This window comes from Nyctibius grandis, chromosome 7, assembly GCF_013368605.1.
Source record: "Nyctibius grandis isolate bNycGra1 chromosome 7, bNycGra1.pri, whole genome shotgun sequence".
Lineage (NCBI taxonomy): Eukaryota > Metazoa > Chordata > Aves > Nyctibiiformes > Nyctibiidae > Nyctibius > Nyctibius grandis.
Genome location: NC_090664.1, coordinates 25,597,578 through 25,885,935, shown reverse-complemented (window position 1 = coordinate 25,885,935; position 288,358 = coordinate 25,597,578). Strand labels below are relative to the sequence as shown.

The 288,358-nt window shown below is 39.6% G+C and overlaps 2 protein-coding genes and 1 long non-coding RNA gene across 4 annotated transcripts; all 3 read right to left on the bottom strand.

The window, feature by feature from the left end:
• Positions 1-51,488: 51,488 nt before the first annotated feature.
• On the bottom strand, positions 51,489-73,574 carry LOC137665907 (uncharacterized). 2 transcript variants are annotated; one of them, XR_011048560.1, is made up of 6 exons: positions 73,489-73,574; positions 67,215-67,383; positions 64,950-65,058; positions 61,501-61,651; positions 61,087-61,206; positions 51,489-52,551 (listed from the first exon to the last, which is right to left on the bottom strand). It is a non-coding gene; the product is annotated as an uncharacterized lncRNA (long non-coding RNA). The 2 variants fall into 2 exon arrangements; XR_011048559.1 differs by lacking the exon at positions 64,950-65,058.
• A 47,436-nt stretch (positions 73,575-121,010) lies between these two features.
• Positions 121,011-265,907, bottom strand: CRPPA (CDP-L-ribitol pyrophosphorylase A). The gene is made up of 10 exons (XM_068405009.1): positions 265,668-265,907; positions 256,976-257,255; positions 239,816-239,965; positions 217,556-217,660; positions 207,887-207,932; positions 193,787-193,884; positions 188,985-189,071; positions 188,184-188,276; positions 183,686-183,814; positions 121,011-123,652 (listed from the first exon to the last, which is right to left on the bottom strand). The coding sequence occupies exons 1-10, from the start codon at positions 265,832-265,834 to the stop codon at positions 123,548-123,550; spliced, it is 1,260 nt and encodes a 419-aa protein (XP_068261110.1). The 5' UTR covers positions 265,835-265,907; the 3' UTR covers positions 121,011-123,547.
• A 14,585-nt stretch (positions 265,908-280,492) lies between these two features.
• Positions 280,493-283,440, bottom strand: SOSTDC1 (sclerostin domain containing 1). Its single transcript, XM_068405516.1, has 2 exons — positions 283,126-283,440; positions 280,493-280,908 (listed from the first exon to the last, which is right to left on the bottom strand). The coding sequence occupies exons 1-2, from the start codon at positions 283,328-283,330 to the stop codon at positions 280,493-280,495; spliced, it is 621 nt and encodes a 206-aa protein (XP_068261617.1). The 5' UTR covers positions 283,331-283,440.
• Between the last annotated feature and the right edge of the window lie 4,918 nt (positions 283,441-288,358).

Here is a 288,358-nt window from a genome sequence, read left to right as displayed (position 1 = left end):
TAAGAAAATACATCAAGTAATCCTTTAGGGAAAGGGGTGCATTTACCGTACGAATATCTATTTGGAAATACCACATTTCAATACTACTATTTTTCCTTTTTAAATTTGATAGATTTATTTTTACAATGTACATTCCTAAACCCTCCCATTTGTTGTCTGAATTCCTGTTTGTGACCTTGGAATTCCAAATTTGTGATGTCATCCTCTGCCTTTTTTTCCAAGGGCATTGTATTAGAAAATGAAAACAGTATGAAAATATTTCCCTGTCCCTTCACACCCTCTCCTTTTCTCCTGTTAACAAGTATTGCCTTGGCATCCTTCTAAAATATATAAAAAAAATATATTTAAATGGAAAGGTAACTTATACTTACCATACTTTGCAAAACAGCAGGTCTATCTTTGTTTCACAAACATTACAGGATCTGTGTAGCAGAAGCTGCTCATTTCTAGCTGCTGTTTTGGGGTATGGAGTTTTCTGCTTTCATTTAATATTTTCTTTTAAAGAAAACAACCCATAATATTGCTGAAGAGTTTCTGCCTTTTTTCTTTTAACTCTCCAAAAGGAGAACTCTGCTTCCAGTGGCACATGATTGTTTTAGCAGTTTTCCTCATATAAGGGCTACATGTAAGTTAAGACTGTTTGTCCAGCCAGTAATGAGAAGTAGATAGATGGTAGTTAAGAACAGATGCTCCTAATGGTGGGACCAGTTGCTTGTGACAGCAAAAGCCAGAGGAAGTCATTACACACCTAAACAGTAGATGTGCTTTTAGTTCCCAGTACAAATAACATATGCCCCAGGTCAGTAAAGCACTTCTGCATTTGAATAGGTTTCATTTCCATGCAAAGCTAAAAGCGTGTCCAGGTGCTTTGCTGAGTAGGTTTTCTACCTGGATACATAAGAGTGACTCCAGGCACAGGTGAAACAACTCCACGTACTGGCTGGATATCCTGGCCAGGCTGCAAAAAGACAGGGTGCAGTGCAGGAGAAATTCAGAGAGTCACAAGAAGCTACGCTTCCAAATGATATCTGATTGAAACCTTAGTGCAACGTGAAAGCTGACATAATGAATGCCAGCCTAACCCAGAAATCCTCCTTATTTTAATGGGTGTTACAAATGCTCAGCACCTCACGGGATTAAGTTCAAAGTCACCTTTACAAATAGCATTTCCTTCATGACCCGAGTACTAATTTTTCTAAAGAAACTTTGGGATCCAAAACCACGCAAATAAAATTTAAAACAATTGTCTTCTTTAAACACTACCAACTGAGACCACAATGTTTGCACACTATTAAGAAGAATATGAGAACCTGTTTCTGTCTCTACGTCATAAAACATTGTTTTCCTCAGATGAGGCTGTAAATGTAAAACAGTTTCCCAATGCTGAAATCAAAGTGCTGCAGCAACATAGGTGTTGTACCATTTTACAAACCAACCCACCGCCCTCCCCCGCCCCCGCAAAAAAAAAAACAGCTGCGAGTTTGCCTTAATAGCTTTGCTTTTTTAAAAGGACAGATGTCCAACAGGATTATTCTGAAACAAGATTTTTCTAGTTTTCCCCACTCCTACCCCCCACAACAACCTCCCCAAAGCTGCTAAGCCATGTTGGGAGATGTTTCCATTCTGAAAACACACCAGACACTCTTACAGTGCTTCAGATATTTAATGTCACAATGTAGATCGTTTCTTCTATATATGTTTATACCAGCTTCATCTGTGATTGCTCTATATCACCCGGTGCAGAAAACAGTGGACTGAAAATATAGTATATATTATTGATGAAAGGTGCAACATCTGTTTAAATGGCACCTAGGTTTTTGCAGTTGGTTAATACTGTAATCACTTTAGCTATCAGTGGAATGTGGTACCTATAGGTAGCACCTCAGAAGAACATGCAGGTATAGTATATGCATTCATAAACGAGCAAAATTTATCACTGAATGTATAGGTATCAGGAGACATCTGTATCACTTAAGTCCTCAAAGTAAGGCTCCAGTGGGATTTGAAAAATGTATGGGCTCTTTTCCGGCCCTATGAGGTGAATTATATCTAGTGAAACTACAGATATGCCTGTGCAGACAGGTGCAGGCAGTTGCCTCGATTCCTCTGCATCTCTGGTCCCAGCCGACCACAATCCAACTCCAACGCAAAAGCTGCAAGGGCACGTTTAGCTGAGAGGTATGGTGTATTGGCTTGGGCATGGTCAGCCTTCAAATATGCTAGCTAGGAATCTGCCAGCTAGTTCATGAGGTGAGTTTTTAAAGTTGTTGTGTACGCAGAATGCTGCTTAGAAGTCAAATTGAAGAAAGTAATGATATCTTTCTAAAATTCATCCAACCATTTTTTAAAAACATGTATAGCAATACAAATGGCTTTAAAAATGCATCATCAAAACTGTCTAGTGAGCACTATGTTACAATTCCGAAAAAAATGGACTGAGTTTGTTTTGAGATATGCAGTTACATCCAGTCTTCACAGTAAAAGAAATGAGGTCAAGAGGCTAGCATTTATTTTAAATTCTGATATCCTTCCTCATTATTAATACATGCCATAAAATGAAGTGGAATAGGTAAATGAAGCAGTGAGCACCTGACAGCTTTACTGACAGCTTTTGTAGTACCAAAACAAACTGGGAATTCACCAGTTCAAATACTGACCAATGACCCTAGTTCAGTGAAGTACCTAAGCATGTATTTAAGCATTTTCTGAATGTGTAGAATAAAGCAAAAGCTTAAATTAAAGCATATGCTTAAACACTTTGTTAAACTGGAGCTTTACTGTTCACATAAATTGCAGTTGCAAGGCAAGAAATTGTTCTATAAATTACTCTGAAATTATTCTAAAAGCCTATCACAGAAATCTGAGTAATTCATAATACTGGAAAGTCAACAGGAAGACCAATGTCTGTCAACTGGTGCTTGGAGCAAGATACTGATTCCCAAGTGGAGAAAGGTTAAAATGTTGTAGCAACATGATCTGGCATGATTTTTCAAAAACTTACAAGTAAGGGAAATGCACCAGGGAATGCAGCCAGGGTAGTGTTAGGTCCATTCTCATTGCTTCTGAGAAGGCTGGAGTTAAGGGTGGAACTCTGAGGAAATCACAAAGAAAAAAGTCATATGGCTTTCAGTCCCCAAGGATCTGCCTATAAATTTATAGCCAAGGACATGAACCTCTAGGTTACTTGTGCTTCAGATCTATCAGAAAGAAACCTTTCCTTATGCTCTTCCACACCACAGATATTGCTTCTCTTCATAAACCAGTACTCTGTTATTTCTATCAAATCTATAGCAAATATAATAATAAAAAAATGAAAATCAGTCTTTATTCCTCAGAAGGAGGCAGGAATAGGGCCAAAAAGACTTCATCCCCCTTTGCCTTCCAGTTTGACTTTGAAAGAAAGTGAGGTCAACTAAGGGAAGAGAACACTGAAAGATTTCCGAGCTGAACCTCACAGGCTCAGCAAACTAATCAAGGAAAATTTGCAAGAGCTGTGACAGATCTGGAGGATCTGTACAGTGCAAAAGAAACTGAAAATATTTACTAACCCAAAGGCTGTTGTCCACTAATGTTCTCAACCAAGACGCAATGACAGAATAGACCACAGGAAAGGTAGAGGTCATTACTTCTGTGTTTGTATTAGACCTGGCCTCTTCTTAATTTTAACATATGAACCCTGAAACAAATATCCATTTCCTTTGTACCATGGGAAGAGGAGGTCTTTTAAAGCAGAACAAGTAATTGAAAAAAGATATTTTCTGGTTTTAATAAGAAGTAAGCCAACATGATATAAAAACCCCCTATGTTTTGCAACACCTGTCACAACTTCAAAGAACGTAAAAAGTGGCTATTGCGAAAATAACAGGTGTCAGCCTAGAGATGTGAGGTCCAATATGTGGCAGAAGCACAGCAATTCAGGCAATGGCTGTTAATAGAACACACAACCCAAACCCCCCTCAAAAAGCAAAACAGAAAAAAACCCTTATGACCCACAAGAATGGATATTTTTAAAACTCTACATTTTCATATTATCTCATAAGTAATATATCACTGAAGTATGCAAAGAGATTCAAAAATAGATTGGAACGAAACTGAGGTTGAGAAATCAGACATTCAGGTCCAGGAAAGAGAGAAATAAAGATTAATGTTTAATTTTGTGTTTTAAAATATGGCCTTGCAAATGTTGTACATGGATAAAAACAATGCAAAATGGATCATCAGATAAAAACTGATAAAGCTTGCATGATCTGGGAGAGATTGAGGCTCAGAATATTAAGTTTCCTGGTCATAAAGGATTTAAGGTATCCAAAAGCCTCTGAACTGATAAATCTCTGATACAGTCCTGAAAATTGGACAGAGTTGTCCAGTTAGTCCGAATGAGAACATATTGAGTGACAGAAGCATTGGAGATATTACAGATCTGGTCCTAGAAACAAATCACAAGTTAACTGTAATTTGCATAGAAGGTGGTGCCTTACAATATGCTGTGGATAAAGGGACCATAGCTGAAATCCCAGGATGGCTCATTTATCATAATTTGTTTATGATTTCGTATTTTTCAGTCTGCTGTCACTAAATCTCTGCTAAGAGCAGAAATTAAATTATGGGGGGTTAACAATATAAAATTTCCTTTTCTTTCTTTCTAACTACCCAAGAGGGACAGAGAGAGTAACATCCAATTAGTAACCACACTTCCTCTGTGATGCTAACTGTGAAATATGTAGCTGGCCCAGAGTATTAACAGGGAGCATGTTCTTGAAGCATAGAAACAGACTGGATTGTTCGAAACATAGCAACAGACTGGGTTACAGGGCCCTCCCTCACTGCTACCTAATTTGGCTTATTGAGGGTTATTCATGGTCTGGGTCCCCTGAGGAACTGTCATGGTGACTCATCTAAACCCCATATCTGGTGTGTTTATCATCATGCTATTGTACATGAGAATAGAATATCTCTCGATTTAGTGGTAGGCAGATGTGAATCTGATGTAAGGTTTTCAGGAGTGCTTAAGTAACTTGGACATTTACTATCATTTTTTAAAAATGCACCTGGGGAGCGTATCTAATGGTAAAGCAAAGTCACCGAGATGCTTTGGTGTTCCTTACGCTGGATTTCCAAATAAAAAGTTCTTCATTATAAGACTGAAAAGTGTGATCCTGTGCAACAGATGAACAACTGTTTGCTTCCCAGGAGTAAGAAAGCAACTAAAACAGCATTTGGGACTAGTTCAAACCACCAAGGGTCCATCTCCTAGAATTAAGATAGTTGCTTATTATTTTTAATGAGCTACCTTTTTCTCCTTCATCTCTTAACGTATCTCTTTTCAGTTATCACCTTACTTGAGTCAAAATTCTAAAGATTCTAGTTTACCTGAGTGTTATCTCTTCAAATTGATGGATTCCTATTTTGGGAAAAATGAATGAGTAGCATTCATTGCTTTGTTCTGTTTTACAGGAGGTACAACAGTGATTGCCAGCTGGATGAACATGAGAAGAAAGCCTTCCTAAGGTATCACAATCCTGTCAGATGCTTTGCTTTTTTGTACCATGCAGTTTAGAGCAGCATCCATTTCAGACAATGCTTTCTAGTGAATAGACAGTGCCAGGTGCTCTCAGAACTTAGGGCTGTGCCCAATTAATCCAATTAATTTTGTTCCAAATATTTAACTGACAACAAAATCCCCACCTTTGGAATCCATATCTGAGTCAAGGTAGATAGAATATTATCAGTACTCTGCAGCATGTATGGCAATTCTAAAAGTAGATTTTTATTAAGGTCTTATTTTAACTAATTTAGAAATTGAAATGTTTTATAAAAGCAGAAAGAGTACAGACAACAGCATATTTTTTAAGCAACGGTGGTTAAAATCTCTGTACTTCCTTCAAAACCCCTAGTCAAAGTTTTCCTTTAAAGTTATGTTCCATGATTCAAGCTCTTGAGAATTTAAGTTCTTTGCCTGGCTTAGCCAGCTCAGTCAGGTCTTTGTCAGCAGCTGGGAAGTATTGCAAGTATGTAGCTACCAGTTCATTTAGGACCAAGCTGTGGTACACTTATTCATGATGACCAGGAACTTACTCTCCCTGTGTTAGTTTTAGTAAGGATTCATTAGGAGAAAATGCTGCGAAAGTCCGGTGCTTAGTTGATAAATGGATACATTTACCAAATAGCGAACACCTCTGCAAAATGCAACACCAAAACAAAAGTGTCAGATTTCATTGCCGTAGCCAAGAAGGTAACATTTCCCGATCTCTTGAGAGGAATTCTTGGCATTGTATGCAACTTTAACTTTCTACCTAACAGTACCCTAGAAACTGCAATATTCCAACTTGAATGAACAGAAAGAAAATAGAGTCATGACAAAGGGAGAGCTGAAGACTATCTCTCTTCCCAGAAGAGAAATACCTCTTGTAATTCTATTTTATTTCAGTAACAACTTCCTAACAATCTTTTCTCTCTATTTCTCTAACGTGTATAAAGAGGAAGACAGACATAAAGCGAAATATTTTACAGAAAAATGGTTTGACTCAGGCTCTTCCATGACACAGACCCCGGAGAACCTCCCTGGCAGTAAAACACGGGGAGGAAACAGGTGTGGGAATGAGCCACGCACACATTTCCCTCAACAGTGGCCACAAAATTCAGGCAAAACAGCCAACCCCCCCTCCTGGAGAAGCAATGTCTGTGACATAATGTCAAGTAATGTTTGTGGTAGAATAGCAATAGTGTGAGGAACCTTTGAAAAATGAGAGTAGTGGAAGGTGAGGTAGCATTTCGCTAGAAGAGAGATGGCTAGGGAGAGAAAATAAGTAAAAGCCTGCAGAATCAAAGAATACCACCTGGTAATTCTCAAACTACTCAAAAACTGGTATCTCATTGCTGAGTGCAAAGTACTTCTCTGTCTAATGCAGAACATCTTTGATGTTATATGTTTGTTAGTCTTCACAGAGCTGGTAAACTCTTACTCAGTTGTGTTCACCTGTAGAATATAGAATGCTCCAAGGATCTTTGATCTGTTGTGTATTTCCACAGCATCTACCAAAATGGAGTCTTACTTCAAGCCTGGGTCTACAAACAGTGACAAGAGCCAATCTACAGCTTTGCCTGTGGTCACTGATCCCTGGTTTTTCATTAACATATCACAAATTGAAGAGTTTCACTTCCATGCATTTCATAAATGTTGTAAGTAGTTTTTCAAAAATATTGACCTACAGCTTTCTCTTTTGTTGCAGACTGAACCAATGTGCAATTTGTTTCCGTTTTAGTTATTCTGATCATTCTATAAAGTTTTTATTTTAGGCCCTAAGCTAATTTTTATTAGTGTTTTCTTCTTGTCCAGCATGCTTCTTCAAGCAGTATACAGATGCATAATCTTCACCTTTTATTTAAAATCAAGTCCATCATCTATGGAGCATAACTCCTAGAAAATCTATGTTCTTTGCATATTTTGCTTTGCTGAGATCTTCCAAAGCACATGCTGACAGTTTTTAAAATCAGAAAGGAGACGGACCTTCTACACAGATGGTAGTTTCTAAGCAGTAACAAATTTGCTGACCAAACTGTGTAATATTCTCTGCATTCACTCCCTACATGATGATATTCATCACCTACTCTCTTCCTTCCTCCACAGACTCTCAGAAGATTCACACTATATTCATTTCCAGTGCTCCTCTCAGATTCCCCAGGCAGATGCCAATCAAAGCTTCCTTTGTTGGTGATATGTACATTCCTCCATGAACTATAAAGGGTAAGAATGTCCCAACGTTCTACAGGCTATCATAGGCACGTGCAATATTATTGTCCCATAGTTTATTTTACCATACCCCAGAGAAATCTCATCATCCTGTTTTCTTTATATGGACTACAGATGTCTTAGCCAAGCTTCCTCACCACTGAGTCACCGACCAGGATTGTTTACATCTTCATAATGAGTCACCTTCAGGATTTGGCTCATTGTCAATACATGGGCTGACGGCTTCAGCTGGTCTCTGTTTTGTCTCATTCTCCTTCATCTTGTTAATGTAGTTGTACCTGTTGGGAGTATGAACACAAAATGGCTCCCTCCTACTTTTCCTTTTGCTTTCTTTATGCCACTTCATGTTGACTGATGTCACTTTTTATCTCTAGATTGACTGCTGTTCCAAAACTTTGACTTTCATGTTGTTCCAAGTTCCTGTGCCATAGGAAATCCAATTCAGATTTCTTTTTTTGCGTCCAAGAATAGCAGTTGACATTAAAAAGTGCTATATCTCTGGTCAGATGTCAAACTACATTTAATATGTGTCTTTCATCCTCCTCATTTATAAATAGGAATATTGTGAATATTGCAAATATCTAGGATGCTTTAGAAGTCACGTTGCCTTTTTCCATATATCTTTTCACTTATTGAAATGTATAAATGACTAGGAATTCTACTGGCCCAAGAACTTTCCTTTTTGCACTATCCATCACCTTGAAGGTTCATTTTATGAATGTTCTGTATTTATTAATTCTTTCCTTTTCTAATAACTATGTTTAGTATGTCCACTCAGCACCTAACTCCCCCCTAGATCTAAACTCCTTGCAATCAGTGGCTGGCTGGGCTCCCGGAGTTAGTCAGATTCATTTTCTCTTTCACCTTCAGGCTTTCATGTACTACTTCAGAGCTATTATGTTTCCAAAACAACAGAGTAATATTAATATTTTCATTATCTCATTATTTTCTAAATTCATATTCTAAATATGTTTTTATATTAGTTCCTTCCCTTCAAAAGATTAATAAAAAAGGATTAAAGTGCTTGATCAGGTCCCTTTAAGAGTCTTTCGCAATTCCTTTTTTCTAAAGTGGCATTTGCTTTGTTGCGTAAAAAGCCTTATGGCAACTAAATTGGGGTGAGAGGTAAAATACTGCCATGAATTAGAAACAGCCTAAGAAACCAAAAAAAAAACTTCGAATTAATAATCTGTTTACAAGGGAAAAGGTTAATAGCAAGGTGACCAAACTGAATTTGGTTTGCTAGGTGAGGGTAGAATATAAAGATGTGAGTAAAAACATTATTGACTTTAATTATTATTAACAATATAAATAAATCATACCTAAGTGTTTTGCAACTAAATCTGTGGAAATCACACCCAAAAAATCTCCTTTAAAGATCCAGTCAGTAACTTCCAACATAAACTGTCTGACACACCGGAGCTGTGCTGCCATTCAGAGAGACCTAGACAGGCTGGAGAGTTGGGCGGGGAGAAATTTAATGAAATATAACAAGGGCAAGTGTAGAGTCCTGCATCTGGGCAAGAACAACCCCATGTACCAGTACAAGTTGGGGACAGACCTGTTGGAGAGCAGCGTAGGGGAAAGGGACCTGGGGGTCCTAGTGGACAGCAGGATGACCATGAGTCAGCAGTGTACCCTTGTGGCCAAGAAGGCCAATGGCATCCTGGGGTGTATTAGAAGGGGTGTGGTCAGCAGGTCGAGAGAGGTTCTCCTCCCCCTCTACTCTGCCCTGGTGAGGCTGCATCTGGAGTATTGTGTCCAGTTCTGGGCCCCTCAGTTCAAGAAGGACAGGGAACTGCTAGAGAGAGTCCAGCGCAGAGCCACGAAGATGATTAAGGGAGTGGAACATCTCCCTTATGAGGAGAGGCTGAGGGAGCTGGGTCTCTTTAGCTTGGAGAAGAGGAGACTGAGGGGTGACCTCATTAATGTTTATAAATATATAAAGGGCAAGTGTCAAGAGGATGGAGCCAGGCTCTTCTCAGTGACATCCCTTGACAGGACAAGGGGCAATGGGTGCAAGCTGGAACACAGGAATTTCCGCATAAATATGAGGAAAAACTTCTTTACGGTGAGGGTGACCGAACACTGGAACAGGCTGCCCAGAGAGGTTGTGGAGTCTCCTTCTCTGGAGACATTCAAAACCCGCCTGGATGCGTTCCTGTGTGATATGGTCTAGGTAATCATGCTCCGGCAGGGGGATTGGACTAGATGATCTTTCGAGGTTCCTTCCAATCCCTAACATTCTGTGATTCTGTGAAACCTTGTTCTTATTCAAAACCACAACTTTTGTGGATAGAAACATGCCCTTATCTTGTTTTTAAATACCGAAGTCATTATGTGAAGGGCACAAAGTCTTTGAAGAGATCTAGATCCTGTGTATACAAGACACAGCTATTCTAAAAAGTGAATCAGTTATTTAATTATTCAATTTTTGTCTGCTGACTGATCTTATATACAGTTTCTTAGACATACCAAGTTTAAACAGACCCACCCACCTACCCAGAAAAAGGTTTTTGTCTCCTTTAGTACCAGTTCAGACTAATGGCCAGCCCTATGATCCTGTTTATTTTTAAGTCAATCTAGATAAACAAATCTTTCCATTTGTCATTATTGTTTCTCTTTTTGTAATTAATCCTCTGAGAAGTTACAAATTAAACAGCACTTACTCAACCAAAATGGAAACTTCACATAATAGTTTCTTTCGTAAAGCACAGATCAAATATAAATTCACATTTTTTGAATATGGAAATACTCATAGTGATGAAAGTTATACTTAGTACATGTGGAATGTGTGCTTCATTTTTAAGTGTAGGGTTTTTTTTCAAATAACATCGATGCCAGTGAACTTCAAGATGATGAAGTTTAATGGACCCTGGAGCCTGCTCAGATCTGGCTGCCTTAATCCAAATGCTAATGTGCATTCAGAACTGTGAGCAGAAAAACTCAGAATCTGAAAGACTCATTGCTCTGGTGGGAAATACTATTTGTGCCAGTGAGAGAAGCCACTGGCTGGTTTATGTGATTGAAGGATTGAGAACATTGGCCCACATGAGGTGTAACTTGATTGTAGACGGGATTCCACTACGAAACTCTCCCTGATATTATGGTTGGTTTTAGATGAGGCCAAGAATAGTGCTGTTTGTGTTCCTTGGGCTGCCTGAGGTACTAATAAAGAGGGCAACAGACACTGTGCTGGATTCCAGAGGTGAAAAATAATCTAATAAGAATTTTTTTTTCAGATGCTGGAGCTCATTTTGATGCTTTTCCCAGTGTGGTGCTGGGTAAGAGACCTGTAGCTGTAGCCAGCTAGCTGTTTGTATACTCTGACACACACAGCCATAAAAGAAAGCAGAGTCTTTATGGGTGTGACAGAGCCAATATCCCAAATTCTGGAGGTTTTCTATTAAACTACCATTCAGTGAGGATCCTGATGCACTCCTGCCTTAAAAGAAATGGAAACTTGCGAACTCACACTTTTAATGACCAAACAACAACAACAAAATTGTATTCAGAGTAAGGAAAACACAATTGACCCTGGACTTGGCTCCTCTGACAATACAGGACAAGATAGTCTCAGTCTTGCAGTTTAGCTGAGTGTTGTGCTATCCATCAAGATCTGGGATGATACATGACCAAAATGTGGAACATCTGTATATTGTTGAGAACCTCAGCATAATTTTCAATTAGAAGATGTGTTTTGAATGTTTTCTCACTTAGTGTGCTAAATAACCAGCATTTTTGAAAACACAAAACCCAAATTATTTATGTCAAACCAATGAAATCCCCATTCCAAAACCAAAACCAGCCCAGCATGGATGCTGACCTCATTTCAGCTACTACAGCTAATAGGGAAACTGATGCACTACTTAGGCTAGGCATAATAGAAGAAGATAAAAAGTGCACTAATGGATTTTTCAATTATTTGCTAGACATCTGCCAGGGAGAAAGATGCTGATCCGGATTCTGTTCCCAGGCCTAGTAAGAGAGTGCAGTCTCTAAATAAAGCATATTTTAGCATGAAACCCAACACAAAAAAAATGGAAAAAGCATAAAAATTGAGAAAGTAGTGTGTAAAATTGAAAGAAAGGGTCAGGCTGGAGGTGGAATTACAGTTTCACAAGGAATTGATTTTGTTTGATATTTATTTTGATTAATGCCCTGGCTCTAGAACATGTGAATACGCTGATGGAGTCTGCAGGCAGTATAAAGAGACATACATCAACAGACAAGAGGACAAGGAAAACCCACTGAAAGAACTGGATATTTGTGAACTGAAATGAGATGACACTCAGTAGTGAAAATAACAAAACATGCATTGAAGGTTAAGAACCAAAACTCTCATTTGGAAAAGGCTCAGTAGAGTCTTCTCTGGAACTACCAGATGACTGCAGGAGGCTACAAAAGCAATGCTTTGTTAAGGTAACACTAGACAGAGAGTAGCAAATTCTTAGTGTCCAAATGTGCAATCTTTGAGAGACCTCATCTGCAATACTGTATACAACTGGTCTTCAAGGAAAATGAATACAGCACTAGAAGGTGTAGAGATGGCGTACTAGGATAGCCAGAGGAATAAATAATCTATCATGTGAGAGGTAACTAAGAACGTTTTGCTGGTGTAGCCTTATAAAATTAATTTGGGGTGGGCAAGTAAACATCAGGAAAGCAGAATATTTATATAAGCCAACAGACAAGTCTGGCACAATAATAAGTCAGCAAGCACTGGCCATAAATTACTTGAGGCTGAAAACTGAAAGATGGTGTGTAGCCATTACAGCAGTAACTTTCTGATGGAAGATCTGTTCCAGAGTAAAGAGGCGAAAAACATAACTGTTCTTCAGAAAAACTTAACAAACTATGAAAATACATGGTAGCTATATTAAAGAACTTGAACAGGTAACTCAAGACTTCACTTCCATTCCTATATTTCTATCTGATAAATTCACCTGAAGGATAAATGCCCAGCTGGACACAGTTCTTGGTTATAGAGACCCATCAGCTCTCTGAGGAGAAAAGCTGGATTACACAAGCAGCTTTTTCATTGTGACAGTGAAGTCTTCTGTAAATTAGAGGCAGAAGCAAAAGAATAAATAGGCTGACCATTTTCTATGGGATAAGTATGCAGCCTTACACAGCAAAGGATGCCACTTTGCCATCTGACCAGTCCATTACCTGTCCGTCATTTTAACCTGACAAAAGTAACTCTCGTGTAAGGTGTTCAAATCTGAGGACCACAGAATCACAGAATTAATCAGGTTGGAAGAGACCTCTGGGATCATCGAGTCCAACCATTGCCCTGACACCACCATGTCAACTAGATCACGGCACTAAGTGCCATGTCCAGGCTTTTCTTAAACACATCCAGAGATGGTGACTCCACCACCTCCCTGGGCAGCCCATTCCAATGTCTAATAACCCTTTCTGAAAAGAAATTCTTCCTAATGTCCAACCTGAACCTCCCCTGGCAAAGCTTGAGGCTATGTCCTCTTGTCCTATTGCTAGTTGCCCGGGAGAAGAGGCCAACTCCCACTCCACTACAACCTCCCTTCAGGTAGTTGTAGACTGCAATCAGGTCACCTCTGAGCCTTCTCTTCTCTAGGCTAAACAACCCCAGCTCCCTCAGCCGTTCCTCGTAGGTCATACCCTCCAGACCCTTCACCAGCTTGGTCGCCCTCCTCTGGACTCGCTCCAACACCTCAAATTCTTTCTTGAAGTGCGGGGCCCAGAACTGGGCACAGTATTCAAGGTGCAGCCTCACCAGTGCCGAGTACAGAGGGATGATCACTTCCCTAGACTGCCTGGCTATACTATTCCTAATAGAGGCCAGGATGCTGTCCTCAGGCTGTCTAAAATAGTGCTTGACTAGTCTGAAATGAAGGTGAACTCAACATTAAAGAATCATACTGGTATAGCTGAAAAAATATTGAATTAAGGGTTTAACTTTTTGTTTCGTGTACTTTTGGGCTCCTTAAAAGGCTCCTTGTAAGCTAACATTAGTTCTCTACTTAAGCTCCTCTGACAAACATGTTTTTCAGGTAATTTAATGTCATATAATGAATATGGCTACAGTTAAGCAGGCTCACAGGAAAGTCCTCTAGAAGCATTTTCTTCCAAGTTTACTTGAATCTGCATGGTGGGTTATATGCAGGAAATCTCTTTGAAGAAAAGAGACTGTAACAGCCACCATCTCTACTGAAGAATATTGTTTAATCAAAAAAGATGCAGAAAAAAAGCAAACAGGATAAAATGATGTTTAAAACATATTGCATCAATGATAGAAACCATAACACAAGTCCATTTTCTTAACATGGTTAAAGAAAGGAAGAAAGTAATTCTCATTCCATACATTTTAACATTTTTCTGTGTCTAATTAATTCATTAAATTTAAGCAATGATTTCTGGCTGAAATTTCCATACTTTCATTTGGACTCCTGAAGAAATTTATCACAGAAGAACCCTTAGATCTTACTTCTCTAAATTAAAGCAAAGTCAAGATTCCTTCAAAACCCACAGTTTTTTCAGAAGCAGTGAATTCAAAGTACAAACATTGGCTCATTTCTGATCGTTGGCATTGCTAAGATGTTGTCCTACATGCTCAGATCATTCATTCATTCAAAAAAATACATTCTTAGTAACGGTTCAAAAAGTGGATTAAATCCTTTAACACATTATTACTGCACTGCCTCAATAAGCCCTGAGTTTACCAAAAAGGATATTTACTGTAAATATGGTACTAGAACCAGCTGCATCACATTTACACAAAAAGAAAACATACTGGATTGTTTAGAAAAAGAGGCATAATATAGTGGCGATCGCTTTCACCCATACTTCTGAATTAAGAGTTTGAAATACTGTGCTTGAAGTCCCATAAAGCTTGGTATGCTTTGGGAACAGCACTCCTAGCTTAATTTGGGCCAGGCTCCTTTTTCCACTTTGAAGGAACAAAATGAGACTTTAACAGTTCCAGAAGCCTCTAGGTAGTTGCGAACTGAGGGCTCTAAAGCGTTCACATAGGCAGAGCTCAGCCCCTAGTATAAAGCATATTTTAGGGAGACTGACTTCTAAAACAAGATTGACCGTGTCGCCTCCTACCAATGCAGAAATTAATACAAATCACTTTACTGCCCTCTCTAACTAACTGTGGCCTATACATATTTTAAGAATTATGAGGCCCGTCTTGAAGTAATATATGCAAGTGAATTGCAGTTGTGAGATTCATATCATTTAGGGATGTCCATGACTCACAACAAGTCAAAAAAGATAAGTGTTTGGAAAACACAATATAAGACAGTAAGAGTGTAAAGAGTAAGTTTCATCATAAACGTTGCAGAGCTATGTTATATCTAGATACAAAAAGTATTTAGGTATAAAAGGAATAGGAGCCACCCCTCCTCCTCATTCACTCCAAAAAATAATAGAGTTTCAAATCCCAGCATGGAGCAAATTCAGAGATTTGTGTCATGCAGAACTATGTAGCTCAGGGCTTTTAGCCAGGAAATTCTGCACATTTGTCCTCAGATTAAATGGTGCCATGCAACCCAATCACATTACAGCTTTATTTTGAATGCTTGCACTTGGCAATGCCTCTGGCTGAAGATGTCTTGTATTTTTTGGCTCCTGCAGAGTTTGTACTAGAAAAACATTTTGGCACAATTGGCATCTACTGTTTAATCTCTTAAAAGGGTACAGAAATAAAATCCCTTTAATTGCTTGTAGGTATGTACATGTCTTGAAAGGTTCAAGACCAATTTTTATAACATGAACTAAATATACAGCCTAAACTAACTTCCTATCCAACCAGGATGATCTTTTTAGATCAAAGATGAGGATGCAGAAAAAATGCAATAAAATTGCATCAGAAAAGAAGCTTACTGTCTGGCATTGCTATGGAGGGGTTAAAGACATGTCTACATGGCAGCCAAGAAGCACGATCTAAAGCTTGTTTGAGGATGTGTGCACAAGCTGCAACTAGCTGGTCAAGTGATGATACATATATAGCCTTAGCAGAGCAAAGTGTGGACTGAAAACTTAATCTGAAAATTTGGGCAAATATTTAGGTGGCTAACCTACACGGAACTCCAATCTGCCACAGCTGATACTTTAGTTGTAGGATTTAAATTCCTATCTAGCCATAATGAGTAAAAAAATTCTGACAAGACTTTGCTTGAAGTATATTATGAATTCAAACAGTGGGAGTGAAATGGGGAATGTGGGTATTACTGGACCTTTCAATCTGAAACTCTGTTTCATCAATAAAACTAAACTGTTAAGTTTCTGTGATACTCATGCTTCTAGAAAAATCTCTACCTTCTCTGATTTCTTGTTGCAGTTGCTGAGTGGTATTTGGAAAGTGTTCCTGGACTGGAGTTTTCATGAGAAATTTCAGAGGAGAGTTTAGACGTGCTCTTACTTAATTGACTAGATCCATAGACTGAAAAACAACCTTGAAAATCTGGAATAATAGTGCCTGCTTGCTTCAACAGACCCACCCATGATTGTGTGCTTTAATTTTTCAACAAGATGTGGAGGTAGGGCCTGAGGAAACCCATAAAAATGTTTGGTTTGGCTTTCTGGCAGTTTTCCCCAGCTAGAGAGTATGAAAAGCACTGAGGATGCAAGCTCCTGCTAAGTTTCCATAGAGCGCCTGACTCAAAACACCACAGAACATTCTGTACATCCCAGAGCGGAGGATCGTATTGCTCCGCTCACCCTGGGGACAGCAACAAGCAGCAGCAACAGCAGCAGCAGCAGGTCATCAACTGGAAACTGGAAACCTGCCATCTTTTAATTAGTTGCCTCTACTTCATAGTAATCCTATTTAAAATCCTATATAACGCAAGGTCAGGTTTACTGTACAAGCTCAGATAATGCCAAGCCAAACTTTTAATCATTTAATTAGCCAGAAACACCTTTTTAGATGGAATAAATATCATCTCCTCATTAAAATTAGGAAGTATAATATATGGCCAGGTTCTGTTCTTTCTTATTCTTAATCATTGTCCAGATGAACAGAAATGTTTCCCAACGCACTCTGGATTCAAGAACCACTTTGTTTTAACTAAAGACAACTGCTTTCTATACAACTTAACTTGGATTTGGTCTCAAATTCCATGTAGACATTCTTTCAGATACAAGAACCAAATTCTCATTCCTCTTACACCCTGTGCAAAGGTATTTTAAGCCACTCCAGTTTTCAGTGATTTCAACCAAAATGGTTTGTGAGCAATCACAGGATGCATTTTAAGAGCAAATAATGCTACTTCATACAAACTGTACACAAGTCCTTAAAGCAAAGGATATCAAAGGCATCCAAGTCTTATCATCATTTCACAGACTGTTGCAGAGCTGAATAAGAAAGATTAAGTGTTACTGAGTCACACAGCAAATCAATTCTAGATTCGGGAGCAGAACACGGGTCTCCTGCCTACTGATCCGATAGCATGGAGGAAAATGTTGTCCTCATCTGGATCTAAAGGGAAGATTTCTCACATCTGGTCCTTTCCACATTTCTGCCATCATACCACTTCGCTACTTGTTCGGGGTGCTGGGTTGAAATGTACTCTTTGCTGTGGCATTTAAAAAAAAAAAAGGAAAAAAAGCGCGCAGTAATTTACAGTGGATGGCTTCATATTAATACAAATTAATAAGGCTCTTCTGTAAATATACTGCAGTATATTGTGTAATTTAATATAATCCTGGTAATATGAGCCCTTGCTACAGCTCTCTGCTATTAAATCATTGCCGAAAAGTGGGGAAAAACTGCCAGCCTTCTGTGCAAATTATGAAGTGTGTAGATTCACAAGATTCTGCCTTATTGACAAAAGTAAACTCTTTTTGAAATAGACTGATTTAGATAGCTGATTTCTTTAAATAAACTTATTTTACCTTGCAGGCGTCATCCATTTGGGCAGGAAATTAACTTTTCAGCCAGTGATCTTTTTCACACCACCTCTTAAAATGATATTTTTGTATGGAATGCTAGCAAGAATAGCTCTGTATGAACACACCCCAAGAATAAGTTTGCAATGCCTCACAATACCCCAAATATTTCAGTAGGTGCAGAGCATAGAGGCCTTTGGCATTGAGTCAGAGCTCCAAGTCCCAACTCACAAAACAGCACAGAAGCACAGAGCTGCACACAGACTTTGGCAGGTCTGGGGCTTAAACCTCACCCCAAACAGGCAAACAGCCAACCTTTCAAGAACTACCTCGGCCTGCCCTACATCTCCCAGCTCTCAGCCTGGACCTTTCCTCGACCACTGGATCATCCCTCCTCTCCAGTGGATTCTGTTCTAGTGGGATGTCTTGGGGGATTCCTCTCGACACTCTTCTCACTCCTTAAAGTTCACTCTTTATTGCCACACCTCTCTACATGATCCCATTCACCCACTCTGGGGAAAATAGATGTTTGAGGCTTCCCAGTCTTACAACAGGAGATTTCTTTCTCAAACTTACAACATTCAGACCTATTTATCTAACCTACTACAGCTTAACAACCATAACATGTAGCATAAGTGTTGCCAGGGACAAACAGGATCAGTAAATAGGGAGGAAAGGGAGTTTGTTACTTTTTCCTAATGTGTTCTCAGACGGGCAAAATAGAAGCAGTACTACACCTGGAAATGATCCCACACCAAGCGACTCTCCTACCTCATCATCATCTTAACCCTGCACTCAGTGTAAAAGATATTTCTCACTGCACAGGCTGTGTCTGTGACAGGACCTTTTCAATTTTGTAATGGAAGCATTCTCTGGAAAGAGTTGACTATTATTTTTCCAGTGAAAAGTGACCAAGTGGAATATGCTCATGGAAAGTCATTCTAGTGAAATGCCCCCCCTCCCTTAATTTGCCATAAAACAGTACAGTTTTGGTAAACGTTGTCAGTTGCTTATTTTAGAAAAAAAAATAGTTCCCCACAAGTCATTTGTAAAACTGGGACACAGTTCAGATTTCAAAATTTGTGGGAAGTTTTTGGTGTTTATTTTCACACTTCCCATAAAAGCTTTGATACTTTTATACGTTCTTCCTCTTATTTCTATTAATAAGCAAAAGCAATGACATACAAAATTGTTAAAGATTCAGCACACAAGACCTTAAACACATTTATACCTAAAGAAAGGGAAAAGGAATGTAAACATTGACAATGCCCTGCAAGCTAAGTGAGAAAACAGCTATAGCATGTTTTACCAGTGTCAATCCTAACAGAGTTTTCACTTGTTCCACTGAGAAAAGTAGATTTCCTCATCGTCCTTTCTTAGTTTTAACACATTTGCCAAGAGGATTCTTTTCATGCTATAAATCCACCTTCACTTTTCTTTTGTAGTGTACCGTAAATCCACCTATATTTAGTATCCTGAATTACTCTGTATCCAAGGCAAGAAACTCTAGTCCCTTGGGAAGGGTTTGCTGCTTCGTTTTTCTGGCAGAGTCCAAAAGCTAGAAGTACATCTTAAAATTTGTCTTACTAACAAGTGCAACAAACACATGTGACAACACATCTGAGCTGATGCATGTGGTGACCAGAAGTTGTTAGATAAATAAAACAAGCGTAAAACAAACATAAGAATCCAAAAGGAGAGAGAAAAAATGACATGTGTAAGATGGCCAGCAGGCCAAGAATGAGACACAATGGCTATATCTACACTAGTAAATTAAGCATGCCAGAATGTCCCTGCCTGCTGTAAACAACTGGTGTGTCCTGGACCATGGCCATATTATTAAACTCTCTCACCCTGCAAGTAGGGGGCTGCATGCAATGTACAGTTTGGAAATGGTCACCAGCGCATGCTGACTCCTGCACCATGCTCAGAAATTGTCTGGCAGTACTAAGTGCCCCAGGCCTAAAACAATGCTGGGGCAGCTGTAGCAATTTAACAGTACAGTTGATCAAATCCCAGCACCCAGGAACATTGCCTTGACTTACGAACATGGATGCAACCAGTGAAGCCACACTGATCATTAATAATAGGTGCACAATATCACTCTTCTGTTTCCATGGAAAACATTAGCAACGTTTCAGAGATACATCCCGTTGCATTGCTAGCTCTCTATTTTCTCTTTATTTAGTATATTCAGGGAAAAGGGCAAATCAATGGAAAGTTGTCCTCTGAATTGATGGAATCGTTGGAAAGGAAACAATAAACAAAGGAAGGAGAACTGAAATGCGAGTTAAAGATGTCACTTTTCAGTTTTCTCCAGGGTTGCCCTGGAAAGGTTATTTTTAGGATTATCTTTGTAGTCCTATGTAGTACTTGCATGCCTTTGCTGCCTTTACAGTTATATATTAAATATGTAAGTATAAAAACAAAATACAGATTTCTTAGGCATTCCTTTGCACTCAAGGTCACGAGTTTTCTTAGCTATCTATCTCTAAAACTTGTTTGATTTGGAATTATTATAGGACTTGAGTGGAAATACCTTTTTTCCTTTTAAACTTATATCACAAGGTAGATTTAGCGAAAGTCATTTTACTGGTTAGCAAACAAAGTAATGATGGATTTTAACTTATGGTTATATCGTTAAGAATATATATTTCAGGGCTGCGACCTTACAGCTGCAAAATATAGAACTAGTTTTACTTCACAAGCATTTGTCCAAACATTTTTTTTTCATTTTGATCCAAATAGTTTCACACCCACTGAGTTAGACTTTGACTTTCAGGTTCGAGCAAACTGAAAATTTCAGTCAGCTCTTCAGCTTGAGTAAATTGGTGTAGCTCCACTACGGAGCAAAATACTGACTTCAATGGAGCTACACCTATTAACACCGGGTGAGGATCGGATCCTGATCAAATTGAAACTCAATTGAAATTGCTGTGCTTCACCTGGTGTTTATTTGCACCTCACATCAAAACCATGCAAAGTTATGAATTTTGCATGATTCTGATCCAAAGCCACACACCATATATGCTTAAAATTGAGTTCAGGTCATTCAGGAGTTCCACAATGCTAAGCAAATCTTTTGATAAATATGGTTTGCGTTACTAGTTTGTAACAAAACTCCACACCAGGTGACTTTTGTGTGGTCTGGTGTTTCATTGTGAACATTTTGCACTGCTCTAATGAAACATCATTTCTAAGACAACTAGGGGGTAAAAAAAGTTTCTATTCAATGTTTTACCCTCGAGTTCTGTAATATGCACACAAACTGTGACCACAACATTAAGCTCCTGATGTCTAAAATTTGAAACCTAATTCCCTATTAAAGCACTTAAATAATGCCGGTGTGATCTTCTAGAGATTCTGTGCAATAGACTGCAGCGCTCATTATCGGTAGAACTGCAAGTCAAACCACTTTGCCTTAGGTACTTACTTACTCTGGGATTTAATCAGCGCTTGTAGAGGGATTGAGACTAGTTTTTCAGAGGTATTTATGCAACAAAGTACCTGAAAGTGCAGGTGGCCGTCTGGGGCTAGATCCAGTGTAGGCATTGGGCTAGAAAGGGACAGGAAAGGCCCTGGGTGTAGAGCTCACCCAGTATCAGCCAAGAAGTAACATACTGACAGGAGCCCTTTCACTCACTCTGGAGCTTTGGTGGCAGTCACAGCTTTGGGCATGTGAGATCACAAGCCTGGAACATAAGGTTGCTTAACCTAGACAAAAGTATTTGCATATGCTCACACATTTATTGCATGTACATGAGTCTGCTGCCTTGCATGTTCCATGCAAGAAATGTGTATGCCACATGCACAGTAGGCCAGACGCCTCCAAGAAGCTTTGAACTTATTGTATATGCCCTGGACAGCTGATTTGTGCATGTGGGGTAGATTTGATATGCACAAGCAAAATGCATGTATAGCATTCCTGGATTGCTCCAGACAAAGTTTTCAGGTAGAAAAAGAAGATATATCAAGGAAAATGGTGACAAATGGTGGCCTTATGCTAGTGAGGCTTACAACACTGCTTACAACTTCTTTCATTGCACTTAGTAGAAAAGGACGAAGACAAGTCAAGGGCAAATATTCCCATCCAGATGACTCCACAACGTGGTGGGAAGCAGTAAGGGATCCCTACAGGTGAGGTGAGTATAGTATGTGGGTGCTTCCCTGTGGGAGAGCGCTCTAAGCTATTGGCTCCTATACGCAAGACTGCCATGCTGAGCCTTTCAGAAGAGATAAGAAAGGAATGTATTATTTGATCTTCTGATGAAGATTTGGAGGAAGATGAGTACCCACCTACTCAGAGTTAGGCAGGTGCAGCAATACCGACAGCCAAAATTCTAGTCACATGGAAAAATGAAAGTCTACAGTGAGAAGCCACCCGAACTTAGGCAATTCTAGAGTTAGATGGCACAATCTCCAGGTTTCCATGCAAGAAATTCCCTCATCTTTTGCTGAATGTAGCCTATGATGTATTGTGTAGGATTTAAGAAGAGCTAAGGTACCGACAACCTCAACAGGAAAGTTCCTTACACTCCTGAAGTTTTGTTACTGTGCCTTTCCCAGACCGCCACCATCATGGCTGAGCCATGTAGGATCTGTTTGTATCTGCACCTCACTAAGCCACTTCAACTCAGCATTACTTTCTAAAACACATAATCTGCTACAAGACTGAACTCCTCGTAAGGCACAGAGCCAAGGCCATCTTCTCAAAAATCCTTACTGTGAGAAGAAATGTTATATTTTATATATAGTTCAATGTTTATATCACTCAAAGTATAGGACGCCTGAGGGAAACCCCTTCCTAATCTGTAAAACCTTGAATTTATGTATTCCATCATTTAGCAAAGTGACAAGCTATGAAAATTCTGCACATTCCTATCTCTTCATTTAAAGATGTATCAACAGGAGGTTCTTCAGATGAGAGCAGATGACCAAACAGCTGCATTACTCCCCAGCTACCAATAAAGTTAAACTCCTGGGAAAGGGCAAACCAAGGGAATGAGTTCATGGACTTCTGCTCTCCAACACCTTTCAAATAACCCTGTGTGGCTCCTTTACTGAGATTTTCAGACATGCTCTCTTGCATCTTTGAGAATCTTGTCCTTAGTACCCAATTCCCATTGCGTCCTGGCGTTTCAGTGGGTTTAAATGTAAGCATTCACATTCTGGTTTATACACTGATTGATTCCATGTTATTACAGTACTTTGAAAATCTCCAATGGTGATCTGACCATTAAACCAAGCTGTAAATCAGTTAGATTGGATTAGCATTTTCCTATAGGGAAATAGCATGGTTCTTTATTCAATATAAGGACTTACTGCTGGCATGATTGTTTAGGCATGAAGACAAGAATGTATTATACTCAACAATGGTACAAATGCCTGAATGAAACATTATATGTCACTCGTTTCTCTTGGAAGCATCTCGTGCTCTTTGGATTGTAGCCACATGAGTACTTCACTCTAACTTCCACTGTCTTTCACAGAAGACAGTGTTGCAGGAACTGGGAGACAACTAGATAAAAATATCTAAGCTTTCCCCATTGAAATTTCAAAATCTGAGAGAATGGAGAGAACACTTCCTCCATCCCTTGGGAAAATTAGTCCTGTTATTGCCAGCACCAAAACCAACAGCTTCTTCTGTGGTCTAGTGTAAAATACTTCTCTGGGTCAAAATTACTTGATGAAAATATTTATTTCCAAGGGCTTTATATTTTGGGTTTTCAGTGTGTCCATTTACAGAACAGAAGAGCCCTAAAAGTTTTGCATAGTACAGTGTTTAATTTTACTCAGGCTACCATCCCTTCCGAGTCCTGTAAAAAGGTTTACATACAATAGATCACAGAGACCATAAACTAAAGACAAAGTCCTATACAATGCTGTTGAGGTAATCCTTTGTGCTCTGCACATACTGGTGCTGTATAATATTTGAGGAAAAGCACAATAAACTATTTCAGACATTTGTTTTTAAGGTTGCAGAACACTACAATGTAAAAAGCAGACGCTACAAAGCACTCACATTTCTACCAACCTCAAATGATCCTGGTTATTCAGCGGAGAGCACCAAACCGAGTAACTGCTCTCCCAAGTGACAAAAATAGCATGATGTTAAAGGAGACAGATTCTCATTCTGCCAGTATGTTGTACTGTCATGATTTCTTTGCTCTCCATATGATGAAATAGGTGGTAAGTAGAGTTTGACAACCATGCATTTGCCTTATCATATTCGCTGTTAATTCCACTATTAGGTACAATATCAGATTTCAGTGCACTATTTCAAAGAGCACAGCATCTGCTCATTAGAATTTACACTGCTATCTCTAGTCAACAGAGAGCGTAAATTCTAAATAAAACTGCTTACTACAGCTATAGGTCTGCGATTTCTTACAACATATTAAATACTTTATCAAAAACCAAAACAGAGATCATGTCATAATGAAGCTGAAACAAAGCAGCTTTCAGGCAGCTGCTCAGCATTCCTCCTTCTGCCTTGTTTTCTTTTCACTAAATGAAAGGAAACAAAGGTTCCTGTTTGTTCTCTAAACCTCCTGCCCATAGCACAGCATCCTACATTGCAAGCCAAAAGCACAGCAGCCATCAGCAACATAGCTGGGCTTTGGTGAAAGCAAATGCTTCACTAAAGTACATTTTTCCTTTCAGGCAAGTAAAACAAGTGCATTATATCACCTCCACAACTTTTAATAGTCACTCAAATTCTCCGTCATCTCAAGTAGGACGTTTAAAAAGCCTTCTCAAAGTCCACATCTGCAGATTCTGGAGAAAACATCAAGGTGAGGATGTATTGCGTATTTTTGATCCAGAGAAGTCTAATTTTCCCTCAGTGAGAAGGAGAATTCTGAGACCCTTCAGCTCCAAGAGACTTGCACAGAGTTCAAAAATGCTATTTTGTCTGCTGCCACTTTCTGCCATCTTTTCTATACTCTGCATCTTAAGTTTGTGCATCATGACAAAGACTGCTGCAAAGTACTGCAGAACTTTGTGAAGGCACTCTGCCACCTACAAAGCAAAGATATTCTTCAGCTCCTCTGCAGTATATTGCTCAGTAGTGGGCTTCCAGCCAGAGCTCTGCTTAGTGATCTTACAGCACTCCAGATCCTAGTATGAAAACATTTGGGGGGTTGTTGTTCTTAGGGGTTTTTTTTGTTTTTTTTTCTTAACAGCTTCTAAACTATATTCTTGAAAGAAGGCCTGGCTTACGTTTTCTGTACTCACAGGGAGTATGTAGAAAAAAGCACCAAAAACTAGCAAAATAAAGCAGTAACCACCATATACCTAATCAGATGAGAAACATATTGTATTTTTTTTCTTTTAGTTATGAAAGAAAACCTGCCATTGTCTCTGCTTGTGCTATAAGTTGTCAGTCAACAGCTGTTAGCAAGCTAGATCATGGAAAGCTAAGGCCCTACATATTGTGCTCCTTCAGCTGAGAATAACAGCATTTAACTACAGCCTAGGTAATAATGCTTGAAATCTGGGCTTGATTCACCCTTGTTCTGGGGCAGGTAGGTGCAAATCTGACATCTAGAATGAGCCCAGGTCATGGCAATATCCTGCGTAATTTGGTAGTGAATAAGAATGTGCTTTACGGCCTGCTCTCAGGGCTTGTCTTCTGGACAATTAAATGACTTGGGACTTTATAAAGACTTCAGTATGAGTTTTGCTCTGAGAACATGCTTAATCAATCCATATTCTGATGACAGTACACCAGTATAGGGACAGATCTGGCTGCTGCCCCATTCCTCACCCTTCCTCCTATGCACATACGCCTGGTGAATAGCAGCTTGGAGGCAATGGCAGTGTATGAAAGTTTTCTGAGCAAACTTACCTCTGGTAAGACCCGTTTTGATGAAAAAGTAAGAATAATCCAGAGGTCAGCTTAACAAAGAGCTAGCCTGAAAAGGACCCAATGTGTTTATGACCAATTATGGTCAAAGAAGCTTTTGTTTTGATAATAGTGAGTTTGACGATATCTGTCTTCAGAAGGAGGATGTAATGTTTCCTATATGACATACCTTCTGTATTGTGTCTTGTTTTCCTGTGGTCTCTCTTTTCCAGGTTATATTTGCTTCTCAAATCTTTTCTTGGGTGATATCCCATTTTTGTTTCATTGTTTTTTGTCTTTAGAATAGCAGATCATTTATCTATGTGTTGGAAAAATGTTGGGTTTATGGATGTTCTGTCTGTGTCCTGTGCTAAGTAGCACATGAATGAATTTACCAATCATCTGACAGAACTGAGACTAAAATGTAAAAGGCTCTCTTAAATATCCAACTTAAGTGAAAAGAAATCTATTAAAGAAATCTTAGATGTTTGGCACTAGGGTTTTTTTAATCGGTGTAAGTATATCCAGCTCTCTGCATGGTTTGTGATAAATGACCATGAGATGGTAGAGTTCAGGATCTCATGTGGCAGGAACAGAATAGCTAGCAGAATCACAACCCTGAACTTCAGGAGGGCCAATTTTGGCCTTTTCAAGCAATTGCTAGGGGAAATCCCATGGGACAGGGTACTAGAAGGTAAGGGGGCCCAAGATAGTTGGTTAGCGTTCAAGGACTGCTTCTTCTGTGCTCAAGATCAGAGCATCCCAACAGGTAGGAAGTCAAGGAAGGGTACCAGGAGACCTGCATGGTTGAACAGGGAACTGCTGGGCAAACTCAAGTGGAAGAAGAGGGTGTACAGATCGTGGAAGGAGGGGCTGGCCACTTGGGAGGAATATAAGTCTGTTGTCAGAGGATGTAGGGAGGCAACTAGGAAAGCTAAGGCCTCCTTGGAATTAAACCTTGAAAGAGAGGTCAAGAACAACAGAAAGGGCTTCTTCAAATACATTGCAGGTAAAGCCAACACTAGAGGCAATGTAGGCCCACTGATGAATGAGGTGGGGGTCCTGGAGACAGAGGATAAAAAGAAGGCGGAGTTACTGAATGCCTTCTTTGCCTCTGTCTATACTGTTGGAGGCTGTCCTGAGGAGCCCCGGACCCCTGTGGCCCCAGAAGAAGTCAGGATAGAGGAGGAATCTGTCTTGGTTGATGAGGGCTGGGTCAGGGACCAATTAAGCAATCTGGACGTCCATAAATCCATGGGCCCTGATGGGATGCACCAGCAGGTGCTGAGGGAGCTGGCGGAAGTCATTGCTAGGCCACTCTCCATCATCTTTGCTAAGTCGTGGGCAACGGGAGAGGTGCCTGAGGACTGGAGGAAAGCGAATGTCACTCCAGTCTTCAAAAAGGGCAAGAAGGAGGACCCGGGTAACTATAGACCGGTCAGCCTCACCTCCATCCCCGGAAAGGTGATGGAGCAACTTGTTCTTGGTGCTGTCTCTAGGCACATCAAGGATAGGGGGATCATTAGGGGCACTCAGCATGGCTTCACCAACGGGAAGTCTTGCTCAACCAACTTGATAGCCTTTTATGAGGATGTTACCCGGTGGATAGATGATGGTAAAGCTGTGGATGTGGTCTATCTCGATTTCAGTAAAGCGTTTGACACGGTCTCCCACAGCATCCTTGCAGCTAAACTGAGGAAGTGTGGTCTGGATGATCGGGTAGTGAGGTGGATTGTGAACTGGCTGAAGGAAAGAAGCCAGAGAGTAGTGGTCAGTGGGACAGAGTCCAGTTGGAGGTCTGTGTCTAGCGGAGTCCCTCAAGGATTGGTTCTGGGACCAGTTCTATTCAATATATTCATTAATGACTTGGATGAGGGATTAGAGTGCGCTGTCAGCAAGTTCGCTGATGACACAAAACTGGGAGGAGTGGCTGATGTGCCGGAAGGCTGCGCAGCCATTCAGAGAGACCTGGACAGGCTGGAGAGTTGGGTGGGGAGAAATTTAATGAAATATAACAAGGGCAAGTGTAGAGTCCTGCATCTGGGCAAGAACAACCCCATGTACCAGTACAAGTTGGGGACAGACCTGTTGGAGAGCAGCGTAGGGGAAAGGGACCTGGGGGTCCTAGTGGACAGCAGGATGACCATGAGCCAGCAGTGTGCCCTTGTGGCCAAGAAGGCCAATGGCATCCTGGGGTGTATTAGAAGGGGTGTGGTCAGCAGGTCGAGAGAGGTTCTCCTCCCCCTCTACTCTGCCCTGGTGAGGCCGCATCTGGAGTATTGTGTCCAGTTCTGGGCCCCTCAGTTCAAGAAGGACAGGGAACTGCTAGAGAGAGTCCAGCGCAGAGCCACAAAGATGATTAAGGGAGTGGAACATCTCCCTTATGAGGAGAGGCTGAGGGAGCTGGGTCTCTTTAGCTTAGAGAAGAGGAGACTGAGGGGTGACCTCATTAATGTTTATAAATATGTAAAGGGCAAGTGTCAAGAGGATGGAGCCAGGCTCTTCTCAGTGACATCCCTTGACAGGACAAGGGGCAATGGGTGCAAGCTGGAACACAGGAGGTTCCACTTAAATTTGAGGAAAAACTTCTTTACGGTGAGGGTGACTGAACACTGGAACAGGCTGCCCAGAGAGGTTGTGGAGTCTCCTTCTCTGGAGACATTCAAAACCCACCTGGACGCGTTCTTGTGTGATATGGTCTAGGCAATCCTGCCCCGGCAGGGGGATTGGACTAGATGATCTTTCGAGGTCCCTTCCAATCCCTAACATTCTGTGATTCTGTGATTCTGTGATTCTGTGAAATACTCATTTATATGCCAGACAGAGAATTTGAATTTAGGTCTTTCTTTGTTCTCTCTCGTAGGTATTTTACATTCAATAGGCTATATCTACCCACAGTAAGGACAAGAAAGAGGAGTGCTCACCTACATATTCTGGAGGAGGAAAGTCAAATATGCCCAGCTACTGCCAGCTGAAGCTACCTCTGCTGTGCCCAGAGGAAGTGCTGCAGGTTCATTGTGGCCGCTGAACAATCACTACCAGCTGGAAGGATTTAGTTACTAAGAGTGGCACGACAAAGGGCAGAGGTTGTGCCCAGCAGACAAAATCTGTCTAGGTATCGAAGCATCTCACTGCAGTTCTGTCTCTGTAGGGTACCCTTCAGGTACACAGATGCTTTGCACGCAATGGAAGAAAATCTACATGTTGCAGGACACCTTTCAAAGTTCATACATGTCTTTGCCTTGGAAAAGAGTGTGTTTTTTCTCTACATTACAAGTCCTCAAAACAGGTATCTTTTTACCACTGCACGAGTATCAGAGCAGATACAGCCTTTATCTGAGCAGAGAAAAGAGAAGGGCTGCACAGCCACATAGATGCAGCCATGGGACAGTTGTGTATGCCATCCAGCCAGTGCTTATGGATGGATCTCTCGAAAATGTCTCTACCTATGTCATTAAATCTGTGTCTGATTGCACTCAGTGCAGCGTGGTCTGGACTGAGTGGAGATCCTCATCTGTACACAGCTGAAATCACAGATGCTAATTCTTTCGGAGACAAATATGGACATCTCAGTAAAGAAAATGGTTTGTTAACCAGTAAAGGTGAATACATGCCTGTGACAGTATTCATTATGCACGGAGCAGACTTGCATGGATAGGAACTGTTAGCAGTTCGTTTCTGTTTGAGAACGTGAATTAGTCAAACGAATATGCAATAAGGCTCTTTGGTGCTCAGGCACTGCTTCTTACCATTACCTGAGGGCCCTGCCCTCACTTTGTTCCCAGCATGGCCAGGCTTGCCCTGGCATGCTCTCCCTCTTGAACCACTGGCAGCTTCTTCCAGATGTTTTCACTACAGCTGCCACAGCCCAGAAACCTGGGCAGCACAGGTAGCACATGAGACCCAGGCATGTTCGTACCCATGTGGCATCCTTTTTCTATTGCTTTTATTGAACACTTCTATACAAAGAACATATTTGTAGGAATCAAGTTTCATTTTTGAATAATTGCATATATGAAAATGAACTGAGTAATTGAATTCCAATGAATAATTCAAGCAGCTGTAATATTTGAATCTATAATCTGCCAGAGTGTTATATGATCTTATTTCCATTTGATTCCTGAGGGGAAGTGCCATACAAGCACTGGTACATAAAGTTGTCTCTAAACACAGACACCATCCGTCGTAAATGTTTAATGTCCAATCATGAATTACAGCACCTGTTTTAAGTGATCAGCTACTAAAGGATATATAAAAAAAAGAGGACGGAAATAGGGGTTTCTTTCAAGGAAGATTATTTCCTGCTGTTGAGTTTCTACATCTCAATAAAGTGCCAAATTCAGTCTTTGTTCTTGCAACATCTACTGTGCACATAGCTGAAAACTGAAACAAAGATCTTAGTATGGAATTTCAGTTACAACACCAAATATTTCAACCTCATTTTGCATGCACAATGATTTAAAGCCTTGGCTATCTGTATACATGTGATATGTTACAAAACAGGGACCACAAACCTTTGTTCAGTTTCTCAATGATTTTTTCATCAATCTTGTCTACTACTACAATTGGTTTTAGCATTCCTGATAATTTGTAAAATGTCGTTTTTATTACACACACCCATATTCACCTGCAAAAAATATATTCCATGGATCCTCTATGAAAAAGTCCTTCTAATCAGGATAATACCTTAAGAGTTAAGTGACATGAAATGAATAATGAAGTCAGCAATAAGTGGTAAAAGTCAGTGCCTTACTAAAAATAAATAAAATACAGAGGAAGGTAAAAATAATAGGATATAACAGAGAATAGGCGGGCGGGGGGGAGGGAACATCACAGACTGTTTTGGAATGATTCACATGCAGAAAAATGGGGAAAAATTCACAGTGGATCTGTTTCTCGGGGAGTTTGGTTCAAGTCTCAGTGGCAAGAGTGAAGAGGCAGACTTCAGAAATATGAAGCAAGGAGAAAGACATAAAAAAAAGGAGTTAGGGGAAGGACTTCATGCCACTTTTTCCTTTTGGCCTTTATACTCTACACACATTTTCCTTACCCTTACTCATACTCATCCGTCTGGGGGAAATGTTGGGATTGGGAAGTGATCCATGAGAATGAAGCAGCTTGAAAAGCATTATATTAGTCTGTGGAATAAGTAATACTTCAACCAAGTGAAGTAATGGAAACTGCTTCACCCAAGTCATTTAAAATTGGACTGAATAAGGCACTGGAGATTATGCTGAAAGGAACAATTCTGCATTGGCAGGAATATGGACAAGATGACTTAATAGATCTAGTGTACATGTGCCAAATCCTGAGATCCGGATCCAGTTTTTATTACTGTCATTACTAAAGTTGAACTTCCATTCACGTTATTGGAAGCTCACCCTGACACAAGGAAAAAATAATGAAGAGCTTCAGGATTTATACATAAAAACAGGAATTAAAAACTACTTCCATATCATTTAAAAACTTAACTTGCTACATAATAATAATGAAGTTTGAGTGCAAAAATAATAGATCTATATAGAGCACTCCTTGAATTATTCCTAACAGCCTGCCCAGAGAAGTTACACAGTTATCTAGTTTAATTGGTTAAGACTCACCAGAACCAGTGAAAACCCTATTGCTCACTTGAAATAAGCCTCTATATGTATGTTATGCTGTTCTTGAAATGGATGAAAACATCTGTGAATAAAATATTGCAATGAAAATTAAACTTCAAGTATGCTTTACCATTTAAGCATGGGAAGAGTATTAGAAGCTGTCATTAAAAAAGTTACAAACAACATAATGTAAATACAAGCAACAGCATTTTTCCCTTTTCTTCAGTAAGTATCAGTGGGGCATTTCAATGTAAATGGCAGAAGGTTTAGGCTAAATGGTGTCTGTTTTCCTTGGTATAAAAATGTGTGCAAAAGAACCAAGGCTCTTCAGGGATTGTGCTAAATTCTGAATTGTTTTAGTTTTAAAACAAAATAGTACTAATTAAGCCAAAATTAGTCCAGAAATGTTATTAACACATTTAAAATGAGAGACTTGAGGGCGCTCTGGGGACAGAGATGCGTATGTCCTTGTATGTATACAAGGGTTGGTTTAGATGCAGTTAAATAGTTCAAATTTTCAATTCATTACCATTTGCACCAATACCTGTCACCTGCTAAGTTTATTCCTGACAAGGTAACAGTGAATCAGTTTGCTCTGGCACACTATAGAATGATCAGAGACAGAACAATGGAAAGCCATATTGAGTGTTTTGGAAAAAAAAAACAGTCAGAAAGATAGCTGAGGTAGCAAATTCTTTACTTTGTGATATACAGAGATATACATTAGTTATACTAAAGTCAAAACTTCCCAATATGGGGGAGAGAATTGGGAACTGTGGGACAGTGGAATTTCCTAATTAAAAAAACACATTAAAAGTTAGTTGGGGTTTTATTAAAGATTTTTACACTATACTGAAAATTTTCAGGGAAACTTTCTAAAATTGGTCTTTTTAGGAATTCTTATTTTACTTGCACTGAGCACTAGTCTGCATGAAGACATGAGATTTTTCTTATGTCTTTCTGGAGTAAGGTTATTGTCTTCCCAAAACGAGAAGAATGGAAATCTTATCTGATTATTTTTTTCGTTTCTTTTTTTTTTCTTTTGCTTTTTTTCTACATCTACATAGAGGCTGTAGGAAACCTGGCATATTATCTTTAAAAATATCACTAAATTAAAGTGAAACTCATTAACGAGCACATACAGGTATGGGTGAAAGAGCTGCTGCCTTGCAGCAGCTGGAGAAGAGATGATGGCGATGAATTAATCTTAGAGTGATTTGTAGTTGGCCCCTGGATGTGCAGACAGAACAACACGTAGCCTGATCCTGACCCTACCCCTGTCCGGATGAAGACATAAGCGGGAGGTCCCCTTTTCTGCAAGGTAAGGCTTAGCTGGCACAGCCAGCTCTGTGGCTCCTAGCCACATAGGTCAAAGAAGTTTCCAAGGCTAAATAAAAAACAGACAGATCTGTCAAGTCTGAGCAGTCACTGGGACTCAGGCACTGGCTCCTCCCTTGCACGCTCCTGCAAGCGAGGACACAGTTCACAGCACAGTACAATGCTTCTTCCTCCATGGTCCTACATGTCCACCTGCATTATAGCTGCAACATAGAAAGAGAAAGAGAAAAGGGACAATGCCTCCTGCCATGCCTCAAGCTAAGTAGAAGACAATCCCTAGCTGCAACTTAGCCTCAGCTAAGCTAAATCCACCCACATGGGACATAGTTTCCCCCTTTCACTGGCACAAGCCTGTTTCGCCAGGTACTTTGCCGGACACATCGAAAAACTGTCACATACCAGAGACAAAAAGATGTTGAAGAAGCTGGGAAGAAAACGTAAGTGGTCTGACACTGCTGCTCTGACAGAACAAGCATTAGGCAGCTAATATTGATTGCACAATTTTAGAGGAGCACAAGGGCTGCTTTAATTTGCATCACCTACCTAAGCAGCTTTGGTTGACCATGGGCATGGGGAAAAAGGACAGGTGACACGCCGAGATCGATATTGTTAATATTATATTATTGCATGAGTATTTCACTAAGACCGAAGCACGTACCAGGTCACCCCCTAAGCTGTTCAAGCACAAGACGAAAAGAGTAATTGCTGCCCAGAGAACTTAGGGTCCATACAATGACCAGAACTGCTGCAGTCCTCCTCAGCTTCAACTATACCCTGTAGATGCACCTGATTTCTTGGCCCATCATTATTTTTAAAGCAAATAAAATGTCTTTCTGCTTCTTTGGGTATGGAAGGCATCACTTTCACAGTATTCTTCATCTGGAACTGTATTTAAGTAAACTCAAGAGAGCATATTCTATATAGGCCATACAAAATCATGTGTGATTTTTTTTGTTGTTTCAATAGACAGGGATTGAGTAATGTCAGGGTTTATGGATTTTATTTTATTTGGAGGGACTGCTTTTAACGGATGCAGGAAGCAGTCCTTGGACACAGTAAGTCACAATGTATAAATAGCTCTACTGAGAGTATAACAGAGGCTCTTTTGTGCTTTTTTACCAGCAGAGCCAATCATATATGCAACTTAGCAACATAAAAATACCTCATCCCTACTTATGACACCTCTAACTTATAAAAATTAAGACATCCATTTAAAATTTCTACCAAAAGCACATTATTTTCTGTGCATTGCTTAGAAGCCATACAGAGTTTTAATTATTTTCTTTAATAATTGTAGAGAAATTCAAGAAATTTGCTGTTGTCTCATTACCAAATAGAGCATACAGTTAATTCATCTTGAATTGGAACACATTTGTGGAAATATGCTTCTCCATATGGTTTCATATTTATTTCTGCAAGGTGAATATAGTGACTGGATTTTTTCAAATTAGACTATACAATTTTTTTATTAAATCAAAACCAGTAGAGTTCCTACTTAGCAAGCATTCTGGACCTCATTTTAAGCCATTTGAAGGAGGTCTGAAGTTTATTGGACTTTAAATACATCCTTTTCTCCATCAAGGGTCTTTTAAAGGATAGTTTAATCTGTCTAATTTACATTCAGGAATTTCATCTTTCACATGCCAGGCTCTGGGACTGTCAAATCCTTCGGCTTTCCAATCTTATCAAACATAATAAAATGATCATATATAACCAGTAGGATGTATTTTTTTGATTTTTATCCAAATGCCATTTTCAAATCCAATTTAGGTCATATAGGATGCCAGTTTTGTACAGTTAAGAAGTTAGACAGGTTTTCCAAAGAAAGATTATCAGTAGTAAGTATAAACATATGTCAGCTCATTAACTCTTTAAAAATATCCAGCACATCAGACTTCATTCCCTCCTACATTTTCAAATAATACAGCAGGTCCTACATGAGACACTGTAAGGTCCTGATACAAAGATTCCCAAAAACAGTGAAAATCTTTTGCTTTCCTAGTGGGGTTTATACTTAGGCAAATCCCAATGCATCCGAACATTTTATTGAGTGTGCTTGATCACATCTTGAGATTTGGGACAGATAAGGGCCCTGTGCAGCCTATTCCAGCCACTGGTTAGAATAGCTTCCAGTGAAATATTCTCCAGCTGCTCCATAACTTAAAGAGTTATTACATCCTACTTACAACCAGATGCAGAAGTTAAATTTGGCTATTGTCAGTCAATCATCTCCTCTTCCCCCTCTCTCCTGCAAATGTAATACTCCATTTTTACCTGTCTAATAAAAGAAGCTTTTCCCCATTTGGTTAAAATCAATACAGCTTCTACACAAGGTGTTGATTTGCATTTCTTAATCATGAATATTTTTTTCCAGTGTTATGATAGAGCTTAGGAAGTATTTTTTCTCCCTGTACTTTGAGAAAGAAAGGTTCTTTTATTTTGAACTTTAGGAGCAACTGAATCTAAATCCATGCTAATCCCTAAAGTCAAGTAAATTCTAACAACTCCTTAGAAGTAGTACTAACATTATCAATTACTTTCTTCCTCTGCTTAGCGTGCTGCAAATTGATACAGACCAATGAAAGTCAGTTTGATTTCCCTGTGCAAATGAATTAGTTGGTACACCAAAAATCAGTAATACACCCAACTTGAATTATATGCTAAGCATCTTATTCCTTACGTACACAGAATATTTTAAGTAATAAAGTATTCATGTATTTCTTATGCTTAGTGAAAAAGTGAGTAGGTCTTTAGTAGATCTTTGTACTCTAATGGGGATAGATGGGGATTCTGCCAAATCCAATACACAACTCTCATTAACATAAGCCAGGTGAAGTTTCACTGTTAGCTATAGTTAAATAAAAGTTATGAGGTAGACTTTCTTATCTCATGTACATTAATATGTTTGGACATACAGAAGGAGGACAATCTCTCCTTTCCTCAGTCTTCAAACAGAAGGAAAAATACTTTGGGGACTGACTTATTGCTGGTTCTTCAAGCAATTGCTACATCATTAAATCAGTCTTTAAGATTTTTTCTAACCCCTTTTCTGCAGACAGACAGCCATAGAATACCCATTCACACATGAGCCTGTCGATCCCATGTCTTATGATGATAACAAAAAATCATTTAGAAGTCTACACCAGTTATTTTAAATATAATATAATATAAACATTTTAAATTTTTACAATTGGATGCTATGATCTTAAAGCTCTTTTCCAACCTAAATGATTCTACGATTATACAAGTCTAAATTCAGGGATAGCATAATTAATAAAACATATAACAACACTTCTCAGCACCCTTTCACAAGAATGGAGCACAACTTTCAGTCTCAAATACTTTCAGATCCAAACATTGAAAAGCTTTCAAGCAGCCACTTCTGTGCTGTTAAAGGAAAATGTGAACAATAACTCAGAGGGCTAAGCCTGTCCCACTAGCATGGCCCTGTGTGAGAGGCACCTCATAGCAGCCATTTCCCTAGGCAACCGAGAAAAGGGAGCAGGATTCAAAAAGTCTTCCTGCCTCCTTCCACAAGCAATTAATCTGCTCCCCCTTGTGCAGTCAGAACACTGATCTTCATGCTAGCTCATTTATAGCAGCTGGTCACTATGGCTGTTCACTGAAATCTTTGCTCACCTGCCATTGCTATAAGCCAACTCCTGCCTCTGCTGACAGAGAGAAAAGGAAAGCAGGCACCCAGGTCATGCTCACCTGCTATTGCATGGGCTTGCACAGGGGTGGGGAAAGCCTCAATAGTTTTCCATCTCTGGGTCCTATCTCGGTGTAAAGGCTGTTAGAATAGCGTAGCATCAAGTTCCCTTCAGAGGCTATGGGCCAATATACATCAAAGGTATCACAGTAAGTAAAAATACGATCTGGACTCACATTCAGTGCTATGGAGTCATCAGCAAACATACAGGGCTAGAGAGAAAGCTCTTCCCAAATATATAACCCGAGATTTTCATATTGCACCCTCTGGGTATAGAAGTTTTTGACAAAATTTGTAAAACTGAACACATCAGAGAAAGAGACCATATAGGTTTAATAGCTTCTGGACATGAGTCAGGTCACAGAAACATGGAGACTTGCTTGTGATCTCAGGGTAGGTAGTGTCCATAGTTCCTGATTGTGTTTCCAGCAGCTATCATTTAGAAAGTCTATGTCACCTCCGCCAGAAGAGAAAGTAAATATAAAAAAATTTATTCCAGTATCCCACAATATCCACACTTCCACCAGCAAGTAAATAAGATTTATTTTTACATTCACACTTGAATTATTGTTATACAGCCAATAAAAACAAAATATGAAGCCCTACTGAAGAGCAGTTTTAATTTGACAGCATTTCTGAAGCATCTGGGGAAATCTGCTGTCTATGAATACTGCATAAATTCTGCCGTTGTTTTCTACAGTACTGCAAAAGGAGAACTTCCAAGTGTCGTTCAGAGCAGGAAACGCCTTCAGCCTATTTCTACCCACAACCAATAATTCTTAAGTTAATATCTGGTGGGCCCCTCCAAGCATTTCAAAATAGTATACTTTTTGCAGTGGTCTGGTAAGAACCATATGACCTGCAAATATTGGTAGCATGAGTTGTGCCATCTCATAATGACATGTTCTCATGTCAGTTTTGTTTACTATATCAGTGATGCAAGCTGTGATTAGAAAAAAAGTAGCATATAGTGATTGAGAGATGTTTTTCTTTTTACGCTTTTTCCCTCTTTCTTGGCAAAAGAAAAAGAAAAAAAAAATCCTACTCAGATCCCTACTATCCTATTCCTACTCCATCCCTCTTCAAAATCCCTCAGTCATGAAGTGTTGATGGTATTCATCAAGATTTAGAACACAAGAAGGGGATTTTCCATTCCACTTATCAATGCATTAAACTTGCTTCCCTTTCATAAGAAAGTTTCATCCTACCTATTCAGCATATTATTTATTATACAAGACTAGACTTAAAATATTCCAGTATTTACAAAATTTCTATATGCCATAAGTCTAAAAGAGCTGCTTATACAGCATCAGACCATAAGTCCAGTCATTCTCTTAACAGTAGCTAATAAGGAATGTCTATGAAGAAACATGAAAAACAAGGCATATGTAGCATGTTTATGTATTCAAATTGATATCACAATCCACACAGATAATAATGAAAGCTGCACTGATCATCTCGTTTTCATTTTGACCACCAACTTTTTGCACCTTTCAAGCTGGCCTATTTCCATTACTTATATAGCTAGAACTTGAAGTGAGTTAATGGCTGTGACAATCTATGCCAGCTGAGGATCTGGTTCTAAACTTCTAGCCACATCTCATTTAAGATTAAAAAATACACATCCCACCAAATAAATCTATTTGATATTATGAAAAGTGTACCAGGAAACTAAATTAGATAATTTCTAAAGTTTTTGGGTTTTCTTTTAATGTTGGAAGATACTTTTATTTATTAAAGTGCATTTTTTCTATTAATATTTTAAAGTTCAAAGAAATAGCAACACAAAAACTGCAGAGTAAAAGACAGAGCATTAAAATCTCATTGTGGTGTACACTGGAGTAATTTTGATGATTATGCGAAAAATGAATTTTCTAGCTACTGTCCTGTTCTTTACATTTTAACATTAGCTTCGGGATTATGCATTTCAGAAGCAGACAATACCCACTCAGTTAGAAAGAAATTACCTTAAGTCTTCTTTATGAAAAAACAGGGAGAAGTAGGAACATTAAGCTCACAGCTATGTCTGTTTTAACTGTGCTGACCCCATTCGTGTTTCACTGCATCGATGCTGAGAGCCTTGCTCTGATTTGAAAGGTCAGAGATTTGAGGAGCTATTCCTTATGGACTGTGTTCTTGTTTCTGGCTATTTGATCATAGTACTTTTTAAATGTTCACCAAATAGACCTGGGTTTACATTTTTCAAATTTCATTCCTTAGAAAAGAAAAAGTCATCTTCTTTCAGTTCATAAAGCTAAAAAAGTCAAGTCAAAGTACAAAAGTACAATTTCTCGGCATGTCTGCTCTATCCTTATTTGTTCCATTTTTGAGTGACTGAGTATTTGATTCAGCTCAGGCAGCCACCACTCCCAATTCCTGAGCCCCGGCCAGGTCTCTCAGGCCCATTCACAATTCCAGCACTAACTTTCCATAATTATTTTATTTCCTTAATCTTCCCAATGGCTGGTTTGGCCCCAGGTGGGCCTCATTCCTCTCCAAGTTCAATAAGACAGTCTCTTACTCCCTCTGCTCTCCTGTCTCCTCCAATTTTGACTTTTGCTGGCAGCCTCACAGTGTCTCCTCTTCTCTCTCTCTCTGTTACACACACAAACACACACATGCACACACACAGAATAGCATGGGAAATACCACAACCATTTGGAGAGAAACAAAGGCAAATTGCAATTCTCCACACCTAGAAAAAGAAGGGAATGAAACAAAGGATGACAAAAAAAAGAGTATGAGGAAGAAAGGAGGACCACAAAACTTTAAATAAAGAAAACAAAAGAAAAAACAGACGAATTTAAATATAACAGTATAAAAACAGTGAAAAAGATGTTATTCAGATATGTAAGGATTAAAAAAAAAAAGTAAGATATATTGGAGATGAACAGAAAATGTAAAAACAGGAAAACCCTTAAGCCCCAAATAACCCAAAGTTCAGGGTAGCTACTGCAATTTCTACCTATATGGCCAAAATATTCCTCTCTAGAAGTGTTTAAAAAAGTGTAAAAAAAACCAACCGGTTTCATCTTATTGTCTCAGGTTATCATACAGTATTCCCAAAGTTGAAAACGTTAAATGCTGGAGCCTTCCTTCAGCTTTTTCCATGACATGTTAGCCTTGAGTGCAAAACATATCATTATGCAAGTGTAATGCTGCATGCTACACCCTGGTGTAGCATCTAACTGTAGTCTACAGAGACTAAGTCTGTCGGCTGCAGCTTAACAAACTATTTAAATACATGGCTGATTTAAAGCTATGGCTATGTCTAACCTGTAGAAACCAGGCATGCTTCCCAGCTCCTACAGCCGTGTTTGTGTGTGTGTGTGCGTGCCTCAGCTGCACCATGGCTCCACGCTTGCTCCCTTCCACCCTCCGCCCCCACACCCAGGTTTCCTGCCCAGCCAGGTACCCCCCGGATGATCAGGGACATGGCTATGACACACATCCCACATTTAGACAGAGCCTCTGGGAGTCATCTAGCATTACGTTTGCAGCAGGCTGAAGCAGAGCTTTGACTGGGGGTAATTATTTTGTGAGCTGAGCCTTGTACGAATATTGTTCACTAATAGTTTTGCTGTGAAAGAGCATATCTTTTCTCACTCCTAAAAGCAGAAATAAGTTCAGCTCATTTTTAAAAGAAAATACTTTAACAGCTTGTGCCATATTTAGACAAAGGAATATGAGCATACAGCAGGGCCGATCTGGTAACAAAGTACACACTGGTTTGGTAAAAGCAACCAGAGCATTCACATGGCCACATCGCCAAGCACTGCACTGGAAGTATACTCCTAGGTGTCACTAACTAGTTCATGCCTGGCCATCTGTATTTTGTCAACAATAGCAATTCACTTTTTAATGAATGTTTAAAGTCTCAGTTCCCCCGGGAGTAACAGCTATAGAGAGCATCAGCTATTGCTGAAAGAACAGGGATTCTAGGAATAAACAGAATATTGTGGAATGGCAAACGGGAACCAGTGACCTCATTATTCTGGAAAATGTCTCCTTTTGAACCACAAGGAATTCTGACAATTGAAAAGGTTTAGTCTTGAACAATGGAGTTTTACAGAGATAAAGTGAAAGCAAAATTGAGCCCCCTGTGTACTTATGGCAGTCCTTTATTATGTGCCATATATTATCATGTTGTGTTGTGTTTTGCTTTATCGTTGTTGCATCTTTATTAAAGATGGGCCAGAAATAAAACCCAGATGTAAACATACCTGCGCTTCCAAAGCACTTGGCTCTGGCTAAGAACACGGCAGCTGAAAGCCATCCTCAGCATGTTTTGCTCTAGAAGGTTTATATTCTTCTTCTCTTAAAACAAAACCCAAGGAAAACATTTAAAATAGCAAATAAAATCTCACTGTTGTAAAATAATTATGCATTATGTTGTTTACTGCGGTTTAAAGGAACCTGGTCATGCAGGTATGGGGAATGACTCTGACTTTAAAGAGAAATGAAGGAGGATCGCAATTTTGCTCTCTAGTCTGCAGAATACTAAGAACACGGGACACATTCTTGTCCGAAAGTCAAGGGATTTCCTTTGTTTAGGCTTATTAGGCGAATTACAGACTGGTGTCTTGCAGTCAGACACTGAGGTCTGCAGCAGATTATTGAGTTGTAGGACACAAAACCATATAAAGCAAGAGATGTCATTATTCCAATGACAATGGAGGAGAAAAATATCACTGCTGACAGGCCTACTCACTCACAAGTCCATTGGTGTCAACATACATAGCAGTAGAGCCAGAATAGCTTAGGAAAGAGTTTGTTACATCTAATTAAAAGGGAAATGTAAGAGCTAAAGGGGAGCAAAACACAGTATGTCAATATTTGCCCTACTGAGGAACAGCAGACGCATACTGGAACTGAAGGATATCATATATAAAGAAGTGACCACATGTATTATTTTAGCCCTGTGCCCTAGCTGTAAAACATTATTTGAAGTTATAATAGTTGCACAGCTGTGGGAAGGTGAGGGTCATCCATTTTACATACATATTCAAAGTAAGAATGCAGGTCTGCTGGCACAGAGCAACAACAATGATATGGCCTCAAAGGTAGGAATGTGCAGAAAGACAGTCAAAAAATCTCTTTTCGTTTTCTCTTTTGGAGACGGATGTGAACTTTTTCACTCCTCTCTTGGCTGTGCGTGGTTAGGCCTGATGATGGAAAACAATGAACAACCTGGGCACTTAAAGTACAGATTCACAGAAAATTCAGGAACTTAGGTAAAAAAAAAAATCGTCCAAAACGGCCTGATTTACACCTAAATCAGGTGGTCCCTAAATCCCCTAAGTGCTTTCTTTTTCAATATTCAAATGTGTTTCTTGAATCACACATCTGTTCATGGCTAGAACTGCCCTGGCTAGACTTTCCTTAAGCCCCATCTGGATCCAGAAACTAGATGTTTTCTGCATATGAATATGCCTGCACAGCAATACACAGGTCACATGTACCTCAACTAGCTCTTAATGAACTAGCCTGGGTACCAGAAGCTCATAATTTATCACTCCCCCTGTCTAATTTATCCTCTTTTCATACGTCTTCATGACCTTCCACTATGTCAAAGAAAAATACCAATGGCTCTGCCTTCTCCTCCCTTCATACAGTTGGAGTTCAGGCTCTTGCAGCTACAAGGTCGTGGAGAAGGTCTCATCAAACTCCTTTTCTTGTCTCTGATGCTATGTAGTCTGTAGACCTCGTCCTGTAGTTCTTTTACTTGGTGACAACAGATCCTCTCTCAGTACACACCTCCTGCAGCCAAAGACACGATCTCCTCCAGCCCCAGCCTCAGTGAGGCATCCCTGCACCCACAGACCTGCAGAGCTGCATCCTCCCTTGGGAGCTCATGTTGAGTTGTTGCCAGGGGAAGTTGCTTTAGTTGCTGCCTTGTGACAGGTCACCACCAGTGCTGAGAACATGTACACCACACTCAACAGAGTTTCTGGCCTGCTTCTGTGCACCCTTCTGCCCAAATTGGAACAGTCGGCTGCATCTCCTGGTTGCCTCTGTTAGCTGCGCTCTGTCACACACCTGTGTCACACAGATATGCCTAAATCTCCTGAGGGCCATAACCCATCTGGTTCTCTTCATATAGGACCAACAAGACATGTCTCCCTAAAAATACAGTAACAGATGCTGTCTTCAACAATGCCAACAGAAACACTAGAGAAGTAATTCTTCTCCCTGGGATTTGATATTATTTGCTGAATATTGGTACAGTTCTAACCATGTTTAAAAAACAGATACTACTATCCTCTATTTTTACTCTGCAATGGTTCAAAAGACTAGTAAACTCTGCTCATATTGTTTAGAGGCATCCCTTGACCTTCAGGAAATGGGTACTGCCTATTCACTTGCTCTGGGCAGTTTTTCATTTTTACTTTAGGTGCTTTCTTGGTCACCTACTTAACTATTCTAGATCCTGATTAGAAGCACCTATGTTTTGGGAATCTAGATACCTAACTGAGGGGACTAGATAGTCTCATATGGATCAGAAGAAAAACACTTAAAAGTAATTATAATGTTAACCTATTGAAATTTCTGAAATTTAGATCCAAAAAGAAGAGTGATGTCCCTAAATACTGCTGATGGTATGAGCACTAGGTCCTTAAATCTCCAAGGACTAGACGTTCAGATGCTCAAAATATCTGCTCAATGCATGAATGAATGCAGAGTTTATTGTGATACCAAATGAATAAGAGTTAGGAAGCTAGCTCCTGGTGTTGGATTCACAATTGTTCAGCACTCTCCACAAATGTAATTCTATCTCTCTCTCATTCCTGTTCTAGCAAAGATGACAAATCAGTAACTATTAGCTTGCAGGGAGGAAGGATTTAAGGCCTTTGAGAAGAAAATTCTACTTTTAATTATGGCAAAGTGAGAAGAGTAAATTGAACACAGTCATCATATAATATCCTGCAGTCAACAAGGAATAAAGATAGAGTAAGAGCAGTGTCAAGATCAGAAATTCAATCATTCCTTCTGTAGTAGGAATTGTGAGACTCTTGAAAATAGATCCACCAGAAACTGAGCTGTTTCTAGTTCCATCTGGTAAAAGGCATCTAAGTCTGTGCAAGAAAAATTTAACAGACAAATGTCCATTCTTTCCCATTAAGGCAAATAATATGGAATGGTCTGTGTATATACATTTAAACCCTCTTTACTTTCCAAAACTGCCTACTGAGAATGAACCATGATCTCTGCTAGCTTCCAAATCATGCCCAGCTGATCTTTGGGAGATCAGTAATTGTCTCAGAACAAAAACCTGTAGGGGACTATTCCAGCAGTTCAGCACTAGAGACAACCCATTCAGGCACTCACAACATTCCCTGGAACTGTCTCATTTCCAGTATAAATATGACTAAAGAAATTTAAAAAATAAAAAATTTAAATTCATTAGTTTGTTTTTATTGTGAAATGGACATAAAGGCATATATTTTTAAAAGGAAAATTAAAATTTTTATTTTGATTTTCCAAAAATAAGACATCTGTAATAGTGCTGGTTGCCTATCCATTTTTCTGTTCAACTTGCCTGTCAGTTCTCCTCAAAAACTTGCAAGGAAGTAAGTGAACATAGAATACAAGTCCGAGGAGCCAGACTTTATTAATATTCAAAACAATCTGTATTCCCTAAAGTTAAGTCACTATGCAAGATGTGATCCTCTCTTAAAAGCTTCATTTCAAAGGATAACACTAGAATTTGATGTAGGAATTGTAATTACACAACAAGAGATCATTCAAACAATATATCTGCATTCAAGGCTATAGTAAATGCAACCACCCTGTAAAAATCACAGGTATTCAGACTGGTAACCTGTTTTGTCCCTTACAAGATACTGTGACTCCTATTTGGAAGATTAACTACATTGTACATGCTGGAGCAGAGCAAGCAAATCTTTTGGTATAGATAAAATGCAGAATACTGTGCAGACAAGGAAGGAATCATCCTTCTACCCCTAGTGAAAACATTGGCTTTATTGAGACAGGAACTCAACAAGAATCTGGACAGGTTAGATAGATGGGCCGAGACCAACGGCATGAGGTTCAACAAGAACAAGTGCCGGGTCTTACACTTCGGCCACAACAACCCCATGCAGCGCTACAGGCTGGGGGAAGACTGGTTAGAAAGTGGCCCGGTGGAAAGAGACCTGGGGGTGCTGATCGACAGACGGCTAAACATGTGCCAGCAGTGTGCCCAGGTGACCAAGAAGGCCAATGGCATCCTGGCCTCTATTAGGAATAGTGTAGCCAGCCGGTCTAGGAAAGTGATCGTCCCTCTGTACTCGGCACTGGTGAGGCTGCACCTTGAGTACTGTGTCCAGTTCTGGGCCCCGCACTTCAAGAAAGATGTTGAGGTGTTGGAGCGAGTCCAGAGGAGGGCGACCAAGCTGGTGAAGGGTCTGGAGGGTCTGACTTATGAGGAACGGCTGAGGGAGCTGGGGTTGTTTAGCCTGGAGAAGAGGCGGCTCAGAGGTGACCTTATTGCAGTCTACAACTACCTGAAGGGAGGTTGTAGTGAAGTGGGAGTTGGCCTCTTCTCCTGGGCAACTAGCGACAGGACAAGAGGACACAGCCTCAAGCTTCGCCAGGGGAGGTTCAGGTTGGACATTAGGAAGAATTTCTTTTCAGAAAGGGTTATTAGACATTGGAATGGGCTGCCCAGGGAGGTGGTGGAGTCACCATCTCTGGATGTGTTTAAGAAAAGACTGGACATGGCACTTAGTGCCATGGTCTAGTTGGTGTCAGGGCAACGGTTGGACTCGATGATCCCAGAGGTCTCTTCCAACGTGGTTGATTCTGTGATTCTGTGAAGAAGCAATAGGCACAAGTTTGAACACAGGAAATTTTGACTAGGTATAGGAAAAAAGCATTTATCATTGGAGTGGTTGCCCAGAGAGTTCATGAAGTCTCCGTTCTCGGTGTTACACAAAACGTGACTGGACCAGGCCCTGAGCAGCTTGGTTTAACTGAACCTACTCTGAGGAGGACGTTAGACTGCACAGTCTCCAGATGCTCCTTCCAGCCCACACAATTTTATGGGTACTTACATGGATTCTATGAGCGGAAAAGGAAGAGTTGGTGAGAGAATTTACACCTGGTCCAATTAACTCGTAAAATAAAAGTGAGTCTTGAAATTTATTCATATTTCATTGGTAACTAGCATACATTAAGGGATGTCTGTATATCTTACTGGCTTGGTTAGATACTCTTTTGCCTCTGTTCAATTGCAGTCATTTGACTCCCTGTAATCTTTATTTTAGTAATCTCTGAATTTCTGGATAAATCTTAAAAGATGGGAGGCTTTCAAGGCTGTCACCAATAGCCTGTCACTGATCTATATAAAGTCTCCAGATTCACCGAGTTAAGTGAAAGATATATTTACGTAGGGAGATACCTGGAAATAGCAGAAAACAATGCCCAAGAACACAGGAAGGTCTAACCCTAGGCAAAGTCAAATGGGTCTAGAGATTCCTTGAATCTAATGCAGGGTTGAACAACGGACAAGTGGTATGCCTTAAGGACAGCAAAACAAATAAGAAGCCAGAAGTCTTCAGAGGAAACCATCACAAGAGTGCAGACTTGCGAAGAAATGTGGAACACTGACCTGAGTGCAGAAAACAACTTAGTGCAGGGAAGCTAGAAATGTTATTGCTTGTTTCTACTGTTTTCTTAGGAAGCAGGATTTTGTGCAGATCCTTTTAAAATGTGCAGAATTGTACCAAAGTGGATGTTGTACCTGACTTGCACTACACGTCTTTGAATTGAAGTGAATCTGCAGGGCACAGACAATGAGAACCAGAATGAAAGAAATGCCGTGTGTGATACAATTGCCAAACACAAGTATTTTGTGGCATTTGAAATCCCTGAAGGTACCTAGTCAGCTCACTGGCTGTCACTCCAGAAAGACACAAGTTTTCCTTATCTGCCTGCCCCATATAGGTGTCCCAGGTATGCTATTGTATCTCAAATGGCACCCACAATCTATGTGTAGGCAAGTGAATCGAAACCAAGTTCTTCAGACCAAACATACAATTGCAGAGGCCACTTGCCATTGTGGAGGCTAGAGCTGGCTGTTTTGCAATCCCATGTTATATTTCTCTTCTGACCCTCCTCACTCCTCACGTTATGGTGGGATGAAATAAAGGCCTTTCAAAGAGAAAAGCAAAGGAGGCCTCATCACTCATTCCAGACAGAAAGAAATAACGTGGCAATTCATGCAGTCTTAAGATTTCTACTTCCAAGCCAAATGCTTGACTACAGAGAGAATCTCAGACACTTCCATCTTTCTTTTTGGGTATTAAATAATACTCTCCTTTGTTTTAAATAATATCCATTGAAGCACTGGGAGGAAGAGACCTGCCCATGTGTTCTGTGACTAGAGTATTCACCTCTTCTGAAACCAGAGGGCAAACCTTTCTTCAGTTAATATTTAAGTCTTTATTCACCCCCCAAAAAAGCAGTAGCCTGAGGTTAGACCATGCACATTTGATATGGTACAGACAAGAGACTACTGGAATTGTTTCAGATTAATTTCAGTGAAGGAGAAAGGTGCGGAATAGCTTCTATATGAAGAAGGTTGGGCAGATCAGGACTGTTCTGCTTGGAGAACAGACCACGGAAGCAGTAGTAAAGGTCAAAGAAAACATTGAATGGCAAGAAGAAGGTAGATAGAAATAACAGTTCATGGATTCTTCCCATACAAGAACTAGAGATTATAAAATAAAAGTAGTGGTTGGCAAGCCCAAAGTAGAGACTCTTAATGCAAGACTCTTCATGAAAGGCACATACAAGCTCTGTGAATCCTCTTTACAGGGTGTTGCAAGAGCTACAATTTAATATTGTGTGAAAAGTGATTAGAAATATTCACGGAAAAAAATATCAAGGACTATTAATTACAGAGTTAAATGGCACGTGACTAACTCCAATTTCCATTGGGATAGAAAATTTCAGTATATATTTGGCCTTAAGCAGACACATTCATTAAGCATGTACTACTGACTACTGTCAAACAGGCTGCTGGGCTGGAGAGGCCTTTGGTCTGTCTGATGTGGCCATTCTTATATTCTTAAACCCGTTACCTGAATGAAGCAGAGCTGCACTTTGCAACGAGATTGCTTCCAAAGAGAGAATCTGAGGCTAACATATGGCTCTGTGATTTTGAGCAGAAACACCACCCTGCATTTCCAAAACTCCTTCTCAAACTTGTTCATATATTCCCAGCATTATCTGATAAAAAGAACAATAAAAAAGAAGAGTTTCTTTAAAAAGTCCCAACCAGCTCCTCTGTTATCCAAACGAAAACTCCACACTTTCCTGAGGTTTCCCTGCCAGAACCACAAAAGACATTGGCACGTTCTATAGGCTCAGGCACCAGTAAAATCCAATACGTATCTAAAAAAGACTGATTGCCTGTCCTTACGGCAATGATTTTAAGGCCCAGTGCTCCACAGGGGAGAGAAACAAGACAGCCAGGAAAGACATCGTGCAAACAGACTGTGAGCATATAAATCACCAGTGCAATTCAGACATGGAAGCTAGGAAGATGACTCCTATTTGGAAGATTAACTACACTGTACATGCTGGGGCAGAGCAAGCAAATCTTTTGATATAGATAAAATGCAGAATACTGCACGGACAAAAAAGGAATCATCCTTCTACCCCCAATGAAAACACTGGCTTTATTGAGCCAGGAACTGGAAAGGGTTATTTTTACCTTGTGCTGAAATATAACCCTCAGACCATAGCAGGGAGGAGGACTGGAGCACTTGCCTACAATGATTCCATCAAGTATGGAAAAAATATATGTTCTTACAATGATTTTCTAACACCAAAGAATTTGTCTGTTTTAATAAGCCCAGAGAACTTAGGTGTCTGGTGATTTCTTGTCATAAATCAAGAACTCATTAAAAAGAAAAAAGTATGAAAAGAAGGCAAAGATTCTGGCAGGAGTCTTGAGAAAACAATTGAAAAGCATTTTTGAAGTTTCATTCATTTTGGTGCAATCTGTGCAAGGGCCACAGCTCTGAGCACCAGTAGCTCTGAAGTCTACCAACAAAGTACCTAAAAGCTCCTGAATTTACTGAATTTTAGACCACGGATTCAGTTCTCCACCTGTGTGTGGATATTGTCTGCTCAGAACGAAGCGCAAAGCTGTGGTTGTGGGAGGGAGGTACAGAAAGTCATACTACCTGACCAACAGGAAATTTAAAGTGCACCATTGTAAGAGTCCAAAGAGCTGTTGAAAAGTAAGATAAGGTTCAGAAGGGGATTACTGTGTCCTAAATGTGATATTTTTATTGAGAGGGCAGTGCTTAAAGTACATTTTTATGAGCCAGCGTGGCATGCCATCACTTTTTAATTTTACTGGGAAGCTTGCTGGGACTTCTCTGGTTCACAGCTGCAAAACGGATTAATTTTATTCTCCCTTGAATGAGACCTTCAGTCCCACCATAGCTTCTAACTTGGAAGCAGCGTGCAGGGATACAAGACCAAAATTATTACATCATCAGACAGAGTAGAAGAGAAACAGAAACAAAAATGGATAAATAGCTAAGACTTGATTCAGCAAAAACATTTATGTGCATGTTAGCCTTAAGCATCACTGTTTAGTGAAGCACTAAAGCACATCCTTGGGCTTAACTGAAGTTAATGATGAGATTTACGCAGGTCCTGAAGGTAATCACATGCTTCACTGCTTCATTAAATCAGAATACAAGTATTATAGGGCAAGGTTTATCCTCAGGGAATTCCATTGAAATAGAAGGTGATGCAAACCTATGAATCATTTTAAAGGTATTTATTATTAAAATGCGTGCACAAAAATGTGCTATGAGGAGTACAGGTTGCATGAGAGATGAGTCTCAGAATAGCACTTTGTTTAACAGGACATAAGACCTGTTTAAGTGTAAAATCAGAAGTAACTACAGTGAAGCCAAGGCCGATGCAGCTGAGATCAATATTAAACCCCAGAGAAGGGGTATTTTCTAAAAGTATGGGGGGAGGGGAAGAAAAATGGAGAACAGGTCCCCAGAGAACATGATAAATGATGATGGGTTAGGCAATATAGTTCTGCTTCCAAAAGCTAGGCTTATCCGCACTGAGGAGTAGACATTGTGCCACATATTTAATCTGTCCCTTAGAGAGAGTCAAAAGGATCAAAAGCATCACACAGATACTTAAAGGGAAAGGTCATATTCCCATTGAGGACTAATGACTATATCCCTTCCTGCAAGCATGGGGATTTCTGGTCAGGGAACTAAAACTGCAATGTTTCCAGCGTTAACTCTGGCTATGGGGTATCTGCTGTCACATCAGCTTCTTGAACCCTTCCCCTTTACTCCAAACTGCCCTCACGCTGTGCTTTCAGCTCCCTGTGTTTCTCCTACAGCTTTTCCATACCTTTCAGCAAAGGGATTTCTTTAACAAAACTGAGCTCTGTGATCAGATCACCCAAAGCTACTGCAATGTCTCAAAACTACCAAAGCCTTTGTGGTTACAGAAGAATTGTAGAGAGCTGCTATAATTTAAGAGCAGGGATTTTTTTTCCACTGTAGTGGTTTAATGTGTGTTGTACGCACACATGTGCTTCAGCACAGATGGAGATTCAAATGAATATCAGACCCTTTGGTGTGAGTTCAAATTTCCTGAAGGTGTTGGAATGTCTGTAAAACATCAGATGCCCTTTTGGTTGTTTTTTTATAAATATATTTTAATTCTCTGCTGATTTGACATTTCACTTTATTTAGGAAAAATGGGGGGGAAAATGACAACATATTGAAAAAAGTTATTACGGAAAAAAAGAACAGGGAAAGGGAAGGAGGCTTGTATGTCCCTGGCAGCTGCCTACCTTTCTTATACAAAGCCACCTATGATTCTTCTACAACCACAAACAAGCCAGGTTTTCTTTGTGCTCTGTCCAGAAAGGAAGTTCAAAATATGTACATCTACTCCAACGCTATTAATCTTTTTTACAAGATTATTGAGGGGAGTAGAGAACCATTGTCATCTTTCTTAAAATAAATTTTCCCTGAAGCTTCAGGAATCTTTAAAGTAAGGTTTAAGATATTTGTTCTCTTTTCTCTACTAACCCATTTTCCTCCTAAAAAATAGTTACCTTATGACTGATTTACTTTTCTATTAATTATAACTGTTTCTCTGTTTCTTCAGATAAAAGGAAATCTTTCCCAGTCTGCTGCATTTAGAGCCCTGCATAGCTGGCTTTAGTTTCAGCTTGCTACTGTTAACCCAGCCCCACAGGGCTGGAGAGGTTTTGCATCCTCAAAAGCTGAAGGATGTGTTGCATGAAACAGTTTCTAAATGGTCAGTAAGACCAAAAAAACAACAATCCCTCAACCTTGAGATTTTCCAAAATGGTTTCAATTGCATATTGAAAGTAACATAAGGCAAAACAGCAACAAAAATCAGAGTCAGGCCCCTAAAACAAATGTCATCACTGCTTAGACTTCAGTGAGGGTGTTAATTATTATCACAAAGTGAGGAAACCACAGAATTGTTGGACCAAACACACGTTTCATGTGGAGAAAGTAGTACAAACAAACCAAAAACATACATCATTTTCCACGGAGCACAGAGAAGATCCATTTATTTATTCAATAAGCCTTAGGGATCCTCCTCCTGTACAAACTATCTAACCTACTACAATAGAACTTGCATCCCAAGGGTAATACAGCCTTCCATATGCCTGTAAATTGTTAACTATCTGTCTCAGCTATGAGATTACAACAGGAATAATTCTGAACGCCGTTAAAAAGGAGCTGCTTGTATGATATCTACATACACTGTATTATGACACTGACACCAGGGAACCGACCTTCTCCCATACGCTCGCATTTGCTATTCTTTAAGAAGACTTTTAAACTAAACTTAAGACATGCAATTATTCCATCTGGCTGTGTGACATGGGATATATCTACAGGAAAGAATGCATATGCTATACCCTATGGCTGAGCCACACACATGGTGAAAAACATGCACTTTTCAGTGCAAAATGGCATAGGGAGCAGTGATGCATATAGTTCAAAAGTTATCCCAGAGAATGACAAATACCAGGGACTTCACATTAAGGCAGTAGAGAGGCCACAGTAAGAAGTTTTTGAATAATCTGTCTGGAAGGTATCCTCTTTCTCCCTTCAATCTGAAGGTGATTTTTTACCTGGAGCTGAATAAAAAATAACATATCCTAGTATGTACCTAATACAGGAACATTATCTAGCTGTGCCAAAAAAAGATTTTGTTATTTATGGACCAAGCTAGCAATAAAATCACTTACAATGTTGAGGGCAAAATAGAGATCAGGGAGTTCACTGATCTGAACTCTCAGAATTAAGAAGGACAGATCCTTTCCTGGTATGCACTTGTCACAATGAGCAATTTTTAGAGCATCTTCTTGCTATATATTGATGTCATACATGATAAAAAAGCTAAGATGACAAACTTAGGTTATGTCTCTATTACCACATTTACCTGAATCATAGCCACGCTGCCAGATCTTATTCTTGGACTGATAACTGGCAACATTTTATAGGTGTGCACAATGGCTGTAACACTGGTTTCAACAGGCAAAATCTAGGTTGACAGAAGACAAGGGAAAATCTGCAAGTGCCTTACAAAGGTAAAGGACTGATAGAACAAATTTCACTAATTGAAACTTCAAGTCAACCGTATCGAACCCCTGGAAATTCCTAACAACAAAGTCCTAAAACTGGTGTACTGAATACAGTTAAATTGCCTTAGTTAAAGTAACTTTTAACTGAGGTCATTCAACATTAGCAATTTGAGCCAACTTACCTAGTTTAACTTAAATCACGATTAATATAGTCTAGTTTCATTCTATTCCTGTATTTTCTAACTGATGTGCAACTTAATTTTTTAAAAATGTCTCATACTTAAAAATTTGCAAGCAAAGCCAATGCTGCACAAACCACACCTTTCCTTGAATTTATTGCCATCTTTTTAGAAAGTTTATTTAAAAGAATATAACCCAAATATGTGCTTTTCTATGAAACGTACTTTTCAAGTTCATTTTGCCAGAGAAAATACTCATTTTCCAGAATGGCATATTTCATTTGCTACCAAAGAGGACTGACTGTAACATAAAGCTAGTGGCTCTTGCAGAAGAAAGAGAAACAATTTGACATGGTAGGTCTGGTATCCTTCTGCAATATCAAATGAAGCCCTACATTTTCAAAATGATGCATGGGAACTTAACCACGTGGTGCCCATTAAAGTCAATGCCAGCTCTCATGGTTTATGAGGTCACCAGAAGTCCTTGATAGAATTACACCCCTGTCCTGCACGGCTGATTCTCTTGTATCACAGACAGAGTCTGAACCAAAGCCCATAAAATCAACAAAAATGTCTGCAGTCAGTTCAGTCAGGTTTGGATCAGGTATTTCCACTGGAAAGAGAGAAACAAGAGAGAAATAAATTACTGAACAATTGCTAGTTTAACAGCATGGCATGAGTCCTGTGTTGATACATATTCCTGTATAGCAAGGGGGAAATAATGTCTTCCTGTGGTCGTGCTGGAGGCATCTAATGGAAAAGAGAAACACTGGAGAATATTCCTTGGAAAAATAAAAGGACATCCTGTGAGAATGCAATTACAAAGTCATTTTTTTAAGCATACCTAACAGCTATCATACAACATATCAAGTGCAATATACTTGAGGAATAAATATCCTGAGCTCTTTGTGCAGCACCTGCATTTTCAGAATTTACCGTACTGGTACACAGCTGTCAGTTTTATATTTACTAGATGGAATCTTTTAATATCCATCACACACTAATAACATTCAACTTCTAAAAGTGGAACATGGAACCCAATTTGCACAAAGACTTTGCACATTGTTGTGTTTTAAAGCACTCAGTAGTTAATAAAAGACTATGGTCTATTGGTATATTGATTTTCACATTCTCTTGGTTGGAATATGAGCTTGCTTTAGTAATAAACTGATATGTTGATTGAATACTTTCCAGGGTTCTAGGTTTCAGGTTGTGTTTCTAGGGTTATATCACTATAATCACAGTGACCTACTATAGTCTTCTGAATCTGTGTATGTAAGAAATAATAAGAAGTATCTCCTTGCTGTTTCATGGGTGCATGATGTCTGTTGTTTAGTTAGATTTCTGTTATCCAGGGCTATATAACATGAGTGGGGTACCCTGGCCAGCCAAAAATATGGGTACTGCAACACTTATTTTACAGCAACCCACAAGATCAGATCAGATGGAGAGGAAAAAAAGCCGATGCTTTAATATGGCGCCTCCCTGAACTAGGGAATATAGATGACAGAAATATAGCTTTACTGCTTCTGGATTCAGGTGTCTTCATACTTACTGCCCCGTCTGTCCACAAGCTGGATAGGTCACCTACCAAATAAGTGTGAATTAGCCATACAGGGAATGCAGCGCTCTATCAAATTAATTTCTGTAGCAGATGTGGAGGCTATGGCAAAGTTTCAGAGCCTTTGAATGGCTGATCCCAGCAGTACCATGTTTTTTAATTTTCCAATAAAGATTCTTTTAGCACAGGCTGGAGTATATTTTCTTCTGTCTTTTGTTTTGGTCTCTGTTATTACTATCCTTTGGAAAGAAAAAAAAGTCAGGAAAGTTCAGAGTGGATCAACTTTTTCATTACAGAGGATTGAATCACCCAGTAAAGGATGGTGTTTACAGCAGGAATCCTGTGAAAGAAGCATTGTGTACCTGTGTTCACATCCAAACCTTGTGATATAGCCTATAACATTTTGCCTTCTGCAGCCACAATGCCAGTCCTCGCCTTTGCTTAAGCAGGGTTATTCTCTCTATAACTCTCCCATTATCTCTTCACCCCTCTGAACATCAAGCTCCAGCTAAATGTTACTGATAAAGACAACACTATGCTGAAGGAAAAATATGCATTCTTCATGCTGTACAGCTGAGTAGGGCTAAATGACTAATAAAAAGTCCTGGACATTAACTTAGAAGGGCGAAAGGAAAGGGCTGGTGCTGTGGGTGGAACTGGGAGGGGAGGGAGGCTGGCGTGGTGGGCTGTGGGGGGGGACATGTCAGTCTTTGAGCTGGAGCCAATGCCAGTCATGCTACACGGTTTAAACAGCACTACCTCAAGAGTGCATTTTTATTTCTGCAAAGTGTTTGACTTCCATCTGAGGGCATTTTGTATGAGCTGAGAGGAAAGCTATTTGAAGGCTTTTTATAAACAACATAACTTAGGTAAGTGTTTGACATGGATAAATACTTTGCAAGCAGCATAGAATTATTAATTAGGAATTTGCAACCTCTCAGCTTACACTTATACTCCAATGCCCTGTTTCTGAGGAAGCATTCACAACCCTGATACAAAGGCTGGAGTATTACAGACATGCAATCACAGAACCCAGGCTTTTAATATGCTTTTATGAATGAAAAGATTAAAATAAGTACTTTGGGGCTGTCACTTAAACTAAACCTTCAAGTTCTTTTACCCTCACCCTCTATAGGGGCTATTGTAATGATACCCTCACCGTGACCATTGGCGTGTTCTCCCATATAGAGCTCCTCTTTTCTTTCCCGTCTTTCTCGTCATCAAAAGCAGCGTGGCCAGCAGGTCGAGGGAGGTGATTCTGCCCCTTTACTCCGCTCTCGTGAGAACCCCCCTGCAGTACTGCGTCCAGCTCTGGGGCCCCCAGCATAAGAAGGACATGGAGCTGTTGGAGCAAGTCCAGAGGAGGGCCATGAAGATGATGAGAAGGCTGGAGCACCTCTCCTATGAAGACAGGCTGAGAGAGTTGGGGCTCTTCAGCCTGGAGAAGAGAAGGCTCCAGGGAGAACTTCTAGCAGCCTAGTACCTGAAGGGGACCTACAGGAAAGCTGGAGAGGGAATTTTTACAAGGGCATGTAGTGATAGGCTATGGGGTAACGGTCTTAAACTGAAAGAGGGTAGATTTAGATTAGATATTAGGAAGAAATTCTTTACTATGCAGGTGGTGAGACACTGGAACAGGTTGCCCAGAGAAGCTGTGGATGTCCCCTCCCCGGCAGTGTTTAAGGCCAGATTGGATGAGGCTTTGAGCACTCTGGTCTAGTGGAAGGTGTCCCTGCCTGTGGCAGGGGGGTTGGAACTAGGTGATCTTTAAGGTCCCTTCCAACCCAAACCATTCTATGATTCTATGATCTTTAACAGGCAGAAGCGCTGCAGCATCATGCAAACCCTCAACCATTCTTAATCAGAGCTGAGGGAAGAAACAGGTCATCACTCCCAAAAGCAGACGTGCGACAGCCCTTCAGCTAGAAGCCTCGGAAGAGCGAGCTTCGCCGAGACCGGTGACGACAGAGTTAAACGGCCGGTGACGACAGAGTTAAACGGCCGGTGACGTCAGCGGCCGGTAGGCAGCGGGCCGCTGTCCCGGGGGAGGGCGCGGCCGCTAGGGGGAGCCGCGGTGACTGCCGCGCGGGCGGGGCCCTGCTGCGGACGCAACGTGGGAAGCGTTGGGAAACAATGCGGAGGGCAGGTTGGTTGCCATTAAAATCTGACTGATTTCAGGGTAAAGCCTCCAACACTCAGCCGACACCTTTCGGAGGAGAATTTAGAAACGTATGGAAGCTGTTGCTGAGGACAGCACGTTTAAAAGCTAATTAAAACAACCCCTTCGGTGCAAAATCTTCAGGTTGCAAATGGAGTGGCTATGAGGAACACTTGCTAGGAATTCAGCAGAGATCTGAAATAAAAATGACTTTGTAATTCACAAGTAAAGGAAAAATAGCTGAGGAAAGGCTTTCTTTTTTTTCCCCCACCATTCTAAACCCATGTTTCTTTATGAAATGCATCTACCCTTTTCTTATTCAGTATTTTTAGATTAGGGGTTTTTTTTTCTGCTTCAAATAATTGACACATAATGGATGCACGAGAACAGATTGATATAATCTTTAAGATTAGGATCCCAGAGCTATAAAACAGGAAAAACTGAATTAATTCTTCAGTTAAAAAAAAAGGTAACTCAAAAAGATACGATTTATTAGGAGGAAAAGTAACTCGTGCTTTCCTGTTAAGTTATAATATGAATGGTAGCATTTTGAACTCTTGGCCTAAAATAGTTATATTGAGCTTTGATCCTTAGGACGTTAACAGACGGGAAGCAGAGGAGTGAATTGGGGTGAATTTAATAGTATCCAGAGATAGAATAATTAACTCTTATGGTCCCTATTAGCAGCTAGCGTCTGAAGGGAAAGGATTTAGAAAAATAAAAGCAGGAAGGGAAAAGAGGAATTTCTGAATATTGTTAGCTATGTAAATTATTGGAGAGAAAATTATGACATCCTTCCTTAACATGAGTCATGAAATGAAGGCCAAGTTCATCTTCTTTATCATCCACCAAAGAGGATAACTGTTTGCAAACAGGCTGAAAGGTCGCAGGTCACCGGTTGCTGTCACTGTTCATTTCTTGAGCTTTTATTCTCTTCTTACACTAGTGAACTTTTCAGTAAATTTACTCTTTTCACAATACATGTATGAGTACATGAAACAACAAGCCTTCTTATAAGAGCTACAGATGCTCTCCTTTCTTTCCAGACGTGTTTGTAAACGAGGTATCAAATCCTGTTGGTTAATACAGAGACTAGATCTGTGTAGGCTGGCCCGGCAGAGCACGATTATACTTCCTGATTTACTTCTAAGTGTCCACATCAGCTCATGCTGCCCAATGTAGCATGTCTTCCTTGTTGTAATAACAAACTGAGCTCAGTCTGTCTATAAATGCAGCACCCTTGTGCCTGTTCAGTGGTATTAAGACCCTCCTAGGAAGTACTCTGAAAGTAGATTTTTTGTCCAACAGAACATAGATGGGGCTTGGAAAGGGTGTGTTGGCCACAGCACAGATAGGCTCGAGTGCAGATTCAGACCTGTGCTCAAAACACAGGGTAGCTGTACTCATGTGTACCTTCCTGTTTAATTGCTATGTTAAGCATTGATCTGTTCCCACAAAAACTATCAAAGTGCCTGAAAACAACATGCGGGACATATTCCGTAGCTAACAGAAAGTCTGTAGACTGAGAGGTAAAATAAAATGTTTCCATAAATACTGAAGAGATGTTCTTTACATCAAAAGAAGCAGCACTTCATTTTTCAAAGGCTAAGATATCAGCACAGGTGACAATGTCTGTCAAAGTGTAGAGTAGATATTAACCCACTTCACTAAAGCTATGCAAAAACTTAGAAAGATATGCTTCACATGGTTATGCATTATATACCAAAGGGGAAAGGAAGGAAGGAAGAAGAAATCTCCCCAGCCTTTCTGCAAATGCATATAATAGAAGTCATTGAAAAGCCTCTCAGTATTTTGCAGTACTGGACAGTAAATCAATGTAATCTGCATTTCTGCAGTAGCAGGAAACTTTCCAAATGATCGCTATAAATGGAGCACATGTTTTACGTATAGGTTACTATTTTTGGCAGTCCATCAAGCCCCTTTGATCTGTAGACAGTGGGGTTTCATCCAGCCAGCAGGACAAGAATAAAAGGCCCATATTCTGCCTTGTGCCAAGATCCACTCAGAGCAGGAGATGGGGAGCCGGTTATGGTCACACAACTCGGCAGCAGCTCCTGTGTCAGCCTGAGCCACAGCAGAACTGAAATAAGCTTATGTAGTTCAAGTACACCCTAACTAATCCCAGCTCATTTCAGTCCCTGTGATGTACCCATTAAGAACTGAGAGCGCTCTACTCTGCTTCTGTGGGTCTCTCAGTCACTCCCTGCTCCAGCATGGGCAGAAGAATTGGCACAAGAGCTGTTTATACCGCCTTGTGCTGGCTGCACAGCTCCCTATGCAGGGAGCATCCCCCGGGGGCCAGTTAAGCCAGCACTCTGCAACACCTGCACAATACAAAGTGACGAAAAGCAGCACAGAGTCTGGCCCGTGGGTCCTCAATATGGAAAAAGGCAGATGAAAAAAAAAAAAACAACACACACCAAGGCAAGGGAAACCAGGCAGCACAGGAGGATTAGAAAGAAAAGACCAGAACAAAAATTTATAAAATGGAGCAGATCACTTCCTGGCTGCAACAGAGCTGAAATTCAAAAAAGATCCACTAAGCCCACAGTGCTACTGCGCAGGACGGGCAGTGTGTGAGTGTCCTCTATCTCCTCTGGTTCCTCATCAAAGATTATGTCAAGATTTATGTATCCCTTTCTGAACAGTTCTGGGAGTTTAAACTGAGCCTCAGTCCATTACAGCCCCTGTATAAAGGAGTGAGCAGTGAAGTGTTTTGCTGTATGTGGATAATGCACTATGGGACACAAGTGTCGGATATCCATGATTTCATGGCTCTCCGGGTTGATTTCAACTATAGGGAGAAGCCAGCGTTGACAAAGAGAATTACAAATATCTAATTTGCTCACTATACTCTCTCTTTTTTTTGACTCTGAAATTCATTACACTCATGGCATATATATAAAATACATTTTCATTAGCTCGTCATCAAAGCACGCAAAACTTAAAACCTCTCTGCTGTTCTGAGTGACATATTTCAGGAATAACTACTGAGAAATAACTGCTGTAGATGTGTCTGGCTGCTGAACATGAAAGTATGGGTGCTGCTGACTGCCTGGCAGCTGGCCCAGCATTTAACCCTGCTGTTTTAAAATGTCGTAAAATAAGCACAATTTAATCTTTTGAAACCTTTTGGTCAGTGACTGTGATTTCCGCAAAAAATGACTTCAAAGGAAAGACAGGCACCTTTGTTGATGCCTTTTTAAGCAGTCATGAGTTCCAAATTATTTTTAAAAAAGGGAAGCAGAAACCTCAAAGTGTGTAACACCTCCTCAGGATTAGATGCTGAAGCGATATGTAAACTGGGCTGTAAAAATCGATCCTCCACTAGCGACGTGGCTCAGAACGATATAATTAAAAGATAATGTCAATGGCAAAAGAATATTATCATAGACTAATGGGCTCCTCCTGACACATAAATGCTGCAGCAAAGCCCCTACTTTAATGAAAAAATACCTCTAAGAAGCCAAGTTATTTTATTTTGAAAGCAGGATGTGTTGAAAATGTTCTATTTCTGTTGCTATATTTCTATTTTGCCAAATGTCTGACACAGAGTTAACACTTCCACCTTGTAGTGTTCATATAACACACAACATTCCTCCATGCCTTGAAAGCACCATGCTTTACCTGTGCAAAAAGCAACCTACTTCTGCAAATAGTGTTCCTTTTGTTAGTAAGTTGCAATCTTAATATAGACCCGAGGTTTTCTTTCCAAACTTAGATGTGGGAAAAAAATGTCCATATTTAATCATTTGACATAGATTCCATTCAACTTGATTTAGGGAATGGTGGACATTCCTAGGCATGAGATTATTTAGGGATAAGGTGACTTTTTTTCACCCCAGTCAAAGCTGAGTTAAAAATGCCCTTTAAACACATAGGAGAGAAAAAAAAAGGGATGTGAAGATAACTTGAATAATTAAACACATTTCCAAAGTACATCAAATTACTCTTTTTACCTTCACACACACACAAAAAAAAAAAAAAATAGCCTTTCTTTTGTTATTCTCAGATTTGGTTTGGAAGAAATGCCTTTTGGCATTTTAGTATTAAAGCAGAGTGATATGAAGAGCATTTGATCCACCAGTGTATGCTAGGATGCTCTGAAAATGCCTACCAGATGTGGCCCTCAAAAGTCTTAGGCATCTTCTGCTTAGTTCCTGGCTTTAGACCAGTCTGAGGAAAGACCTAGCTGATGAGCTGCTCAGACCAGGCTGATCAGGACATGATCTGGACAACTATTGTCACCTACAGAACTTTAAAATTGAAAAGGGAGCCTTGCAAGACTAGGCGCCTCCAGGATTAGGCAGCTGCCAAGCACGGGTTTCTGGAGAGCACTTTTGGATACTGTTCCACCTACATCCTGCCTTAGGTGCCTAAGTCCTTTACTAGAGCTAGCCAGAAAGGCTAGATTCCCACTGAAGTCAAGAGAAGGATTTACATTAACTTAAGTGGATTGGTTCAGACCTTAAAATGAAAACCATGTGTACATCTTTATGAAGAATCTAGTCCCTTCTCTTTATTCATTGTGACTTCTTGCTATATTGAACTATTCACGTGCACTAATCCACAAATAATGTGTCAAAAGATGTTTTGGAGAGTAAGAGAGTTGTGAACTTTCATGCCCGTAGTCTGTGCTATTCTCGATGGTTCTGGAAGCAGGGCAGCCACCCTGGCTAACAGGCCAGTCAAGCCACATACACCATTCAGGTCATACATAATTGTATTACTCGTTTGGCTCGTCAATACTTTTCCATGGAGCTGAAGGAAAGGAGGGCATATGGAATAGAGAAGCAGGAAAACTAATGAATGAGAGAATATAACTTTCAGGGTTCTGGCAAAGTTTTCACATCCATTTTTTGCTCCACTCCCCTGAGGTCACAAAAAGCAAATTGCATATTCATTTCCTTCCATCTGTGCTATTCTGAACAGCAAATGGGAACTAATATCTAAACTTTCCTAATAAGCAGGGGTGGGAGGAGAGCTGGGTAATAATTAGCTACTGGCTAGCAATGCCTTGTAGATTATATGTCTCTCAGAATGATGTTCATTGTAGATGTATTTTTCTTCTTCCTTCTATTTTGCAATGCAATGACACTTTAAATTAAAAATTTAAAAAAGCCCAAATTCTACCCAAATCCCACACATCCCCCATGAAGCAGCAGGAGCAGACTCGTGCACAGCCAGGCCAGCACTATCCCATTTTCCTTTAAAATACATGCAATTCCTTGTAAACAAGGTGGCTGGCCAGGAAGCCCTGGTGGTGTCGGATGTGTGGCGATGGCCCCCCTTCCCTGGGGAGACGGCTCAGCTCCAGCTGCAGCTGCCTCCCCGCTGCCGAGGCCACCTCACCGCCCCAGCAGCTCGCTCCCCCCGCCCCAGGCCGCAAAAAACCAGAATTTAGTGACCTGGCGATGCAGCAAATAAATGAATGGAGCTGGAGAGCTTTCTGGAGACGGCTGTGGGCCGTGCTTCCCAGAGCGAAGGAGAGGAAAAGCGCTTCTGTAGGCGTCTGGCTGGCTGGGTTCCTGTCAGAATAATGATTTCAATGTTACCGTGATTTCACTGAGCAGCACGCTGGGGCACCTAGGGTCTTGGTAGGCAATTTTTTACAGTTGTGAATGTAAATAGGGCATTTATTCAAATTAACCCTCTATTACACAGAGAAAACATAAACTGAGAGGAAGCACTGTGGCTTGAGTACTAGATTGCAAGACATTTATACATCAGGGAGCAGGATGGGTCCTGCGCATCACCTGGCCAGCGCTAGCCAATATTTGCATTTAAAAATGGGGTTCAAGGACAATAATTCTGCCACTGACCTGGTTAGCAAGGTTGCTCTGCACCTCGGCTTCCAGCCTGTAAAATGGGCATAATGATCATGCCTTCACACAAGCCCCAGAAAAGACATGAAACCACTGGACACACACTGGGCAAGAACCAGATTTCTGCTCCAGGACAACAGTCACATTTCTGAGGAAAAAAAGACCATGTAAAAAAAAACAACTTGAAATTCTGAGATATTTCTTTAACTAAAAGTCTTCCCCTGAGCAGCATTTTACTTATCCTAAAAGATTTCATGTGAGAGATTATTTACATTTTTTTATGCGTCAGTTGGTTTGTTTTCCAAAATACAAAGTAATTTCAAGTTAGAGAAGCAGGATGCTATTTTTTAAAGAGAGTAAAAATGTAAAGTTTTGATCAATGAAAAATTCTTCCAGATTTTTCATGTCAAAAAATGCATCCAAACCCTTTTCTGTGGGGAAGTTTCATTTTCAACCAACTGGCATTTTTATAAAGATCTATTTCATTATAAGCTTTCCATCTAGCCTGGTCCACTAGTACTACTTTGTACCCGGGTACTGCCAAACCTCTGCTGGGCTCTAGTCCGATTCCCAGTGAGCTAAGGTAAGCTAGGAGGCTCTTTTTGGGCTTGAAGAGTTTCTGACAGTTCCCTGATGCCTAGGAAATAGCACTTTACTGCTATGGCAAAGCCTGCCCGAGTTTAAAATCAGGGTGGTTCCTGCCTTTGGGTAGGCCACTTTTTTTTTTTTTTAATTTTAAAAACATTTTCCCTTTATTTTCATGGTAAAAGGTATTTTCAATATTTTACAAGAAAATACTGTATGTCCTTATTAGCTTTAGGCCATAAATGCCACAAAACAGATTTAAAAACTGGAATAAGCCCAACATAAATGCTTACTATTGGTGAATATAAGGGCATACAAAACAGGGCAGTAAAGTCACTATACAATACCAGGAAAACCATTAAAATAATCTGGAAAAGCATCAAGATGGCTGGCCTCTTTGTAGTTTCAGCACAAAAAAAAATTGAGCCTTATTTCTAAATATTTTCCCTAGTGGGAAATAACAGCTTGAAAATAATCCCAGATGTATTCATTTGTGTAACATTTTTCTGCTTGCAGCATATAGGCCTGGAAAAATTATTGAAGGTTTCAATTCTGGACTTGTATTTTTAAAATGTCAAGCTTTTGAAAAACAGCATCATTTTTCCTTAAAAGCTATTCATTTACCTGGAATGTTGGCCAGCAGGCATACATTACGGACTTGGTTTAGTTAAGACTGAAAAATTGCCCAAAAGCAAAAGAGAAGTAGGCAATTTTTGTGGCTCAGGCTATATACCAACACAAAATACAGCTGAGTTGATTTTTGCACTGGCATATAAAAGAATTTTGCAAGTATGGGATCTTAAACATGATCAAAAGCTATCTGATATCTTTTAAAAAAAATACTTAACAGTTGGTTTTTCCCTGTTGTCTTCTTCACAACCAAAATCTGTATACTGAGGTACAAACAATTAGAAAGCTCTTATTAAATGGCTACTGAAAACAATAAAAATAAAAGCAATCCAAGCCTATAAGTAATAATTTCCAAAGTATGTTTCTGTTTGCCTTAAAAAACAAGTTGTTTACTAAAATGTTCCCTTTTTGGGTAGATATTAAACAAAACAAACACATACACTCAAAGCTTCAGGAAGCTGTCTTGCTAAAAGAATCAGAGTTTTCATTTGTATCATACAATCTAGACCATCATCTTGAAAAGCTATTTGTCTGGATAATTTTACAGCACAGTGTTTTCTATGACTAATTTTCTGTGACATACAGTAAGTGATGTTATCACGATATAGGTGGCTATGAATAACTTTAACAGGTTGGACTTGCTGGTGGGGGGGGATTCCCCTCTAGGTATATGAAATCTCTTTCTTTTTTATGCAGGGAGACTCTTTAATAAAAAGAAAGATAAGTCAGTGGAAATTCGGGGAATTAAATTATTCAAGAGCCAAAGGTACAGATGTGAGAACAGGTATAGTGCTCAAACAAGTGCACATCAACCCTACAGGGCTGAAGAAAATGCCTGTGCTCTGAAAGGAGGAGCCAAGCTCATGTTGAACTAGCCAGCTGCAAGACCAAACAGACTATTACTGTATCAGTGCAATGCTCTAAGTTAAGTAAGTGAGCAAGGCTGAGTAGTGTGGACATAATGCCATATGGCCAGAGCTCCACTGGCTTGGCATGAGTATCTTTGTACAGTGCCGCTGTCCTGCAGAGTTGTGCCAGCCTGCCCAGAGCCTGACTGAGGAAGTCCAGTGCAACACATGTACAGCCATAAAGAGCATGGTGATCCAAGGGCCATACAGTCTATCTTGTTCCCACAGGAATCATCGCCAGAACTTCTTTGGTTTTCTATTTGAGAAGAATCAAGTCTTTAGAGCATACCTTAGAGGGTACCCTTCAGGAGACACAGCCGCTATATGGGTGGCAATATCCAGCTGGCTGGTTTTTCTGTGAAAGGTGGTCCTTTTCCTTCTAGGGTGCAGACTGCTGCTACACGTGCAGCCTTTCTCAAATGCAGAGCATTAGGAGGAAGTTCAGACACAACCTGAGCTCTGCTAGAATAACTCAGAGAGCTCCTGGGCTATTGGTACAACATGTCAGCTTTGCCCTGATGGAATGAATGTCCATGCTTAGGTCACAAATGGTATTGCAACATGGTTCATGTGCTGGGGGAATGGTGGTCGGAAGTGCCACAAGTGGTGTATTTTCTCTCTTCTTCACTAGATGCAATACTTCCTAAATTACAGTAAAATTTGTTTCTTGGATACTTCACGCTGCCCTCTGTGTTATCCCACTGGCAACACACAGTGGCTCAGCTGTATCTCTCCTCACCCACGTGCTTCAAGAAGTATTTGAAATAGCCAGTCAGACAAAGTGGGAAGAGTGAGTTCAAGGACAGAGCTTCTATATCCATAATATTGAATCTAGATTAAAAGTGAAAGGAAGGACTTCTGACATTTCTTCTAAACACTTTTCCTCTTCCTTGACAGAACTGCAGTCCTCTTTCTCTCAAGAAGAAAATGTGAAGAAGACATGCTGATGTTTCTGTGCTACTGAGCTCTCCACCAGCATACAGTAAGAGAAGATAAAAAAAAAACACTGAAGAAATGCAGTCAAAAAGATCTTAATATATAGCTGGTGAAGCTGGCAGAGAAGTCCTACTTGATGCCCAGGAAAGTAGTCAGGCCACAAACCTGAGACCTGTAAAAATACTGGGTGCACTCAGCTCCCAGCTGCAGGTAATTAGCATATCTGAAAAGTCAGATCAATAAATATCTCATTGCAAATTAAAGAAAGAGAATTTGTGTAGACATCGTTGTTGTGCCCCTGCAGAGCAGTCGCAGATGTCTTGGCAGATCAAGGAATTCAGATATGTGGCCTCTGGTTATATTCTAAGTATAACTTGTTTTACTTACACATATAAATAAGTCCTGGAACAGAGATAATCAAACAGCATGCAAGCAATTCCCTGGTTCAGGAATCTCATCTCATCACTAAAATTGGGATTACAAGCAACAATTCTACCTGAAAAACAGATTTTAATATGAGATCAAGGCAAATAGCAAACTTGCTTCCGATAACATGGCTCCCTTCACACACGACTGTATAGAACAGAAATTTTTTTTAAAAAGTGTATCTTCCCATGAATTAATGTTTACTTGCATGCTTAAATAAAAGAAAAAAAAAAGAAAAAAAAGAATCTGGAAGATTGAAATGGCACCACCTGGTGACACCTGCCACACAGTATGAATGGTTGCACATTAGTACTCATAAAGCTACTTTTGGCTGAAGTTTTGTTGAACAGCCCGGTATACAAGTGTAAAAGCCTTTAACAGAAAACTCTTAATTAGCTACTGCTTTTCTTCATTCTGTTGCTATAGCTTGCTGTAAAGACAATTGTAGACAGGCATGCAGATTTGGATACTTCATTCAGAAATTACCAGAATAAATCAAGTTATATATAAGACTCACCTCACTCTAATTTATAGTTCAGTTCAGACCATTGAACTTACAAGTAAAATTTATGGGGGAAGACCAATAAATTAAATTGGGTAGAAACATAATTTTAGTCCTCCAGTTACTTGTACAGTTCGATTTAACACATAAAAAATGGAGTATAATACTAACTTGTTAATAAAATGTGCACAGCGCTGACATGTAAAAACAGTTTTATAATTGGTTGGTCCACTCTGTTAGCCTTGTTGACAACACTAAATTTTCAAAACCCTACATTAGTAACATTGAGCTAACATTATAAATGCAGAAAGCTCATAAATGCATACAACAGAAATTCATTTGGCCTTTGATTTTTTTTGGGGTGTCTTTAAAGTGAAAACTGTAAAATTACCACATAATAAAAGCCAGTACACTGAACACTAATTGCCCATTTATAAAAAGCTCTTTTCCTTCAATCATGTAGGTGTGAGGCATAAACTTCTTGGGTTTTACGGAGCTGCGATTTATACTTTCAGTTCTGTTTCTCTCTGTTGCATTTCATCTTAAGCTTATAAAAGACGAGCTGGATTTTATTAATCTGCATCAGCGTTCATTGGACATTAAATCTACGAAGATCCCTACAGGGTTTTAATTGTGGCTGAATTGCCAACAATAATTGGGCCTCTGACTAACCACGGAGTGCAGCCCACCCTCACTGCCAGGCACAACTGCTAGTTCCAACACCAGCCATGATAGCCCACTTTGTCAGCCGCCCGAAGGGAAGTTGTCAAGTCTGGGACCCTGCTGCTTTATTCCTATAACTATGTTTTAGAAACACCTCACAAGTGGAATTGTGGTTGCCTCATCCAGAAAAATGTGGAAAGGATTAATGTGGCATGTAAAACAAATCACTCCTGAGCTCAGCTGAGAAAGTGGGTATTAAAAGCACTCCAGTCAAAAGAGCTTTAGTGAAAGGGTCATGGTGATATACAGTCAGCACATGTTGGGCTGGTAAAGCTGCAGGGTGTTTGGAAATGGTAATGGTCCATGGGTGTAAATTCTTTCAAGACCTCTTAAAGGCACATGTGTTTCTTGAGCATGTTCTCCAAACAAGGACCTGTTATAGGTTAGATTCACTGGAGCTTTTAAACTTTATTGATTGGTTTGTGGTATTCAAGGTTCACTTACTGGTTGGGTTTTTTTTCAATGCTGTTGATAAACACAGAAAAAGATCCTGGTTTAATCTAAAACTTATAAATCTATAAACTATGTGGTATGTAGCTTTACTGTAACGTATTTCAGAATGTGTTATTTCTTTTCTTTATGCCAGTAATCACTGGCTTCACAAGAGTTAAGCGTCTATCAACATTTCTTTTATGAATGCATGTTGGTTAAAGCATCTTTAGGTTTGAGGTTAAAAAAGTCAGACCTTTAACTTTGACATAACATTTAGTGTGCCTTTTTATATGTTTGTAACATTTGTAACATAATATTTCCTAAGTTATTAAAAAGATGGCTCATGGCAGCTTTTCTTGTAAAGCTGGGAAGACTTACAGTGCTTAGCGAAAGCTTTATTTTACAAGTTGCACTATTCCTTGTTCTTTTTTTCATTAGGCGTTGCGCTGTGATTTAGCATAAAGAATAAAAATGTGATAACAGCTATGTACCATGTAACCCTTTTCTACCCGAAGAATTGTCACTACAAGACAGAAACATCCAGAAAGGGTTTCTAAGCAACAACTCACCTTGACTTCTGACAGAAACATGAGGGTTCAGAAATTTTGTAAATTAGGCCTTCTGTGCAGGGATCACTTCACTTGCATTTGAAATGGAGCCATTTCTGAGAAGCATGTGTCAGGTGTTGAGGAGAACACAGCCACATCTATATACAGACTGAGTGGCTGAGAAGTGGAACTGGAAAAAAAAAAAAAAGAAAAAAGAAAAAATTTATCTAGTTGCTACAGTACTTTCCATCATATAATTAAAATCACTAATAATCTCTTCCAACATGCACCACTCAGTTGAGAATGCACCCCTGCGGCAAGTGGCCTGCATGCGATTCTAGGGAAGCTTATCACAATCGCAGCCCAAAAGCCAGTATTTTAGAATTTGGCCAACAGAATGCTGTTTTGGTTAAGTACACTAGAGATTAAGATTTTTCAGCCTTATTTCTGAATGTATCTTTTTTTTACACAAGGCCACTGTTAATTATTTTGTGTTGTCATTTAACCTGTGTTCACTATAACAGACCTGAAAGCAGAAGCACAGATTGCAGTTACATGAAGTGGTAGGTGAAAACATTTGTTCTGAATAATTATATTTAATTGAAATCATATTTAAAAACACCAAGGACTTGTTTTCTCGCAAACCCACAGGACTGTTATGAACAGGGACCATGGTTAAATGATCAAAACCCTACTTAGTCAAAATTTAAAACAAATAAATAAATAAAATAACATGCGACCTTGGAAAAGTTTGGGTTCTATGTAGGTTCTGGTTCAGTGCCTCTGATTTTGGCTCCAGCTACAACCATGACTACAAATATTTTTTTACAGGCTTCAGCCATGACACCATTTGTTACTTTTGCTTAGTACAGCACTGGTGAAAGTCAAGATCAATTGTTCTCCTGCAACATTTCCACCATGCAATGAAGTTCCAGACATAAAGCAAAGGGATACATCGTAGATATGATGTCACTGTCTGGCATCTTTATGGAAATCAGAAATCTTTGGCAATGCTGAACTTCAAAATTAAGTTTCCTGTCCTCTTCTCCTTCAGGAAGGTGAAATGTGATGTGCCTGTAACCTATCTTGAAACAGATGTCTTGTAGCTACTGAGGTAAACAGCTGAGGTAACTGGCCAAGACACATTTCAATGTTTTGTGAAGAGACACACAGTCTAAAAAGACCAAAAAAAAAAAAAAAGGTTAATAGCAGACGTGGGTTGTTGTAATGTCATTGTTCCACATCGCAATAACGTGCAGGAAACTTGACAACACTGTAATCTGTAAACCAAATTATTGGTGTTCTGCCCAAACATTTTAAAACCCAAACACCTGCAAGGAGCAGCCAAATACTCTGAACAGAAGACTAGTCCTTCTGGGTTTTTTTACCTTTAAAAAATATTATTAAATTTGAGGCATAGGAAATGTGTTTTTTTTAAGCTTGCTAAGCTACAGGGCATGAACAAAGGCATTTTTTTTTCCAAGAGCATACAGTTACTCTGTTAAACCAAGTAAAAGTTTCCTGTACCTAGGAAAAAAAGACACTGCTTACCTTTTGTTTCAATTCTCATTTTATAACAGAGTCAGTCTTGCTAGTCTTCATGCTAAAACCTCAAATCAGCTGTTTTGCTGAAACACTGACGTTGTTTTAAGTTGAAGTCCTAATAGTACCAGCCTTCAAAGTTAAATTCTTAGTAGTATCAGCTCTCAAATTTTGTTTCATTTTGAGAAGTGTCTGCTCTATCTCATATCTAAAACTGTATGTTTGGATTCAGAGACATTCGTCAATACTTTTGTCATCAAATCTGCAAGACCATTCAAAGTTGGAGAATAAGCTAGATGGAAAAAATAATATTACAGAAGCTCTCCTTTTGTTATTTACTTTTTTTCAATCAGTGAGGCTATAATAATTTGATTTTATTTTAGTATAATTCATTGAAAACCCCAACATTCCTTTCTATTAGAAGAAAATCCTGAAAATATCCATTCAAATAATATAAATAGTAAGTAGATTTAATAGAATGTCACTTGTTTATCTCCTGAAGATGATCTCTTTCTTATCCATAGCCATATTTTAACTATGCTTTGTCACTATCCTGAGGGCCTTTGGGGAACTGGGATTCATTAGACATTTCGCTGCCTGAAAGAGTTAATTTGGACAGAAAAGGAGCCCAGGGTAGAGGGCTAATGAGCTCTCTGTGAAGCTTGTTACTGAGCTGTTCCAATTCTGACCCACCACCCTCATCCCCCAAAAACTGGAGTAGAGCGAGGTCTAAAGCACCAAGGACTCCTTAAAATTATCCATCCTTTTACTTTTCTGCGTAATTGCCTTGAACGTTACTAAGGACTAGGGCCTTGCTATGCTAGGAGATGTATAAACATTCAGAAAGCAAATATCACTTGCTTTGAAGAGCAGATAAATTTAAGGTCTTCTAACAACAGCAGTCAGCGAGCTTATGCCCTCCTAAATAGGACATCAGATAAGAAGAGAAAAAAAAGAATAAAACAATTGCAAGGTTTATTTTCCTCTCAAGTTAGGAAGAAATTGGAGATTGTTTTGGTCTGTACCTAGTAAGCTCCATCCAGCACGTTCAACAAGGCTTTAACACGGGCAGACCAAGAGTCAGGGTTGAATTTTTTGTAGGCCTGTGAGCACAAATGAGTGGTACTTAGAGAAAAAAGAAAGAAAAAAATACAGCAGGGAGTATAACAACAGAGGAAAAAAAATAGCTAGATACAGAAGGAAAAAATTCTTTAGTGAAAATTATTCTGATTAAATCACATTTGGAAAAAATCATTTTAGGAAAAAAAATCTACTCTGTGTATAATTTATCCAAAAATTATCAAAATTCCATGTTTCAGTAAGGTCTTATGCTTCGTTTTAAAGAGATTCTAGAAAAATATATGAATATTTTACTCATTCCATTTCTCTGAATTTTAAAGTTAAGATTTTTGGTTGCATATTTCTTCTTCCTTCTTCCTAATTTTTCATATTAATAGAGGAAGAAAATGGCAAACCCAGGGAAGCCTTCCTCTGGAATTAAAAAATATCCTGTAATCCTAAGCCAACTCACTTCCTTCCGCATAAAGTTGAACAAAACTTTTTTCATCTTTTCCAATAAACAAGATGATAAATTCATATCATCATACAAGCAGCAAAATGCATATGTTATCTCACATTTCTGTTGCTGATGTGGGACCATCTATGTGTCAACCATTTCATGAAGGGCATGGACACCACCTAGCAACCCTGTCCAAAGCAAGAGAGAAGGTGAGAAGGAGGCAAATGTCCACCTTCTTCTCTCTGTTTTTACTCATAAACTGCTGCCAGTGCTCACTTTCCAAACAACTTTTCTGTGTGATCTTTCCCACACTTTCCATGCACTTGCCACATTTTTCCCACAAAATCTTCTCTCAACATCTCTGCAAAAAGTACTACACAAAGGGCGCGAGCCCACATCACCTTAGAAACAGTCTGATAATATATGTACATATGTGTGTGTGCGCATGTGGTGAAAACATTTATCAGACAGAGTCTTCCTATGGTACTACTGCTTTCTTATTCACAAGTGCCATACCAATCCCAGGCATAGTATAAAAATAAAGTATTCACAATTGAATTACCTGTATATTCTGCTATTCATACATTAAATACGTCAGTTCTGAAGCAATCTCAAAATGTCATTCTCTACCTCTTATTGGCTATGGAATTTGCCATCATAAGAAACAAAAACCTAGTTAAGACTATGAACAGACTAACCCACTCTGTCTACTAAAACAAAGGGGGCAGATATGGTAGGCAAGTGCCCCCACTAACATCTTTAAGCAGCAATTTTCAGGCAAACAAAAGGAAGCACTTTTCACTACAATGCACAATTAAATCATGGAACTCATTACCACAGGATGCTGCAGAAGCCAAAAGTATAACAGGGTTCAAAAGGAGATTAGACTAATTCATGAAGGATATGTCTATCAATGGCTATTAAGCACAGTGATCCGGATGCACCTCTGGTTAAGGAAGTCCCTAACCCACTGACTACTGGAAGCTGGGAGGGATACCGTGGAAGAACTTTGTGCACAGTTTTTATGTTCATATATAAAAAAAAGTTTTTTTAATTGAGCACCTTAGAGAATTGTTCTTGGACTCACAGTTCTTATTCTTACTTGACCACTTAAATGTTTGCAATGCTCTTTTTAGGGGCCCTTTTTCAGCAACATGAACATTATATTAGCCCTTTAGAGACAAAGCAGTAACTTCTTTTAACAGATTTACCTAATGTTATTCATCCAACGTGTAGAAATCTCTCTACCTTTGTAAAGCTGCAACATCAGTTCCCAGAAACCTGGTAATTACAACTGAAATAAAATGTGATATGTGCACACCTGTATAGCAGATGACTATGTTCAAAGTGATTAAACAGCATCTCTTTTAGTTTCTTTTAATTTGAACCTTACTCCCTTATACTTCTACTAAGAAATTGTTAGAGCCAAGACCCCTCTGAGCAAGCCAGTTTACTGAAGCTGAGGATGTGGCCCTTGATTTTACAAACTGAGGACAGATAATTGTTAAACCTCAAAGAACACGTCATTGCAAAGCTCTTACGGTAACGCTTCTTTTCTCGTGCCTTTCCATTTGAAATGTGTTTGTGTCATTTATATTGCAATTATGTTCTAATGCAAGATACGTTTGGGTGTGTAAATATCAAGATTAAATCTACCTTGAAAACTCAGGCTGAATCAGGTTTATAGCCTAGAGGCAAGTTGTGAATCCCATAAAGCACTGTTCGAGGGACCTGGTTAGTGTTCTGTACACCTGCTTAATGTTTTTTTTTTCATAGTCACAAATGTCAAACTGCTCAGTAACGCATTGGGGTTTGAATGACAGCCATGCACTTGAGCACCAGTTATGTTTTTTCACTACCAAATTGGACTATAAATGATGAAAAAGAGGTCAGAAAGGAAGTATGGAAGCATACAAATTTGAAAGGGGAAACTGCTAATAGTCATAAACCGTGTGCAATCAAAGGACTGGCAAGTCATTGTGAATTACCTGCTCCATGAATTACTGATCTAACTGCATTATTATATGGAATTTTCTAACTCCTTTCATCTGTGGTGCAATAGCTCCTAACAGCTCCCAGATCAAAAGCAACACTGCCAGCGAAACCATGAAAAAAAACCCACAACACTGACTTTCATTATGAGCACTTATTTGTTAAACTTGTCTTAATATGCAGGCTTCATTATTTATTGATTCCCTGATTGGATGTACTGTAAGTATGCCACCTCCCAAATTTGAGGAAATAGCACAGAAATGATCAGCGGTGTGACACCTTAGTGCAAGTCAAAACTTGTAAGCATGTGCACATAAACACTCATAGCTTGTGTGTTTCTCCACAGGTGGTAAAAGGCAGAACAAACATTGGGTTTATATGACCTCCTTTTCTTTTTTGATCCAAATCACCCAAAATACTTTACAATTAGTCACATGTCAGTAGTTTTACTGACTATAGAGTTAATGAGACAATTAGCTTGCACATGCCAATAGCACCAACACAAAGACACAGTCTAAGGCATATATGAGCAATGATGAGACAATTCATTTCTACAGGTGCCTGTCATACATGCCCCAAAACAGAATTCTAAGCTTAAGTTATTACCATAACAACAAAGCTCAAGCCAGCAGACATATTAAACAAAATGTATAAATAGTTCTTTCAGCTGGCCTTAGAAATTCTTATCGTGTGTATTACAATGTCTAAAAGACATTTCTAATTAAACACTTTTTCTTTTAAATCTGTTTTGCCAAACTAGATGAGAAAAATGAGGTTAATTATCCTCACCTGAACAATTTTGAAAATAAATAAATAAAAAAATTATATATGTGTGTGTGTTTGTGTGTGTGTACACATTTTGACAGATGTCTCTTTTGTTTGGGACCACTCTGAACTCACCCTGAGATGAAATTGTGAATTCATTTCATCGTGATGACAGTCTGCACAATGAATATGTCCTTTTTTGTGCCTATCATAGAGAATAAACACTTCAGGCACTGACAGCTGCATCACTATTTCAGTGTGAATATACTGGATACTTTCCACCTGAGATCACGTTTGTAAATATTTGATACGCAAGCAAAGAGAAAGCAAAGACTGGCAGTATCACCCCTCTGGTAGATCAGCATAGAAAACAAATTCTCTTCTGTGGAAAGAAGTGATTGTAATTTTTCCTGAAGAATTCGTATTTTTGTAAAGGAAAGAAAACTTCCAAAGAAATGCTACTGCAAGTGAGCCTACCTGAAGTCCAGTGCCCTTCCATTTCATGTTTCCTTCTTCCCCAGCCACCCCACTCCCGAGGTAGAGACCTGACTGGGGTGTCAGGAAGCTGGAGAGGCAGCTGCCTGGGGAGCAGGGAGCCAGGCGAGCCCAGGCTGGCATGTGACCAGAAGCTCAGGCTTCCTGGGCAGCCTGCCTGCCTGCTTTCCATTGGAACTTTCAATGGAATCAACATGTTCCTGTGAAATGTTTCAATTCTGTAAAATCAGCATTTTCCAACTGAGAAATGTTCCACTGGAAAATTTTCAAGCAGCTCTAATAATCAGGGCATCTTTAACATCTCACGCAGAGGTGGAGGTGAAGGACATTAAATTTCCTTCTGAGAGATCGTGAGCCAAATGTGTTCCTTGCCTGCATCCTATGCTGCATTCATGGTCTTCACCTGAGCTGTCTGTGACAGCGGGCAGGTGGTTCTCCAATGAGTGTCACCATATGACAGCATATTCTTACTCCACTATTACAGCTTGACCAAAACAGTCAAACAGCAGGAACCACAAATTTGATGTGGCCAAATATAGGGCCATAGCAAAGACTACTTGTGAAACGCTTGGAAAAAGCCAGTATTTTTTGAAGTTTGGAAGAAACAGTTTTAACAGTTTTAAACTATCAGAGGAACCACAAGGAACTGTTAGCTCCATTCATGACCAGGGTTTTTCTTATACAGGTATGTATGTTGGAGCATTTGAGTTTAAAACTCTTTTTTTCTTTGGTGAGTTATTTGGTTGATTTCCATGTCTTCTTTAGGAGCAAAAATGTTAGGAAAAGAGCAACAAGAATGTCCAGCAAAACACAGAAAATTAATGGTTCCTGACAGCTGTCAGTCAAACCGCTGGTTAGAAATGTCTATTGATGATCACACCTCTTTATGTAACCTGCCTTGTTTTCAGTGAGAGATTTCGAGAGCTTGTTCCATTAAGACAAGTTAAAAGTTAGCTAGATAAAGGTCTACAAATATAAGATAAATCACAGTAAACAACTATTCAACCAAGATTTTAAAGAAGTGAATGTTGACAGGAAACTGATGCTTGATAGGTTTTTTTGCAGTGAATTTAAGGTACCCAAATACGTTTCTTTACTGCAAGAAGTAGATAAGAGAAAGAAAAATGGTATCTTTCTGTAGCTGCTGTTTGAACTCAAAAAGACAATGCAGAAATTATTTTCAGCAAGTGTTGAACAATCAAACTACATAATGGCAATCAGATCAAACCAGCTCTTTAAATGCTATTTTATGACTTATTTTTAAGGACTGGATTTCAAACTACTGATGTACTTCAATTTCAGTTTTGTGCAGCTGTAATATTTAGGAGCAAGAGCGATCTCACAGGAAGTCATGCAATAGACCAGATCTTCTAGGATGCCAATCTTAGTCTAAAATTGGCCAAATAAATCTCAGGAAGAATGTGCCTATTTCACTCTGTTAACCATAAAAGGACACTACAGTGACAAGGTTGGGGTAAACATCTAGATTGTGATCCGCATAGGTGAGATGAAACAAACCCAAATTTCTTTGAAGGTAACTTTTCATGGAATCAATTACGGGTCAGACTTACGTTGTAGATGACTAGTGTTCATATTGATTTTAAATTTTGCAAGAGCAAGTTTTAATAAACAGCGTAGTGACATCTGTGCTTTAAGATCTTGTCATGATAGAGGAATTTTTAAACAGACCAGACTCTGAGGCTCAGTAAATATTTTACTAAGTAACCTGAAATTTAGGGTTTAAGTATTAGGAATCTTGCTCTTATCAACCCTTACAGTAGCAAGCCAAAGGCAAAAGAGGAAATGAAAAAGCATGAAGGAAAAGGGAGAGAGAGACGTACCAAAAAAAACCCCAATCAAAAAAAGAAAACAGGAGAAGAAGCCAAAAGACCAGAATAAAAAGATAAAGAGAAACAACCTACAGAATTATCAATTCTTTTTTGTGTCATAGAAAGCCATGTATAAACCACAGCCAATAATCCTCCCATCATTACAGGAGGTGGCCCTGAAACAAAACTCCAGATTTAGAAAGATCAGCAGTTGGAGAAGCTGAGCCTGGAGCTGTGCTTTGCGTCTGGTGCAGATCTCGCTGCGGGGCTGTCCCAAGCCCCCAGACGCAAACACTCCCCCATGCCGCAGCAGGGGCACCGGCTGCCTGGCCCACCTCCAGCACCACGCCAGCTTTTCCAAGCACTACTCATCCTGCAGACACATAGTCACTTATATGTTGGAAGCCATATATCACGTACACATCCAACATATAAAGTTCTTTTCCATTCTGCACGTTTTGGGGGTTTAAATTATTTTAAATGTAATTATACATTTATACACATTATTCAGAATTTCCCAGCTGACTCCTCTCAGCTAACCCCACCCTCAACACGCATTTTTTTTAATATATAAAGACAGAAAAACATAGCAGCATTGCTCTCCCTTGGGTACTATTTGGTGAAAGAGGGGAACACCACTTGCAGGTAACTGTGGCTGAATACTGGTGGCCACTGCTGTCCCTGCTATACAATAAGAGAGGTTACAGGTCCGAGAGGGATGCATTTCGGGCAGTATACCAGTGACAGCCATAGAACATGTGAATATACGTGTACAGTCAGTGCATAAGTTCCTATATATATATATTCATACATACATATACGTGCATATATCATGTAAGGTGTGAAGAACTTGGGAAAGATCCCAGGGCACATACATTTGAATAACACCTGAGTGTGTTTGTGCATATATGGGAAAGTGGGTAAGCACAGCTGTGCACATGTGCTCCTCATGTGCCCTCAGAATGCCTTGTATTTCTGCTATTTTGGCTTGGTTACCTCAGTGCCTGAGTCTACAATAATGCATGTCACCCTTGTGGGTAACATTTTGTTATAAATCTAAGCTTGCAAATATTTGTGTCAAAGCTGTCTACACATGCAACCAGTTGAGAAGCTGAAATGCCTTCAAGTTATGTAGCAACTGTTTTCATTTTCTCTGAAATGGTGTTTCTGTTATTTTCTAACCTCTGCCTTTTTTTATTGTCTTTATTCTGCTCTAAAGCTTGACTGCCTTTTCTCTTCTTTGCCTAACTTCTGGGCAGTGAGAAGAATGCGTAGGAGCCATCTCCAAATTTTAATACAAAGACAGCTAAAATTCCAGTCTGTATCAAAACAGTCCCTTGCAGAGCTGCTCAGCATTTCCTTTGTCTACACAGACCCTCTCAGAGAAGCCATAATGCAGCCCTAAGCTACCAGTGATCCTATAATAAGCACATTCTTTCTAATGTGAAAAGGGCTTTGAAATTTAAGTTATAAATGTGACAGAAGGATTAAATTCAAGTTTGTCCTATAGTTATAGATGTGGTATAGCTGGGTACAAAGTCTGTGCCTGTGCGCTCCCTCAGTGCACTTAGTAATTACCTTGGTGGCCCAGGGCTTTCCCAGTGGAGGTAAGAACAATGGGCTGATGGGAGACCAGACTGGAGAGATGGTGGTTGACTGAACCCCTTCCTAGCCACCTTCACTACAAGTACTCCCTGGAGCACTCCAGGAGCAAATTTTTGGGAGGCCTGAGATCCCCCCAGTCAGCTCCTATTGTGCCTAGACCAACAGACAGGCACTACTGGTATGCTTTAATAGTTCATTAACACCCTGAGTGGAGAATCTGGACGCTAAGGAGGCTCCCTCAGGAAATTCCTGCAGCAGAAGTGACCAAACTGTAAATAGACAAGATACTTTATAAATAGTAGAAACTGCAGCTGCAGAAATGGTCATGTAGGACAGTCTTTTGTACACAGTTAAAGCAATTAAGAGATGTTTTGCAAGTAGTTTAAGATAATCGATACCAATGGATCATGGACATGCTGGGGTGATCATGTAGGACCACATTCCTCACTGTTTGGGAAGTCTCACCTAATCCAGCTAAAGATGCCATTGCAAGGCACCTTGCAATGCAGACTACAACCACCATCTAGATAGTGAGTGATTATCTTGCTTGAGAGATTTGATTCCCCACATGAGTAGTACCCTATACAGATAACCCAAAATCTCTGGGGTTTGGAGGATTTGTTGTTTTTTGCTTGTTTGTTTGTTTTTTTTAAATAAACCATCCATAAGTCAATATGCAACACCTCTTAAATGTAGGAAATCTAAAAAAAAAGATACTGGAAAGGGGGGTTTCTGCTAAGCATCTATCTACATGAAGCAATAACAGGAAAATGTGGACTATGGTGGAATTCAAGGAACATAAATACGATACTGGCAGGACTCAAAAGAAGTCCACCTGTCTAAAGATGACTTCAACTGTAAAGACTTTGGGGAACTCAGACAGTTACCACCCACAGTGATGAGGACGGAAGGAACCAAGATGAACTCCTCAAAACAGACCTGACCTTGACTTCTCCCTGTCCTAGCACTCCCCTTGCTTACTCTGTCTTAATCCACTTACCAGGTTTTCTGAAGTCAGTGGCCCAAAAGGGCACGTGACCATGGCTTCCTCAGCTTAACTCTATTTACTCAAATAATAATAAGGAATAATAATAAGGAATAATAATAAGAAGAACAACAATATAATAATAATAATCAGTCTTTCTTAACAAGGTTCAATAGCGTTCAGTTACCTGAATGTTCATTTAAGACTTTTTTCTGCAAGTTAAGGGAGCTTGTGCAGAACAGATGACCATCAAAGGCAGAATTCTCATCTTCCTTTTACTGACATAAACTTGAAGCAGATCCTTATACCTCCAAGGAATTAAAGGAAATTTACAGGTTCTAAAATGAGGTAAGAATTTGGCCCATACCATGTACAGCAACAGACTTTTTAAGAAACTGACATTAAGAGGACCTGGAGAAAAACAAAACAAAGTAAGTAAAGCATGGTCTTCAAGCAAACATCAGCAGTTAAAGGAAGGGTCTTCTATAAGCCTATAGAAAGGCATATGCATTCATAAATTCTTGTCTGTTGCAAAGCGATGGGCTGAATTGTATTTAGCCACATCAGCAGCAGACTCACATAACGAACAGCAGGAGCAATAAAATTCATATGGCTAGCTTTCATACGTATAAAGGTTTCTTGTACCACGTGCCCCATATTCAGTTTGTAGGAATAAACATATTAACTATGTTTTTCTAACTGAAAACATTTTCCACATGCGAACAGACTTAAAAGTACGTTTAAAAAGAAGATGCAATAATCAGATTTTAAACTTTGACTTTAAATTCAAAACAGAACTTGAAGTAAGCCTTTGGGGATGTTCCTCTTTTTGAAGGAATGCACAATTCTTGTTACCTACTTCAAGCAATGAATGGCAACACTCAGTCACAAAAATGCAACAGAACTTCTTGGGAGTGGGAGGAAGCTATATAAAACACATTTAAACTCCAAGATTGTAATAGCCAGCAAGATTTGGAAAAGACTGAGGCAAAAGTGGATTTGAAATTTTAAATAATATCCTCAAATCTTTGCTTATCAACCATTACTTGTTTCCAGAGAAATAAATCATGTAAATTCCCATTCCCCAGCTACCACATAAATGGGATAATTATTACTGAAAATAACTTCTCTCAGAAATACAGGATCAGTTATTTTCACCAGAGACGTGAACAATTAAGCAACAGACAGAATGAATGTTGTTGATTGGATCTCTTTGTTAAGAACTGGCAGAAAACAGTATACAGTAATTGCTAAACTGTGATCAGACGGTAAAAGAAAATGGCAGTTGTTCATCAGTGTTGTGTCCTTGATTTTTATTTGAGTATGTGCATTGGGCCCACGTGGGCATGGGAGCCAGGCAAACAGCATGAGGAAGGAATGGGAAGAAATGAAGCAAGGAGCCCTGGTGATGAGCTGCACAGCACATTTCATTTGCTGGAAGACACCCATGCAGACCCATCTAAGAGTCTCCTCTCATTTTGCTTTTGTTGGGTTTAGCTTACACCTTTGCTGGCTTTGCTGAGATGCAGGAATTTTCAGGAAAAATCAACCTCTGCTCATAGATAAGTAATGTAAAAAATGCAGAGCATGCTTTGAAGAACAATAGATGTTTGAGAAGTAGTTACTACTGCTAGAGTAGTAGTTCCCACTTGTAAGTAACACTTTGTTGTTCTTTGATGTGGTCTGTGTATATCCTCTGCTGCAGAAGCTTAGCTAGCAATAAAATACCAACAGAGGTAGGCCCAGGAACTGTAATAATATAGTACAGGTACAAACTGAAAAGAGGTAAATGAAATATTTTCCATCACTGAAGTGTTTGGACAGGTGCCACAGAAAGAATAACAGCCTAGAAGGTCAAGAGACCTTGGTATATCTTATCTAGGAAAATGGGATGGAAGAACAAGCAGCAAACACATCAAGGACGTTATTATTGTGCTACTGATCAGAGTGCCAACATGCAATGGTTTCCCTCTCTCTTCTCTTTGTACTAACACAATCACATGCTATTGTGCTTCTCTGGCACTTAGGAACTGTTATACACCACCTCGCACCAGTAGCACTGGGAAGAAGAGCACCCTCCCCTCTCCTGTTCCTGTATAAGAACAGGAGAAGCGTGTTGGGATATTTCTCACACAACATTCTTCTTAGATGATGTCTTTAAGGAGTTCTTGAGGTGGAGTTTTTACCTTCATGTTTCATAGCCCTTGCTGGACTCTTCTTCACTGAATGAACTACTCTCTTTTTTAACCTGTGTAAATTTTTTGCATTCTATGACAATGAATCCCACAGACTGAAGGTAAAATTAAGTGTTACTTTTTTCACTGATCCAACGCAGTCAAAATGTTATGTCTTTTATTCTGCTTTCTTTTGCTGACAGTCATTGACAGTGTGTACCTGCTCATTGGCCTCCAAGATAGTTCCAGTTATATGTTGACAGTTTTTAGTAGGACACTCAGAAGTACTACAGGCCTTGTGATTTCTATTTCTTCTATCCCTTTCCAAATAATTCTAAAATGAGTGAGAAAACTATCACACAGGCTTTTCATAACATAATAGAATACAGAATGTTATCATATTCTCTATTGTTTGTAAAATCAGCATTAAAATAATTTTTGCATCTTTGCTGTGTTATAACTAAACCAAACTATTGTTACAGTGGTGGGTTGTTTTGTTGGTGTTGGTTGATTTTTTTTTTTGCTTTTTGCTTTTTTTTGGATCATTATTAAATGTAGATAACAAACCACAGAAAAAAAAATCCAGCTAATGTTTTCTTAATATAATTATTTATCTTGACTTTTGAGACACTTCTTTTCACAACCATCCTGAACTGCATTGCCCTTAAGTGCACAAAACAGACAACCTGAATGAATACATAACTGGGGTATAGTGAAAATTAAAATAAAGCAAATACCCTTTGGGAATACATTCAAATCACAAATACCGTAACAGCTGGCACTGGTTGATCTAGCTTTTGGCAGTCTCTGTAGCAACGTCAAAGACCAAATGTTTCAGAAACAACTGATGAGTCAGCTGCAAAAGGTTGAGAGATTTAGTTCAGAGAAGCCCATTTATTATATAATTAAATATTTCCGTAACATCCCATATTTGACATCCCATAAGAATACCAGTTACAGGCTGAGCTAATAATACCACCTATTATTGAAACTGCAATAACATACCCCAGTATCTGATCCTTTTGCCAGCTGCTTATAGGCTTGTAAATCTTTAACCATTTGGGGCTGTAATTTTCCATTTTTGCTGTTTTCCTATGACCCATTTTTTGTTTTGTTTTGTTTTTTTTTTTCAAACTAACAAAATACCGTATTTCTTTCCAAGAAAAGCACTTGGGGGGAGAAAAATGTTGTTTTTTTCCTGTGAAATAAGGCCTGATGAACTCTTGTTGAGGATCTCTCTGACATTAATGCTTTGAAATAAGAATATGAAATTTGGGTTATAGGGAAGTTTTGAGGAGTTGTTTTTGCAAGTCTCATTGATGTCTTTTATACTTGATGCATCAACTCTTTTAAACTTCCAGAACCAGTTCCTGATGCCTGCAAAATTTTCTTGAGCTTCACACAGACAAAAAAAATATTTGAAAGAACACAAATAATTTAAAAAAATTTCCCCTTTCCCTTGTGGAAAACAAAAAAATATACAAAATAAGGAGTCTAAAGATGGTAAAACACTCACCAGCAAAGGATTTAATAACAAAAGGAAGAAGTATTTTTTCACTTTTCATTATCTCTACAATAAAAACGGAAACATGTTTGGTCACACATCACCGACAATATGCTTCATGGGAATGTTTCCTAGCCTTATATGCTATACCCTGTGGAAGACAAGCATGCTCTCTATTGCTCTGACCTCTCAAATTTACTGCATTTTCACTGGCTAGACATTTTCAGCCCTTCTCCTAAGCTGGCAATTAAAGCCTCATTTGCAGCTGTGCCTGTGAAGCGGAAGCTTCCATTGTATCATTTTTGAAAGCCTTGGGTTTATTTGATCTGTGGAATAGTAAAATTCTGCTTTTGAGAACATAAAAAGTACATAAAATATTAAAAACATAAGAATCACAGAAATAACTGCTATCCCTGGACAAAAACTATTGCCCCACAGTGAGATGATGAACACAAGCAGCAAACAGAAAGAAAGGAAGAGGAAGAAAAGCAATAGTAGTTTGTTCTTTTCTGGAAAGTCTGGCTTGCTAGCTGAGTGCATGGAATGAGTTGCAGGGGGAAACGAAACTAGGGAATATGTAAAGCTGGGAGATGAGATCATCCCCTCAAAACAATTCTTCAAATTCATAGACACTTCTAGATTCATGAGGTGAGAATAACCAGTACTGAGGACTGTAAAATTCATTTGTAGCATTTGAATTTGTTAACATGCATTTGTAAGGTGTCTCCTCCTAGAAGGGGGAGCAGGAGATGTCCTGGAAACCAAGGGCAGACAAATGTAATTGTTTAAAAAATTCTTCTTAAAATGAGAGTGACAATAGCTTGCATCCGTGTAGTGTCTTTGCTAGCAGTCTACACCAATCCAATCAAGTGTTACAGCTACTTTTAATGTTTTCATCAGCATGTTATTCTGCAACAGCCTGATCCTGCAAATGGTTGTTCCCAGGTGCATAATTATTCACATATGGATCCCACTGAAAACAATGGGTGTCAGTGCATGAGTAACTACCTGGAGGGCTGAGAGTCCTGAAATTGTTTCTGCACATGATAGGTAAGTTACATATTTGCAAGGGGATTTTCTTTTGTATGTGTATTTGGGGTTTTTGGCTTCCAAAACTAAAATGGAGATAGGCCCACATCAAAATACCCAGACAAAACCTTCTGAACTTTGACAGTGGATAGAGTCCAAACCTACAGCAATCTCAAAATTTTGCATGTATAGTGGCTCTTTATAGTGGGCTGGATCCAAACCTCACATTGAAAAAAATCCCCAAGGCAGTAGAACTTGGATCTGTGCTTTCCGGTTTGAACCCAAACTGAAAGTGTTGCAAGAAATGGCTCATTAGTTTATCCTGTAGCATTCGCTTTCAGAAATCTGCCATTGAACAAAGGCACATCAACATTTGAAAAAAAATTATTAGTTATTTTTGGATAACCTGAAGGCCCTCTAAGTGTTGTAGCTCAATATTTTTTGGAAATCAAGGTCTATTGCAGAGCTCTCTTAGATCTATCAGTGCAGACAAGGCTGACTTTTGCCACAATGAGAACATCAACATCACACTTAGGGTGGCCAAAGTTGATAAAGACAGCAAAACAGATCCTCCCATGAGGTGAAGGTGAGGGCATGATGAAAAGAGTCAGTCAGATTTTTGGTGACTATCACTAAAAGCAGTAACTCTTTTCTTTCTCTTTCACCTCTCCTTCTTTATTTAAGATATTGTATTCCTCTACCTCACCTGCCATGATAGGAAGAGTCCTTCTGCAGTTGTCCATTCCCTCTTGGTCTCAGGGAAGGGATAGGGACTAGGATCAGGGTAGGCTAAGAGGAAAAGCCAGGACAAACCACTTTGTAACACAGAGCTTGCTGTCCTCATATCCCACCCTTACCTTGGTAACAACAAGCAGCTGTGCATGCAAGAGCTGGGAATTAGCTGAAACAGACAATCTTTGTCATTTCAAGTATGGGCAAAAACAGGCCACAGGTAAAAGTGACAGGCTGACAAGCCTGTCCTCCTCCCCAGACCTCCTTCCTAGAGCCACAGGATGGAAAGTGAAGCTATTCAGCTAGGTCCTAGCTCCTCATGGAGAAACAAAGTAAGTGAAAAATCAGGTATTTGGCTGATTTCTTTTCTTGTGAAGGCAATTACAGACATTTATGTGGTTTATTTTGTCTCTTTCACTGATTCAAAAGCTGGTTAATGTCAGATCCAGAAAGGTATCTTAAAGAAGTACCATATCCCTACAGTATGCATGTCTTGAGTCCTCTTAAAGGACAAATGCAAGGCTTCTCCTGACTTGGTGATCACATTCAGAGAACAAAACATGGAATCATTACCTCCTGTTTGTGTCTTCTGAGTCCTAAAACAGGCTACAGGTCTGTCTGAACTCCTGCACTGGTCATGGTCTCTCTAGCACTGATGGCTACAGCCTAAAAGCAGTATGTCACCAGCTGAGTGCTGCAGGGGAAGAAGTATCATTCATCTGTGCCTCTTAATCCATTGATACCATTTGGAGATTTCGCTTGGCTGTTCAAACCATCACCAGATTTGGTAAACCGTTTTAAAGGTCCACTCATGCCAACCAGAGAGCAACGTCGAGGACTGGGCCCACTATTTGGCTGGGATTGGGTTGTATACAGCATGCTGGTAATTTATTTATTTTTCTCCACTAAACTGAACTGAAACAAAGTACAATACTGTGAAGCAATGTAGAAGACATTGTCCTGAACTGACAGCCCTTTGAATTTTACTGAGAGTTTTCCACTAACCTCAAGCAGCTTTGGCCCTCACACTGACCCATAAGAGCCTCAGCTCTTCTCCACTTCCTTTCTCCATCAGTCATTATTTCCTTCATTTTCTAGGTGGCTAATGTTTCTCTCCCTTCTTCCTATATGGGGCCACATCTGAGAACTAGAAAACAGAAAATAAAGTAGTATTGGGAAATTAAAGCACATTTGCCTTTTACACTGTTGTGCAATTTTCTAAACAGAAATTTAGGCCTTATCTTTCAGTTCAGTCATCATGCTGTATTAAGGAATGCTGTTTGCAAAAATGGATTTGGTCATATGCTGATTACAGAGGGTTGATATTCTGATTCTGAAGACGTGCGTTGTGTGAGGGGTTTGTTTGTTTTCTGTTTTGGGTTATTTTTTTTATTTGAAAGGGAACCTTAAATAGACTTTCATAAAAGACAAATTGCTTTTAAGTTTTGGCATAATGCCTACAAGTGTTTATAACTTGTGTAAGGAAATCATCTATCTTATCCAGTGTAGGTCAAACATATTTTCCATGTTAATTAGATGTATTGGATCTGATATGTCAATGACAGTGCTTCATTGTAATCAGCAAAGAGGGGGCTCTTTAACCTCAGATATAACCTGAGGTAACCTGCAGGTATAGCCTCTCCCAAATTAAACGTAACAAGTCTGGAAATTATAAAATCACAGGCACTCGTTCCAAGGCCCTAGAGATGCCAGACGCTGGCTTTCTCTATAGGCTCTCACTTGCAGTAACAGAACACTGGAATTCTACAGAGTAATTACCACTAAATTATAATTGCAATAATGGATGCGTTAAGCCACTCTAGCAAGACCAGTCTCCTGAATATAATCACCTAAAAAGGATGTATCGTTATTTTTGCTCTGACCCAGTGGAAATGTTCAAAATATCCCCGTGATTTTTGAAACAGTTACATGCAATTTTTGGTACTTTCCAGAACACTACTGATTAACCCAGTAATAACCAAAGTTTTTTATATCATGTGCTTTTGGAATATGCCTTTGTGCACTCTAGACTCTGCTTTTAAGTCATTTGCTGCCAGATGAAGGGAATTTTTTGGAATATATTTTTAGAAGTAAATTCCCATTGTTATGACAGCTGTTCTGAAATGTGTTGTGACAAAAATATCCACGCAAAATGATCTTTTTAATACATTTTCCAGTTATTGGTGAGTAACTGCTGGACTAATTTCTTTGGAGCCTGTACATTTCCTGTACTAATATACATCTATTACATTTTGGTCTATTCATGTTTATACGCATTAGCCCTTTTCTATGCATATTCTACAACTGTAGAGACTTAAACACTATGGACTCAAGACAAAACAGCCTTCTCAGGACTGAGCGTGGCAAGTTCAATACTCAATTCTGCAGCTCAATAAATCCCAGCATGTCAGTTTGGTGTGCCTAGTGTTCTGATCCTATCCATCTCTGGGGCAGCCAGCTGTGTCTGGCCGAGCTCAGTTGCCACCAGCCTGTCCCGTCTACAGCCGGTTCTCCTTTCGCTCACATTGCTGCTCTGTGAAGGTCAGGGGTTATCAATCTGCGACAGTGCCTTTGGGCAGTATTAATGGGCATACCATGCTGTGTCCCTGGCACACTCCACACTGAAAACTAGGGCTTTACACTCAAGAGTCCTTAGGGATATGAAATAAACACTGCTCTCAAAGGCTTCCATCATAGCATACTCCTCTCCCAACTTTTCAAAGACAGCTGGCGTGATAGTCAAGAAAGCATCACAGCAAAAGATCTCCCAATAATTTTTAAATGAGACATCTCTTACTACAAGAAGATGGAGACAATGGAGATTGTATTAAGCTACTCCAGGCGCAGACAGGCCTTCTTCTGGTCCTTCACACCTAGAGGTCTGATTCCCTGATGCCTTTGACTTCAGTTGCTTACTGCCATTACTGCTAACTTCTGTTACTTCTATTTTATACTAGTGTGAGCCTAAAGGAGCCAGAGAAACTTGTTACCAAGGGCAGAAAACCCTTCAACAGATGGGAAAATGATCCCACTTGGCAAGAGGCAATGTTTGGTACTTAAAAAAAGGAAAAAGCTTTTGGATTTCAGCCACCAAATCCAGTCCCCGATCTTGGGCTGTGCAGAGTAATTCCCAGAGCTCAAAAATGTAATGTACTGCTGTGGCTCATCCATTAAACTGTCTGTTGAATGAGGTATAATGCTAAACAGGCTGAGGAGAGTCTATCATTCAAATTAATGCAACTTCAACTCACAAAACCTTCAGAAATGTTTTTTGTAGGCAGGGCAACTTGGTGCTAAATAAGTTTGTTTGCTGTGAGAGACAAGATGTTAGAGCATTAGAAGCCCAGAAGAATATGGCTATTTCTAGGGGTTGAATCACGACACAAGTATGCAACAAAATGGAAACAGAGTAAACATTAAGAAACAAAGAAAACTGCATGAATTTCTACCTCTATAACAAAATCTTCGCAACAACATACAAATCCTTAAAAAAGTGCCACAGATTCTTGCTTTGTAGGCAATATTTCAAGAGGTATTTTAGTCTAGTCAGTGGTTCTCTAAGAAGCCCACTCTGATTCTGTAACTCCTTTTGCAATAGTGTGAAATATGTCATTTTCAGTTGCTGTCTGGGTGAAGTTTTAAGCAGACACTGAATGTTTCTCTAATGTTGTCATCACAGTATGAAACACCACACACACAGTATCATAAAAAAGCATCTTAAATGATTGTGGAGAACATCAATTTGCTTAAAAATTAAGCAGAATACAATGTAACTCAAGATTCTTGAACATTTAGGCACTGGGAAATGTTTATAAAAACCATCTTAGTATATTGAAAATAATATTTTTCTTCCAAAGGACTTGAACTCACTATGACTGGAATAAAACACCATTGTTAATCTGGTTGCCCTCATACTTCAGCTTATAGGTGCCATAGGCATACACATGATAAAAGATTCGTGACATGAAACAATGAATTAAGAGCTGCATTTCTCTATTATTTTCATTGTTCAAGGCCCCAAAATAAAAATGTCGTAGTTATTAGGTGAGACATCTTAAATTTAACTTTAAGTCATATAGTTATCAATTTGCATATACTCAAAAATCATTTTGTACTTACTCCTGAGTGTTGACAGTCTATAGGCAGGGAGCAAAGAGGGACAGGAAGAAGGAAAGAGAATACACGGAACTCTTTATATGAAGTATTTGCAGTGGCTTATGTTGAAAACTCAGTTATATTATTCTTGATCCACAGCCATAATCTGTGACCCCGTAACAGCACAGTCTTACTCCTCCATTGTTCTGTTGAACTTAATTATTCAATCCCTCAATGTCCTGTTGTGCATAAAGCAGAAGGGATGCTGAAACATGTCTTAAAGACTTGTCCCACTTCTCTGTAGTGGACTATATAACTATCATTTATTAGAATATTATTTCATGGTTATGCTTTGAAGTGAGAAACATGTGGGACCCAAAGATTGTATGCATATTAATTCAACTTTTTTCTTGCTGATATTTTAGAGAGGGAGCATGTATGGGCATATACAGTAGCTTCCTCAGTCTCTTTGTACCTCATGAGTCTCATTCTATTTTAGTACAGCCTGAGGTATCTGGATGTTGGGTGCTTGTAAAACATTGAAAACGAGTGTACAGTAAGTGAGAGATCTGGCCTCAGATTCCTCCCTTGAAAAACAAAATTGCTCTTTTTGGATGGTGCTGAGAGCATTGAGACAAAAATTAGAAGAACTTTGTACCTTTGCCCTAGTTGAAGAAAATAGTAACAAGACAACCTGAACCAAACATGGACATAAGTAGCCTGAGCCCCCAGTGGAGATTCACTTCAAGGTCATCTGTCAAATAAGCAACAGTGAAGTACATGTGCAGAGTGTTTCTTGTGACATATGCCCTTTTCTGGCACTGAAAGTAAGTAGTCTTCGTCAGACTGTGGGACAATTTGTTTTAAATTGCAACTAAAATAGATACATTGAATTTAAAGTGATAGGTCAAAAACAGAAAGGAAAGGTCTTACACACGTGATTTATAGGTTTAGCACAGTGAAGGGCTAATATAAAGACTCTTTCTCAACCAGCATGTGGAATCACTTACTTAAGACTCAGTCATTTGCTTGAAACGGTAAGGACTATCCCTCAGCTTTCTGAATTATATTCAAATAGCAAAAACCTGTACAGAGAAAGCAATGGACAATAAAAGTATAAAATCTGCAGCTCTTCTTTCATCAACTTTTAGATGCACACTCCAGTGGAACAAAAGGATTCCACTATTACACATCCAATCCAGAGAGTAAAGGTAACAAGCACTCTGTCCAGAAGTGAAGAGTTTTGCCGAAAAACCCTGACCCAACTCTCATGTGAGAAGTGTAAACCCGTAAATTAGGGGCCATTTGCTTTTATATGACAATCTCAAGAATCTTCTGCTGTGACTATACATTTCTGTTTCACACTGTTATCAGATATGTAATTTTCCAGGTCATGAAGGAGACACTGAGAAAAAAATTCAGATTTTGTGGTGGTTTTTCTTTTTCTTTTTGTCTGTAAAAATACAATGATACAAACATTAATATTGACATTTCATAGCTGCTCCTAAATATCACATTATGAGAAACAGATCTCCAGGACCCTAACCAAGGAAGACTGAGGGAGTTTTTACTTCCTCTATGTCCTGGTTTGGCCCAAACCAGGCCAATTAGTCTTAGAGAAACCAAGGTCACTGCTAAATTCCTCACTGCTTATGAGTGAAGAGCCAAAGGGGGGTCGCACCTGCAGGGAGGAGCAGACAGGGCAGGTGACCCAAGATTGACCAACAAGATATTCCATCCCATACATGTCATTCTCACTTTCCTATTTATCACTAACCCACTGCCTCCTGGAGGTGGGGCCCAGGAGGGAGGGGCCCTCCTGTCTCCCACTGATTGGTACCAGCTTTGCCAATTTTCCAGTTAAAAGCCTGCAGGTGTGATGGCAGGGGAGCTACTGCCTTTTCCCCTCTGCCCGTGCTGGAGAGAGCTATTGTATTTTGCCCTCTGCCCGTGCTGGGTGGAGCTACTGTATTTTCCCCTCTGTCTGTGCTGGGGGGAGGTACTGCCTTTTCCCCTCTGCCTGTACTGGGGGGAGCAACTCTGCCTGAGGAGGATTTCCAAGCTCTTGATCTTGGTTTTGTACATATTTGTGTATATTTGGTTATTTCTATTATTATTGTTATTATATTCTTTTTCATTATTATAGTTTATTAAAACTGTTTTAACTTTCCAACCCATAAGTCTCTCTCCCTTTTCCCTTTCCCTTTCCCTTGGGGGGGGGGGGGGGGGAAGAGGGTTAACAGAGAGCATCTGCCACCTGGTTAATAGCTGGCCCAGCTTTAAACTGTGACAGATTTATTGGTGCCCAACGTGGGGCTCGAGAGAAGCTCCAACAGGTTGCTCTGATAAGTTGAATCCTGGCTCTGGTGGGAGGAGACCCGGAGAGCTCAGCTGAGAGAATATCAGATTTCTTCCTTTGAGATTTATGAGGGGTTGGAAAGTTAAAACAGATAGTGAAGATGGTGATGTCATTTTTGAATGCTGTGTTATCTTGTCTTTTTATGGAGTTTCTTTCACAATTGAGTATTGCAATGATGCCTTACCTGCCGTGGGCACTGTGTTATTGCTTGCTTCTTATGAATGTTTACATGCAGTTTAGCAGTGGGCGCTGGTCGAAATGTATTGTTTTGGTATGGGGTTTGATACTGATTTATGCTGTGATAAACTGGGCAGTTAATATTCCGATCTCTTATCTTTATGACACAATGATGGGCAGCTTTAATCGCGAATCAGTAGCAGCAACTTCATCTGCACGTTCCAGGCGTCCTTTAGCAGATTCTGTTAATGATTACACTTCCAGTTTTATTTTGGGAAATAGTACCTTCTCCTTTTCTGCCAAGCTGATTCCACTAGATTTTGCGAAATTAGGATGGTGCTGTCTAGGTGGCATGTTTTTATTTTTGGTTGTCCTGAATGTGTTTCTGATGTGGGATAAGATTAAATATCGGTGCAGGGACAGTTGTAGGTGTTATGCAGCCACCTCAGATCCTACAGCGTGTGCTGCCGCTACAGCCGCTAAATCCACTGAAGCCTCGGCAGCCTGTACCACAGCTGCTACACCCCCCAAGATGGCCAGTGCAGCTACTCAGACTCTCAGCACTCCCAAGACAGCCACTGCATCTACTCAGACTCCAGCATCTATCGAATCTGTACCAATTGCTCCTGTAACCAGGAAGAAATACCAAAAGAAATCAGCTTGTGAAGAGAAGGATGATGACTCAGAGCCTTCTAAGGCAGAGCCATCATATGACCCAGGTGAGGGCCCTTCTCAGGCAGAGTTAGGGCCTGACACAGATGGGGGTTTCCTCGATCGTCCTTTTAAAGCAGACCCATCACAGAAGAAAGGTCCTTCTAAAGCAGAACTATCACAAGAGGAGGACTCGGACGTAGAGATAACCTACCACTCTTTATCCCTGAAGGACCTGAGAAATATAAGGAAAGACTTCAGCCGTTATGACAGTGAACCTATTATTACCTGGTTGCTCCGATGCTGGGACAATGGGGCAGACAGCATGCAATTGGATGGCAGAGAAGCCAGACAGCTGGGATCCCTGTCCAGAGATGGTGGTATTGATAAGGCGCTCGCAAGAAAGTCAAACACTGTCAGTCTCTGGAGGCGACTCTTGTCAGCTGTAAAGAGCAGGTATCCCTATAAAGATGATGTTATGAGTCACCTAAGCAAATGGACCACTATAGAAAAAGGTATTAACTACCTTAGAGAACTGGCTGTGCAAGAGATCATTTATAGACACCCACGGGACCTTGTAGATCCTGTAGATCCTGATGAAGTGGAATGCAACCGATCCATGTTCCGGAAGGTTGTGAAGAATGCTCCACCGACATATACCCATACATTGTCAATATTAGTATGGGGAGAAGATGATATGGCACATTCTACTGTGGGCGAAATGGCTAACTGTATGCGACAGTATGAAGATAGTATTTCTTCCCCACTGTAGGCACGCATCTCGGCTGTGGAAAAACTGACTAAGGAAAACAAGGACTCATTTAAACAACTGTCAGACAAACTGTCCATGATCGAGAATAAACTTGACTCTCTACCTACACAGGCACGCGTTGCAGCTGTTAGGAGAAAACGCTCTCCTACAGGACCAGCTCAAAGGAAACAGAACACATCACGAGGTATCCTGTGGTTTGCCCTGCGTGGTTATGGGGAGGACATGAACAGATGGCATGGACAACCTACCAGTACCCTACAGGCACGAGTACGTGAGTTGCAAGCTAAAAGAAATACCAGAGAGAATTTTTCTAGAAGGATGGCTGCTCCAGTTACCAGTGAGCAAGACCCCAGTCAGGGTAGATGGGCCTCAAATCACTTTTTCCCAAGTGTGAATAGGAGAAATGAAGGTCCAGTCCCTGTGAGCAGCACGAATCCATTTCTTAATTGAGGTGACACGTGCTGAAGAAGCTCCACCATATAATGAACTACCAGAGGATGAGAAGCAGTATGCCCTGTTCACCGATGGATCCTGCCGTCTTGTAGGAAAGCATCGGAAGTAGAAAGCTGCTGTATGGAGTCCCATACGACGAGTCACAGAAGCCACAGAAGGACAAGGTGAATCAAGTCAATTTGCAGAGGTAAAAGCCATCCAGCTGGCTTTAGACATTGCTGAACGAGAAAAGTGGCCAAGGCTGTATCTCTATACTGACTCATGGATGGTAGCAAATGCCTTGTGGGGGTGGTTAAAGCAGTGGAAGCGAAGCAACTGGCAGCGCAAAGGGAAACCTATTTGGGCTGCTGAATTGTGGCAAGATATTGCTGCTCGGCTAGAGAAACTAGTCGTGAAGGTACGTCATGTAGATGCTCACGTACCTAAAAGTCGGGCAACTGAGGAACATCGAAACAACCAACAAGTGGATCAAGCTGCTAAAGTGTTCCAAATAGATTTGGACTGGGAACACAAAGGTGAACTATTTTTAGCTCGGTGGGCTCATGACACTTCAGGTCATCAAGGAAGAGATGCAACATACAGATGGGCTCGTGACCGAGGGGTGGACTTAACCATGGACTCTATTGCACAGGTTATCCATGATTGTGAAACGTGCGCCGCAATTAAGCAAGCCAAACGGTTAAAACCTTTGTGGTATGGGGGGCGGTGGTTGAAATATAAATATGGGGAGGCCTGGCAAATTGACTATATCACACTCCCTCAGACCTGCCAGGGTAAACGTTATGTGCTTACCATGGTGGAGGTGACCACCGGATGGTTGGAAACATACTCTGTGCCCCATGCCACTGCCCGGAACACTATTCTGGGCCTTGAAAAGCAAATCTTGTGGCGACACGGCACGCCAGAGAGAACTGAGTCGGACAATGGGACTCATTTCAAAAACAGTCTCATAGACAACTGGGCCAAAGAGCATGGCATCGAATGGGTATATCACATCCCCTATCATGCACCAGCCTCTGGGAAAATTGAACAGTATAATGGGCTGTTAAAAACTACCCTGAAAGCAATGGGGGGTGGAACCTTTAAAAACTGGGATAAACATCTGGCACAAGCTACCTGGTTAGTTAACACCAGGGGATCTATCAATCGAGCTGGCCCTGCTCAGTCAGACCTTCTACATACAGTAGAAGGAGATAAAGTCCCGGTGGTGCATGAAAGGAATCTATTGGGAAAAACTGTCTGGATTGTTCCTGCAACAGGCAAAGGTAAACCCATTCGTGGGATTGCTTTTGCTCAGGGACCTGGATGTACTTGGTGGGTGATGTTGCAAGATGGTGAAGTCCGATGTGTCCCTGAAGGTGATCTGATTCTGGGTGAGACTACTTAAGTCTGAACTGTATGTTGTTGCTGCATAAGTGTCTTTCAGGTTAAGACAGTGGTGATGAGACCGGAACTAGCTTCATCAAGTGGCGTCCAGTAACCTCCTCGAGTCTGACATCTTGAACCTGCAACCCGTGGGCACGAACCATGACAAAAGAGAGACTGCTAGCCAGAGAGACTGCTGAGAGACTGCTAGCCAGATGGAAACCCACAATCCTGAACCAAATGAACTTAATGAACTTTTTGTGTAGAGATGAATCATAAACTAGTGATATGTATATATATATTTGAAAATGAAAAGGTAGTGGTGATCTGAGTATGACGTGAATGGTATGGAATAAGGGGTGGAATGTCCTGGTTTGGCCCAAACCAGGCCAATTAGTCTTAGAGAAACCAAGGTCACTGCTAAATTCCTCACTGCTTATGAGTGAAGAGCCAAAGGGGGGTCGCACCTGCAGGGAGGAGCAGACAGGGCAGGTGACCCAAGATTGACCAACAAGGTATTCCATCCCATACATGTCATTCTCACTTTCCTATTTATCACTAACCCACTGCCTCCTGGAGGTGGGGCCCAGGAGGGAGGGGCCCTCCTGTCTCCCACTGATTGGTACCAGCTTTGCCAATTTTCCAGTTAAAAGCCTGCAGGTGTGATGGCAGGGGAGCTACTGCCTTTTCCCCTCTGCCCGTGCTGGAGAGAGCTATTGTATTTTGCCCTCTGCCCGTGCTGGGTGGAGCTACTGCATTTTCCCCTCTGTCTGTGCTGGGGGGAGGTACTGCCTTTTCCCCTCTGCCTGTACTGGGGGGAGCAACTCTGCCTGAGGAGGATTTCCAAGCTCTTGATCTTGGTTTTGTACATATTTGTATATATTTGGTTATTTCTATTATTATTGTTATTATATTCTTTTTCATTATTATAGTTTATTAAAACTGTTTTAACTTTCCAACCCATAAGTCTCTCTCCCTTTTCCCTTTCCCTTTCCCTTGGGGGGGGGGGGGGGGGACAGGGTTAACAGAGAGCATCTGCCACCTGGTTAATAGCTGGCCCAGCTTTAAACTGTGACACTCTAGGAAAAGGTTTGAATAATGAAATATTTTATTATTTCTATAGAGACATTCTTTTTGTAATGTTCTCTCTTAAGAATCCTCCTCACAAAGAATTCAGGATTTCAAATTATTTGAACATCATTAAAGTAATCCTTGAATTTGTAGCTCACTGGGTTCAGGCTGTGCTGTATAAAACTTTCTAGTAGCTCTCCAAACAAAACAATTACCTTCTGTCAGTGAGAGATATTCAACACTGAGGGAAAAAGTCTGATTACTAAAAATAAGTGCCTACTGCAAGCTTAACCTGAAGATATCAAAAACATCTACATTGCAACAGCCTAGATAGCTGAAATGGCATTAGATGCCTTTGTTTAGGTACCTGAATTGCTCCCTATATACCCAAAATCTCATCCCTACAGAATGAGATTATTATCCATTTATTTATTTATAATTGATAGTGTGTAGGAGACTGTGGATGGATGCCTTTCTGTGGGGGATTTGGTCTGCCTACCAAAGATGCTCCCAGAAGGCTTGGGGTTCACCAGTGTGAAACTGCCACTCCTGGGCCCCCATCAGAAGGCACCATAGGAGCAATACTTCATGTCCTCCAGCACATCTTAACAGCAATGGCCAATGCTGATGGTTTGAACTAGCCCAAATGACCTTGCCCTAACTGGACTCAGAAACCCAAGTAAAGCCTTGCAGAGCTATATGGACAAGGGTCTTCACTAACATGCTAGCAGCAAATAAACGGGGATAGTAATATCTTAAACTAACACAGCTGTCTGCAAATTGAACATCTGTCCCCCGGCTAAGTATTCAGCTATACAATAAATGGAACAAACTAGATACACTTTGGATGACTTAAAAATGTGATTCTTACTAGTAGATATTCTCTTAAATCTTACAAATTCCTAAGTATTTCTTGCTTTACAAATATGGCAACCCTCATTTGACTGCTTTGTGTCATGATTCTCTGTCAACTCAAAGAGAAGCAAATGAGCTGCAGAAATTCTACAAAGCCACTTGTACAGGATGATACTTGCTAGGGATTAACACCATTTACTTCCAGAGCAATCGTGGTAATGACACACATACATATATATATATTCAAATAAGTCCTCTTAAAACCGAGCAGCCTGTGTTGGGCTACAAATATGCAATAAACATAAATAAATTGAATAGATTTCTCGCTTCTTAAGACATGTTACTGAGACTATCCTAAAGACTATGGCAACCTTAAATTGTGCCAAGAGTTTGTGACATTAGGGTAGTGGAACAACTCTTAGAGAGTGTCATATGCCAAGAAAACTTATCTGTAAAATCAATAGCATCTTTTGATTAATTCCACTATGGTATGACTGTATGACGCACAAATATTCTGCTCCTGCCACACTGTGAGACCGTGTTACTGTGTGACCTCTATTTGAGATTAATACTAGGAACTAGGCTGATTCCATCACACAGACCCTGAATACTATCTACAAGTAAGACCTTTTGGGAGATGTTCATTAGAACAGGTGATGAAGAGGCAAAATGGTTGAATATCCCGTTATCAATCCCTGAATCATCAAGTATCCTTATTTTTTGCTACACATGCAAATCCCAGTAAAGGATGAGAAGTGTGCACAAACAAAATTTTCAATGTACAATAAGCACATAGGAATGCAGTAATATGTGCATCTGTATAAAAATCAGTGATTTAGTCAAATAACAGCAATAGCATTCTTTGCTGAATATTTTAAGGCTGTCTTTGATCTGACATATATATATATACACACACACATATATACATCTAGTTGAGTTAAATTCCTCTTTCTGCTACTGAAACTATATTAATTGAATGACCTTTGCGTGCCTTTGTCCCATTATGATTACTTATGAAATATTCTTAAGAAGGATTTCATAATAAATAATGTGTAATTTTGAAGCTATTACTCATCAGTAATAACAGCACTTGACAATAAGATTTCCGTCGTCAGAGCAATCTGTACACATCAGCCCTCACATCATTGTGAAGGTGCGTCCTTCTCTCACCACTGTGACCAGTCCCATGATGTAAAGGTGCCTCTTCATTTGTCTCCTGTGATGACAACAGGACCACAGCTAAAGAGTTCCTGTCCTTCAGACTCTTACACACCAAATGCAGAGTGGCTAAAGTATCCTCAGCCTTCCTGATGAAATTATGCCTCTACCAGAAGACTATAAAAAGGCATCAGATGTGCTCACTTTATGACTATAATCTATTGCCAATGTAGTATTATGTTAAATATGGTGTTTAATCTTCCTGACACTTCGGTGAGATACAGAAAAGCTAACTTTATATTAAAGGTGGGAACTGAAGATTGAGACAGATAGTGACCTACCTTCAAGTCATTCAGAAAAACAGTGGTGAAGCAAAAGATTACACCAGGATGTCCTGTGTGCTAGTCCATTTTCATACGCATTCAAGCTATCCCAGACCAGAAGTCAGAAGGGGGTTCAAGAAGCCCAAAAAGTCCAGATGCACAGGACTAGCTGGTATTCCCTGGAAGAAATGCATTGGTTCCACGATTCTCACTCTATGTTATTTCTCCTTTCTTAATGTGTACAAGGAGCACTTTTCTTACACATCTTTCACGCAGGATAGTATGACAGTGAGGGTGCTACGTAATGGCAATGCACAGACAGCCATTTTTGTGAGGGGCCTGTGAGGGGCTGTGTGTTTGTGAACTGCAAGGTAGTCTTTCTTAAGAGACTGTTAAGCTCTGATGCAGAGCAAATACCATGCATTTTGACAGGACATCACAGTTTTATGCCCCTCACTGGCTCTGTCCCACTGACTCAAGCTGGCAGCAGAGCTTTCTGTTGTGTTTTCATCTCCCAGCCTCCTACCACCAACCTAAGAGGGCTTTCTGCTTTTCTGGGAAAGAAGCTCTTCAAGACTGCCCTTCAGGGTCTATGGAAAATTAGTTCAACTCATTCAGAGGAAGCTGCTGTCAGTGCTCTGCTGTCATCTTCTCCCTTCAATGCTGCCCTTCAGAACAGAGTGCTGTGCTTTGGGGGCTTCACTTGCTACAATTTTCTTCCAGAAATATTCATCTTTCTCAAAAAATATTCAGTCATATCCTTCAGCATTACAGCTGTTTGGTTTTGATTCAAATTACTCCCTGAGTATTCAGAAGGCTGAGATCACTACACAGTTACTTGCGCAGTTGTGGAAGAAAAAGCTTGTAGTGTGTAGTTTCTCCGGTTTGAGTTCCTGTCAACCTTGACAGGCAGGTAAGGGAATAGACCTGAAATTTGAGAGTTCTGGCAGAATTCTCCTTCCTAACCCTCTGAGCATCCTTCTGAGGTTCAGGCAGCTAATCCATACAACTTTTGTTAAACGGTGCAGCAGGTGCCTCCTGCAATAAAATTTCAGCTTTAGCAGTTGGAATCTGCATCCTTAGCTGACCTCCAGGGTCAGCCTTGCAAGATGGTCAGAATTAGTCTGGACAGTAGACCACAAGGGGAAGAGAGAGTGCTTCCACTGGACAGTAAAGCAGGACTGGGAGATCTGTGTCAAAACAGTGTTTTGGAACAAGTTACTTTGTTCCTTACTCCTGCATATCCCCATGTGAAAAGTGACGAGAATAATTGTTTTCCCCACAGAATACTGTGAGGTGGGGAATAAAGTCCATTATATAGTTTATGAGACATAGACCAATAGACTTAAACATAGGCGGATTTAATAATAGTACTCATCCTGAAAAAGTCTCGTGGGCTGGGGTCAGGGAGGCCAGTTCCTGTCAGGATCAAACTGGGACCTTTTTCCAAGGGATCTAGTTTCTCTAAAGAAGGCAATGCATACTGCTAGCTTTCCTGTCAATTAATATCTGCTAGATACTTCCTACACCTTGAGGAGCCCCTGCAGAGAACTACCCCAAAAAAGTAAAGAGTTAGAAATACAGAAGATGAGTTCTTATAATTCATCTCAGAAGTGGCTGAACTAGTTTTCTCATCAATGCCAGGCTTTTTGTTTGAGCTCTGCAGTGTTAGTTTCTCACTTGACACCATCGCAGGAATACATCATCAAAAGCAAACCTTCTGAGGCATACCCAGATAGTGATTGGTGATTTCCTATGATAAACATTATATCATTTATTTTTATTAGTTATGGCATGAGTGTATATTAAAATGCAAGGACTATGGCCCCTTTTTGCTCTAGTATTGCACAATATAGGCTTCCAGTCACATTACAGAGAAACAATGAGACAGCTGGACTATTTTCCTTCCCATCCTACCCCAACCTTACCCATGCAGCATAACTGTCTCCAACCCTGAGACCTCCTACTGCTCATTTTTTCCCCGTTTTAAAAACAGAATGGAAAATCTCTTTTAGCTTATGAGCAGACAGAAAAAAAAAAGGGAAAAAAAAAAACACAAAAAAACCCCCACAAGTCCTTCAGTATATGTATGGGACAGCATAAGGAGGAAGATAGAAGTTAGCTGAATCCAGAATCAAGTTACGTTGTTCAGCGCTTTAGGAACTGTATTTTAAATACAATAGACTAGCTGACTGGAATGTTACTAGATAGAGATCAAAAAGTTCAGCTCATGAAGCCAAATGGTAACTAGAGACCCTTCAACTTTCTTTTAAGAAACACACAAATATGGTGGCTCAGCACACCACCTTTTTGCCCTATTTTGGATTCAGCTATTGAGGCAAACTAGCAAATTAAGCATTTTTACTACCAGAAAACAGTATTTGTTCCACAACAAATATTAACCACTGTCTGAGTTTGTTTCCCTCTTTTGCATTTGAATATTATTGATTAACCACAGGAACAGAAGAAACTTTGAGTACCAGCCCAAATTGTCTGAAAGCCTTTCTTGGTCTCCCAAGCATGAATTCCACAGCACTTGCTATTAAGAAAAATATTTACAAGCTGGGTGGTAGGAGACACCTGGGTGGAGTGAAATTGATAGTGGGAATAGAAGTCTGACTCAACCGTAGTTAGAGTGAAAAGTTTACCCAGAAAATACAAACGATAAGCCATTAATAGAAACTGTACTCTTGAGATTCATTCCACGAGTATGATAGTACAGCAAGGAAATAGCATCAACAATGCCAACTGGCAGCAAAACAGAAAAACAAACATCAGCAGGGTATTAGAAACTGATCTGGGAGAAAAAAATGCCATTTACAGGTAAGATATATTAGGTGAAATTTGTCCTGTGACTACAGCTCTTTCATGCAGAGAAAAGGCCCGAGCAGTGGAAAGAGTCTCTGAAAGCTCCAGATGCAACTGAAGGAGGATTTCCTCCGGCAACCGAGGAAGGCTTTTGGTTGTCCCTCTAAAAGTCACTGGTGACCCCAGGCATCAAATAGGCCCCCAGTGAAGGTGAGGGCTGCGGAGCCAAACCACATGCATTTCAGGGACATTGAGCAACACTGTCATCAGCAGAGCGCACAAGGCCTCTGGGCTACATAAATTCTGCAAAAATCTGGAGACTGCGTTGGTGCTTGCAGCAGCCTGGGCTAGAGAGAGGGCAGAAGTGGGTTAAACTGCTTTTACTTCTCCCTCCCATGGGGGTAGGAGGCCTGTGCTCTTTGGCAGGTGACCCAGGCTGTCATCCCTTATCTTTTCTCACTGACACTGAGATCCACATAGAGTTGACTTTACATTTAAAGACAGGCATATTTTAAGAAAAGAAGCGAGAATAATAAAGCCAGAAGTTGCACAAGGAGAGACACATGTGGGTACATGCTCTGGTATCCCACAGGAATGTCATAGCACCCACTGTGCATGTCCTTGCATCCTCACAAGGAGCCAAGACATAAGGAACTGCTCCCATTGGTCCAGGCCCCAGTGCACAGCTTCTTCCACGTGCAGGGTGCTTCAGCCATCACTGGGATAGCATAGCCTCATGGGCTTCAGAGGCTTTGGCCACAGAAAGAAAAGGAACAATTTATCCACTACCTTAAAATCTCATATTTTAAGACTTAGTTCATGTCAAGTCACTTCCCATGACCATAAAACAAAGCCTAAATGGAACAAGGAGAAGGAGAAACAGAGGGATATTCTTATTCTAATGAAAAAATTAGTAGGCACATAAGCCTAAAGGGGCACAGGGGAAGATGTCATAAGCATTTCTTTGCTCTGACAAACTGCTTTAGCAGTGAGAGCATCAGAGAAGAGGCTGTCAGTGGCTAAAAGGGAAAAATCCCCAAAGTGGCCACAACATTCAAGGAAGTTTTCAGGCCTGAGTCAGCTGTTAATTAGGTAGCTTCAAATGGGAGAAACCATTTATAGGAAGCCCAGATTCTGAAAAAAGTCCCATGTACTCCATCTCGCATTATGACAGGTTAGTGAATGTCAGATAGAACAGAGAGAAAGAAATGACACAAAAGCTTTAATGGTGGCCAGGAAAAGTCTTTAACTCCTCAAGACTTTCTTGTTAACATCTGTCTTCTCCATCATTTTGCAGCTCATCTAGATACATTAGATTGGGTGGTGGGATGACTCACTCACACTGAGGTAAATAAACTCTTTCCATCAAAAAAACAGAAGGTGACAAATAAATTGTTTACCTTAGTGGCCATGATAATCATTCCCCCAGTGTTGCAGGGGCAGGGCAGAGAATCAGATGCCATGATGGGCAGTTTTGTGGTGTTAATATAATTTGAAACAAAAGTAAGTAGGGAGACCAATTCTGCAACCTTCTGATTTCAAATTTAATGCTGCTAGTGCGATCTCATCATTCCAAATTACTGGATTATGTAAATAAACTCCCCTAAAATACAGCTGCTTTGATGGGTTCTTGCATTCTGTTGGCTTGTATCTAATTTATTTTACTCCAATTCAATTTGTAGAGCAGACTGTTGCAAGTATTTCCCAATAACTTTTAAATTTCTACAATTGCTGAGATAGTGTCTCAGACAAAGACCTATAGGGCTGAAATAAAAATAGTGAAGGGTTCAAGATGACATCATGTTTTATGAACACAAGACGTGACCACAAATAACCTACAATAACCTTTAAAATTAGTTTTTTCCTGACTTCATAAAACAATATTTTATTTGGCAGGCCCTTATGGGCAAGCGCTTTGAACAGTTCTATTTGTTTTCTGTAACCAGGAAGACACAACCAGTGTTTTCACATAGGTTTCCTCCATACTGTGGTTTTGCCATTTTCTGCCTCTTTATTACTGCCTGCTGCTGTTGAATATTTTTCTTTGGAATGTTTATTAAGAACAAGGATATGAATTAAAAAAAACCCAAACTTTCCCTATAACAGCACTGGTGAGTTTCTCCCACTGTAATATTACTGTATCAAAAACACAGAAATAGATCATGGTATCTAGAATGATCTGGTTGCTTTAAGTCTAAAGTTATGTAATAACATACAGCTGGCTACACGTATATTATGAGAAACTGAAGGAAATCAGCCCATATGTCCTTTGATGCATTAACCAAGACCAAGATTTAGAAATCCACCATAACTTGTAACACCATATGAAATGGAGGAAGGGGCTTAGCCAGTCACTGAACTAAATAACAAAATAAAATCTAAGTGTTCCAGTTAAAATAAATTAGAAATGAATATCACAGAGTGCAAGAAATGCTCCTGGTTTCTTAGGGGATTTTACCTGGCATTACTTGCTATTTTTTTTCACCATCACCAGTTGTCCTGCTTGTGAGCCACAACTTGAGAGGTGTGTTTTTCATAGTATGGCCTGTAATTGAACGGAATTGCTCTCTGTATTTGATACTGCTCAGGCTTTTGTTGCTTTGAGTTGTGCTGTCGTGGAAAAATGGCCCATTTTCCCACCACATCTGTAGTGGTAGTTATGCTGCTCCCAGTGCCTTAAATATGTAATTTCAGGGTTTGGTTTTTTTTTTTTTAAAATATTCTTAAAGAAAAATCTCTACAAGATTTTTATTCAGTATATTTTGAATTAAGAAAGAAATTTAGTCTGCAGTCCAAATTGCACTATTCAACAAATCCCATCCCCTCCGAATGTTTTGTATGTTTGAGCAGGGGCCATGCAATTAAGATGAGCTTTTCAGCTTCTGTACATAGTTTGGACTTCCTAGTAATCCCTCTTTCTTCTGTACAGTATGAAGCTTGAGTGAATAAGGAAAGTTCCAATAATTAAACTTGCTCTATTGACCTAACCAAAATTAACTGGCTATGCAACAATGTAGCTGTCCATGTAAAAACAGGAAGTCAGATTTCCCCAAGTAACCCTTATTCACCATGAGAAAAACAGCTGGTGCTCTCCCTTTACATGCAAGTGTGTGGGGCATGGATAAAAGATGTATACTTCTGATATCCTCTCTTTAAAAGGGTGTGGGTTTTTTTTCCAGTGGACGTTTTCCAGCACTCAGTTCCTGAGAGGTAGGGCCCCAAGACAGTCTGGTCAAAATAGTTAGAATCATACCTTTATAAGGAGAAGTCTGTGAAAACGAACAAAGAAGCTACATTAGTATAAAATGAATAATCCTCCCTGACCTCCAAAGAGAAAAATAATAAAGGATTTATTACACTTTTTTTTTCTCCCTAAGAAAGAGTAATAAGAAAAATCCTCCTTACAACAACAATAACCACTGTTTCAGAATCAGAGCTTTTGTGTCACTGTTCTTCAGTAGTTACGCTACATTTCTCCCAGTACACTGCTGGGATTTTTTACTTTTTATTTTGCTATGCATGCTCGCACATCTGCTCCACATGTGTGATCAGCAACTGGATTTTCTGAGCTGAACGTCCTGTTAAATGGACAGAGTGGGCAGATCATTCCTTAGAGAGCAGAGAATCTGCCTCTGGTGGATAGCTGCCAAATGCAATGGTGTAATAAAGAAAAGAAAGCTGCTTATTCGGATTGCTCTGAAATGAACTGTGTCCTCTCCTAAAATACCATCTGGTTATGATCCCTGGAGGCGCAGTCCAACACACCTAGGTCTGGCAGTCTATGTGTTTGATGGCTGTAAATGTCTCTGCGTAGGTCGACTGGGGAAAGGCAGGATCATTAAGAATTAGAAGAGGTGAAACAATTGTACTCTCATTCCCCTTCACCCACCCAGACAAAATTACACACGAGGGTTGTGGAGGTGATTGTACTTTCTGTTGCTGAAGCTGACAGCTAATCTTTAAAATAGGTGTCTTAGGCTTTGACTTTCTATGTATTGTCTAAAAGCTTTGTTTTCAGCTGGTGTAAACCAGCAGCAGTCTGGACTGATCGTGTCTCTTCAGAGTTGGCCCTTAGTGCATTAATCAATGGCTTTACAGTAAACTATATAAAGGAGATTGAAGTGAGCCTCATGGTGTGTGTGCGAGAAATCCAGCTTCCAAAAATCAAATCACACCAGGGACTGATAACAGATGTACAAAGTAAGAGGAGAAATTAACAGATGCTTCCCAGTTTGGGCCATTATCACCAATGAAACCCAACTCATATGGTCCATAGGTCACATGAAAGAGTCTGCTGCAGATGAATTTGGTTCTTTCCTGATGCTGGCAAAACTAAGACAGCAACTGCACAGTCTGGATCTATCCTGAATACAAGTTGATTTTCTGAAGTACTATCAGTGATGCTAAAAGGATCCCTTTGTGAGTTTAGCAGTTAGTTCTGCAACTGACAAACAAATAGTATCACATTGGTTTAATCCATCTCTGTAATGGATGTCCTGTAAAGTAGGAAACGTGACAGTTCTATTCTCAACAAACCCAATATTTCATTTTAATTTTCTTCTCAGTCTACATCTATCCTGGTGAATTAAACAGGGCCTGGGAACATTCCTGGGCACTGGATTATGAACATCTACGGTGTTAAACAGCTAGACAAGTCTCTAGCACCCCCAAGGCTGCAGCCAACTACCCTTCAAACCCCTCCCAGGCACAAAGCAGAAGCAGGGGATTTCCAGAACCATTCCCAATAGGCAATTTGCAAGCAGCCACCCAGTTTTGAAGATTAAGAGTGTTTACTAGAGCTGAGCTGGCTGCTCTGTGCTTGTTGGCCTTGGTTCCTGGGAACGCTCTGGGAATGTCTCAGCCGCCCATCCATAGCCCTGGACAACTCTCACTAGTGAGACTTTATTTTAAGCAGGGGCAGCGTCTACCACTTTTTGAAGCAGAGGGTTTTTTCTGCCTGGGGAGACCATTTTCTTTGTAAACAAGCCCAAATTATAAAACTCTGGAATTATTTTCAGGGCTTCCTTCTGCAGCTACCACTTGACAGGGTTCTGTTTCTGCGATTGCTCTGGAAGATGTTGGGCAACAGAGCCCCTGCAGTAGTGTCACTGATGGGGTGGATCTCACAGCCTCTAGCTAATGTAATCATGGTGCCCCATTGAAACCACCCTAAAAAGGTTTTGCTTTGTATTTCTTTTTCCACAGGTGTTTTAAAATATGTAGCTCTTGGTTATATTGTAAGTTCCTATTGTTCTTGTTTATCCATCTGCTTGTAATTGTGCTGGATTTGGTTCAAGATGATTTTTAACTAATTTGAAATCATTAATTTACCACCCAGCAAAGAAAAAAAAAAAGCATTCTGCCTTTGCAGGACTTTTCAAGAACTTGGATTCAGTTCAAATACACGACTTATTATTTTTCAAATTTCTCTGGAGTCAGACATTACAAAAAAATGCATTAGAAACAATGACAGAGGGTGTATCTTAAAGAAATTACTCCTTTGGCTCAAGCTGTTATTTTAGCAACTATGGAACCGAGAAAAACATCACTTTCACTACCAGCTGTGCTGGCTCATTGTGTCTCAGACCAGGTATTCCAGCAAAAGTCTCTTGTTTAAATGGTACTTTCTGGGCTTCCCTGCATGAAGCTGCAACCTAACAGGAATTCCTGAACTGACCAGCATGCAGTCCCATGGAGGGCTTTGTCTGAGTCCAGTACTTCCAGGCTCCCAAGTACCAGCTCCAGCAGCACTGGGTGGAAAGAAGAGGACTAAGGGCCAGGACTTGGAGGGCTTCCAGCCAGCTGGGAGTAAGCCCTGATGCACAAACCTGTGAAGCCAGCGGCTTTCAACCTTGACTTTCCGCTGCTCAGGGTGTGAGAAATGGAAGGCCCTTGGTATTCAGCATTTTGGAGTCAGTGAACAAGCTTTCTTCAATTGGCAGTTTCTGATAGACAATTTCATTAGATAATTTCTGGTAGAAATTAGCAGAATAGACATAGGGTGGAAAAGAAAGCAGTGAATGGAGCTGTTTATTAACTAATCCCTATGGTTAATTAGTGGTATATAGAAAAGCTGAAGTGCTAAACCCAGATGAAGTTTTTTCAGTTTGGCAGGTGGAGATGGCTGGGAAGGGGGGTTAAAAGTTTTCAGCCAGACCTTAGATTAGGTTCAGAATAAGGCAGGATGCATTCAAGGAAATCTTGATTGCAAAATTACACTATTTAAGTAATATAGAGAGCTCTCCCCTTGTTTCAAATGCAGATCCTATCTTGATCAATCATTGTGTACAAAAAAAGATTATTTAGTAAATATCTACTTGAAATGGGACAGAAGCATTAGGAAAAATGCTAAAAAAAAGTTTTCATTCATTATCTAAATCACTGTGACAGCATAACTAGTGATGAGGTAAGGCCATTTAGGTGATTAACTAGATGACTCTCATAGCCCACCACTTGAACTGAGCCCATTCTGAAGTTTGGTGAAGTTCATTTCAAGGTTTTTCATTATTTTCTGGTTTCCTTCCTGCCTTTCTGTGTCCCACCTGATATTCAAGCTTCTTCTCTGTTCCCCAGGAGTTCCAATCCCCTGTTAGTGACCACGGCATCACGTGGCAGTGAAACGGCTCCTGCCACAGCCAGGCTGGGCAGATCCACTCACGCTGCTTGTGCTAGGAGGGGTCTGCAGTACCTTCTGCAAACCAATCTTGGGGGAGAGGATAGGGGCAAAGAATCATTTGGAAGTGTTCATGAGAAATACTGAGTTGGTTTGAACAGAAAGGGTTCCTTTGAAACTTTCCTTATCAGCTGAGCAAGGCACTTTGTCCTATATGACAACACTTTTCTCACTATAAGACAGAACTGAAAGACACTGATTCCCTGTACAAAAACACTGAATTTGAGGCTAATCCTCCTTGGGAAATGATCTGCTGCCCTTTGAAGGCCTGAAAAGTATTCCTGGTGACTCAAGTAGGTTTTTGGATTGGATCTCCCACATAGGTACAGTAGAAAGCCCCTAACCAAGTGAATAAAGTTTCATGAAATCAAGCTGTTCTATATCTGGTAGTTCTGCTATAATGCATTTAATAATCATTCAAATCTTAGCCATTTTATAGGGTTACATAAGGAAATGGAAAGGGATACAGAGGAAGACACAATGCGAGGCATAGAGTCTTGCATGACAAATAGGCTATTTTAGCACACATGGTGGTACAAAGGCAGAGCTCTTCATAGCCATGCAATAAGGCATGGCAGATATCTTCTAATCTACCTGGCATATGGCTTTCTAGATCTCACAGAGCTTAAGAAAAGGACTCAGTGATACAGTACTGTGCCATACCACACCACACACCTCCTACAGCATTATGGACTGGTGAGAGAAAAAAAACCTGCTACTGGGAAAAAATGTTTGCCAAGTTTTTCTGTTCAGTGTTGTCAATACCGTTTTTAATTGCCTCAGCAAGTTGTCGTTAGGTGAAAGATAACAGCCTGCCAAGTCTAGAGAGTAAACATTTTGTGTTGGTCCACCCACAAAGCATTCAAATAAGAAACTGGAGCTTATTCAGTGTAATTCAGGTTTAACTATCTCATTTTCATAGCCTTTCACTCTTCATGGTCTTTCAGATCCTGGTCTCTTCATGTTTATTCTCAGCCTCCTGAACCTTCCTGCCTGCTCTTTCATGTTTAACATCTGGCTTAATCAGACTTAGGTTATCATTGTATTTGTGAACATGTCTGATGAAGGTGCCTCTTTTATTACTCACCTGCAGTCTGGTTTTAAACGTTAACATCTTAAATGTTGATAGGTTCTATTCTCATTACCCAAACTGCATATTGTTTACATATGTTTCTCCTAGGCATATAATATAGACATTAAAACACAAACAAATATATATATGCATATATTTGCATCCACACAACATATATTTTATACATACATAGATAGATATTATGCATACTATATATAATGTTTGCAATCTTTGTGCATATATTTTTTTACTAGGATTTGGCTCTAAATTCAAATATTTCTTCAATTATAACAGCACCTATTGATGTATCTGTAACTTTACTTAACAATCAGAATGGACTTGTGTCGACAGTAAAGCAGCCCAGAAGCTCAGAGCACCACATAATTGAGAGCCCTTTCCATGTGCAGTTGGTAAGTAAGCTGTACCAGGCGGAAGAGGACTATATAAAAATGAGAAGAAAAGGTTTGTCTCTGATATTATAGAGCAGGGGAGGAAAAAAATTAAGGGTGCAGACAGTATTGTACTAGGAAATAGAAGAGGGAGTTTCCAGAGGAGGTTTCTGGTCTCTCATGGAAACTGGGGTCAATGAGATTCTTCAATTCAAAGATGATCAGAAAAAGGTAATCAGGGGTAGGAAAGAGCCCTTGCACAGGGAAAAGCACACCTGAAGCTCATGAAAGTATCGAGCTGGAGAGGATGGATTTGACGCTGAAAACAGCTGCCTATGAAGGAAGAGGAACTTTGCAGCTGGTGTAGCAGAAGGGAGTTTGGCCAGCAGGACACGCAGCTGAGGCTGAGATACAATCTGGAAACGAGAGCAGCTGACCAGGAGTCACCAGAATGCTTTCACCATTCTGAGAAGTGTGTGTAGTGGTAAGCGCTAGCAGTGGGCTCCCTGTTCTCTCTCTCCCTGATACATACCACTGAAGCTACTGTTAGTTTTTACCCCTGAACTGTGCACAGATCTCTAAAATATAGAAATCCCTGCAGTGTAGTAAGTCAACCAGAACAACCCATAAGTCTTTATCTTAAGACTTCTGCTCTTCTTATAGTAACCTGCTTAGAGATTACCATAGCTTGTATGTAAGACTCCAATCCTGTTCCACTTCAGAAGACAAGAGTGCAATGTTTTTACTAGCCATATATATATATAGCCACTACTGAGCTATATAGTTTCCTGGTCTCCATCCCTCAGGACAAATCTGATAAAGTATCTTGGACTATTTGTCAAAACTTGTGCTCTTGTTATCCTTTCGGATATTGGCCTTTGAGAAAATGGCCAAAATTCAATGGGTTTGGACTGTTGCAAAGAGGAGAAACTGGTGCAGGAATCAATACTTCTCTCAGTTTTGTACATTTACAAGCGATGGACTGATCCTCTATTCCTGAAGAGAAAAACCACAGTTATTCACCACATCAATGTCCTCCTAAGTTACTTCCCCATGAGGACTCTCTCCAGGCTTTCAGGGTTGTGCAACCAGCTGTTTGTTGGTTTCTGCTCCTTCTCCTTCTATACCATGCAAAGGAGCATTTTGCAGAGGTATCACAAGTAACAGAAGCCAGGCTAATAGAAGAATTAAATTAACACAGTCATGTTAGACTTGTGTTGCATGTGAGCTGATTAAGATTCGCAGAAGGTAGTACTTGTAAGTGCAAGCCTGATACAATATGAAGGAAGCTGATTTGTTTGGGGGATATCATCTACAGTCTCCACAAAACAACACCTTGTGTTGTATAGCTGGACCACTGGATTACTGTGGGGAATATCTAGGCATGTCTTCTTTTTGCTTCCATTTATTTCTCTCATATAGGCAACCGTTAATTTGAACAGTACCCTTTTCAGCCTTCCACTCAGAGAGACGAAATTCCTCAGTTACTTTCAATATGTCCTTGTGCTAGTGTGGAGACCAGTGGCACTCCGTGAATGGTTTGTTTACCTGACTCCGGGTGATCAAACCTGCCCACTTTAGGGGAGCTTCACTGGAATGTCAGTGACTGAAACTACTGGAAGAAGTCACAACTTCAGCAGCTGTTTTCTCTTTCTATTAATCATATATACAAAGAGATAGGTATACTGTGCACTGCTCTACCAGTGGACACTATGGATTTTAGTTGGAATACCTGGGATTGAAAATTAGTCGTGTTTTTTTTTTTGATGCAGCACCTAGCCAAATCCTTTGAACCAACTGAACTGTCACAGTCTTCTGTAGAAAATATCCAGTGAGCTACTATGGAGATGGGAGTCACAGAAACAAATTATTATAAGGAAATATGGGGGCAGAGGCAGCAGCAATTCCTGAGTGTGTGCTTCTGTCCTGCAGAAGAGGTATAATTGCGTTATCTCACTGCCGAGGCTGTGGGTAAAGGGAGACTAAGAAATTATGTCTCTCAGCAAAACGGGAACAGCTCTCCCTACCTATTACACATTGCTTACTGTCACCTTTAATGAATGTTTATAAAGTACTTGGGGATCTTTGCATGCAGTGTTACATAAAAGCCATTGATAATTAAATGTTTTATTATGTACTTATTTAAGCCAATGCTAAGAGTAACTAGTGAAAAACTTCAATCTCTATGTCTCAAAAAGATCAGAATAATTGGAAAGAGCTGACTGTCTGGGTAAAATGTGTGAAATCTGAAAAAAACCCTGTCTGAAGAGTGTGGTGTGGTGTGTTCTCACAAATCGGTGGAGAAAAGAAGTCTTTTTCATTTATCAGCACTTGTATTTAATCTGAGAGATCAAGATGATACAGCCAGAATATTTTCTGTGTATGTTGCCCTGGTAGCAGTCAGCACTTAAACTGGATGCAGTATCCAAAAGGATTCAGTATCTAAATTATATTCAAACATATTACATGGAAGTGGTCATCAGACAACGTTAACGTTCAGTAAAGGAGTCCAGTCACCTTGTTAGCAGTTATGAATCTTCTCTGAACTGGGGTGAGGCACTTGTTATCCATACCTCTAGTACTACTGCCTAAAACAAGAGGTAAGCAGAAGCAACAAGCAGTGCAAAAGAATGAAGAGATCAGTGACAACTGAGAAAAACGCTGACTGGCCCTGGCTTAAACACAGAACCAATAAATTAACACATATGCAGGTGCAATTCTGAACGTGCCTTTGTCCATGTGCACACACATTCAGGGTCTGCCAGAGATCACAGGGAGCTGTTGCAGCTCCCTCAGTCTCTGCTTGGCCCTGGCAGCAGTTGAGGAGCTGGTAATTGTTTCCCTAAAGCATGCACCAGGTGCAGCTCCCTTGGCTCTAGACTGTCACTCACAACACTACACTGCACCCACTTGGGAAGAGCCCATTCCCTCTGCACACACCATCCTAAAAACAGTAGACAAGTGAGAACCAGAGAATAAGTACCTTAGTATTGAACAAATATGTATCAATGGCCCTTGCTGGCTTTATCCTTATCCATTAATATGTGATTGTATGGCTTTAGTTTTAAGACAATTTATTATTATAAATATCATTTTAAAAAAATTCAGTGTAGGATTGGCTGAGCAATACACTCACTTGTTTCGCCCCGCTTTAAGCTTCATACAGCTACCTGTGAGCCCAGGGCTGACTGACTGCATCAGCGGGCAGAGATTTTAAACTCACGTTCCTCCACTGGAAGTCTGCATCATGAACCTCAATACCTGCCAGGAGGCCGCCTTTCCCCCTCCACACACGCACATTCACTTCATAATACCATAAACCACTTTACATTAGCTAAACCCGTTAACTAACCATTATCATATACAGCATATCTATAATTCCTAGTAGGGATAAGTTGCTAAATAGTTCAATAGATGAAAACGCGTGCTGTACAAACGGCAACACGGACTGGGAGGTGACGAGCTGCCGAGCCGCCCACCGCCGCCGCCCCGCTCCCCGCCGTTCCCGGTGTTATACTCCCCCTGCCGGGCGCGCCCGGCGCCAGCAGCCGCCTCGCCGCCCTCCCGGCGGCTCCTCCGCCCCTCGCCTCCTCCCGCTGCTCACCTGCTTCCAGGCATCTCTGCTTCCCATCCCCTGCAGTGATCCTCTGTTCACCGGCATGTCCATCGGAGGAGTATCCCGCTGAAAAGGCTGTTAAGGAGTAACACTGTACGGTTATCACAGGAACAACCTTAATCCCATCATCACGTACTTTCTCCTCTCTTGTTCAATATTTTAGAGTTTCACCCCATTTCTTTACGGATCTCAGGTTCTTCCAGGGACCCTGCTTTCTCTTTCCTTCCCTGTCTGCATGTCTTAGGGTAGACCTCCCCCCCTCCTCCTGCACTGCTGCCCCCGAGCACACTTTTCCATCATGTCACCTTGTTACCGCTCTGTGGTGAGAGCTGAGGGACATGGATGGGCTTTTTTTAATCCTTCCATGAATTCTGACATTTGAATATTTTCAACCTAAATCAAAGCCAAAAAGTGACGTTTGCTTTTTTTCTTGGTATGAATAGTGAAAGAAAAAGAAAATATTGAAACATCTGTTTAAGTATTTTCAATCAAAGTAAAACATAGTTCAGCATCTAAACACATCTGGTTTCAAATGCTTTGTCTTAAACTGGTATTAAACTGCATTTCCCTATAACAGCATATTGCCTTATGGGAGGAATATTTGCCACATCTTTCCTGTGGAGTCGTCTTCCCAGCTGAACATCTTTCACAAAGGCTCCCGAGTTGTGTGACTTCAGCCCCTCGCTCACAGCTTGCTTAGAGGAAAGTCTGTGCTGCGTTGTGGAAGATGGCACCCTTCAGGTGCCTGGTCGGGGAACAGCCGTGAGCACAGGGATGAGGGCCTGAGATGCTCTCCTCTGAGGTCTGCATAACGATAAAGAAATGCAAGGCAGTAGCTTTCGTGAATTGATTTAAGCCCACATGTTTTAAGTCAGCTAAAAAAACTAAAATATTCTGATTTGGTTCCATGAATCATTTCAACCTTGTAGACACTGTTTTCTTCCCACAGATTAGTTCAGGTGAAAGATTCCCAAGGGTTTTCGCCTCCTCGTCTTAACAAATGTCAGCCTCACCCCTGGGCAGAAAGCAGGCAGCGGTGAAGAGGGGTGTGGGGTCCATTCCCTGCTGAGGGTCATTTTAGGGAGGACAATCATCAGCTCAGCTACCGTCCCAGCCAGCAGTCTGCTAGGCCGGGCTGTGGCACCTCCCTCGGGATGGGGACAGGCCATAGGTGTAACGCACCTGCAGCATAGCCCGTGTGGGGATCAAGAAGGAGGCTTGGCCTGGAAATGGCTGCCAAGCAGAGAGCGGGGGCAGCCTGTCCCCCAGCCCTCTCCTCAGGTGATGGGCAAGCTGGCCTCCAGCAGGCCCCAGCCTCCATTTGCAGGGGGGCACGCTCTGGGCCTGGTGCAGGTACGCACACCCTGACCGGCCTTGCTCCCCTCGCACTGAACACAGAAGTTGGAAGTCTAGTTTCCTCTATTAAATGCTTTCAAAAAACCGCAGTTAATAGCATAGTAATTGGTATAAGTGACAATCCCAGGGCTGTCCGAGAGGGATTTCAGCTCAATTCACGTTGCTGATACAGAACATAAACAGATAAACATTTACAGATGAGCATTTGTAAATCTATTGCACAAAATCAAATGAGCCAAATTAGAAATATGGCTGTATAATTTCAATACACTGACAAATTCTGTGGTCCAAGGTCCTTGTCTGGATTTCAGGTACATGAGTAATACCACCGATTATCTCTAGAGCCACTGAAAAATGAATGCAGGCAAAGAGAGATTTCCATGGTTCACCTGGTTAATCAAGGGTTCCCTGATGCACAGAGTTGTTTTCGGCACTAAAGTATCATCCCAGCAGTAATAAATTTTACAAGACAGCATTTTTAAGCTTTTACGGTTTTCAGTTGACAAAGGACATCATAAATATGAATACAATTACTGTAACAAATACCGCTGTGAAGTAGCCCTCAGTCATATTGCACAGAGGGATATGCTAAAGCAGAGAAATGTTTACTAACCTGCCAGCGCTCATCTTTCCCCGAGCAGGACTAGCGCCCAGCTCTCCTCACTCTCTGGTCTGTACTTTAAACCTGGGACCATGTGCACCATGTGCACTTGCTCTTTTATGAGCAGAAAACAGGGCAGTGAGATACAGTGGAGGCCTGAGGGATCTCTGTGATGCAGCATTGGCCTCACCGTCCTGGGACCTTGTTTTTCCTCAAGCAGCTACTGGGTTCTTGGCTTTATCCCGTCTCTTTCTAGTCCTGTGTCCAGCCTCACAACTAGTGTTGTTTATTTGGGCTATGAAGTTCCTTGGAGAAGAGGCACCCTTTCAGAAGTGGCTGGCACATTAATGTCCCAGTCAAGATGAGAAACCCAAAGTAAAGCATTCATTTTATAATGATATATTAGTTTCTTCAGAAAATACTTCAATTAGAGCAGAGTCTGAGTTCAAGTGTTGCACCTGTCAATGAACATACACTACAGTGACAGCCATCACCCAGAGAACTTATAGGAGGTGTTATTGTTGCAATTACACATATATATGCAGAGAACCTGAGGACAGAGGCAAGGAATAACCTGTTCTAGTCCATGCTGAAAGTCCATGCCAGAATCGGTAACCAGCAGTCACTCCTCACAAATGTCATTGGTAGGAAAAAAAACACATCTTTGACGTTTTAAACAGTAGATCATCCTCTCAGCACTGCTGACTTTTTTGCTTCCTCTAATTATTTTTACTCTGATTATTATTATTACTGCTGTTGTTATTGTTGTTATTAATTCTTTGGCTTAAGGAGATCATACTTGTTCTTTCCTCCCCAAGAGTCCTTTTCTTTGGTACTTCAGGACTGATCTTTTTCTTCTGTACTCCAGGACTGACCTTTTCTGGCACTGTAGAAATAAGGAAGACCATATTCCTCAGACTACCTTCCAATATATCTTTTATTTTCATGCACATGAGGCATCTCCATGGATAATGAATATCACATGCTTTTTTACATATATGCTAAAATGCTTTGCCGGAGTAAGACCTACAAGAAAGCTATTCACAGTCCTTATTTTCATGTGTGACCATTTCTTCTTTCATCCAATGAAATTTTTTATGCACTCTTGCACATTTGTCTTCAAATGTAACCAGAGGGGGTATGATTCACTATATACAATTTTATACGTCCAAAATTTAGACATCTATTTGAAATTGATTGAGTGTAATTGAGGTACAATCAGTTGAAGTAAGACACTTTTTCTCAACAGTTTTTACAATTGTTTTGAGTAGGATGAATCACCTTTTATGCATAAATGTTATAAGCGCTCTCTGAAAGTGATGCAACGAGAAGTTACATGTAATTATGAAACTCACTATCATTTTAAAGTAGTTCATAAGGTCATCTGTATATAACTTCCACCTGACAGCAAAAATGCATGAAAATCCAAACTGTATAGAGATGGTTGCATGCATGCAGTGAAACTAGTGTGCACCAGCAAAGCTCTCATACAGGAGTGCACCTCTGTTTGCTTCTGGGCTCTCAACTCTTTCTGTAAGCAGTACGACTGTGAAAGCACAGGATCATCTGCTTTACTGTAATGCTTGCTAGTTGTGAGTGAGTAATAAAAGCCACAACCTAGCCTACGGGCAACCAAAAAAAATTTCCAACAGTATTTACTGCTCTACAGTTTTTCATTAACCCCTAGGTACTACGTTCCAGAACCAGGAAAACCACAATTTGACTGCACAGATACAAAACAGCATTTTAACTGCAGAGGGCGTGAAAGAGCTACTGAACAGCACAGTGTTTTACTTACAAAGCATTATTACTTGCAAGATAATTTTCTACGAGTTTGATTTCTTTCACACTGAGCATTTACAATATTGCATTTTAGTCCTGAAAGATCCTCTGAGGATCCATCTGATCACTTTTTTGGGGAAAAATACAAACCTAAAGAACATAAATTATCAGATTCATTCTAGGGGATATTTCTTTATGATAATCACGGACTAGAAACCATTCTGTCATCCTCACTGAATCTAATGGACGTCACTTCTTACTGAGATTTTATTTCCCATTTTACTTCACACTCAAAATTGCTTTTTTTTTTAATTTGCATACAAGACTGCTCATGTAGGATGAGCTGACATTTACTTGCTTCCCACTTGATGCCACTTTGAAAATCCCCAGCCATTCACTAATGCTCATTAGTCATTGACCACATCCAGCACAGTGCAGTGCAGCTGTTTTCTAAAACTTTTCTGATGCTTATAAGGCTTTCGTCAAATTGCACTTAAGATTAAAAAAAAATAAAAAAAAAAAAAAAGAGTGGAGATTTTCATTGAAGTATAATTTTTCATTCAAAAAAGCAGTTGAATATTCATAATTTGAACACAGAATTGTCCAGAACTTGCCCATTCGGGCTGGATTTTAGGGTTTTCAGGAAATCTGAAACAAATCTTACTCAGGGTGTGTTTTCAGAGGAATGAAAAAGGTTTGCAAAAACCACTACTATGAATCCAGCCTGAGGCAGGTATGTGTTGGCAGCAGCAGTCCCAGCCGATAACAAACGCTTTGCCATCCTCCACCCACACAACCTGATGAGCATGAATCCCCATTTTTCCATTAACCCACATACTAAGCATGTTTTCTAGCGTCCTCTTCAAGTTAGTGACATCTTTGTTATTCACTTTGTAGTCACTGAGGCCGACGTGGGGCCGATGGGTGTAGAGCCCACCACGCTCAGTATTTTTTCAGCCCATCTCAGTACCCCAGGTTGTCACTACTGGGAACCAGTGAGGATGGAGAGCAAAATACTGGCTCTTCCTCTACCATCGGCAGTGCTTGTCTTTAGTTAACTTGGGAAAGATTTTTGATAAAACACTGGTGGACACCACCAGAGGGTGCATTGCTGCCACTGCAATGCCTCTTACTAGACTATAGCCGTGCTCCGCCGCTGCAAAGCTTCGGACAAATCCTGTACCCTCAATTTCTGTGGAGCTGCCTACACAAAGGTGCACAATGGAAAGCAGGATTAAATATTGAAGTGAGTGAATCCAATTGCTTTAAAGAAAAAGAAGAAAACAACAAGGAGAATACACCTTTTGTGCTGTGCACTCAAGGCGTTTTGCAGCTTTTCTTGAAATATCCATCATAAGAGTACTTCTTTGATCTGCTGCTAGCAGCCACTCACAGAAGGGGTGAGAGACACCTTGTTTCCTTCCTTCCTTTCCTTATCCTGACCTAGTGGTCTGGAATGCAGTTCACCTCTGAGCATTTTCAGATGTATCATTTCCAGAGAGGCTTGCATGTTACAACACACAACCAGGGCTTACTTCACTGCTTACAAAGCCTGCACACAATAGCCAAACAGAGGAGCCACACACTGAGTCTGACCCTCCTGTGCTTCACCTACATATACACCCTTGTCTGCAGAAAGGGCATAACAGTGTTAGAATAACAAATATTCACTTTGCCCTCAACATAGACAGGACCTGAGACTGCAAAGTTAAAAAACTGGTGCCCCAAGGGTGCAGCTGAGCAGCAGTTTAGGCAGATCTATGCCTGTATTGCTTCAGCCCTACATGCCCCCAGCACGTCCCTCTGCAACAGGAATTGTGACATACCTCCTCCCCCAAAGCTGTCCCACCTGATGACTCTGGTGAAAGCTAATCACTTCTCGATGGGTTAGTTTCCAGCCAGATAACAGTTAGCTTTTCAGCTTCCTCAACTGACTTGCTACACAGCAGAACAACCCTCAACACTAGTGTCACGAGATAAGGACAAAACACAGTGTCCAGAAGAGGCCAAGACTTTTTCTAGCCCTGTAGACTAGCTTAAACCAAGCACAAAATCATCCTTTTAGGCTTACTGTGCTGTCACTGGATTCAGACTGAGTCCTCAAGGAGAGATTTTAAACTGAATTGCCCTTTAGAAGTGGTCCTGTTATCCCAAGTACCACAGGCCTGTGGGTGCTTAAGCAGGAGTCACAACTAAACTCCAACACATAGTTGGCATTAATCAAGACCATAATGTTCCCCCACCAAACAGCAAGGGAGCTGAACAGAGCATAAATACACACTTAAAAACTGCAGCACAATAAAAATAATAATAACAATAATAAAATCCCAGCATAACCAGCATGGTTATGTGTGAGTTAGCTGAAGATGGCCGGAGGGAGGAGATGCCACACATTCTTGAGTGCACTGCAAGGAACTTTCAGTCCCATTGACTTCAATGGGGTTTCAATCAGGCTGTGTCTCTGCTGTGGAAAGGAACTGCTTAACACAGCATCGTGGGGTTCCTCCGTTTTTGTCTCCAAGCAACTCCTGGCAAAGGCACTGGTTAGTAAGTGAAAACACACTTTTTCCAGTCTCCAGGACTGCAAGCTGTACCTGGATTTGGCTTCTTTTCTCTCTTTTCTTTTCTTTTCTTTTCTTTTCTTTTCTTTTCTTTTCTTTTCACTTTTTGTTGTTGCTGAGACTCTGATAGATTTGCAAATCTGGCTCCTTGACTAGGTGCTGTCTTTACAAACCCAAGTTCGGATACTGAAGGGGGGGAAGGGGGAGCCTGACCTTGGCGTGGATTACTTCCCCATCAGTGGGTCGGCTCTGCTTGCAGCTTGACTCCAGCTAATAAGCGGCATTCAGTGTCAGCCCAGCAGCTGCTGTGCAGGAGGTCTGTCCCTTCGGGCAGCTGCTGCTCATCTGCCTGCAGCTGGCAGCGGAAGTGACATCTGTTCTCGGTCCCAGCTGTGAGCAGCGCGGAGGTGCCAAAGCCCAAACGCCTCAGTTCTTGATCCAGGAGCGAGGAAGGGTTTCTGGTGCCAGACCACGGCCTGGCTTGCAAGGGAAGGGACGGGGGGGGATTGTCTCCTTCGACGATGGTGGGCTGGGAGGAATGGAAAGAGAGTGACAAATAGGGAGAGAAAGAACAAGTAACAGAAGTAGGGGAAAGGATGGGAGAAGAGCACGGGAGAAGACAGGAATGGCTGAAATGGAAAGGAAACACGAAATTTGAAGTGACAGGGCCAGTCTGAGGCATGGAAACAAAGGCAAGGAGTCAGAGTAATGAAAAAGAAAGAGATGCAGAAGTAGCAACAAATAAGTATCCAAGGGAGGTGATTAGCTAAAAAGACTCTTGAACAGGGAGATGCCTTATTGAGCTGCCATCTCAGGCGCTACCGAGCCTGGAAGGCTTTCCTGCCCGCAGCCCTTAGCATGTCATGCCATTCAAGGGGTCTCCCCTGCAGATTTTTTCATCTGGAGGAGCTCTGGTATATTCTCTCTTGCCTCTTTGCTTCTCCATCTTCTTTAAATTCACATCACTTTTTGCTTGTCCAAGTCTCTTACTCTCTCATTTATCTTTGAAACTGGGTTATAATTCAGTGTTGTAGCATTTTAACTGAATTATAAGTTCAGTTTCTGAGACAGGAATATGTGCAGGATGAAGGACAAGATCCGTTTCAATCTAAAGACTGAAAAGCATACTTAAATTAACCTGGGAATAAATACATTAAGAAATACCGCTTAGCTCCCCAGGTTGGTGTATGCAAGCCGAGTATATTCTATCATAAACATATTTTCACAGTTGGGACTTTTTCCTCAGCACAGGCACTGAAATTGTGTTTTTCAGATCTCAAAACGAATTGAGTATTCCTGGAAGAAATAACCAAGCCCTGTCAATCAAAATCAACTTACACTGGAAAAAATGCAGCATCAGTGACTGCTTCTTTCCTTTGGTGCTTGCCAGAAGCACAAGACAAACTGAATTGTGGGAAAAAAACTGGGCTGAGGAACAGGCTGAGGGAGACAGACATCATGAAAACTCAACCAGTCTGAAGTTGAAAAGGCAGGAATTGGGAGCACAAAGATTTGAACTCATGTTGATACTTTGCCTTGGTATCTTACCAGAGGCACCAGAGTGGGGTGTTAGTCATTGACCTGGGTGCCGTTACAAATTATTTGAAACCAGGTGCAAAAGATTGGATTGATTGTGTTGGGCAGGAATAATGAAAGCAGTGTCTTCGCTTCTCATAATTCAGTTCTTCAAGACTGGCCTTAAATAATGCAGTTATCACTGAACTTTTTATATAATTATATATTTCTATAAGATATAGATATGTATTTATATCTTAATATTTCATAACACATTTTCCCAGTGGGAGCCCTTAAAGATATTATTCTTTTTACAAGTCTCAGCAGCTCTCCCTGTTTCAGTAAGAATTAGTTGTGGTTTTAATAAGGGATCTTTGAAACAAACAAGAGGAAATTCCTCTGAATACCATTCTTTCACTACCTACACAAAGAGAAAAATCTACCTTCTAGTACCCTATGCATCTGAATTAATCAATCTAATAACTAAACACTTTTTTTCCAGTCAGACAGGAATAAGACTAGTGCATCTGTCATATGGACCAGAGACAATAACCAGAAATCTTAAAAAACATAAGGTCAAGGCACTACTAATACTCTGAAGGGCTCAATTCATCCCATAACATACAGTTTTTACAAGTACCAGCCATTTATATGTCCCAGTCATCGGAGCAGTCACACTGGGCCAGGTCAAAGGTAGCTCTCGCCCAGAGTTCTGGCTCCTGCAGGAACACTGTTAACATGAGCCTATTACTGCATAGCAAAACCTTCCTTAACAGGAAAAAAAGGGAAACACACATTGTCTGCATATCTTGGTGGATGCTTGATAAGATGAACTAGCATTTTGCACATCAAGATTATGGATGAAGAGGAGGGAAATATGAGATAATAACCCGCCTGGACGCGTTCCTGTGCGATATGGTCTAGGTAATCCTGCTCTGGCAGGGGGATTGGACTAGATGATCTTTCGAGGTCCCTTCCAATCCCTAACATTCTGTGATTCTGTGATTCTGTGATCTGGAAGTAAATGTGCTTTTCTTCAGAAATAAAACCTGAACAAAAACCAGTGACCAGTAGCAAGTGTTCAAGACAAGGAGAACAGAGCAAACAAACTATGACCCTTCTCTGGTGGAGTGACCTGCAGACAGGAGAAGTTGCTGTGTCATGAGAAAGTGCCAAGCAGTAATTGGGAAACTTACATGTCTTTGGAAGCTTCTGTTTGGATGGCATCTAGAACAGTACTGGGGAGATGATGTGGCTCTGGTGTCACCATAGAAATACAAATCTGAATCCACCAAAAGCTTTAAGGCATCCAGACGCATTTTTTGTTCTGCAGCCTACATTAGTTACCAAGATGAGCTAAAAACTTCATTGTGATATTTTAAAGTCAACTAGTTATGCCACTGATTACAGTAGGGTCACATCTCACTTTGTTTCTCTTTGCTTTTTGATTTGGTTTTGGTTTTTTTTGGTTTTGTTTTTAATTCCACCATCTTCTATCCTTTTCATTCTTTCAGCCTTTTTTAGAGGACCATCAAACCACCTTTTTCAAGCTAGGTAGCCTGGAAAGCTAAAGAAAAAAAAGATTTTAGCTAGAAACTCTTCTGCCAACTGAACTAAGACAAATGAAGTAATTTAATTTTCAGATGTTGCATGAAGTGGGTTGGTTTCAATATATAAATCTAATTCAACAATCTAATTCTCAATTTTGCAGTTATGAAAAGCATTTATAGGGCCATATTCTGTATTCTCTTTTCTGATGAACACTACCCAAGGAAGACTAATCAGAGTGCTTGAGGAGTAAGGTAAGCAAGGCTGGCAAAGTCTGAGCTTTTATTTACTTTGTGTTATCTCTGTCCAAATGTTCAAAGCAATATGGGTGGTGACTGATTCACTAGTTAAATTCAAAACAGCATGTGTGTACAAAAGGCTGCCAAGTTTCTTGTGTATATTGCTATTTGTGAGAAGCTATGCACAGACAAAAAACAATCAACCAGTTTCTTAATTTCATTTTATATCTTTATTCCCATTGTAAGTATTAAAAATCATCCAAAAGACCATTTAAATTTGGTTTGAATACACAATAGCATTAATCACAGTCCAGTTTCTTTTTTTTTTACTGCAGTTCTAGTATTTTGTGATTTGTTTTAGTAGTTCTGTTGTTGGTGTATTTGCTTCCAGCAAAATAGATTTTTCAGTGTTTGTAGATTATTTTAAAAGATCGTTAAAGATAAAAAAATCCATAATGCAATGAATAACAGTACATTAACAACGCTTATTATCTTCCATTTAAGATTATTACCAAGTGTATTTGATGACCTGAAACTTACTTTTTGTTGTTCATTGTCTGTTCTCTTTTCAAAATAAGTCCATAAACAACCATAATATAATTTTTCATTACAGCTGTTCATTGCAGTAACATTTTCAATTGGATTGAAATCCTTTTAAGAGAATGAGGTAAGTAAAACCACCGTACACAGTAAAAGGTTCTGTTTAAGCCAATGATCAGTTACACACAATCCAATGCTAAGGCAGTATCACAATGTATAAATTAGAGTGGATGGAAAACATAAAGGATTTTCCAAATTCACTTGCTTATTATTATGTGGGGAAAACACATCATGGATAGTATTTCAGTCTCCAAGTGAAGAAGAGTCACAAAATAAAGTCAAAGAACCATCTTTCATCACGTCTTTTAAAAGCCTGTGAGTCAAATTCCTTCATCAAATCCATTAATATAAAAGTGAATTCAGAAAACTTATTTGTGAAAGCTGTCCTGTTAAATTATGAATACCAATAATAAATTCTTTAGTTCCCTATTTATTTGCATACTCTGCATATGAACAGGCATGAATATATACAGGAATAAAATATGCCTATTTTATAGCCATACACAGAGCTAATAAGAATGTTGCACAATGTCAGAAAAGGACAAATTATTAATCAAAGTAGAGACGAGAGAGAAGCAAAGAAGAAAGCAGATGATGCACAAGAACTTTGTTAGTTGTCTTAATATGACTTCTGTGTGGAAGAAAATGTGTGCTTTGAACACAGAACAGTCAGCTAACAACTTTTTATTTTATTGTGTAATGAAGGCAGTTTGGGATCAACATCACTTCTAAAAGGGATTTCAAACAGAGGTATAGATAGTCAGGTGAAGGGAAAGAGGAAAGGGAAGGGGACCAAGCTGGGATCATGCTATCCTAATTTTTGTTTGAGCACCAGAGGGAGTGGAACATGTTGGGAGTAAGGGGAGGAATGCTGGTTTCAGAGGGAAACTTGCTGAACTGACAGTACTCTTGCTCAGGGCAGACTGAATTGGGGGCTCACTGGACAATTCTGGTGGGGATACTTCTCTAAGACCTTATTCCAATCACAGCAGGTATGTAAGACATTAAACCTAACCCCTTCACAAGTTGCAGGAAAGCTGGAATTCCTGAGTCTGATGCACAGGGAGGGACAGGTGTTTTCAGGGACTGTCCTCTTCTTGTATTGCTCTTAGTGGTTCTGATACCTGGAGATGCTCCATGTAATAACCATTCACCATTTTACCTTCCTGTCTGAACTTCCCACACTTGAATACATATGTAGCATATACCTGAACTCATAACACACAGTTCTCTTCACTACTGTTTAACACATACATATGCTAACCAGCAAGAGATGAAAATTGTAGATGAGCTAACAGAATCTTCCTATGTCTCCACTGCCTACAGATTGGGTTGCAAAACATTTTTTTCAGTCTTAACTCATCCTTTAAGCATGCATATGCACATGCACGTATATACGTACACACACGCAAACACCAAGAGTATGTGTAATACAGTACTCAGAGGAGCTATTGGAGCTACTTCGAAATGATGGCACATGGGTACTGGAAGAAGTGTACCACTAAGGAGTGCTACAGCCAGAGCACATTGCATCTGGAAAACTGGTGTTTAGCACCTCTTTGCCCCCATGCACATCTTTTCTTTGTTTCAAGGTTACCTTCATTACATGGAGGACAGGCACCTGAACCTTCAAACACTTCTTGCAATTTGCATTTCTGCTGATGTCAGGAAGGCTACACGGTATAATGAACTCTACATTCACTAATAGGTATAGCAGTGATTTTAAAATAATTTCATATAAAGAACAAGAGGTGTGCTTTAGGATTATTTTATCTTAAATCAAATTTCATTCATGCAGTCCTAGAGTACAACACACATGCATGGTTAAAGACAATTCTGCATGAAGGCTGAATGCTTCAGTATCCTCTGTGCGCCTTTTTAAATGATCAGTACCTCACAAAAAAACATTTCAGTATCATTCCTCACAGTATGTACCCAGTGTATCTCAGAATGATTTGTATTTCATTTTACACTTTATACATAATATCAGACCTGCACTTTAAGTATCAAAAATATGTTGTTAAAAGATCTTAATAGTAAATGTCATAAATCCAGAGTTTTCATCAAAGGGTAAAATTATTCAAGACCTTTGGTGAATGGATGATGAAAAAGAAATTTCCAAAAGCTACACGTGATTTATGGTCTTATGCTACCAACAGCTGCCCAATCAGCTCTAGGTTTCTGTCCTTTATTAATGCCACGATAAGAGCAGCAGCAGAATTTACTGTCTCCTGAAGCAGCAAATGGTCCTGGGGAAAAAAAAAAGGAGCAAGGGAAACAATATGTTAACAAGAGTGGAAAAAAATAAATATTTAAAATCAATTTTCAAGTATGCAAAATTACCATATGATTGTTGAAAAAAAATAAAAACATTTATTTGCACTTATTTGAAGAAGAACTTCTAAAACCTATATTTTAAGGAAACAATTTCATAGTAATATCCATTTTCCAATCTCCATGACGATTGAAAAAGCACAAATATTTTTTAAAACTGAATCTATTTTAACTGCTAGAATTAATGCCTCCTATCCAGAGACCACCAAAACAGAAGCTTGATTCTGTCACTTGCTTCCTAACTGATTTTTAAAATCTAAACGGTAGTCAAAATTTTTGGTTTGAAAACATTGGAACAAAATGAAGTGTTTAATTGAGTAGCATAGTTAAAGACCTATAACTTTAAGCACCTACTGAATCCCATCTGTAGTCTACAAACTACTTAAACTCACAAAGGCCTTTAAGCATTGGGGCTTCAGTAGTTTAGGCTGATCTTTGTATCAAATAACTTTAAAAAGTAGTCTGGTTTTGATAGGCAAGTATAGAGACCAACACAGGAAGAAGTAATAAAATGAAACTTTGATTCTGTGCTTCTAACTGAGCACTCCAGCTCACATTTGAAAGAGTCCTTTGTCCAATTGCCACATTTTCTTAACTGTATTGACTATAAAAGGTTGGCATCTTGCTACCAGTAACATTTCCATTTGCGCACTGGAAAAATATCAATAGGTGTAGCCAGGCACAGACACATCCCCAGAGAGAGAAACAGGAGGAAACCATTTCTGTGAAGCAACAGAGAAAAAGAAAAGTCTACAAAACTCTAGGGAGAATCTAGAAGAGTTTCAAATACAGAAGGGGAGCTACAAAGAACTAGAACTGTTCTCTGTACCCACAATGGATAAAAGTGGAAGCAATAGGCTTAAGGGAACTTAAACTGGGATGTAAGAAGTCAGGAAAGTGTTTTAACAGTAAGGACTGGTATACAATGGAACAGATGACTGGACAGATCAAGGAAAATCCATCATTACGGTCCTGTAACATGAGAGGTACAGCTTCCCACCTGGGGCAGGCAGATGGAGCAGTTTGATTCTCTGTCTTTTCACCACAACTCTTCCAAGATGCTGCATCAAAGAATAATTTGTAGATTACATGTTTAAGACACTTGGGTTAATGGAGAAAGAGGAAATGGTTTCAACAACTTATACAAAAACATAATGTTAGTCACTGCTTTTTAAGGAATAAGGCTACTGCTGAGGGGACCGACCTGTTCAACTACTACAGAGGGGAGCTGAGACTAGGAAGTTGGGGTTGAAGGAAAAATTAGTAGCGGAAAAGTATCCCTGGAACACTCTAAAATATGTAGCATTATATTTTATAATGCTTTTATTAACTTTTTGCTTTATGTAAATGATAGGAAAAATGCTAGAGAGGTAAATGGATAGAACTAGAAATAGCTAGTTTATACCTGACTCTCTTATCATTCCTGGAAAAATTATATTTGCATGTGACTAGATTTTTATCCTAAAAATGATAAAATGAGGAAGTTGGCACAATTTGTAAACCCCCAAAAGATTACGCTCCTCACAAATTCATGTTATATATTCTAATAGGTAATAAAATAATTTACTAGTGGTCCAAAAAATTTTCTTAGAGTAAAAATGTTCACCACAGCTGTGTCTTGCCGTTTACTGAGTGACACCTCCCACTGAGTTAAGCAAGGAGGGCAGAAGCGTGCTTAGGTCCTGCTCCTCCAGTACCTTTTGTCACAGACCGAGGGTGCAAAGAGGAACTCAAAACCCACTCCTCCAATTTGGTAGGGGTTTCACTCCCTCATTTCCCACATAAACTGCTGTATAACGTACAAGGAGAGTGGAAGTCATGTGCATACACCCACTCGGACAGCAAACATTGCAGTCACTTTCAAGATCTAGCAACACTTTTCCTGACATTCAGCAGCGCCAATCTCTTTGCGCCCCTCATTGCTTTTTGTTCGGTTTGTCTCGAGAAGCACTTCACAGTTACAGACGCTGTCTTCCAAATGGGCTTCCAGCCATATCTGAAGTTGGCTGGAGGTGTATATTTTTTTTCCCTTCTCACAAAAAAAGAAAAAAAAAATACACCTGGCCAGGAATGCTCTTAATGTTTCTCCCAATAAATCTTTCCACATCCTCTGTTGGTTACTGGATTCAGTACACATTCCTTTGCAGTAATAAATTATTTAAGTTTTTGAACATAAAAGGAAGCAAAAGAAAGAAATTTAACTTTCACAGGAGAGGTTGAAAGTGACACTATAAGATTCCTTTAGACTGAAAAAAGCTTTTTCTAAAGCTAAACTTAAGGCTTTAGTGCTAATTTCCATGTTCTGAAGGAAAGACATCAAAAAAATTATGAGTAGTATTTGTAACACAGGCAACGTGGCACAGTAACGTGCATGGAAACCTGCGTGCAGAAGCAGTCTATAAACCCCACTGAAATCAACTGGTGAATTGCAATTTGTTCAAAAGAGAAACACAAAAAGTAAGCAGCACAAATTAAAATGCATTTGCAAGTATTACAATTACTTCAGTTCTAATAATCTGATTATTAATACTATTATTATAACTATTCAGGAAACTCCTGTCTTTCTTAGGATCAATCAATACAATGTCAGAAACAACGAACTGTCATACAGGATTGTCTCCTGTGCAGAATTGGTCCCTATAAGTCTGTTTTTTGGAAGTAACCAGAAGTGTATTCTTTAAGTGAATATACATTATCTTATTTAAGACAACAAATGTAATATAAAAGATATTCTATACAGTTACAGATGATGCTTAAATGACATCGTGAAGCATGTACTGAAGATTTCAACTGGGCAATCCTTTAAAGTATTTATCCTAGGGGTTACTAATTTTCAGATTGATGCTGTCGCTCCTTCCCACTGTCCCAGTCTGATCTCAGGGTCACCTATTCCTTGAGCAGCGTCCAGCACCTGGGCCTATGAGCCAGCCTCTGAGTGCAGAAGAAATCAGTGCCACAAAGGTCAAGCATGTGCCGATTTTAATTTGCTTTATTCTCACAGCCACAGTCTTACTGGAAAGAGGTAGTAAACAATGCAAAAAAAACTGGACTCTTCCAGGAATTTCAAATCATTGTATATCCTGTATCTTTCTGAGAATCAAGACTCGCTCTTATGCTAGGAATCATTATTGTAGTAATCGATGGTCATAGCCTGTGCATAATTTATAACTTCTGTTGATCATTTCTAGTCCTTATTATCAAGAAAAAGAGAACAGAAAAAGAAATTTTAGCAACTGGAAGAGAACACAAAGTGTAGGCATAACGCTGACTGACACAATAGTTAAGTTATATCTTAAGTATTCTTTCCTCTCCTCTGAATCCTTCTGGGAATTTATTTCATTTTAGGCCATTACCGTGCACATAAGTGGATATTTTCAACATGCCTCAATGATACTTACCTTTTTCCTAAGTAGTTATAGGTAATTTGGAGGCCAGCAGTGCTTATGAAGAATATTAATTTAAATTACAGAGTTCAACAACAACCCAGGAAAGAAAAAGAAACTTGTGGGTCTTTATTAATTTAAAGTTAAACAAATAAGTGAACACTTGAAGTCCCCTGACTATACCCTTAAAACACCCATGTTTCTGACACTGCAATGTTATTTCTGGCAACAGTGCTGATTACAGCTGATAGTGCCTACAGGGAGGCTTCAATAAGGATGCCAGGACAAATTTAATCTACCACACCTACCTCCATTGCACATACAGGCCTCCGATCCTCTTTTATATTCAATGGCATAGCACTAAATCTTTCAAAAATCTCATTATTAGTTGCAGGAAGTCAAATAATCAAGCAGAACCAGGTCTTCACATGTCTAATTGCCTGACGCGTTTGCATATATTGTAACCAGGATAAAAAACAGGATGTAAGAACAGAACGATCAATACAAATCCTCCTGTAGCCCACAAGAGCTCTCGCACGTTACTGCCCACCCACTGCTCAGTGTTGCAAATTCCAAGCAGAGAACGTACTTCAGCACGCTACTCAGTGAGTGCATATCCGTGCACGTGCTGGCTGGATCAAACACGAACAGTTCTTTCCCTCATCAACGAAATCCTTAAAAAAGACCGTGACCTTTAAATAAGACTCGGAGGCATTAAGAGTTTTAATGGATTAATGACTGAAATTCCACATGATCAACTGGTGTGCCATGATCCCCTCTAAACCATTGTGATATTCACTGTCTATTCATTTCATCCAGTTGACTTGAGTCTCTTGTAAAAAAGAAAAACCAAAAACCCCTAACATTTCTTGGCCATTAATAAATAGAATTTTTTATTGTTTGAACAGATGATTAACTGCATTTATAAGCTAAAAACAAAACTTTTACCACTTTATATTTATGTACTTTGGAAAAGAAAGTACTCAGAAACACTGCCAACCTTATAAACCATAAATCCACATAACAGCACTTTGATTCCAAAATAAAATATCCACTTTGTCTGTTATTAAATAGTAAAAATATTCCAACACAACCATAGTGTGGTGGTTGTAACTCATATTCAGAATTTATTCAATGCAGGGTTACTGACTGTAGGGGTTTTTTGGTCTGCAGAATAAGACTGGGAATGGATATAGGGAGACAGTTGAAGTTGTGTTTGGAATATGAAATCCGGTATTTTACAAATGTGCACTTATTTAAGAAACTGTGAGGATATCTGAATATTTACTGACATTCCCTAACAATTCATTTCCTTGCTTCAATCTGTTTAGAATTTCTTTTTTCCCCGGCTGGAACTTCACGTACATGCATTTCAATTTACATATGTACTAGTCCAGTTTAAGCACAGCTTGAAAAACACATACTACCCTTTTTAGCTCAAAAAAACCCCAAGCCTCCGCCGGTATTATCTCTGCCTTTTACTGCATCCCTCCAAAAGAATAAAACAGCTGTGTTCCATTATTTGCACTCTGTTTTGCTGTATATAATTTGACTTCCTATTTAATACAGTTTTTAAGAATTAATATAACTGTAATGTTAGCCCAGATTATATGGCTGACAGCAAACCTGAAAACATGATTTAAAGATGCTGCTGAACTTAGGGACCATCAATATTAATACAGTTATGCTGGTACCAGGAATGGAAAGAGGGCCAGGACATGCACTGGCACACCCCTGCCCTTGCTGTTCCATTGTAAGCCCCCTCCCCGGCACCGTTTTGGCTCCTGCCAGCTAACATGTTCCCAGACAATGGCTGGGCATGGTTCAGGGGACAGCGCAGGCCAGGGACTGCTCCCAAGGGACAGGCTGAATGAGGCCACCCTCTTTTGGGAAAATGAGAACTTAGCCATATGGACATGAGGCATGCTGTGTCTTTTAGCCCTAGGACAAGAGAACCATCCCCAGCCTGTTTATTTACCAGTATAGATGTAGCCTCAGCATCGCTGGGAAGTGACAGTTGTGCCTTCCTCTCCCTACCCAAATGCATCAAGAATACACAGAACCAAGTAATCACAGAATCACAAAATGTTAGGGATTGGAAGGGACCTCGAAAGATCATCTAGTCCAATCCCCCTGCCGGAGCAGGATTACCTAGATCATATCACACAGGAACGCGTCCAGGCGGGTTTTGAATGTCTCCAGAGAAGGAGACTCCACAACCTCTCTGGGCAGCCTGTTCCAGTGTTCAGTTACCCTCACTGTAAAGAAGATTTTCCTCATATTTATGTGGAACCTCCTGTGTTCCAGCTTGCACCCATTGCCCCTTGTCCTGTCAAGGGATGTCACTGAGAAGAGCCTGGCTCCATCCTCTTGATACTTGCCCTTTACATATTTATAAACATTAATGAGGTCACCCATCAGTCTCCTCTTCTCCAAGCTAAAGAGACCCAGCTCCCTCAGCCTCTCCTCATAAGGGAGATGTTCCACTCCCTTAATCATCTTTGTGGCTCTGCACTGGACTCTCTCTAGCAGTTCCCTGTCCTTCTCGAACTGAGGGGCCCAGAACTGGACATAATACTCCAGATGCAGCCTCACCAGGGCAGAGTAGAGGGGGAGGAGAACCTCTCTCGACCTACTAACCGCACCCCTTCTAATACACCCCAGGATGCCATTGGCCTTCTTGGCCACAAGGGCACATTGCTGGCTCATGGTCATCCTGCTGCCCACTAGGACCCCAGGTCCCTTTCCCCTACGCTGCTCTCCACCAGGTCTGTCCCCAACTTATACTGGTACATGGGGTTGTTCTCGCTCCAGAACAAGGCACAAATCCCATGCAGCTACCACATAAACAGTTAAACAAGATTAACTGCTCTATGGACACCTTTCCTACCAAAACAAAGAAGGAGAGAGAGATGAACCAGAGCACAAGACAGTACTTGTGCCGTACTGCACGTTCCTGCTACCTTATGGAAAAAAGACTGGAGGCAGCGGAATGACGGCGTGATGGAGCATGTCCACTGCTCCCTTTCGCAGGGTGGGCTTGGGTGCACACCAGGCACACCACAAGGCATGAGCGGCAGAGAAAAGGGCTGGAATGGTCTGTGTTCTGGCAAACATCTTGCAAAAGACTACACTGGCAGTAAAAGAGGAGCTGCTTTTAATTTAAAACTCCATGGGACGCTGCAACTTATAGTAAGGCTATACCAGGTGCCTCCAAAACTCGCCTGATGTCACATACTGACAGTGTTTTATTTGCACTCAGAGAAACTCAGTAGAGAATCTAGCCTCAGAAACCTCAATACTAGCAATTTTCTTCTTTAATTAACATTTTTTCATTTAAAAATCTGAAGAGGGACTGAGGTTCCTCCACTACTAGAAATGAATCTTATAACATGGCTTGGTGTTTAATCTCAGCAGGAGGAATTCTCTGGTAGATTCACGAAGAAGCATTTTTTCCTACTCAAGATCTGTAGTGGCATGCATCTACATATTAAAGCAACCTCCATTTCTGTAACAGTACAAATTAACCTGAAGTCTCCTTTCATCTTAAAACGCTTCCACATCACATTTTTTAATCCATGTGCCAAAGGGTCTATTGATAAGTGACATCTCATACACCATATCAATGCAGCACTTTATCTCAATAAGAAGATAGCTATGCAGATCATTCTAAAAGACAAGAAAACTATTTCTCTGAATATTTTTCATTTCCTTTCAAGTAATAATTCAGAAATAATTAAGGTAGCATTTGAGTTCAGGCAGGTAGCTGGGTTCAAAATTCCTCCAGCAGGCTCACAATTAAACCTCTTTATACACAGCCTTGCTTCCTTTCTGAACTAAGAAAGTAATCAATTTTTCATTAGTGGATACTCCTCAAAATAGAAATAATTTAGAAATCTAGATACTTGGGATGCAATGAGGATTGAGAAAAGAGATGAGAGGCACCGGAAGAACCAAATTGTCACTGTGCTAATGGTGCCTAGGAGACCTCTTAGTTAATGAACTTTGACAGGTCTGAGTTAATTCCCTGCAGTTAAATGGTTGTACATCCATGCTACAGTCAACCCAAACTGAGATAAATTGTGCATAAATATGTGATACTGTACTGTATCCCTCTCCCTCCTGTACCATTGATCATCCATGCCTCTTCTAGTTTGTCATAAGAAAATGGAGCGCAATCAACATTTAAAATGACTGTGTGGATACACTGAGGACAGAGAAGTATTTTAAATCTCCTGGAGTCTGTAAGGATTATCTCCCTAATGCTATTGCATGTATCATTTCACCTAAGATTCACAGATTTGAAACTGAAGGTAAATATTGTTCTTTTGTTTAAACAAAACCCAAAACAGCACAAAGAAACAAAAACCAAAAACACAAATAGGATTAATTCTTTTCTCTAGTATGAACAGAATACACAGAATTCCCCTAAATCAGCAGTTTTAAAACAGCTCCATTATCCCCATGTGGTTCAGTTCCCTTTTTTGTGTGAGGTGGTTAATCCACCTCCTAGCACAAACTTTTTTTGGATTGGAGTTAAAATTCCTGTGGAGGAATACCCACTCTATGTACAGTCATTGTACCACAACAGAAAGATGACATGACTCAAGCCTAGATGCTAGTCCACATGCCTGGGGTGCAAGTGAAAGCTCTGTTCTAACTTTTGCTCCAAAAGTTTGTTCTTTTGATGTAAAATAGACAAACGGTGTTTGGAACAGACATGAGCTTAGTGCCAATGCCTCTGTCAGCTGCAGACCTAGGCTTTATATTTCCCCGTTCTTGTCCTCTCCAAGTCTTTTTTTTTTTTTCCCTTAAGAAAAATTGTCAGTGTGATCATACTGAATAATCAATAAAAATTCCTGGACCAAAAAATTGTCTGAAGAGTTTGTTACAAAGAGCATTTTCAGCACGTTCAGTCATTGCAGCTTAAGCAAGAGTTTTCATTCAGCACTTAACACTATCTGATCTAAGTTCTTGGCAAGAGTGAGTATGCCAGCAGTGACAGCACAACCATCTGTCAACCATCTTTCCCTCTAAGTTGTTCAAAAAGCTGCTTAATCCTTGAGCTAGCAGCCAGTTCTGCCACCTGCATAGGACTGGTACAAAAATACTGGCAGAAATCAGCCATTTAACAGATGTGGTAGTCTGCAAAAGTATATTATGTGTTTGAGGTTTCTTAGAGGTGGTGTCTTAATACAGTATGTTACCAAATAAGACTATAATATGAAATGTATTCATGTTAATATATGTTACTGTACTACCTACATGCCTTATGAGGTACCACTCCGATAACCTTGTGAAACACACCATAAGGGTTTCTACAGGGAAGGAAAAAACGTTTCTTACTATCAATATAGGAAAAGTGAAATGCTCCTGAGGCACAGGAGACTTGCTTTCTCCTCTGACAACCAGCACTGCAAGCTGCTGAAAATCTAAGATCGAGATGAAGTCAAGTGAAGCTGTGGCAAGTCTTGCCTCTGATTTCAGAAAGCTTTGGATCAATCTGATAGCACTAACAAATCCACACCGGAATGGGATTTAAGCCTTCAACGCAGCAGCAGCATGTAACAGCGTTTCCCTCAGTGTGTAGGTGCGGTGGATCCTCTGCTGCTCTGTTCCACTGTGAGACAAAGCAGCTACGGATCACGTATGAATGCATTTGACACACAGGGCTAGTAGCAGAGCAAAACCGGTTCAGCACAGGTTAGCTGGTTTTCTCCTATTTTAAGCTGAGAAATAGAGCACTTTCAAGCTCAGTTTCACTCGATGACTAGTGTTTTAGCCCTAGTCATCAGGAAGTAAGAAGGCAAAAATACGTATGTAGCAAAGACAGAGAGAAGTGGTGGGGGAACAAGCTAGGAGAAAGGGGAAAAGAAGAAATGCCAGATGTAAAAGATTAAGTACACAACTATCTCAATCCTCAAAATATAAAAAGACATGGCATTGCTAAAGATCAAGTGCCAGAGGCTCTATCTGATAGGCAAACTGTGTCATACTGCAGGTAAAAAAAAAAAATCTTCAAAGAACCGAGCAGGATTTTTCTACCCAGTGAAATCTGAGGTCATCAGTGTAATTATAAAATTATAAGCAGGTAAGTATCACATATCTGAATGTTTCTCTTTACTTTTAGATCACTGTGCCATCCTTACTTAGCATCTGACAGATCCTACGTAATGGGGACAGAGAAAACAATACAGCACTTCTTCATATAAACTTCCAGCATGAGCAAAAAGGTACATACTTTATGGGAAATTTAACACAGTATACTTCAATAATAAAGGTTTTTCCTTTCTGTCCCATATTATATTGACAACATAGATTGGTTGTTGCACTTTTCAAGACAAAAAAAATGAACACAGTAGTTTGCAAACATCTAAGTTGCTAGTATGCAGTACAAGACATGAAATGCTTTAGCTATCACAGCTTACAGAATTTTGCATACAAATATGCAGGAGTGGTTCCATATAATTTGTGACATACGATGTGAGATTGTGGTTATCCGTGTTATACAGAAAGACTGGGCAACCTTTAATTAGTGACCTTAACAAAATGGGAAGGTGTTTGGAAAGAATGAGTGATCCATTTGAATCTCCTGGGGGATGCTGAAAATCAGTCCAGAGGAAATGTGAGCATTTTTTCCCTTCCCTCAGTCTAAAACACACTTTTCTCCCCTCCTATAGGTGCTAACTTCATATGGAATATTATGCATAATAGACAACCAGCTCTCCAAAATAAGAAGAGGCATGCTTCCATCCATTTCAATATGTGTTCTGTTCAGTTGTTAAAATCTTCATTATACAACTACAGACTGTGAAAAATCTGAAATACAAGCACACGGCTGCAGTATAACTGATTGGAAACAGTCCTCTTGATTACAGATAATTTATTTGAGACGGTTCAGAGGAAAATCTGTATAGCCTACTAAAAAACAAAATTAAGACTTCTCCTTTGGGGAAAGAAATAAACAAAAACCAAGAGACTGAGGGGAAAAGTATGCATACACATGTGCTGGGCTATTGTTCACATCCCAGCATTGTGGCTTCCAAACTTTTAGGATGATAATATCAGTTCAGTGGGGTAAAGGCCACGTTCCAATCTTGGTTACAGAAATACAAACCAAAGTAACTACAGTAGTACGAGCTCAGTTACTTGCAGTTGGAGAGACTGAAATTCAACTTTAAACTCTGTATTACGTTGCAGAAGACCTAATACGTAACTGTTTTTAAATTGCTCTCTCAAAATACTAAAAGCAGCTTTAAAGTAACTCAAATGTCAGTGTTCTGGGCAGTGAGACACAGTGAGAGGGAGCGGCTGTCCAGAAGCTCATTGTTAAGCACTTGCTACCACAGATTTCCCTAATTTGATACTCTTAATTGAATCTAGCTAGTTGCTTGTAAGTGGGTCTCAAGTTCCATCATCTTATCATTCTGTGAGGAGGGACTGATTGCACAATATATCATAAAAACTTCATGTTTAAGTTACACACTGAAATTCAAAAACATTCTTGAATCACACCTTAACATTTAAAATTGAATGTCCATCCTACATCTTTCATCTCATCACTCAAATTCTACTTGTTTGATCACATCTGTGTGATGTTTAGGCATAGTTTATACCCCATATCTGGCTTCTTTTCCTGTCTATAGCTGAGGGTCTACAGCCTACTGGAAGGCAAAAAATATAAATTCCTTGCAATTCAAGACTGTTATGTAAGGCCAAGCTAGTCTACTTTCCCAGAAAAATAAAAATACCAGACTGATGAAGAAGTGTCCAGAAATGAGACAAAAAGTTACAAGGACATGAGGTGACATCTCTCCTTGGAGAGTATGAGGAGAGGAGTCAGCAGGGGAAAAACAAGTTACAACACAAGTTATTAATAAGGATTCATTCCCTTTGTCTCTCACACCAATATGACATTTTAATACACCAATTTTGCGGTAATTCTGATTGTTCTCAACATCCCTTTGCACAGAATACGGACTTGTTCCCTGCTCCAAAGCAGTCTTCACACAGTGAATGTAATAAGCAGGAAAGGAACTTGCATTTTTTGCAAGCGTGAATAATTTTACAAGCAAAGGAGCTCTAAACACAAGTACACTCAAATATACTCAAATAAACTCAAAACTGCTGTGAATGGAGAAAGCGTATTTGTCTCTGTCTATTGTTTTCTTTCAGGTGTGTTGCCTACACACTGAAGACTGGACAGTTTCTCTGAGCAGCACCCTAGATCATGGACTGAATGAATCCCTATCCAGTATGCATGAGAAAATAATAATAATTTCTAAAAACATTGATTCAAACTCTCAATTTCTCTATTCTCTATTTTTTTGTCCTCCTTAGTTCATAGCCTAAAGCCAGTGCAAATAGAGCATTTGCCCTTGTTAAAGTTTTCATGCTAAGCAATGGAGGAAGCATATAAATTTTGAAAAATTAATTCTAGAGGAAAGGTTGTTCTTGAAGTCTGGTGTGAGCAGAGGTGCTGGGTTCAGAAAGCAGCAGCAAACAGCTTGTGTCCACTCCAACAGACGGGGCAGAGAAGAATCATAAAAACACACTAGGAAACCACTGTGGCAAAGTGCTCTGCTCTCACCAAGTGGCTGAGAGGAGCGGCGAGCACCAGACACACCGTGTCTGTCCATGGAAGTGCGGATGGTAGTAATGGACGGACAGGGCTGAGGGGTAGAGTGCAGTTTTTAAAGACACAATTGAAGTATCCTCAAGCTGGCTAACTTGCTAGCAGTATGACTGGAACAGCACAAAATGTCAACATGGACTAATCACACGTGCGCTTACTCTACTTTCTCAGCTGGTTTTTGCAGCCTCTAGGTAGCTCATGCTGTGAGGGCTGTTCTGAGTCTGGGCCTCCATCTGATCATCCCTCCGTAGCTTGAATGACATGGAGGAATCTCTCCTGCCACTAGCTACTGATTAAACCATCACACAGCTGGAGAGAAAATAGCCAATTTCCAAAAAAAAAACATTCCAGTATAAGCCCAGTGATAGGAAGGCAGAAAAAGGCCCATAACTTGCCTGTAGCTAAAACTCAGCAAACAGATAAAGCAGTTAGTACCATTCCTCAGGGTTCACCAGTAAATCCTTATCCTTAAACTCAAAATGTATAATCCTTACAATTATAAGGGGACAGATGTGCTTGCTTTTAGATTCTAGTTTTCTTTCAGGGTATGAGAGTCCAGCTACACCACAAAGATAGAGCTCACAGATGTTCTCTTGCATAAAAATCACGGTCTGCCAAGACAGGCTTCTCCCTCTTTCTGCCAGCTAATATCAGCCCAAACCATGTAACACAATAGCCTGTCTATATACAAACAAAGACACTCAAAACGAAAATATATCCAAGTGATAAAACTCTTGTAAAATAACAAATTGTTTTGTGCTTTTAGAAAACATGGCTATTATTTTAAAACTTTAAAAAGAAATAGAAATAGAATTAATAGAGAAATAAAGGAATGAGCCTTGCTTTAGCAGATGGGTTAATTGTACTCCATAATTAAGACATTTTATTAAAAATAAAACAGATGAAATATTCTGTTACCTATGAACACATCTCTTTTTATGAGATTAGCATTCAGTGTTAAGCTTATTCTTCAGGTATGTTGTATCTTGAGTTGCACAACAGAACAGTCTGTGTTTTACAGCCTTTAACACTTTCAATTAAATTGTTACCAAAGTTTCCTTTCAAAACATCCTAAACCCATCTTGTGCCTACTTGCAACTTTAAATACATCTGTGACTGTCTGCAAAGATAAGTTCGGTTCTCCCTAGTATCTTCTCGTAATAGGCATTTCATTAAGAAACTATTTATGACGCTTTCCATGGGCATGACTAAACACGACATGTAAGAGTGTACTATACCACTTATTCCTCACTTTAAAATTTGGGTCATCCAAAGGCAATTGAAATCAATGGGCTGAGAACAAATGACCAGTGCTATTTTCACAGTGATGGGCCCTAGCCTTTTTCATAAGGGGACTGCCATTCTTCCAAGACAGTAAGGTAAAAGAGGTGATATTAGTGTCTTGCCGACTGCCTGCATGCACAGTGTTTTTTTCAGCTTTCCCTACAAAAGCTGAATATTCAGCTAAATATTGTTTTCACCAGTATTTAGAAGTGATGCAAGAATCATGATATTGGATACTAAGTAAATACCTGTATAATTCACTTGCAAGACCTCTAAAGTATTTTAAAATATGTTACTTGGCAATAATATTTTAAATAAACTCAAGAATAATTTAGAGGGCTTAACAAAATTTGAATTCTTTTCTGAATAGAACTGTCAAAAATAAGGGCAAGCAGAACCCTAAGTAGTTTTCAATCTGATAGTAATTTTGACAGCAGTTAATCATTACAGATCCTGGACATAAGACTACATAGGAATTTTAAATTGATTTTTAAAAGTCACTACTTTTTTGTAAAAACTGTGTTATAATAACAACATTTATGTTTAAGGGAAATACAGTAGTTTAATTTTGTTGGGTTCTGGTCTTGATATCCATAACTACCAAGGAAATAACTCCCATGAAATGGCACAGTGACTCAAGTCAGAACACTGGATGGCACAGATATGAACCCGAGCACCCACTGCGTGAACCCAGCTATTATAGCCTGCAGAGCTGCTACATCATAGATTTGTTTGGTTAAAAAGAAAAGGAATGGAGCTCTGTTTAAGCTTCATCTAGAATTAAAAACTAGTTCAGCTGCTCAGATAAGTTAGGTGATAGTTAAGAACGAATTTCCTGATGCTTCAACTAGAAAGCCCAACTTTTACTCTTTCTCTGACTTTGACTTGCCTTTTTTTTTTCCTTCCAGCTTCAGTATTTGCTTCCAAGTTCACAGTTGCATTTAGAACTGCATATATCTTTTTACATGGGCAATGATTTCACATTGTTCATCTCCTCAGTCTGTATTGATTACACAAATGTGTGGTTTGGCTTTTCATGGACATGTTTTAAAAGCTTCCTCTGGACAAAAGAAGTAACCTCAAACTCCATTTCCACTAATTCCTCTCTTGACTCAGTATCTCTTTTGTCTTCAACAAACTATTCCCTTGCGCCTGCTCTTGGCCTCAGCTTTTACCCTGCATGCTCTACTCCATAAATCTGCTGTCTATTCAGTAAGCAGAACTATGTCTGCAGCAGTACGTACGTGCCACAGCCTCGTCTCTTAACACTCCTAAATGTCCTCACTCACAATGTCTCCTTCACATTAACTACTGAGATTAACTTTCTATTAATTACTTGAAGCTTACCTGTTAGGAACTTTTGCATTAACTTTAGCTGCTGAATACCCTTTTTATATGCTCAAAGAGAGATTCCATTCTCCCAGTCAAACAAATCTACCAACAGAGCTACATGTTCCCTTCAAGGTCCATTAACAAAACACAGGCTGTCTTGTGCTTGAGACTCTGTGCACTTGCTCCAGGCCAAAGATGGGACTTAAAAATCCTTACTCTCTCAGTTACTGCTTTCTGATTATTTCCCACTGGTTTCCACATATCCTTTCCTCTAAACAGATCTGACACTAGCAGAAAGGACTTCCTGAATTGTTTAGCCTAACCTTCGTCTGAAAAAATATTCGTCTTCATGCCTCAGTTGTTTTACTCTTCTTATAACATTGATGTTGCAGCACATATTTTTACATGAATTGTATAGCATAATAGAAACATGTATTAGAAAAAAAACTTCCTGTCTTCCACTCCCCTGAAATTTTTGAAGTATTTTTCAAATCTTTGCTCTCTTTACCAATATCCTGGACAATATAAGCAACTAGTTCAGTTTTTCCCAAGAATCCAAAACCTACACTTCCAAGACACAGCCCTTGCTTTTACATACAGACTCACAGAATCACAGAATCAATCAGGTTGGAAGAGACCTCTGGGATCATCGAGTCCAACCGTTGCCCTGACACCACCACGTCAACTAGACCATGGCACTAAGTGCCATGTCCAGGCTTTTCGTAAACACATCCAGAGATGGTGACTCCACCACCTCCCTGGGCAGCCCATTCCAATGTCTAATGACCCTTTCTGAAAAGAAATTCTTCCTAATGTCCAACCTGAACCTCCCCTGGCGAAGCTTGAGGCTGTGTCCTCTTGTCCTATTGCTAGTTGCCTGGGAGAAGAGGCTGACTCCCACTTCACTACAACCTCCCTTCAGGTAGTTGTAGACTGCAATAAGGTCACCTCTGAGCCTCCTCTTCTCCAGGCTAAACAACCCCAGCTCCCTCAGCCGTTCCTCGTAGGACAGACCCTCCAGACCCTTCACCAGCTTGGTCGCCCTCCTCTGGACTCGCTCCAACACCTCAACATCTTTCTTGAAGTGCGGGGCCCAGAACTGGACACAGTAGTCAAAGGTGCGGCCTCACCAGTGCCGAGTACAGAGGGACGATCACTTCCCTAGACTGGCTGGCTACACTATTCCTAATAGAGGCCAGGATGCCATTGGCCCTCTTGGCCACCTGGGCACACTGCTGGCTCATGTTTAGCCGGCTGTCCATCAGCACCCCCAGGTCTCTTTCCACCGGGCCGCTTTCTAACCACTCTTCCCCCAGCCTGTAGCGCTGCGTGGGGTTGTTGTGGCCGAAGTGTAAGACCCGGCACTTGTTCTTGTTGAACCTCATGCCGTTGGTCTCGGCCCATCTATCTAACCTGTCCAGATCCCTCTGTAGGGCCTTCCTACCCTCCAGCAGATCGACACTCCCACCCAGCTTGGTGTCATCTGCAAATTTACTGAGGGTGCACTCAATCCCTACGTCTAGATCATCTATAAAGATATTGAACAGCACCGGCCCCAGAACTGAGCCCTGGGAAACACCGCTAGTGACCGGCCGCCAGTTGGACTTTGCCCCATTCACCACCACTCTCTGGGCTCGGCCATCCAGCCAGTTTTTAACCCATCAAAGAGTCCACCCATCCAAGCCCCGGGCAGCCAGTTTGTCTAGGAGGATGCTGTGGGAGACAGTGTCAGATGCCTTACTGAAGTCTAGATAGACTACATCCACAGCCCTGCCCTCATCTACTAAGCGGGACACTTTGTCATAGAAGGAGACCAGGTTGGTCAAGCAGGACCTGCCTTTCATGCATCCATGTTGGCTGGCCCCGATGCCCCGATTGGCCTGCATGTGCCGTGTAATGGCACTCAGGATGATCTGTTCCATCACCTTGCCTGGCACCGAGGTCAGGCTGACAGGCCTATAGCTCCCTGGATCGTCCTTCCAGCCCTTCTTGTAGATGGGCGTTACATTTGCTAATTTCCAGTCAGCTGGAACTTCTCCAGTTAACCAGGACTGCCGGTAGATAATAGAGAGTGGTTTGGCATGTTCATTTGCCAGTTCCTTCATTACTCTGGGATGAATCCCATTATGTCCAAACCCACTAGTGAAATCTTTTATAGTGGTAATGCATATACAACATACCAAGAGTATTATTCTGACTGATACTAGAGTATCTGACTTATTTTTCCATTTTTTCAGATGTTTTCAATGCAATTTATAGGATTCTATTAGTAGGATGGAAATTTGAAGTGTTAATTTCAGTTTTCATATATTTTTTTATGACCAATCTCAAAGCCTTATGAATATAGGCTAGAATTAATTTGTTCAAACTCAAAAGAAAAAATGTGATTGTGTAAGACGGTAATAAATATCAGTTAGGGGCATTATTAGTAATTTTGCAATGACATTTAAAATGATTAATCAGGAAGTTTTTTCTCTCTAAAATTCAACCCAAATATCAGAAAGAACATATTTTAAAATGCAGAGCTATTTATAAAATAAAATGTAATTAAGCCAAAATCATCTTTCCCAAAACATTTCTAGATTCACTTCATGTCATTAAGATGCATGTAGGGAAGTAATGAATTTAAAGAGCTTTGTATAGGAATCCTTGTTTCTGCAGCTATCATCATATTGAGTAAAGATATGTGGCAAACAAATTCATATTCTGCAGTCAGTAAATACCAAGGAGCTCTAAAGCCAAATCAGTCAGTGGAAGCAATCTTTTAATGTGCCTAACTGATAATGTTCTGAGAAAGCTGCCATGGACCCTACAATTTTCTAAGTCCTAGTGTTGGCCACTGTAATGTTACTTTCTGCTGTGACTTTAGTACGTGTTTAAAGGAACCAATATTGTATTTACACAATAGATAATACATAAACTGTAATAAGTTATGACAGGCATTGTATTTCAAGACAATTATAATTTGCCTCTAGTAGCTTTATAAGGCATGAGACTAAATACCTACTGAGTTTTACCACCCAAGAAGTACTGCTTTGGACTGAAATGCCTGTATTATATCGCTGATATAAAATAGAAAATAAACTTCAAAATAAGGAAAACAGGCTACATACTACTTTGTGAATGATCTCATTGCACATTAGCTCCAGAACATTAATTTTATCAAGAACCCTGAAGCTATTTATATTGTCAATTGCTATCAGTTCATTTTCAATTTCTTTACCTGTTAGGCAAAGAAAAACACAGTTCAGATGAAAAGAACTAGAAAAGATTCTCATAAACAGTGTTACAAAGCAGAAGTACTGCATGATTGTGAGATTCTGCCAGCACCCATGTTTATAGATCATGCACTAATATGATCTGATTTGTTAACTTAGAATCTGAAAATAACATTTTAAAAAGTTGAACTTTACAGAACACTGCTAATTCATGACCAAAGGGTCAAAATTCAACAATCATATTCACATGCATTCATTAAAAAAACAGTCCACAAATCTTTGTATTTAAGTAACGTCATTCAAACTGCTATGTAATTTGCAATTGCAGTTCAGGTTTGTTACTTGTGAAATCTTCTAAAGTTTATTTTGGAATCAGTTCCTTCTTTTGCAAGAACTGTGAAAACATAAAAAGCATCACAAGTCACCAAAATAGATTATTTAGTTACTGTCCAGGTTGTCAGTCCCACCTTACATAGAGACACACATCCAAGATTCAACATCAAGAGACATCCAGACTTTTGGATGAAACAAAGTACCAGCAAAGACTGTTGGTAATAACAAACTCAATCAACCTTACAGTAGGTAGATATACACTCTCTGAAGTCACACATAACAAAGGTTGCAGTCACGTACTTCAGGTGCAATAACTGAGGATGGCTTTTGGCAAGTGCATTGCAAGGCTCTGATAGCATCCCATGGATATCAGCTTTCTTGGAAAAGTGTAAATATTTCTGATATGAATTGCTTGTTTGTCACAAACATGTCCACACTGTACTTAAGCTAGGATTCTAAATCTCTTATTGGCTTTAGGACACAAAGCATTATTCATAAGTATCTGTACCTCAAAAATATTTTAAACTAGTCTCGATAAAACATGTAAAATGCATACCTTTGTTTCTACTATAAACAATTTCTACTGCATCTTCAAATGCTAGTCATCAAAACGAGAAATCAGCTTGAATTATGTTGTGTTCACCTATAGAACATTTTGTTGACTACTTCTGCTAGTTGCCTACTCTGTTCTCTTTCCTTCTGAAAATTCTGCTTTGCAACTGTGGCTTGAGACATCACATGAAAAGTAAAGAATGAAAAACAGAAGGTAGAACACTAGTGTGCAGCTTACATGGGTGAACTGTAGAATACAATTACATAAATAAAAGTAGGAATCAGATTCCAAAAGTAACACAAAAAAGTGAGAAATCTGGCTTGTATACCAGTCAGAGGTACTCTTTCATAATTTATTTAACGTGAAAGGATTTGAAAATAACAGTGAACTACAGCCTCCTAGGGTACGTGTATAAACAGTGACTGAATGACAGCAGAATTTACTGATAAGGATAATATATTGTGTGTATGTGCTTACACATAAAACGTGTTAATAGATGAATTAATTATAGTAAGAATAAAGTCAACTTTTTAATACAAGACCGCCATTGTTTCATAAGGATTCCTTTGTTAATATTTATTCCACGTCCAAGATCAGAATTGTTTGTGATAGTATTTAGGAGAAAAGGCAAACAACTGGACAGTTACAGATAAAGGATTAACCCTGAGTTGATAAAACTTCACAGATAATCCCTAACAAACCCTATGCAATAATTTGATCTGGCATATATGGAAAAATGCCTTAAAATAAAGGTTTTTAAAATATCCTTCTCTATAACACAAGAAGCTCTCAGTGTCTGTTGTGATGAAAGAGCTAGATGGCTACAAAAAAAAAGCTTTATTTAAAATCAGACAACCAGATTGACACAATCCACAAGAAAGTCAGAATTACAAAACCAGGCAATGGGAGAACGGCTCTTAATATAGTTACTAAAATTCACTCCTACATCAGATGATAGGATCCAACACCGTGTCAGATTTGGACACAGATTCACAGAAGGGCTTTACAGCTTTCAGTAGATCTTGGACAGGAAAAGGGTGCTCAAGTCCAGAAGTATAACTTTCAAAATCCAAGGACTTCCACAAGTCAAGTAGTTCACATGTTTTTGACACTACGCTCCTGAAATACTCTGGTTTAGAAGCATCAAACTGCTAAAAAGCAGAACTGCTAAACCTAAAATCTGCTAAATGTCTATGTATTTTCTCTAAGTTGTCTGACTTACTCTACTACAACATTACATGCAAAAAAAAAAGGATAACTAGATCAAGAAGCCTGTTTTCCCCTAGACCCCCTTTACGGGTGTAAATGAACCTCTCCTTCCCTATAAAGTGATTCAGAGCAGGAGCCTAATGCCTACAAATTGTTTAGATCCCGTAGCTGGATGTCCTAATCAAGTGATTGTATTATGGAAAAGAATGATTTTTTTTTTTTTCAGACTCCATACAGAACTCTGCATTTGTTACAAAATCTCGTTTAGCTGAGGAAGGATTCTTCTGTGGGAGAGGGGCATTTAAAAAAAATCTATTCTAAAGGTAAACATAACCTGATATATATATATATACTATATATATATATAAAATGCAGCAAAACACGAAACCATATCCCACAGAAGATTCTTATTTTTCATAAAAACTGCACTTAATCTGTCTGTGGTAATAAAAGATAACTTATTGTCACGGTTTAAAGCTGGGCCAGCTATTAACCAGGTGGCAGATGCTCTCTGTTAACCCTCTCCCCCCCCCAAAGGGAAAGGGAAAGGGAAAAGGGAGAGAGACTTATGGGTTGGAAAGTTAAAACAGTTTTAATAAACTATAATAATGAAAAAGAATATAATAACAATAATAATAGAAATAACCAAATATATACAAATATGTACAAAACCAAGATCAAGAGCTTGGAAATCCTCCTCAGGCAGAGTTGCTCCCCCCAGTACAGGCAGAGGGGAAAAGGCAGTACCTCCCCCCAGCACAGGCAGAGGAGAAAAGGCAGTAGCTCCACCCAGCACGGGCAGAGGGCAAAATGCAATAGCTCCCCTGCCATCACACCTGCAGGCTTTTAACTGGAGATTTGGCAAAGCTGGTACCAATCAGTGGGAGACAGGAGGGCCCCTCCCTCCTGGGCCCCACCTCCAGGAGGCAGTGGGTTAGTGATAAATAGGAAAGTGAGAATGACATGTATGGGATGGAATACCTTGCCGGTCAATCTTGGGTCACCTGCCCCGTCCACTCCTCCCTGCAGGTACAACCCCCTTCGGCTCTTCACTCATAAGCAGTGAGGAATTTAGCAGTGACCTTGGTTTCTCTAAGACTAATTGGCCTGGTTTGGGCCAATTTATACTCTTTTTCATTAAAAAAAAGAAAAAATTCCACCCCTTATTCCATACCATTCACGTCATACTCAGATCACCACTACCTTTTCATTTTCAAATATAGATATACATATCACTAGTTTATGATTCATCTTTATGTAAAAAGTCCATCAAGTTCATTTGGTTCAGGATTGTGGGTTTCCATCTGGTTAGCAGTCTCTCAGCAGTCTTTCTGGCTAGCAGTCTCTCTTTTGTCATGGTTCGTGCCCACGGGTTGCAGGTTAAAGATGTCAGACTCGAGGAGGTTACTGGACGCCACTTGATGAAGCTAGCTCTGGTCTCATCACCACTGTCTTAACCTAAAAGACACTTATGCAGTAACAACATACAGTTCAGAATTAAGTAGTCTCACCCAGAATCAGATCACCTTCAGGGACACATCGGACTTCACCATCTTGCAACATCACCCACCAAGTACATCCAGGTCCCTGAGCAAAAGCAATCCCACGAATGGGTTTACCTTTGCCCATTGCAGGAAGAACCCAGACAGTTTTTCCCAATAGATTCCTTTCATGCACCACAGGGACTTTATCTCCTTCTACTGTATGTAGAAGGTCTGACTGAGCAGGGCCAGCTCGATTGATAGATCCCCTGGTGTTAACTAACCAGGTAGCTTGTGCCAGATGTTTATCCCAGTTTTTAAAGGTTCCACCCCCCATTGCTTTCAGGGTAGTTTTTAACAGCCCATTATACTGTTCAATTTTCCCAGAGGCTGGTGCATGATAGGGGATGTGATATACCCATTCGATGCCATGCTCTTTGGCCCAGTTGTCTATGAGACTGTTTTTGAAATGAGTCCCGTTGTCCGACTCAATTCTCTCTGGCGTGCCGTGTCGCCACAAGATTTGCTTTTCGAGGCCCAGAATAGTGTTCCGGGCAGTGGCATGGGGCACAGAGTATGTTTCCAACCATCCGGTGGTCGCCTCCACCATGGTAAGCACATAACGTTTACCCTGGCGGGTTTGAGGGAGTGTGATATAGTCAATTTGCCAGGCCTCCCCATATTTATATTTCAACCACCGCCCCCCATACCACAAAGGTTTTAACCGTTTGGCTTGCTTAATTGCGGCGCATGTTTCACAATCATGGATAACCTGTGCAATAGAGTCCATGGTTAAGTCCACCCCTCGGTCATGAGCCCATCTGTATGTTGCATCTCTTCCTTGATGACCTGAAGTGTCATGAGCCCACCGAGCTAAAAATAGTTCACCTTTGTGTTCCCAGTCCAAATCTATTTGGAACACTTTAGCAGCTTGATCCGCTTGTTGGTTGTTTCGATGTTCCTCAGTTGCCCGACTTTTAGGTACGTGAGCATCTACATGACGTACCTTCACGACTAGTTTCTCTAGCCGAGCAGCAATATCTTGCCACAATTCAGCAGCCCAAATAGGTTTCCCTTTGCGCTGCCAGTTGCTTCGCTTCCACTGCTTTAACCACCCCCACAAGGCATTTGCTACCATCCATGAGTCAGTATAAAGATACAGCCTTGGCCACTTTTCTCGTTCAGCAATGTCTAGAGCCAGCTGGATGGCTTTTACTTCTGCAAATTGACTTGATTCACCTTGTCCTTCTGTGGCTTCTGTGACTCGTCGTATGGGACTCCATACAGCAGCTTTCCACTTCCGATGCTTTCCTACAAGACGGCAGGATCCATCGGTGAACAGGGCATACTGCTTCTCATCCTCTGGTAGTTCATTATATGGTGGGGCTTCTTCAGCACGTGTCACCTCCTTTTCTGGTGGCATTCCAAAGTCTTTGCCGTCTGGCCAGTCCATGATCACTTCTAAGATTCCTGGGCGATTAGGGTTTCCTATTCGAGCCCTCTGTGTAATTAATGCAATCCATTTACTCCATGTAGCATCAGTTGCATGATGGGTAGTGGGAACCTTACCCTTGAACATCCAGCCTAGTACTGGTAATCGAGGTGCCAGGAGAAGTTGTGCTTCAGTACCAATTACCTCTGAAGCAGCTCTAACTCCTTCATATGCTGCCAGTATCTCTTTTTCAGTTGGAGTGTAATTGGCCTCGGAGCCCTTGTATCCTCGACTCCAAAATCCTAGGGGTCGACCTCGAGTCTCCCCTGGTACTTTCTGCCAGAGGCTCCAGGTAGGACCATTGTCCCCAGCTGAGGTGTAGAGCACATTTTTAACATCTTGTCCCATACGGACTGGTCCAAGGGCTACTGCATGCACAATCTCTTGTTTAATCTGTTCAAAAGCCTGTCGTTGTTCAGGGCCCCACTGGAAATCATTCTTCTTTCTGGTCACTTGATAAAGAGGGCGGGCGTACAATCTGGCTTTCATCTGGAATATGCATTCTCCAGAAACCCACAACACCTAAGAAGGCTTGTGTTTCCTTTTTGTTAGTTGGTGGGGACATAGCTGTTATTTTGTTGATCACCTCTATCGGGATCTGGCGACGCCCATCTTGCCATTTAATCCCTAAAAACTGGATCTCCCGGGAAGGTCCCTTGACCTTGCCTCTTTTTATGGCAAAACCAGCTTTCAGAAGAATTTGGATTATTTTCTCCCCTTTGTCAAAAACTTCTGCTGCTGTATCACCCCACACAATGATGTCATCAATGTATTGCAAATGTTCTGGAGCTCCACCCTTTTCTAGTGCAGTCTGGATGAGTCCATGGCAAATAGTAGGACTGTGTTTCCACCCCTGGGGCAGTCGATTCCAGGTGTACTGGATACCTCTCCAGGTAAAAGCAAACTGTGGCCTGCACTTTGGTGCCAAAGGAATAGAGAAAAATGCATTAGCTATGTCTATGGTGGCATACCATTTGGCTGCCTTTGACTCCAGTTCGTATTGAAGTTCTAGCATGTCTGGCACAGCAGCACTCAGCGGTGGCGTAACTTCATTTAGGCCACGATAGTCCACGGTTAATCTCCATTCTCCATCAGACTTTCGCACTGGCCATATGGGACTATTAAAGGGTGAGCGAGTCTTGCCAATCACTCCTTGATTTTCTAATTGTCTAATCAGTTTATGAATGGGGATCAGGGAGTCTCGATTGGTGCGATATTGTCGTCGGTGCACCGTGGCAGTAGCAATTGGCACCTGTTGTTCTTCAACCTTCAGCAACCCCACAACAGAAGGATCTTCTGAGAGGCCAGGCAAGGTAGACAGCTGTTTAATGTCCTCAGTCTCTACAGCTGCTATACCAAAGGCCCATCTATACCCTTTTGGGTCCTTAAAATACCCTCTCTTGAGGTAGTCTATGCCAAGGATGCACGGAGCATCTGGGCCAGTCACAATGGGGTGCTTTTTCCATTCATTTTTAGTTAGGCTCACTTCAGCCTCCAATACAGATAACACTTGAGATCCTCCTGTTACTCCTGAAATACTGATAGATTCTGCCCCTTTATGATCCGATGGCATTAGGGTGCACTGTGCACCAGTGTCTACCAAGGCGCGATACCTTTGTGGTTTTGATGTGCCAGGCCATTGAATCCACACAGTCCAATAAACTCGGTTGTCCCTCTCCTCCACCTGGCTGGAGGCAGGGCCCCCCTAATTAAGAAATGGATTCGTGCTGCTCACAGGGACTGGATCTTCATTTCTCCTATTCACACTTGGGAAAAAGTGATTTGAGGCCCATCTACCCTGACTGGGGTCCTGCTCACTGGTAACTGGAGCAGCCATCCTTCTAGAAAAATTCTCTCTGGTATTTCTTTTAGCTTGCAACTCACGTACTCGTGCCTGTAGGGTACTGGTATGTTGTCCATGCCATCTGCTCATGTCCTCCCCATAACCACGCAGGGCAAACCACAGGATACCTCGTGATGTGTTCTGTTTCCTTTGAGCTGGTCCTGTAGGAGAGCGTTTGCTCCTAACAGCTGCAACGCGCACCTGTGTAGGTAGAGAGTCAAGTTTATTCTCGATCCTGGACAGTTTGTCTGACAGTTGTTTAAATGAGTCCTTGTTTTCCTTAGTCAGTTTTTCCACAGCCGAGATGCGTGCCTGCAGTGGGGAAGAAATACTATCTTCATACTGTCGCATACAGTTAGCCATTTCGCCCACACTAGATCTTGCCATAGCATCTTCTCCCCATACTAATATTGACAATGTATGGGTATATGTCGGTGGAGCATTCTTCACAACCTTCCGGAACATGGATCGGTTGCATTCCACTTCATCAGGATTTACAGGATCTACAATGCCCCGTGGGTGTCTATAAATGATCTCTTGCACAGCCAGTTCTCTAAGGTAGTTAATACCTTTTTCTATAGTGGTCCATTTGCTTAGGTGACTCATAACATCATCTTTATAGGGATACCTGCTCTTTACAGCTGACAAGAGTCGCCTCCAGAGACTGACAGTGTTTGACTTTCTTGCGAGCGCCTTATCAATACCACCATCTCTGGACAGGGATCCCAACTGTCTGGCTTCTCTGCCATCTAATTGCATGCTGTCTGCCCCATTATCCCAGCATCGGAGCAACCAGGTAATAATAGGTTCACCGTCATAACGGCTGAAGTCTTTCCTTATATTTCTCAGGTCCTTCAGGGATAAAGAGTGGTAGGTTATCTCTATGTCCGAGTCCTCCTCTTGTGATAGTTCTGCTTTAGAAGGACCTTTCTTCTGTGATGGGTCTGCTTTAAAAGGACGATCGAGGAAACCCCCATCTGTGTCAGGCCCTAACTCTGCCTGAGAAGGGCCCTCACCTGGGTCATATGATGGCTCTGCCTTAGAAAGCTCTGAGTCATCATCCTTCTCTTCACAAGCTGATTTCTTTTGGTATTTCTTCCTGGTTACAGGAGCAATTGGTACAGATTCGATAGATGCTGGGGTCTGAGTAGATGCAGTGGCTGTCGTGGGAGTGCTGAGAGTCTGAGTAGCTGCAGTGGCCATCTTGGGGGGTGTAGCAGTTGTGGTACAGGCTGCCAAGGTTTCAGTGGGTTTAGTGGCTGTAGTGGCAGTACACACTGTAGGATCTGAGGCTGTAGCGGCAGTACACACTGTAGGATCTGAGCTGGCTGCATAACACTTACAACTGTCCCTGCACCGATATTTAATCTTATCCCACATCAGAAACACATTCAGGACAACCAAAAATAAAAACATGCCACCTAGACAGCACCATCCTAATTTCGCAAAATCTAGTGGAATCAGCTTGGCAGAAAAGGAGAAGGTACTATTTCCCAAAGTAAAACTGGAAGTGTAATCATTAACAGAATCAGCTAAAGGGCGCCTGGAGCGTGCAGATGAAGTTGCTGCTACTGATTCGCGATTAAAGCTGCCCATCATTGTGTCATAGAGATAAGAGATCGGAATATTAACTGCCCAGTTTATCACAGCATAAATCAGTATCAAACCCCATACCAAAACAATACATTTCGACCAGCGCCCACTGCTAAACTGCATGTAAACATTCATAAGAAGCAAGCAATAACACAGTGCCCACGGCAGATAAGGCATCATTGCAATACTCAACTGTGAAAGAAACTCCATAAAAAGATGAGATAACACAGCATTCAAAAATGACATCACCATCTTCACTATCTGTTTTAACTTTCCAACCCCTCGTAAATCTCAAAGGAAGAAATCTGATACTCTCTCAGCTGAGCTCTCTGGGTCTCCTCCCACCAGAGCCAGGATTCAACTTATCAGAGCAACCTGTTGGAGCTTCTCTCGAGCCCCATGTTGGGCACCAATAAATCTGTCATGGTTTAAAGCTGGGCCAGCTATTAACCAGGTGGCAGATGCTCTCTGTTAACCCTCTCCCCCCCCCAAAGGGAAAGGGAAAAGGGAGAGAGACTTATGGGTTGGAAAGTTAAAACAGTTTTAATAAACTATAATAATGAAAAAGAATATAATAACAATAATAATAGAAATAACCAAATATATACAAATATGTACAAAACCAAGATCAAGAGCTTGGAAATCCTCCTCAGGCAGAGTTGCTCCCCCCAGTACAGGCAGAGGGGAAAAGGCAGTACCTCCCCCCAGCACAGGCAGAGGAGAAAAGGCAGTAGCTCCACCCAGCACGGGCAGAGGGCAAAATGCAATAGCTCCCCTGCCATCACACCTGCAGGCTTTTAACTGGAGATTTGGCAAAGCTGGTACCAATCAGTGGGAGACAGGAGGGCCCCTCCCTCCTGGGCCCCACCTCCAGGAGGCAGTGGGTTAGTGATAAATAGGAAAGTGAGAATGACATGTATGGGATGGAATACCTTGCCGGTCAATCCTGGGTCACCTGCCCCGTCCACTCCTCCCTGCAGGTACAACCCCCTTCGGCTCTTCACTCATAAGCAGTGAGGAATTTAGCAGTGACCTTGGTTTCTCTAAGACTAATTGGCCTGGTTTGGGCCAAACCAGGACACTTATGAAATTATTACTTGAATAGCCACTGAAAATAAAAGCAATATATTGCAAAGTGTTGTTCCCTTAGAAAACTATATGTAATTCTGTGCCTGCATTCGTTGTCTCCCATGCACAGAAAATTACAATAGAACTTGATAGATTTAAATTGCTACAAATGATACCTAAGAAGATGGGTTTTTTAAATTTTACTTCTGAGCAGTTGTAATAGCTCCTCACTAAAATAAGTTTGTATTTTCTGCCTGTCTTCGTCTTGCAGGTTTGTTTTCAATTTCCCATTTACTTAGTGTCTGGGTAAGAGTGCTACAGGTTAAGTAACAGATATTTTCTAAAAGACCTGTGATGAATTATTTGTCTTCAATTTAATTTTTTCGTTTAGAAGCTTTGTATACTATGCAAACATAAGGAAATTTGAATGTCAGGCTACTTAGTTCCAAAGATATTTTGATGTAGCAAAGAAAGTTCTGTGACAAAAAGTGATAAATTAAAATATACTGGTTTAGTTTATAAAAAAAATGAGAATTTTTAGAGGAAATTTTATATTTTTACAATTATATTCTATTATGTTATATTCTATGTGTTATTACACATAGACATATTGTCTATGTGTAACTTCCATAGACTATCAATATCTAGAAAATTTCTTAATTTAAAAAACAGAACTGAGTATTTATATCTAGTAAGAATTTACCAGAATTTGAAATACCCCAATAATAGGATGGAGATAAAACAAATGAAGAATCTTGAAACTGGAAAAAGTTTCCTTTCCATTATTCCCTGTGGTCAGGAACAGGGGTGGCACTGCACATCAGAAGTCTCTCTTTGCAGTATTTACTACACCAATCCCCCAAGGTAAAGTAAACCAATTAACCATGAACATTTAAGAGTCCTAACAACTAACTGAGCATACCTGAGATGAAAAGAAAAATTCCATAAACTTCAGTGATAGACAACATAATCTCATTTGCATTTGTTAAATGTCCAGATTCAGTAAGTGGAGGCCAGAGCATATCAGAAGAATGAAACGTGCCTGCCAGGTACTGTTGCTTAATTCACTGGAAGTTATACAGCGAAGCAACAGATAAACGACACATAATATACGTGGTTCACAGATACTGCCGGTTCACTGAAAAGTTCATTTTCAACAAATGAACAAAAGAGCTTTAAAAATGTCAGCTGCATTACCTGTAACTGCATGAGTTGATTGAGTCTATTCCCAAGCCATACCTATCACACCCACTCATTTCAGCAAATACAATTGTTAATGAAGAAATATTTTCTAGTTCAATCTACTCAACCCCTGCTACAAATCTGTATTCAACAGAGCAATTCCAAGTTGCCTAAAGCCAAGTTTTCAAATTGCATGCATACATGCTGGAGGAAAGAAACACCACTTTTCCTGTGCCATACCTTGGTTCCCCATACAGCAGTTTGAATAATTTCTCAGTGAAATTTTTTGAGTACCACCGCCTTCCTATACTCCACTCCTAAATTGCTTTGTTTAAAAAGTGCTTTTTTTTGACCAATCATACCAGGCAGCTGCTGTTAATTTTTTTTTCTAGGAGTATTTTCCCCAAAGGTCTAGAAAAATTTTTAAGCAGGCAAGTGCTACAAAGCCTACCATTCCTTACGATGTGTCTGTTCTCATCCCACCATCTGAACATCGCTCTTTTACCATATCCAAGAGTTTCTTGTGGGTTTTCACTCTCTAATTTTGATTGTGGAATTTATTTAAAAGGCACTTTTTAAAAATAACTCTCTATCCTAATTTCTATTCTGTTCCTATGATTTGTTCAGAACACAGTGGGACTTGCACTGACATTCAGAGGGACCTGAACAGGGTGGAGAATTGACCCAAGAGGAATCTTACAAAGTTCACAACAGGGGGAAATGCAAAGCCCTGCACCAGGGAGGAACAACCCCATGCAGCAGTGCAGGCTGGGGACTGACTGGTGGGAAAGCAGCTTTGCAGAGAACGACTTTGAGGTCCTTGTGGACAAGAAGTTGAACAGGAGCCAACAAAGTGCCCTCACAGCAAAAAAAGGATGAATGGGTCCTTCAGATGAATTAGGCAGAGCATCACCAGCAGGTCGAGGGAGATGATCCTTCCCTGTTACTCAGCACTGATGAGTCCACATCTGGAGTGCTCTGTCCAGTTCTGGGCTCCCCAGTACAACAAAGATATGGACTTACTGGAACAAGTATACAGGGATACAAAGATGATTCAGGGAATGGAGCATCTTTCATATGAGGAGAGGCAGATAGAGCTGGGACTCTTCAGCCTGAAGAAAAGAAAGCTCAGGTGGATCTTAGCATAGAAATAACTGATGGATGGGAATGAAGTAGTAGTAGTCAGACTCTTCTCAGTAGTGACCACTAAAAGGACAATGGGCACAAACTTAAGAAAAAACAGAAAACAGGAAACTAAATCTGAACATCTGAACACAAGATTTTTTTTTTTTTTTTACTATGAATGTGATCAAAGATGGGAACAGTCTGGCCAGAAAGTCTGCGAAGTCTCCATCTTTGGAGATATTCAAAACCTGACTGGACAGGGTCCTGTACAAGCCCACTGCAGCTGATTCCACTTATGCACGGCAGTCAGACTAAAGATCTCAAGATCTCCCTTCCAACCTGAACAATTCTGTCATTCTGTGACTCGAACTACAGGAGAATCATTCCTGACAGTGCTGTAACAGGCATCAACCTGTGGGTATGACTGTCAACATTTACCAGAATATGAAGCAGAACCAGGGGCAAAAAGCCAGTACAAAAGCACAATGTACCTTATTATATTACTTTCTAAGCAGCATCACTCTCAGCTGCATAATATGTCTCAGTGCACTGGCGAAATCACTGCACGTACATCCTCACTGTTCTCTTAACAGACTTCTTGCAATTACCTACCTCTTTTTTAATCTTTAGAACACTATTTTGCATACAGGTATTAACTCTGACATTTCATATCAAACACAGTCCTGCTTGTTTAAGTTGGAGCGTGTGTGTGTTTCAAAAATGTGGTATTTGCAGTGCAAGTAAGAGCACTGGTGGAGATACTGTACGCTGATTGAAGACAATCAGTCTTCAGTAATTTCATCCTATATTACCACACAAAGATTTTTAAGTTTTAGCTTTCCTGAAATAGTTGGGTATTGTGCTTAACCTGGGCACAGTAATATTTTGTAAGGTATATGCACATTGCTGCACTAACTTAACATTCCAAAAGTAAATCTTGGTCTGGCTAGATTTAAAACCTGTATTATAACACTGTAACACAGTTTTCAATTGATCATATATTGCTGCAAGAATGGAATCAAGCCCAAAGCTTCAAGCCTAGTGCTACAACTTGATGTGTTTTAAAGCTCTGAGCAGCACTCTCAAAACAATAATAAATATAATGTTCAACTTGGATGGTAAAGTTAATGTAGATACTGACACACTTCTGTTAATAGCTTTGCCTGTGGAGTGCAGTCCCCACCATGATGAGGTTTCAGCAAAACTTTCGACCCTTCGGGTCCTGCACTTGGGGCACAACAACCCCATGCAATGCTACAGGCTTGGGGAAGAGTGGCTGGAAAGCTGCCTGGCAGAAAAGGACCTGGGGGTGTTGATCAATAGCTGGCTGAATATGAGCCAGCAGTGTGCCCAGGTGGTCAAGAAGGCCACCAGCATCCTGGCCCAGCATCCTGGCTTGCACCAGGAATAGTGTGGCCAGCAGGACTAGCAAAGTGATTGTCCCCCTGCACTCAGCTCTGGTGAGGCCACACCTCAAATACTGTGGTCAGTTCTGGGCCCCTCACTACAAGAAAGACATTGAGGTGCTGAAGTGAGTCCAAAGAAGTCCAAACGAAGCTGGTGAAGGGTCTAGAGCACAAGTCCTATGAGGAGCAGCTGAGGAAACTGGGCTGTTTAGTCTGGAGAAAAGGAGGCTCAGAGGAGACCTTATCACTCTCTACAGCTACCTGAAAGGAGGCTGTAACGAGGTGTATGTCAGTCTCTTCTCCCAAGTAACAAGCAATAGGACAAGAGGAAATGGCCTGAAGTTGTGCCAGGGGAGGCTGAGATTGGATATTAGGAAAAATTTCTTCACTGAAATAGTTGTTAGGCATTGGAACGGGCTGCCCAGGGAAGTGGTTGAGTCACCATCCCTGGAGGTATTTAAAAGATGTGTAGATGTGGTGCTTAGGGACATGGTTTAGTGGTGGACTTGGCAGTGTTAGGTTAACAGTTGGACCTGATGATCTTAAAGGCCCTTTCTAACCAAAATGATTCTATGGATTCTATGACAGACAGAAACAAAGTTCAAAGGACATTTATGAAGAAGTTGTTTAACAAACATCTGATAGAACACATTACTCACAGATGAGGCTTATAAATGTTCATCAAATCAGAAAGTCACAATCACTTGCCTTGTATACATTGTGAGATAGGTATTTAAACTTAAAAGAAAAGCACATTATGAAGCCTGAGCATTAGAATTGACAAACAGACCGTATGTACAAAATTGCTATGTTAATACCAGTTGGCTTTAACTTTTAATGCATACTGTGATAAAATGCTTTTTTGCTAAGAGCATTCCCATCACTTCCAATTTTAAAACTTCTATTTAATAACCAAAATACTACTTAGCAATAACAATGATGCTTATTGTTTCCACATTCTTTTCATCTTCAGTCTATCAAAATAAATTCCCATGAAAAAAACAGATGACAAAGTCTGTTCCTACCAAGAGAAGATCCTTATCTACATAAAATTTTTTAATGATGAATTGAACTTTGTGAAGCATTTCCCATCACAGTTTGCTTTGCACTCAATTTTAGGCACACAGTACTGTTACTACCCACAGTGCCGTCCTCCTTGTAACCACACTAGCAAGCACAATCCCAGATATCTGCTAGGTACCTTGGGTCTGTGCAAGCTGCTTATCTCACTGTAAAAGTATGTGAACAGTGCTGAAATGGAGCCACCAGCTCCATCCTCTTCGGATCATGCTGCTCTTGGGTACCCTGCAGAATGGTTCAAATTACCACTCATACTCAGAGCAGAGTGCTTACTGCACTTTGGGATATATGTCAGGAAGTATTTCTAATTATCAATATTTGAGCAACACTACCTGTTCAGGCCAGCCTGCTCAGGATATTTTCATTGAACAAAATCACATCTGGAGGTCTTTTACAGCCCCCACACCTTTTTTTTTTCTGAAAAAAAAATGTTGTCTGACTTGATGATTCACTATTGTAGTTTTTCTAATAACTGACAACTTTCTGTTGCCAATTATTTAAATATCAAAATAATATATTCGCCTGAAGCAATAAAAAGCAATAAAAATAAGAGTTGGCAGTTATTACTTACATCATAAATATCTTGATCCAAAGAGTTCATCCCATTAGCAAAAGAATAAATTAGCTAAAAGGTACACTATGCAAAGTGTTTAATGCTGTTTTCATTTAGATTATATTTGTGTTCAAGTCCAATAACAAGCAGTGAGTGTGACAGGGATCCATTTTGCAGATCCTGCCATCTGGCATAGGATCCCTTGGAAGAGTCACAGAACAACTGTTTAAGCACCAGCTGCTGTCAAGGAAGACAGACTGCTTCTCTGTGAGGGGCATGGAGAGTAAAAGAACAGCCAGATGGGGGGCTCACTGGGCTGGAAGACGTCTTCTCCCAGACGCAGCCTCTAGACTAGCTGCATCCAGGCTTTTTCAGTGTCACTTGATCAAACCACCCACTCCAGACTACCTCTGCTCCGTACCACTAGTCAGAGGCGTAACAGCTGAGTGGAAATTTCTGGGCAGGGGTAAAAAAGTAAGGGAAATGAAGATAATTTACAGTAAACAGGTAATTGCATTGCTGAATGGAGTAAGGGAAAGGAACTATTTGCTTACAAAAGGGATGCTGCTGCTGCAGGTGAAAGTAAGGAAAAGATAATTACATGTACTGAAAAGATGAAAGGAGAGGGGAAGGTTGCCTGACAAGGAAAAAAAGGGGGCGGGCAGCTGTTGCAGGGAGAGGAGAGAGTTGCCTGCTGCTTTCCAGTGCACGAGGGACAGATAGCTGAAGCCCAGGCATAGGAAGGCTTGGGTTAGTATTTTAACTCAAGGAACCCAGGATGAGAGTAGCTCCTGGGGTTTCCTAAATTCAGACTTTTTCACCAAGTAGGGCAGCACAATAAGAGCAGATCAATACAATGATGCAGTTGTGCTGAGGACCTTACAATTACATAACACACATTTTACTTCAGACTAGTTCAAATCTGAGCCCCAAATGAAGTGTTCCCACTTCAGCAGTTCAAAGGAAAGCTATTCCATAAATCCGGTTTCCAAAGAGCAGATATTTCAACTGGATACTCTGGGAAGCACTTCATCCTCCTTTTGTCTGTCACACGTGATAACACTAGGTGGCAGGGCCAGTGACAGGCATCTCCCTTATAAGCCTCACATATGGAGTCAAGTCTTTTTCCTGTTTCTCCTCCTCTTTCTGCTCTGTGTCTTTCTGTCCTTGCTTACCAAAAGTGCCACCATAAAGCCATTAGGATTTCCTGTCCATTCTGAACTTGCACCACTACTTTGTCATTGACCAGTATAGAAGGAAATGTGGCCCTACTCCTCCACCCGTGGTAGTTAGTCCATGAGGATAACCCAGATGAACTGACTTCAGACCTCGTGGAGGCACTTCAGTCTGAGAAAGGAATATCTTCCAGGAGTCTCTAGCACCACTGCTGCTTTGCCTCTAGTTTGACACCACCTAGAGATGCCAGAACCTCTGGATAAGACTGCATCATCCTGGGACATGGGATGAAGCATACAGCATGCGCAGAACTTTTGGATGCAGAGATACAGTCAAAGCCTTCTGCCATGAGCTGGCATCACGATTTCACCACATTCACAATAAATTTCAGGTGCCTATAACTGTGTGCAGTTACAGTGGGCTAGTCCAGTGTGGGCAAAGTCATAATCAAGATCGCTGGGGGCATTTTGCAAACCACATTCTTTGAGCAGTGTATACATAACTCTATATGGAGAATATCCTCTTCTTACATGAGGCAATATGATATGATCAAGTCTTGAAACTAGAGACGTTCATACTACTCATAAAACTCCAGTGGAATTTGTACTCAAGGGACAACGATCACTGACATTGAAGTCAATGGCAAAGAGCATGAGGTTTTATTAGTCTATGATGGTATGAGCAGAACATTTTGGCAGTATATTCCATATGCAGCAATACAATATATTATGATTCCACAGAGGTTCCCTTTGTTATACTAATACTATACTAATGTTAAACTATACTATACTAATGTTAAAACTTAACAAAAGCAAAAAAAGAGGCAAAATACTGTTAACATACTTAACATTTGTCAACTATGCTCAAGTACTGTAATGCTAATACCAGTAGATTATTTCGGGAAGACCCAGCTGGTGCTCCACCCTCTATTCTGCTCAAGTGTTGAAGTGGCCTGAAAACATTTATATTTTGCCAGTCTAAAGCAGCAATGAATAACTAGAAAGCATCTCCAAACCCTGTTCTGGTGTACCACAGTATAAAACTAGAATTTTGCAGTAAAAATGTCCAGGAAATATAATCTACAATTCTTAAGGCAGAAGCTTCTTATTCTTGCAAGTTTTAGCAAAACTGTGTGTTTTTTTAATGGACTTGGGCTTTAAATTTTACTTTGCAATTTTAGAACAATAAATAGCTCTGCCATCGCTTTATTTCACTGTTATAATCTTGCATTAAAATGTTATCATTAATAATAAACTCTCTATTGTCTTCCAAATTAAGAATTTTACTTCGCTAATCTCAATTTTTACAGCATTATGAACCAGTCTGCAAGCACAGCAAGTTTTTTCTTTTCAATAGAATTTACCAGCATCATTGCAGACCTTGTCTAATTGACACTGAAATTATTTTTCCCGCAGCATCTCAGATAACAATTGAGTCTCCACTGAACATCTTCATCAGTCATTGAGAAATGCTTTTTAACATGCACACACAGTGAAATCTGATGAGTAGTCTGGCACAATCATTTTCATAATCGAGTAGCTGTTAGGAATTCCATTTTCTTAAATAGAAGCATAAAACTGGAAGAAATTTCAACAGTCCTCTACCTCAAACTCTTGCTCCTGAGCTATCCACAAACAAGACTGCTGAAAAACTGAAGTACCATTACTATGGCAACACAGACAGTCACACTAACTAAACCCTGCTTCTCACAACCAGACATGCTGACAAACCCTCCATTCTCCTAGAAGGACTCCTAGGATCCAGGCTTCTGCCCAGCCTACTTTAAATTCAGTTTTCTAGAATGTAATTAACCAAAACCCACATTGTTTATACACACACATTGTTTATATACACACATACTAGAATCAGGTACCAAAATAAGTTCTGAAATACTGCATAATTAATTTGCATGCCACAAAGAGAATATATTTTAAAATAACAGTATTTCCTTTAAAGACCGTGAATGTGGAATATCAAAAGGATGGAAAAAATCAAAATAACACAAGGTAACAAAAACCCCACTATTCAGCCTAAAAGCATGAGGTAGAACCTTTCCTCTATTCCAAGCTTAAGATGAAGAATTCCTCACCACTTTTTCTTTCTTTCAAATCTGATCCTGTGTGTTCACTCCTCCCAGATCTTACAAAAGATGACACAGAGACTAAGATCTGGATCTCCAGATCTGGCCAGACACAGTGCTCCCTAGAATGTGTTCCCCCACACAGAGCACAGCATCAGTGGTCCTGTCATCAATCACAGATGCAGAGAAAGGAATATAAATATGCTTATTTCTAAACCTGGTTGCTTGTTGATACTTGAAAAGAGATAAATCACTCTAGTAGTATCTCATAAATAGCGTTCACTTACAATGAAAGCATTAATAATTCCAATAGCATATATAAAGAGCTATGCAGAAGGCTATTTACCTATCCTAGGGTATGGAAAGTAAAAACTAACAGCATGAACAGTTCAAATACTCTGAGAGGCACAATAAAATCAAAACCTATAAAACACCATTAGAGAAAAATGCAGAATCACACTGAGATCTTGTGAACTAAAGCTGTGAATCCATATGCATACCACTCCTCTGCAGATACTTGCCCCAGGCTACTATATTTCTGCAAGAGAGAGTCTGTGTAGAGATTTACAAATTAACTTCACTTGACTTTCAAAAACTGCTATTCATCATTGCATCGTATTTTCAATGAGGGCAGTCAAAGAAGCTAAAATGCTTCAGCTGAAGCCACTAAGTATTTGCTAACTTGATACTGATGTCAATTCCAGGGTGGAGAAAAGCCCAGAAATTAAGGATCATGGTAGACCAGTTTCACAAGAATTTTGAAGAGAACATTATTTTCTTTCTGACTTTTAAAACTTGTTTCTGCCACTTGAATTTTTACTAGAGCTCTTTCTTCCTCTTTGCTTATATTAAAAACATTGCATCCTAGTTTCTTCTCTACTGAAAGATGCTGACAGTCTCTAGCAAATGGGAAAGATGGAATAACTAGAACGTAATCCACATTGCTGGTACTTTTATTTATATCTGAAAGTTTGAGCAAAAAAAAGAACAGTTTTGCAGTTGCTCCCACTTTATGCCATGATGAACAGATACTGTTAACAATAATAAGATATTTTATCCATCTAGGACATAACTGTAGTTTATAAAATGAGACATTTGATCCATTTAAAAAAATAATACGAACACACCATGTTTCTTTGATACAGTGTGCACTTGTAACTCCTGGTAGGTCTTGAGTGTTCCTGCATGCATGAGCATGCGTAGGAATGTCTTGTTTCAAAATAAACATTAGAAACTTGGGTAACAAATATATAATTATCATCTGGATAAAATCAGATGCCTAAAATCCTATTGCCTCTGAGTGTAATTATAGTAATAAAAGTATTGCTGACTGATGAAGAAATGTACTATTTATGCTGCAGGTATTGCAAATCAACACTTTTTTATACTCAGCTAGTTAAAAAATCCAGTCTCCATTATAAAACTTCACTGGTATATAAAATAATTCACCTCTGGACTGTAGTGATTAATCCTTCTGGCTTTATTCTCCTGTATTATCTCTTTCCTATGATTTATATTATTGTCATGATAATAAATTCATCAATTCAAGATAATACTTGGTCTTTACTGGATAAAACATGTTTATATAAAATGCATGTTCATTGTCCTAAATCACATCTTTAAGATACCTTTCATATGTAGTAAAACACTGTCTCAGTAGATTAGAGCAAATATTTCCAAACATGTCTACAAAGCACAACCCTCAGAAACTTCCTATCTTATCTTAAAATCATATCTTTAATCTTATTTTGCTCACTACATCCCTGGAGTGAATATTAAAAAGAAGGCTTATTTTATAGTTGCCAAGTGGGAATACATCATCTGAACTGCAAATTTAAATTTAAATGCTTTAGATCTTCTAGAAAGATTAAAAAAGTGAGTAGTGTTTTCATCTATATTTATGAAGTACTTATTGATAGTTTCCAAATTCTGTCAGTAGGGGTCAAAGAGCCTTCTCTCATTCAGAGATGATGTGGATATTGCAATGTCTTTCCTGTTCTCAGTGGAAGAGTTGTGGTCTACTTTCAGTTGTGGGCAGTGGTCTACATTCAGTTGAGCCAGCTCATAATTAATTTTACATTAGATCACTTTTTGAGAAAACAGAGATGAAGTAATACTGTTCACTATTATCCATTTTCTATTTTAAAATACAAAGATTCACTCAAATGTCAGAACTCCAATAATTAAGGTTTCTCTGTGCAGCCTATTTCAGGATACTTTTGCATAAAGCTTTTTATACCATATAATTACTCAGTTTTTTGCCCCACAAGACCCATTGGGAACAGCACTGCCAAGCGCTGCAGACTACTAGGACTGGTAAAATGATCATGGACCCCATGATCTATTCCACCTGTGCCACAAAAAGCTAAGTTCATTGCTGCTGCCCTGCTCCCAGCCTTTTTTATTTCCATCTCCTGCAGTATTCACTCCTGTCTTACCTTTTTTCTCCCTCTCCAATTAAGACATCCGCTTACCCCTTTATCCTCTCTTCTTGACACCAGGTGCCCAAGCCGAGGGCAATTGTGAGCACATGAAAATCATTCTACCGCACCTCAACTATTACACATCGTACAACAGCACCAAATGGGCGCAATGAGCTGCAACATGTTCCCTGGGAAAAAAATGGGGAAAATAACCCAAAATAAAGCCTGTGTGGGGTCTGTTCAAAGGCTTTATGGAAATGACAGCAGTAGGGAACGCTGGAATCCAGGAACAATAAACCATGATGAGTACAGAGGAATGGCTGCAAAGTTCAGGGCTGTAGCTTTCACTAGCATCAACAGTGTATGTACAGAGAGAATGTTTATATAGCTGCATCACTGGGCTAAATCTGGATTAATGCTTACAGTAAAAGAGGAAAAGATATTCCTGATATTATGTTGTCCCTCGCTACCAGGATGCAGTTTATCTTCCTCATCAAAGAAAAGTGGGAAAGAAAAATTTAAAATAAAATTTAATTCATTTACTGTATGTTCCAATCCCAGCTTAGCTCATGGCTCAGACTAGAAGGAGTCTCCGTCAGCACAGACTCTATCAAGGATCCCTATGAGGGAACAGAAGCTAGGACACTTCGTACTGACTGCATAAGAGGTGGTGATAATCTGATACATAAGAAAGTATGCCTAATGAACATAAAACCAGGATTTTGCTCATTTTTCTTAAAACACAGTGTTAGGACAGGCTACAAGTATTTGTTAAGTGAACAAACCACAGAGCTGAAACCACACTGCATACAGTACATCTGCTTTAATCTGATAGAACTACACAAATAAGAACATTCCTTTCTTAATTGGAGAACCATCTTTATGCATAGTTAAGAGATATTTTTCCTAATCTTACCCAACAAAATCATCCTATGCTTAAGTAAGAAAGCCTTTGGTCAGTTTTACATTCATCTTCTACTTCCCTTCGTTACCAAATAAAGTCAGATCCTAGAGATAACATAAATTTAGACTAAACACAATGTGTAAGGGTATCTACTTGCTTACAGTGCTCACTAAAGCTTATAGAAATAATAATCATGCTGCTACCAATGATAAAATCATAGTAACAAAAAGAGCCCATTGGACCAATACCATAGGAGTGTGCTACCCAAGACTAATTAACACCAAAGTACCCAATGATAAAGCTTATGCTATAAATTAGCACTCTCCGAGCTATTCTGCCCAATGTTTCCCTCCCAAGTGAATCTTGGAATCCCTAATTATCCTGGCAAGTAGTATCTTAAACACAGCTATACTGCTTCTAGAAAACACTTCTTACTTGCAGCTTTTGCATATTTACAGCATGTGGGTAACTACCTCCAGTTTGAGAAACATTCATACAAGCATTCTGGATAATGCCTTGCATATTTTCTAGTACCTATATCAAATACGGAATATTGATACAGAATCTCTGAAAAAACACTTTGATGGTTTCACCAGTGCTACTACTTTTGTAGGAAAAACTCTTTATTTTAAAATAAATTTCCTGTTCCATTTTTCCTGTGAAGAAAAAGCTATCTTAGTTCTGCCACGTTGTAGCACTTTAGTCTGTGATGGCCTTTGATCTGAAGCAAGATTGAACGTCATTTTCAAAAGGCAACATGAAGAAAGATCTTGACTTACAAAATAAGATGTAACTGAACGTTACTGTGGTTTGGGCAGACAAGTAACTGCAGGGGAAAAAAGGTTGCTTTTCAATAAAAACCCTGAACATTTCTGTATGTCTGTGTGTTTGAAAAGATATTGCTCATGTCCCACTTAACCCAGAATACGTAGGCGGTAATTAGTCACTGAGCCAGTGAGCCTCCAAGCAGTTTCTCTTAATGCTGTAACATTAATTAGTACAAAATATGTCCTTGCTGAATAGAAGGGGAGAACGACCTAATTCGTACCAGAAAGAATTAGAAGAGGAAAAATACCCAGAGTTAATTACAAAACATTTTTTGCCAAGCACTGAAAAGCTGAAATAGATGCATATACAAAACAAATACGCATTCCAGATGAGCTACAAGTCACCTATGCAAGACGGATAAAGATACTAAAACCAACACAGAAGGAAGGCAAAGACAATAATGTTTGCTTAAAGGAATAATCTTGCATGTCGAGTGGAGGAGGCTGGATTATAATTTTTTCTGTCTCTAATTTCTAACTATGTATGAAGAAGAAACATTATTAGCCACTGATTTTGTTCAGCACTGAACACTCAAATCCATCTCTTTTAGAAACAAACCAGTTTCAAGCTCTTACAGACAGAGTTACAAGGAGCTGCTGGCACATGAAACCATACGTGCTCTTCCACTAGACATACAAGCCCTGTTAACAACAAAAGCATCACTACAGCTGACAGAACTACCAACTCGTTAAAGCTGGCATGCCTTCGCTGTTGCTGTGTCTGACACACAACCTGACTATGAAAAGCTCTATTAGAATAATTAGAAACTTTCAGCAGCTGCTTTCTTACACCACTGAATTTTATCCCCACTTTCATTGTTGGGATGAACTATTGCAGCAGAGATTATATTTTTTAGGAAAATGAATTCATCTATGTGCTAGAAAGCCATGTTTTTCCAATTCATGCCTGAAAAGTGGGGTGGCAAGGTATCTTGTAGCAAAACTTTGACCAGCCAGAGAGAGATGGAATTAAAGAAAATGAGGAAATCATCTGAGTTCACTAGGGCAATTGTTCATTAAGCTCTAGAAAAAACATAATTACCATTTGTTGGATCATTCTAGGTAGTGAAATGCACTTTTCTCAATCATCAGGGTAACAAAAAAACCCACAAACATCAAGTCACCTAAGCTTTCAGCAGAATGTTAAAAAGCTAAGAGGCAGCACCTACAGACAACTATAATTATCTTTTCCAAATTTTTTATCTTTTGCAAAATTTATGCAAAATTTGCAAAACTATTGTGACATTTGCCTTCTCTTCCTGTGACATGCCAGTAAGAGTAACTAGTAAGTTAATCAGCAAAATCTTACATCAACTGGATTTAATAAATACATAGTTCGCTGTTATTTAGTAACACAGGTAACTAGTTAAAACTGGTTTTAGAGTAAACTTTAGTAAGTGGAGTTTTGACATATAAACAAACAAGTTTAATGAAACTTCAGAAGCTCCCAAAGAGTTCAGTAAAATCACCTGAAGCTTTATAAACAAAGAAGACTCATCTCCTCTCCAAAAGATTAGAAACAGGAAGTGCAGAAGACATTCTATATTATTGCATAAAAAATTAACTCTCCATGCTATTTCTCCTAGAGAAATCTTATTTAAAATTATTTTCACGGGAAAGAGTGTAGAGGACATAGAAGCAGTACTACCACTTTCAACATAACTTTTAAACAAAAGATTTGGCATGGCTTTATGAGAAGGGGCTTAAATTTTACTCTTGAGCTACGCTGTATCATGAGACACTTCAGGGCAAACTATCTTTAAAATGCCTGAGTCAGATATATAAGGCAAGGACAAAATTCTCCTTTAAATCAAGCACATAACTAGTACCAAGCAGGGATTGCTGTTCAGGAGCTACTTTTCACCAGTAAACTCTTAGTAACAATTCAGCAGTGAAGTCCTGTTGGAGAAATGTTAGTTTAAAAGCAGTTTTAAAGCTGCTGAAGGTTTACTCTTAGTTCAAAACTAAGCAGGTATCAGTTACAGAGTGCAACTCTCTGACCATATTCATTAGGTAAAAAGCGATTACTCTCACTGAAACTTCAACTTTGCTCACTAAAAGCAAAGATCTTCTAAACTGCACATCCATCACAATACCAGAGTAACTACAAAGTGGTCTACTTCTTTTATGCACACAGAGGATGGCATGGCTTCTGTCAGACCAAACCTGTCTGGCCAAAGAATAAATGTGGTATCTTAGAAGCAACCGATAGCCTTACGCGGGTCTCCCACAATAACTGACCTAAAATCATGCTCTGTTGAGAGTTTCATTTACTTCACCCTCTCCTGTGGGATCAAACATCTATATAAAAATTTACTAGATTATACGTATAGCACTAATAATCTGCTTTACCTACCTTTTTGACCACGGGGCGGCTTTCATGGCACCGGGCCTGCTTATGATGGATGGGGAACAGCTGAATCAGAAGGGGAAAAGGGTTGTGGCCCAGAAGTTGGCAGGGCTGATCAAGAGGTCTTTAAACTAGGTTCGATGGGGGAGGGGGATAAGACCAGGGCAGCCACAAATGAACCTAGGGGTGACAGGCCTGCGTCGGGGGCAAGGCCGCTAGCCCAGCTGAAGTGCGTTTACACCAATGCACGCAGTATGGGCAACAAACAGGAAGAGCTAGAGGCCACTGTACAGCAGGAAGGTTATGATGTGGTTGTCATCACAGAAACGTCGTGGGATGACTCTCATGACTGGAGTGCAGCTATGGATGGCTATAAGCTCTTTAAGAGGGACAGGCGAAGCAGGAGAGGCGGTGGGGTAGCGCTGTATATTAGGGAGTGCTTGGACTGTGTTGAAATTGAGGAAGATGGTGAGGATGACAAGGTTGAATGTTTATGGGTGAAGATCAGGGGGAAGGTCGGCAGGGCGGACATTACGGTGGGAGTCTGTTATAGACCACCCAACCAGGATGAGCAGGCAGACGAGGTGTTTTACAAGCGCCTGTCAGAAGCCGCCCGGTCACCGGCCCTTGTACTCGTGGGCGACTTCAACTTGCCGGATGTCTGCTGGAAATACAACATGGCAGACAGGAAGCAATCTAGGAGATTCCTCGAATGTGTGGAGGACAACTTCCTCATGCAAGTGGTAAATGAGCCCACTAGAGGAGGGGCCCTGCTTGACCTGTTGTTTGTGAACAGAGAAGGACTAGTGGGAGATGTGAGGGTCGGTGGCCGTCTTGGGAGTAGCGACCATGAAATGTTAGAGTTTTCAATAGTGGGGGAAGTAAGGAGGGGCAAGAGTAGAACTTCTGCCTTAGATTTCCGGCGGGCTGACTTTAGCCTGTTTAAGAGGCTGGTGGACCGAGTCCCTTGGGGGTCAGTCCTGAAGGGCAAAGGAGAACAGGAAGGCTGGACATGCTTCAAAAGGGAATTGCTAAATATTCAGGAGCAGGCTGTCCCGGTGTGTAGGAAGGCAAGCTGTCGGGGAAAAAGACCGACCTGGTTAAACAGGGAACTTAGGCTAGAACTTCAGGAAAAAAAGAGAACCTACTTGCTCTGGAAGAAGGGTCGGGTAACTTGGGAGGTCTATAGGGACATATTATCTACCAGCAGTCCTGGTTAACTGGAGAAGTTCCAGCTGACTGGAAATTAGCAAATGTAACGCCCATCTACAAGAAGGGCTGGAAGGACGATCCAGGGAACTATAGGCCTGTCAGCCTGACCTCGGTGCCAGGCAAGGTGATGGAACAGATCATCCTGAGTGCCATTACACGGCACATGCAGGCCAATCGGGGCATCGGGGCCAGCCAACATGGATGCATGAAAGGCAGGTCCTGCTTGACCAACCTGGTCTCCTTCTATGACAAAGTGACCCGCTTAGTAGATGAGGGCAGGGCTGTGGATGTAGTCTATCTAGACTTCAGTAAGGCATTCGACACTGTCTCCCACAGCATCCTCCTAGAAAAACTGGCCGCCCGGGGCTTGGATGGGTGGACTCTTTGATGGGTTAAAAACTGGCTGGATGGCCGAGCCCAGAGAGTGGTGGTGAATGGGGCAAAGTCCAACTGGCGGCCGGTCACTAGCGGTGTTCCCCAGGGCTCAGTTCTGGGGCCGGTGCTGTTCAATATCTTTATAGATGATCTAGACGTAGGGATTGAGTGCACCCTCAGTAAATTTGCAGATGACACCATCTGGGTGGGAGTGTCGGTCTGCTGGAGGGTAGGAAGGCCCTACAGAGGGATTTGGACAGGTTAGATAGATAGGCCAAACCAACGACATGAGGTTCAACAAGAACAAGTGCCGGGTCTTACACTTCGGCCACAACAACCCCATGCAGTGCTACAGGCTGGGGGAAGAGTGGTTAGAAAGCGGCCCGGTGGAAAGAGACCTGGGGGTGCTGATCGACAGACAGCTAAACATGAGCCAGCAGTGTGCCCAGGTGGCCAAGAAGGCCAATGGCATCCTGGCCTCTATTAGGAATAGTGTAGCCAGCCGGTCTAGGGAAGTGATCGTCCCTCTGTACTCGGCACTGGTGAGGCCGCATCTTGACTACTGTGTCCAGTTCTGGGCCCCGCACTTCAAGAAAGATGTTGAGGTGTTGGAGCGAGTCCAGAGGAGGGCGACCAAGCTGGTGAAGGGTCTGGAGGGTCTGACCTACAAGGAACGGCTGAGGGAGCTGGGGTTGTTTAGCCTGGAGAAGAGGAGGCTCAGAGGTGACCTTATTGCAGTCTACAACTACCTGAAGGGAGGTTGTAGTGAAGTGGGAGTTGCCCTCTTCTCCCGGGCAACTAGCGATAGGACAAGAGGACACAGCCTCAAGCTTCTCCAGGGGAGGTTCAGGTTGGACATCAGGAAGAACTTCTTTTCAGAAAGGGTTATTAGACATTGGAATGGGCCGCCCAGGGAGGTGGTGGAATCACCATCTCTGGATGTGTTTACGAAAAGACTGGACATGGCACTTAGTGCCATGGTCTAGTTGACAGGGTGGTGTAAGGGCAACGGTTGGACTCGATGATCCCTGAGGTCTCTTCCAACCTGATTGATTCTGTGATTCTGTGTGATTCTGTGTGTTCCTGAAAATGTGCATGTGATAAAGTATCGCCTGGTACACTAAGGTTCTCCTAAAAATGCATTTGCAGGACAGCATAATAAAATGAACAAGCAGTTTGGGAGAAAACACGTCACAAAATCCTTTCCTATCCTAAAATATCTCCCCTCTTAGATTCCCATTCCCTAATGTGATTCTAATATTTAGAATTTTTTCTTTCCTGATGGATACCATAGTGTTTAAATAATGTTTTAGGCATAAAACATTTTATGTAGAAGAAACATAGTATGCTAAGCTTACATAATTTGAAAATACTCTGAATTCAAACTTTTCACTGGAAACAATTTCCATTCAAATTTTCAGATAACTAGATCCTTCATACCAACCACTGTTGAACAGGTTCTGGAAACTCAAAATCAGCAAGGTTTATTTGAAGTAGTACACATTTATTTGAACCTCAATATTTCAGTCTCTTTGTAGGAATGTAATTATTTTAGGCCGTAATCATTTCAGTGTGTTAATTATTTGTCAGGAAGCAAAATAACAGTTACATTCCTGTCTAACGCAAGCATCTGGAGGACTTTATGGATGGTTCTAAAAATCCCAGAAATAAATGCCAACTCTGAAACATCAATACATTTGCTTCAGTTTTTCTTCTGCTCAAACACAAAGTACCAAGGGCAGACTCCTCCTCAGCCACTGCTACTACTTTTAGAATTCAGGATATTTCATCTCTACTCTGGGTAACTGCATCATGTTTTGCCCCATTGACCCATACCCTACATAACTTTTACTCCAAAAGTTATGTCACTATATAAAATATACATCTAGTAGAGGAGGAAGGAAAATGTTTTAATTAAAATTTCTTATCAACAGAACAAGGAAATGTGCACGTGACCAGTAGCCAGCACAAGAAATGAAGCTTCACCCTGACCCAGACAGGGTGGTCCTTGAAAGAAGTAATTTATCTTTTACAGAAGGAACTAACATCCCCTCTTCCTCCAACAGCTGAATCAAAAGAGGGAGAAAGGTTACTCTCAACTTCAGAGGAAAAGGCACATGCTGTCCCTTTTGACAACAGCAACAATTTTGGTTCACAAATTCCATGAGCTCGTAATGATAGTTATGCCATAATTCCACTGAGTAATCTTTGTGCCTCAAACACTGCAAGCACAGAGCACGCTTTGAGGACAAAAATCAAAAGCTGAACTATGGAACTGGCATCTGATCTACTCAAAGGAAAGCTCTGAAGCCATTTTACCTCATTTTGGATAATGAAAGATCTCACAGGACATAGAGAAGCTTCTAAAATTGCACAGCTCAGGAAGTGAGTGGACACAAAAGTCTGTGTGTAGTCAGGCTTACAAAGCGTAACTCATTTTACTGTTGTCATTTAAGTAGAGATCACACATTATCTCTGTCTCTCAGATGTTTTGCATTTTGCCGACAAAATTCAACACCTGGTCTGATAAATTTAAGCACAGAACACTGGAAGTAAATACACAAGTGAGAGATACTGGAGCACATACCTGCATAAAAATGGAAAAAAATGAGTCAGGGAAAAAGTTGAAGGCAGAGGCTCTGCCAAAAATGAGCATTCATGCTGCTGCCAGTACCACACAGGTTGAATCAAACTCAAATGTAAACAATCCCATTTTTTAAAAGAGTCTGCTTGGTGGAAACTTCAGAGATCAAAACATTTATAAATCAAGCAGATTTATTTAAGCACATTGTGAAGTAATGGGCTCTGCCTGTCAATAGAAAGTATGACTTTTCTGAGCTGGCAGGAAATTGCACTGTGAGGCTTGGAATATAGTTAAAATATTATTTAGGAGGATGAATAAAAATTGGCTTAGGAAAACAACAGCTCAAAGAAAGTTTTAAAATCAAATATAATTAGTTCAGACTGCGAATGCTGGAAATTCTATAATGGTGACATTTTCCACTTTTTTTTAATCCAAGCATATGACAGGCAAATAACTTTCAGAAATTACTTCACAACAAAATTCAGATGAAAATCACTGCCCATGGAGGTTTCCTATAATCTACATGTCTTCCTCTGAATGACAGTATTTTTTTTATAAAATATAAAAGTACCTCATTCTACCTCTGTTAAATTCACGCATTTCCATGTCTTAAGAGAATTTTCACAGTAGAGTTTAATCTAACTTCAAACGCTATGCATCTCTAGCTGTCTTGAGATATGAACATATATTCATACCCAGATGTTCCAAAACATATTTAGATGAAAGCCAGAAGAAATGTTTAGAGACTTAACATTAGCAAGACGAAGCTGCCACAATATTTGCTCCTGTTATCTTCAAATGTTAAAATGTAAATAGCTCTCAGCAAACAGAAGCAAGCAGCAGAATGCCCTCAGAGATTGTTCTAGCCTTATCCTTGGCGAAGAGAAACAACACATATTTATTGTCTGTAAGCGAATTTGTTTGCTTGTCTCTTGCTTGGTGGTTCGTTGGATTAGATGCTGCTAGCAGCAAGGTATGTGAGCTGCTTCGTGTGAATATGGGTAAGCAATGCTGAAGGAGCAAGAGCATATTTGCACCTTTGCACAAAGTAACTGAACAGATAACGTGAGGCAAATGGGTGAGTGAGAAACCATAGCTGACAAGGGCAGAAGAGCATGCTAAGAGCTGTTCATAGACATCAGGGGAGCTTGCATGAGAATGTTCCTTTGTCATCTCTCTAAAAAGACAGAGATATGCATGAGATGAAAACAATACATAGCAAAAAGAAACACACATTGAAGCTGAAAGATAGCCAGTATGCATGAAATAAATAGTGCTAGAAATCTCAGAAGGGAAGATTCAGCTTGGACATGAGGTTGTGGCTGAAGAAACAAGAAAAAAGCCTGTCTAGACAAGACAAAATCTGCAAACATCTGCTGAATAACAAACCCATGATGATGGGTCACAATAGGAGCAGGAAGATCCACAGAAGCATAGGACAATAAAGACAAAGCAGAGAAAGAAAAAAGGAAATAGGAGAGAAACAGAACTGAAGGATAGGTTTCATGTCCCAGTAAACAGAAAAGAAACAGGTCAAAATATAAGAAATCTTGCAACAAGAATCGGGTAGTGCAGCTAGACCTACAAGAAGAATGAAGATCCTGGCTTCTGAAAGAGCCAGGATCAAAAGCCAAGAAAGAGGTGGGCAACATCACAGACTGAGGGAGAAAACAGACAGAACAAATTGCAGATGAGGGAGTGGGGATGAGAGAGTAAGGAAATCAAACCAACACAAGAAGAAACAATGTTTTGTATTATATTATGAATTTAGAATACAGATCTGTCACAGAGTGGATCAAAGCTAAGGAAGAGAGCCTGGATTACATATACTGAATACAAAATGCCAAAGGGACCGAAATAGAAACTACATAATGAAAAACTGAGGAAACTTGTTAAAAAGAAGGTAAATGAGCAGCTACGAGAATTAAATCCTCACAGGAAATATGGAAGCTACTAAGGGTGACCATACTGAAAGCACAAAGGCAATGGATGCTGCCTGGGGAGAAGGCTTGAGTAAGGGCAGCATAGTTAAACAGCAGGATAAGAGAGGTTGTAAGAACAAGAAGGCATCCTTCAAAAAGATGCAGACATGCCCAAATAGAAAAAATAGAGAGAATACTAAATGTTTGCATAGTAAATATAAAAACACATCAAGATAAACAAACAAAGATTATTTTGAGGAGAACCAGCAAAAAGAATAAATCTTAATAAACCAATAATAAATCTTTCCTCATACACATCAGAAGCAGGAAGTCTGCCAGAGTCTGTACGGACAACTGATGATCAATGTGTACAGTGAGCGCTCAGGAAAGACAGAGCTTTTGCAGGGAAACTAAATTAATTCTCTGAATTGGTGTGGAGAAATTCACATGCTGGATCTCCTCTTTGTTAACAGCCAAATAACCTGTAAAATTGCAGTTAACTGTAGAAGAGGTATGGAAGAAATTAAAGAGAGGAATGTAACAAATCCTCAGGACTGTATGGCATTCACCCAACAGTTCTGAAGCTCAGCTCCTAACGGTGGTGCATAATCTCTAGTTTAAAAATTGCCTTAGTAGGCACGACTGGGTAATAGTAATTGCCAAGTTGAAACAAGAAAAATCTGGAAAGATATAGAGAATTACTGAATAGAAAGCCTTAAGTCTGTATCAGGCAATTTAACAAAAAACGAAATACTGGATAGTAATAGCGGACAGCAAGTTAGAGATGATGGTAGAGTCAACATGTCTTTTGAAGTTTTACTTTGCAACCTTAGTGGATTTCTTCAAAGGAGTGGGTAACAGCTGACTGAAATTACTGAAATTGGGATTTCCAAGACTCAACAAAATTCCCTGCCAAAGGTTTTTTAAGAAAACTAAGGTGTCATTATGTATGATGGAAGTCCTGACATGGATAAATACTTGCTCAAATAATGGATGACTTTCATATGAACAATCCGATATAAGCAACAAATAAGATTTGGGGCTTAGCATCTCAAATTCATACAGAAACCTCAAGCACTGCTTCCAACTCTTGTAAAGAAATCTCCCAAGGTTGCCCTGGGGCTGGATTACTTGATTCCTGCTTGTAAACAGCAGGAGAGGGTGAAAGTGGAAATTAATATTTCCAATATAGATTTGATGGCCACTGCCTCTGCTGGACAAATTTTAGGAGCTACCATACCTTGAGGACTGCAGCAAAAGCCATAGAATGGTTTCAGTTACTAACAATGCACAGCTTGACGGGGATTTCTTCTTGTGTTTAAATGGCTGAAGAACTTCTTCAGTTTTTCTGGTCAAATACAGTGATGAAAATGTGCTACAAACTGAGGAAGTTATATGGTTGAAGGGGGAAGTTACATGGCACAGTAAAAAAAAAAATAAAGCATAACTGATATCTTTATCATTGGATACAAGTAAATTAAAGGAGCAGAAATTACTGATCCAAAGATCCAAAGATCCAAAGAGCAGAAATTACTGATCCAAAGATCAGCCTGTAGAAACCCTAAATTTCACAGAAATGTTACTTATTTTTGCCATATGATTAAATAGAAAACCTATAAAGCAACAGAGAACACACCTTTCAGAGAAGACAACTCTACAGTAAAATACTGATCAACATCTACATTACCAGACAAGCTAGCACTGACTCTATAAACTCCTATTTTCAGAGCTGTTTAATACTTCAGTTATAAAACTAAACTTTGCATTGAAACTGGAAAAAGTTATCTGAAAAATTTTCACTAAAAAAGTGCATCCAAAATACAAAATATCATTAGGAAACTAACACAACAGCAAGCTGGTAACATTTTCAAAATTCCTTTTAAGCACCCATAACATTTTTAGTACGCTTCTTTGTTATTGGTGTTTTATGTATTCAGAGCTAAGTTGGAAAAAACAGACGTACTCTGTACTACAGGTTTTCGGTTACCTGCTAAATGATGCCTCTGGGAGATAGGATGGAAGCAAGGTGAGGAGACTGTCAGTTTAGACAATAAAAGAGTACAAGAATTGCAGCACTAACAATTCGAAAGTGCAACTGTCCATAAACAGACACAATGGACTTCACAGGTTTCTGTTAGGCAAGCTAGCAACGGTAAAAAGAAGTTAAAAGCAGTTCATCTGCAAACAAAATTTTGTGTCAAAATCCTTTCATCTTAAGTGTTTATATGTTTCCATTAAGAGATAGAAGGTCAACATCAAAGCTTTCATAAGACGGAAAAAAAAGTCAGAATAACTCATACTAACAGATTTGAAGATGAAACTCAGATCTGATGCTCATAGTATTTGTTTTTTGCAAATGGTTCTAATTCAATGTTTATTTCCTATCACATTAAGGTATCTAGCATAATTAATACATACACACTTTTCTAAGTTGCTATATTGGATATTACATATTTTCCTTTCCTCTAGAGAGCTCAGCATTTCACCTTTTTAATCCATTTGTTCCCCATAATTCCACCAAATACTATTAACTTATTTTTGAGTAATATATTTTATACAATTAAAATATCCACAAAAGAAATGACTGACAACCTTTATTGACTAACATTGCCAGAATGGCTGAACTGGGCTATAAATGCAAGGAAGTTTAAAGACCATTTTATGAAGACATGACTTTTAAGATAAGTCTACATGCCTTAATCATTTTGTCTGACAAGGTGATGGGAGAACTCTGATTTCTCCAATTATAAATTCAACAGCTGAAATAAGTCTAAAAAGCTCTTGTGTCAAAGGCATAAAACATTAATCTCATCATTTTCTATGCAGCTTGTTAAACTCCTAGAAGCTGTAATAGCAGAGGCAAATTGAGCAACTTTCCAACCTTTCTCTGATGAAAACCTACACAGCTATTTAATGAAAACCCAAAAGGTTACCAATTATTTTTCTAAAAAGCTCATCTTCCTCAGACTGCACTGTGAAGTTAGCTTGTGGAAATGCTTAATTTGGGTGCCTTTAGTAAAGTTGCACAGTTGTAATAAATCCACTAATTTATTACCTGTTTTGGATAGGAGAGAAGACCTGGGGAACTACAGGCCAGTCAGTCTCACCTCTGTGCCCGGCAAGATCATGGAGCAGATCCTCCTGGAAACTATACTGAGTCATATGGAAATCAAGGAGGTGACTGGTGACAGACAATGTGGCTTCACTAAGGGCAAATCATGCCTGACAGATTTGGTGGCCTTCTACGATGGGGTTACAGCACTGGTGGATAAGGTAAGAGCAACTGATGTCATCTACCTGGACTTGTGAAAAGCATTTGACACTGTCCCACACAGCATCCTTGTCTCTAAATTGGAGAGACATGGACTTGACGGATGGACCACTCGGTGGATAAGGAATTGGCTAGATAGTTGCACTCAAAGAGTTACGGTCCACGGCTCAATGTCCAAGTGGAGACCAGTGATGAGTGGTGTTCCTCAGGGGTTGGTATTGGGACCGGTCCTGTTTAACATCTTTGTTGGCAACATGGACAGTGGGATTGAGTGCACCCTCAGCAAGTTTGCCAACGACACCAAGCTGTGTGGTGCGGTCGACACGCTGGAGGGAAGGGACGCCATCCAGAGGGACCTCGACAGGCTTAGAAGTGGGCCTGTGTGACCCGCATGAAGTTCAACAAGGCCACGTACAAAGTCCTGCAAGTGGGTCGGGGGATTCCCAAGCACAAATACAGGCTGGGTAGAGAATGGATTGAGAGCAGCTCTGAGGAGAAGGACTTGGGGGTGTTGGTTGATGAGAAGCTCAACACGACCCAGCAATGTGCGCTTGCAGCATAAAAGGCCAACCATATCCTGGGCTGCATCAGAAGCAGGTCGAGAGAGGGATTCTGCCCCTTTACTCCACTCTTGTGAGACCCCACCTGCAGTACTGCATCCAGCTCTGGGGCCCCCAACATAAAAAGGACATGGACCTATTGGAGGAAGTCCAGAGGAGGGCCACAAAGATGATCAGAGGGCTGGAGCACCTCTCCTATGAAGACAGGCTGAGAGAGTTGGGGCTCTTCAGCCTGGAGAAGAGAAGGCTCCAGGGAGACCTTATAGCAGCCTTCCAGTACCTGAAGGGGGCCTACAGGAAAGGGGGAAAGGGACTTTTTACAAGGGCAGGTAGTGATAGGATGAGGGAGAACAGTTTTAAACTGAGAGAGGGAAGATTTAGATTAGATATTAGGAAGAAATTCTTTAGTGTGAGGGTGGTGAGACACTGCAACAGGTTGCCCAGAGAAGCTGTGGATGCCCCCTCCCTGGCAGTGTTTAAGGCCAGACTGGATGGGGCTTTGAGCAACCTGGTCTAGTGGAAAGGTGTCCCTGCCTGTGGCAGGGGGGTTGGAACTAGATGATCTTTAAGGTCCCTTGCAACCCAAACCATTCTATGATTCTATGATACTAAAATCAGCAGCAGTACAGGCAAGCAGCTGTGCTTTCCACAATGGTACATGTTTCAACTAGGAGAGTTCCAGGCTTGGTGTTAAATAATTTAACACTCAAATGTAATGTCCTTTCCTGACTCAAAGCCTAAAGTTTAACCAATATTTTGGTAAAGTTGGAATTAATGTATTTCTTAATTGGCTAATGTTCCAGAGATGTGACCTTTTTTAACTTCTTGCTTCGAATGGTACAAAAAAAGATGGACAAGGTTGGTTTGGTCAAATAGATTTCACTTGAAAATAAAAAGACACTTAGGTGGTTTATTATTTCTGCATATATTACACAGCAGAAAAAAATATTCACATAGAAGTATTTCTTTGGAACTACTCAGCTTTCTGTCTTTCAAACATTAAATTTGGAATTGATTTTCTGTAGTTAAGTAATATAAATATTTCATTGACAAAAATCTTAAGAGAACTCTCCACCAATTTTGATATACAAAAATTATAGAAATAAGCTGTGCTAATATGCAGTTGTTACAAACAGAACGACTAAATCTCTGTTTAAAAACTGTGCTATTTTCAGAAGTTCCTGTAAATGTGCTTTCATTTGAGCAAGTCTGACAGACAAAAAATTCTGATGATCAAATCAACCAGATGGACCAATGTTTTTGTTCATATGCTTTTTGAAAAATGCCTGTTAAGATTTCCACACATTCACACAGTGAACTATATGAATGAATGATGACCTCTTGGAGATTTCAAAACAAAATCAAAAACAGAACTATCAAGGTGGGTCAGAAAGTTATGTGTAATTGTTCGTGTGTGTGAAAATACTGATGGAGCACAATGATTCTTCTTCGTGAAAGTACAATCCTTTTCACCAAAGAAAATGAATCTGCTTCAAATAAACTCCACCCAACGGCAAAATTCAAATATGAAGATAACAAATATTACTGAAATTACTGAAGATATGAAAATTGATACATGCAAAATATTACGTATAGAATTTATGGAATAAAAAGTTTATTACCATCTTTTGGGGGCATTAAAAGATGATATGGCCCATTCAGAATATTTTTCTTTATGAGTGATCTTACTATTTTTCTGTAAGCCATTCCCAAGGGGAAAGGATAGTTTTATATTTGATTTCTTGAGTATCAAGTCAATAGAGCCCCTAGTTCTGTATCTTTTATTCACTGAAAATTCCATCAAGAGTTACTTGTAGTTTTATTTTAAGTCAGTGTTTGTAAACCATTTTAATCATGTCAGTTCTAACTATTGCAAAATATGCAGTCATGACTGATCTCGGACAGTAGTAATAATTAATTATTAAGGATGAAATAGTGTCCAGCCTCCATAAACATCCATCTCTAGTTTTATTGGTGAATGACTTGCTATGCCTTTGTATTAAGCTTACAGATGCTGATTTCTATGAGGGTACTCATGTAGACAGTTTCAAACTGGATTTGGTTCCCCTCTATGTCCCACACTCTGTGCAAGCAAGATCACTCTGTCTCATCACTCATTTGCCCAATTTTCCTTGATGAAAGAGTGAATAGTCTGTAGGATCATGCTACTTAAAAGGTAGGTTTCTGGCTCTTGAAAATACTAAATAGTAATTACTTGGCCTTAAGGATGTCTATGAATAGATGTAGGTTTCCATATTCATTACAATCTATTATGTCATTGCAGCTGAAATTAAGAAGTGCCATCTTGAGAAGAGAGAGGTCTCTAGGCAGCATCCCAACCACTCTAATCAGATTGTCATCATTTGACAAATTCTATGCTGATTATTAAATGAATTAAGAAGCATGGAGGGGCCATGTAGGGCATGGCTCATATGTTTTCAACAAGTTATCAAACTTCTAGTTTGTCACTTTACTTCATTTTCCCTTCAGGCTCATTATCTTACTACTGGTTGCCAAACCACCTTCTTTGCCAATTGGGTGATCCCATTCGGGGTTGTGACCACTGCTTTGAGAATCACTGCCTTAATGTTTGCACATAATACTATTTTTAAGGGATCTTTGATGAAAAAGAAACCGTAAACATTTACCTTTTTGGTTTACCAAACCAGACAGAAAACACATTTAGCACTCTCAGTTCTTCTTGCGCCATCAAGCAAACTGCAGATGGGCCTGTTCTCTTCAAAAACTCTTAAAGTCTAAAATAAATGTCCAGTATGTTTGCGTAAGAAATCACCCACGCTTCAGTTTCCTTTCACAGAATCGCAGAATCAATCAGGTTGGAAGAGACCTCTGGGATCATCGAGTCCAACCATTGCCCTGAAACCACCATGTCAACTAGATCACGGCACTAAGTGCCATGTCCAGTCTCTTCTTAAACACATCCAGAGATGGTGACTCCACCACCTCCCTGGGCAGCCCATTCCAATGTCTAATAACCCTTTCTGAAAAGAAATTCTTCTTAATGTCCAACCTGAACCTCCCCTGGAGAAGCTTGAGGCTGTGTCCTCTTGTCCTATCACTAGTTGCCTGGGAGAAGAGGCCGACTCCCACTTCACTACAACCTCCCTTCAGGTAGTTGTAGACTGCAATAAGGTCACCTCTGAGCCTCCTCTTCTCCAGGCTAAACAACCCCAGCTCCCTCAGCCATTCCTCGTAGGTCAGTCCCTCCAGACCCTTCACCAGCTTGGTCGCCCTCCTCTGGACTCGCTCCAACACCTCAACATCTTTCTTGAAGTGCGGGGCCCAGAACTGGACACAGTAGTCAAGATGCGGCCTCACCAGTGCCGAGTACAGAGGGACGATCACTTCCCTAGACCAGCTGGCTACACTATTCCTAATAGAGGCCAGGATGCCATTGGCCTTCTTGGCCACCTGGGCACACTGCTGGCTCATGTTTAGCTGTCTGTCGATCAGCACCCCCAGGTCTCTTTCCACCGGGCCGCTTTCTAACCACTCTTCCCCCAGCCTGTAGCGCTGCGTGGGGTTGTTGTGGCCGAAGTGTAAGACCCGGCACTTGTTCTTGTTGAACCTCATGTCGTTGGTCTCGGCCCATCTATCTAACCTGTCCAGATCCCTCTGTAGGGCCTTCCTACCCTCCAGCAGACCGACACTCCCACCCAGATGGTGTCATCTGCAAATTTACTGAGGGTGCACTCAATCCCTACGTCTAGATCATCTATAAAGATATTGAACAGCACCGGCCCCAGAACTGAGCCCTGGGGAACACCGCTAGTGACCGGCCGCCAGTTGGACTTTGCCCCATTCACCACCACTCTCTGGGCTCGGCCATCCAGCCAGTTTTTAACCCATCGAAGAGTCCACCCACCCAAGCCCCGGGCAGCCAGTTTGTCTAGGAGGATGCTGTGGGAGACAGTGTCGAATGCCTTACTGAAGTCTAGATAGACTACATCCACAGCCCTGCCCTCATCTACTAAGCGGGTCACTTTGTCATAGAAGTTTCAAGCATCTTCATAACCGTTATTCTATTGCATCATTTGTCTCTTTTTAGTGTATGGACTGCGATTTTTCTGGCTGTCAGTGAACAGTTCCTTTATCTTAATCAAATAGAGGTTTCGGAGGCAAAAGTATTTGGGGCCACCTTACCGCAGGCAAGCCTTAGCACATATTTCTGTTCTGACCCAACCTTCTGTCAGTGCCACTCTGAAGTAGGATTATTTGAAATTAATATAGTTCTATAACCAAGATATATTAGTAGTGCTTTCATATTTTAAAGCTTTCTGTGGCTTCCTATGTCCACTCATGCATGCTTTATTTTGGATGATAATTGCTCCTTTTTATTCTCTGTGAAAGTAAAAAAGTTATTACTGAAAATTCTTATTCTGATACATCACACTACCATATCAGTCATTGCTATTTTCGAGGCAAAGTACTCATTAAATCAAAACAGTCGAAATTTTACTAATTTTGTCATGAACATATGCCAGTTATATCTTCCATAAAAACTGGATTTTTCTCCCTTTTTTTAATTCACTTTGTTTATCAGCTATTTCCTTCAACCCATCTGAAAAACCCTCAAAAGAGAACTCCACAAGTTCAGACTTTGAAATTTACTGAATACTCTTTTCCCCTCTGTGTTTTGAATACGCACTTCTAACACTGTGAAACTGTTTTTGGAAAAGAATTGTCTTTAAAAATATTTTCATAAATGATATTTAAATCAATAATATTTTCAGGATGCAAACTAGAGCTGTTATGAAGTGGATCCAATCTTTGTATCAATATCAGTAATTTGGTATTCCATGCATGATGTTTATGAGAGAAATAACTATTTGTGTACAAGCTGTGAACATGCACTCATTTTGAGCAAATGGAAGGTACAAAGCAGGTCATTTATAAAGCATATTAAAGCCTTTTCCTTTAATTTTTGTGATTAGTTTCTCAGAGTACCAAATATGCGTAAAAGTACTTGATATCTTTTTCTAAATACCAAACGCATTTAAGAAATGAAAATGAAGACTTATACCTTTTCTTAGGCCTGCATATCTCCTCCAATAGTCAAAAATGTACTCCTAGCTTCCAAAAGCATTTCAGTTCCATTTCCAAAACATAAAAACAATTATATATCTGAAAAAATATTTATTTCAACAAATTTACTTTTCTAATGCAGAATCTTCAAGAGTGACCCCTATATTCTTTTATATCAACATATCATCACACCCACTTAATCATATAACTCTTCTAAACATAAAATAATTTCACTTCAGTATTACCATGGTCATGTGGCTCAATAAATTCTTCATCCCTTACATTTTATCCCTGTTTTTGAATGAGTAAAAGTGTGTATATCAACCATGCATGTCTGGTAGTGATGATACAACCTGTCAGCTAGAGGGAAGCTCCATGAAGTAACCTGTCATCACTCTTTTCCTGGAATAAACTACAGCTTTCAAGGACTTCTGGAAAGTGGATACTGACAGAAGTTACTGTGACAGCAGGCTGAGTAGGTTGCCTGTTACATTACAACAGCAGGTGCTTTTTGTGTTTCCACTTCCTCTGGACCACCCATCATGCCTGTATGAAATTCACCTTTCCCTCCTCAAGTATGGAGTTCACCTATGGATTCACCTATCAGCTAATGGGTTGTACTAAAAGTAAAATAGCTTGGTGACTCTCAAATCATGTTTTGGAATTAAAAAAACAACAACAAAAACTAAACTTTTAAAGATGTCTTTTCACTTAACAAATTGCTTTTCTTCACAGTGACTCCCTCACTCTCCCTCAGACCAGAAATAAAGTTTGGGTTACGTCATTTCTAGCTTCCTATGTCAAGTCTTTCCATAGGTCTTCACCTAGAAACAATTATGTTCTTTGTAGATCTGCAGCCAAAAGAAACTTGATACATATTGTCCCGTATAAGCTATTTGTCAGTCATCTATCAAAACACTGACAAGCAGGAACTCAGGACTATATGTCCGTCGTTGTGAGCAGGACGTGTTTTAAAGCCATTTTAAAACAAGATAACTAGTAGTTTACTTACTTGGCAAAGTGTTTTACTCTACAGAATACTTTTCCCATGCTAATAAATGATGACTCTACCTGCAGTGATCTTACATAATCATTCTAGCTTTTTACTTTCAAAAAAACAGAAGCAGCATTCTGCTGCAATTCTCTTACCACCAAGGATCAAGAATTTCCATTCAGATGTCATATTGTTGTTATATGTGCCTTTTATTGATAAAATGTTTTGGTGCCATGGTCACAAAAATCCACTGAAGGTTATAAGAGTTTTTCCTTTTTTCCAGTCAGCTTTCCTAACGGTTGTTATCCACACATGTCTATTTGATCCATTTGCATATAAAATCATATATACACTCAATGAAGTTTAAAAGGAAAAAATTGAACTTACACTAAAGCAATATTTTCAATGTTACTTTTTACCACGATAAGGTGCCTCTTAGAGCCATGTTTCAACAGTTATTCAAATTATTTTTACCAAAGGAAGCCATAATTCTCCCTGGAAAGAATGGGGTTTGATAGTACCAGAAAGAAGACTGAAAATAGTTGTATGCCCTTGTATGTTGTATGAACAAGAGAAAAACTAATGTCATATATTAGCATTATACATATACTGTGGTCATCAGAAGTCTGTAAAAGCATAAACTGATAGCTATTGATGCTCATAGCTCTTAATAAAGCCATAGAATTTGCAGGGAAAATCAAGCCTTTCGTATACCAGAAAAAGATATATATAACTATAGCCATCTTTAATCAATTATATATAAACCCAAACACCTAACTCAACCTAAAAAAATCAGTTGAGATTGCATTTATTCTTCTTTATTAAAATCTCCATTGAATATATAACTTAGCTCTTCCCTCACTGTTGACTAAGTTAAGAAGCTGCAAAGACTATATCTGCACTGGAGGTAAGGCAGCCCCCTTTCCTGGTTGGCAGAACATGTTTCCCAGGCAAAATGGTTTATTTTAAATAGCTTTTGTGCTGGAGTGCTAACCCGTTTTGCTGAGGCAATTAGCTGCTATTGCAGACACAGACACTGTTTCAACACCTATATGTCATGCCCTTGCTGTCACCTGAGTACCAAACACTGTTTTGGAAAGGAATGTAAAATTCTGCAGAACAACTGACAAAATATACTTCTACTATTTTGTACTTTTTTAATGCTGCAAAAAGCAATTTTCAAAGCAGAAAAGTAAAAAGAAAAAGGGCCCAGACATTTTCACATGCTTCTAAAAAATGTTTACCATTTCCTCCTCTCTAATCAAAATGCTAACATTTTTGCCTATAACTACAGGCTCTTCTGAATTTTGAACAAGAACAGGCAAGAATCTTCCCAAAAGATCTTTTTCATGTCATATTTATTTCCCTTTGATTTTTTTTTAAATGAAGATTCTATCATTAATCACATAAATCACAAAAGATGATCATTTGCACATAGAAAAAGAATTACATACCTTATATTGGATAAGGAGACCAAAAACCAAAATATTTTTCTTTTTCACTTCCCTTGCAAAATTCTTGATCCTAGTTAGTTCTTCCATGTCAACACTGAAAGAAATATTTTCTGAAATATCCAAGTGAACCTGCAAAGGAATAAAAAAAAAAAAAAATATCCACTTTTTCCATAGTGTGTTATTTCAGACTGACAGTTTTTTGTATGTCTTTTTAATGTGTTAAGCATGCATGAAAATACAGGCTAACAAAGGTTTTTCTTAGTTAGCTTCTATTTCTATTGAATTCCACTACTTATATATTTAGTGACACGAAAATTATTTCTTTTCAAAGCACAGTGAAACCAATACACCAGAACTGCATATTAAAAATATTTAATTAAATCAGAAAACAAACAACATTCTTTTCTAAACTGTAAACTAACTTTCACAGATTCTTTTTTTACTATCAGAATTCTAGAGAAATACAGGTGTTTTTCTTAAGCATCTTAAAGGTTTTCAAAATGGAACTGCATTCTTTAAAGATTTATTTTGAATTTACTACCTTTTCAGTATAGCACATTAATTGCCTAAATTGCATTAACACTTCAAGTTTAAAAAGCAGAAAGTACTTCAAAAGAAGGTAGGGATGTGACTATCCTGAGCCCTTGGGCAGGGAAAGGCAGGACCTGAACTGGTATCTCCAGGGAGGTATCAACTAGCTCAACCCTTACCCAAGGCTTACGTGTTCCACAGTTTAATCTGTTTACTTTATAAAGTTTCTATTCACTGTAGAAATCAAAATTAAGGATAGTGATTTGTACATAAAAAGTTTTAGCATCTATTAATAGCAGAAATACCTTCCCCAATAAAAGAAAGAGAAAATATTTTTCTGGCTGAATGATTCCATCGATATAAAACTTATCTGTAAGTACTATAGAGAGGTAGGAGTATAGAGGTAGCCCCAGAGATCTGTGTTTGGGAAAACTATTTCAAGTTCCCTTTGTATCTTATGTTCAATTTATCCTGACAGATAATAGGTTTTCACTGATTTTCCCTTGCGACACTTTTTAAAAAGCTGTTTACTGTCTAAGTGCATACTCACCAAGAGCAAAGCTATTGCCTTCTACTACACAGGCAGAGATTAATTTTCAAACACTCATTGTTTTGTTATTTTTTACCCAAAACAAGGCTAGATACTGCTCATTTACAGCTATTTACAAGAAAGTTTAAAATCTATTATTCTGAGAGAACATGACCTAACACCTATTTACCATTAACCTTTCCACAGCTTTTAAAAGAGATTTTTCTTAAACTTACTTTGGTAGTGCAGTGCAAATAATGGCAACTACAGAAACGAAGTACCTGCATTCTGTTCTTTCTAACCCTAAGTAATAACAAGAAAATAAAAATCATATCCCTTCATAGCATCTACAAACATGAACATGTATTACTCAGAAAAGTAATGTCAGTGTAAGAATATGATTCTTCTGGCTATAGCAGAGTTGAAGATGATACTGGTTTGATGCAGACAAATAATTGCAAGAAGTTTAGCTCTGTGCTTCCTATTTCTCCTGTAACATTAACCTTCCCTTTTCTGCCATGTCCAGACTCAGTAGTCCAACTGCTGCTTCAGCTTACAGATGCCACAAAAAATTCCAGTCAGGCACCAGGATAAAGGACAGACTATGAAATCTGTGGCACTTTATAGGCAGAAATATAGACAGAAGTCATCATGTCCAGTGCAAGCTCATCCTTTAACTGGGATAATTCTCCCCAGGCTGGTTAAACAACCTGGCACAGTAACACCACCTGTCATTTTTACAGCTGAAGAAGCTGAATATCAGAAGGAAAAATACAACTGATTCTCTCAATTATCAGATTGTTACGAAAAAGTTACACGTCTTGAAATCAAAGAATAGACAAGAACTTTCCAGTTACACAAGAGTCTACATCAGACTGCTCCTGATTATGAGGTTAGAATGGAAGCAGTTAGCTGCTCTCCTCATTTATCCTTTCAATTCTTCACTACTAGGAACAGTTGGAGTTTTGAGAGTAGAAAAGAATAATGTTTCCTGTACAACTAGTACCTAAAACCTATGCATTTAAATGTCATCATATTGCTTAAAATTCTGAGTCACATTTGCCTGAGAAATATTAATGTGCCCTTTTACATAAAAAGAAAGTGTCTTACAGGACTTTTCACTAACAATGCATTCAGGTTTTATGTTAAACGAAGTATATAGCAAAGAATAAAGCTGAGGAGAATCCCACTCATAAGCCTTAGTGAAGAGGACACCCAATATTGAATCTAATTAAAGACTGCTGAAGGAAGTTTCTATCCCCCAGCCATATGATCTATAATGAGTTTCAGGGATCAGAAGTTTAAAGGACTTAAATAGTTCCCAGTGATTAATATGAGACAATGATTTGTTTAGCTAATTCTTTAGTCGTTTAAAACATACTTTCCAGTCCTCCTACTTTTTCCTTCTTGTATACATAAAAGATTGTGTGGTTACTCCATAAAATTTGAAAGTGTAACATAAAATGCCTTTTTATAGTTAGGGTACTGCATTTTTTAAAGACACTTTTAACAAATATATGTCTATCTGTGTTTTAAATGTTAGCAACTGCCTCCACCTACTTATGAGACTTTTCTCCCACTGTCTATAGTTTTGGGAAATTTGTCAGGAACAACTGATGGATCTGGACTATGGTAAAGGGATTAAATGTATCATTTTCTCCTGATGCTATTTTAAAAGGTGTCCACCTAAATAATTTGTGCATGCTGCAGGCTGTTCAAGCAAGTACAATTTCATTAAAAATGGTGCTCAATTCTACAATGACTTCAAGATCTAGTATCTTTGAGGCAAAACATGAGTTTCATGGTGAGCTTGCATAAGTGTTATTTGCATTCATACATATTTCTCAGGAAATATTAAGTCCAGAATATTTATAGCCACAATTACTAAAACAAAGCTCTCACATTCCATGTGCCACACTAAAAAAGCACTTAATTCAGAGTCCAGAGAAGAGATTAGCTATGAATCAGGCACAAAATAATCATGCTTTTAACACTGTAGTATTACCTAGTTGATTAACACTTCCAGCTTTATCTGCATACCCCCAAAATTTAACACAGACTGAAATAGTTTTTTATATTCTTGATAAAGGACCAAAGAAAACATTCTCAGTCCAGAGAAGAGCATTCTGCACATCCAGTAGCCTTGTAAATGGGCAACAGAATTGGAGGCGTGTCATTGCTCTGATTATCAAAGGGAGAAATTATTTACCTCTGAAAATTCAGTAAAATTAAAGCTCTACCCTGAACTTCCCCAGAAATAGGGTCAAGAAAAAAAGATGGTCTAGAAATAAAGTGCTAAATATTGATGTTCATAGAATCACAGTAGCTCATTCAAGGCAACAGCATACAATAGGTAAGGATATAACTTTTTCATTTGTAAAAGTAATTGATCTTCATGAGATCTCATTTATTTGTTAGATCAGTAACGAAATATCATCACTTAGATTTCAGATTAAGCCTAAAATTGAGAAGTAAATGCTCAGTTTTACCTCCAGATCATTAGACTATGCACTTCAGAAACTACTCAGTCCCCATGTAAAATAACTATTTATTCGTTTTTCAAGAGCTTCATATATGGAATTATATTTTAAAATCACAACATATTATCTTGTGTTATTACTGAAGAGTATAATAAATGTAGTCAAGAGGCACACTCCTTGTGACATATTACATCAATGACACTCATTCCACCCAATACTTCTCATCCCTACCTATTAAGCCAGAAAACATAATGGCAGAATTAACTGGATCTGGTTACACTGCATAGAGACTTTCAAATCTACTTATATTTTCACCTTTTTAACAGTCTGAGTAAGATAAAAGTCATGTACACTTTCAGCTGTCGTCCACAAGAACTGTTAAATTATTCTGGCAGCAATATTCAAATAATGAGTATTTCAGCCAAAAATACACTTTAAAACTTTTGCTACATATCAGAATAGATTTTTCAGTCTTACAACATCTCAGTAAGTCAAGTATGTATTAAAGTTATATTGCAAAGTACTTCGAAGTTAATTTTTAATACTTGGACCAGAAAAGCAACAATAATTTTAAAACTTTGAATAAACCACACAGCGGAGAAAAAAATAAAGCCACTTAATTCTGTTTCAACTGAGCATTCAAGCAGAGTACATCATTTGCAGCACCCCCAACTGAGATGGAACACAACAGCAAAGCAGGAGTTAACAGTTCAATATGACTACCCACAATGAGTCTTTCACAGAAATATATAACTAATAAATTGTCATTTACTAGTGTTAGTTTTTTTCCTGACAGCATGCAGTACATTTGCTGAAGTGCAAATGATGCTCTTTACAGTCCAATTTACAGTTCAAATTTACAATTTTATTCAGAGCTAGCAGCTCTGAATAAATCTAGTCTAACATTTAAAAATATTTCATTAGATGCTTTCTACAGTAACTTACAGGAGTTACCTACCGAAATAAGGACAACTGGATATAAGAGAGGAATATTTGATTTTTCCAACATATCCACTAGTTGCTGGGTTTCTTGAATGGCATACTTTTTATCCTAAATGAAAATAAATGTTTAGAATTACTGAAAACATCAAACAATGATTTCATAAAAGTGGAATTCAAAGATCTGTTATTTACCAAAAAAAAGATACACCACTTTTTTGGTTTTGGGGGTTTTTGGTCGGTTGGTTGTTTTTAATATATTTGTAATGCTTTTGCCTGGTAAAGTTATAGCTGTTTGAAAAAAAATTGAGATTAATAATACTACCCTTAAGAAACATATATAAAACAAGCTTAAGGGTCTTGACTGGTCTCAGACATGGTTCATCTAAAACCTTCCTGTTCCCATACAGGGACCCACATACAGATTTCATGCCATGCATGTGTCCAAAATGAGAAACACTAATTTAGATCATGGTAGCAATGCACAGTTAGATGACTACACATATGACATCTCTTCTTGAGACAATTCACTTCAATACGGTATCTATGAAATGAAATTCTAAACTACTTTCAGTTGCATCCCTCTTGTTCAAGAATTCATGGCTGGTTTAAAAACATACTGATGGAAGAGAAGAACCAGGGGAAAGAACGGTGCAGTATCTCAAAGGTCTAGTTTGGTACACGTCAGAAACACCAAACATCAGAATGGATACACCAAGAGGACCGAAATAACAAACAACTTATTCAAATATGTTATTATTATTTACCATTACTAATAAGTTTAAGTGCAAAACTAAAAGCATGCATCCTTACTACTTACATTTACGCAAACAAAATTGTAGCACTGTCCTGAAAAGATGTTTTGCAGATGGCTATTTTTGCTTAGAGATATTGATACAGCTTCAACCTGATTAGAGAAAAAAGATATTACTATGTCACAAACTTGACTTCAGCCTTAACTATCTGCTAAAGCTTACACCATTATGGCAGAGTTCGTTCATTCAAATGATTTAAAACTGGCCATCACTATTTCCACTATGAGAATTAAAAACCGCTCAAATTTTTAGGTGACTCAACAGTGAAGCATGGAGTCCAACACCTTGCAGAGTTTTCTGCAAGTTTTTGCTGAAGGTACTTCTAGGGAGAGCCACTCCAGAAAAGCCCTGGAAGTATCAGACACTAGCACTGCTGCCTGAGTTAGGATGTTCAACTGTTCCCAAAGATGAAAACACTGCTCATAGGATCAAGACGATCTAATGATTTTAGACCTCTGATTCTGAGAAGATCTTTGTAATATTCAAATACATATATATTCTGTCTTCATGCAACTAAAAATAAAATAAACGAAGAAGTACATACGAAAGACCAGGTGCACAGGTATTCCAGGATTCTGCATATGGACAAGACTCATTTAGAATTTCGCCTGAAAATAATTTCCTCAATGAATACTTTAAAATACTGTCTTAATCACAGACATACTTATTTTGCAACCTTTAACTACAACACCAGCTAAGAAATGATCATATCCTAACTAAAATAAAAAGTAGACTCTACTACATTATCAGCTTCAGGATTGCCTTAAGTAAAACAGCAAACCAGGTAGTAGAAAGGGAATTTGCTCTCTAAAAGAAGATAACACTTAGAAGCCCATAAAAAAGTAGTTGAAAATAAGGCAAAAAAAAATCTTAAATGTTGCTTCTATTAAACAGCAAACCTCGCTGTTCCACTGCTCAAGTGAGCTTTATTTCTGCCCAGAAGACATATATATATAGCAGGAAACGACAGAAGCAAAACACTGCTGTGTTTCCTCAAAATGTCACTTAACCCACAATCCAACAGAAGTATCAAATACAACATTTAAAAAGGCTTTGCACTGTTATCTACAGCTGTATTTGTTTATTTTTGTAATACTTGGGGAGCTAACTTGTTTGCAAAGGAAGGTGGTTGAAGCCCAAAAGTTGATACTTATGCACTAAAGATTTTAGAAACATTTTGGGATGAAGATGTGACAATACAGCCTCAAATACTTGACATTTAATAATATTTTAAAGAGATTAAAAAAAAATCACAGAAGGCAAGAATTACTTAAAATACTTTAAAAATGCAATACTCGAGTGTTCTCCTGGCTTGAGCTTCTGCAGAAGTAAAATCAGAAATCCCCAGTACCTTTACAACCTTGCACATACTTAGATGAACAGGAACATATTGCATGCCAGTGTCTTTTCAGAGATTAATGGAACATGAGTCAAGGGAGAAGGACTATTTTTTTTTCCCTTGAGATATTACAATACATGATGCTTAAGTATTCCTGAACATTTAAAAATTAATTTAGTGTATCAGAGTTTTAATTTATCTTGAACAATTTGATAAAGCAGCACACTGAGCCTTTGTTTTATAGCCATATTATCCAGAAAAAATTAAATCAGATTTCTCTCTTGGACAAATAAGCATAGCTGCCTAACTAGAAGCTTCAATACATCATCATTAACTAAAATTAATTCTTATTCTACTTGGCATGTTAGTATCCTATGCAAAAGTATTTTTTTAATTAAAATTAATATTAATCAAAGTTATCAACTACTTGAGAGAGCAAAAATTGCCTAAAAATACCACCTCAGTTTTCAGTGTTTAGATAGAAAAAAATATAAGATTTGCTTAATCACTTCTGGTCATTGTAGCAATTGATATTCAGCTAGTGTAAAGAAGCAGAGGCGGTAAGTTTTTATGAACATAGGAATAACAAATATGTTTTCTTTAATGTTTTTCTACTTATCAGATGCCTTGTGCTGAAGTTTCAACTTTATTCAACATCCACTTTCATAAAAAAAAAAATAATACCAGGACATTGGGAATCTGTAAAAGTTAGTTACATTTCATCAGAATTTAAAATTACAATTAATACCAATCCAGCAGATGGACAATGCAATGATTAAGAAATTAGTGAATTCCTACTAGTGAAACGTTAGTCCATTTCCTAATTGAAAACAACCAAATATTTTGATACACTGCTTGTGGATATTTATCCAGTCACAAAAATAACACATAACTTCATCCAGCTGATTACATTTCATGTGACAGGAGCACTTTGTCACTGAATAAGCAGGAGTACAAGATTTCCAGTCACAGAAGAAAACACCTTCAGCTCCCATTTAGGCTTCCCTGCTTCAAAAGAAAGGGCTAAATAACAAACTTAAGGAAAGACTCAATTTATGCCTTTCACAGTAAGATATCTTCTGCAAAACATTCATTTATTAGTTACATAGTTTACAGTAACATTGATTAAAATATTTAAAGTACTTTGCAAGCAATAACTGATGCCTTAATTTTTTTTTTTTAGAAAAGCTTCTATTTTCATTTTCTTTTTCTTGTCAGATTAATTTTTAGGTCTTTTTTTCCCCCCGTTATTGGCATTGTCACGTTATTGGAGACTCTCTCAGAAATCCCTCTAACCAAATTTATTTTGAATTCTTCTTTACGGACACATCTAGAAGTTAACAAATATCTTAAAAGTAAATATGGCTGCTACTAAGAACTAGTGTCAAAACTGTCTGAAATGTTAAAATATAGACCACAGTTAGTTTAAATTTCATATAATATATATTCTACTGAATGATTTCCAATTAGTATCGTACTGAGTTCAATTACCCTCCAATTAGCCCTTTGAAAAGGCCCAGCTTTCAGTGCAGTATGTTTAACTTGCTTAAAATAATTATGACGTTGTACAGAGTCAAATCTGTCTCTCACAAGGTTACTGGGCTTCACTTGAGAAATCATAGACTGGTGGATATATTCTTTCTAAGGTGCTTCAAATTTAGAAGTTCTGTATATTGGTGAGCTTAAAAATTAACTCTCAGAGATTTTACTGTTTAAAAACAAGAGACTCAATACATAAATACTAGTTTTTATAGATTTTCAATCTAAGGGGTCATAAAATGAATGACTAAGGATGTTTCAAGGAACAATACAAGACAGGGATCTTGATGAGTTCTTTAGCAGGTGTCACTTTGCAGGAATGTTTTGAAAGTGTTGAAAAGAAATTTAACAATCAATTTCATTATGAGGAAGGACAACATGGATCAAATAAAAAGAGAAGAACGGTGCTAGAAATCATCAACTGAACAAACTCATTTAACAGAGCCATCAAAAAAAAATTCAGTCCCATATCAGCAGGAATCCTTTCATTTTATGCCCTCATTATCTTGTTTGTGGTCATTTTACATGTGTTTTATTCAAATGCATCATAGGTTCAGCTGCCTGATCAACCCAACAATTAACTGGTTTTGCAATGAAAATTTGGAAATACATTGTAAATTTCAACTAGTTTTGGTGCCAGTCTGACTTGAGGTTGCTAAGTTTGGAGTCACAGTGTTGGCTGATCAAACATAACGCATTCTTTGACTTTTCTTACTGGCTTGGAAGTGTTTCTCATTATATGATTAAAGTGGTTATATACAAACATAATACATAGATATATATAGATAAGTCAACACAAAGAAGTACTTTTTTTCTAATGCGGGTAAGTGATGTCTTTCTAGTAATTGCAGAATAGTTTAAATGGAGAAAAAAAATGGAAAAGTATCAATGGATCTGGTATCAGTGAAATGGAAACATATTTCTGCTCCATTATACAGCTATTCAGACAAGAAAAGATCTTACTCAACTCTGCTAATGTTTTGCACTTTTAAATGTAGATATTTAATAGATATAAAGCATGATTTTCCATACTAAATACAATTCTTTCCAAACAAAAACTGTACATACAACGTCAAACGACATTTCTAGATATAAAATAGCAATACAGTTTGCTACAGAAAAACATTCTACTATTAACTAAGCACACAATGGAGAAGATCAATAGACATGAATAAAACCATTACAGAAGTAACATTATGCAAATCAGGAAACATGTATTTCTGAACAGCTATTCCCCATCTGTTTCTCTGGGTAATAGAAAGATGTGGTATCATCACGTAAGATGTAATTAAGAATCACCCCAAGATCAGTCAAGATGTAAGCAATTACCAAATGTTAATCACCTTTGGGGAAATGACAATATGTGATAGTTCTATTAGTAGGAATAATGAAAAAGGAAAAGACAGTTAAATGCCAGTAGGAAATTCCATCAATATCCTACAGTAAAGGCTTCAATGAGCATTCACGATGAGTGAAATGTACCCCTATCTCTCTGCAGAAAGGCTGATTACTTTGACTTTGCATTTGCAGCTCTGCAGGAATACAACTTACTCTTCAATTGGTTCAGAATTTAATTCAGACTTCAAAGTAACAAAAGCATTTCCTCTATAACATATTTGTAACAATTTGTGCTTAATTTATAAAATCTAATGAAAATGGCCTCTCGGTTGTCTGGATACAATTTCTCCTCTAATCTAATATATACATTTTAAGAGAATCTTTAAGATCTCTTTCTACAGCATAACTGGGCAGAAGATGCTTCTTTCTTGGTAACTTCCATACCTGGTGTTAATCCCTTGTAATAAATACTACAGTGACACAGGAGGTCTCACCTTCTGTATTCACATTATTTAGACCATTTCTTACAAGTTGTGACAACCAGAAACATTAAATTAATCGTACAGTTTACAGCCATAGAGTTGTACTTACTTTTATTTGGCTTTTCAGAGATTCATGAAGGAGAAAACCTACTTGTCCAACAGCTTCCTTGACATCGGTAATAACACAAACTTGTTGTGATAGGTTGTCTGTGATCAAGAAAAAAACCTTAGTATTTCACGCAAAGATAAATCAATAAAAATTACTAATCTGCTAAACATTACCTTCAATTCATATACTGCTGTCTCTTGACAGAACCTTTTCAACAGCTGTAAACTGAATTTAAAGATTACTTATTTCAAGGCATAGTTAATTTAAGTACATAATTTATATAACAAACATCTCAAATATAAAATTCATATTATATTTTAAATTATTTTGTACAACATGACAACATCACATAAGGCCTTGTTCCCAAAGTCCATTTAAATAAGGGACTTCTACAAAAAGGTACTTGTTCAGGTCCACATTACTGACGCTAGGTTACAACCAAGAAAATAACTTTTTCAAAACTTCATGCCACTTATCACTTCAACAGATCACTAAATGCAGTGTCAGCAATATTAAGAAAAACAAAAAACCCCAGGAGATATCATAAATCCTCTTCCCAACAATATATACTACATAATAGCCAAAAAAAAAAATATATTGAAGATATTGTTCAGGGACACAGCAGATACAACTGTTCACCTCAATATCAAAAAAAGTTGCAGAGTCAGTGACAAAGACCTTGACATGGGGAACTTCTTAGCTCTTTTACTGGTGGGGGGGGAAATATAATATTTGTTGATACATAGAATAGTTTCAAGTTATTGCCTGATCTGCTCCATAAAGCAAATATTTCAGAAAATTAGCATTTTCTGTTGTCATTGACTACAGTTTCAAGATTCAGTGAGCGATTTCTTTTCTTTAAGCAAACAAATCAAAATAATCCAAGTCTGGAACTCTCACTTCTAATTCAGGATTTTATCTTTTAGATGATGAATTAATATGCAGACCAAAACATAAGATTTCTAATGTCTTTTGGGTAGCCATTCCATAAACAGCTAGAAATTTCATAAACGTAAAGTCTAATTATGTTTAAATCAGAATTCAATGAAACTTCAGGGACAGAAATATACCAAACATCACCACAAAATAAATTAGTAGTGAAAGACATGAAAGAAATTATAAGAATATGGCCTAATTGCTCTTCGAACAAGTCTGAATATAAAGATACATACTTGTTGCATGTGGAAAGTTTTTTTTATAATTATATACCACATAATAAGTTCAATCAGATGCATTACTTAAGTAAACATCTCACTTTCTATTGTAAGCTCAAAGACTTCTTTACAAAAATAGACATACAGACCTGAAAATTAATTTTAAAGCTGCTTCAGAGTTAACATTATTGGAAAGTGACTTGTGATTTTTAAACAATTTTTTGTGAGCAGGAAAAGTGAATTAACCACCGAGGATCCCAAAAGATAATTACAATGATTTTATGAATCATGGGCATTTAATTAGGTTTAATATTTATAACACGACAATGAAAATAGCTGTAGCAACTGGTTTTGTATTAAGTTAGCAAGAATGGGGAGGGGGGAAGAAAGAGAGAACAACAAACATCTGCTTATAAACCATCACAACCAGATGAAAGCAAGAATTAAAAAAAATGCACGGCCAGTTCTCACAGGACTGGAAATCACAGGATACCACAACTGTGGGAGAAATTATCTTCCCATAGATTCACTGAGCAAAAAAAATATACTGAACATGCATCAAAGTTAGCTTCTACTTAATAGAGAATAACTTTACAGTCTAAAAAATGGGTCAATGGGAAACCATATTGAATTAATTTTTTATCAGCAGAAAGAAACTGGTGGGTAGATTGAAATCAGAGAGCAAGAGCCACTTGAGTTTAGTACTGTACACAGAATGCAGACACACTGCAGACAGAAGATAGATGTACATAATCAACCAGACTGGCATATCAGATTTCAAGAACTCAGATTCTATGGAATGAGTAATTTAATGAAGGTCAGACTGGAGCTATTACAAAAATCCACATGTGGAAGAAGGCTGCAGAATCGAAAAAGGCACCATAACGTACGCTCAGAGTTCGTTTTAGAAAGAAATCAGTTATCAACAGCAAGTGTCAAAAGTAACCTCACAAGAGGCTGCTCAAAGACTGCAACTATAAAAGCCCATCTCACTCCTCTGCCCAGCCCCTTTAAACCTCTAACTTCTTGTAATGTAAATGAGAAAGGAGAGACAATGACTACCAAAAAAGCAACTAAGATTTGCAGGTTGAATTTAATAAAGAAGAAAGTAAAATTGAATTAAGTGTGAAAAAATGTATTTTTAATCTGGAGGAGAAATGTAATGTTATAGGGGGAAAGTCTATTAATAAAGTATGAAAAAATTGAAGTAATGATAATACACACATTGAAAAGCTGCTGCATGCTTTTAAATGATCAAGGAAAATGAATAAAGGAAGTCTGGGAAATCACTGTTTATAAAATCATCATAGCAAAGCAACAGTTCTGTTCTAGTTGAGGTTTAAAACTCAATTTCCATTTAAACCCCAACTGTTTCAAGCAGCCGTAAAGATCTATATGTTAATTTAGATGGTCTGCACCTTTGCTGTATTGTGGGAAGGAAGGCTGAGTGGAGCCTTCCTCCCCGAGACTGCCTGTGTCCCACCTCTGGTAAGCTGATGGAGCTGTCACTCAGCGTCACTGCACTGAACCCCGTGAGCGCAGCTGGAGCGCTGGCTCCTAACTTCACGCATTTCATGAGTTCTGCTGCCTGCCAGTAAAGCTAACTGCGTGCAGCATTTCATTCCTGGTTTTCAGAAGCCTGTTTAGGTGAACGAAACAGTCTTTCTGGAAAGCCATGTCATGGCCACGTCACGAAGAATGTTAATACTCAGCTAAAATTTTTGGTTTTCATTGGACTGCTGGATAATTCAGGCTGGAAGGGACCTCAGGAGGTCTCTAGTCCAAACTCCTGCTCAAAGTAGGATCACCCATGAGGTCAGGCCTGGTCGCTTAGCCCCCTACTCCCCTCAGACCTGAAAACCTTTGAGGACAGAGATTGCACAACCTCTTGAGGCAACCTGTTCACTGCTTGATTGTCCTCATGGTGAAAGAGTTTTTCCTTTTATTGAGTTGGAACTTCCTTTGGTTCAGTTTTTGCCTGTTACCTCTGGTCCTCCCACCATGCACCACTGTTCTAACTTTTCTCTCCTACTTTCACACCATACCTTCCTTTTCATCTGCCCAACCTTTTATTTTTTTTTTTTCTCTCACTATTACATTACCTGTCAAAAGATCTCTCTTGCTTTGGCTTCCTCTTCCTCAACTTACTTGAAACTTATTATTTCCCTGGAAACCTCCTCTTCCCAATACACATCTCCCATTTACTCTCAGCTTCTTTCCAGCTGTACCTGATTATGGAGTAACACTCCCCATACTGCATCACATTGAACATCCACTCAGAGCACACTTTTTGCACAAAATTAAAAATAATTAGAACTTTACACTGCCAAATTCTGTTAGGTTAAACATTAACTTTCTCTATCAGGAAAGGGGTAGGAATTTTCTTCATTTTAGATAAATTTGATACAGGATTTCTGAATGTGTTCCATTAAACCTCCTTCTCTCTCCAGCAGAAAACTTAATTTTCAATTTTTCTGCACCCTTCTTCGATATCCTGAAAGCCTTAGATCACATTATTCAGTTAATACCTGTTAAGCAGTCTTTATCCTAGGATCTCACCCAAAATTATAAATTAAAATGTGTGCACATTTATGCAACTACCTTAGTTAGACAATGTATTAAGTGTACTCTAACAAATGACTTAAGTTTACCCTGAAAAGTACGCCACAAACAAGCAGCAATTAAAATAATACTTTGATTGAATAAAGAGCATAAATATCATATCCTAGCGAATTAATACCATAAGAATAAAAATGCATTTGAATGGCAAATAGGTTTTAGCCTACAGACGTATTTTTTTTCCCTTAATTGCACGTACATGTGTATACATACACTTGTTTTTGTAAACATATGTTCATACCATGCCATTCTTGGTCTGTCATCACAATTCATACTATTTTGGAAGCACACTCTATTCATCGAAATACTTCTGAAGTTTGCATTGAATTCAAAATAGTAAATTATTTTATCAGAATTCCATTTTCACTTTCAGCAATGGCTTTACTGTCTGGCAATTCAGTATGGTTCTCCCTGGCATTTTGAGTATCTCATAAGAGATGTTTCTACCACTGTAAACACGAGAAAAATGAAATATGTACTGCCAAGTATTTAGTTCATTCATGCTCAACAGAACAAGTTGAAATTGTTATTCATATAACATAGGTAACCAAAAATATCCAACAATTTTCTGTTTACCCATTCCACATTTCTCTGTAGCCACAAAAACCAAAAGCTGAACTTGACACTGCCCTTACTAATATTAGTACACAAGAAAGAGCAAGATTTTGCAGTAGAAGACAAGGAAGAGTGTTGTTTTTGTCTGACAATAACCATTCTGAGGAGTACCTCCCCACCTGCCAGTCTATTTCTTTGCCTCACAGGAGGGAACTTATAATGAGCGTGCCCATGAAAATGCAGCCTACCTCAAGTAAGATACCTGTCCTCTGACAAACAAGGCTTATGTCATTTTTTTTTTTTATAAAAAGTCACATGGGTTCTTCATATAACACAAAACATAGTATGTAGCTTGCAACAGTCAAACATTTTGAAGGCGTTATGATATTTTTCTTGGCACTTGCAAAACATAATTGTATCTACATCAGCAGATACTCATTTAGCCAAACGTGAGGGCAAAATATCCAGTCTGCAAGTACACACTCTTGTGAAAAAGTCCTTGCAGAAGAACAGCCCTTAAGAAAAGAAAAAGAAGGAGGAGAGAGAGTCAAACTCTTAAGTTACAAACTTCTGAGAAGCACCATTTAAAGTTTACATGTTGGAACTGGAGTACAAAGATACCTACCCCGAGGGCAGTAGTCCTAATGGAAATTTTTTAGGATGTTTTGTATTAGCCTGATCTTAACTACATTTCGAGATTAGTCACCCTTATTGTAAGACGATGTTTTCTTACTTCAAGACTATTAAAAATAGGCATGTGCCACCTTGTCCGCATACTCTACAAGTTCATACCTGCTTAACTAAAGAAAAGCATTACATTTACATTTTATAAAATAAACGATGTTAGGACTCAGACTTTCATAATACACTTGTAAAAGAGACTTGAGGAAGTAAGCAAATTAATAAGACATGTTTTAAAAAAACAGTCTCAAAAGATAAATAACTCATTAGTCTATCTAAATTAGTGAAGTGTTTCTTTGTACTGCCTTGAATATGAATAATATATATACATATAAATATCTAAAGTACAAAAATGTATGTATGCATGTATTTTTCTTACTTCCACCTGAGTCAAGTTTAGCAAGCTGAAATTTGTCAGTTATTATGTCTCATTAGGCCAGCAGTTAAAAATCTAGCTGTGCTTCTATGAAACATTTGGGACTTGTTATTTAGGTAGAATTACATTAGTAATATAGATGACTAAAGAAACAGTCTCATGATTATTATCACATGATTAACTGTATTGTTTTCAGACATCATTTAATTGCCAATCACATATTACCATATTCATTTTTTTTAATTTAATTTTATTAATTACAGAATTATAAGTTAATATATGGACAACAGACAGAAGTGCAAGAGTACCTCAAAAATAAACAGGATAGCAAAATAACATGTCAAACTGAACCACAAGGAACCTGTTCCTTAGCAAAACTGTCTAGAGGCACAAGTGTAACTTTAATACTCTAGCATAAAAATTTAAGTATTTAAAGATCTGTTGAAGTTCATAATTCAAAGCAAAAAAAAAAGTATTTGAAACCAGAAAGGGAACAGCTGGCTGAATAATTCTCATCAAAACAAATATTTTTAATATAGCTTAAATGGATTTTCTAAATAAAACTGACAGGTTAGCAGAAAAGATAACTATCATTCTCTGAAGTTGAAGGAAACCACATTTCAGTCACCAATAACTATTACTGTAGATGATATGAAATTCGGAATTGCAGTTACAAAATTAAACGTGTACACTCAAAAGTTCTTCATCACTGCTGAATTCATGCAGTGACAAAATCTGCATCCAGCAAAGTAAATTGCATCACTTAATAATAAAGAAATCAGCTGTGAAGAACAGTAGTAGGGAGCTGGCGAGAGGCCAGTTCCCTTAGTACAATACACCCTCCCAGACCATACATTTAGCTTCTGGGACATCTCCAGAGGACCTTGACAGCATGCAAAGTGGCATGCCGAGAGCTGGTACATTGCAACCCAGCCTTACAGTGTCATGCAGGACTTCCCCTTCAGGCACTCTACGTGGCCTGAACCTGGAGTCTGAATCCACCCGAGTATGTGATACAGGACTGTACTATCCAGTGTGCAATGCTGCATTTCAGTCCTGTGTCCTCTTCAACAACTTGACACAAAGAAGGATCATCACGTAGACCCCACCATCCCACAGGTAACATCATTTATACCCAAAGTAATATATAGTGTCAGGAAGAGGCACCCTCTTCTCCATATAGGTAGGAAAGATTGCTGACAGCTATGCTCAGCAAGGTTACAGACACACTAGCAGCCAGTGTCAAGCAAAAGTAAAAGAAAGGGGTTTTAACAAGGCAAAAGATAATAAATTCCACCTGGGAAGGCAGGTATTCCTGCCATAAATATGCCTTTCTGGAGTTCCTGGCATGTCATCATCATCCCAAAGAAGAAAAAGGAAAAGGGAAGGAAAGGCAAAAGAGGAGGTAGATATCCAGAAAACCCGTCCCTGAGGAAGCCTCTAAGGGGGAGCAGTATCTGAAAATCCACAACCATGTGGGTCTCATGCAAGCCATGGATAGCACATTAGTACACCGGGGACTTCTGCTAGCCAAGTTTGTACCTCTAAACTGATCAGAATCAGCAGAAGGTCATTCCTCTCTCCAGAGACACTGAAACCATCAGATGAAACATTGCATGCCACTTCCTTGCAGTGGCTGTTTCTCTGTCAGTCTCCATGACACACTTTCATGACACTAGCAGGCCCATAACACAGAGAGCAGTGAGTAGCTAGCACACAGCAGACAGCTACCTAAGTTGTGAGAGAAAGCACAAAAGGGTAATGACAGGTAGGAGCACTTCATATAGCACCGTGTAGTGGGTTCTGAACTCTCAAGAAAAGCAGTCACTGTGATACAGTCAATTATTCAGTAGTAGGAAAGGCCGAACTGAGCATGCCTTGGCTTGTAGGATGGTTGCCATTCTGGAAGGTAGCTTATCCTTGAAGGTTTCCCATAGGTATAGCACAACACAGCAGAACATAGCCATGAAGATTTCTTCTGTAAAACTAACAACCATAAGACTGAATAATTCAACATGGGGGTACAACAGGATGATGCTCAATAGGACAAAAATATATTCTCCCCTTAAATATGCTTTTTGTGTGGAAGAACCGTGAATAAATTGCTTGCCTAGTATTAATTTACATGGCTCAACTGTTCACTACAAAAATAAGTCATGTTACATCAACCTGAAGATCTAATATTTGAAGCCTTTTGAAGGACACAGAATAGATAATGTACAACTCTCAAACTGCAGACTTGGAGTGCTAACAGTGTCTATTCAAAACCCCATTAAAGCTAATTAATTACATAAGATAAAACTGTTATGGGGTGTCCTAATTAGCTATGGAGGACTCATTATACTACTTGCATAATGAGTAAAGAACATGTATGGCTTCTCCATCCTGAATTCATGCAAGGCAGCAAAAAGCAAATCTAAACTTTAATGAACTTAAAAGTACAGTTTTTCATACAGACCAGGCATAACAAAGACTACTGTGGTTACTGAAGCAGATCTATTGCACGCTGGCACAAGAACAGAACATTAGATATGTAAAGATCAAGTAAGGGATTAGTCTGATTTACCACCACAAAGGTCTTCATTTTTGCTTTAAGCTACACAAACTTTTTATCATAATCAACAGCTGGAAAAGATTGCATTGGCTTTATTGAAAACAAAAAATGTGATAACATGATGAAATACACATGTAAAATATGTATCTATGAAGAGAACGACTGGTCATTTACAGCATTTTTGCTCCAGTTATAAATAGTTAAACTTAGTGAATGTTCCTTTCATTTGAATAAGCTGCTTCCTCATTTTCTACTCAAGCACAGAATCACAGAATCAATCAGGTTGGAAGAGACCTCTGGGATCATCGAGTCCAACCACTGCCCTGACACCACCATGTCAACTAGATCACGGCACTAAGTGCCATGTCCAGTCTTTTCTTAAACACATCCAGAGATGGTGACTCCACCACCTCCCTGGGCAGCCCATTCCAATGTCTAATAACCCTTTCTGAAAAGAAATTCTTCCTAATGTCCAACCTGAACCTCCCCTGGAGAAGCTTGAGGCTGTGTCCTCTTGTCCTATCGCTAGTTGCCTGGGAGAAGAGGCCAACTCCCACTTCACTACAACCTCCCTTCAGGTAGTTGTAGACTGCAATAAGGTCATCTCTGAGCCTCCTCTTCTCCAGGCTAAACAACCCCAGCTCCCTCAGCCGTTCCTTGTAGGTCAGACCCTCCAGACCCTTCACCAGCTTGGTCGCCCTCCTCTGGACTCGCTCCAACACCTCAACATATTTCTTGAAGTGCGGGGCCCAGAACTGGACACAGTAGTCAAAGATGCGGCCTCACCAGTGCCGAGTACAGAGGGACGATCACTTCCCTAGACCGGCTGGCTACACTATTCCTAATAGAGGCCAGGATGCCATTGGCCTTCTTGGCCACCTGGGCACACTGCTGGCTCATGTTTAGCTGTCTGTCGATCAGCACCCCCAGGTCTCTTTCCGACGGGCCGCTTTCTAACCACTCTTCCCCCAGCCTGTAGCGCTGTGTGGGGTTGTTGTGGCTGAAGTGTAAGACCCGGCACTTGTTCTTGTTGAACCTCATGCCGTTGGTCTCGGCCCATCTATCTAACCTGTCCAAATCCCTCTGTAGGGCCTTCCTACCCTCCAGCAGATCGACACTCCCACCCAGCTTGGTGTCATCTGCAAATTTACTGAGGGTGCACTCAATCCCTACGTCTAGATCATCTATAAAGATATTGAACAGCACCGGCCCCAGAACTGAGCCCTGGGGAACACCGCTAGTGACCGGCCGCCAGTTGGACTTTGCCCCATTCACCACCACTCTCTGGGCTCAGCCATCCAGCCAGTTTTTAACCCATCGAAGAGTCTACCCATCCAAGCCCCGGGCAGCCAGTTTGTCTAGGAGGATGCTGTGGGAGACAGTGTCAAATGCCTTACTGAAGTCTAGATAGACTACATCCACAGCCCTGCCCTCATCTACTAAGCGGGTCACTTTGTCATAGAAGGAGACCAGGTTGGTCAAGCAGGACCTGCCTTTCATGCATCCATGTTGGCTGGCCCCGATGCCCCGATTGGCCTGCATGTGCCGTGTAATGGCACTCAGGATGATCTGTTCCATCACCTTGCCTGGCACCGAGGTCAGGCTGACAGGCCTATAGTTCCCTGGATCATTCTTCTGGCCCTTCTTGTAGATGGGCGTTACATTTGCTAATTTCCAGTCAGCTGGAACTTCTCCAGTTAACCAGGACTGCCAGTAGATAACAGAGTGGTTTGGCAAGTTCATCTGCCAGTTCCTTCATTACGCTGGGGTGAATCCCATCTGGGCCCATAGCCTTGTCGGTGTCCAACTGGCACAGCAGGTCATTAACCATCTCCTCCTGGATTACGGGGGGTTCACACAGCTGCTTAGAGAAATGGATCTTAACTTTTAAATAAATTATAACTTATCTTCTTTAATGACTTATGAGATTATTGAAGCCCTTATATACACAGGAACATGGAAATTCATCTGCATGAAGGTTGCAGTACTGTTTCAGGTTTGTAATCTTTTGGTATGTATAAATTTACTATTTAAATACTATAAAAACATTTTTTAAGCAGAATGTTTCAAAATATTACTATCTACTTGTTTTTCTTTTAAATAATCTCTAAAGATGAAAGCATACCACTGATTAAAATAATACAAGGAGTCACTTTTATAAGGATTAGAGGGCAGCAGAGGGAGAGCACAGAAATAATTTTTTCACATTGTATTCATTTCTAGTTTCCCCACAAGAAGCGTGATGACTCCGTTCCCACCTTCACAACAGCTGCTCTGTAATGATGGGGACATGTGGGGAAGGAGGCATAAGCAAACTGGATAGCTAAATGATGGGAGCAGGGCGCTGTCTCCTTCTCTACCTACATAAAGCAACATATTTTACATAAGGCATCCATCTGGCTTCCTCCTTGCCCACTACAGCAGAACATATCTAGTAAAGGATCAAACAAACTGCAAGAAGATGAACAAGAACTTTTTAAAAATATAAATCAGCACTGGTTTTGATTTTTCTTTTCCTTTACAATTCACACACCCTCAGTACATCCTGAAGGTCCTCTGAACTAAATAACTTAAATATTTGAGTAATACTGAATGATACAGTTCAATAAATTGGCCTTTGTATTACAATAGTACAGTCTACAGTTAAGTTCAAGGAAAATGGAAATGAAAATGGATCTACTTGATCCAGTAATGACTGATAAATTGCCATTAAATATTGAGAACATACATGGTAAATAAATATGAAAAATACACAGGACAAAGGAGAGTAAGATCGAAGTTAAGACAGAACTAGGAGTTTGCTGAGATTTTTTCCAAGATGAATATTGAACCTTTTGTCAAGATATGATCAACATAGTACATTCATTGAGCTGATTCATGGCATTTACATCATTTTATGCTGGCATTACCGGCTTCAGCAAGTTTGACTGACAGAAATACAACAATTCTTGTTACAGCAAATATTTACAAATATTATAACAAAACAGCACATCCAAGCAGCTGAATCAGCTGCCTACATTTCCTTATTAATGTTACCATCAAAGGGAACTTTTCTTTAACAGTCTCTGCTGTATAGATAATACTTGAAATTACAGATAACACTTAAAACTCTGTACTGTAAAAGCATGCATACACTCTATTAGAATTACTAATTCAGTGAGAACGGTATAATGGGTTCTATACTTAGAATGGAAAAAAAGAACTTCATTTTTTTATATAATTACTTTTGCACTTCTCAAAGATTGGAAGCTTCCATTTTTTCCATTGAGCTATCATTCAACGTAAAGTATTAGTTCCAATTCCTATTCATCAAGGAGATAAAATCATTACTTAATTTTCTATCATACTGTACCATGAAATCCCTCTTCTGTATACTGATTCATTCTATTAACTATTTTTTTGTCTCATGAGTGGTTTTGCTCATATGACAACCACAATAACAATATTTCAGCTTTTAAAATTTATGTTCAAACTGAATTGTTTTATCCAAGGAAAGATCACTTAAAATTAAATGAAAACTACTATGTGCTCTGCCAAGAGCAAAAGAATTTCCAAAAATTTTAAAAAAAATGCATTGATAATCACTGGGCCAACTCAAGAACTTCTTATCTAGATTTTATTTGTGAAAAACTCTTAATGGCAGAATGAATGCTGTTTGCATAAAGTTTGTAAATATCCAATAGCTATCAAAAAGTAAGTGGACAAAATGGAGAAAGTGCATCTTTTGAAAATGTTTTTCCAGTTTAAGTCAGATCACATCCCCATTTTCAAAGCTTCCCATAAGCTTGAGTAAGTTAAAAATACTGTTCTTAAATATTAACCCAAGTAATTTCTGAGATTAAATACTCTCTTCAGTAACTCAATAAAAGCTGATGAATAATAGCATTTATAAGCCAAGAGATGTTCATATTGGCAATCTCAGCTGAACAATGATTCCTAGGAAATCAAGGACAGACAACCTCCCTGCTTTGTAATAAGAAACCTGAGACTCCTACGAATTTCTGGGCTTTCCAGATGTAAAAATGGAATTTTCTGTATTTCAGTCCGTGTCTATTGTCTGTTCTCTTTTTGCTGAACAACACTGAGGAAGAGTCTGGCTCCATCTTCTTCACTCCACCCCATCCAGCATTTATACACATTGCTAAGATCTCCCTGAGCCTTCTCTTCTCCAGGCATAGAGTCCAAGCTCTGCAGCACCCCCTCACATGACACATGCTCCACTACCTTAATCCTTGTCATGGCCCTTTGCTCAATTCTCTCCAGTATGATCATGGCTCTCCTGCACATGGGAGCCTAGAACTAGACCCAACACTCCAAACGTGACCTCACCAGTGCTGAGCAGAGGGGAAGGATCACCTCCCTTGACCTGCTGGCAATGCTCTGCCTACTGTAGCCCAGCAGGCTGTTAGCCTTCTTCGCCATAAGGGCGCATTGCCAGCTCCTGTTCAATTTTTTGTCCACCAGGAACTCCAGGGCCTTTTCTGCAGAGCTGCTTTCCAGATAGTCAGCCCCTAGCCTGTAATAGTGCTTCCCAAGTGCAGGCGTCTGCATTTCCCCTTGCTGAATTTCATGACACTCCTGTTCACCTGTTTCTCCACCCTGTCAAGGTCTTTCTGAGTGGCAGCACAACCACTTGGTCTATCAACCACTCCTCCCAATTGTACATCACCTGCAGACTTGCTGAGGGTGTGCTCTGCCCTGTCATTCAGATCATCAGTGAAGATTTTAACCAGCATTGACCCCTAGGGTAGACCAGTAGTGACTGGGCTCCAGCTGGACTTTACTGTTTGAGCCTGGCAGTTCAGCAGTTTTCAATCCACCTCACTGTCCACTTTTCTAGTCTGTTTCATCAGTTTGTCTATTTCATCAGTTTGTCAATAAGAATGTCATGAAAGATATTGTCAAAAGTCTTGCTGAAATAAAGACCATATTGACTGCTCTCCTCTCATCCACCAAGCTAGTCATTTCATTGTAGAAGGCTATCAGGTTGGTCAGGCATAATTTCCCCTTTGTAAATTCATGCCAACTACTCCAAGCCACATTCTTGTCTTTAGTATGTTTGGAAATCCTAAGCTTGAAAGCTAAAGGAGTGTGGAACCTCTAAGAATCCTATTCAAAACAAGATTTTCAAAAATTCCAGGCCTCCAGCTATGGAGATGAGAGCCCATTCCTTGTCAAAACCAGAACTTCCAAGGTTTCCCAGCCCTATCGCCTTGACACATGACTGAAAAATTCAGTCAGGTAGTTCTAGCAAGCAACAGAGATGGTCTCAGCACGGTGTAATTTACCTAAACCAGAAGCTAAGCCAATACTGAATCTTGTAACAACACATGAGCCACAAAAGTGAACAACTAGCCAGTCACTCACCATGCCCTAACAGGACATGGGGTTTGCTCTGGTTTTCTTAAATAGGAACCACACTCTTTCTCTAGAGAGGTATTTTTTAATCTGAAGGAAAGTCCCTTTCTCTTCATCATTTTCTGGGCTTTTATCCCTAAGTTCTCAACAAGGAGTCAAGCAAGAGTCCACTGAATCAGTGCCTATCAGTTTACAATAACTGTCAGTGTGCTCATTATACAGTACTTAAGAGTTCTTCCTTTCTATATTGTTTTTAGATTGAGTTGATCCAGATAAAGACTAAATCTAGTATTTATGTTAAACTGCTACGAAACCACTGTTACCAGTACAGGAAAAGGTTAAAAACCAGTTCAACAAAGTATTTATAAATTAATGGAATACCTCAATATCATATAATTGCTATATCAATTTAGGTAACAAGTCACTGTATGTAAAAGAGTGAAGAGCCCTAAAGAGTTAATATTTCATTTTCAGTCTACTACTTAGATTAGAAAGATGGAACATCTTCAGAATTCAACTGCAAATGAAATAAAAAATTTTTTATTCCTTATAAAGCCATTCAAAATTAATCTGTTTGACTCTGTAATATACACAGCTTTTTATAGGGTTCTCTATTCTAACAGAAGTAAACAAAGGTAAATAATGCATACTATAAGTATTCCAGTGAACAACTTAAAACAACTTGCCTAAGCACATTTTATTCATCATAAAACTTTTCTTAAAGACATTAAAACTATAGCACACAGGATTCTTAATTAGACTCAGGAATATGCAAACTGACAGCCACAAGGACGAACACATACCCTTAATAATTGATTCAGCTGCATACAGATCCCGCTTGTAGGTCACCTAAAGGACAGACAAGCCTCATTAGATTTAACACAGCAGGAAGGAATGTAAAACAAATTAAAAAATGCCCTGAAGGCAATTCTTTACATTTGAAATACCATAAACAAATGATATTGTAAATTTCTTAATTTTGGTAACATTTCACTGGCAAGTCATGAAAACAGAAGATGCAGAAATTACCGGAGACTCAAGAGAAACCTTTTTTTAAAGGCTTAGATCTGCTTACAACTCATCTGAAACCTAAAACTATTTTTAACCCTTTGAAGAATCATAAAAACACGATATTGCATCTGTTTTCACACATCCATCCTCCTCTATAATTTCATGGTAAAACAGATTAATTTTTTTATAGCACTTGTGATCATAAAGATGGCAGCCAGGGAGAAGCCTCATTATTTCTTTTACTAATATAGGTGTAATTTTTCAGTAGTGCAACACTATTACTGTTAACTAGAGTCCAATTAATCAGTGGGAGTATGTGAAACTATAGCAGGCTTTGTATGAGCTTCCAGAGGATTAAAAACCATCAAGATCTTCTTGAAGACATTAATCAGATCAAGTTAGATGGACAGTAAGATGCTGAATAGTCACTTGGTACTTGCAAAAAACACCTTTCATTTCTGCCTTTCCACCCTCATGGTGGTTAACAGTCCCACTATTAGGCTTTGCAAATAAAATAATCAGAAACAAAAGACAGCATCTACCCAAGACATCAACAGTCTTGGCTAGCAATGTCTTCACAATGACATGCAGTGACATGAACTGATACAAGAATAACTCCTAAATATTTGTCTTTGTTTTTACTGTAACTTCCTTTTATGTTAAATAAAATATTACAGGATTTTCTGCATTTGTTTCTCTAGAGTCTGAATAACTGTTTTCTTTCTTTTTGAAATGGACTGAATAGGATTCCAAAAGCTTTAGTGGTGCAAAGTAAATCTTACAGCAAAAACATCATTGTAGGTATTAGCATGATTACTTGATTTTAACATAAGGATTCTTGTAACCACTTTCCTTCCCATCTCAGAAATTAAGCTGTGTATTGTAGTCAGAAACACATGAATAATATTACCTTTCTCATTACTCATAATTTCTCCAAGGAATTATATTCTTTTAAAATTAAAAATTAACTTACTTCCCTACAGCTCGTCCTGCAGGAGAAGCTGCCAGAGAATGAATCTAGCCTGAGAAATCTTAGGTGTCTGAGTTTACATACTGTTGGGAAGAATCAATGTCTTGAATTTAAATTTAAGGATAAAGAATTATTAAGTAATCGATTTTGTTGCAAGGTTTCTTTCTAATCATCTGTTTCTAGAGGGTTTTTATACTGAACTTTCAGTAAACCTGTAACAGATTAGCATCTAAAATCCTTTCAAGAAACACTACTATCTAAGGTCTGTCAACAGTAGTCTCACATACTCTAAGGTTCACAATGTCTTTGAGATGCAAAAGTATTTTTAGTCTGATTTTAAAAAGGAGTTACTTCATAGTGGCCCAGTCTTCAAGAAAACAGCACAGAAGAATGAAAAATAAAGAATGAACCTTTAAAATAACTTCTGAAATTTTGAGTCAGACATGAGCAAATACTTTTTAGGGTGGTTTCCTAGAGAAATAAATCATCTGAGACCATATCACACTATCCATATATACTTCTTTCATACCCTTGATCCTATAAGATCGTTTCAGATACAAGCTCCTGTAAGCTTTATGAAAATAGTTGACAGAGAAAAACCCTGCCAGCTACCACAGGTGACCGCTGCTTACCAGTCAGGGAGGGAGTGATTCTCCACACCTCTCTCAATATTGAATAAGATGCTAAATTCAACCAAAGTTTCTCTTAAGGTATGGATATTCATAGTGTCTCTGGATTTTCTTACGTTGATTAAGAGGTGTTCTTGCAATTCAGATTAGACTTATTCAAAACGCAGGCAACCATGACAGAGACACTCTTTGGTTTAATTCTAACCATTGATTGTTTTAGTATGAATTTGTTTTAAACAACTTTTAAGGCTAGTCAACACAACAGTTTATTGTTCTGAGTAGCTATACTGCTTTACCTATACTGCTTTATCTCTAGTTTCACTAACATGGATTTGCACTCTAGGCTCACCCCAGCTGGACGTAATTCAGATCTAGCCAACTCAACCAGGAAGAATACTTTAACTGCCACACTACACCAGGAAGTAAATGGCAGTCTCCACTTGCAGCCCAGGTGAGGTGCAAAAATCACAGTGAAAAAAAGAATAAGCAAGAAAAATGACACACAGGGGTTCTCTCTCACTTGCAGAAGAGAGGTCTTCTACCTCACCCATTTCTGTTTTTTTTAATATCACATTACTAAGCTAAATCTCTACTGACTTATAAAACTACCATTTAAACATCTTCTTCATGCTCTTCTCTGAACCTTCTCCATTTATCAACATTTGCACAGAGCTTGAGTCCAGATTTGACCATAGTATTCTAGATGCACCTGTAATACTAGAACATCTCTCTTCTAATTTGATATTCTTGTTTCTATATCCATGGCTGACATAAGGCATTGCCCACAGTGGAAACTTGCTATCCTCTGTGATTCCTACACCACTTTCAAAGTCGCTGCCTTCCTAGAAGAATTCTCTAATTATGGCCTATACTTTTTTGTTTCTAAAAACACTTCTTTATATTTGGATGCAATGAAAAGCATACCTTTTGTTTAAATTGTTTGCCAAGCAATCCTTATCAATAGGTTACTTCTGATCAATTTTATTTTTATTTACAATTCCTTAAATCTTTCTGTTGTCTGCAAACTTTATCAGATAAATGTTAAATAGCTTACAGATAATAACAGTTTCTGCAGAACTGTACATGGTGAGAATTATGTTTTGAAATATATCAGTTATCCAATTTTTAATCTATTTAATGAGGACTAGTACCCTTACAGTCATCTTATTTTTCATTAAGACGTCATGTAGTAACAAGTCAAACTTCTGCCAACCGTATATTGTATCAGCACCACCATCTTTATCAGCCAAGATTATAATCTTGTAAAAAAGGCTTGAAGTCAATTTTGCAAAATCAGTAAATTCTATGTTGGTTGACAATAATTACGTCAGTCCCTTAACTCTTTATTAATCAAGTTCTGCTGTAGCAGTGCACCCTTTTGTTTTGTTGATCAACATCAAACTCATAGGCTTCTAATTACTCTGATTCTCTCTCCTTGTGTGACAACATTAATTTTCATTTTGTCCTCTTGAGCATCTAGCGTTCCAAGATTTTCTGAACACTATTGCTGCAATCCAGAATATCGCTAGGCCAAATACTAAAACGCAACAAAAATACCTCACTATCACATAATATGAAACCATCATCTGCTTATTTGGCAAAGGCAGAGTAGTCTTATTTATTAAACATGTCTCTATTTTCTGTATAATAAACAATCTACTACATCTACTTAATAAAGCTTAAAAATAATCAGACGAAGCTTGGTTTGTTTGTTTTCCTGTGTGCCCTTCTCTCTCGATTGTCAGGACTGCAACTTTTCACTACCTAGGAAGATGCTCTTTTAAAAGTTCCCCAAAGTTCTCTGTCCAATATCCGAGCACCTATGAGGAATCCACTCTTGACAATCATTTTCCAGGTGTTTACAGGCCTCTTTAAAGTCCAGTGCTACAGCAATGGGTTTCAAATGCTAGAAAGTTAACAGCATCAGGATTTCGTTTCACAAACAATGTTGGAGTGGCACTAACACTTCATCAATTCTCTTTTAAAAACGAGATGTGCACAAGCTCAAGTCTGAAGTGTAACTGAGGGCTGGTTACTAGTGATGTTCCTCAGGGGCTGATACTGGGGACAATATTGTCCAATATCTTTATTAATAACCTGGGAAAGGGGAAATATCCTCAGCAAACTAGTAGATACAATAAATGGGGAAGTATTCAGTATGCTCAAGGGTACAACACTCATTTAGAGGGATCCTGAAAGGCTGGAGAAAGGGGCTGACAGAAACCTGGTGAAATATAACAAACCCAAGTACAGCATCCTGCACCTGGGACAGAATAACTCTATGCAGCAGTCCATACTGATGCCAAAATATAGAAAACAGCTTTCACAGAATCACAGAATCACAGATGTTAGGGATTGGAAGGGACCTCGAAAGATCATCTAGTCCAATCCCCCTGCCAGAGCAGGATTGCCTAGACCATATCACACAGGAACGCGTCCAGGCGGGTTTTGAATGTCTCCAGAGAAGGAGACTCCACAACCTCTCTGGGCAGCCCGTTCCAGTGTTCAGTCACCCTCACCGTAAAGAAGTTTTTCCTCATATTTATGTGGAACCTCCTGTGTTCCAGCTTGCACCCATTGCCCCTTGTCCTGTCAAGGGATGTCACTGAGAAGAGCCTGGCTCCATCCTCATGACACTTGCCCTTTACATATTTATAAACATTAATGAGGTCACCCCTCAGTCTCCTCTTCTCTAAGCTAAAGACACCCAGCTCCCTCAGCCTCTCCTCATAAGGGAGATGTTCCACTCCCTTAATCATCTTCGTGGCTCTGCGCTGGACTCTCTCTAGCAGTTCCCTGTCCTTCTTGAACTGAGGGGCCCAGAACTGGACACAATATTCCAGATGCGGCCTCACCAGGGCAGAGTAGAGGGGGAGGAGAACCTCTCTCGACCTGCTGACCACACGCCTTCTAATACACCCCAGGATGCCATTGGCCTTCTTGGCCACAAGGGCACACTGCTGACTCATGGTCATCCTGCTGTCCACTAGGACCCCCAGGTCCCTTTCCCCTACGCTGCTCTCCAACAGCTCTGCCCCCAACTTGTACTGGTACATGGGGTTATTCTTGCCCAGATGCAGGACTCTACACTTACCCTTGTTATATTTCATTAAATTTCTCCCCGCCCAACTCTCCAGCCTGTCCAGGTCTCTCTGAATGGCTGCGCAGCCTTCCGTTGTGTCAGCCACTCCTCCCAGTTTGGTGTCATCAGCGAACTTGCTGACAGCGCACTCTAATCCCTCATCCAAGTCATTAATGAATATATTGAATAGTACTGGTCCCAGTACCGACCCTTGAGGGACTCCGCTAGACACAGGCCTCCAACTGGACTCTGTCCCATTGACCACTACTCTCTGGCTTCTTTCCTTCAGCCAGTTCACAGTCCACCTCACTACCTGATCATCTAGACCACACTTCCTCAGTTTAGCTGTGAGGATGCTGTGGGAGACCGTGTCAAACGCTTTACTGAAATCGAGATAGACCACATCCACAGCTTTACCATCATCTATCCACCAGGTAACATCCTCATAAAAGGCTATCAAGTTGGTTGAGCAAGACTTCCCGTTGGTGAAGCCATGCTGAGTGCCCCTAATGATCCCCCTATCCTTGATGTGTCTAGAGACAGCACCAAGGACAAGTTGTTCCATCACCTTTCCGGGGATGGAGGTGAGGCTGACCGGTCTATAGTTACCCGGGTCCTCCTTCTTGCCCTTTGTGAAGACTGGAGTGACATTCGCTTTCCTCCAGTCCTCAGGCACCTCTCCCGTTGCCCACGACTTAGCAAAGATGATGGAGAGTGGCCTAGCAATGACTTCCGCCAGCTCCCTCAGCACCCGCTGGTGCATCCCATCAGGGCCCATGGATTTATGGACGTCCAGGTTGCTTAATTGGTCCCTGACCCAGCCCTCATCAACCAAGACAGATTCCTCCTCTATCCTGACTTCCTCTGGGGCCTCAGGGGTCCGGGGCTCCTCAGGACAGCCTCCAGCAGTATAGACAGAGGCAAAGAAGGCATTCAGTAACTCCGCCTTCTTTTTATCCTCTGTCTCCAGGGCCCCCACCTCATTCATCAGTGGGCCTACATTGCCTCTAGTGTTGGCTTTACCTGCAATGTATTTGAAGAAGCCCTTTCTGTTGTCCTTGACCTCTCTTGCAAGGTTTAATTCCAAGGAGGCCTTAGCTTTCCTAGTTGCCTCCCTACATCCTCTGACAACAGACTTCTATTCCTCCCAAGTGGCCAGCCCCTCCTTCCATGATCTGTACCCCCTCTTCTTCCACTTGAGTTTGCCCAGCAGTTCCCTGTTTAACCATGCAGGTCTCCTGGTACCCTTCCTTGACTTCCTACCTGCAGGGATGCTCTGATCTTGAGCTCGGAAGAAGCAGTCCTTGAATGCTAACCAACTATCTTGGGCCCCCTTACCTTCTAGTACCCTGTCCCATGGGATTTCCCCTAGCAATTGCTTGAAAAGGCCAAAGTTGGCCCTCCTGAAGTCCAGGGTTGCAATTCTGCTAGCTATTCTGTTCCTGCCACAAGAGATCCTGAACTCCACCATCTCATGGTCACTACAGCCAAGGCTGCCCTCAACCTTCACCTCTTCAACCAGACCCTCCTTGTTAGTGAGGATAAGATCCAGCAGCGCTCCTCTCCTAGTTGCCTCATCCACCATTTGCATCAGAAAGTTATCATCAATGCACTGGAGGAACCTCCTGGACTGAGGATGGCTGGCTGAGTAGGCCTCCCAGCAAATATCAGGGTAGTTGAAATCCCCCATGACAACCAGACCCTGTAATTGCAAGACTGCTCTCAGCTGCCTGTAGAAGGCCTCATCACCCTCCTCATCCTGATCCAGTGGCCTCTAATAGACACCCACAACAGTATCACCCCTGCCAGCCTGCCCCTTAATTCGCACCCACAAACTCTCAACTCGCTCCTGATCCGCCCCTGGACAGAACTCAATACGTTCTAGCTGCTCACTCACATAAAGAGCAACTCCACCACCTCTCCTTAGCGGCCTGTCTTTCCTGAACAAGACATAGCCATCCATGACCACATTCCAGTCATGCGAGGCGTCCCACCAAGTCTCTGTAATTGCCACTAGATCATAGACCCCCGACCGAACACGGATTTCTAACTCCTCCTGCTTATTCCCCATGCTGCGTGCATTGGTGTACAGGCATTTCAGGGAGCGAGCTGGGCACACCGATTTCACCCCAGGGGCATGGGAGGCCTCCTGGTCTACCTCAACACTAGAGTGTTGCCCCAGTGGTGCAAGCCCAGCTGCTACCCCATCCCCCTTCGAATCTAGTTTAAAGCTCTCCGAATGAGCCCTGCTAATTCCTGTCCCAGAACCCTTTTGCCCCTACGACATAAACCTTTCCCATGTATTACAGTCACGCCTGTTGTCTTATAAAACCAGCCATTATCAAAGAACCCAAAGCCCTGCCTGTAGCACCAGTCTCATAGCCAGGCATTAATAGAGAGAATCCTATTATTCCATCCCACGTCATCACCTGAAAATGGAAGGAGGGAGGAGAAAACAACTTGTGTCCCAGACTCTTTCACCAACCGTCCTAGGGCCTTGTAGTCTTTCTTCATCCCCCTCAGACTACAGGATGCAGCTTCTTCCCCACCTGTCTGGAAGATCAGCAGGGGGTAGTAGTCTGTGGCCTTCACCAGGCTGGGGAGTTTCCTGGTGATATCCCTGATTCGGGCTCCAGGCAGGCTGCAGACCTCCGTGTGATGGGGGTCAGCTCTGCATATTGGGCTCTCAGATCCCTTTAGGAAGGAGTCTCCAACCACTAAAACTCTTCTCTTCTTCCTTGTGGAGGAGGTAGCTATATGCCTGTCAGGTTTTTCTGACTGTGGTGGGACCTCTGATATAGGTTGCCTCTCCACCACATCCCCATTGGACCGGCTGTATTCCACTAGGGCTTCATATCTATTGCTCAGAGGCACCTGTGGAGGCAAGGTAGGCAAGGAGGGCACTCGCCTATTGCCACAGCCATAGACTTGCCTCCACTCACTCTTCTCCTCTAGGTTATTGTTTTCCACCTGAGAAGGGCAGAGTACAGGGGCCCCTCGATCCTTTGCAGAAAAGGACCTTCTGGACAAGCTGAGCATGAGTCAGCAGTGCGTAGCAGTGCAGAAAAAGAGTCCAACTGGCCGGGCTGTATTAGTAAGGAAGTAGACTTCATTACAGGGAATGCAGGGATTATTCCCCTGTATTTGGCACTTTTGAGAACACATCAGAGCACTGTTTCCCGTTTTGGGCTCCCCAGTACAACACAATGAGGAACACGAGGAAGCCCAGCAGAGCGCTGCTAAGATGTTGTGAGAGAACTTTGCTTGTTCAGCCTGAAGAACAGAAGATGAAGGGTGGGAAAGGGTCATAATTAATGGCCATAGAGAAGAGTAAACTGGGCTTTTCTTGCAGATCTTTCTGTTGGCCTTTCATCCTTTCCTAGTGTAAGAGGCAGCAAGGAAAATGCTGACCAACTATTATGAAAAAAAGTCTCCTCCATACAGGGGGATATGTATTGGAATCGTTTTCCCCAGAGAGTCTGTGAAATCTCCATTCTTGGAGATATTCAAAACTCAAATGGACAAGGCCCTGCACAGCCTAATCTAATTAACCTGGCCCCAGTTTCAGCAAGTTGTTGGACCAGATGACATCTAGATATTTCCTTCAGTCTTAATTATTCTGTCATTCCAGGTCAAAAGACTACATTTCATCTGCTGGGCATCAGTCGTATCTACAGATAGTAAAGAACTAAAGAAACATTACAAAGTACTAAACGAACATTAAGGGTATATTTTGTTACCCTTCATGGAAGTACCATACTTTGCAATGAGAGCAACGAAACCATCCAAAAAGTGATGCAATGCAAATATGCATGACATAATCTGTCCCTTAGAAGACTGAATAGTATACTGTTTCAGAAAGACTGTGCTCAGAAAGATATTGAAAGAAGTTGCTGTACGCAACCAACGCATAAGTAAATTTTGCTGCTAAATTGCACAGGAAATTTGCACTGCAGATTCAGGAAATTACCTTTCCGCGTAAGATTTACCGTCATATTATTAGAAATCATGTCCCATTGGAGGAAATTTACTGTCAAAGACAGATGGAGTGTTTTCAGCTGCTTCCAGATCCTTCAATGTGGTAATGAATAAAATAAAAAAAAAAAAGGAAACACTTAAAAATTCCATGACAAAACAGGTACGGAGAAAGAATAATGTCCCACCATCCAAAACAATGACATGGGGTACTTCTAAGCAGCAGGGAAGTATCCTTTGGCATCTGTATACACATCTGCTTTGTCATTTGTCAGGAACCTACAGATTATGAGACAAGGTGAATGACGTTTAAAAAATTTTAAAGATTGTCTGAAGAGGTCTTAAACATTACAGTGTTACTGAATGTAATGAACTGCTCTAAGAATCAAACTGCTGTTAGCCACGTATTTGTCATCAGAGAAAAAGTGATGTCCTCATAGGAAAAGCAGAGGAAAACAGACAAATGATATAGAAATAGCAGGAGAAAGCTCATCTCATAAAAGAATGTTCTTAGAGATTATGGATCTACAGTTTCTCAGATTCTGAGGTTATTCAAGTACCTAGTTGGTATTCCTACTTCCAGATAAATATTGTCTTCCTTGATTATCTCAGGTAACTTCTGCTCAAGTCTGTCTACAACAACTAGCTCTAAAAAAATCTCATGATAATCCAAAAACTATTCTGAAATTTGGAAGAGAAAAGCCTAACTATTACAATTGAAAAGACAACTGAATTTTTATGGTCATATGCAAATTTTATTATTTTTAAAAGATATTAAAAAAATAGAGATTATTATTGCCTTTACCTTCCAGAGGTCAGCTGTTCCTTCAACAAGTTTGGCATTTGTTTTACAGTATTTCAGAGCCAGATGCAAACATTCGGTTCCAAAATCCAGGTCATAGTCTGTACACTGTAGTAATTAAAAAAGAATAAATATTCTTAATTAGTCTTAAAGAAATCATACTTTTAAGCAATAACAGACTTTCTTTCATTAATTAAACCTTACCTCTCAACAGTTCCATCCAGAATAATATATGCTGTATTAGGTAGCTAGGTTCAGGATGGATCAGAAATAAAACCCTTACAAGAAGCTTATGCCAAATTCTAGCTATCCAGCAAAGTGTTACAGAAGTAAATAAACACTTTATAACCACAAATTAATTCAATTAGGTGCTGCAAGTATCTTGCTACACCTTTATGTTGTTAACTAAATCAAAAGAAGTTACACTTATGGTTAGCATTCAAGGACTGCTTCTTCCGAGCTCAAGATCAGAGCATCCCAGCAGGTAGGAAGTCAAGGAAGGGTACCAGGAGACCTGCATGGTTAAACAGGGAACTGCTGGGCAAACTCAAGTGGAAGAAGAGGGGGTACAGATCATGGAAGGAGGGGCTGGCCACTTGGGAGGAATAGAAGTCTGTTGTCAGAGGATGTAGGGAGGCAACTAGGAAAGCTAAGGCCTCCTTGGAATTAAACCTTGCAAGAGAGGTCAAGGACAACAGAAAGGGCTTCTTCAAATACATTGCAGGTAAAGCCAACACTAGAGGCAATGTAGGCCCACTGATGAATGAGGTGGGGGCCCTGGAGACAGAGGATAAAAAGAAGGCGGAGTTACTGAATGCCTTCTTTGCCTCTGTCTATACTGCTGGAGGCTGTCCTGAGGAGCCCCGGACCCCTGAGGCCCCAGAGGAAGTCAGGATAGAGGAGGAATCTGTCTTGGTTGATGAGGGCTGGGTCAGGGACCAATTAAGCAACCTGGACGTCCATAAATCCATGGGCCCTGATGGGATGCACCAGCGGGTGCTGAGGGAGCTGGCGGAAGTCATTGCTAGGCCACTCTCCATCATCTTTGCTAAGTCGTGGGCAACGGGAGAGGTGCCTGAGGACTGGAGGAAAGCGAATGTCACTCCAGTCTTCAAAAAGGGCAAGAAGGAGGACCCGGGTAACTATAGACCGGTCAGCCTCACCTCCATCCCCGGAAAGGTGATGGAACAACTTGTTCTTGGTGCTGTCTCTAGGCACATCAAGGACAGGGGGATCATTAGGGGCACTCAGCATGGCTTCACCAACGGGAAGTCTTGCTCAACCAACTTGATAGCCTTTTATGAGGATGTAACTCGGTGGATAGATGATGGTAAAGCTGTGGATGTGGTCTATCTCGATTTCAGTAAAGCGTTTGACACGGTCTCCCACAGCATCCTCACAGCTAAACTGAGGAAGTGTGGTCTAGATGATCAGGTAGTGAGGTGGACTGTGAACTGGCTGAAGGAAAGAAGCCAGAGAGTGGTGGTCAGTGGGACAGAGTCCAGTTGGAGGCCTGTGTCTAGCGGAGTCCCTCAAGGGTCGGTACTGGGACCAGTTCTAGTCAATATATTCATTAATGACTTGGATGAGGGATTAGAGTGCGCTGTCAGCAAGTTCCCTGATGACACCAAACTGGGAGGAGTGGCTGACACACCAGAAGGCTGCGCAGCCATTCAGAGAGACCTGGACAGGCTGGAGAGTTGGGTGGGGAGAAATTTAATGAAATATAACAAGGGCAAGTGTAGAGTCCTGCATCTGGGCAAGAATAACCCCATGTACCAGTACAAGTTGGGGGCAGACCTGTTGGAGAGCAGCGTAGGGGAAAGGGACCTGGGGGTCCTAGTGGACAGCAGGATGACCATGAGTCAGCAGTGTGCCCTTGTGGCCAAGAAGGCCAATGGCATCCTGGGCTGTATTAGAAGGGGTGTGGTCAGCAGGTCAAGAGGGGTTCTCCTCCCCCTCTACTCTGCCCTGGTGAGGCCGCATCTGGAATATTGTGTCCAGTTCTGGGCCCCTCAGTTCAAGAAGGACAGGGAACTGCTAGAGAGAGTCCAGCGCAGAGCCACGAAGATGATTAAGGGAGTGGAACATCTCCCTTATGAGGAGAGGCTGAGGGAGCTGGGTCTCTTTAGCTTGGAGAAGAGGAGACTGAGGGGTGACCTCATTAATGTTTATAAATATGTAAAGGGCAAGTGTCATGAGGATGGAGCCAGGCTCTTCTCAGTGACATCCCTTGACAGGACAAGGGGCAATGGGTGCAAGCTGGAACACAGGAGGTTCCACATAAATATGAGGAAAAACTTCTTTACAGTGAGGGTAACTGAACACTGGAACAGGCTGCCCAGAGAGGTTGTGGAGTCTCCTTCTCTGGAGACATTCAAAACCCGCCTGGATGCGTTCCTGTGTGATATGGTCTAGGCAATCCTGCTCCGGCAGGGGGATTGGACTAGATGATCTTTCGAGGTCCCTTCCAATCCCTAACATTCTGTGATTCTGTGATTATAAAAAATTTTTTTATGAAGTTGAGGCCTCCCCAAAAGAGATCATCAACCATCTAGTGACAAACTTTTAGAGTATGGGAACAAGTTCATACATTGTAGAAGCACGACTCTTCAAATGCCTTGTCTGTTTTGGTTTTTACAGCATCAAAGAAGGATGGCAGTAACTAAGAACCTCTGTATTCCTTACATGTTTCCCTCTATATTTTTCTCCAGTTATCTGCACACAAAATAGCAGTTTCATGCTGCTCCATGAGCCTTCCAGATTAAAAACAAATTAATAAAAAAACAAAAATTTTGTCCACTTTTTAGCCATCTAGAAGAGGCATTCTTCTCTCAACACACACTTCCCAAGTAGTTTGGCTTCCTATACTTAGTGATTATAGAATTTTATTAATGGAAAACTGAGTAGGGAGCAGAATCTCTCAAGCAAAAACATAAGTAGGAACAAAAGCAGGAACTGGGAGCTTATCAGACAGGACTACCTCAAGATAAAGTGGCCTGATTAAGAAAGCTCTAGTTTATTTTCATATTGCTAAATTACCTGTCCATCCAGAAATATGAATTAGATGTAATAAGGAAGGATAATTTAAGATAAGAGTCTTTCATAAAAAATGGATGTATTTGATAAGACCACACACAGGCTGGCTAGCCCAGTATCCCATCTCTAGTAGAGGTTGACAGAGGATAGTCAAGGATAAGTAAATAAGAACAAGGCAATCTTATCTTCTTACTTTCCCAGAATACTCCCTTGGCTTCATATAAAGCTATTACTCTGGCTTAGGAAATCTTTAAATTAAGAAGTCCCTGAGGGACACACTGAATCAGAAGCCACTGCCTTAACAGTCCTCAGTGAATTACAGGAATCCCAAATTCACCCAATTACTTTTTTAATAGCAGTATTTTTTTTAGCACCTGCATCAGGGAGCATCTGATTCATCACTCTTTTCATCACATGGTCTGTTTTTCTGACAGAAAAGGGAGTGCAAAGCCACTTTCTCAGCCCTTCAAAATTCTCCACCACATCTCTTCTCACATCTTTCCACAGGTAAAGAGATCAACATCTATTCAGTCATTTCATGTGTGGAAGTATTTAGAAACTTTGATCAACCCTTTTGCCCTCCTTTAGATTTATCTACACTTACCTATCAATTTTATCATAATATCCTTCTATAAACCTTCTTAGTTACCCATTTTTTTCTGGGTAGCAGAGATGAGGGCTATCTCCACTTCCTGTTCCAAATTATTTATGAACTAAATGAACTGCACAGATCCCAGCACAGATCTTCACAAAACTCCACTGGTGATTTACTGCTATGAAAACTGGTCATGCACTTTACTTTGTTTCTTATCTTCTAACAAATAATCTGCTCTGGTAAATCCTTACTCTTATCCCAAATCTGTTCAGTTTCCTTAAAGAGCATTTGGTAAAAGCTTCGGTGAAACATCCTATTATGCAATTAGGCTGTTATCAGCTTCAGCAACTGCCCTAGTTTGGCCTAAACCAGGCCAATTTTCCTTTCAGTGATTTTTAGTTTCAGCTAAGTATCTTCTAAGTAACTGCACTCTCTGTTAGTTTCTTCTATCTCAATTGAGATGCCCGTTCACTGCTTAAAGAACGCCAATTAGTTCTGCAATGCATCAGCTTTCCTTTACAAAAGCTGAAATAACCCTTCCACTGTGTCAAACTTAGCCATGTGTCTACAAATTTGTGTTTTGAATAAAATGTGACAGTCCAGATACTGTGCTTGGTAATTCACAGTCTCCTCCAGGATTCAGGAATTCAAAATTGTCAAGAATGCAAACGTCTAAGTGGGTTAAAGAAGAGTCAAATGAGAGTGCTGCAGTACAACTTGCCTTTTTTTTTATAATATAATTTCCTCAAGAAGTTTAATAAAAAAGATGAAGAAAATTTTTAGCTTCTATTCTTGTTTTATAACACATCAGTGAAATTCAAGTAATTCGTCAGCATTATACATCTGAATTGTATTACTAACACATAGATGTCTTAGAAAAATCATAGTTATCACTTTTATATTATTCAAATTAGTAATTTTTGTCATTTTAGTTTGTCATGACTGCAATCACAAAGACGACCTTTTTACACAGCCCACTTAGAAAGAAAAGTAATTTAAGTGTGATACTTCTCTACAGAAGTTTAAGTGCTTTGAGTAACAACAAAACAGACACAAGAAGATAGAGTAACTTAAAAAGACAGACTTCTTTCAGAATACTAAAGAAAACAGGAGTTTCAAAAAGACACTTTGGAATATTTTTAAATTAGGCAGAAATTTCTAGTCTTTAAATAATCAAGATACAAAAAAGGTCAACAGAAAAAATAAAGGAATTGTGAACTCTAGCTCCAAAATATGTAAAATGGAGTGATCTCTTGAGTAAAGAGAACTTGAGAGAGAAATTGACAATGAAACCAGAAATGGCCCAGTAACTTTCAATTCCAGATATTTATTAGCAAAATGTTTTCTTTTTTTGTTTTGTTTTGTTTTTAAGGAAAATTTTCTGGTAGAACACAAACTATTACCTACTAATGTGAATAACATACAAATTAAAAAGAAACCACATCTTTTTCTTTTGCATCAGAATGGAAGAGAAAATTTCAGAAAAATTTATCTGTGAAAGAATTTACTTTGAATTAAAATTAGGTTACATTTTTAAATATATGGGTAACAAATGATACTAGGACAAGACTAAGCAATTCCAACTTTTTAGTAAGGTATTAATCACAGATAATTAGTAGGGAGTGGAAAAGTTCCATAAATGGGCTAAAGCATCTTGAGGGTATTGCTGGCTTCAAGGGATGAAATATGACACTAAGCAAAGTAATAATTAAAAACATATTTCACTAACACTTGTACATCATGACATTTACCACTCTAATTATCTGTAATTGTTTAAACATAAACATATTGTCACAGTGTACTCTTCTGCAAGTCGGATACACTGATGTCAGAGGAGAACAATGAAATGGAAGTATCAGCTCAAGGCCAGCTTAGTTTATATATTATCCATACACTAAACAGTTCCACAAGTGATTTTAAATCCATAATTAAAGTGCAGAATTTGAAAGCTTCTATATTGCTCTAAGAAATTCAGTTAACAAATTAAGCATTATCAGGGAGTGCCTATAATAAAAAGTTGTAGAATATCTATGAGGAAAATTCTTACTGACCCAGGCATGCAAACATTCTCATCCTAAGTCTTCTGTATGTATTCCATTGTACATCTAGAGCCAATTTGCACTACAACATTCTGTTTAAGACTCATACTATTTCTAAAGTCTCTTTTTGACCGAAAGGCTTTATAACATAAAGTTTGACAGAGCACAGTTAACTGAACTTGACATGCACACATAGCTTTGTGAAACAATAGACATAGTTTAAGTTTCAGAACACAGATTTGAAAGGGTGGAAACAGCTGGAAAAACTGGCACAAAACATATCCACAAAAGAAAGAAAACAGATTAGTTTAGCTCTTTAAATGACACAGGAGGAAATATATTATTTAAAAATGCTTTTGAACTGATGAATATTCAAAGGCATTCTAATAGGTAGTTTTTGGAACTGACTTCTTTGTGGGTGTTTTTTTGTGTGTCTGTTTTCCAAGAATGGATGTTTGGATCTGCAGAGGGATCTGGACAGGTTAGATAGATGGGCTGAGACCAACGGCATGAAGTTCAACAAGGCCAAGTGCCGGGTCCTACACTTTGGTCATAACAACCCCATACAGCGCTACAGGCTGGGGGGAAGAGTGGTTCGAAAGTGGCCCAGTGGAAAAGGACCTGAGGGTATTGGTGGACAGCCGGATGACCATGAGCCAGCAGTGTGCCCAGGTGGCCAAGAAGGCCAACAGCATCCTGGCTTGTATCAGGAATAGTGTGGCCAGCAGGACTAGGGAAGAAATTGTTCCCCTGTACTCAGCACTGGTGAGGCCACACCTCAAGTACTGTCTCCAGTTCTGGGCCCTGCACTTCAAGAAAGACACTGAGGTGCTGAAGCGAGTCCAGAGGAGGGCAACAAAGCTGGTGAAGGGTCTGGAGGGTATGCCCTATGAGGAGCGGCTGAGGGAACTGGGGTTGCTTAGCCTGGAGAAAAGAAGGCTCAGGGGAGACCTTATCGCTCTCTACAACTACCTGAAAGGAGGTTGTAGCAGGGTGGGGGTTGGCCTCTTCTCCCAGGCAACTAGCAACAGGACTAGAGGACATAGCCTCAAGCTGCACCAGGGGAGGTTCAGATTAGACATTAGGAAAAATTTCTTCATAGAAAGGGTTATTAGGCATTGTAATGGGCTACCCAGGGAGGTGGTGGAGTCACCATCCCTGGAGGTGTTTAAGAAAAGACTGGATGTGGCACTTAGTGCCATGGTCTAGTTGACAGGGTGGTGTTAGGTCAAAGGTTGGACTCGATGATCCCAGAGGTCTCTTCCAACCTAGTTGGTTCTGTGATAAAGTGCTATGGGTGGAGTGAGATCCAGATTTTAGCATTACACCAATTCCTCTTCCTCTGCCTCCTATATTAGTTTGAAAATATTTTGATAATAAATAATATTACTTCCTAAAATGCAAGCTATACTGTTGTTGCTTAGCTGTAAACATGGAACAAGGGGTTAGAGAAAAGAGCAGCTACACAGACTTTATCTCTCTGGCACCTACTAATAGTCCATAAGCTAACTTATTTCCAATATAATACTTTGAATAAGTAAAATTATGAAGAAGCAGTATTTAATATTAACAATTGCTTTTACTGTTAACATGCACTATTTTACATATATGGGAACTGGTAACCATACAGCAGAACGAACACAGATGCAAGAAGAGTTTTCATTACAGCAGTGTTTTCTTATTTTTTCATCATTCCTTAGTTTTATAATAAGGAAACAAAATCAATATTCTTTATGTATCAACTGAAAGAAAATCTTCAGACTTGCTCCTTTACACAGGTACCTTTGAAGCCAGTATAGAGTCAGTCTTTGACACTTCTGTAACCATTGGCTGTGCCACCTTTAGTACTTCTTCCATTGTCAGCAGCAAGTGACTCCATTTTACTCTACCATGTAAATCCATTCTATAACACTATCAGCACACTTGCAATTAAAATGCATAACTAATTAACAATAGCAGAGCTTTTTGATTTTTACAGATCCTTGAAAATCAAGTTTCCACTACTGAAGTGCTACAGTACATCATGAACATGCATCATCAGGAGCATTTTACTAAGCTAAAAAAGAAGCAGACACAAGCTCTTGCTGAACCTGAATTGGCCTATTTTTATCTGAAAAGAATATTTATAACTATTTATAAAGAATTTTTTTTGCCATGTTTATTACCACGGAAACCAAAAAATGCTGAATCCAACAGTGGATTTGCAGCAATCAATAAGCCTACAGCAATATACCAGAGCTAAATAAGAAGTAACAGAAGCAGCAAATAGGAGGAAACACATGAACAAGGAAACAGTGAGATTAATGTGAGTTCAGATAAGCTCACCTCTGAAACAATTTCTACTGTAGATATTTATTAAAACTGCTGTGACATACATCCAGACGCAATAGTGCTTCACAGTGGAGAATAAAGACACAGCAATTTACTCTGTAATAGAATTAAGCAAGCCTGTTTTTCTACAGATCCGTATCTATATCCCGATGCTTTTCACTGCAGTAACTGCAAGTACCCTCTCGTACATGCCATGATTTCCCTGCACTCTACCATCAGATACCCTGAATAATTCCTGACTGCCCTTTCTAATATTTTGGTACTCAAGTTGCTTCTAAGTCCACTAAATACCCGTTAAAGAACTTATGCATTGGTTGGTTCCAAGATCCCAAGCACTAAAAGGTGTATGACCAAGAAACACAGAAGATAACAGCTGAATTCACATTTCAGCCACGGAGCTGAAGGCCTAAGAGCCTGAAGGCTCTGAGGCTCCAGCCTCCTCTCAGTGAAGGCATTCATTTGGGTTTCCCTCCTCCTCACACTCGTCAATTTTTCAAAAACTGTATAGGGACTTAACATCATTGAAATCTCTACGACTCCATCAATATTCATTGAAATTATGATCTTAAGGGTCTTTTCCAACATAAATGATTCTATGACTCTATGAAATTGAATAAAATGTGCAATTAAAGGTTTAAAATATTATTTAGACAAGGGTTAAAAACAAGTAATGCTTTCAAGTACCTTTTTAACAGTAAAAGTTACAAATGAACAAGTAATTTTGCTTCTTCCCCTTCTGGAATAAATGTCCTGGGTCAATGAACACAGTCCACATTGCCATCACCAGCAACCATGTTCTAGACTCCTGCTGTAGGCATATGAGCTCCCAAGTCAAACCAGCTATGCATTTTCTTCCTATTAGTCTTCTTTGAAAGCAGTTTATAATCTCTCTTTATATTGAGGCTGACAATTACTGTTCACTCTACACTTTTGCACTGTTCACTGTAACTTGCTGCTAGGCAACAGGAGTCCCATAAGCAAGAATGCAGAGCATGAACACACAGTGTGGGCAGCATGAAATTTGCTTTCCCTGTCACTGTTTAAAGTTTTAGCTGCTAGCCAAGGGTGGGGATAACTCTGCTCTTTTGTTTTCTTTAAACATAAATTTGCTTGAAAAACTCACTGTCAAAATATGTAAAAGCAGAAACTCAGTGGGATCCAGAAATGCATATGGATGCAGAGAACAAATATTTATATCAAAGTTTGCAGTTCTGAGCATAAATTAAACAAAATCATTCTGTAAGATTTAGGAACAAAATTTTTATGTGGATATTTCTGTCCATTTTGGACAGGTTCCTTCAACTTTCTTGTAAGTAACAGATCACACATGATTCTGTGACCAAAAGATAGGATCTAGGACTAATGAGCTAAACTGAAAAACCCTTGTTTTCAGTGTCCCATTCTATCAAAACTGCTAAGAAAAAAACGTCATTTACTTTGATCTACATTCATCAAGGAATCACTACAACAAAAACACTGGAATAAGGTAAGTAGACAATTAGAAAAGATATACATTTTATTGACTGTCATTTTCTAGCTCTGACCTCAAAATGAAACAGAAGCTGAAGCATAATCACAAGACTAGATCCTAGCCCCAGCATCCTTAAGTGAGACTCTGGATAAAAGAAACAAAGATCCAGTTTTTAAACTCTTTTGAGAAGGCGTAAGAGCTATCTTTTATGTTCTTAAATCCATGCCTTATGGCAGATAGCCTACAAGATTATTATGATAGTGTTTCACAGAATCAACCAGGTTGGAAGAGACCTCTGGGATCATCGAGTCCAACCGTTGCCCTGACACCATCCTGTCAACTAGACCATGGCATTAAGTGCCATGTCCAGTCTTAAACACATCCAGAGATGGTGACTCCACCACCTCCCTGGGCAGCCCATTCCAATGTCTAATAACCCTTTCTGAAAAGAAATTCTTCCTAATGTCCAACCTGAACCTCCCTTGGGGAAGCTTGAGGCTATGTCCTCTTGTCCTATCGCTAGTTGCCTGGGAGAAGAGGCCGACTCCCACTTCACTACAACCTCCCTTCAGGTAGTTTTAGACTGCAATAAGGTCACCTCTGAGCCTCCTCTTCTCCAGGCTAATTTTTTTTTTTTTTTTTAATTTTAAAAATAATTAAAAAACAAAATTTTGCAGCTTTTGTTATTGCCTCAAGTTGCGCCAGGAGAGGTTTACATTGGATATTGAGAAAAATTTCTTCACCGAAAGGGTTGTCAAGCATCCAAACAGGCTGTCCAGGGAAGTGGCTGAGTCACCATCCCTGGAGGTATTTAAAAGACATGTAGATGTGGCGCTTAGGGATGGTTTAGTGGTGCACTTGGTAGTGTTAGGTTAATAGTTGGACTTGATGATCTTGAAGGTCCTTTCCAACCAAAATGATTCTATGATTAAAGCCTACTCTAAGTCTTAATCTTATTCTGTTTGCTACTGCTTCTGTCTCTGCAAAAGGAGAGGTCCAAACAAACCAATCATCCTGTAAAAGAGGTACATGTGCCCAACTTTACACCAAAATCATAAAAACACTAATACTATCATTTTGAAAAATCCTAGTTCTGTTTGAAAATTAGATGGAGAGTCCTAACCCCTGCGTACCCAGAGTAATCCATAATTCAGTCCTTCCAGAATATGAAGTCTGCTATGCTCTGCTAGACAAATAATGATCAACCTGTAGAGAGAGGGGGACAAAGTGCAGCTTTGCTATTAAGGAATAAAAACTTAATAAAGAATAACTGGAAGTGCCTTGCTGAGGAAAGAAGGGTACCAGTAGGCACAAACAAAAAATGTCAAGAGTTGTGTCTACATTACCAACTTAGTGTGCAGGAAAGGTTCTTTTTGGTGCAAGTCTGTCTTGCATCCCTACTCAGAATCATACAAAATGCACTTGACTGTGCTGCTGGAGAGCTCAGAGTCATGTCCATTCTGGTTGGATCAAGGTGAAAGTCATATGCAAGGGCACCTGATAAAGCACATCATTTGCAATGCGGACAAAAGGTGCCCCAGCAGCCAGGACCCGGCATGCATTGTGTCCCTATGACTGGCAACTGGGATGAATATCACTGCTGGTAAAGTCCCAGTTTACACACACAATCCTGAAACAATAACAGATCACCAAAAGTCAAACCTCAGTCTTTCCCTCAGTCTTTCTCTCTTTGTGCCACACCAGTAAACTTATTCCTAATGTTACTTCAACAAAGTCCACACAAACTAGCATAATGAAAATGAGAATACAAACTAGGCGAGAATAAACAATGGTACTGCTATGAACATGAAATATCAAATTGACCTCATAAAACAGGTCCTGAATAACCATGAGACAGTATAGATTTTTCTGATATCAGAAAAGGACACAGGAGTCATTTTGATCATGCAGTTAAACACAGAATTTCAGACTCATACAAAATTTCCGCTTTTTTAAGTCATATTTTAGTTACAACATCAAGAAGAGATAAGAAAATGTTAATATTCTATGCAACAACAGTAGCAGTCAAAATACTGTGTTCGGATTCATTCTTTACACTTTAAAAATTATCTTGCAAATTGGAAAAATACTTGGAAAAGAGTTATGTGGACAAGACAAAGACAGAAATTCTTGTCCCAGTGTAGAAAACTACAGATTATTTAGGTTATTCTAAGAAAATGTAAAGAAGTGATTGTTTACATTCTTCCAGTAAAGAGATTTCTAAATATATCAAGTTCTAAAATTAAGCAACCAATAGAGAATTTAATCAGGCTTAGAAGCAGAGGTGAGCCAAATTCAGGCCAAGTTAAAATTAATGTTTTATTTTTAAACTTTTTTGAACAGATATGATTATTCACTCTTGAAACAATTTACTTAAGAGAATCACCTCCTGAAATTATGCAAGATCATAAATGGTCCTTTTCCTTGCCTTTAAATACACTAAACTGTCAGTAGCTCAGAGATTAAAAGCTCTAGCGTCACTACCTTGTTTTCTTCTTTGCTCTCTCAAAACAAGCAGCAGATGACAATTTAGATGGGTGGTCTCCCATATGCTGGATACAGTGATTCTCGCTCACTATTCAGCATTTGCTGAGCCTGTGCCAAACGGGTGATTCTTGTGGACACAGTACACTTACCAGGGTAAATCCAATAACACAGCAATACTCTCACAATCCAGTCTAACTTCCAACTTGAATAATTGCAGTGTCTCTCCCTAACATACACCCACCTAATTATATCTGAAGACAAAACGCCTTTTCATTGTTACAGAGATGCCAGACTGCACCCAGGGTGTGGCAGCTTTGCACCACTGCACCAAACAGTTCCAAGAGCTAACATGTGAATTCATGAAGTGCTTTGAGATCCTACAGGATGAAAAGTGACATAAAATGGAAGTAATTATCCCATTAGCAAAAAACTTTTTATTTTTTTCTTATGCAAGGCATTAGAATCTCTCCAAACATTCCTGTGGCAGAAATTAATTAGGGAAAGGTGGGGATTCATACAATATCCTGACTCTACCATTGCGCCAAAGAACTAATCAAGTACAGAGCTATCTAAACTAGCATAGTTTTCTCAACAGACCACCAATCTAGTTTCAGGTTTTGAATAAATGAAATCATTACTGATAAAATTCATTAAGTATATCTATCCCAGAAATAATGCTGTAGAATCAGGTAGGTTTTAAGAATAGGAAAGGGGGAAAAAAATATTTATTCCTCTAAATCGCAGGACAAAGTTGCTAGGGTAAAAAGATGCCAGATGAAGTAACTGTAAAATTTCTTTGGAAAACATCTCAGAATCACAACCTGAAAACTGTACAACATAGGATATTCATTTAGGTGAGGTTGACAACCCTGTGTTTAAGCAACAGTCTATGAGTCAGCCTGAAGATGAATGGAGAAAGACAAATCAAAATCCTCTGCAAAACTACATTATTAAAAAATTAGCTTCATTGCAATTTTGCACCAAAACCAAAAAATTACCAATTTTCAGCAGAACTGAAATGGAACAGAACTCAGGTTCTACTTTGGAACAAACATTTTTTTAAATGGGACTAAAACCAGAGATAAAATCCAAGCTGAAATGGATGACAACAATGAAAGGCTGCTGCTAATAAAGTAAAAACTTCTAATATAAGGAGAAATGAGATACTAGGTTTTCTTTCAACTTTTAGGAGCTACACAGATTTCCTTGTCAAACAATTAGATCTAAAATCATAATGACTCACAGACAAATCAGCAGAAAGGCTTCATTTGCTAGGTTATTTCATACGCTTAGGTTGCACATGGAAAAACTCACAGATATTCCCCATCTTGATACTATTATACAATAATTAAAATCTCTATTATTATACCATGAAAGGAACTGGAGTAAGAATTTCAACAAACTGAAATAATCCATGCTACTTTACTATTCAGCCAAGTAGCTTGACTTGGACCAATCAAGTAGGTAGTTACACTAAAACTGTAATTACCTATTTCATAGGCAGATGGAAGTATGCTGCCTTTAGGACACCATACAAAGAGCAGCATTGGCTTGTAGTTCTGTCCTCATACAAGTAGTAGATTACTATTATTTTAGTTAGCTCTTGTCTAATTCACAAATCACCTCTTGATTCAGTATTTCAGAATACAGTTGATGAAAAGGAAGAAAACCTATAGATACAAACTGGAATGCAGAATTAGGAAAAACACAACAATGATGTTACATGGCATGTATTTAGAAGACCTGAACATATAACTACAAAATACAAAAGCAAAGTGGGTGACCAAAGCTGGGAATGGTGGAAAAGGAAGTGGATCTCCGTACACACACACAGAGCATATAGAAACTACAAAATACATTGGAAGAAGAATGAGGTAAACTGATCATCTTTACAACATAATACACTTAATAAAAGATGTCTGATTCTTTTTTTTAAAAAGACGAAGGCCAAGAAACAACCCACTACAGCTTATGATAAAATCCATGTATCTTACCTACTTTTTGTCATACGTTAAAAACAATGGTGATCTCTTTTTTAGTGCGTTTACACTACAAAAACAAGCAGCTCTGACCCATATCACCAATTCATGATTGAATAGCATAAGACAAAACACTTTTTTCTCCAAGTGAATGTTTACATGAGATAAGTATTAAGCTGTTAAGCCTTGCCACAGCTTAGACGCCTTGGCATACCCAAAGTTTCATATTTGGTGAACGTTGAAAAAAAAAAGCTGAGGTGCCTTGAAGATTCAGATATCTTTAGTCTTACGAGAGAGGTGAGCAGTGGGGTTTTTTTCAGAATTCCAGCATTAGATTTAAATGCCTAAATTCTGCCCCACTTACTTTTTGACCCTTCAGTCCTTTTTCTGAATCTGACCCTTGCTCCCAAGGTTGCCAAGATTTTGGTCAACAATTTGTCCACTACTCTTCATTTAATCGCCTGTTGCTCCTGGCAACGTTAATTTGACAGACATTGATTTCTTTAACAAAGAATGAACCCACAGGAAAATCCCCAAATCAGTCTAGACATTCTGCCTCGAAGGACTTGCCTGACCTATGCCAAAACATTACTGAACAGCTACAGCTGACTCCACTTCCCTTTGAAAGAGAATACTCAAATGCTTCACACGTTTGAAGAAGAATCCCAGTAATGTTGTGCCCTTTCAAAAAGCACTTTAGAAGTTTACAAAATCCACATGGAATACCCTCCCTATTATTTACATACAGAAAAGACAATACTTTGAGCAAGTACTTCTACAATGGGCCTAACAACAGCCAACTTCCTTTCTTACTCTGGCAAAAATCTTCCCTGAACATTCTCAGGGGTTTGTTAGATGAGAAAAATTTTGGGACTTCCTTTTCTTCTACTGGGGACTGGGTTGGACAGTTTGCAGAGCATCTCTTCTCCTCATCTCAACCCCGTCTGGGGACATCTTGTAATGATTTTTTTGGGGGAGTGGAAGAACATCTGCCTCCCAGAATTTAGCATCAAAGTATTTGCAGGATTCTCCCTGACACACTATTATTTTGTATCTTGTCATTACTATGCTTATATATAGCAGCTCCCTCCTATGAAGGCAGATGCTGTAACCTCCCATAAGTAAATGGGATCGCTTATTATCCAAAAGTGGGTAATGTTGGCTATGAACAGATGTATTAATTCAGCGTAGTCCCAAAAAGTACTAATCTCTACATAGTTTCTACAGAATCCCTAAGGTCAGTCTGTTCCATGTGGATATCTGTATGGAGGTTATAGACATGCATCAGAGAAACATCTCTAAACATGTTGAAGCTCATCCTCCTTCAATGAATATTCGTGCTTCCTATTCCTATGTTTTTTTATTTTTTTTTTATTTCAGCTTCATTGTTCTGATTAGCTAAATAAAACTTCCATAAGCTACAAAAGGTCTACTATCAACAGATGATTAAACTAACTACACATGCAATACAAACACCTCAAAAAAAAAGGGTGTAGCTTTTGTGATAAATTTTCCAGGTACAGAGGATCTTGAGACTACCTGTAAAACAACGTATTAAAGATTATTGAAAAAAAAAATGTGTATCTAATATTAAGATTGTTATAAACCTATCACTCTATCTTTAAAGAGTGATCGGACTTTGCCATGCCATCCACACGTGAAGGATTCCTGCAGAATAGCCTTCCAACATGTCCCACCCTTTCTTCAGCTGTGTGTAGCTCTTCCCTCTTACAGGCTCCTTGGCTTCACCAGACTGGTCACATTGGCGAGCAATTCTGTTGTATCCCCAGCATTCATGCTGACAACTCTCTAACCATCACATCATCTTCCCTAGGCTTTTTGTTTACATCTCTGACATAGAAGCTAGCCAGGATCTTCTACATACCACTCCTCTTCTGCTTCTGTTTTCAGTTGTTTCTTTGCCAGAACAGGAAAGGTGAAGCTTTTTAATTGTTCCTGCTACCTTCCTTACTTTGGCAGATACATTTCAAATACACAATGCTTTGTTAAGTTTGGGTATTTCAGCCTTTGTATATTGTGGTTGTGTTACTTTGTACACAAACGTCACATGACACAAGATGTTCTGTGTTAAAGACAAAAGATCTCTGAGATCTCTGTGCATTTCACAATGTCAGAAACAGGTATTACAGAAATTAGTCTCAGCCTACTCTGATTAAAGGGAAAAGGTAGTCGTCTTCCTGACTTCCTGATACTCTAATTCCTTGAAAGACACTGCTCCAAGGGAACAATTGACTTTTGCTAAGTGAAGTCTCCCCTCCACCCTTCTCCTCCCAGGCTTACAGGACCATACTTTGCATTTGCTCCTATTTAATTTAAAAGGCTGAACAGAAACATGAAACTACCTTAGGCAAAAATGAACAGGTCTGGTCTAAGGAATTTATCCTCTATTTGCTATATTTGGAAAGGGTAGATTTTCAATTAAGATTTAAACTTTTCTGATTTCCCTTAGGGCTGACAAGAATAGAAAAGAAACATGCGTTTCCAAAGATCAGAAATTTAATTCTTATTAACCTTAAAAAAAACAAAACAAAACACACACACAAAAACAAACAAACAAAAAAAACACCAAACAAACAAACAAAAAAACAAAACAACTGGCTGGTTTTGTCCCAGGTAGGTTAGAATTGAAGTAAACAATGGGTTCTGCAATTTTAAACTTTTCCAGAGGTTTTACTAGTTATTAGAGATTTGCATTTTTTATTTTTAAAAGTTTAACTTGTCCACTATAATATTTACGCAAGGTTAGTTGTATGGTTCACTACATTGCGCAGGAAACAAGAACTCACAAATTAGGACATACCAGAACCAAGAGCACTGATGCGACATTACATTTATCCCCTTAACACATTTACATGGCCTTTTACCCAACATCCCAAGGAAAACCCTGGCTAAGGCAAAGCCTCCTGCCTGTGAGATACCACATTATAAATATAGGTCTTTCTCCCCTTGCAGTTGTTTGCATCTGTCACTTGTCCACCTTGCATCAAGCATCCATCACTTAAATAAAAGCTATAACTTTTATAAATTTGTAACTTTTATAAATTTAACAAATTGAAGGGCATGAAAGCAGTGCTGTATTTCATAAGAATATGAGGTGAGAAGGAATGTATATGATGAGTGACACAGTAACACTCACAGGCATATGTAAGGATGCCTGTATAATTAATCCTTTTCTCACCTTGGGACCATCCCAACACCAAATTCCAAGGTCCTACTACAAAGTGGAGGCATCAGAATATTTCACTGAAATAGAAGTAAACAGCTGTTTTCCCTTGCTTCATATAACCAACAGAACATAGAGACTTGCAATAGAAAGCATTCAGGAGCGTTACATGTAGGGGTAGGTCCCTGTATCTGCCAAAATCTCATTATGCCTATTCATTTATTATAGCTAAGTGCTCTATCTAATGACACATTAGATAGTAGTGAGGCCTTTTAAGATCAAAACCCCATTTTAGCTCCACTGGCTGTTGTGTGCTCTGAACAGTTGCTTAATTTCAATATTGACTTTAAATGTTTTCAGTCTGGCTTACGTAATGTTCAATACAGGAGCCAAGAGGTACCCTAAGTTAAAAGTAAAATGTATAACAATGTAACAGAAACTTTATAAAAATGTTAAAATCGGTATCACTATTCTGGAGTGGAAGGAGTAGCTATTTCCTGAACAGTGGTCCTCTGATCTTGCTTTATTGGAGCAATTAACGTTTGAGGTAGAAGAATACTGAAAAGCTCTCCCTTCCCTGTTGCACCTCCACTTACCTGCTGCATCACAAAAAGGCAGACACAAAGTACTCCCAATTCTTCTTTCACCAAGAAACAACAATGGTTCTCAAACTGCTGGCACTCCCCCAATAACAAAGAAAAATATGGGACATCTGAATGTAATTTTTTTTTTTTCCTCTAAAGCATATGCACAGACATATCAAAAAAATCTGCTTCCACCACTAATTGACGTTAAAATTGACACTAACTGAAAAAGTCTGAGATTGTTTTTAAGGATATATTTTCATAAATACTACTGTTTCAGTATGGTTAAAAAAAATTATTCAAAATAAACCATCAGATGACCTAACAGTATCCAGTACCTCACCACCATTTTTTGGATTGCTCTTCCATTTCAGATTTATTCACTTCTCGGGGGATTAAAAATAAACAAACGAACCAACCAACCCTAGATTGCAGGTAGAAGTTCTTGGCTACCTTACAATAGCAGAGTAGAAAGATGAAATAATTTCCCCATCAGGATCAAGAAACATTATGGAATTGTGAGAGGAGGACTGCCCCAAAGAACAAAAGATTTCAAGTTAATACACCTAGCAAAAGGAGATGTGACTAGTGGTAACAAGAAACCCTTTTGAAAAGAATATAATGCACACCTTCTCCCAGAACCCAATTCTCTCACACAACATGAGTAAAAATTAGAAACACAACGGAAATTACTTCATAGCACACTTCAGTGGTAATGGATGGAATACTTAACCCCATTTCTGGGTAACTGACCAAACAGACTCAAATTTGATGTCACTTCCAGTCCAACATTTTTTCTTTTTTTTGACAAAGTGGTTGTAATAAGGAAACCCCAAAGCCAGTAAAATCACATTAAGAAAATAAAATACTGGGTTTTAACCTTTGAAAAGCCCTGTTAAAGCGGTCTTAAATATCAGATATGCAAGTGATGAAGAATGGTTGTTTTAATGAGCTCCCAAAGTCATTACAAAGACAACAAAGTGCATGCAATTTTTGAGCAACGGAATTTAAAAGGTTTCAACAGCACTACTATAAAGCCAAGAAGTTAATAGTTATGCTGTCAGAAATCTTAACATCGTCACAGTTAAATCAGAAAGCAACATATATCTGAACAAAGAAGACCTGTTTGGAATATGTATGTTCTAGACAACCGAGAAGAGGTAATAGTGAAAATTAAATTGAGATCCAGCACACAAAAATGAATCATAGAACGGTTTGGGTTGGAAGGGACCTTAAAGATCATCTAGTTCCAACCCCCCTGCCATGGGCAGGGACACCTTTCCACTAGACCAGGGTGCTCAAAGCCCCATCCAATCTGGCCTTAAACACTTCCAGAGAGGGGGCATCCACAGCTTCTCTGGGCAACCTGTTCAGTGTCTCACCACCCTCACACTAAAGAATTTCTTCCTAATATCTAATCTAAATCTTCCCTCTCTCAGTTTAAAACCATTACCCCTCATCCTATCACTACATGCCCTTGTAAAAAGTCCCTCTCCCGCTTTCCTGTAGGCCCCCTTCACGTACTGGAAGGCTGCTATAAGGTCTCCCTGGAGCCTTCTCTTCTCCAGGCTGAAGAGCCCCAACTCTCTCAGCCTGTCTTCATAGGAGAGGTGCTCCAGCCCTCTGATCATCTTTGTGGCCCTCCTCTGGACTTCCTCCAATAGGTCCATGTCCTTCTTTATGTTCGGGGGATCCATGATTAGATGCATCACAATAAAATGATGCATCACAATAAAATGCATGCATATAACCTGGCTCAATGTCCTTAAAATCTGTGCTGGATTTTTGGCACCAAATGTAAAGGGAATTCACTGTAGTATACATGTATTTTAAGATAATATTGTAAACCCATCTTTGGCATATGTTGTATCTACTTCAATTAATTTTATGTACAAAGCATGTATTTTTCCCCATCATTTTTTAGTCAAGGAAGAAATGGAAAAAGTTTTCTAAGGAAATTACTTTAACTCAATAAAGACCATACAAAAGTATTTTTACATATTTCAATAGTGTTAATAGCTTAGTCCTTTCTAGTTCTAAATACATTCAAAACAGCAATAAGAGGAGAAGGAGCACTAGTCTGCTCTGCCCAGATTGGTACCAGACAAGAAGAGCAATAAAGACCATAGATGGCAAACCTGTAAGGATAAGAGAACTGATCTTTAATTGAATGTTGTAACTTAGTGGTCAAGATACTCAGAGATCTCACATTCATGAAAAAGAACACATCAGGAAGTGAACTCTGTAAATCTGCCTACTCACATCAGATGATGCATTTAAATGAAGACGGAGTTTAAAAGCAGTATTCCACATTATCCACAATGTAACTAAAAGCCTGGGTTATTTGAAGCAATAATTCAAATGGACAGTTTCTTTCTAAGGAATGCATGTTTGACTTGTTTTTCCCCACACTGTTGTTGCATAAAGGTCACAACTGTATAAAACGCACAGGAGTAGGATCATGATCCCATGTCAAGTCAGACAAAATGAATTCCATTCCCAGCTTTGGGAATGAATTGCAACATAAGTAACAAAATTATTTTATCTTTTTTTGTTCATGTGTACAATGATACTTACCTACTTCATCAGGCTGTTGTGGGAACTAATGATGGGTATGTTAATATTTAAGAAGCTTCATAAGCTGCATCCATTCTTACAAAAATCAGTCCTACAGTAGCTTGACTCAGTTTTTCAGGACAACGATTATCTATCTTTTTTTGTTTGTACAGTTCCCAGAACAATAGGGTCTTAATCCTTGACTTGGACAGCTAGGCACCATTGAAACATAAATAATTAGCAAACAATATGAGTTGAGAGGTTTAGGGAAGTGTTATCCTTCACAGAGCTCCAAGGCACAGAGCATTTAAATGAAGAGATTTTAGCCAGTGTTAAGGGAACTGGGGACAAGAAACCATAGCCGTGGTTGCTTGCTAACAACTTTGGTGGCTTGTTCTTGAAAGAGCAGGGATACAAAAAAGACAACTGATGGAATGCATATGTGAGAAGAGAACACTATGCAGAGGAGCATAGGGACTGCAAATATAGTTGCCTTTTGAGCAAGGCATTTAGGGCAAAAGCTTTTTATGTATTTGCCAGCTCTACTGTATCTGCAAACTAGGAGCAAACACAGTAGGAAAAAAAAGGGGGTTGTTTTTGGAGGGTTTTTTTGAGAAACAACATATAAACATGCAATTTGCCAAAAGAGACATATCAACAAGAAAGAAACAGTTGTATAACCAACAGTGGCTCTTGTCTCTTGAGATATGTTCTATGCACGTATATGCTGCCTTTATCAAAAGTATGCCCACTACATTCAAGCTAGAGTCTCACTTAGAAGTATCAGCTGTGTGTTATCATATACACCAAGAACAACCCCCTGCTTCCCATCAGAAGGAAAAAGGTTGAAGCTAGTCCAACCAATCACTTGAGCAGCTCTTCATCTTGGACAACCCTTCATCTTCAGCTTCTAAGAACAGCTTCAAGTATCAAGCATAAAGGGTATGACATGGAATTCGTGCCAACATTTTTAAGTAAAACAATTACTGATCAATTAAGCAAATGTTTCTTCTTCATTGCCTGTCCACACATTTGTTTTGTTGGTGGTGACTTCTAAGCTATATACTCTCTGAAGGTGCATATCAGTAATTAGGACTTGTTTACCCTAGAAACGAAAGACTGATGGGAAGCACGACTGTCAGCATTACTGGAGTGAAAAATAATTCCTTCCAAGTGACAAATGAAGAAATGCTCTGCTTCCAGTCAGTCTGGAAGATACCTGGAGGACACGCAAATTCCACAAGGTGATGAATGAAAAGGAAATAGAATGCTGAGACGAAAGCCTGGAGAGTTTCCTGTAAACTCTCCAGTTACTGTGAAAAACAGTGAATGCAGGGTGGGGTAAATGAAAGCAGTCATCAAGAGGGATAAAGGCAAAACAGTCAGGATTTAATACACTACCCACAATTTTTATTTTCTTAAAGATGATGTTAAACCAATATATTAGGAAAAAAATGGAGGATTACAACAGAGACTATGTAAATAGTATTTTCAGCCACTAATCAAATTATGTACAATACACATACACAATATGAAACAAAGTAAACACTTATTTACCTAGATGTATCAAGTTAATATTATCCCGATATTTTAGAACAGCCTATATCCCATCATATGATTATACGTCATTATTACACTGTGCATCCAAAACTCTGATACTCTCAGTCAACAATACATACTTAATACATACCTAACTTGAAACACAATAACTCATTTAAGTAATCTATTTAATGCACAATAAAAACTAAAGCAAATCTGTCTTTCCAACAGTTTGGACCCCTCATTCCCCTCTTGCATTTGGCAGTTTGATAATCTAAAAACTTGAAAAGATTAGAATGATAAAGCATTTTCATCAAAAGACTACAGAAGAGTAACATGCATACAGTATATGATCTGAAACAGATGCTGAATCTCTATTTTTGAAAGAGGAGAAATAAAGTTATGTTTTTTTTAACTAAAGTAAATGGAAAAAAGTCTTAGAAAGTCTCAAAGTCTTACCTGTTGGTATGCTTCATAGATTATATCAAATAAGAAAGCCTGAGGCATTTCACTCGCTCTGTACCTGGCACGTTCCAATGAGTGGTCTAAACAGCCATCTGCAGCAGAGGCAATAACAGTAGAAACTAGGGGACGAATTGCTCCTGCTGCCTGTGGAACAAAACACAAAGAGAGGCCTAAGTGTTATTAATGTTAACGTATATCAGATAACTGCGGTCAAAAAAAGTAAAAGCTTTAAAATACATTTTCTACTTATTTACCTTTTATATATCTTAGAATGCATAAGTCATACTACTTAGTCTGTATGAGACTTTTTACATGAATATAGCAATGGAAGACTGTGTAAGTGCACGCTGAGGGCCAATTTAGTTTTGGTTAGTAGGTCAAGAGAAGTTCTTCTCCCCCTCTAGTCTGCCCTGGTGAGGCCACATCTGGAATATTGTGTCCAGTTCTGGGCCCCTCAGTTCAAGAAGGACAGGGAACTGCTAGAGAGAGTCCAGTGCAGAGCCACGAAGATGATTAAGGGAGTGGAATATCTCCCTTATGAGGAGAGGCTGAGGGAGCTGGGTCTCTTTAGCTTGGAGAAGAGGAGACTGAGGGGTGACCTCAGTTTAATGTTTATAAATATGTAAAGTGCAAGTGTCATGAGGATGGAGCCAGGCTCTTCTCAGTGACATCCCTTGACAGGACAAGAGGCAACAGGTGCAAGCTGGAACACAGGAGGTTCCACATAAATATGAGGAAAAACTTCTTTACAGTGAGGGTGACCGAACACTGGAACAGGCTGCCCAGAGAGGTTGTGGAGTCTCCTTCTCTGGAGACATTCAAAACCCACCTGGACGCGTTCCTGTGTGACATGATCTAGGTAATCCTGCTCCGGCAGGAGGATTAGACTAGATGATCTTTCGAGGTCCCTTCCAATCCCTAACATTTTGTGATTCTGTGATTTACAAAAAAAAAAAAAAAAAAAAAAAACCAACTTAAGTCCTTCATAAACATCTACTGCAAATCCATCGAGGTGTTCATTTTTCAGACTTTCTTCTACATACATATTAGTGGTTTCTGTGAGGATAGTTCTAGGTCTATTCAGATATCAAACAGCAGGAGACACACCTGAGAGGTCTTGACAATCCACAACACCTGTTGCTTTCACATATTTCAATTTGGCTAAACTGCTCAGAAAGAAGTAACAAGAAAAGTTTCAGAAAATTGAGCTTGTTCCTCTGTGTTGAATTCACCCTGTGAAATACCAAGCAACCACATTTACCAGTGAAATCACTGGGAACACAGTATATACATCAGAAAGTATTCAATATCCAGCACCACTGTGCCCCAGAGCAGATATTTAAACACATATATTTCAGTTTTGGTTTTTCTTAGATTTGAAACCAACTAAACATATATATTTGATCTTTTCACCAATATATAGTATTAAAGATCTATGGCATCTTTGAAAGAGAACTCTCCTAGCTGGTTTTAGTCATTTTGATACCACAAAGCTACTGAGACTTCATCAGTCACTTATCAAATGCTCACATGAACTTTATATGAAGCTGAAGGTAACCGGGACAAAAGTTGTCCATACAATAATGAAGACAAGGATGCAATGGCAGAACATTGCTTATCAAGACACAGGGCAAAAAAGCACGCTCCCTAACAATGCTAACCACTGAGAATAGCATCCTTACACTATACTGTTTATTATCTATTCTCAAGAATAATAAAGAATAATTGATGCTGTTCCAAAATATTTGGAATTATCCAACATCTTAAATCAGTATACCTAGAAAACCACTCACAATGGTGAGTTCTGACACTTTTCACTGCAGTCACAGATCTTCTGAGGTCTAGTGAGCTTTGACACAGAAAAAAAATAGGTCTCATCACATAAAATAAAAGCACTGTTACTGTTGATTTCATTTATCTTCTGTTGGCAAATCCTGCCCTCATACATGAGTCCTGTCCATTCTTACAAGATTTCTGACCTCAGATAAGCATACAGTGGCAGAATGAGACATCAAAAGTAAGCCCAAATTTTTTTTCTTCTCAAGAGAAAAAACTAGTTTTCTTCCCTCCCCCTTTCACACTAATGAACAACAAAACAGAGACAAATGCAGTCAGAATGTTGAATGCTTTATGATCTCTAAAATACAGCTTCTTAGTTTATTCTTTTACAGAATGAGGACAAGTGATGTGAATCAACTTCTCATGCCCAAAGACTTGTGATACGCATGAGCTACTGGGGCAGGGAGAAGGGAGAGAAAAGATTCAAAAGATTTGTATGACAGAGAAATATCTGAACCACTTTCTCACAATCTGAAAAGCACTTTTTCTGTCTAATACACGGGAAAAGATATCTATATAAAACGCTACATGGAGCAAAACACTACCAACTAAAGGCAAAACATGGTACAGAAAGATCAGCGAGAACTATGAAATCACAGAACTGTCTGTAAAGGATCTTGAGAGCTATCTAGTCCATCTTTCTGTCCTAGGCAGGATCAATTTTACTTCTGCCATACAAAAGACAAACTGACAAAACTAAATACCACCATAATTTTAGTAACAGAGCAACTTATTAAATAAGGACTAAATTTAACAGGCATACTTTGTGAAAAGCTGTGCACAAGCAGAAGTAGAGACACTAAATTATATGCATCTTGTTCCCTCTCTATTTCCTGTGATGCCTGGACATGGATTATTACCTCTATATCCCAGCTGCTGGGCATTTGGACTATGTTATTTTGCTCTGCCGTCATATTTTAATTGGTCACACACAGACATAAAAAAATTATAAAATTAGAAGGTCATGGGAAAAGAGACAGAGCAGCATGCTAGCTACAGCTTTTCTGTAATTAGTTAAGTCTATTAACTTTTTTTTTCCTGAAACAGTTACCGTTCCAGAAAACCAGTTAGCAAAAGAGGATTTCTTAGGCTGATCCAATGTTTTATTACAGTTTTTAACTATCATTTCATGTTACATTTTAAGCATAAAACAAGCCAAAAGAATACAATGTGACTTGCATAACCAAATCTCACAAGTGAAACACGCACTCTGAGGAACAAAAAAAACAAATTGCAATTCTAAATAAAATTGAAATACTCAAAATTGTATTCTTAAAAGAGCTCTGAAACACATTGTTTCCTTGACATCTGGTTTATTGCACAATAAAAATTCATGAATGTCTGTATCTGTATCTTTGTGACAATACTGAACCATATCTCCTGCTCTGCTGAGGCCTAGCTCTTCCAGAAGATTCAAGAAGACCTAATTTCTAATAAATCCAAACACATCATTTTTTAAAACCCCCAGTTAACTTCTCAAGTAATTGAAAGCTTCATGGCACCTAAAATTGAACAAATGGTATTTTCCAAACAATCACAGTTTTGCTTTACATTACCCCAGAACTGAGTACAGAGTAGCAGGCTTAGAGTCTCTCACCTGCCTTCCCTCCATTTCAATGAGAAACCACAAGTTGGGCACAATAAGTTGTCTTCTGCAGCAAGTCCACTCAAACTACACTTGACGCTGACTGAAAATGTGAAGTTTAATACAAAGAATAAGATTTATGGCTTACTTCTGATCATGCAAGGGACAGAAATTTAACTAGGTATGCAGTAACAGGATAACTAGCGGTCATTTGATTAAAAAAAAAAAAAATCAGCTTTTATTCCAAAAAAGGACAACTCAGTCCATGACTGCTCTATGCTCTAAAAGTAGAATGCAGAGCTCTTGTACTACTAAAGCCAGGAAGTTTCTACTGCACAGAAAACCTTCATACGATGAGCAGCTTGGGTCCAAAAGCCATGAATCTATGAGCTAGAACATACTTGCTAAGGTGCAGCACTGAGTTGAAACCTTAAAATCCTGAGACAAGATACAGAAACTGGTCGGTGGTTTTGCTCAGTACTGGCTCAGCTTTCTGCATGGCCTTTCTCTGTCTCAGCACACACGCCCAGGCTCCCTCAATCAGATGACCTGACCCAACACAGGGCTGGGTTTACCACCTCAGTGACACAAGAACTACATTAGTTCCTAAGGCCACTTTCAGACTGGGTGAAACTGGGATCAAGCAAAGGAAATTCTTGGCCTGTGCATGCCCTGCATTGTTTTCATATGGGACAAGAGAGCTGAGTCCCTAACACAGGAAACCTTGCAGTACTTCTGGAGACATTCTCTAGCTGGCGTACGCCGACACAGCTGCCAAACCCAAGCTGGCTTACACAGACCTCACCGCATGTGCTTCTGCTTCCAAAATTGGCTCATATCTTCATTCATGGTGTAAACATATTTGGCATGTAAAAACAGAAGAATTGAGCTGTGAATTTTGTTCCCATATACAGGCCAAAGAGGGGCACAGTTTAAGATGTACGGCTCGCTCTGCAGTATTTCCTTCTGGTTAGCACAAGCATCCTCCCTGCTCAGCACAAAGCCTTTTCTGAATTCCACTCCTAGCAGTGTTGCAATGAACTGAACAGGGAATTTAGGTACTGAAGACAGGGCTACACACTACATTTTTTAGTTGAAACTTAAACATTATGGCACAGTAGGGCCAATAATACAATAAGGTACTACTGTATCTAAAAGGGGCTTTTGCCCCCGATGACCGTGGGGTGTAAGAGAAGAACACAATCATCCAGCTAGCCTACATCTATTCAGTTACACCACCAAATATTTTATTCTTTTCAAGGAGTGTCCATGTTGTTTTTCTGGTTAAAAATCAGTAACAAAGAACTATTTCCATATTAGTAAAGAGAGTATAGACTGAGTCTCAGGTATTTGATTTTTATTTGTTCTAACTGGAGAAGCTTTGACTTGCTATTTATGTCAGGAATGTACAGGTATTTGGCCCCGCTCTCAGGCAAGAGGTTCAGATATGAATTTTAAAAAAAAAATAAAACAAAGAAAATCTGTCCTCATTTAAAATTTTACATAATTGTTAATGTCACTATAGTTTTACAGATCTTTTTTACACTTTGAATTAGCGTACCACAAAATACAAATCCTGTGAGTCTAAAGCAAGTGCCTGGGTCTTATACTAGCGTTTCCCTACCCAGAGTACTCATCTTCCAATTTCTAATCATTTTGACCCAGATCTCAAGTAGATTTGCTTCCAAAATCATACACAAAATGCATCATACACCCTTCCTGAATGTGAAGTGCATAGTTAAACTGAATTTCTTTAAATGTCCACTTCACAGCCTTCAAGCCACTCCACTTCAAAGACTAGTTTTGAAGCAGTCTTTGAAGACTAGACCGGCAGTTTTGAAGACTAGACCAAAGCACTAGTTTTGGTGAACCCAGCATGTCCAGGAAACGCACACACTTCTTTCCCCACTTTTGCGTATTTTGTTAAATAAATCAGTTAAAGTATCAAAAAATCTATGGGCAAGCTCTTAAAATATTCTTTCATAGCATAACAGACATTGAAACAAACACTGCTAACGGGTTAGTCTTCTTTTGCAGACAAAATGTTGGAACAAAAACCACTTAACCTATCATTTCCTCTGAATCTATCCTTTTAATTTATCATTTCCTTAAAACAATCCTAAGATGTCCTGAGAACACAGAATTCCATCAACTTCAGTGGAAGTGACAGACCGGTATCTCTCAGAAGCAAGCTCATCCATCCATCTACTAAAAACTGAATGAGCCTCTAGATGCTTCTAGAAACAATGGGTGTCTTCTATAACCCATTTTAACGAGCACAAATCAAAAATGTTTATAAACAGGTTCTCAGTGCTGTATTCAGTTTTTTGCCTAACTGCCTAGAGCATAGCATACATTCAACATTTAAAGATTTGATGGTGACTGAAAAAAAGGTAGAGAATGAAGTGCATTATGCAGGTCAGTATAACAGGATATCGTAAAGTATTTTTAATAGATTCAAGGCATACTAATCCACCTTTCCACTAAACAGTAACACTGTATTGTTCTCATTTTATCATACTTTTATTCTGACAAGAAATTGCTTAGTTGTGTGTATTCAGTGAATACATAACCAGGGCATGTTTTAAGATCACACATCACAGTCAGTTCAAGGACAGTAAAATCCAAGCAGTATTGATGACACCTTTCATTACAAAAGTAAGTATGAATGTACAGGCCACAGAAGCCTACATACAACATAGCAAGCTGGGTAACACAATGCAGTATAGCTTATTTTTACTGAATATTCAGATAAACTGAAAATCCTCAGTTTATCAAAAAAAAAAAAAAACCCAACAAAAAAACACCACACACCAAACAAACCAGAACCCATTAAAATTTCAAAAAGGATTACTGAGCAGAGATGGAGCTTATATCACAAGCAAGAAATTATCCAGGTTACAAATACCCCCAACGCACAGTGTGTTATTCAGCCGAGATCAACACTCTATGTCTAGAATACAACCTACCAAGAAGTTATCAAAGAGACAGAAGCTCCAAAAGAGCATGAAAACCAACACACCCGCATCACTGATCTGGTCATTTTTGGTAGCCAGAGTTGAAACAGAACAATGCTAAATAGCTGCAAAGCTCAACAAGTTAAATGACATGGAATAGGAAGAGGAAAAAAAAATTGCAGTGGCACAAAATCCTTACAGAAAAATACCACAACTACAATGCCTTTTGTTTTACAACAGTGTGGTAACAAGCTCAGACAACCACAGATCCTGCAGGCTGGCACACTAAAAAAAAAAAGTATGCTATGCCTTTGGCATGCCCCTGTCCCCAGTAGGCCCCAAGTACTAATGCAGACCCACAGAGTTCACTTACCCAGCCAATTTGCAGCCCTGAACTTCAAGCAAGTGGGAATCGCAGCCTAAAACTTTACAGAGCCTAGTCCTAAATGAGCAGATTCTCTCACCCGTCTAGCATGACTCCCTTCTACTTTTTAACTACACCAACAATACTTTTCTTCTCCATTCATAGCCTTTATCTCCCCCGAAATTAATTTTCCCTATGCTTTGTATCTTCTCAGCTGTCTAGTAGCACGAAGTAAATGTACATTTTATATTTCAATCATCCTAACTGCATTAGAGCCAATGTTTTAAAATTACTTAGGAATAGGCCTTATGTCAAAAACATACAAGCACAGCTTATGAGTGCTATCTTTAAAAGAACATCCTTATTCTTATGTTTTTACATGTTTTCTTAATGTTCAATATTTATTAATTTTAATTCTTTAATCAGAGCTGTTTTCAACTCTGACAAGCAAAGTAGTACTGGACCAAGACTCCCAAATGATTTAGTCACCCTGCCTTAGAAAAAATAAACTTGTCTTGCATATATACACTGAAAATAGAAGTATATTAGAAATATATTTTCACCACTTCAAAGCAGCTGACTTCTTTGAAACTGTATGCTGGAGATTGTGTGGCTACTCACAATTAGTAGGACAAATACATCCATCTTGGAACTCCATTAAAGTAAATTTTGTAAAGGCAAATTTGGTAAACATACAAACAATTTTATCTTGCTTTTCCATGAAGACAAGGATTGCATTAGGACACTGTTTAACTACAGAACAATAACAATCAATGTTAATTTAGACAAGCTAGGTATCTAATGTTTACCAATATGTCCTGGAATGTTTTTTATTAGGTGAAAGATTATTTATATGTTACCAAACACTACCATCTCCTAAGGATTTCAGTTTAAATTAGGCCTGGCTATGAACCAGCAAAAGAAGCTCAGAGTAACTGTGATTAATTTCTTCACATTTTATTCCATCAAACTGTTTCCACATGTTACTACAGGGAAAGTATTCTTTTACACAGATCAAACTACTTGCCATGAAGGGCATTCACAGCCATCTAGAGTATGAAAAAAATACAGAAATAAGCACAGTATCTGTGATGCATGAAACAGGTAGAAACATGTGTTCCTATTCAGACATCTCAACTCAAACTAATTGTATCTATAGTGATCAACAAGCTTCAGCCACACTCAATAATTACCACTTAAGTTAGAAGAATCATCTCCACTGAAATATTTCTTATTTCATATTTATCAAACAGAATCATCAAAGCAAAACTCAAAAACTCAATTACAAGATTAAAATATTTCACATATTTAAGAAGATGTTCTTTTCAAATCTTCTATATTGTAAATTTGAAGGGGAGAATCTCTAATAAAACAAAGTCAGTTATGACTATCTTTGTAAAATAAAACAAGTAGAGAATTTCTTCCAATGCACATTCAAGGTATCACCTTGAAACATCACATCTTTTTTTCTTATGTTTCTTTTTTCCTTTTCCTTTGCTTTTCTGCATTGTGTGTCCAACTGTTGTCTAGGGCTACATTTTATCTTCTCTATAACCAAAAGTTGTAATCTATGAGAAGTTTTATGATTTTGCTGCAGAGATGGAAGACTTAAGAGTACTTCCTCCTCCAACCTAGAGAAATCCTGGCAAAACAATTCTATTTGGATGGAGAAGATCGGGGCATAGACAAAGTAACGACACAAACTGTAAGCTACGACTCCTATAGAGACGTACAGCTGGTAACTACAATTTGGCTATATACGCAAAGTTTTCTAAACTTAGGTGTGAACACGTGTTCAAGTCCAAACTAGCCAAACTTCCAAACTGAACTGATTCAAGCCTGTGCATAGTCCACAAAGTTCATAGCCTTATTTTCCACCCAGAACCCAGCTACCTGCCATACAGCAAGGCAAGGCAGCAGTTTGGCTGCATGGGTTCAACTCAAACCTGTTAACATCTGCCCCCATAACTCCTTCTGTTAATGTCAAAAGACCCCCCCCAAACCAATACCTCACTTGCACACTTCTCTCGAAGGACCAGATATAGCATGCAGTCAGGACTATAGGACAACCAGGATGACTCAGTGAAGAATAGCAGACCACAATAAAGGTAGAGGTGCTCTCATTATCATGCACAAACACATATTTGAGTCCAGGGCATATCATACTTACACCCACACTCACACCCAGACTCTACCATGTAGCATAGACGTAATTTGTGTGGTAGTGCTGTGGTGGGGACGGGATTCCTTCTACCGACAAACAAATTCAATCCACAACTTAGACTGTGTATCCATTAGAGATTAAGACTAAAGAAAAAAAGGTTACCTTTTTTCTACCAGGTATTTCCATTTTTTTAAACAAGAATAATTCTTCAATTACTTTATTTTGAATTTTGTTGGGGAAAAAAAATCAAAATTAATAGTCATTATGGGCGCACCATCTTTGATTCTCATTAGTGAGATACCCACTAAAATTTCTTCTGTGTAGGCAGTACCATCAACCAGTCCAGTTCCAGCTATCTTGACATATTTATACTGGCAGCTTTTAATTGCCCAAGGACAGCACTGGTTGAAATGTTAAACAAGCCTGGTGTAACACAAATATTAAACCTAATCATCAGCCAGACAAAAAGAAGGCTAATTAGAACAGATGTAAGGAGTTTTGAACACTATGAAAAAAGGCTTGTATGCTAAACTTCACCTAATTTCCTTAAAGTCTGTTTACCCAGATGGCTAGGAGCAACAGTTGAACTCACTAAAATTGGGCACATGTTGATCTTAAACCAACACCAGGAAGGAAGAAGTCATAATTGTGTTTATTCCTAGCTGCAAGAGGGGATGTTTAATCAGAAATTTAACATACACTTTGATCCAATGTTAATGAGCTGACACTATGTTGTACATTGAACTGACTTCAAAGACACACGATGCCTTAAACAAATGTAATGTATATTTATGACACTGTTTAAGAAAAAGAAAACATTTCTTCTAATGAGGTCACCTTTATCAGAACATACTATCTGAGTAACTGGGGACAGTACGTGTACATCAAGACATGTCAGAGCCCCAATTAGCTATAGCAAACTAAAGAAGATTACCGATAACAGAAACTGTGGCTCAAAACTTAAGACTGCACGTGTACTTTTTTACTTAACAAAATTTCTGTTCTTTTGTATTTAAAGCATTTACCCCTAAGCAGCAGTAAATATCATTTTGATCTAATAGTCAACATGCTAAATTTTAAGTGTTGTTCTGTGGAAAAAGTAAGACTTCTCAAACAAAATAAAAAAGGTTCCTCTCAAGAAGACAGGATAATAGGAATACGCAACTGAAAATATATATATGAGATGGAGGAAGATAGCAGAACTAGGCATATCACAGGCTGCAATTTTTCAACACACAGCACTGAAAACAAGCTCAGGAACATACTGAAAGTGGAAAAGCAGCAAAACTAAGAACGTACACATGCACTACAAAAAAGCAAAGAGTGGTGCTGCAAACAATGACAATACAACTAATTTATGTGAACATTTGATTTCATATTAAAACTGGATTTCGTTTTAAAAAGCAGATTGAAAATAAGTCTTAAGAATACGTCATTTATGTTGCTCTTGTATCATGAATTACTGCCATAAATCAGATGAACTATTTTTAATACAATAAAGAATAAAATTACAAAAGTCAGCATAAATCAATATATACATTTTTAATGGTGTCACACAAATTATATAGTATGTCTTCTAGTGCATTCCTTATCTGTGCATTCCTTGTGAGAAATTCAAGAATGGTCAAGGAAGTTTGTGTTTTCCATAAACACAATAATACTGTATATTCTGTACTGTACATTTTACGATTTATTAGACAAATACAGTTTTACTACCTTACTCAACATATTCAGCTAATTTTTGTCACAGTGTAATAACTGGTAATGTTTAACAACATGTTCTCATTTATTAAGGTTTTGTTTTCTCCTTGATAGAATTTTTTTTAGGTACTTCAAAGTTTGTATAAAGTCTGCATAATGCTATCAAAGATCTACACTAAGTATATGACCCAGACCATACATAGCATACCCCTGCCTAAAGAGCAGCACAAGTTGGTATAGTGCTTCAAGACTTTCTTACAACGTATTTAATCTTTTCGGTTGTCAGCAATAGTTGTATATTATACCCAATTATAATGGATTCTATTAACATGTATAATTCAGTCTAAGCAATTTAAACATTCCAAAGCAAATCATGTGGCCAGTATGCTATCAATATTTTCAATATTTTTAAAAATATTTTAAAGTATATTTACAGCTTTAAATTTTGGTATTCACTCAACATAACATGACAATAAGATGAGCTACCAGCACTTTCCTGTTCAAGCTACTGCCATACTGCAAATCTAGATGGCAAAAATTAAACAGAATATTTGCTATAGAAAATAATGAATCACAAAACCAATAATTTTTTTCCTCTAAAATTAACAAGACTATTTATTTTCCTTTGACTGCATAGTATTATCTTGCATTAACAAGTAACAAAACACATCTTACAGTCAGCAAGCCATCTTTCATACCCTAATTACTGATTTACATTGCAAAAAGCTATCAGTGAGAGTGCAGTGTGCCACAAAGGATTTTGCATATTACAGTAAGTCAATATAAAGAGGAGTTAACATTTGTATTCAGTGGAGTAGAAATCTTTAATCTAATGCCATAGGAGTTACAATTACAGTTAAGAAGTTATATTTTACCTCCAGAAAGTATACATCATTACAAAATCAACAATATCATGATGTGAGGGCTACTGATCCACCGCATATCATTAAACACATGATTTGCATCATATTATGAAGAAAGAAGAAAAAAAATCTTGAGGTGTTGTAGGACGACTCTCGCACAATTTAATCAACCAAATGCAAAACTGCAATGTTTAATTAATAACTCTTTCCCACACACGCAGTCTTAAGCAACCAAAACCATGGGCACTATAGTTTGTGGTCAAGCAGCACCCTAAGCAACTCCAGGCCTGCTTATCAAATGCCTTTGCCTTCTGAATTAGCTCAGCTGCTTCTCTCTGAACTGCTTGTGTCCTCTCCTTGCAGGAAACCTTGCATCCGAGCTTCTTTCTCTTACGGCCCATTAGATTCAAAATTTCAAGTCACCTCTTTAGAACAGCTTCATCTAAGACCTTCTCTGTTATCAACGGCCTTGTAAAATGGATCATTATACCTTGCCATGCGAGTTTGGCTCAAATAGTGACTCTAATGCATGTATGTATTAATTTGATACCTCATGAATAATCTCCTACGTGTTCCAATGCTCCTCAAGGTAGTTTTAGTTCTATCTGTACCACAACCCACTTATCTTCTTGGAAACAAGAGGATAAGCACAGAACCAGTCCAGCAAACTATTATAGCATATGAAACAGGCCAAGTTGGCTTTCAGAAGCTTCACCTAACCTGCAGGGCTGGTGTTGTCCTTGCTACAACCACCCAGATCACAAACTCAGCCAAAAAGCAGCTGGCGACATTTCTGGATGAAAACTAACATTTCTTTTCAGTGCAATATTTGGTGAAAAAGGAAAAAACTTGGGGAGGTGTGCATGCCTAATCCTTAGCCAGAGAGATATGGCTAAGAATCTCTTCCAGACCTTGCCATGCAGAAGTGGCTAGAATGATCCAAGGCCTTTATTCAGCTCCTCAACACACACTGGACAACCTGAGTTCTCCCTTATTTAAGGAACTACTCCCTACTCCTTTGACCTGCTGCAGGAAGGAGAAATCTGAGTGACTAAATAGACATATCTTTGCTAAAGGCTGCTTCATTTTCCAAAGTCATATTGTTTTCTCAGATGAAGCATACAGATGTTAATTATCCTCAATTCAACAGCAGTGTCATATAGTTTCCCTAAATTTAAAGGAGATAGATTTTATAGACATTACATACAAATGACCTCAGCAACCACTTAAGTACATGAACCTATGCTCAAAATTTATTTCCATGATAACCTAATCCTACCTAAAAAAAAAAGTAAGGTAAAAATTATGCTATATGTAGACTTCCAGAAACTAAAAAATGTGGCATTAAGTCACCTTTTTCAAAAGGATTAAATACTAGTTGTATTAAGCACAGCTGTCTCTGTCAGTGCAACACAGAAATGCTGCAAAGAGGAAAGGGAGATCATACTTTAAGTTTCTGTCTATGATTTATGCATTTCAGTTGGTTGAGTCGCACCTTCCTAATAAATGCAATGCATCATCTAAATCACTTAAATTGAGACTGGGAAATGACAAGAGTTGTTTCTTCCTAAGGGTAGAAACAGTGCTTTCCCACCACCAAACACTACATCTTGTTAGGACAAAGACTTCAAGTATTTGCTAACAATACATTAGTCCACCATTCAACACAGAAAACAATTAACGACTCGGCTGAGAAGGTTATAACTTTCTACGGGACTAATAGTGCCATAAGCTATGGAAACATCAGTATGTTCCCAATAGTTATCCATTACTACAGAGTTGAAAAAAGGAATGTGTTGTGTAACTATTTTATGTACAGCAGCAAAACCACACTTGATTTCTTCACACATTCAGAAAAGTTTCAGGGCTACTGGACAGATTCTGATCTTCACAATAATGTAGCTCTTCAAATGTTGTTTTCTTCTAAAATTGCTACATAACACCCCAACAATTCATTAACATGTATTTTTACACTGACATAAGTTAAAGTCTCCTAAACGACAGAACTCATTCCATCAGTGGAATAAAAATTGTGTCAAGATGGTAATATGTCATTACCATCTGTCATTGATTCTGCTTTTGCACAAGTGTCTGACAGGACAGGAGGAGCCCCCCAAAGTATCAAGCATACAATGAAAGCAGAACCTCTGAGAACACAGGCACAGAATGACTTCAGATCACTCACTGTATAAATATGAATCAAAAATGGTCTGTTACTGATGCAGCCTTTACAACTGGCTAAAATCAGTCTTTGAGTATAACAAAGAGGACAAAGATCATGTGTAAAATTTTGCCATATATGGAATAACAGAGGAGATGAGAAAACCTAAAAAGATACTTGCTTCTAAGAGAAAAAGAACAGCGAAAAGACAGGGTGAGGTAGAATTGCTTCAGCATGGCCATCCCCATTCAAGTATACCATGCCATATCAGCCTATTTATATACCCAAGTCCTCCCTCACATTCAGCAGAGAAAAAGAGGTGTTTTTGGCTTGCTACCCACCATATTTTGCTAAGGCAACTCAACAACCGTACATAAAGCATTTTATTTTGCTATCTAACTGGGTGAAAGAACAGCATGTGTATGGGTGCATTTTTTCTGCTTCAGCTTTCCAATACAGCAAGACTGATAACCGCAGCACTGAGTCTGAGTAAACTCACAGGAACAGACTGTGCATACTATGTAGTGTTTTCTTTCTGGGGGTATTATTTTGACTGATTGTGTATGTGAATAAGAGTCCATGAGACTGAGTAGCACTGTACATCTGTATTGGCATGTATGCTTTGTTCAGATCCTTGGTAAAGCTGAGAATAAAGTAATGATGTTAGACAGCTTCCAGAAACCAGCTTTTAAGAATGCCCTTCTGATTCAGCCCTTTCAAAGAAATAAACTATACTTTCAAATCTAGTTTATGTTAACTACAGAAAGAGTCTTTGACTGTATGTGCCTTTTTTTTAACTCTCAATAGCAGAACTGACAAGTTCCCCCCCTCACCTCCCTGATTTTTTTCTTGTAAGCAATTTTTTTTTTTTTTAGTTATGTTGTTTAAAATGCAATGTTGGCAATGAGATATTGCTAGAGGCTTTGGACTGATGCCTCCTGAAGCTTCCACTTTTCCCAACTTTTGCTAGCAATAAAGAATTTTTTTCTAGAAACATGTAATTTTAATTACAAAATTACCCCAAAAACATAAATGGAATTTAATTGGTTACAAAATAATACTTTCACATAATCAAGGGATTGTTTGGAGGATTTAAGGCATAATTTATTCATTCTGGATAAGGTACACATTTTGATTCCTACAGGCAAATAACAAACTGATTAGTAAGTGTAATAAAGCCATTTATTTGTCTGACAATTGGCAGCTAGAAGTGCAATAACTTACTTGATCAATTGCCATTTTAAAGAACATTAAAGCCTCTCATAATTACGCTATCTATATGGTATGCAGATGAACAACAATACAGCATTACCTCTACTACACTAGTGATTTAATATGATGTTTCTGCCAGGCTTTGTACATTTCTACATAATGCAAAAGGAAGTAATTACTTTTTGTACTGAAAGATTGAAGAATTGACTCCCTTTTAGATATGCAAAGAATTTGACTATAGGAAGAACTAAAGATGATAGCTTCCCTCAATCAATTTTTTTCTGATATTTGAAACCATGCATGTCAGTTTTTCAAAAGAGTCTTAGCTTTCCAGTCATTTAGTTCTTCAGAATTCTGTAGCTGTCAAGTGAAGACAGACACCTCTCTCTGGCAGGAAGCTTTTCCAATTTGTTACATAAAATGAAGTTCTTCTCATGTTCCTTAATTCAACTACTTTGTCAGGTAACATCAATAGCTAACAGCTTTTTGGAGTGCAGTTCTCTGATGGCCTAGCCTCACTGAATTCAGTGGGCCTAAGCCAACAGAGGAAGCCACCGCAGAGCCAATAAATACCACGCACATTTCAGACAGACATTATACAATGGAAAAGACTATGACAAATGTATAAGAACACCTTTTTGAGATTAAATGATACTTCAGTGATCTAGGGAAGGAAATATTTACCAGTCAGAAGTTCAGATGAACTAGAGTACACTACCTTGAGAAGGTCAATGAAGACTGCCTTGGTTCCCTACTGTTTTACTGAAAATGTCTTATACCCAGTTAAAAAGAAAAATAGGAAAAAAAAAAAAAAAAAAAAGACATTAAAATCACACAAGTTTCAAGAAAAAGTGAACAAGTTAAGCCTAAACACAGACAAATGAGATGATATACCACAACATGCAAAGACACCTACACAAGCACATTCAGAAAACAGTTATTCTCATTTCAACTTAACATCAGTACAATTAACCCCATTCTTCTAATACTCTCAAAGAATCTCATTTAAAACAGATTTACAAAGGGGATCTAGTTTAAACTCTTTGGCAGAGAATCAGTTCTGGAAAGCTATTTTGTGCTATACGAGAAAGGTCAAAAACCTTGTTAAAATTCTTTTAATGTTTTAATGACCGGAAACTTATGTACTATATCACTGAAAACTGTAGAGCGGAGTTTCTATTTTATTGTCATTTCTCAATTAAGCCAATCTACAAAAGTACAGGCCTACTAGTAAGAAGCTCAATATACTTAGATTTCTGACATAATGTTCTGAGAGACTTTACATAATTTAATTTCCATAATAAATATTTTAAAATAAGTCGTACATTCCCCTTCTACACTATGAGCTTTCAAAAAAAGGTGGAGGAGCACTAAGGAAATACCACAATTCATTCTTTGGACACTTTATTCCACTGTCAAAGTTGCGAATCATCTCTCAATTAGCTTATCATTTACCTCATTTCCTGAAAAAGTCAAGCAGTGGTTTTCCTAGCTTTCTAATACCTAAACAATCTGCTGTCACTAATGACTTCTACCTCAAATAATCTCCTGTCTTAGCATTCTACTATCATCTTGTTAATGGAGAACTGAAGTACAAGGTAAAGACAGAAAATTGTACAAACAAGTCTGTGGCTGTCGTGATTTCTTAAATCTCTACCTTAGCCAGTTTATCTACCAGTTTCTCTTGTTGCTAGTGCATGTCTTTAATAACTCCACCATTCTACTTGCATAACACAACCGTTTGCCTTCACACATCACTCACTTTCTCAAATCTTTCCGGTTCCTGTGAATATTCCCAGTCCTCAGCTGCAGTGATGACCAGGAGGATCTCCAACCTATGGCTGGAGGCTTCCTGCTTCCCCTTTTTCCCAGCAGTTTGCAATGCTTACAGATTTGAGAAAAATTTAGCATTAATACAGAGATAGCTCTCTTGCCACTTACTCAAGATTTTCATATAAGTTTGAGATGAAAACACAAAGTTTGCGAGTCAACCAATGCAGTACTCTAGCATTAGGTGAGAGTTCTGCATGAAAAAAAGGTAAACTATCATTAAGTAATCTATGTTTCAGCTAACAAATTGCTGATTAATTCAATCATTTACTCATAGTCTCTATAGCAATAATTATTCCCCATAACACATAATGCCTGCGGCATTTAAAAATGTCTCCCTTCCCCATCTGATCTCTCTGCATAATAGGGATTCTGAATCTGTTCTACTTAAAAATCAACATAATACATTAATACAATTCCTAGAAAAGTCCTTATTTATCATTATCATTCCACACTGTACTGCTATATATATACATACCCCATGTTCTTTAGCAGCCATAACCACTTTTGAAAGAATATCTTCTTCAACAAATGGTCTCACAGCATCATGGATAATCACTACTTCTGGTTTCTGGAGCAGATGATTGGAAAATTCATTCTCTGCAAATACTTTCAGTCCATTGAAAATTGACCGGTGACGAGTTACTCCACCTTTTACTATCATAACTCTTTTGTGGCTGTATTTTTCAATGATAGACTTCATTGTTTCAATATTTTCAGGAGAGACCACCACAATAATGTCGGATATCCAATCTATCCTAGAAGAAACAGTACAAAACCAGAGAAAGTAGACATGAATGGCTAAATAAAAGTAGAGATAGCTCCATGAAGCAAAGAAATTCATATCAAAAGAAATTCAAGATTGCTAAATAAAGCATCTCAAGTCTATGTTTTTATGTGTGTATTAGTACTCTATCCCTAAAGGGAGAGCTACATGAGAGGATCTCTACTAATACATGGATGTCAACCAAAGTAACAGGAATTCTGGGAAGAGACTTGCTTCCAAGAACCAGTTTGCAGGGGCATGGGAAGCACCTTCTGAAAACCCTTCAAAACATGTCTTACTCCATCCTCATTCCTACCTTTAAACATAACTTCTAAATCAACCAGCTACAGTCAGTTATTTTAGCTTTCTCAAAACTCAGTCTCCAATGAACCGGTAAACCCTGGGACCTGGAATACTCCATGTTCCATTGTGCAATACACTGTGTACAAGTGAATAAGAGGAACAAGAAAAACCCTGAAACAAAGATCGCTATCAAGTCAGGCATGAGCAGTAATTGACAGATTGCTAATGACTCAAAACAGTGACACTTGAATCACACAGAATCACAGAATCACAGAATGTTAGGGATTGGAAGGGACCTCGAAAGATCATCTAGTCTAATCCTCCTGCCGGGGCAGGATTGCCTAGACCATATCACACAGGAACGCGTCCAGGCGGGTTTTGAACGTCTCCAGAGAAGGAGACTCCACAACTTCTCTGGGCAGCCTGTTCCAGTGTTCAGTCACCCTCACCATAAAGAAGTTTTTCCTCAAATTTAAGTGGAACCTCCTGTGTTCCAGCTTGCACCCATTGCCCCTTGTCCTGTCAAGGGATGTCACTGAGAAGAGCCTGGCTCCATCCTCTTGACACTTGCCCTTTACATATTTATAAACATTGATGAGGTCACCCCTCAGTCTCCTCTTCTCCAAGCTAAAGAGACCCAGCTCCCTCAGCCTCTCCTCAGAAGGGAGATGTTCCACTCCCTTAATCATCTTCGTGGCTCTGCGCTGGACTCTCTCTAGCAGTTCCCTGTCCTTCTTGAACTGAGGGGCCCAGAACTGGACACAATACTCCAGATGCGGCCTCACCAGGGCAGAGTAGAGGGGGAGGAGAACCTCTCTCGACCTACTAACCACACCCCTTCTAATACACCCGAGGATGCCATTGGCCTTCTTGGCCACAAGGGCACATTGCTGGCTCATGGTCATCCTGCTGTCCACTAGGACCCCCAGGTCCCTTTCCCCTACGCTGCTCTCCAACAGCTCTGCCCCCAACTTGTACTGGTACATGGGGTTGTTCTTGCCCAGATGCAGGACTCTATGCTTGCCCTTGTTATATTTCATTAAATTTCTCCCCGCCCAACTCTCCAGCCTGTCCAGGTCTCTCTGAATGGCTGCGCAGCCTTCCGTTGTGTCAGCCACTCCTCCCAGTTTGGTGTCATCAGCGAACTTGCTGACAGTGCACTCTAATCCCTCATCCAAGTCATTAATGAATATATTGACTAGAACTGGTCCCAGAACCGACCCCTGAGGGACTCCGCTAGACACAGACCTCCAACTGGACTCTGTCCCACTGACCACCACTCTCTGGCTTCTTTCCTTCAGCCAGTTCACAATCCACCTCACTACCCGATCATCCACACCACACTTCCCCAGTTTAGCTGCGAGGATGCTGTGGGAGACCGTGTCAAACGCTTTACTGAAATCGAGATAGACCACATCCACAGCTTTACCATCATCTATCCACCGGGTTACATCCTCATAAAAGGCTATCAAGTTGGTTGAGCATGACTTCCCGTTGGTGAAGCCATGCTGAGTGCCCCTAATGATCCCCCTATCCTTGATGTGCCTAGAGACAGCACCAAGAACAAGTTGCTCCATCACCTTTCCGGGGATGGAGGTGAGGCTGACTGGTCTATAGTTACCCGGGTCCTCCTTCTTGCCCTTTTTGAAGACTGGAGTGACATTCGCTTTCCTCCAGTCCTCAGGCACCTCTCCCGTTGCCCACGACTTAGCAAAGATGATGGAGAGTGGCCTAGCAATGACTTCCGCCAACTCCCTCAGCACCTGCGGGTGCATCCCATCAGGGCCCATGGATTTATGGATGTCCAGGTTGCTTAATTGGTCCCTGACCCAGCCCTCATCAACCAAGACAGATTCCTCCTCTATCCTGACTTCTTCTGGGGCCTCAGGGGTCCGGGGCTCCTCAGGACAGCCTCCAGCAGTACAGACAGAGGCAAAGAAGGCATTCAGTAACTCCGCCTTCTTTTTATCCTCTGTCTCCAGGGCCCCCACCTCATTCATCAGTGGGCCTACATTGCCTCTAGTGTTGGCTTTACCTGCAATGTATTTGAAGAAGCCCTTTCTGTTGTCCTTGACCTCTCTTGCAAGGTTTAATTCCAAGGAGGCCTTAGCTTTCCTAGTTGCCTCCCTACATCCTCTGACAACAGACTTATATTCCTCCCAAGTGGCCAGCCCCTCCTTCCATGATCTGTACACCCTCTTCTTCCACTTGAGTTTGCCCAGCAGTTCCCTGTTCAACCATGCAGGTCTCCTGGTACCCTTCCTTGACTTCCTACCTGTTGGGATGCTCTGATCTTGAGCACAGAAGAAGCAGTCCTTGAATGCTAACCAACTATCTTGGGCCCCCTTACCTTCTAGTACCCTGTCCCATGGGATTTCCCCTAGCAATTGCTTGAAAAGGCCAAAGTTGGCCCTCCTGAAGTTCAGGGTTGCGATTCTGCTAGCTATTCTGTTCCTGCCACATGAGATCCTGAACTCTACCATCTCATGGTCACTACAACCAAGGCTGCCCTCAACCTTCACCTCTTCAACCAGACCCTCCTTGTTAGTGAGGATCAGATCCAGCAGCGCTCCTCTCCTAGTTGCCTCATCCACCATTTGCATCAGAAAGTTATCATCAATGCACTGGAGGAACCTCCTGGACTGGGGATGGCTGGCTGAGTAGGCCTCCCAGCAAATATCAGGAATATTGACAGGAAACATTATACTGGTAGTTTGCAAAAAAAATATATATACACACATAGAGGTTTCTGCTCTAGGAAGCTAGCAAAATGTAAAAACATAGCTATGTTAGGTAAAATCACAACATGAAAAGCATATTTTTGGAGAACTTCAAGCTTCTACTGTTCTATCAGCCTAGCTCTACAACTGAGGGGTGGTGTGGGGGGGGAAAATGACCCACAACTCACAAGATTAAAACCAGTCATAACTGAAGTTAGGCTGAAGTCACACTTGTGTCAAAGAACCTAGGAATACAAATTATATTCACTTGTGGCATACTGTACTTCAAATAACAGAAATACCATAATTCAAATCCAGCTATTTGAGTGTCTTACTTCCCAAGTGCTACGTAGATAGCATAAAACAGGACTTAAAATTGTTTTCTTTCCTTTCCCCACAGATGACAGTAGGGTTTTTTAGCATGACAGACAAGAAGCTCATCAGATGAGCAATGATTACAAAAACAATTTACTATACTAAAATTACTCATGTGTAGCCTACGCATCAAACTAGGAAGGGAGATAAGTATGGTATGTTCTCTCAACTAAAACTAGTAGAGCTATTGAAACTAATTCTGCAGACACAAGATGGACTAAGGTACTAAACAGTTCCAGTTAGAAAAATAAGAGAAAGAAATTTACAGTTCAGAAATATACAGGCTTAAGCTATTGCTTTCTGCAATAACACATGAAAAGGCATTGCCTAGGAACTATCCTTACTCCAAAAGCAGAGTCATCTGTGATCCAAACAACTCCCCTAGAACTATGTGAAACAGAGCATCTTCCACCTTCTGTATGGTTTTTTATAATTAATAGAACTCCATGGAAAATTATTTCAATGAATTTTAAAATAACTATTAAAAATAAAATAAATTGAAGAGCTATTAGAATTTTTCAAAAGAAAAATAATTGTCCTGATATTCATTTCATTATTAACAAATGCAGAAAATACAGCCAAACCAACATATTCTCAGCATTTTTTAAGTACTGAAGTTGTTCAAATGTAAAATCTGAAGTCACATGGTTTCAAGTTTCATTTCAACTTGTCACTCACCACACGTTCATTAAATGGTTTTCAAATCTCTCAAATGAGTCCTGGCATAGCCTTACACTTAGCCACAAAACTTAGCACCTCTGCATGACTTCAACTCCGAACTAGGGCAAACTAATTGGATTCATCTCAGTTCTTCTTTTGAATATTGAGAGTCATTTAAATAACGCAAAATTCAAGAAGAGCTATTTCACACTAAACGAGAATAAGAACTCTGCACTTCTATTTGCAGAAAGACTATAGCCTTGCACAGTTCCCAGAAGCAGTGGACAGTCTGCACATTCACTAGTGACTGTGTAAGAAGAGCACTGACATTTCCCATTCTGGAGTCCAATGAAACAGATAAGGCAACTGGGTAGTACACAGCATCTTCTGGGAAGAAGGGTAGAGAACAGAAGTACTGACCAGCCTACGATAAATCTCTGCACAGGGCGGGTGGAATGGCTCAAGGCCTCCAGTGGTACAATACACCAAGAAGTGACAGGATGCGGTCACAGCTCCACCCTGTGTCTGGATAAACACATTTATAAACTTGAGTATGTCCTTAAACTCACTCTGGACTAATGTTCTATAATTAGAGCTGGGATTTATAGATGCAACCTATTCATATAGAAGTATAAAGATAGATCAGATACAAGAACAGCTTAGGCTTTGAAGCCTAACATGTCCCATTAAAACTGATTTATAAAAGTCATGAAAAGTACTAATTCAGTAAAGTATGCTACAAATTCTCACGAATGAGAACCACGCACCACACAGGTGCTTACTCTTTCAAAGATCTGCTTACGGAAATGTTGCAGAGTGTTTCAATGAAGTAGAAGGATATCAGTATACACTCAATCTGGCAGTAAATGGACATTTTTTCCCCCTCTCTCAATTTGTCACACCCTTTTCTTCAGAAAGACTTCATACTAAAATAGTAAGAAGCTCAGGACCTGCTCAAAGACAGTTTAAAAGCAGTAAACACCCTTTCCATTTTATAACTGTAATATTAGATCAAGATAATGCGAGTTTCAGAAAGAATCAGCACAAGGCATGAAAAAGATCAGAATGCTGTACCCCAATGAGCTTTAACAAGCACTAAATACAGAACTCTAGCGCTTCCACACAACACAGGCTGTAGCTCTAACATGGAAAATCAGGTCTGATCAAATGAAACAAAAGTAACAATGCCAATTATAATTACTTTACAACTCCTTGGGAGGACCTCAATATTAGTAGAAGACAACAGGGCAGAAAAGGACTGTATGCTTGTTTCCTGTGACTGTGCTTCACATCACCTACAGACAGACAGCCCAGCTGCCTAACAGAAAATAGTATTGTTTCATTACATTTCAAACAAAAGGACATACATTTATGTTAGCTGAGCTAGAACTCAAAGTAAAGGAGCTCATTAACTCAGCAACAGATTAAGCTATTACATGACTTCACAACACAGACTGCAGAGGAAATGAAATAACTGATGAGTTATGCTCTGAGACTGTATCACCTAAATGGCATGCTCGGGTACAAATGTGACTGAGGTTTAACCCTCTACTAGTTCACATACAGATCAGTGCTCAGCCTTAAATCTGACATAAGGCTTAAATACTCACACTCAGTTTCTTGCAAATCTTACCCAGACCAGTAACAACCTATTTAACATCTCACCTACTGAAATCAACAGTTGTATCAGCAAAGCAAGACCAGAACCAGGCAGTCACTGCTGAGATGGCTTTAGCAGTGCAAGATACAATCTTTCACTGCCACAGAAACTCTTCAGAAGTCCAAAATAAATCATTATATTACTTTTGCTGATCTTATTATTCAAGCACCAAATGGGAAAAAGAACTGTCAAGAACAAAATGCATTTGCAGAACGAAAGCACAGCTTTCTTTTCCTCCATAATAGCGGTTATGACTTTATTGATATATGAAAAAATATATGAATACATATGTATCTTTTACAGTACAAAAATGGAAGCAGGGAGCTTTTAAATCTGAAGAGTTTCACAGGTACATGAAGAAAGTTTTAAGCATCTCATGTGCAGAACCCATCCACTTTTTCCTGAAAAGAAAATGTTCCTTATTAGTCAAACAAGATAACAAATATATCTTCATAAAGTTAAAGCAACTGGATTGTTTGCTATGATTGCTTTTAGCTCATAAGCAATTTCAAAAATAAGCTAATGACAACTGGACAAAAAGAACTATCACGACAGATACATTTAACAAAACTGTAATTGTGCAACCTGTAGAGCCAGTGAACATGCATCAGCCAATGGGGAAAAACACTTGGCAAATAAACTACACAAGACACTTCCGAAGAGGTGATTCTTTGGAAGCTTCCCTCAGCGGATGTTTTTTTGATATCAGGCCACCTGTTTTAAGAGACCACATTACAGTAAACAAAGTAAACAAAGCTGTCTGGAACCTTTATGGAAAATTTTTATTCTGCCAGTAAATGTATTAACGCTGCTTTTCGCTTTCATAACTTCTCACTGTACTTTCAACAGCTGGTGAAATATGAGCACAGCAAGAATAGCAGCAGCTTATTTGTCCCCAATGATTTTAAAATCAACCTTTACCTTAGTCTGTTTTCCTCTCCATAGCTTTAGTAAAATATGTGTGCACGTGTGCACACACAGGTGAGACACCTCCCTGTCTCAGAGAGCACTGGCACCAGTTATTGCACTCCTAAAGTTAAGTAAAAGCACTAGGTTATTACTCTCACAATCAACTTGGGATCACACGCCTGGTTGAACTGTACAATTAGAATTCAGCCTTCTAATTTTTTGCAGCTTTAGGACAGAAATATAATACTGTTGCTCAAAAAACTGTTACTTTCCCAGAGCTTACTGGCAGTAAAACCAACTTTTTTTTTTCTGAATGAATAATGTTTTATTTTCCTATGAATATAATTTCCTTCCCAAACCTCACTCTGTTCTCTTTTCCAGGTCTCCAATACATTGAGTGAGGATATTATTCTTCTCTGTAGATTCCCATGACATTTTGGCAGAAATTACAGCTGTGACAAACTTTGGATCGGAGGCTTTGCTTACTGATGCGTTTAGCTTTATGACTGACTGCTGTTGAAAATGAAATAAAGAAAACAAGCAATATTTCTTTCATAAAGTAACAAGTGACCTGAGGGAAGCCTCTCTGGGTGGGAATGGAAAAAGAGTCCCAATTTTGATGTTGTACAAGTTTCCATGAGTTAAGAACTTTGGGAGATGTTGGCAATTCCATTTCTTTCCACCGCCCTCCACTCCTCCCCATTTATTCTCTCTAAAATCTAAAGGTTTGGTTTTCTACAGGTTACTGCAAAACATCCAGAATACATCTGACACTCCACTGCTACCTGCAGTGTTTCAAGTGACACTAGATACAAGACTTACATTATGGTAACATTTGACAATAATATATTAACTGTCAGTCACATGCCTAGAACTCAACAGTCTTATGAAAAGAAAAAAACCTGGCTGCTAAGATATCCCATTACTTAAATTCTTTGCTCCAACATAAACAAAGAAAAGTTACACATGCAGCCTCACACTATGTGAGCTATCAGCTTCTAGCATAGTAACTATCTCTTAAAGAAAGCCAAGGGGTCATTTAAGCTTCCTGCTGAGGCAGAGTGTTCCACCATGGACTATAATGGTGAAGCATAACGCAGCGCTGTAGACCACTGAGTTCATTCTGTTACGAAGAGCAGATTTTTTGAGGCCTCTGGACACTATTAAGACCATCTTCAATGGTTATAGCAGAATAGATCTTTTTTCAAGGCCTCTGGATAGTATTATGACTGTCTCCAATAGTTATGGTAGGCTTGTAGCTCACTACACCAGCCACTGCAGCTACAGAAACCCTCGAGCTTCGAGGCTGAGGGCCTCGAACACATCTCCAGCAGCAAAGGAAAGCGACACTGCTTCAAGGCATCGTCAGCGCTGGGGAGAGCAAAGAGCCGCCCGGGACGGCGGTGACAGAGCCAGGCTGTATGGGGGAGAGTGCCCAGCTCTCGCCCGGCACCTCTCCCCACGTGAGCCTGCCCAGTCACAGCTCAGGGCAACCCCTACCTGCACCGGGCCTACGTGCTCCCGGCCACCCTGTCACTGATCACACGTTGTGACTGGGCGGGGAAGGAAGGAGATCCCACCGAAACGCAAAACCAAACCCTCCGAAGGGCGGCCGCGCCGGGGGTACCGAGGGCCTGAGGCGAGGGAAGCGGGCGGCTGCCAGCGGCTTTCTGGGGACTGGGGGCACGGCGAGGGCCGGCAGGAGCCGGCGGCCGAGCCTCAAGCGGCGGGGGACCCGGAGCGGAGGGGAAGGCCCGCAGGGCGCCTGCCTCGTTACCTCTCCATCGCCCGCACCGTGTAGCTGACGAGCGGCCTCCCTTGCAGGGCGCAGAACTGCTTGGGGGTGGCGCCACCCAGGCGCTCCCCGCTCCCACCCGCCGGCAGCACCGCCGCCACTGCCGTTACGGCGGGCCTGGCGTCGCCGCTCCCGCTGCTGGGCTCCATCTGCGCGGGGCACCGCGGCTGCGCTGCTCCTCGCCCGCCCCCCAGCAGTAGGAACGCGGCCGGGACGGCGCAACCGCCCTCCCGCTTGTTTTATTTGCCCGCGACGTCCGCAATCCAAAGAATCCAGCGCCCGCCCGCTCTCCTGCCTGCCTGTCCCCAGCGGGGACCGGGCCCTACTCCTCGCCCACCCCGCGCTACGCGAGGCCCCGCAGAGGCGTGCGGGCCCAGGCGCGGACTAGCAGCTCCGCGGCGTACGCCTGGATCCTGTCGGGGGCGCGCACCGCCTGGAGCACCCTAGTAGGGAGACAGCAGGCGCAAAACAGCACCGGCGAAGTACAGCAGTCATGGGCCCTTTAAGTGCCCGGCGCGCGGGTGATTCCCCATAGCGCATGCGCGGCCGGGCCGGGCTGCTCCCACCTGCGGCGGGCCGGGGTGGGTGGTGTTGGCTGCGGGGAGCGCGCGGCTGAGGGGCCGTCAGGCGCGGTGTCCGCGCGGGGCGGGGCAGCCCGTGGGCCCCACATCACCCCCGCAGCGGGCCGCCCCCCCCCACCCCCAGCGGCCCGTCTCGGGCTCCGCCGGTCGGGGCGGGGAGGCCGCTCCCAGTGAGGAGCCGACGGGAGCGCGGGCCGAACCGCGGCCCTGCCTCTTCGTGTGAGCCCCGGCCATGAGAGGACGGCTTCTCCTCGGGCTGGCTGGGGACACCTGCCAAAATCTGGTGTGCGTTTTCCTTAATCCTAAAAGGGAGATGTTGAAACAGCAACAGTCACTTCTCATAGGGAAGCTGGGGTGTGCCAGCTCATTTTACGGTGTTACTGCAAGCAGTAGCTGAGCCAGGTTGATAAGAAAACTCCCAGGGCTGATACCCATTAGGTGGCAGAGGAGGCACAGTCCGGCGAGGAGGGGGCTTGCTAAGCGTGGCATCAGGTCACACATTTGTAATCGGCAAAGTAGGTCTCAGGTTGATATGTCTGGCTTCAATTTATGTAACTTGAGTGTATTTAAATACTGTTGATACGCTGTCCTCATCTCAAAGTTTTGGACATCTCACTGTGAAGATAGCCTTGCAAATCTGAAAGTACTGTTGTGAGCTTGTTGCTGCTTATCATGGCAGTGAGGGCCAGCCACTCGAAAAGGGAAGGGGAGCTGGGAACGGAGCACAGTATCAAAGCAGGCGAGAACAGTAGCCTCACCAACAAGGAACCAGAATGCTAAGCATGATAGTCTAGTGATCACCCAGCAAAGCCTCGGTGAGGTGGCAGGTCCCAGGGCAAGCCAGGAAACTGAGCCAGTGGGTGCAGGTCAAGGTCAGGGAGGCACCAGACCAGGTGCAGGCATAGGGGGCCAACAATGAAGACTGCTTAAAAGTAGCTCCCAAGGGAAAAGGAGGAAAGGAGGGTTAGGCCCTTGCTTCTAGCTTTCTTCATAACAGCTCTTATTAGTGGAAGAGCTGCCTTTGGACTTGGCAAGCTGAACTCCCTAACACAGCCAACTAAACTTCTTGAAGGTGGGTGCACTCAGGGCCCTAACACTGTCCTCTTTGACATTACTTGTAGGAAAAAATCGGTGTCTTATATGCAGGCTGTCCTAAAATGACCAGAGGCTTCAGAGTCTGCAGGATTTTTTTTATCTGTTCTTTATATCTTTGATAAGCTAACGTATTTACAGCGTTTCAGGATTCTCTTAGTTGTGTTAAGAGGAACCTAAATAGAACATATATGGAGACTTTTCTGAGGAGTAGGTCTGAAAAAGCAGCATGGAAGGAAGTTTGTTATGTCCCAGCTGGGCTGTTTTGCCAATGCCAGCTGTGAAGTGGGGTAAAATAATCATATGGGATTGCACAGGCATCATAAGTGGAAGTCATACAATAGGAGTGAAGTGATCCTTCTGCCTCTGAAGGCAGAGTTCACAGATATCCTTGATACCTGCAATAGCAGGGAAGTCCTGGAAAATTGGACAGTACAGGGGAGAACACAGGCACTTTACATGCAGAGCTGTCTTGATAGTTAAGACAATGAACAGAAATCACATCAGCTTGTACCTTGTGGTGAAACATAAGAGGGACTGATGGCAAACAAAGGAAAATATTTTAAATGAAAACATACAGATATGCCTTCTAGAAAATGATGTCTCCAAAAGCTTCTGTAAGGAACAAATGTATTATCATGGGCATTGAAGGAAGCAGGCTTGTAAAAAAGAGGAAAGAATATGAGTTATACAGATTGCTGAAAAACTTCTGGAATGGAGACCCGTTTCACTAGCATTAGCTAGAAGTTGAACTGCCTTCCTCCCAATGAGTGTTGGTCTCATTGTCTTCAGGACTGTTTGTCATGTGGGATTTTTTTTTAGAAAATCCATTGGCTCAGAAACTGTGTTTACCTGTTCCTTTTCCTTTTCAGTGCATCTTATATTTTCTTTTCTTGGAAAGTATTTCTCTACACCTATTTCCTGACTGATGACATAAATTTGTCTGTTGTCTCTTTTCAGGACTTTCAAGTTTGCCCTGTCTCTTCCACTCTGTGCAGATTGCTGTCCTTTCAGCATCACTTCTTTGTTATCAGATGCTCCAAATGAATTTTTATTCTTAAGGTAGGCACCTCCAGCATCCACAATCATCTTGGATCGCATAGGTTACATTATTCTGACTTTTTCATGCAGCAGTTCTATACAAACATGTTCATGGCAGGTTGTTCTGCAACATTCCAACCTTTTCCTTTGTTTCAGTAAACAGACACCCTGAATTCTTGACTCAGGTCTTCATACTTCATTCATAAAGAGCACAGACATCAATCTAGTCAACTGTAGCTGATTTTCCAGACTTTTTTCTTGTTTGCATTACTGTAAGGAGCAAAATAAGGTCTTTTTAGTTCCTATGGTTCCTCCCACTGTACATTGTTTCTGAGGGTAGGTAAGCAGGATGTTCCCAAACACAACTTTTAGAACTATTTTCCCCTTCCTTGACATTATGGTTTTGCACTTCTTCCCCTATTTCCCCTACTCCAACAGTCTGCTGTGCAGGCAAGATTGAGGAAAGAGGATCACATGCCAAAATTAGTTCCATTCTTGTTCTGAAGCCCATTTTCTTTATTATGCTAGGTGAACGAGGCTTGATCTGTCCAGAAGAAATTATATTTGATAATACCTTTGGTGAATGCAGACTTCAGTGTCATCAAATATGTTGTATATTTATGGTGAGATTTGATGATCCAGCCAAACAGCACTTTGAAGCTGCTTTCAGCTGCACTTGAACGTCAGATGCTTTGGAAGTTTTCATGCTTTCCACAGTCCCTGTGTAGTCCCTTCAGTATAGATTCTTGGGGTCTTGGTTAGACTGAGTTTGTTACTGCTATTTCTCCTTTTGTCTTCTGTTTTCTTAGACAACGACAGAGAAGTAAGAGCATATTTAACATTGTTACAATTTATGCTGTGTCTTAGCATGAGTTAAGAAAATTGGGATTTTCGTTTTTACATCTTTTCAATATTCATTTGATAGTAACATGCAATGAAACACAGTAGCATTTGTGAATACATAATTGCTTCAGTTCCATTCCATTTTGCATTTTTTATTGAATCAATCTAATAATTTGGTTAATGTGCATGCACCTATGTAAACATTTGAAGTGGGGTAAAAAGTAAATTCACACATATTGGGAGAACAATTTTACATGGTTTTTGATTGGATAAAGAGGGACAGAGGCAACATTTTTGCCTCAAAGCAAGTAAAGAGCAGGCTAATCCATCATTTCTATGCAGGGGTATAACATCTGAAACCACAGCAGTAGTCTGCAATTATGCAGTAAATACGCCAATCATATGTTTGAAAAGAACAGTGGGCTTTTTTCTTTTTTATTTAAGAAAGAAGATATGTACAAATCGGAATCAAATTACAGAAGTGAAATTCACCTGAAAATTTAACTGCTGGGGAAAAAAAAAATCATCTGTTTCTATGACTGAAACTCATAATAGTGTTTCCAGAGAACACTAAGTTATTGGAGCGGTAGAAACCATACTGAAAGGTTTTTGTGAAAAATGAGTAATTGAGTAAAATTTCTTGATTAAAAATTGCGATTGAGTCATATGTAGATATGTTATAAATTAACTGAGAAATTGTCTGTTGCTTTTTCAAAGTCATTTCTAATCTCTTGAACCATTTTGTTTTTAATGCAGGCAAAATAAGATTAATTTTCCTTTTCTTGACCAGCAGCAAGGTTCACTATTGTATGTTTTAAAGGGAAATGCATGCAATCAAGGAACATTTGGCAAATTAAAGTAAATTATAAAGGCAAAATTACAAATAAATACAATACTTCCTACTATGGAAGTGCAAGATCTATAAAAGACAACATAAAACTAAAAATATTTAAAACCTGAGAGACATTCTTGCAGCTAACATGGTATCTGCAGCATTCTGAGCAGTGATGCAGGCTTTTAGCCACAACCTTGTTTTTGCAGGACTGTATTTCACTAATTTTATCCAGAGATGTAAGTTATTACTTCACTGGTGGCAAGCCTTAAAATGAATATCCAGAGCTGTAAGTAAGCAAACGGAATGTCAGTTCTCTTTTCAAGTAGGATAGCAGTCTGGGCTTTCTTTAAGTCACCAATAACTGTCTCTAGCTGTTGAAGTCACGGTTCACAGAGAGAGACAAAGGTTCTTTGCACATCTAAAGAGATTAGAAAGTCCCCAAAAAGACAGTATTTCAGGTTTTATCTTGCCTGTCTGTTGCTATTTGTAGCGGTTTACATGAGATCTCAAAGTCTTAGGCTTCATCATCATTTCTACATCTATGTATGAAAAAAAAATTAAGAAAGCATAGTCTGGGTAGTCATTTTGTTTCCAGATATTTTATTTCAGTTCTGATTGATCACTAGAAAAAATGATCGTGTGACAGTTTTATTTCATGCTCTTCACAATCTTTTACTTGTTGCCTGCAACTGAGACCTAATTGACCCTCCACATATAGTCCTTTTGGGCTGACTTAACATCTTCGCTGTTTCAGTCTTTGTTGCACAGCAGCTGCCTCAGAGTATTTGCTTTGTGGTGACAGTGGTTCCCAAGTCAATATCATGTCATAGGGAACACGTAGCTTGGGGCAGTATAATAGATAAGAATGTTGAAAAAGGCAAAAATATTTTCCCTCCAAATCATAATTGGCACCTTCTGGGAAATCTTATTTCATATTAACATATTTTTGTTTGTGTTTTTACAAATATGATTGCAAAAGGTTATTTCTTGCTCTGAGATTCTTTGATGAAAGATGCTATAGATGTGTGGAATACTTACATAAAGTGTTCTGCTATTGATTTGTTCCTCTTGCTATGTGGAACTGAGATCAAAACAGCATGTATTCAGCAAGGGAGTTATGCATATGCATAACTTAAATGATGTAAATAGTTGACTAGCAAATATCAAGGAGTACTTACATGCCTAATATACAGTGTGTATAGAATCACCTATAGATCATATCCCTAAGGGGAATTCTAAGTGCTATTGCCTTCATGTGCAGTTCCGCAAAATATTTCTGGTGTATGGTTTTGATTTTTGCCAAAATGGTGTAATGAGCTGTAAATTTTAGTTAATGAGGTAGAAGTGTTCCATGATTTTTAGTTTGTTAATAGTTGAGGCGTAAATAGAGAATATGAATGCTACAAATGCAAAGGAAATGTGGTCTCTGAACACAATGGAGTGTCTTCACGCTTGCACGTCATTGTAGGTTAGTGTTGAAAAACATATGTTGAGTTTCACCTATTGTATCGTGTGTTTTGTGTCACACCTTTGGCATTGTTTTACATGGTTCTGGTAGATAAATTTCCTCTAGAATCTATGAATACTTCATACATAGAGGAAGCAGCTTGCTTATGTTCTGTGCAAGTGCCACAGAAAAAAATCATTTGATGCTTGACACACATTTTAAAGCTTCACCCTAAAATGTTATATTCTCCCTGTAGTGTTTATCTGTTCTCTACTCAGTAATCCTTTAGGCTATTTCTCTGGGGTATGGAAGGTTAGTTCAAGAGCTAATGAGTATTTTGTGTACACAAAAGAATTTAAAGATAAAAGAATTACCCCATAGTGTATAATCCAATAATTCATGAGAGTGAGAGTCCCTGACTGCAGGAGTTTTTGTGACATTCAGAAAGGTTAAAGACTTGAAGAAGGTCTTCTACTGCTTTGGGGAGTGCTTTGGCAAGCAGGTGATGAGGTGGAGGCCTCATGTAATTTTTCATCAGAAATGGTTGACCAGTCTTAAACACCTAGCTCTGGGAGGGTCTTCATAGATTCTAGGTATGTTGGTCAGATGTTAAGTAATGCTAAAGTTGAGTAGGCCTATCTGCTCAGCTTTAACATCACCATTTATTGTGTTGGTTTATAGGAATTGTGGTTTAGGGTGTTCGACTCTCAGAGTGCATTGTATGGTGACCCAAACGAAGACATGGAAGTTAAGGGACAGAAATCTCAGAGGCTTTTTTCCACTGTCCCTGTGACTCAACAGCAGGCACCGGCCATTAGGATAGTGCCCTATCATCTCAGTAAAAAAAGAGAAATGTTTAATGTATTCTTTTTGACAGGTGTGCAATTGTGACTGGAGATCAGTTACCTCCGAGGAAAGGCTAATGGTAGTTCCCTTTTCCCAAAATGACTCAAAGCACAAATAGTCTGTCAACTGGTTAACTATGTGGTATTAAGCCACAGATGCCAGTGATGCAGAATGATGTAGTGAAACATCAGAGAGTATTTAAGAGCTGAATTTAGATTTGGAATAGAGTTGGGATTTTCATTGCTCTGAATCTTTGTTTTAATTTTGGTGTGTGCATATTATCATGCCATGTTTCATTGCTTTACCATGTTCTGTGTTATCTCCATGGAATGTTTGTGAAGGAATATGAAACAATTCACCAAACTTAAAGGGATGGAGAGAATCAAATAACACCAATGAAAATTTGCAGATTTGGTGTGAATAGGAGTACAAGCTTTACTATTTATTACTACACTGAAAGTATTGCTTCTGCGTCTCTTGTCATGTTAATAATAGTCCTTATCCTTAGAATGCCAAGAATGTTATTCATTAGTCCCATGTCTGAATAGCATAGATAGAAACAAGCAATTCAGTTTGCCAGAGTTCATATGGGAGGGATTCCATCCGTGTAAGTTTTTACTTAACAAATGGAGACTGGTCCTAGCTATACCATCAGGGATTGAAATTACAGCAGGTAAGACAAGATACTATCCAACACAAAAACTGGACTTTGCCTTCATTGTGGATTTGTATGGTACACATTAGATAAAACAATCATGTGGAGCTTGTTCATTTTTTCCCTCTTCTTTTGAATTTTAAATGTTATATTCTAACCTTTTTTGGCAGTTTGTAAGGGAAGTGCTTTAAAATGCAGCCTGCCTTGTGGAAAGGTTTGTGAATCTTTTTTCTCTTTCTAAACAGTTGCTTTATAGTGAGCAAAACCTGCAAGATAATGGTCCCTAAAACAGTAGTCCTGTTCTAATCCTTTGCCTCATGCTTTGCTGGCTTGTCCAGTTCTAGCATGAAAATGTTGGATTGGAAAGGGTCAGTCCTTTGATCCTGTTCAGTTTTTACAAAGATGAAGGTTACAGATTTTTCCCAACTGCAGCAATGTGGCTACCTGTCATCCAGCAATTACAGAGAGACTCAGAGACTCAGCCTGTTTAACATATACCACTGAGCAACCATCAAAGGTTAACCATTTTCCAACATACTAATCTAGCTGGATGCAAACCAAGTACTTAATGAAAAATGCTCTGTATCCTGTTACTGTTTTTCTGAGTAATACAGTCCAACTCATCTTACTTTAAAAATTCTTCCTGACACTTACCTGCGCCCATACACTTGTGTTTCCATATACATTGTTTTCTTCAGCACTGAACACTTCAGAAAATGGATTGAGTAAGTAATGCATGCTTTTTTTCTGTGTGTATGTGTGTGGGAACAGAATTGTGGGACAAGTAACCTAACTATTGGAAGGTCATTGAGACACCATGGGAAAGAGGATTTAGATTTTGCCAGAGCCAGAAGTTTCAAAGTGGAAGGCAGAAGCAGGCAGATTTGCAAGGGGCTGCAGTATTTGAGTAGATAAAGAGTACCACAAAGTACTGCATTCTTAAGATTCAGACAGTGGCTTGAATGGTCTGTCTAATGAGGGCTTTTATGGAAGAAGTATGCAAAACAGTATTTAATTAAGCAAATAAAAATGGAAATCCTTCTTAATATTTGTTTTATTCTTGGCAAAGGATGTTGCGAACATTTTCTTCTGGCAGAAGTGTCAAGATTCATAACTGATTACAAAAAGTTCAAAAGAAAATACAAGGACAATAGTTGCAGAGCACCTAAAAGAGGTTTTATGGATAACTCACTACCTCTGTTCTTAATGGTGTTGTTCACAAAATCAGATTACTGTAATTTTATAAGGGTAACACTGAGGGGGAATCTACTGATAGATTTTATGTAGGTTGTAAGCAGGATTTTGAGCCAAATTCTTCAACATGGAAGGCCAGGTGTGTGGTAGACGGATAGCTTTCTAAGAAACCTGTTTGTGAACCTTTTCAGCTTAGGCAGTATTCTTTCTCCTCAGAAAGAGAAGGCTGTGGTCACCCACCAGAAGATATGACCAATGCAGTGAACCATGAGTTTCTGTGAAGATGTCAGATTCTGAAGTCTCCCTGACTTGCCCTGGTTCTGTATGGAATGTGTGGAGGGTACAGACACACTGTGCTGTGCATTCTTCCCTTTGCACGGGAAGAGAAGACAGACAGTCAGAAATGGTTATCTACCATGTGAATTTAGACTTAGCAGTCTATTAAATCCCAAGGGTAGCATGTGCATAGGCTAATGTTTGGCTTGGCAATGTGCAGACAGAATAAGTCTTTTGAAGTCTCATGAAAAGTTGTGATGATCAGAAGAAAATGAAGAACGTGCAACACATGCTGTCCTCCACATGTCATCTTCTTCCATTTTTTTGATCCGTTTTCTCTTCTTTCTCCTCTTTTAGACACACACAGATTCAGACATTTTAATATCTGAAAACAAAAGATGCAGTGCAGTGATACAACCTGTTCCTTGCTGCTATAAGCTGTTCTGGCTACCATCCTAAAAATTGCAATAAAGATGTACAAAAGCAAAAGTTTCAGCAGGCATTTTCAGTGGGAAAAAAAAAAGCGAGTGATCCTTGCTAAAACCAAAATTTTTGCAGCTTTACATTTTAGAAACACTCAGACCTCTGTTCTCCATCCCAACTTAATGGCCATAGGGAATCTAAAAGAGCTTTCTTCAACCCATCCCAAAAATAAATGAATAAATAAATAAAATAATAATCTAACAAGCAACAGATGTTTAAACTTGCTTCAGCTGCAATTAAAACAAAGTCTTTGTGCTACAGAGTCTGTTTTAAAGATCTGCATAGTCCCTCCATTTCTCAGTGGCTGTTCTTGTGGTAGGGCTAGACAAGCACTTTTCACCTTAGGCCCTCTCCCTCAATTCTCCACTGTTTCATATAAAAGAACTTTAATGAATGTGCCTGGTTAGCTCTTCTTTAGCCCACCAAAGCATCAGATTTCACAGACTGGTTTATGCTTTTACTAAGTTTCTTTGCAATTTCCTCACTAAGTCACTTCTCACTGGGGCTAACAAAACAAATCAAATATGGAATCCTAGATCAAATCAGAGCATGACTTTTCTGCTCCGTAATAAAAATTTAAAAATGATGCATCCAGTCATTCTAAAAAGACATTTAAAATATTTCTGTATCAAAAAGCAAGTGTGCTGTAGTAAGTATAGTTCACGACAGCTAAAGGTTTAAATAGTGAGACAATAATACACTATTGTACAACTACTAAACTAGGGCAGGGGACGAGAGAGACAAAGTGTTCAAGAAAACATTTTTAGATGATTTAATATTTTTTACTTAAGTAGATGGTAACAAAGGTCACTTCTTGACAGCAGTTGTCTTTGGGGTTTGGTAAACAACTATATTATTGTTGCACTGTATTCAGATTTAGGCCTCTTTTCCAGGGAGCTGAATTTTTTTATTTTCCTTTGCATTCATAAAGTACCATATTCTACAGCCAGCCCTATTGGTCAGTGGTCCTGATTTTCATTTATATTAAGACATCCTCTGTATTTCTTTGTGGTTTTATAGAGGCATTAAGAAGGCCTGAATTGCAGCTAGGTAATGTAACACTACCTCATTCACTATAATGTGTTGTCAAACCAAAGTGAGCTGAGAAATAACAAACTCCCAAAATGGAGTTACAGTCCAGTGTTTGTAGAGATTTTTCTCAGGAATTAGTAGAGACAAGTTATTTTCATGGCGTGTAGTTTGATGAGCATTAATTAAGAATGAAGAGTATTTTCTTGTCATGGAATTACTGAGGAAGATTTGAATATTAACTTGGTGGTAGGCAATATCACTTGTACATCATACTTTTCTAGTGTATTAGTCCACATAACTCATATGATGAGTGAGCTGAAAGGCTGGATGTCTTTCAGAAAGATGCATGGGCAGGCTTTTTGTTGTGGGGGCGACGTTCAGGCAAAATTAACAAATCCAGTGACAGAATGTCTGCTTAACTCATAAATCTCTGAGAATTTTCAGTTTTAGCCTGGAGTGATGTTTATATGTATGTCAATGAACTTAAAATCAAAGCCCATTGCCTGACCTACAGGAAAGGAAACGCATCATGAGAATAGGATACCTTCCAACACTAAGGATTCCTTAAAATTTTCCACTGAACACCTCCAGGTTAATACTGTAGCAACAAGACTCTCACAGTGGAATGTGTTGAACAGTCCTGTCTTGATTAATGCTGTACTTCTTCAGGAAGGATATAAAGGTCAAGGTTAGGAGGACTACAGTGATTTAGTAGCAGAAATCTGTTAGGTATTTTGAAGGGTGTTATTCAAATGTCTGCTTTATTTCCAAACAAATGACTGAACTTGGATCAGGTGGTTTTGATTCCAAGGCTGCTGTAAAGGAAAGGCAACAGATTTGTTACTGTTACTAAAAAAACTGAATAAATAAACTTAACAAGGGCCTTTCTAGTCTAGACTGCAAGTGTCAGGCCCTTCTGACTTCCGCAGTTGATAATGTCTTAATGACACATCCTATCTACCACTGCCTCTACACAGTGTGCCTCTGAGTGCTACCATGCTATCAAAACAATCAGCATCTGCCTAAGTTTGTTTCTAGTGATGTCTAAAGAAAAATGATTTCTATTCATTATAAAACAATTTACCCCTTAGCTGGGGGCATTTTTCATCAACTTGAAAGTAATGAAATAATGATGGCAGATTAACAGATTATTTCTAATGTATTCACTTTTAGTTTTCTAAAGAAGCAAGTATGAGAACTTACAAAATTATTAAGTTCTTTTTAAGATGTTTGAAATGCTTTTTAAGAAGCCCCTGGACTTAGTGATCTACCCATACAATAGGATATTATTGAGAAAATCAACTTCTATATATTCTTATTGTAACAAATCTAGACTATTTAGTGGTCTAATTTGTGTAAAAACTTACCTGATCTGCCTCTACATTGTACTTTTTCAAAACATTTACATGCTTCTTGTATCTATTTGGCTTAATATTTCAGGTGAAAACTAAGAAAATTCTAGCATGTTTGTCTTTGCTTTTTAACTCTGGAACAAACATAAGATGTATCATATTTAAAATTATTTCAGTTTAAGCAGTACTATTTTTTTCATTGAATCTTTGAGAAACTTTGGCAATTTGTAGATACAAGAGCAATGGCCTATGTCCTACCCACTGTAACTTTACATGTTGGAGGCTCTCCGTATAGAAAAAACTAGTTGGATGTACTCATATAATGCCTTCTGTCTGGATCCTTGGATAGACCCCTGTGAGTTCACATGTAACACGACGAAACAGAAGGCAGATTGCATAGGCCAGTTTGAAGCATTCAGAGCTAGGAGATGAGTCACAGAGAGTAACATTATTCCTTAAGAAAATTCAAGATTAACATATTTCTAACACTGCTTTCCTGCAGATCTCCCCCATAAAAGGCCAAAGTCATGGCCAAAGAAGAGATGATAGCTAACTCAAGGGGCACTTCAAAGTTAAGTCACTGCTGATGGGCAAAGCTCCTGCTGGCTTCCCTCATGTTCCCTCAAATAGGCCAGACTTAGAGATGGGTCCCATGGTCTTTCTATAGCAAGTCCAGCAGAATTTCATGAAGTCATCTTAATGGAAGTGTGTGAAATTATTCCCCTTCAGGTAGTTCTGCGTGAAAAGACAAATAGGAGTTATTATCTCTGTTGCTAAATGCAAACTTATTAAATGTGCATATTGTTCTTACAGTCAAACTTCACTGACTGTAGAAGAGTCATGAGCAAGATGTGTGGTTTTTTTCACCATTCTTATTTCTGGGAGTCAAACACAGAACAGGCAGGGCAGCTTTACTGATGTATAGTGACTATTGGCTTTGAAAATAATTTTGGTTAAATTTTGGTCTATTATATCAATCTTCTGTGCTTTATGATTTTGAAGAAGTAGATGGAGAACAATTTAAAAATTAATAGATATTTGGCATTTGGGAGTAATCTTTCCCTCATAAAATGGATTGAATGAGACTATAATGGCTGTTAAAATAAAAAACTAGGATATTTGTAGGACCACTGGACTGATATGCCTAGGAGCAGCGTCATGTCACCTCTCTCCTTACTAACTCCTTTATTCATCATCAGTCCTCTTAGGCTTAAAAGAAGAACCTTTAAGATCAGAGAATTTAAGTATAAAGATGGTCTCTGATCTCATTGTTCTGACATTTTCATAATCACAGAACTAAACTTGAAACAACTAGGCATCAATGCAATGTTTTTTAACTGTACCACCATGTAGATCACTTTAAAAAAAAGTATATATCTTTCTCACATATAGCAGATTTTAAAGAGAATTCTTGGAAGTAGCTTTGATGAAAAATCATTAAGTTTTATCAATAAAATTTAGAATTGAGTAAGTCAAGCAGGAGCAGTGGTTTTCAAACAGTTCTACATTAATGACCAAGAAAGATCTCTGCCAAGAGCTTAATGATGAATCTTTTGGAATTAAAATGCAAAATGGAATGAGATAAAGAGAAGGTCAAAGAGAACTTGTGTGAGACTTTATCAGGCAAGACTTTTCATTACTGTCTTATGTAACCTTTTCTTTGGATGCAAAGGGGTTGTAAAAGTTAATGATCTAAGAACAGCAGAATCCCATGATGGAATCTTGCCCGTAGTATTTCAATATAGTTTGAAAAATTAAGAACAGGTGATTCAGGGACTGTGTGTTGAAAGGTAGATTGCTTACTACTTATTTCCTGATACATTCTATAAGAATTTGTGCAGGACTCTCTTGGCTTTGTGGGAAAGATGAAACTGCATTTTATTTTTACCATTAGTCTTTGACCTGATCGTCACTAATGAAAAGAAAAAAAATTGTGGTGTCTTACTAGCTTGTAAAACTTCCCAAATATACACTTCTTCTGCAATGTACAACTTGAGAATTGTTAAATGAGAGTGTGGCTTGGACCGTTAATAAGCACCATCTGTTAAACAGCTATATAAGATTTTTACATCCCAGAAGAATCCACAGAAAGATTGTTTTAATGTTAAATATCATGGATAGATTTTTTTAACCAAATAATGTTCTCCCACATTTTAAGATTAAATGTTGTGACTGATTAAAATGTGTGCATTTTCATACATAGGGCTAGACAATACAGTTTTTTAGCAGTGTTTATTTTTGTAAAAAAAAAAAAAGAAACCAATGATTTTGAAAGGAAGTCATCATATCTGTCTTTTGATTGCACACTTTTAAACAGAAATAATACAGAGTGGAGAATGAAAAAAACAATTTTTATGTTGCTACTTCAAAATAACACCTAAGTCTATGAATGTTCAAAATGAAAATATATATACCAAGAATGCTAAAATGTCTATTTTACATTATCTACAAAATGTATGTTCTAATCCAGTCACGAATCGTAGGAAAATACTTTGATACATGAGAAAAGCTATAAACATAAGAACATTTTGGAGGGAAATAACACGCATAAAAGCTCATTAAATAATTACAACAACAAATAAATAGTTTGTTCAGCTTTACTTTTTGATTGCTGCCATGCATATTTGAATTTTTGGTATACTGAGATAGAAGAAAGGTCAGCATGCAAGGCATTTTTTTTTTTAATGAATCTGAAAGCAGGTACTAGGTGGTGTATTTTTAAGATGTTGTCAGAAGTTCATAAAACATGATATAGAAGGCAGTAGTCATGATAACTGTTCTCATGAAAACACATGACAAAGCATCTTTTTACAAAATAGACTTTAGTGAATATTCATGGCAAATTTTCTTTGCCTCCATGGCTGGAGAAAAGGTAAGAGTTTATAGTGTGGGTTTGGAAGGTGGCTTGTGTTATTCCCCATCTTGAACATTTGGAAAATCACCCAAAAGGTCCATATGCTGAGAATGCCCCTTTTGATTTTGGTCAAAGAAATAAGCACGTAGTGTCAACTGAGAACATAGCAATGGCAGACTTGTCTTTAAGCAGTCAGAATGGTAAAGCAAATGGTTACAGGTGAGTTCAATTTTGGCAGGAGGAGAGGGAGATGAGAGAGTAGAGAACGTCTGACTTCTAACTTGTACTGTGTTTGCTGGATTTACTGGCTCTTTTCCTCTCTTTGTGATGCTGGATAGGTTTTGCTTGAGAGGTTCCCTCAAAGTTGTGGCTGGACTCGTTGTGCTGCCTGGTGTATCGCTTGCACTTGCAGGCCGTGACCACAGTTATTTTGTAGGTTCTTATACTTCCATCCTGGCACTGAAGCTGGATCCTCTGGGTGCGAGTTTTGTCATTGACACATCTCCACTCTTGCGAGCTCCGCCTGCTCCAGTACTTGGTTCCATAACCTCCTCCAATCCAGTTGGGGAGCAGTGGCAAGGGGAGGCATTCACCAGCACACACCAGCTCCTTCAGTGGATTGATGCTGGTGCACTGGCCATCTGAAATGTACTTGGTGGATCTCAGTTCCCGACAGCCAACTTGAACACGATCTGCAGAATGCACAGAATAATAAACACTGAGATTCAGAATGGAGAGGCTTCCTTAACCAGTCATTTTCACATTAACAAGCTATGTTTTGCAGAAGTTAAAGTAGGCTGTAATCTTTACAGGACATCTCTTTACTGTTGTGTCCCCCAACAAGGGCCTCAAGCACTGATGGTATCTCTGGGTATTACCGCAGCATAAAGAAATCATAATGATATGCACTTCAGCAGTTGTGGTAAAAGAGGCAATTTTATTCTCTATCCTTCTTCTCAGGGACATACCTTTTAGAAGAGAAAAAATGCCCCAAGGGAAGAAATGTTTCCTGCTTGTTCTCAGTCTAGGGAATCTGCTCTGTGATGTTTACAACAATTATGTTGGATCATTAGCAAGGGGGAAAATAATGCTTTGGAAACTGTTTATATGCTTTTAAATGAATTTCAAACAGGGTATTTCTCCTCATTCCATGGTTAGACTGGACTGAGTCTCCCATGTGCGCTGCTGCTCTGAACATGGATACTGCAGAAGTGATAACAGCTGAAGTTACCAGGGAATGGTGTTCTGCATGCAAAGTTTGAATGATTAGCAGTAACAATTTCAGAGCCGGTCGTTTTGCCCTCAGGGTAGCACCAGCTTTGTATCTGCAGTACTCTTCATATTATATGTAACATAGAGGATCCTGCAAATTCTCTTGGGCAACTGACATGGAATCAACATGCAGAGCGTCTCATACAGGCATGTTTGTACCCGTCTGTATGTGCAGCTCTGCACTCTGCAATAAACACAACTGTTTATTTCAGTAATTACACTTTGAAATAAACGCCCACAGTGCGCTTAATTTTAATAAGCAATCTTTACTGGCTGTGCTCTCCCTATTTCTGAAGGACAATTACGGCACAGATTCTACACACAATGCAATTAACTAACGCCTTTAAAATAGAAGTAATTACTAGAAACATTTTAGAGTGAATCATAAAAGGCTTTGAAGGTACATCTACGTATCACATCTACAGGCTGCTTCTGTTTCTACTTGGATTTTTGGAAGCAAGTTCTGAACAGAGACACTGAGTTAAGATTACTTCACCCTGTCCCCTGTGTCGCAGGGTGGGCAGTCAAGGGGCTGTAAATCTGCAGACTGATCCGCGGGACTGCTTACAGGACTGTTCTGCCTGCCTCGCAGAAAAGATTCAAGCTTGCCTTCCTGCAGCTGCACTCGGGAATGTACCTGGAAGCAGCTGGTCACAGATCTGAGTTTGTCTCTCCTTCTGTTTTTATGTCTTTCCTGGCTCAGCTTTTCTCCAGTGACAGCTCATTGACAATGAATAGCTACTGGGCTGCTCCAGTAATCTCGTAATGATGGGATGTTTCCTGTGCACTTAAACCCTTAGCATTCATAGAAGCTGACACACTGGCTTAGCTGAAAGGTATCGGTGTCACTTTTTGCCTTCCCTTTCCAGGGATGACGCTATTTTTATCGAATCGTTGTTGGTGGGTTGCTGTGTGTATGTGTGTGTCTCTATTTGGATTTCTTTCATTTTAATGAGGCGGGCAGGGGAGGGAACAGATAAAGTCAGCAGAAGGTTTCCAAGATCCCCACGTACCTGACATACATACATAAAACTCAGCAGGAAAAGACTAGATATAAAAAGGCAAGTTAGAGCAGAGATCATAGGTAAATTATGAGCTGATTTGTTTACTTTTGCTGGAGGTGTTAAGCAGGTAAGTGCTACAGCAGGAAGTAAAGCTAAACAGCGGGAACAAAATTCAGAGTTTTTTATTGCATTTGAAAAGTAGCCCAGACACCTCCCCAGCCCGCAGTGGGAGGGTGCGTTAAGAAAGCGAGCGCTTTGGAAATGCCTCTCACTCCTTTGCCTTGATCTCGCTTCGCTGCCGGACAGCCCGTAAAACCCGGCGTTCCTGAATGAACCTCCCTCAGGAAGTAACCTGCCCGAGAGAGCCGGTCCTGCAGGATCGCACGGGGGAGGCAGGCAGCCTTGCCTGGGGCCGCCCGGCGAGGCACATCTCAGCCAGGCGCCGGCAGCATCTTCCTCTGCCCCGGCTTCCCCGAGGCGCCGCTTCCCAGCGCCGTCGCGCTCGGCGGGGCGAAGCGCGCTGCGGCCGGGGGGCTCCGCTCCCGGGGCCGGGCACGGAGGGGCTGCCGCCGCCGCCGCCGGAGGGCCGAGGGCTGCGGGACGCGGTGGAAGTGCCGCCGGTAGGATACTCACTGTTACGGTCGGATCCAGCACTGGTGTAGTGCCTGCCTCCATTCCTGGCTTGATTCAACGTGCTGTTGCTGCTTGGGCTCGCTGCAGCAGGTTTAACAACGTGAGAATAAAGTATCTCTGTGGCATCGTTCTTGAAAGCCAAGTAGCTTTTCGTGAAGATGCATGCTAGGAGAAAGCCGTAGAAGTGAATGGCAGGGAGGAGCATGGTTGGTTCCGTCTCTGTCTGACAGAGCTAGATGAAATCTTCTGCTTCTTCTGGGTAACTCTGAAATTGCTCTTGAAGGTTTCCTTTATATATTCAGAGAGGCTTGGCATTCATTCAGGTGTAAAGTTGTGGATAGCTTCAGAATGAAAACCCACAAAAGGGGTGGGATCCCTACATGAGCCTGTGAAGACCTTTTACCAATAGGAGAGAAGCCTGCAGTAAAGGAGGAGTTAGATGCACTAATTGCAGGATTCCTATTTGGGGCTTTTGAGGGTATCAGAAAACTCTGAGGCACCACGCAGCAGCATTCAGGCTCAGACCTAGAGGCTGCCGGCTCTTCCCTGCCATTCCGTATGTCCCTGCACTCCTGGCATTTTCGTGTGATGTGACTTAACACGGAATCAGTCTTTCTTGCTCCTTTATGCAAAGTTATGTCCCCTCTTCTCGAATGTGTCTTTCAGAAAACTTGCCAGCTCTGTTAGGATGCAAAAGTTTATTAAACTTACAGAAGACTGCTAGTTACACAAATGCTGTCTGCTATACACCAAGATCCCTTAAAAAAATGGTGAATAATTTAAAGCTGCCTCTATAAGCTCTAAATTATGCAGCTTTGATCAACAAGGAGCACTGCTAGAGAAACTACTTGTTTTAGGGGAATAGCCTCTCCCTGGTGTGCAGATATTTTCTCCCTGGTGCGCAGAGTTACAAGTATGTATTTCTGTATCACCACGCATAAAAAGCATCTCCTCTGGGCTCCTTAGTACAAACATATCCATATTCATAGCCTCTCACTATGCTTATTCACCAAACTAGTCTTTTTTAGTTTTGTACATTGCCTAGAGCATTCTTATATTTTTAATGTATTATTTCATGTGATAAAGAAAACAGAGGAAAGAATAGTCCTTATTTTGACATACTGTTTTACTGTGTCCCACACTTATTTGCTTTTACATAAAATTACATGGCCCAAATCCAAATGCTAGTGTAAACTGAGATGCTGTCAGTAGGTTAATGCTTATCTGCATCATGATGAATGCTCTATAGATTTTCATTATAAATAAAGCAACAGCGATCAACACTATAGTGTTCTAATTAAAAGGAAATCTTTTTCTTGGGAAAAAGCACAACCATGCAGGAGGCCACATTATGTAAAGGTTAGACTCTAATCTCACTTACACTCTTTGTAACTGAGTTGATATCTATAGAGTCATCCTGGATTTTATTTGCTGTAAGGAAAGCAGAAGCGGAACACAGGTCAGTTACGTCTAGTGTCAGGGTCAAAATCTCAGTCATTCAGAGAAGAGAACTTTGTTTCATCCTAGTCATAAGCAGACAGTTGTCCGTATTAGCAACACTTTCCTCTTGCATCACCAAGAAAGTTACCTTGGATTCCAGCAGGAATAAGGATCCACAGTAAATGCCAAATTGATAGCCTTCGCTTAAAAGACACAGGAAAAACAGGAGTGTTGCAAGGTGAAGTGAGTTTTACTGGCAGAGCTGTGTGTGGGGAAGTGGAGTTGATTGCCTGCATCTATTATGACTAGCCCAACCCAGTTCTGGAATAACAAGAATGTTGCAGCGCAGAGTGAGATCTTTCAGCAGAGTAGTGTATGGAGGAGTGGGATCACTGCTAACCCCTGACAAAGCTCCAAGTTCCACTCTCATGGAACGTCTTATTTAACCACAAAAGCAAAGATGTGCATTTTACCTTCCCTTTTAAAAAAAGTAGAAAGTGAAAGTTTCCTTAAGCAAATTATCAAAGAAGATATGTACGTTACAGACCATTAATATTTGAGCATTATTTTTCTTCAACAGCAGGTAACCAAAGATCTACTTTGTCTATGTTCAAGTCCTACTTCATTTTTCTCATATTCACGGATCATTCATACAGATCTTTACACATCTCACCTTCCCTGCAGGATAATCTCTGTGCTGAACTGAGCCAATATAATTAAAAGCATGGAACCCATTTTCCAGTTATCCAGAGTACCTGTGGATACCAGTCAGGGGACCTCTTCCCAGTAGAAAGATTTTCCTACATTAGATGAGACTTGGGAAAGTCAGAAGTTTCCTTGAGAGCTGTTTTCTTTGAAATAAGGCGTATAATCATCTCACAGGAGAAATGTGTGGGACCTTGGAGTGGCTATAGGACTGGGTCTGCAAGGAGCTTGCTAAGCCTCAACCTTTCCAGCTTTCAATGAAAGGAATCCATTAAGTTTGTCACATACTTCTCTTGGTCTTGTCACTTAGAGAAGGAAGACCTCAAGACAAGCCTTCTGCAGTCTTTGTAAAGGAAAAGTTTGGCCCTGAATTTCCATGGGAAAGATAATACAGATTACCTCATTTTTCCGTGCACTAGACACAGAGTAGACATTATTTTAATTTCATTTGTATTTTCCACTTGTTACAAATATTGTATGAAAATTTCATTATTTCAGTTCTTTGGTCAGTGCTGTCAGCCTCCCTGCTTTGAAAGGTAAGCAGGCTTTTGAGGAGTTTGTCAGTCAATTTGATTTATATTCTCTTTTGTCAAACCCAGAGCTTGCAGTCTTTCACTTTTTCTGAGTCTTCCTGAGAGAGATTAGAAGTCTCATGAGGGGAAGGGATGCTGGGCAGTCAAATTTGACTGTGAAGTGAAATTGTGAACCTCACAATCAAAAGGTGTTTTGTAATGCTTAGCTCAGAATGGGTTCCTAGACCCAAAATATTTTTTGCTATCATTAGTTAGATGATTGTGGTAAGTTCTCAAAGGTAAAGGCTATAGTTACCTTTGTAGCTTCCAAAATAGACTTACGCAATGTATAGTCTGTCCTTATTCTAGTCAGATTCGATGGCTTGTGTAGAACATTGCTCTGTGCTTAATCTCTAATATTGGCCATAAGGAATATATTACACAAGGTCTTTGAAGTCTGTACTGGCTTCCTTTTTGCCTCTGGGCATAACTCAGGATGTTCTTATTGATCTATAAAACCGTATATGCTTTGAGTCCTAGGCAATAAATTCTCTCTCCTTTATCTTCCATTATGACTCTTAAGATCAGCCAGGACGTACTGACTATACCTGAGTGTCTGGAGAGGTTGAATGCTCAGCGTGAAGGGCCTAGGAGACTGGATTTCACTGCTCCTAAGGATCCACGTGAGCTCTGTTCTGCTGCTTGGCATGCTGTAAAGGCCGTTGTTTGGTCAGATCCTTGAAAGTGACTGTGGGGAAGGTGCAGGGAAGAAACCCATTAACAGATTCATTTAAATATTTGTACATGTACCCAGGGATAAGGTTTAACTACACACTACTTTCAACTTAACTGCTCGTTGTATCTTAACAGCCTTGCTTCTGAATGAACCCAAACACAGTGGTAAAGCCATCCATCAGTCTTCAGAGAGAATGGTATCCAGAGTTATCCACACCTTAAATCTTGCTTTCTCCATTTTCTGTAATGGAAAAAAACACACTTCTCTCAATGGATGCAGAGTAATACAAGGCATGTGTTCTGCAAAGATCCCAAAAGAGAATTCTCTTCTTCATGGTCATTTATAAGTCTGTCAGGATCCCATCCTCCATGTTTCTTAGACACTATAATGATGTCCAAAGGGCAAAGTTTTGTGCAGAGTGCACACACCTGTCTAGCAGCACAAAACAGCCACAGGGAATAGAAGGGTATGCACTGACAAGTACAAATGACTACCAGAGAGCCTTGTCTTTGCAACCTACATGATCACTGAACATGCACAAATAAGAAGGAATTCCCAATTTTGCATAAAACTTGGGCCTGCCCAGTTTTAAGAATGACAGGAAAAGGCCAGAATTAGAATGAAGGCTGCACGGAAAGAAAGGTTCAAAATTCATTTTTGTCTTTTTATTGTTAGTCCCAAAGAGAAGACCATTAGGGTATTGCACTTCTGACTTGTTTCCAAAGGCAGGTAGTTTGAGAGTAAGTAGAGGCTCAGATAAATGACTGCAAAAAAGAAACTTACATTTATTACTTTGCACCTTAAAACAGAAATGGCTGTCAGGCTATTTTCTGTTAAGCAATAAGCATATTAGTAATGTACTTCAAAGCAGCATAAAATGTGATTTGGAGCATGATAAGAGAACTTGTCTGAAAGTGAGGTAAAATTGTAATAAATGCAACTGTTGAGAACTTGTAAGCTGTTGTGCAACAAGTTAGCATAGTTCAAGCTCATACAGAAAACACGTTAGAGAACCAATTTACCCCCCCTGCAAAATGTCAAACCAAAGATTTTTTGAATACTGAGGTTTTTCTATACTAAGTGGTACTTTTTAATTTTCTCAGCAAATTATTTGAGAGGTTCAATGGAAAACAGAACATATATTCTCATTAATGAGAATGACTAATTAGTTCTGATTTATGTCTTCTTCATCTCCCTAAGATTTCATATTACAATTTTATTTTTTTCTACTTGCTCTTATGCATAATGTAGACAGAATAATTTAGGTCAGGCTGTGGCTTCAAAGGAGGCAATTTATCACTTTTATCAAAAAAGAAATTAAATACAGGCTGAAAAGGGGGAAATATTTAAGTTTATTTTGAAATTCTAGGAACATTTACAGTAGAGTGAAGAACTGTCTGAAGTAATTTTAATTGCCACCTCTTCTTGAGCATTTGCAGTAAGATTTTAAGACCAGATTGAAGACAATATGTGGCTTATTATCATCCAAAATATGTTTTGTGATTTTCTGCATACTTTGAAGAAGACAGAAAAACAAAACCGGGTTTTACAAATGAAAAAAATATTAGAATAACAGCTTGTTTATTTGCGGTATCATTTTCAGAAACTCTTAGGTGACATTGAAATGTAACACATATTTTAAAGAGATTTAGGGCAATAAAGCAGGATTTTTTAATATATGTAGACACTGAAGTCAACTGGACTTTGGTATCTACATACTTTCTAAAATGTTGCCCTAAGGAGTGAAAGTCCTATTGATTTTCAGTGAGCCAGTCACTTAAATGCTTTTGAAAATTTTACCCTCAGGTTAAAATTCTGAAACTCCTACTCAGCGTTAAGC

What these genes read in the sequence shown, in the direction of transcription:
- CRPPA (XM_068405009.1), bottom strand. Translation starts at nt 265,834, where the DNA reads ATGGAGCCCAGCAGCGGGAGCGGCGACGCCAGGCCCGCCGTAACGGCA. An exon ending in TGGCTGCTAAAGAACATGGG is followed by an intron (nt 239,966 to 256,975) that starts GTATGTATATAT and finishes TTTGTTCCACAG; the next exon opens with GCAGCAGGAGCAATTCGTCC. An exon ending in ATCCAGTTGTCCTTATTTCG is followed by an intron (nt 183,815 to 188,183) that starts GTAGGTAACTCC and finishes ATTCCTTTGCAG; the next exon opens with GTTCACTTGGATATTTCAGA.
- SOSTDC1 (XM_068405516.1), bottom strand. Translation starts at nt 283,330, where the DNA reads ATGCTCCTCCCTGCCATTCACTTCTACGGCTTTCTCCTAGCATGCATC. An exon ending in TGCTGGATCCGACCGTAACA is followed by an intron (nt 280,909 to 283,125) that starts GTGAGTATCCTA and finishes TGCATTCTGCAG; the next exon opens with ATCGTGTTCAAGTTGGCTGT.